This window comes from Tamandua tetradactyla, chromosome 4 (assembly GCF_023851605.1).
Source record: "Tamandua tetradactyla isolate mTamTet1 chromosome 4, mTamTet1.pri, whole genome shotgun sequence".
NCBI lineage: Eukaryota > Metazoa > Chordata > Mammalia > Pilosa > Myrmecophagidae > Tamandua > Tamandua tetradactyla.
In genome coordinates this window covers 57,955,006-58,209,643 of record NC_135330.1, presented here as the reverse complement: position 1 = coordinate 58,209,643, position 254,638 = coordinate 57,955,006, and the positions used below count along the sequence as shown (strand labels likewise).

General features: G+C 49.9%; 5 protein-coding genes, 3 long non-coding RNA genes and 1 pseudogene across 22 annotated transcripts; 2 read left to right on the top strand and 7 right to left on the bottom strand.

Moving 5' to 3' along the window:
- Positions 1-15,893: 15,893 nt before the first annotated feature.
- On the top strand, positions 15,894-86,194 carry CACNA1S (calcium voltage-gated channel subunit alpha1 S). 2 transcript variants are annotated; one of them, XM_077157371.1, is made up of 44 exons: positions 15,894-16,167; positions 17,886-17,991; positions 32,910-33,049; positions 34,410-34,552; positions 34,736-34,888; positions 36,695-36,900; positions 38,209-38,312; positions 40,126-40,271; positions 40,737-40,818; positions 42,361-42,521; positions 44,962-45,187; positions 45,908-46,115; positions 47,106-47,226; positions 48,220-48,334; positions 49,385-49,478; positions 50,120-50,189; positions 53,036-53,168; positions 53,885-54,014; positions 54,358-54,417; positions 55,067-55,173; positions 55,648-55,735; positions 56,031-56,138; positions 58,335-58,387; positions 58,669-58,815; positions 59,291-59,492; positions 59,982-60,140; positions 61,449-61,559; positions 62,066-62,149; positions 72,537-72,593; positions 73,570-73,698; positions 73,918-73,983; positions 74,545-74,636; positions 75,368-75,527; positions 76,499-76,626; positions 77,926-78,022; positions 78,301-78,403; positions 79,404-79,505; positions 79,789-79,913; positions 81,283-81,411; positions 82,185-82,435; positions 84,199-84,284; positions 85,036-85,127; positions 85,374-85,517; positions 85,658-86,194. In XM_077157371.1, the coding sequence occupies exons 1-44, from the start codon at positions 16,016-16,018 to the stop codon at positions 85,907-85,909; spliced, it is 5,622 nt and encodes a 1,873-aa protein (XP_077013486.1). In that variant the 5' UTR covers positions 15,894-16,015; the 3' UTR covers positions 85,910-86,194. The 2 variants fall into 2 exon arrangements, with proteins under 2 accessions (XP_077013486.1, XP_077013487.1); XM_077157372.1 differs by lacking the exon at positions 72,537-72,593.
- A 5,940-nt stretch (positions 86,195-92,134) lies between these two features.
- LOC143680835 (uncharacterized) lies at positions 92,135-96,545 on the bottom strand. Of its 2 annotated transcripts, XR_013174202.1 has the most exons (5): positions 96,177-96,545; positions 95,759-95,850; positions 94,567-94,704; positions 92,739-92,990; positions 92,135-92,435 (listed from the first exon to the last, which is right to left on the bottom strand). It is a non-coding gene; the product is annotated as an uncharacterized LOC143680835 (long non-coding RNA). The 2 variants fall into 2 exon arrangements; XR_013174201.1 differs by lacking the exon at positions 92,135-92,435 and having other exon boundaries at positions 92,460-92,990; positions 96,177-96,543.
- A 41-nt stretch (positions 96,546-96,586) lies between these two features.
- Positions 96,587-99,677, bottom strand: LOC143680836 (uncharacterized). The gene is made up of 3 exons (XR_013174203.1): positions 99,521-99,677; positions 97,760-97,836; positions 96,587-96,748 (listed from the first exon to the last, which is right to left on the bottom strand). It is a non-coding gene; the product is annotated as an uncharacterized LOC143680836 (long non-coding RNA).
- A 919-nt stretch (positions 99,678-100,596) lies between these two features.
- KIF21B (kinesin family member 21B) lies at positions 100,597-149,701 on the top strand. Of its 6 annotated transcripts, none has more exons than XM_077157369.1 (37): positions 100,618-100,924; positions 101,852-101,993; positions 114,211-114,433; positions 114,766-114,948; positions 117,115-117,264; positions 117,338-117,472; positions 117,838-118,005; positions 118,316-118,431; positions 118,954-119,149; positions 120,435-120,624; positions 121,372-121,435; positions 121,523-121,741; positions 122,122-122,203; positions 122,647-122,764; positions 123,621-123,812; positions 125,543-125,742; positions 129,141-129,248; positions 129,761-129,829; positions 130,513-130,745; positions 130,862-131,009; positions 131,223-131,417; positions 131,531-131,632; positions 132,343-132,468; positions 132,566-132,731; positions 132,933-132,984; positions 133,169-133,226; positions 133,948-134,153; positions 134,230-134,304; positions 135,381-135,494; positions 137,231-137,269; positions 139,106-139,242; positions 140,105-140,285; positions 141,203-141,367; positions 141,627-141,744; positions 142,610-142,780; positions 143,437-143,636; positions 144,694-149,701. In XM_077157369.1, exons 2-37 carry the CDS (start codon positions 101,959-101,961, stop codon positions 144,746-144,748), a joined length of 4,989 nt encoding a protein of 1,662 aa, XP_077013484.1. In that variant the 5' UTR covers positions 100,618-100,924; positions 101,852-101,958; the 3' UTR covers positions 144,749-149,701. The 6 variants fall into 6 exon arrangements, with proteins under 6 accessions (XP_077013479.1, XP_077013481.1, XP_077013482.1 ...); XM_077157365.1 differs by lacking the exon at positions 100,618-100,924 and adding an exon at positions 101,050-101,457 and having other exon boundaries at positions 144,694-149,700; XM_077157364.1 differs by lacking the exon at positions 101,852-101,993 and having other exon boundaries at positions 100,597-100,924; positions 144,694-149,699.
- Positions 105,165-109,718, bottom strand: LOC143680833 (uncharacterized). 3 transcript variants are annotated; one of them, XR_013174199.1, is made up of 4 exons: positions 109,120-109,718; positions 108,350-108,663; positions 107,840-107,967; positions 105,165-107,067 (listed from the first exon to the last, which is right to left on the bottom strand). It is a non-coding gene; the product is annotated as an uncharacterized LOC143680833 (long non-coding RNA). The 3 variants fall into 3 exon arrangements; XR_013174200.1 differs by having other exon boundaries at positions 105,165-107,967; positions 108,350-108,452; positions 108,540-108,663; XR_013174198.1 differs by having other exon boundaries at positions 105,165-107,967.
- A 4,219-nt stretch (positions 149,702-153,920) lies between the features above and the next one.
- Positions 153,921-198,048, bottom strand: LOC143680251 (maestro heat-like repeat-containing protein family member 7). The gene is made up of 21 exons (XM_077156792.1): positions 198,028-198,048; positions 196,949-197,147; positions 192,812-192,876; positions 192,253-192,375; positions 192,089-192,168; positions 191,620-191,749; positions 190,842-190,928; positions 187,167-187,274; positions 186,574-186,709; positions 185,783-185,871; positions 184,130-184,279; positions 182,426-182,580; positions 165,046-165,190; positions 164,377-164,552; positions 163,741-163,878; positions 163,527-163,641; positions 160,157-160,297; positions 159,391-159,567; positions 158,363-158,521; positions 157,185-157,330; positions 153,921-154,076 (listed from the first exon to the last, which is right to left on the bottom strand). Exons 2-21 carry the CDS (start codon positions 197,034-197,036, stop codon positions 154,040-154,042), a joined length of 2,445 nt encoding a protein of 814 aa, XP_077012907.1. The 5' UTR covers positions 197,037-197,147; positions 198,028-198,048; the 3' UTR covers positions 153,921-154,039.
- Positions 198,049-198,721: 673 nt separating this feature from the next.
- Positions 198,722-228,935, bottom strand: INAVA (innate immunity activator). 6 transcript variants are annotated; one of them, XM_077157360.1, is made up of 12 exons: positions 228,460-228,874; positions 227,578-227,658; positions 222,442-222,541; positions 212,985-213,133; positions 212,267-212,388; positions 211,641-211,757; positions 210,666-210,888; positions 205,408-205,461; positions 204,307-204,520; positions 203,878-204,051; positions 202,115-202,799; positions 198,722-200,709 (listed from the first exon to the last, which is right to left on the bottom strand). In XM_077157360.1, exons 3-12 carry the CDS (start codon positions 222,453-222,455, stop codon positions 200,617-200,619), a joined length of 1,845 nt encoding a protein of 614 aa, XP_077013475.1. In that variant the 5' UTR covers positions 222,456-222,541; positions 227,578-227,658; positions 228,460-228,874; the 3' UTR covers positions 198,722-200,616. The 6 variants fall into 6 exon arrangements, with proteins under 6 accessions (XP_077013475.1, XP_077013476.1, XP_077013474.1 ...); XM_077157361.1 differs by lacking the exon at positions 228,460-228,874 and adding an exon at positions 228,239-228,392; XM_077157359.1 differs by lacking the exons at positions 227,578-227,658; positions 228,460-228,874 and adding an exon at positions 228,881-228,935.
- An 11,352-nt stretch (positions 228,936-240,287) lies between these two features.
- On the bottom strand, positions 240,288-242,270 carry GPR25 (G protein-coupled receptor 25). Its single transcript, XM_077155776.1, has one exon. It carries the CDS (start codon positions 242,268-242,270, stop codon positions 241,104-241,106), a length of 1,167 nt encoding a protein of 388 aa, XP_077011891.1. The 3' UTR covers positions 240,288-241,103.
- Positions 242,271-247,085: 4,815 nt separating this feature from the next.
- LOC143680249 (putative monooxygenase p33MONOX pseudogene) lies at positions 247,086-247,927 on the bottom strand (annotated as a pseudogene).
- Between the last annotated feature and the right edge of the window lie 6,711 nt (positions 247,928-254,638).

Here is a 254,638-nt window from a genome sequence, read left to right as displayed (position 1 = left end):
GTCTCCCCTCTCCGGTCATGGGGCTGAGCTCAGGGCCGAAGCTGGCGCTTGCTGACCCTGAGAGTCTTGGAGCTTTAACGTCTCCATTTACCACGTTATGGTGGACATAAGGTTCAAGGCTCCAGGCTGGGGGTCAGAAACCCCAATCCTGACCCTGCGGTTATTCACTGTGTGACCTCAAGCAGTCAGGTCTCCTCTCTGAGCCTCAGTTTCTCTGAATATAGAGAGAGGATAATAAAGTAACCCATTGTTTCCCAAAGTGTGGTTCATGTATCCAAGGTGAGGTGGCTTTAGGTGGTAGCCACAAGAATACTTTTACTCTAGTACTTAATTATTTTAATGTGTATTAGGAAAAAAAATTAGCACATAAACTTCATGGTTTGTGGATATTAATACTATGGACAAGTGCAAGGGGGACATAAGGACATGTAAAGAAAAGCATTAGGGAAGCAATGCGTGCAGATGGCAGAGCCCTCGAAGGTGCTGTGTGCAAACAACTCCAGTATGGGACTCCCAGACCAGTTGACGCCTAAGGTACCTTTAGCTCTGATATCTGGAAAGTACCTAATCTCTCCAAATCTCAGTCTCCGCATTGGACACATGGGGAAGATAAAGTGCTGAGAGAGGTTTTTTCATTCCCAAGTTCCACTGGGTGCAACGGAAGGGCAGCTCAGACCAGCCACCAAATGGATCTGTCCCCAGAAACCCCAGACCAGAGAGGCAGGAAGTGGAGTGGCCAGGGGTCTGGACACCCGAGCCAGACTGCCTGGTGCAAATCCCAGCCCTGACTCCTCCTAGCTGGGTGACCTTGGGCACTTAGATTCCTTAACTGAAAAGTGGAAATACTAATCCTATTTTAAGATTGTTAGGAAGGATAAATGTGAATATGCGAGCGTGTACGTGTGTGTGTGTGTGTGCGTGTGTGTGCGTGTGTGTGTGTGTAGAGAACAGAGCCTGGCACATAGGCGTGTGTGGTGGAGGTTGCTGCCTATATTCTTTCTGTCTGAAAGGAGTGTCTCCCCACTGCTGCCAAGAGGGGTTCCTGAGGGCGCCTCAGCCCCTCTCCCCAGGCTTTCTGTGTCTGCAGAGAAACAGTGTAGAATTCAACATGGGGACGAGGGCGAGGAGGTGGCCAAAACACGGCTGCCAAGCTCCCAGCGGGAGTCTCCTGCCTGGCTTAGCCAGCCCCACCAGGCACAGCTGGTATTCTGCTTTGCGGAGGCTTGAACTATCTAGTTGCATGTCCTTGGGCGAGCCCCTTCCCTGGCCCGGTACTGGTTTCCTCAGCTGATCACTGAGGAGGGTGGCCCGGGTGGCCCCCAAGGGCCCCTCCATATCTGGCTGCAGACAGGCCCGTGGATGTACCACTAGCTGCCCTGCAGTCCCTGGTGGGTACATGGTGGTCCCCAGCTGGGCAGTGCTGGCTTCTCAGGTCCCCTCTGCAGTCTTGGAACTGTGTCCCTAGAAAGCCACTGGAACCCTCCCACTCCCCAGTTCAACCCTAGGAGTGCCCAGGGATGGAGACCACCTCTGCATAACACCAAAACCGGCATCATCAAGTTCACTCCAGAGAGAGGGCTGTCTCCCTCCTGCCATCAGGATCGCCCCACGGACAGCCACGCCCCTGTGCCCCTGGGCCTCCCACCCTCTCACTCTCGAGGCATTTCCTAAGCCCTCACTCAATCCCTCCTGCAGCACACACTTCCACTCAAGAGGTTATCTGAGCTTCCTTCCCTGTCTTGGGCCAGGAGTGTCTTTCCTTCCTGGCCCCTCTGCTGGGCAGTGTCCCAGAGGACAGCATCACCCATGGCCCTGCACCAGGCCAGAGCTGCCTGTCTCTTGCCCCATTCAGGACAGCCAATCACAGCAGGCCAGGAGAGGCCCTCTCTCCTCCTTGGGAGTGGATCCAGGTCAGAGGACCCTCCACCACCCTCCTGCCTCCCCTTCTGGGTGTGGCACCGCCATTTGAAGCTTAATCAGGTCAAGTATACCTGGCTCCTGATGCGGTGGCCGGGGAAGCCGGGCAGAGGCTGCTTGTGGAAGGTGCGCAGGGCAGGTGGGCAGCACGCGGAGGCCCCACAGTCCTCGGGAAGCCCCGCGCTGGGAGCAGCCGTGCCGGAGGAGCACCTCCCGGAGGTAACCGCGGGAAGGTGGTGGCCAGGGCATGTGTCCGAGTCCGTCCTGAAATAGTGATGCCCCACCCAGCCTGGAGGAGTGAGGCCGGCAGCAATGTGTTCTCAGGGCTTAGTCGCCCCCCACGGCTGTCCTGCCCACAGGAAAGGAAAACAGAGCTGAGCCTCCTTTTGGCTGGGGTTCCAGCACCCGCTCTGAGGGAGAAGGGTGAGACTCGCTGTGCTGCCAAGGCCATTTCCACCTACCGGGAATTTTTCTGTGGGCATGCCCTTTAGAGAGCCCACTGCTATCTGGGTTTGGCACACTGCCTTCCTGCCAGTGCCCAGAGATTGAATGGTAGGTTTTCTGGGTTAAAGTCAGCCAGGGGGGCTTTCCCAGAAAGGACCTAAAATGCAAAGAGTATGGAGCAGGGAGAGGGCTGGGCCTGTGTCCAAAGGTGGTGTGTGTTAGGGGTCAGGGGCATGGCTTCCAGAGCAGACAACCTATCTCAAATCCCAGCTCTACCACTTAGTAGCTGTGTGGCCCACAGGCCATTTGCTTATCTGCACCTCTGTTTATCTCTGTCTGATGAGGTTAATGGTATCTGACTCTTAGGAGAATCAAATGAGTAGAAGCTAGGAAGTGCTTAGACTAGTGTCTGGCAGGCATAAGGGCCGTATAGGCAGTGATGTTTCCATTAATCCTGCTGCTTACTAGGCATGTGTTCTCAGCCAGATCATTTAAGTTCTCTGAACCTCAGTTTCTCCATCTGTCAAATGGGGATAAAAGGTTACCTTGAAGAGATCTTGATGAGATTAAAAAGTTGCTGGCACCTGGTAGATGCTTGATAAATAGTAGTCCCCTTCCATTTGATGTGAGCCAAGATTCTATCCCATGAAAATACCATATTTCCTTCCATTTAATGCCTGTGCTTTTTGTCCCGCTCCCAGAGCAAGCAGTTGGGATCAACGAATTCTGAGTTTTCAGGGCCGGTGCCTCCCTCTGTAGGGGAGCTCCACACAAACTAGGCCTGGCTGGTGAAAGCACCTGCTTCACCACGGCATTCACTCTGTGGACCAGCAGCTCTTGGACATGACCAGGTGCTTGAACATCCCCCCCCCCCACACACACACCTTTAGGCTACTTCCTGGACTCCTCCTCTGTGTCAGGCACTAAAGGCACGATCCTGTCCTTCCAATAACCCCTTCTCCTTAAAAGGGCAAAATGCAGAACACAAAGCAAGAAGACATCCCAGAGCATCCCAGAACCAATGCTGACTAGTGAGTGGTCAACCCGCAAAGACTTTAGGATTCAGGGTAGGAAGAGAAAGGTGTGGAGATAGGAGAGGGTGGGAAAGGCTCTGTGGACAAGGGGGGACTATTTCCAGAAGATGGGTAGGAGCTGGATGGTGGGAAGGCAAGGAGCTGATGCTTGGCTAGGCTTGGGATGACGGAGCTGGCTGTGAGACTAGAAAGTACATGCATTGTGCCGGGGCTAAGAGTTGATTTGGGGATGTGGTGGGAGGGAGGTTGGGGGAGGAGGAGGTGGGCAGACTGCTGAAGACCTTAAATGCCAGACAAGGAGTGTAGACTTTGGGGGCTATGGTCTGTCAGGAGAGCAACACGAGGAAAATAGTGAATCTGGTTATGTGCATCCAGAGAGTTGTGGAGGGCAAAGTGAGAGCCAGAGGAGTTCACGTCAGCATCACCAACAGCTGATGCTCATCACCCAGGCAGCATGCAGAGATGTTCCCACACGTGAACTCCAAAACTTTATAGTAATCTAGGAAAGTGAATACTATTGTCATCCCCATCCCAAGGAAGAGAAAATAGACCAGGAGAGTCGACTGGCTTCTTTAAGGGTATATAGCTGGGAAGTGGCAAAGCCACATTTGCCTGGCTCCAGAGTCCCCAGATAGAAGCCACCGGGGACAAGATGCAGAGAGCACTGAGTCCCTCTAAAATGAATGAGAGACAGGTGGGAGAATCTCTGTGACAGTTTATACACAGGTTGCAAGGACCCCAGCTTCCGGGGAGCTGCAAGGACCTCAGCTTCAGGAGAGGTCCCTGGGGTGGGGAGAGGTGGAGAAGCCAGGGCCACCGTCTGGCCACAGGTCCTGAATCTTCCATCTCAACTTCCTCCCCATGGAGAGGGCTGAAGACGTCAGTCTCATAGGACCACCCCAAGGATCTAACGAGGTCCTCAATGTGTGCTAAACCATGTCCGGTCATTTCTCTTCTCTCACTAAATACAGGAGGTGGTGTCTTCCCTACTGCAGCAACAGGGTCGCCAGTGCCCTGCGCAGGGAGTCACTGCCTACCTATGAGTTCTCGGAATCTATGATCCTCCGAAACCTCCAGCGTTTGTTCTGAGGCCCCTCGGGAGTTTGTTCCCTGAAATGCCCTCAAAGGCGTTTTTGTAGAGAAGGGAATGAGAGTCCCTCTTCCCTCTGCTCCCTGGAGTCGGCAATGATGTGGGATGCGGAGCCTCACTCTACACCTGAGGTCAGCCCTGGGACGCAGGTGAGGTGCAGGGAGAACATCGAGGCATGATGGTGGCTGAGGGGGACCACCTAGAGGGGTGGCCGAGGGGGGTGGCCCGGGGGAAGGAGGCCAGGCTGGCAGCACCCTTGTGGGTGGGGGGCAAGTGCTGGCGGAAAGCACGCTTGACCCCCGGGACTCCCCAGCCTGTGAACCCAGCTCCGAGGCCGCCTGTTCAGTGCCAAGGGTGGCTCAGGCACAGCTTGAATCACTCAAGTCAAAGCTGATTTTCCACAGAACTGCCTGGTTTCATCGCCACAGAACTGCCAATAGGCATCAGTAGGATGATTTTCCTTCCTCTTTTTCTTTTTTGAAATTAACATTGATCATTCATAATTTAAAGCACCCTTGAGCACTTACTCTGTGCAAGCAGTGATCAGAACAGGAATCAGTAACTTGCATTTGGATAACTGTGTTATCACTACAGCCAGGGATATCAGGTTAAATCCTGGGCTCCCAACCACGATTTGGGGCAGAGTCTCTTCCTACCCTTCACTTCCCAACTGCCCGCCTATAACCCAGTGCCACCCACTGCGGTCCTCTGAAGTTGTTTCTGCTCACATCCTCTCTGAAAGGCAAAGTAGGAATTATCTTATGGTAAGATTTGTCCATGGAGTCAGATTAGCACTTGATGGCTTTGGAACAAGAGTCCAGATATCCTGTCTCCTAAGCCTTAGCCTCTCCCCTTCCACTCTGGGTGTAACAGAGAGCAGCGGCCAGGGCTGGGGGTGGGATGGAGGAACACTATCTGGAACCCCCTTTCCCTGCTCTGAATCGCAATCAAATTCATTCTTTTGGGCTGTGGGACTCATCCCAGGACAGGATGATGGATGCCTAGCCTGAATCCCAGCTTCACTGTTTATCAGCTATGTGACCTTGGGAAAGTCACTTCACCTCCCTGGGCCTCAGCTTTCCTCTCTGTAAAATAAGACAATAAGAGTGCCTATCTTGTCGCATGTGTGCGTGTGCACAGGTGCATGCACGCCTGCAGGTGTATAATTTAAAACAGCACCTGGCACACAGGAAATCATCTGTAAAGGTCAGATATTGTTCTCTGGGCCAGACACACCCCAAGTTCCAAGCTCTCAGTGTCTCCTGCGCCAGCAGGTAACTGTTTCTGAAGGTAATCCAGCTGGTCCCTGGTATAAAGGGCAAAAATGACTTTTCTCCCAAGTTCATTGTAGGCGCCAAAGGATATTTGAGGGCAGACCACAGTGGCTCAGCAGGCAGAGTTCTCGCCTGCTGGAGACCTGGATTCGATTCCCGGTGCCTGCCCATGCGAAAAAAAAAAAGCATATTTGAGAAATCCTCCCAAGCCTTTCTGCTCTCACCCTTCAAACATACAGAGGAGAGATGGCACCTGACTGGGATTGCTTCTTTTAATATGGTAATCACAAAAATTAGTAATCCTGTTATATTAGTCTGGCTTTTTCATTTCATGGAGTTCTTTTACAAACTACTCAGTTGATCGTCAAAACGACCCCCGATGCAGATTGGACAGACGTTACTGCCCACATATCTCAGCCTCGGAAAGTCAAGGGCAGAGCTGAGACAGGAGAATGGTGTGCTTTCCTCAGCAGCACACTTTCGCCTCTCAACTCCTTTTGCTTTTTCCCCTCTGGTGAACTTGACCCCTCCCTGCCATGTAATAATGAGTGACAAAGAGCACGGACTTACTCAGGAGCCCAACCATCTGGAAGTGAATCCCAACTCTGCCCTATACCTGCTGTGTGACCTTGGGCAAGTTACTTAACCCCTCTGTGTCTTGGTCTCCTTGTTTGTTAGATGGGGATATACATTACCAGTTATGACATCACGGGGTTGTGATGAGAGTTCCATAGCACACTCAGAACAGTGTCTGGTGCACATTTGAGTGTTAAGTACATGGTGAGCACTGTCCCTACTGTGCAGCTGTAATTTGTTCTACCAGCCTGTGGGAAGAGGCCAAGCTTATGCTTTGTTGAGCACCCAGCCCACAGCCGTGTTCAACGGCTGACAGGAGCTCGGTAGATATTTGGTGAGTGGACTGCTGGGCAGTAGAAAGTATGGCAAAATGCATTCAACTCATTTAGAGAATTATTTCAATTGTTATCCTTTTCCTTCAAAGACTTGGGGAAAAAATCAGACCCTTAACAGAATTTTGTCATGACTTCTATCTGGACAGCTGTGACTGTGGGAAGCTGCTGAATGTGGGCATGTGGAGAACATGTGGGGTGGTCACACACGCTGTCTTGGGACTTTTGGAGTCATATCTGAGGCTCCTAGAGCTTCCAGGAGCTCCTCTCAAGGTCGCTTCTGCCTTAAGGATATTACTGTTAATTCAACTACCATTAATTCAGTTCCTATTAGTTAACACTTGATGCACAAAAATTACCTTTCCTTCTTATAATAACCCCCCACTGTATCTGTGAGGAAACCAAGGCTTGTAGAAATCAGAAACTGTCCAAAGTCACTCAATCCATAAAGGCAAAGCCGGGATTCAATCCTGATCTAAAGAATGGTGTGACCTGAGACCTATGTGCTCTTTCTGCTCGCCAGGCTGCCTCTCACAGGGACTTCCAGCAGGGGAGCTGCTCGGATAAGCCCCTCCCGGCAGGATGCTGTGATGCCTGATATTCTTTTTGGGGAAGGAGGCAACTCCCACCACGAACTTCTTCCTGTGTCTCCCCAGAATTTCAAATGTCAAGTTGTAGGGAATGGAATTAGGAAGGACCAAGCCCCTCAACCCAACTGTGGCCCCAGGAGATCCCCAGGAGATTCCTACTAAAAAAAAAAAGTTGGGGACTTTGCCTAGCTAAGAAGGTCCTCATGTATTAACCCCACCAGACCCTGATACGGTACCCAAGCTGTGTGACTCTGAGCAGCTATCTTAGCCTCTCTGAGCCTCAGTTTCCTCTTCTAATAGATCCTCTTGAGTGTATTAAATAAGGGAAGCTGAGCGCCAAGCACGTGGCATCAGAGATGCCTCATCCACATGGTCTTTCTTCTCCCCGTCTTCTCTTTCAAGATACTCCACAGATGATGCTGTGTTTGAGGGTTTGGCTCTGCTGGCCCATGCCAAAACTCTGCAATGCTTTTCTTTTGGTGAAAGTAGCTGCAGACAGGTTGCTTAGGAACAACTGGAGGTTTCTAAAACCTGAGCAAGGAAGGATGGCATAGAGGGCAGCATGAGAGCTAAAGGGGCTCTGGGGCTGGGTGCTACGTGTAACACCGCTACCCCGGAATCCAGCCTGCATTTCCCTTGCTAAGCTTTGCTTCCATCCAGAGAATGGGCATTTCTTTCTAACCCACTAAATAGGCCATGTGGGGTTTGTGGTTGCTGGGCCTGGCTGCCCCTTCTTCTTAGTCGGGTCCCCTGGACATTGAAACTATATTCAGTTTAATATCTTTCAGATTCTGAAATGAGTGTTTATGTGGTTTATGCATTTGGGAGTGGTGACGGTGGTAGTGAGATTATCCTAGAGATAGTCACACACCATCCCAAAGGAGGCTGTGGCATTTCTTACTAAAAAAGAAAGAAAGAAAGAACTTATATATCCTGGAGACTTTAAGGCCGAATATCCTGAAGTATATTCTGTGATAGTAGACGTAAGGCAAGGAAAGGGTTCTGTGCTCCATTTGGGAAGTTCTGAGTTAAACACCAACAGGTTTCTTTACTGTCGGGCTTCTGAAGGCCTCTAGTGTGTTAATTACCCCCTGGATCTCCAAGAAGGGGACTGCCGGGTGGGGGTGGGGGGCTGGCCATGTGCATTTCTGACCTTGGAGCCCTGGAGGCAGGGGGAAGGGTGAGACAACACACAGGGCCAGTGAGCTCTGTTACTTTGAGCCCTTGGTTTCATTACAAGTTCTCCCAGTTTTTGGCAGCAGGAGCTGGGGGGAGACCCTGGAAGCAAAGTGGATGATGGCGCAGAAGGTACCATCATGGTCTGACAGTTTTCAGAAGTCTTTCAGGGTGGTAGGGCAAGGAAAAGACTATGGACTCACTTTCTCCAAAGCCTCTTCCACAACCGTGGGGACTCTGCTCAGCCCGATTCTGACCGCAGACCCACATCTTTGGCTCCACGTGAGAAAAGCTAGAGAGGTGAAATTACTTGTTTGTTCTTTAAATAGTCCAGCCTGTTCAAAGTTCACATCTGCTTTTGCTAGACAAGTGACAGTTCAACCCTTCCCAGGAATTCCCACCAGTGTCAATCAACGAACATTTATTGAGCATGTACTATATGTCTCAAAAATGAAATATAAGTTGGTACTTCTTGCACTCACACATTTTAAAATCCTTGTTTGTGCCAGGAAGAACTGTGGAGAGAGAGGGAACCCAGTCCACTATGGACCAAGGAAAGGGGGGAATGGGGCTGGGTGAACACTGCCAGGAGAGGGCCCAGACAGGGGCAGAGATTGGCAGACGATGCTCATGCAGTAGCAGCAAGTGTATAATAGTGTGTCAACCTGCGGGGGGGTATGGACAGTCAGAGCTTCTGGCCGTGTGCGATACAAGGATTGGTGGGGCCGACCCTGAGTGCTGCACAGGAGGCACCATGAAGGGGGCCTGGAGACCCCTGCTAGCAACCTACTTACCCTCTCTGTTGCAAGGTAGATTTAAGTATTATAAAGTTGTGTGCACGGCACCTTGATCATGGTTGGCCTTCAATAAATTGTGCAGGCTATGGCTGGACAAACTGTGGACACAAAAGGGAAAACTTGCTCTGGCTTCTATCATGAAGAAAGCTTTGTGAAAGAAGGATGTTGGATGCCTGCAGCCAAGCACATCTGCACTGGTTTCCGACGGCCTGAAATCATACAGGGCCACTTCCAGGAGCAATGCAAACCAGTGTAGGGTGGTGCTAGTGAAGAAAAGGGGTGTCGAGACCAAGGAGTGCCTCCGATTCCAGTGAGAAACCAGGATCCCTTAAAAACAGGTGGGAAGCGTTGCCTGAAGGTGCTATTCTGTGGCTCCTTGACTCATTCCTTGGGCTAATTCAACTAGATTCTTTCAGTACTCATTATCTGGCTGATCTAGGGTGGAGTAGGGGAAGCTTCTGTACGCGATTTCAGAACCACACTTTTATCTAGTGAGTTGCCTAATACTGATACAGTGTGTTATTTTTGTTTTAAAAAATAACAAGCTATGTTTAATTTTATATATTTGATGTATTTATATATACTGAATGCTTAGGTAATACGAACTGCTTGCTCCATAAATTCAGGGTGTAAATCAGGAGATGTTAACAGAAAGCCTAGTGGCTTTTCCTTGTGCTCCTCCTTCACCCTGCGTGTCCCAAAAGACCTGGGTAGTTATAACAGGGAGTCATCACGTCTCTACCATGGGGTCAAGACCTGGAATTTCATCCACCTGCTACTGTCATTGCTTCTTGACACCACACGGTGGCGCTGTTAACAGCTGGTTCTGCCCTTTCCAGTGAATAGAGTGATGGTTGGTTCTCTGCTGCTGTTCAGACCCTGTACAGGCCCCTGGGGATCTCTGAGTGACAGTGACTCCACTGTGCAGGGTTTCCCAAGCTCAGGCAGGGAGCTCCTCATCCTAGGGGCAGAGCTCCTGGTGCTTGACTCTTGCAGTTGTCCAAGCAGCCTCAGGAGTGCCAAGTCCAATAGGCTCGGGCTTCCTGCCTCTTACAGTCTCAGAATCCCCTCTTCTTGCCATGTCTGGACTCCACACCCCAACGGTCTGCCAATTCTTCTTTTCAACCTTCAAACATTAACTGGCACCCCAATTCTCCTCTTCCCAACAACAGAGCAACATGGCCACCTCAAGGGGGTGCCACCTTGCCAAGGACGACTAAGGTGGCCTGTAGTACCTCTCACCAGAGCAGAAGTGAAAGGACAGAACCCTAATGTAACTCTGCAGTGGACATCCTTTCCAACAGGAATCATAAGTTAATCAGATCCTTTCCCTAGGGTGCAAACCCCTCTGACCCATTGGCTCAAATGTGAAGCCTCTAGGGAAAAGGGGGAGGGCACAGTCAATTACTATTTATTAGTTCATGAAATTACTCATGCAAGACCTGGGCAAGGGCTTAATCTCTATGGGCCTCAGTTTTCTCATCTGTAAAATGGGATATTAGCACCTACCTCACAAGACTGCAGTGAGCATGAAATGACATGATTCATGTAAAGCAGTTAGCACAGTGCCTGGCACATCATAGATGATAAATGACGGCTGTTATCATCATCATCACTGTCATTTCGCTACAGTGTTTTGCTCACTGCTCTACTCCAGCGCCTGGAACAGTCCCTGGTACATAAAAGGCCCTCAGTAAATACTTGAATGAACAACCGTCGTGCGGCTTAACGACGATCTACCACACTGGGTCCCCCGACTTCTGGTTTGGTAGGGGATTCAGTGACAGAAGTGGAATAAATTTGCTTGCAGGTGTGTTCTCACCTGTGCTCCCTGAGGGGCTGGTCGTTCTCTTCTAACTGGCTCAAGAAACACATGGTCAAGCTGTGACGTTTCTTGTTTGATTCACTTTTCTGAAAGTTTTACAGGAAAAAAATTTAAAATGTGTGAGGAAAATAAACAAATTGTGGATACTGAATCAACATTAACAGATATGTTGTATTTATTTAAAATGCCATTAGCTGAAAATAAACATCTGTGCCGTATCAAAGTAAATTTAAATAATTAAGTCCGATATGAAGAGTCATGGGAGAGCACAGTCTGGATCCTTTGTTTTTACAGAAAAAAAAAAAAGACTTTCACTATCAAATAAGTTTGCGCACACTGTATGTGTCCGGTACTGGGCAAGGTGTTGAGGGGTATTACCTAAGTATAAAAGGGCCAGCCCCTGCCTTCTGGGCGTGCAATGTGCTTAAAGGCTCAGAAGCTATAACTTTGAAAGCACATGTTGACAGCTAGAAATCTCAGGCCATGAGTGTGGACAGGAGTGGAGAAGCTGGACTCTGACCACTCCGTGTGGACAGGAGTGGAGAAGCTGGACTCTGACCACTCCTTACATGACAGGCAGAGAGGTGTGGAGCAGCTGAGACCAGCATCAGCGTAAGCCAGAGTGGAAGGTCAGGAAGAAGCAAAGGGTATTTGGAGATGTTCAGTGAAGAAGCTGGTCCTGATGGAGCCGACGGTCAGGGAGAGACGATTCACTAGATCCTTCTTTTAAAAACAACGAGAAGTTCTTGAAGTCTTTTGAGTAGGGGGAGGGGGGTGAAGATATGTGAATTTGCCCAGATGGTCAGGCCCACGTTTGTTTCCACTTTCAAGAGCAGACCCAAGTCTCTGTGATGCTGAGAATTATTGCTGGTATTTCTTGGTTTTCGTTCAGCATGGAGGGCAGAGCTGGCTGGGAACACATTGGGGCTCATTAAAAAAAACACAGATGAGAAGACATAGAGGGGGACACTCCTGGGAATCTGAGTATGTCACCAACCTCCCCCTGTTGGGGACAGAGATGGCCCGTTTCTGTCTCGTGGAGAAGGCTCGCCCAGCTTCCAGGGCCTCACGTGGCCCCGTCACTCCCCCTGTGGGAGGCAGCACCAGCCGCTCACTCATTCATGCAGTAAAACACTGAGCACCCCCCATGAAATACGGGCTGATGAGGATGGCAGTAACAGAGCAGTGCGCCAAGTGCGAAGGTAGCGTTTGCAGGACCCTGCGGCACACATGGGAGGAGTGGGATCACAGGGGCTTCCTAGAGGAAGCAACACCAACTTGAGTCTGATAACCACTCAAGATGAGGGTTGGTAGCATTTAAACTCTACACAGACCGATTATTTCTGAAATAACAACTTCCCAAAACCTGGGGAAGGCTCTGGGTTATGCAGTCCCACCTGACAAGCCCAACTTTCTGCCTAATCCCCTCTCTTAATTAGTCAACAAGTATTTTCAGAGCATCCATCACATGCCAGGGACTTGGCTGGGCTCTGGGCACAGGGAAGTAAAAGAACAGACCTGTCCGCTAAGTGCCATGCAGGAGGAAACCTGGGTGGTGTGAAGGTGTAACCGGGACCAGGGGTGGCTTTGGTGACTGTCTCTCTGCCAGTCAGATTCCTTTAAAGTCCCAATACCACCTGAGTTCCCTGGAATCAGAAAGATACAATTCCTTCAATAAAGAGGTAGACTGCTTGGCTGATTTAGCAGTTGCCACTGGAATTCCTACTGCTAATCCAAGATACAGTCTTGGAGCCTCTTTTAGATGAAAGGCCCTGGAAGGCTTCAGTGATGGGGAGACTTGATCCCTTTTCCCAAAGGAAGTGACACTGTGGGGTACTTTTAATAAGCCAGGTCCTGTAGTAGGTATTTTCTGTTTGGTTTGTTTTCTTGTGTGTGTGTGAAGTTTTAATTATCACCACATATGGGAACCACGGCTCAGGTCACCTAAAGACAAAGGTGTAAACCTGGGATTCGACCCCCATCTCCATGTGTCCTTTTCAGGAGCCACACCGCTTCCCCTCAGGCTGCTTACAACCTGCTGAGGGTGGGACTGACACAAAGGAGCCAAAATGCAGGGCCTTTCCTAAATGATATTCTCATTCTTCTCTCCTTCAGGCACCCTTCCCAGCCCACCCCTCTGACCAGCAGGCACACTCCCCAGAGCAGCGGTGGTCCATTCTCCCCGGCCACACACACACACAGCACCGCCCCCCACCCCCCACCCCCACCCCAGCAGCCTAAGGCTCTCCCAGCCGTGGAGAACAAGGAAAAGGCCCTGGGAGCCCCAGCTGGGAGCCCCGGGGTTAGCAGCCGTGGGAGGTGCGGGCTGGGCTGCGGGAGGAGGCAGGGTGCCCAAGCTGCGGCCCTACCCGTGGGGGCGTGCGGGAGGGCGAGGACCTCCGGAGCACCACAGCGTCGCGGGCTGGGTTTGCGAGGGTGCCCACTGATTCTCGGAGAGGGGCCACACTCGTCCGAAGCCATGGCTCGTCTTAGGATGACCCTCCTCAGAAGCCACCCAAAGAGCGAGAAAAAAAAAAAGACCCTAGCGATTTCTGTCACTCCAGTGCTGCTGCTGGCGCTCCGGCGCTCGGGTCCGGGGAGGCCCCAGGCAGGGGCGATTCGGTGACAGTGTCACTGTGGGCCCAGCTCCTCGCGACACCATGAAAATAGTTTCTGCCCATGGCGCCCCCCCGCCGCACGCAGCTGGGCATCGTGCCCTCCTCGGCAGGTGACCCGGTCCTGGGCAACGTGCAACGTGCCCTTCCGGCTGGGCCGGGGCCACGCCGAGCCGCAGCGCCCCATAAGCCCTCCAGCCGCGCCTGCGGCTCAGTGAGTACCACCCCCCCCCACACCCCCAGCCGGCGACGAGCGCGAGCCGCAGCGCAACGAGGGCGTCCACCAGCGCCACGCGCGCCCCCGCCGCCACCTCCCGGCGCCCGGGCGGCCCAGCGGCTCAGCAAGGGGAGGAGGCTGCGCGCCGCCCCCCGTCGCTTCCAGTACTTGCAGGATCTGCAATAGCGTCGTCCTGGACCGCTCGGCGCCCACCGCTGCCCGCAGTCTCCCAGGCGCCGTCCCCGGGGCCCCCGCTGGTCTGCCCCTGCGACGGCGAGGCCCGGGCGCCCCCCCCCCCCCCTTGGTGCTCTAGTCCTGCGTCCTCTCCTCGCCTTTCTTCCGATCAGAGGAATCCAGCCATTGATCGGTCCTGTCGCCGTCACTGGCTGGGGGAATCCGCAAGCCCCTTTCCACTCCGGGGCGCAACCTGCGGCTGCTGGGTCACCCCGCGGTCCGGGGCAGGCCCCTGGCCCTTGGCAACTTGCGGCACTCGCTTACCTGCATTATCCCGGCTTCCCCCACCACTGGCCTCATCCCTTTTAGCTTGAGTTGGAGGTGCAGGGCAGGGAGGACTAGAGATCCCATAGAGATCGAGGAACCTCGTGGTGCAGTGAAGGGGGACTACCTGGAAACGCTGGGGGTGGGTGCTGAGCCCCCTCCTGGCTGCTGAAGGGCCGCCCTGGACTAGCCATCTCTGGGTCAGCTCGGCCTGGGCCTTGGCCCTGCTCAGGGGGTTGTCGGGGCCCCGCCTCTGGATGTACACACCTGACGGCAATGGCCCCGCTCGGCTCACCCACACATACACCCCACACCCCACACCCCACACCCCGTCCCCCCACCTCCTGTAAGCCCCCACCCCCACTCCCGCCACAGGCGCAGCCAGTAAGTGAGCCCAGCCAAGCGTGGACCACTCTTTGGTTCAATGCGCCATGCCACGGCTCTCCACACGGTGGCCTCAAATACTAGTCTCCTGGTTGGAAACTGTTCGCCTCCCTACGCCACCTGGGAAGGAACCTAGAGGGAGGGGTGGGAGGGAGACAGGGCTGCCACTTGACCCAACCAACAGACTTGGAGAGCAGCTGCGTTTGCGCCTGGGTGGCGCTGTCTTCCTCGATGTACCGTGCTCCCTGCGGCCCTCACCCCACAGTGTGACCTTCTCGATTTTCCCAAGTTAGGTGGGCCTGTGTTTTTTCTCCCTCAGACTTTACAGCCTGCAAACATTGGCAGTGTTTGCGTCAACACTTTGCTTGTTAAATAAAAGGACTGTTGAGGTTTGTGGTTCCTGGATCCTTGTCTGCTCACAGTCTTCCTGGTGCCCCTTTGCTATTCTCACCCACGCGGCAGAACCCTTGCTGGGAGGGGCGTGGGTGTGCGCTGCTGGCTCTCTCTAAACTAGCAATGAGGGAGAATTTTCTGGGTGCGGGGGACTGTGCCACGGAGGGGCCAGAGATCAATTCCCCCCCCCCCGACAGTGGGTGAGGAGGAAGACACAGAGCATCCAGTCCCTCCCCAGCGTGGCAGGTGCCTTGCTAGAGGTGTGGGCATTCGAGGTTGTTCCCGAGTCTTACACCCCAGCAGGGAGGGGGTCACGCAGGGGAGGGGGAGGGTGGAGAGGACTCGTGGCCTGGTCACTGCAAGTGCTGAGGTGGGGGTGGGTGGGTGCTCTGGAGTATTCCTGAGCTAGGCTGCCCAGCACCCTGTCCTGACAATGCGGGGTATAAAATAGGTAGCCCCCCCTTCTTGAACCCTTTCGCGGTCCACCCTTGGAACCTTACATCCTTTCTCCCGCTGCCCGTCCCAGGCCTGTGTGTAAGTTCCTTCCACTGCCCCACCCCACCCCCAACCTCCTCAGGGACAGACTGGGATGTCACTGGCTGGGTTGGGAAGAAGTGACAGCTGCATGGCCTCAGGAGCTCAGGCCGGGCAGCGGGGAGCAGAGTGGAGGCTAATTTTACCCGTGGGGAGCTGGGCGAGGAATCTGCCCGCCCCCGCCCGCAGCTGGCTCGGCAGGGCAGGCTCGGTGGAGCGGGCTCAGCCGGCCCAGTCCCCAAGGCCGGGGCACTGGGGACGCAGGGAAGAGCAGGCGGTAGGGTGGGGAGCTGGAGAGAGCGAGGTTGCCAGGGAAGCCATGGAGCCCTCCTCACCCCAGGACGAGGGTCAGAGGAAGAAACAGCCCAAGAAGCCCGTCCCGGAGGTTCTGCCTCGGCCGCCCCGGGCCCTGTTCTGCCTGACCCTCCAGAACCCCCTGCGGAAGGCGTGCATCAGCATCGTGGAGTGGAAGTATCCTTCCGGCCCGGGGCGGCGGGCAGTGTGGGGGAGAGGGGGGGCATCACAGCAAAAACTTGGGGGGGGTCAGGGGCTTGGAGATGGCGTGAAATGCCACTGAATGCCATGAGTTTGGGGGCAGAAGAGGAGGGAGGGAGGGGGCTTTGAGGAGGCTTGAGTAGGTGCCCAGGTGCCGGGCCACAGCCTGCTGTGTCTGTTGACCATGGCAGAGGGGGCCAGGGCACAGGCGCTGCTCCCAGGTGAGCCTACCCACGTTGGAATAGACCCCACAATAGGGTTAGCAGGAATGGTCTCATTTTGAAATAGGATGGGATGAAAAAGAGAGCCGATCCTCCTCCTTGGTGAGCGAGGGGTGCAGGCGAAGGGAGGAGAGAGCTGAGCCGAGGGCTCCAGACGTGGGCCGGACGGGGCTGGGGCTGGCGGACGGACGCGCCCCCGAGGAAGGGCTGCCGTGAATGGCTCCGGGATGCAGGCCAGGCAGGCCTGGCTAGGTTAGCTTAGGCTGACCACTCTGACGACAGGGGCAGCAAATCCCTTTCTAGGTCTGCTTAAACTCGGGGAGAAAGAACGATGAAAAGATCTGGGTTGTTCGGGGAAGGGAGGAAGGAACTAGGGGAAGGAGGGGAGGCCCGTGTCAAATGGGGTCTGAGAGAGGATCAGGCATGTTTGAAATATTTCTGGAAGACACGGCTCCCACCAGCTGTTCCCAGGAAGAGAGGAGAATGAGGGAGAACTGGAATGACAGGAGAAACCGAGGCTCGGGTTGAAATTGTTTGGGGCCAGCGTGGGCCCTGCCCCCCACATCTGCCTCAGCCTCACAAATCAGATCCTCCCTCCTCTGCCTCGTCCTTCCTGCCCGTCTTCTGCCAGATCAGGCGGACCCCGCGGTTTCCTCCTTTCCCGCACCCCCTGCTCCCGGGTCTTCTCTCCTAGGCCTGTCCCCGTGGCCCGCCTCTCTTCTCAAACGCTGCAAGTGGTTCCCAATCGGCCACCCCCAGAGTATGCCCGCATCAGCCCACACCCCAACTCACACTCTCCCTCCTCCTTTCTCCCCACCCCTTCCTCCGGTGGGTCAGCCGCTCTGCTTGGCCCCTGCTGCTCACCAGCACACGAGAAAGGGATGGGCCTGGGGATGCCGGTGTCCCCTGGGAAGTGCCTGAGGAGGGGTGGGTGTGTCTGGGAGGGGCAGAAGTGCACGGTGGGTGTGAGTGCAGGGCGCTGGGCTCAGGCTTTGGAAGCGCAGACTTCGTTTTCATCCTTCCTCTTCCCCAGTCCTGCCTTGTGGGTGCTTACAGCCTTCACCGGCACCACCCCCTCCCCTGGCCTCCCTTGCCATTTTCCCGGGGGAGCCCCCATGAGGTTGTCCAGGCCCGAATCTCAGAAGGCCGTGGCTCCCTGTGGGGCGGGTGGTGGGTGAGGGAGGAAAGGAGGTGGTGGGGGCTGGGCAGGCACTTCGAGGGGGCAGCGTAAAGCTGAGCTGCCTTTGGCCAGGTAGTGGACCATTGCAGTCCCAAAGTGAGTTGGGTCCCCAGAGGGGAGACTGGCCCTTTCTATACCCTGCAGGAGAGCAGAAGCCAGCGTGGCAGAGTCCCCCAGAGCCTGCCTCTCAGGCTGGCCTTGTTCTCGTAGGCCAGACTGGCCCCCAGCACTCTCTCCCCTTCACCCTGAAATCCCACCCCTCACTCCAAGCCTCTCCTTAACCTTGGCGCCAGGCCCTTCGAGACGATCATCTTGCTCACCATCTTTGCCAACTGCGTGGCCCTGGCCGTGTACCTCCCCATGCCCGAGGATGACAACAACTCTCTGAACCTCGGCCTGGTAAGAGAGCCCCCCTCATCCTGCTGGCCTACAGCCCCCGGCATGGGAGACGGCCCCCGGGGTAGACTCCGTTCTGGTGGGTGAAGCTGGTGCTTCTGGCAGGTGGTGGTCAACACGTGCGGGGCTGACCGAGTGGCTCAACAGCTTTTCAGGGCAAAGCTGCCGATTCCGGCCTCTGCTGCAGTACCAGCCAGCACTGAGTGAGCGCTCACTGGGGCCCGGCCCCTGTGCTAATAATCTCACTTAATCCTCACGTCAGCCCCTAAGGTAGTCAGTCCTATTTCATAGATCAGGGAACTGAGGCCTCGTAAATTGAACCAGTGAGCAGTGGCATCTGAAGGGTAAATTCCCTTCCCTGAAATAATCGAGAAGCAAACTGCTTACTTTCATGCAAGTTTGACCTAGGACTCAAAAGAGAGGGTGTGTCTTAGAGTCTGGTACCACTTTCTCCTCACCTCTTCCCAATAACACACCCATGGAACCAGAAGATTCCAGCCCTGGAAGGGGTTTCCAAGAATCAGGTTGTCTCACCTCCTCCGCATAATGAGGCCTAGAGAGATTATGGGGGGTTACTTCCCCAACAGCTAATTTAAATAATAAGAAATGGCTCACATTTATTAAGTGCTTGTTAGGTGTCAGGCTCTATGATGAATATTTTCCATCATTGTATTATTCACTCCCCATAACTCCCCCCTATGAGGTTGATAACATTTTAGGCCCACTTACAACACAAGGAAGCTGAGGCTCAGAGGGTCACCCAGGTCTCAGTCTTAGAGTAGAGCTTCAAGCCGGGGTCTCTCTGATTTTAGGACCTGCCCTTGTACCTGCTGTGTGGCCAAAGTGGTGGCAGTTATGTCCTCTTGGAGAAGGCCTCCTAGAAACGGTGGCCTCAGGCCTCTGCTGCCCCAGCCCCATCAGAGACAGGACGATGGCTCGGGGCACAGGCCCTCTCCTTGCACTCCTCGGCCAGGATGCATCGAGAGCCTGAAGGAAAGATATTTATGTCTGCCTCTCCTTAATGCTGGTTTCCATGGGAATCTATCTTGAGTTGGTGAGAAGCTGGGACTCTAAATGTGTGCCTGCTAGGGACAGAAAAAGCTCGCAGCGCCAGGGCGTGGAAGGAGGGTGAGATTAAATGCGGGCAGGACCACGGCAGATGACGCTGGCAGAGCCCTGGACCCTCTGCGAGGTGTGCTTAGTCCTCTGCGACCCTGGATCCAGGCAGGGCTCGGGTCCACCCTCCTTCCGGGGGTATTTTTGGGTCTTGGTTCCATTTGGACTCCTAAGAAGTTGACAGCTCTTGAAAGGAACTCTGTCCCTTCCTGGAGGATTTGAAATGTCAGCTAGTGGTTTTGCCATCTACCATCTTGAAACAGAATGGCAGCTCTAAATATTTCAAATGGTCCTGTGTACTTTCCATTACTGTATGGGTTGGAGTTGCAAAACCTCCGGTCTGATCTTAGAGTTCACAGAGACAGGATTATGAACTCCTTAGAAGAGAAAAACCTAACCAGAAACCTTTCCATAGCAGCAAATGATATCTTGAGTGTCAGAAGTGGGCAGAAAGCTAAAGGTCATCAAAGGTCCCTAATCTGTCTTCTTTATAGTGAAGCCCAGAGAGAGGAAATGACACTCAAGGTCACACAGCCAGCTAGAGGCAGAGACCTCCCCACTCCCACTTGTCAATTATCTGCTCATTTCCACAAAACTCAGCGAGAGGGAATTGGCCCAAGTCAGAGCAGAAGGGAGGGAAAGGTTCTTTCTTTTTCTGTCAGCTGCTTTGCGCGTATCTGAGAAGGGTTGGGGACCTTCCAGTCATCCGACATAACTCACAGTTTTTAAGAAGGGTGGGCTAAGAACCAACTGTTCATTCATTTCCTCATTCATTAATAAATATTTATTTAGTGCCCTTACATGCCTAGCACATACTGGGGATAGAATTGTGAACAAAATAGACATGGCTCCTGTCTTCACAGAGCTTAATTAATTGAATCAATTAAACAAGTAATTATAACTAAACCAATTTAGACAAGTAGTTAAAATGAAATGGAAAGAGCGCAAGGCTTGGGGACACTGTAATAACATACTGGAGGAGTACCTAAGCTGGCATTGGCCTCAGAGAGGCTTCCAGAAGGGCAGGATACTGAACCTGAGAACTGAAGGATGAGGAGAGGGCCAGCTGCATGGAAGACAGACTGTGCAGACACACAGAGCACAGGAGGCCCCACGCTTCGGGTCTGTGGTCATAGTTCAGAAATCCTTAATGCTTTTGTCTTTGAATTTATGTTTTATAAGTGAAGTCCAGAGGGACAATGGAGCATGCACCAGGGCTGGAAGCCTTGCCTCGCTCGTGGTTCTATCTCTTCTGCCACCACCTGCCACTTCCCAGCCTCCCAGGATGGAAATTCAGCCGCATCTCTCGTGCCCTGGGTCTCTCAGCTCCTGGCAGGGGCCGGGGTGTGGGTGCAGGGAGGGTCAGGGTTGGGTGCACATGCTCTGGTGCATTAGGGTAGGGCCAGGCCTCTTGCCCACCCTCCCAACCAAGCACCCACCTCCTCCTGGAGAGGAGGCTGCAATACCCTTGGGGGTTGTCTGTCCACTGTACTTTGAGGCAGTGGGTCTGCGTGAACAGGAGATGCCTGGTTCCTCCACCTCTGGCGAGGCCATAGTGTGCAGGTCTGGGGGCTGGCAGGAGGGGAAATGGGAACTGGTGAGTCACACTGGGAGGCGGTGCCTTCGGGATCCCTGCGCCCAAGGGGCACAACCTAAAATAGGCAATTAAAAAAAAAAGGCATGGCAAGTTGAAAAAGAGACTGTGGAAGAAAGGAAAGAGCTTTATATTTTAGCACCTTTAATGACCCTTTTTTCCTATCTTGAACAAGGGGCCCCACAAATTATGTAGTTGGCTCTGGATAAGGAGTTAGGGCATGAAGGACCGACTAGGAAGAAGGTTCTAGGCTAAGGAAGCAAAGGGCCAGAGGCACGACATAGAGAGACCAGTTTGGTTTAAGGAAAACTTCTTTGGCTGCCATGGAGAGCATGGAGGGTGGGGCGAGACCTGAAAGCGGTGAGGAGGCCAGCAAAGTCGTCCAGGCCAGAGATGGGGAAGATGGCTGGAACCAAGCAATTGTAAAGATGTCTAAGAGGCCAAAGCTGAAAGATATGTAGGAAGTGGAATCCATGAGAGCTGGTGACTGAGTGGAAGAGAGTTTGGAGGCCTGGGGGTCGGAGAAGAAGAAAGCAAGCATGGCCCTCGGGTTTCCGATTGGGGTGACGAGCAGGTGGTGGGGGAAGCAGGCATGGTGGTGAGGGAGGAAGTCAGTGAGCTCAGCTCTCAGTGTGACGAGCTGCAGGGGTGCCGGACGATGGGGTATGCAGCTCTGAGCATCTCACCACAGAGATCCCCGACGTTTCCTCACTTAGGGCAATGCCAGACTAGCTGGGGCAGTGGCAGTTTGGGGTGTCAGGAAAGGCTTCCCACAGGGACCTCACGCGCATGCACCATTGTGGGGTGGTTGGAAGTAGTGGCGGTGGGAGAAGAGCTCTGATGCTTCGCTGTGCGAACGGGCGCCCTTGTGAGATCTGGGCGCCCCTCCAGGGGTTTTCTCGTGCTCTCCACCTTCCCACCACAATAGTGGACTTGGAGTCCTGGATTTCCTGGGGCGGGGAGTTCTCCTGTGACCGTGGCTGTCCTGTGTCAGTGGGGAAGCCCAGAGTCTTCCCTGAGGTGAAGGGAAACTGAGGCCCAGAGAGAGCAAGGAGTTCTGGGCACACACAGTGAGTGAGAGGACATCAAGAGGAGGACCTGGGGGTACTGATGTCCTGGCCAAGAAGTCTGCCCCTACCTGCCCTGGTCAGATACAGCCTGGATGAGATCACAGTGGAGGGAAAACGTGGGCTCTGAAATCAGCCAGATTAGAGACACAATATAGCATACTGGTCAGGAGAATGGGTTCTGAAGCCAGAATGCGTGCTTTTGAGTCCAGGCCCCTGCACATGCTGGCTGTGTGATCCTCGGCAAGTTATTGAACCTCTCTGTCCCCTCTGTCTCCTTACCTGTAAAATGGGGATAACAGCGCACCTACCTGATGGAGTTGTTGTGCAGTATGAATAAATTAATGTGCATACAACTTTGAGAGCAGTGCCTAGTACATACCAAGTGCCTTATAAGCTAACATGTTTGGGAACTCACTTTCTTCATTTGTAAAATGGGGTTAACTATTGTATTCAGAGACGTTACTAGATGATACAAAAGCTTGTAAGTTGCAAGGCCCTATCTATCAGCATAAGGAGCTTTTATAATACCAACACTGCTAGGCCTCAGAGCAGACTCCCCAGCCACGCTCCCCTTGCTGCAGAGACCCCAGGTTGTTCTAGGTTCAAAGGGTATAACCCCCAACAGCTGTGATCAAAGGAGTATTTCAGATAAACATTTCCTCATCACCTTGCCCACCATTTATCCCTGATTTCTCTTTAGCCCTTCATTTTCCCTCCTCAAAAGGTCCAATTTACCTGAATGGCCTTCCCCAGTCACCGCCCCCCCTCCTGCAAATCATCACGTGATCTTGCTCATCATCATCAACAATACCCTCGTCATGCCCGGCACTCTTCTAATGCTCTACCTGCATTATCTCATTTAATGTCCACGTCAGCCCCGCAAGGCAGGTACCGTTATTTCCCCATTTCACAGACAAGCATACTGAGGCACAGAGAGGGTGAGTCGCTGCACGTGCCCAATTGGGTTATGTGGGCAGGACCTTTGTTGGGCATCTTGGCATGAGCTTCTGGGTATCAGAAGGGGAGAGAGGAAGTTGGCTGTCTCTGCTTTACTGGGATGTGGTACAGGTGGGAGTCACCAGGAGGGCAGAACCCCAGGTCCTCAACCATGAGGTTTTTTCTTGCTTGTGGAGTTGCCGTTTACCAGGCCTGAATGGGCCCTCAGCGCATCCAGACACAGCCCCCAGGCAGGACTCCACTTGCCCAGGGAAGACGCCAGCCTCAGGCGCAGAGAGTATGTGTCTAACACGTTCTCTCAGAATTCCCCCAGGAGAGTGGAGGTTGGAGCGGGGTGGGGTGGGGTAGAGTGGGGGTGAGAGGTCAGGAGCAGGTCGCAAAGGGACATCAACTGTCAGAGAAGTAGGAGGGTGGCCTGGCCCCTGAGTCGCCATCGGGGCCAGCGGAAGGGCAGTGAGCTATCCAAGGGAAGCTGGAAGCGAGACCAGAACCCACAACCTTGGCTCCAAGCCTAGCCCCAGATCCTCCAAAGCCAACTCTACTTCTTGAAGTCCTGCCTGCTCCCCGAAGTCGGAAACACACCTGCTTCTAGGGTGTACTCCTGATTGGATTCAAGGAGACCTCTGTGTGGGCACCATTGCAACCATGGCCGGTTGAGGGGACCTGTGTCGAAAAGTAACAATGATCAGAGTTACTAATTATTGGGCATAACTAGGAATTGGTTACATTTTTTTAATTAAAAAATTTTTTTTAAAAAAGGACAACAAAGAAACACAAATATTCTTAACATATGATCATTCCGTTCTACATATATAATCAGTAAATCACAATATCATTAAAAAGTTGCATATTCATCATCAGGATCATTTCTTAGAACATTTACATCAACAACAGAAAAAAATTCATACATACCATACCCCTCACCCCTCCTTTTCTTTTTGAAAAATTTATTTTTTATTTATGATACATAACTACATACAAACACAAACATTCTTATCATATGATCATCCCATTCTTTTTTTTTTTGATCATCCCATTCTTGTTATATAACCAATAACTCACACTATCATCACGTCATTGTATATTCATCATCGTGATCATTTCCTAGAACATCTGCATCAATTCAGAAAAAGCAATAAAAAGAAAACAGAAAAAATTCACACATACCATAGCCCTTACCCCTCCCCTTCACCGATCACCAGCATTTCAATTTACTAAATTTATTTTAACATTTGTTCCTCCTATTATTTGTTTATTTTTAATCCATATGTTTTACTTGTCCATCGATAAGGTAGATAAAAGGGGCATCAGACACAAGGCTCTCACAACCACACAGTCACACTGTGACAGCCATATCATCATACAATTATCTTCAAGAAACATGGCCACCGGAGCACAGCTCCACATTTTCAGGCAGTTCCCTCCAGCCTCTCCTTTACAACTTGACTAACAAGGTGATATCTATTTAATGTGTGAGAGTAACCTCCAGGATAACCTCTCAACTCTGTTTGGAATCTCTCAGCCACTGACACTTTATTTTGTCTCATTTCACTCTTTCCCCTTTTGGTCGAGAAGATTTTCTCAACCCCTTGATGCTGAGTCCCAGTTTATTCTAGGATTTCTGTCCCACGTTGCCAGGAAGGTCCACACCCCTGGGAGTCATGTCCCACGTAGACAGGGGGAGGGCAGTGAGTTTGCTTATTGTATTGGCTGGAGACAGAGGCCACATCTGAGCAACAAAAGAGGTTCTCTTGGGGGTGACTCTTAGGCCTAATTTTAAGTAGTCTTAGCCTAGCCTTTGTGGGATTAAGTTTCATATGAACAAACCCCCAGATTGGAGACTTGGCCTATTGCTTTGGCTGTCCCCATTGCCTGTGAGAACATCAAGAATTCTCCACTTGGGGAAGTTGAATTTTCCCCTTTGTCACCATTCCCCCAGGCGACTCTGCAAATACTTCCCTATTCACTGTTCAAATCGCTCTGGGATTTATCTGGGCACCACTCTGGACAAACCTACAAAATCTCATGCCCTACGCAAGGTTCCGAGTACTATGGTGTTCGATTAAGCTGTGGAATTGGTTACTTTTGCTGCATCATCTCATTTCATCCTCAAACCAATTTTGTGTCAAATTATAATTTTCAAAAAGTTAAAAGCATGTCTTGTAAAGATACAGAAGGAACACATATCAAAGATGAAGTAATTCAGTAAGATAACAAGCAGGAGGATAATACTGGTTCTAACAGAATTACAGGAACAGAGGTTTTATGATTGGAGAAAGAATGCTGGACTAGGATTAGCAAGTTGGATACTAAACAGGTTGAAGTCCTACAGGGCAATAAACTTTAACTGTTGGAGTTATCTTTGCCATCTTACTATCTTACTAGGAAGAAATCATTTGCATCTCTACAAGACAGAATAGTGAGAGTTACACAAAGGTATATTCCCCTGAGTCCTTGATTCTCAAGGAAGTGGGGGACAGGGAGTAATTCTGTGTACCAGGGAACATTTGGCGATGTCTGGAACTTGGAGACGCGTGTGCTACTAGCCCTGAGTAATAGAAACCAGGGATGTTGCTAAACACCCTGCAATGCACAGGACAGCTCCCCACAACAAAAAATGATCCATCTCAAAATACTAATAGTGCCGAGGTTGAGCTGCCTGCCCTAGATAATTAATTAAGCCTTGGCCAGGCCTGTTATGCAATGTTCCCACATGACATTACAAGGACGAGGCGCCTTCCCTTTGCCTCATTTCCAAGTTCTGGGTGCTTTCTTATGCATGAAGGAAGCTTTGCTAGGTTGTGGGGTGGGGCAGTGGGCGGCGCTCAGCGGGGGAGCCCCCCTTGGCGCCTCCAGGGCGTCAGCAGTCTCCGCCAGGCCCCTGGTACATTCCCAGGGTTCAGGTTGCAGCTCTGCCTCCCCGCTAAGGCTAGCGCCAGATCCCTCTGGCATCTAGAGCATTTTTCTTTTTATAGGGTCTGGAATGTGCCCGTGACTCCTGCGGTGGGCAGCCCACTCAGCCTGCCCACCTGGGAGGCTCAGGGGTCTCTGCGGCACCCCAGCGCTGGCCTTGCCCTTCCAAGCTGCGGGACCCACGGGGCCCAGGGAGGCCCCAGTCTCTGCCCTGCCCTCCTGGTTCTCATTCCCCCGGGGGCACAGAGAACAGACGGGGCTCAGCAAGGGTCTCCAAAATGAAATGAAATCCTGGCTGTTCGCCACTTCCCAGAGCCTGTCCTCTCCCCAGCACTGGGGCTTAGCTCCCGGACCTGGGGACTTCGCACCCTTCTGTGCCATCTGTATCCCCTCACCCCAAGGCAAGGGGCTGGGACACCACAATTAGCTGAACAAGAAAAGCCTTGGAAGAAACCCTGGTGGCTTGTTCCAGCTATGCAGTCTTCAGGAGTCCTAGCAAGAATATACCGGGCTTTCAAGTCAAGCAAACCTGGCTTCCATATAGACTTTTTCAGCAGCTTCTTAAGCTCTCTGTGAGTTAGTGAGAACGTCGTGCCCAGCCAGGCACACAGGAGTTGATCAATGAATGTTCATTGCTTCCCTCCTCAGCCCTCACTGTCCACAGCAAAAGTCACTCTGAGCCCAGACAGAGGCTGGGGAGGGCAGAAGGGGGTAGGGCAGTCTGTCCCCACCGGGTGTCTCTCTCTCTCTCCCCACCATGACCTGTGGTTGAGAGCACAAAGCCTGGAGCCAAGTTGGCTGGATTCATAAAATGAATCCACTTAGTAGCCTCAGTTTCTTCCTGTGTGAGACGGGGTTCCGAGTGCTTACCCCATAGGGTTTTGGGGGAGGATTGTATGTATGTGGCTAGAACACGGTCTGGCCTGTTCGTAAGGCTTAGCTATTAATGTCATCATCACCCAGGAAAATGCTGGCCTCCTACCCGTTCCCAGGTTGGGTGCTGTACTCCCCTCAAAAACCACCCTGATTGTCCAGCCCCCTCCCAGCCTCCCGGCCCCACTCTCTCCCCCATCTGGAAGCCTCCGGGCCTGGAGGGAGATGGTGCTCCAGCGTGGGAAGTGTCATTAGGGAGAAGGGAGGGGGTCAGGTCCAGGTGGGAGAGGCGGGAAGGCAGGAGAGACCCGCCCAGCTCACGTTTATTTGGGTGACAGTTCATGGAGCTAAATACAGCTGCCTCCCTCACGCCTCAGCTGGTCATTTTCCAAACCTGGATGCTGAGGTGGCCCTGGAGAAGCCGGGGCCCTGGAGACCCAGGGAGCAGCACGGCCACCGCGGCCGGGCCCTCAGGCTGACACCGAGAAAGCTGTGGACTCAGAGCGGCAGGTGGGGCCGCGGCCCTGACCACCCCCACCTTGGACCCCTCACCCCACCTCGCTGAGCCTCAGTTTCCTGGGCTGGGAAATAAGAGAAATGGTATAGCAAGACTGAACTTCAGTCCACAAGTTGAGGCGAGCAAGAAATGTCGCCATTTTCCCCATCAACCAACTGTATTTGGATTCTGTGCCCATGAAGTTATTCTGGGTGCTTCCAGCCATCCTAACTGGCTGGGGTTGTGCCCAGGCTCTGGCTCTCGGGAGTGCCCCCAGGCCTTCTCTCCACCTGGTTAAAGCCATATTGTTGTAGCCACATGATCCTCACAGGTCCATCCTTTGCTATCTCCACGCAGAGTTGAGGTGCAGGAGTTGTTGGTGAGGCTGGACCCTGCCTCCTCCCAGACCTTGCCCCACCTTCAGGGCACTGTGAGGGAGCAGGTGCCAGGTCTGTCCTCAAGGTCTCCCAAACCTGGGGGACTGTCCATTGTGCTTGGTGACAGCCCTTTCTCTTCAAACCTTTGTCCCCCCAGGATGGGCTCAGGCTTTAGATAACGATCACTAAAGGCCCTGACACAAACTTATCCCAAGGCAAGGAAGTACAGCGCGCTGCCTGCTTGAGGGAGGGAGAAAGGAGATGAATCCAGGGAGAAAACGATAGTTAATATTTTAAAAGTATCTTATGATATTAGTATTTGTCCAGCCCTCCTCATACTCTGTGAGTCCCCTAGGAGTGAAGGAGGCATTAGGACCCACTCACCCAGGCCCCACCCCCACCCCAGCCTGAGCTCACTGCAGAGCAGCCTGGGTTCCCTCACCCTCTGCCAAATCCACTTTGGCTCCATGAAGCAAATACACCTTAAAGAGTTAGCAAGAAACATTACTCTAATGCCTACCCCATCAGCAGGATTTTGTGTCAGGATGCCCCGACAGTAAGAAAGGAGGCTTTCAGGCAGAGGTGACGGGGAAGGCAGGGGGTACAGGGCACTTTCCTAGGGAGGTTTTAAACTGTGCCCACTCGTCCATCAGCTGCTCCCCAGGGTCACCTGTCACCGTAGATCCTAGAGCCCTCCAAAGAAGGCTCCAGTGGCTGGAGGGACTGGAGTCCAGGCCAGCCCTCCACAGGCCACAGTGCAGTCACTGGCATGGAGGAGGAGGCGGGGAGGGTGTGGTGACAGCTGTCTCTGGGGTCCCAGACAGGGAGTCTGTTATGGGGCAGGTCCCTGCGGAAATGGCTCCTACTGTCTTCTCACAAAGCCCAGTGCATGCCAGGATAGGGGTGTGGGCAGGGAGGAGCATTCCGGGTGGAGATAGAAGATTCAGAAAGAGTGGGAGGGGGAGGGGTGGTGCTTTTTACAGCCCAAGGTTTTGGGAGGGCCCAGTGCCAATGCCGCTGCAGCAGGTGCAAGGATGCGAGTGAGGGTCAGCCCCACCCTGAGCCAAGCATGGCCCCAGGGAGCTCAAGTGAGGGGCTTGTCTTGCAGGGATGAAAACTCCATGGAGGGGGGCACTTGGTAAGAAGGGCCTTGGAGGAAGCTGATAATGGAGCTCACTTCTCACCTAGTCAGGCAGGCTCACGACCCTTCCCTAAGGTCAGGGGTCAGGGGTCAGCGCAGATCTGTCCCCCATCTCTGACTTCAGAGCCTAAGGTCCAGATGTATCTCCTTGGATAGAGATCCTGAGGCTGCCTCTGCCTTTGAATTATCCTGCAATGGAGATGACAACTTTCCATTGTTCATTCATTCAGTGAACATTTTTTGAGCACCTACAATGTGCCAGATGCTATGCTGTGCCCTAGAGCAGAGCTTTTCAGATGACCTTGAGGAAGGACCAGTTTGTTTGCTGTTTTTCATTTCCGTTCTGCAGATGACTCCTTCACAGCTTGGGCCATGTGGGACTTACCACAGGGCTTTGACAAAACCAAATTGATCTATTCCCTGTTCAGGAGACAAGTCTACCCACGTGCTTGGAAGTTGCGGCAAATTTCTGTAAAAGTTTCCAAATGTTAACTCGCAACATCTGTACTTACCTGGTCTCAGAGTGATGACAGATAGTTCACAGCCTAGCGCCTGCCCGCAGTCCCTGCCCTAATGAATGCAGAAGGACACCGATTCATTCATTCCATCTCAGAAACCTACGTGACAGGCACTGTTCTAGATGCAGGTGACACAGTAGTGAAAGAAGTAAATTCCCTGCTCTTTATATGGACCTTATATCTCAGTCAGGAAAGAAGAGCTTTTTTTAAAAAGAAATTAATAAATATATAGCAGACCAGGAGGGAACAACTACTAAAAAATAATAATAAAGCAGGGTGAGACTGTGCTGGGTGGGAGAGTGGGAAGCGTCAGTGATGAGATAGTGAGCTTCTTGGACAGCTTGGGGGAGAGCATTCCAGTCAGAGGGACCAGCCCAGAGCCCCCAACATGTTCAGCTGGGGCAGGAGCTCCCTGGGGAAAGGGACTTTATAAACCACAAAGCCTTCCCCCACCCACCACTAAAAAAGACTCTGAGCAGGCTTCTTTGGAGGGAGACCTTTGTCTCTGTACCCACGTCCTTCCTGTTCTTAGGGCAGAAAACCATGGAGAATCCCCACGGCAGGGATCCGGACAAGGTTTCAAGGAGGCTGCAGTGTTGGGGGAGGCATACGGAGCAGGGCAGTGCTTCAGGGCCGTGAGGACACACAGGATTAATTGCACCTGTGGAGGAGGGGGAGGAGGTTCAAAAGGATAGCGGAGAACTGCGGACAAGGGAAGGCAAGTGAGGCCAGTGGCAGTGAAGCTGGAGAGGAGGAGATGGAAAGAAGAGCTATCAGGGTGTAGAAAAGTCTGGCCTTGGATGGTGTGTCCTGGGGAGAGCAAGAAGAAGGAGTCTGAAAGGTCCTTCCCTGGGTTTCAAGTTCAAACAACTCGGCACCATTTGTGGGGACAGGGACACACGAGGAGGAGCAGGTTCAGTGCAGGGTTCTGTTTCGGCCAAGTTGAGTCTGAAGTAGGACAGGGCCAAGCCCTCTGAGCCACCAATAGGCATGACCTCATACAACAGCTCTGTGAAGCCAGCAGGACACAAGCCTTCAAGATGCAGCACAGGCTAAAGCAGACCTTCACAAAGGCCCAGAGGCCTTTTGTAAGAACTGCAATGACTTAAACGTTTGGTGTGTGCCAGGCACGGTAGGTACTGGCTTACAGCGTCCCGCCTAGTCCTCGAGATGACTCTGCAAAGTAGTTTCCATGATCTCAGTTTTACAAGCGAAAAAAACCGAGTTCTGCAGAGGTTTAGGAACTTGCCCAAAGGAACAGAGCTGGTGAGAGACATTACATAACATCAAATACCTACTGCATCTCACCTGCCAAAGACAGGTTCTCAGAGTACTGAAGGAAACTGGGATGTTTTAGGTGAGGTCATTGTCTTTGATCTCGGGGAGACAGCCAGGCCTGGCCCAGGGCATCCAGTCCATGCTTAATAAATACCTGTGGAATGAATGTCCCTCATTCCTCTGTGAAAGACTAAGCCCAGGCTGGAGTGGCTATGGGCCCAACCCAATGTGACACTGATGACACTGTGTCCTATGACACAAGAACGGACAAATCCCTCTTCCATCCTGTCCCTTCCATTTCCACCTGGACAACAGCCCATGTGGTATGTACACGGTAGCGTGCTTTAATTCTAGAGACTCCAGCATTGGGCTTGGGAGAGGACATGGGGAGGGCTGGGCCTTTGGAGCTAATGGGTTGTGGTTGCTGAGTGACCCCATCCGTGGGCCCACAGCCCTTGGCAAGCTTGTTCTTGGCCAGGCGGTGGCGGGACTGGCGGACGCAGGTGCAGGCAGCTCTCGGTGTAGGTGGCTGGCTGCCTGGCCCGGAGCACTATTTTGGGCCCTGTTTTCCCTCCCCTCAACCCCACTTCTCCTGTCTGTCCCCCTGGGCTGGCAGTGACTGAAAACGTAGATGCTGACTCAGCTTCACTCTCCTCCCTGTGCCTTTCCTTTAATGGCTTGCCAGACTTCCAGGAAGCCTGTCCTGTGGAGAAGTGGAAACTGCCTGAATCCAAGGAGTCCCTCCCTTATTGTCCCCGATCCTGCACCTCTCAGCTGGGAGCAGTCCCACGCCTCCCTCCGCACTCCCCTGGCTTGGAGCTGGTTGCCCTTAGCTATTCACTTAGAATAAAGTGCAGTCCCTTTCAGCAGGCCTGCTAGCAGAATGGCATGGCTTTGCATTTTATTTGTATGTTGTCATTTTCTGAAAGAAGGAGAAGGCTTTGGGTTTACAGATTGGTGCAGGAAATTGGTGGTGAGGTTAAGGACGGCAGATCTCATTCATACTTGCCTCACTTTCCCCCTCTGTACAGAAGGGGAAATTAAACATTTATGAAAATTCTCTAAATAACTGGTTTAGAGATTTGTAGGGCCACACCCCTGTTAACATGCAATTTCCCCACTTACCCACTGTCTCAAAGTAAAAATAAATTATCTCCCAAATCATTAATGGGGTGACAAGTTCCCTAATCTGGTCCCTGCAGAGGAAAGGAACGGTGAACCCACGACATGAAGCCTTATGCCTGCAGCGTGTGCGGATGGGGGAGGAGCGCCCCGGGGTGGAGAGATGCACCTCTGGGTGGGCGCTGGTGATTGTGATGGTAATGGGGGGGCAGAGTTGTGAGGCTGAGACCCCTCTGGTCACACTACTCCAGGGGGTGCCATTCAAGTTATTCTGTATGTGTCTGGTGCCTCCTGCAGTTGTGCAATGCTGCAGCCCCTTGGGAGGCCAGGAGGAGGGGCCGGGGTTCTTGGAAGCCACTAAGCCTGGGTTGCAGTGCCTGCAAGGAGAGCAGTTTCAGCCTGGAGTCCTGACAGAGGGATCTGCTTGCTCAGTTAGAAATAGCTCCTGCCTGGGCCCAGAGGAGGGGGCGAGTGACCTGAGCAAGGATAGAGTAACCCGGCAGATCAGCAGATCAGGCTACCCGAGGAGGGGGCCTGGAGGTGTCAGCAAGGCCTCCCGCAGGGTGGGGCCACGCTGAAACCCTCTGCCTCTTACCCAAGGGGCCTCTTCCCAACACAATGAACCCCCTGCTCCCCTCACCCTGCTTAATAGTGCTCCTGCTCCTGACCTTTAAGGGGCTACCCACCAGCCGGAGGCGTGGGTGGGGGAGGGTACCGAAAAAGAAATTAAAGGGCCAGACCTTGCCCAGCAAGGGAGGGCCTGTTGGAGCTCAGAGAAATCCACGCCCTCCTCCTGCCCTGAGTCCACAGGGCAGTGGGAGAAGAAAAATCCCCAAACCAGAAACCATCTGGGGAACCTCAGTTGGGCAAGGGTGGGTGGGGCGGCAGGGGCAACCCTGGATCACTCATTCATTCACTCATTCATTCATCCAGTTCTGGGCACTAGAGGTAGAGTAATGGAAAAAGTGGACAAAAGCTGTCGTACCTCATGGAGTGTATGTTCTAGTGGGGAAGATAAAGAACAAAATAAAATAAGAATATGTATGGCGTCTTAGCTAGGGATTAGTGCTAAGAAGACAAAACAAAGCAGGGAAGAGGAACATGAGATTTTGGAAGGAGCTGAGCTGGCACTCTGGTGGCCAGGGAAGACCTCGGTGTTTTGAGTAAAGCCCTATGGGAGTGAGTGAATGTGGGGAGAGGGAGGGCACCCAAGCACAGGGATAGCAAGTGCAAATGCCCCGAGGCAGGAGCATGCACTGCACGGCTAAGGAATCCAGCGTGGCTGGAATGGAGAGAGTAAGGGGAGGCGCTGTGGAGCTGAGGTCTAAGTGTAGGTGGGAGCAGGACGGCCGGATCCCGGCGGGCCGTGTAGGGCATGGAATGGGCTTCGTGCAGCTGCTGAGTGGACAGGGAGGCACTGGAGGGTCTTGCTCAGAGAAGCAGCGTGACCGCGTTTGCTCCCGCAGGAAAAGCTGGAGTACTTCTTCCTCATCGTCTTCTCGATTGAAGCTGCCATGAAGATCATCGCCTACGGCTTCCTGTTCCACCAGGACGCCTACCTGCGAAGCGGCTGGAACGTGCTGGACTTCACCATCGTCTTCCTGGGGTGAGGCCTGGTGGGGGGGCCCCCCCGAGGACTCCGTGCCCCCCATCACCCCAAAGGCAGGAGGGGACCCTGGTGTCGTCCCAACCCCTGCCTTGGAGCAGGCCCCACCTGAGGGAGGCCCCCAGCGAGGGCACAGCCCCTGTTTTGGGGAGGGAAAGAGTGAAACATTGCCCCACACTGGCAGGCCAAGAGTCCTTCCCCGGCTAGGCATTTTAGATTCTGTTATCCTTTATTCATCACACAAAATTGGAGATGATGCATGTGGTTCCAATGGCTGGAGTTTCTGGATTCATAAGCTTCTTAGCCTTTGTCATTTATTCATTCATTCCATGAACCTCTACTGAGTACCTGTTATTCGGGTTCACAGAACTGGACATTTAGTTCCTTCCCCCTAGTAACTGCCACCTGATTATAACAACAGCACATAGTATATGCTTTACATGTACCATCTCATTTATACATCACCATAATCCTTATTTTCCCTATTTTTTTCGGATGAAGAAGGCCCAGCACAAGGAAGTAAGGCAACTTGCCCAAGGTCACACAGCAGCTGGAATAAGTGCCAGGATTCAAAGGAAGCAGTCTCAGCTTCAGAGACGACGCTGTCCTTCAATAAATATTATGTTGAACATCCACTGATTATCTAGTGCTGCTTTAGGCACAACAGGGAAGATGGGGGAATTCTCTGAGTCAGTCTCTGGTTGAGTGGTTGGAAGCCAAGACAAATGTCTACAGAATAATAGAATGTCAGGAAGCCATGCCACACTGTGCTACGTTGTTTCAAACGGCAATGTGTCCCTTTTGGCTCAGTTACCAGAAGAAGGGTTCATAGGGAAGATGGCTTTGAGGTGGCCTCAGAGGATAATGGAACTTTTAGTAAGTTGAGTGAGGGAGAGGTGTGCAGAAAAGGAAATAGTAAAGGCATTTTGTCAGGAAGTGAGGCATGAGGAGAAGCCGGGAGGAAGAACGAGCTCCACACGTTCCTCTCTGTGCCACCCGTGAGGGAAGGACTCATGGCAACCTTCAGCCCACCCTGGGGAATACTGAGCCCCTCAGCTGGGGCCTGCCGGTGCCTAGACACGCCCCTCAGCCCCCACTTGAGACCCCAGAGCAGACATCACCCGTGGATCACAGTCCTCTTTGAATGAAGAGTCTGAGCTTGGCCTCGGAATCCTTTTCAATAAAATGCTCTAGACAACCATGGGTTAACCCATCATTAGGGTTAGCTGTTAGCAAAGCACAGCTGCCATCTCTTCCCTTTCTGCAGGCCCATGGATGGGACCCAGGGCTCAGGGTCCCAGACTGCTGGGGAAGCGGCCTGACTGGTCGCGGGGGCCCTGTCTCCCTCTTCCCCTTCTAGGGTCTTCACTGTGATTCTGGAGCAGGTCAACATCATCCAAAGCAACGCGGCCCCGATGAGCAGCAAAGGAGCTGGCTTGGACGTCAAGGCCTTGAGAGCCTTCCGCGTGCTCAGACCCCTCCGGCTGGTGTCGGGCGTGCCCAGTGGGTGGCAGTGCCTCTGCAGACCCCCTTCCTCCTCTCCCATCCTGTTCCTTTGTCCCCAATTCTGGGTCCCCCTCTACCCTTGGGGTCCCAGAGGTTCCCTCTATTATACAATGAAGGAGGGCCACGAGGCCTAGAGGAGAGCCAACCCTTCCCTTCTCCTCCCTGCCCCACGCGCTGCAGGCCTGCAGGTGGTCCTCAACTCCATCTTCAAGGCCATGCTCCCCCTGTTCCACATTGCCCTGCTGGTCCTCTTTATGGTCATCATCTACGCCATCATTGGGCTAGAGCTCTTCAAGGGCAAAATGCACAAGACCTGCTACTACATCGGGACAGGTAAGCTCCTGGTTGAACTGGCGAGGTGGGAGAGGCCATAGCGTAACTCAAAATGGGGAGTCACGCCAGCCAGGGAAGAAGCACCAGGGCGAGGCCATTGCTTCCCACACCTGCTGACCTTAGGAATGGGTTTCTCCTGGGCAAGGATCAGCTGAGAGGAGAACAGCCTTTCAAGGAAGTGGGTAGGGACCTGGGCCATAGCTTCTTCTGAGCATCCCCCCTCCACCCCACAGTGTGGCATCTTTGGGGCTTTCAGAATTGAGACGGGACCTGAAGACAAGCCTGAATGTCTACTTTGCCTTGTAACCATAGTTTTAGCTTTAGTCTGAGCAGCCCTGAGGGCTAGGCCCACAGAATAGGGTCTGAAAGACACCTCAAAAAAATACCCAGGAACCAAAGAGATCACTTGTAGGGTAATCAGAGGTCTGCGTGCACTTGAGCTAAACCCTTTAAAGCAGCAATTCTCAAGCCTTTTTGGTTTCAGGACCCCTTTACACTCTTAAAGATGATTGGATGTCAAAGGGCTTTTGTTTATAAGGTTTTATCTATTGATATTTACTGGATTAGAAATAAAAACTGGGAAAATGTTATAATTTTTGTTAACTCATTTTAAAAGAATAGTAATGAACTCATTACATGTAAAATAATGTTTAATGAAAAATAACTGTATTTCCCTAAACCCAGAAAATTTAGTGAGAAGAATGGCATTGGTTTATATTTTTTTGTTAGTCTTTTTAATGTCTGGCTTAATAGGAGGATGCCTGGATTCTCATATTGGCTTCAGCATTCAGTGTGTTGCAATATCATGTCATATACCCTCTGGAAGACTTCACTGTAGGCTCCTTGAAAGAATGAGTAACAGAAAGGCGAATTATGGGTGCACAGGAAAGATCAAAAGTGATGGTGGAGTTATACAGAGAAGATAGGATTTAACAAAGGAATATGGATGCTGAATCATTAAATTGATATCTCTTTTAGTCTCCATATCTTAGAGCAGCTACAAGTAAAAACCTAAAATTGTGGAATTATAACCCATGTCAAAATCTGAAATATGCTCTACAACTAATTGTGGTGCTGTGCTTGGAAATTTACAGCTTTTTTTGTATATACGTTATTTTTCACAAAAGAAGAAGGAAAACAATTTGATTGTGATGATAAAAAAAACATTCAAGCCCTCTAGCCTCCTATATTCTGGAGCAGCTAGAAGGAAAAATCTGAGAGGATTGTAGGGTAGCCCATGACAAACTGTGGAATCTGTCCTGTAATCACTTGTTGAAGAGTAACTTTGAAAACTATTGCTTTTTTATTTCTTTGCTTTGTATATATGTTATACTATACAATTTAAAAAGTTAAAAATAAAAAATGAAAAAGCCTCTCTGGAATCAGAACTGCCTGACTTCATGGTGTCAGGGGCTCTGCTAAGAAAGGCAGGTCCTTCCCTCCTGCCCCTGCCCACCCGCTGCAGGTCCTCAGGTGCTCCCCACCTCCATCTCCAAGACTGTGCCCTCCATTCCACATGGCCCTGCTTGTCCTCTTTATGTCATCGTCTACGCCATCATTGGGCTAGAGCTCCTCAAGGGCAAAACACCGCGTCTTTCCACATTGGGGCAATGTGGGCCAAGGGGGACAAGAAGCCTAGAAGCAGAGCCCCCAGTGAGGCCCAGGGGCCTGCGGTAGCATTTCTGCTGCCTGTCATTGCCGAACCCTCGGCCTGTGGGGAGCAGCCCTGTGCCTTCTCAGCTGCGCGGGCCTCTGGACCGACTGCTCAGGCCCTGAGCACCTTTCCTCTCGCGATTCTGCCTCCAGACATCGTGGCCACGGTGGAGAACGAGAAGCCCTCGCCCTGCGCCAGGACGGGCTCGGGGCGTCCGTGCACCATCAATGGCAGTGAGTGCCGGGGCGGCTGGCCGGGGCCCAACAACGGCATCACCCACTTCGACAACTTTGGCTTCTCCATGCTCACCGTGTACCAGTGCATTACCATGGAGGGGTGGACGGACGTCCTTTACTGGGTGGGCCTCGGCCCGGGCCTGCATGAGCCGTGTCCCCTCACCTGCAGGCTCGCCAGGGGAGCGGGGAGGGAGGGCTGGCCGGTTCACCCAGGATGCCAGTCCCTGACTTGAGTCCCGCTGCACCTGCTTGCCCCTCCCTGGGAGCCCTCTACAGGGTGCATGGCCCCTACCTGCCCCAGGCGTGTGTCCCCGCACCCTTGGGCACTCCCCGTCTGTGCCCATGAAGGGGAAGTGAGGGATGGAAACCTGGAGCTCCACGGCTTCTGCCGGCAACTCTGTTCCCCAAGCCTGACTGTGAGCAGTTCACCCCCATGGCCTAAAACTGCTGACTCCTTGAGGGATGAAGGGCACTTTGCGTCCCTGGGTGGCAGAAACGCTTTCCTTTAGAAATATTATCAGCCATCAGTTCCCTCACTTTTAAGTAAGGCTAATAGGACTGCCTAATCGTAGGGGAGGACTTACTGAGTTACAGCAGTGCCTGCCTGGCACCTGGTCACTGCTATACAAGAGTTTGCTTACTGGAGTGTCTTATTTATTTGGGGTTTACTAAGAGCAGATGGCATCTCTTATTTAAACCTCCATCGATGGGAGCCACTGTTCCCACTTTAGGGGCCTGAGGCTCAGAGAGGTTCGGTAACTTGTACACAATTCTGGATCTTGTCAGCAGCAGAGCCAAGAATTGAACTCTTATCCCTCTGGCTCCAGTCCCCGAACTCTTTAGTGTGATCATGTCTGTGGGGGAAAAAATTGCAAAACTGTCAAATTATTTGCAAATATAAAGGATTACTATGAATGTTTCCTGTAAGTTCATATTAGGGGAGGAAATTAAAAATTGCAAAGGGCTGTTACCCCACCTGTTACGAGTCTGTGGGGAGAGAAAGCACACATCCCCCCGATTGGACAGATGGGGTAATTCTCAGACACGGTAGGGGACTTGTGTAAGGTTACGGAGGTTGTTCAGGAAGGAGTTGGAATCTCAGGCCAAGAGGTTTTAGTGTCTCATCTATTTTTAAATATTTGGCTGTAAAGAAATCAACTAGAAATGGCATCCATGAGGGAGTCACATCTTGGGGGGTAGATGGGAGCTGCCCTGCATTGGAGGGAAAATGGGCCGTTCTTGCCCTGGCCATGTACGCAGTCAACAGTCTTCGGCTTTGGGAGGTCCTTCAGGTCCCAGGTCTTACAGACAGCCCCTGGCTGAGCAGATGACTTTGCCCCTTGCCTCCTGTCCAAGTGTGGGCAGGCTTGGCTAAGGGGACCTTAAGCCCTCAAGGCAGAGGGCGGGACTCACACCTCTGTTCGGACCAGGTCAACGATGCCATTGGGAACCAGTGGCCCTGGATCTATTTCGTCACCCTCATTCTGCTGGGATCCTTCTTCATCCTCAACCTCGTGCTGGGTGTCCTGAGTGGGTAAGGAAGTTCAAAGTCAACTGGGAGGAGAGGAAGAGGAAAAGGGGAAGGAGGAGAAGGAGGATGATGAAGAGATACAAAGGAGAAGAGGTAGTGGGAAGAGAAGGGGAGAGAAGGAGAAAGAGAGGAAGGGAAGGAGAAGGGGAAGATAAGAAGGGGGAGGAGAAAAAGGGATAAGGGGGAGGAGGGGGTCAAAGAGATGTGGGTTAGAATCTCATCTCTGGGTGCCCTTTAGCTCCAACTGGGCCAGAGTTCTCTCTCTGGTTAGCAAGGAAGAGAGAAAAGATTCAGGGGTACCTCCTGCCCCTGGGTGTGCATAAGCAGATGCTTAGCCCTAAGAGACAGCACAGACTTCTGGTTACACATACAGACACTGGAGCTAGACTGCCTAAATTTAAATCCCTGCACTATTGCTTGGGAGCTGTGTGACCTTTACCTAATTACTTAACCTCTCTGTGACTCAGTTTCTTCATCTGTCAAATAAGAATAATTTGACAATACATATTTCCTAGGATTGTTGTGAGGACTGAATGAGTTAATAATATAAAGAACCTAGAAGAGAGTCCAGCACATAATAAGTACTAAGTACTAATGATCATTATTAATGAGAGACTCTGAGAGAAAGTGGGCTCTCCACCCTTGCCACAGTGAACAGGGTGGAAGCAACCACAAGCCCTTTCCCCACTGACATCACCCCGCCCTGGAAATGTCTCCCAAAGCAGTCCATGGATAGAATTCAGGGGGTCTGTGAACGTGGATAGGAAAAAAATTGTCTTTATTTTTCACTGACCTCTAACTGAAATTTATTGTTTCCTTTAACCACTGTGGGTTAGCAGCCCTGTGATTTGTCCCAATAGAAATCAGATGTCATATTAGAGTTGTTGCAAATATTACAACAGTTATAAATGACTTTGCAACTATGATAGTTTTATACCTTCAACTAGATCTTGTTAATGAGTTAATAAGGAAACAAATATATGACTCCATCACAAATATTTTTTATGTTTTGATATCTATATTATAATACATTTCCTTTGTCATGCTATGATTTTATTTTGTGCATTTAAGAACATTATCCTGAAAAGGTATGTACAGGTGTCACTGGACTACCAGAGGGCCTTTGGCACAAAATGGCCAAGAACCTCTACCTATACTGTTCCCTCCAGGGGACAGGCTCTGGGCAGTGCTGGGGTTTTCCCTGCTGCAGCAGGCTCAGAGGTCTCCTCCGAGCTGAGGGCTGTGTGGCATCTGCCCCATCGCCGCTCGGGCCCTGCCCAGGGCTGCCCTCTGCTGGTCGGAAGATCCCTCCCTGACCCTCAGGACAGAGGACCAGATTCTCTCCTTCCAACACTGCCACCTGATTTTCTTTAGGCCCAAGGGAGTTCTCCCTCGGTCCATAGGTCTATAAGTATGATTAAATAAGGGTGGCTTAAAGGGTCTTGGCAGGAAGGAAAATTTGAGCGGCCATGGCTGATTTGCTTAGGGCAGTGGACTGTGATGTCATTAATCCCTAATGTCCAAAGGTAACCCCAAGACAAGGTAGGAGAAAATGAAGTGGGATGAGGGGAAAGAAATGAGAAAGAGGGCCTGAGAGCTACAAGGCGTTCCTGGAGGATGGGGAATGTGAGACGGTAGCGAGGGGGGCTGCCCCCAGCCCCCTTGGGGGACACTAGGACCCCAAGGGACAGCCTGGACCAGAAGAAGTGGCACCTCCAGCCAGAGGGCTCTCTCCCTGTCCCGGGGAAGCTTGGCCTTTTCCGAGGCCGCCTTTGTCTCATCTTGTCCCCTCTCCTTCTCCCCTGTTCCATTTCAGGGAATTCACCAAGGAGAGGGAGAAAGCCAAGTCCAGGGGAACCTTCCAGAAGCTTCGGGAGAAGCAGCAGCTGGAGGAGGACCTTCGGGGCTACATGAGCTGGATCACGCAGGGCGAGGTCATGGACGTCGAGGACCTGAGAGAAGGTTTGGCCCAAAGGCTGTCATGAGCATCCCTCCCTGCAGCTGAGTGCCCTCACAGCCCGCACCCATAGAGAGCCACTACCTCACTTAACCATTCCGGGAAGCTGGGAGGTCCCTGAGCAGGTACAGCACTGCCATTATGCAGATAAGAAGGCTAAGGTGCTCAGAGGGTGAGTGACTTACACAGAGCCTCCCATCCCCAAGGGGTAGGATTCAAGGGTCCTGACTTTAAGCCCGGGGATCTTCCCACAATACCATGCTGCCCACCCATGATTGCCCTCCTCTGAAATCGTGGGGGTTTTTAGCTCTTGGGCACCTGGGTCTCAGGAAAGCAGGAAGGGTCTGGCTGCACCTGGAACAACTGTTGCAGGTGTCTCAGGCGTTGTGCCCTTGTCAGTGTGCCTGGCCCAGGTCTGCAAGCCCAGAAGGGCCCCAGAGTCTGGCTGCCTCTCTCTCTTCTGTCCCCAGGAAGGCTGTCCTTGGAGGAAGGCGGCTCCGAGACGGAGAGCCTGTATGAAATCGAGGGCCTGAACAAAATCATCCAGTTCATGTGAGCACCTTCCCATCTGCCCCGCATGCTCCCAGCCCAAGATCCCTGACCCAGTGGGGTCGGAACCACTTACCCTTCCCCTTGGTGGCTTTAGTGTTGCTTTCCTGATCCTTTAGAAATGCAGCCTTTCTGAGAAAGGAAAGCCAGTTCTCGCTTCATGGGGCTCTGAAGTGACCGGACCCTCAGGGATCACACAATCAAAAAAAAAAAGGTGCCAAGCAGATAACCTGTTTGTACTGGACATTAGGAAGGAACTGGGGGCCCGTGGGCTGGAGGGTGGGGGCAGCCAGCACATTTGACTGCTGCATGTCAGTGCTGCACAGAGTAGAGGTGGCAAAATAATCAGTCCTGAAACTTCCACAAGGGAAGAGGGAAGGGGCAGGATGCAAAGAAGCAGGGCCGTGAGGTTTTCAGGAAGGAGGCTGGCCACGGTCCAAGAGTCAGGGACAAGGGGTCTCTCCTAAGTTATCTCACCTTTGTCTTAAGAGGAGGGTTTAGTTGTCTCCTTTTAAAAACACATACATTTTTGTGATTTCAAAAGAGCAAAAAAATAGAGTAATATATGAAAGAAAAGGTGAAAGACGCTGCTTCAAAAAGATAACCGCGGTAATGGTTAGTTAGATTTGTATTCCTCCAAGACCTTACACACACACACACACACACACACACACACACACACACACACCAAGGCTTTTGTTTTTGCCTAATAGGGTTATTTATGTTAACAGCTGTCACCACAGAACTTAGTGCCCAGCACATACAAGGCGCTTCCCAAATATTTGCTAAAAACATGTGATATCCATATTAATTGGTGACTTGCATTTTTCATGTAAAAACATCTATTGAAGGCAATTTTTCACACACACAGACATATGCACACAGAGACATACACACACACCCCCCTTCTTTTCACTGGATGCAAACTATTCTACAGAATGGTTATACCATGATTTGTATGATGAATCTTCCCAACTTGGGGAAATATAAGCAGTATCCCAGGGAAGGTCTTTGCGTGTAAACTGTTGTGCATGAGCAGGAACATTTCTGCTGGACAGATTCCTAGAAATCTGGGTCAAAAGTGTCTATTAATTTTAAACATCGGTAAGTGCTCCCAAATTGTTTTCCATAAAAGTTGCACTAGCTATGAAAGTGCCCTTTCCCCACCCTTTGCCCCACACCAGATATTATTAATTTGTTAAAGAATTGCCTTCTGAATGGATAAAATGTAGCACCTCAGTCTTGTTTCAGTTAAAAATCAAAATGCCTGGAGCACCTACTCTATGCCAGACAGCATGCTGAGCTCTTTGCTTGCATTATGTCATTTAATTCCCTCTGAGGTTGGCGACATTCTTCTTCTCCTTTGAAAGATGAGGAGCTTTGCAAGATTTTGAATCTGTCTGGAGCATGCCATTAGCTCCTGTCCTGCGTTTGGAGGAGAGAGTGGGCGATCAGGCCCAGGAGGGCCGGCATTGGTCGGCGGGCCGGTGGGCATTTGGAGTAAAGCGGCTTCCTCTCCTCCACCCTCCCGCCTCCTCCCTGCAGCCGGCACTGGAGGCAGTGGAACCGCTTCTTCCGCTGGAAGTGCCACGACATGGTGAAGTCCAAGGTCTTCTATTGGCTGGTGATCCTGGTGGTTGCGCTCAACACCCTGTCTATCGCCTCGGAGCACCACAACCAGCCCCTCTGGCTGACCCATTTGCAAGGTGAGATGAGAGCAGAGTAGAGCCAGGAGAGGAGAGGAGGGGCCTGGCGCCAAAGCCAGCCAATGCAGTAAAGGGGGGAGAGAATTCCAGCAGAAGGAATAGCATGTGCAAAGATACGAAGATGTAAAAGAGCATGGTGAATTCGGGGAGCCATAAAAACTTTAATTTGACTTAGAGAGTGGCAGGAGATGGGTTTGCTCATAAAGGGCCTTATGTACTTTAATAAACAATTGGGTCTTCCAAACCAATGGGAAGCCAGTGAAAAGTTATAAGTGAGGATATAACATGATAGTATTTGAGTTTTTGAAAAACCAGTCTTGGGGGAAGGTTACATGTAATAGATGATTTGCTATGTGGAGCTCTGGATGATGACAATGAGGAGGTTAAGAGAAAAGGAGGACAGTTTGGCATTTCCTGAGAAAGTTAAGTATGGAACTACCGTATGATCCAGCAATTGCACTATTAAGTATATATCCCAAAGAATTGAAAACAGGGACTTGAACAGACATTTGCACACTGACATTCATAGCAGCATTGTTCACAGTTGCCAAAAGACAGAAGCAACCCAAGAGTCTATCAACCAATAATGGATAAATAAAATGTGGTCTATACAAACGATGGAATATTACTCAGCCATCAAAAGGAGTGAAGTTCTCATACATGCAACAACAACATGGATAAGCCTTGAAGATATCATGCTGAGTGAAATAAGCCAGACACAAAGGGACAAATACTGTGTGATCTCACTGATTTGAAACAATTAGAATAAGCAAACTCATAGAGTCAGACTCTAGAATATAGGTTACCAGAGGATGGGGTGGGGACAGAAAATGGAAGTTAAGGCTAAAAACATGCAGGGTTCCTATTTGGAATGATGGAAATGTTTTGGAAATGGAGGGTGGTGATGATAGCACAGCATTGTGAATGCAATTAACAAGGCCCACAGAATTCCTGCAGGGAAAAGACTTTCTTGAAGTTGAGCTCACAATAAAAAATTGCAAACCAAGCAAGGAACAAAGCCACCCTGAGGAAGAGTTATCAAGAGCCAGACACCCCAGGAACCTGAGATAGAACAGCACAAAAGAGACAACATTTAAAATGATAAAAGATATAAAGAAGGAAAATAAATACTTTAAAAAGACAATTGTCTTTTTGGTGGGAATAAGGTAGGGAAAAGAGCTACAAATCAGATGAATCCATCCATTCATTTATTGCATCCTATCTTCCCTGAGGGTGCCTTAGCTTTTACCATGTACTGCCAATGCATTGTCAAAGGCCAAATGTGGGCAATATGTAAACCCTGCCCTCCAAGGAAGTCAAAGGTGAATTTGAGGTTTCTGGCCTATGCAGGAAAATGGATGGTAATGCCACTTCCTGAGATAGGGAATAAAGTCAATGACCAGATATTATTGGGAATTGAGGAAGAATGGGCAGTCCCATGAGCTTGAGTTTGAGACATCCAAGTGGAGATGTCAGGAAGCTCAGAAGAGAATCCAAGCTAAGGAATTAAAATCTGGAAGCCACTGACATAGAGATGGCAACTGACACTGTTATCTTAGATAAAACCACCAGGGGCTAGCGTTGACAATAAGGAAGAAGTGGGCCATAGCTCAAGCCCAACATTCAATGGTTAGGTAAAGACTGTGTCTTCAGAGGAGGCTTAGGCAAAGCAGAGAAAAAGAAGAAACCCAGAAGAGGATGGTGTCAGAGAAGCCCAGAAAAGAAAGTGTTTGAAGCAGCAAGAGAATGGTCAACAGTGCCCATTGCTGCTGGGAGGTCAAGAATACGATGATTAAAATGTCCATTGGATTTGGAGACAAGGAGCTGATTTGTGACCTTGGAGAGTGTGTTGGTGGAGTGATGAGGATAAAATCCATACTTGTCCCAGTTGAGTTAATGGGGCAAGACAGGGCGTGAGTAGTAAATAGAACAATAGAGCCAACTCGGGAAGGTTGCTGTGACAGGGAAAGAGCAGAGACTTGAGCATTTAAAAACGTTGATGAAGAACCCATTTGAAAGAAAGAGGCTAAATATACAGGAGAAAAAGGATTCATTGACAGTGGGGCCCCTGAGATGGTGATGGGGGCCCAAAGCATAGGTGGACAGATTGGCTTTAGGTGGGTGGAGGGACCCTTCCTTTAGCAGGAGAGAGAGATGTGAGCAGTAATGAGGGAATAGCAGAGCCTACATCACTTCATGAACTGAAAAGTCACAAAACTCTCTTCCTGTTGAATATGATATGGCTCAGCTTTTTAGAAATCTAGATTGAGGCTCCTCCCCTGGACAAAAAATTTGCCAGATTTTGAGGATTTGAAAGGCATGAAAGGATGGTGCCTTGCAAATATGGTGAGGGAGTCCTGGGTGGAGGGGTTGGCCAAAGCCAGGAGAAGGAAAGGAGACCAAGGGGGCAAGGTTGTGCTGACCCCCGCTGGCCCCACAGACATAGCCAACCGGGTGCTGCTGTCCCTCTTCACCGTTGAGATGCTGATGAAGATGTACGGGCTGGGCCTGCGCCAATACTTCATGTCCATCTTCAACCGCTTCGACTGCTTCGTGGTGTGCAGCGGCATCCTGGAGATCCTGCTGGTGGAGTCGGGCGCCATGACACCCCTGGGAATCTCTGTGCTTCGCTGCATCCGACTCCTGAGGATCTTCAAGGTCACCAAGTGAGGGCCAGGCTGGGCTGGGGCTCTGGGTTCCAAGCAGACACCATCTTGTTTTCGGTGATCTGGGCTCCGCGTGAGTTCCCACGTGACCCTTTGGCCTGGACTTCTCTCCCTCCTTGAAATAACTTCCCACTGTGGAAGAAAAATGCTCTCTGCATTTTTACCTCATTTCTCTTTTCCTTGCCTCTTACCCTTGTTGTATGGCAGGACAGGGAGAGAGGGCAGTGGGAGAGACAGAAGATGGAGAGAAAAGGAAAGACTGGGAGAGGGAAGAGGGGAAGGAAGATGGGAAGGAAGGGGAAGAGAAGTAGTGAAAGGGGGCTGGAAGTAAGAAAGGAGGAGGGGAGCAATCCTCAGAGATCAGGGAGATCAGAGGGTGGCTCATTAATTCACAGGCATTTCTTGAGCACTGGGTGAGCTGGGCTCTCTGCTGGGCACGGGGGACATGGGGTGCACCAGAGAGAAAAGGTCCTTTACTCTCACAGAACCAGGAGTTAATTGGCGGTCCTACCGATGACCAGGCCATTAGAACCTGAGATAAGAGGCCCGAAGGAAGGGATGGGTGGGTGGGGTAGCCATGAGCCCAGGACTTCCAGCCCCCAGGCAGCGCTTTCTCCTTCCATATCCTGTCAGTCCTGAGACTTTCTCCCAAGCCTAGACCTCACGAGGACCATGGAGGGGGGCAGCCTCCTCCCCACCTTGCTCTTCCTCTTCCTTCAGGTATTGGACATCACTGAGCAACCTGGTGGCGTCCCTGCTCAACTCCATCCGCTCCATTGCCTCCCTACTGCTGCTGCTCTTCCTCTTCATTGTCATCTTCGCCTTGCTGGGCATGCAGCTCTTTGGGGGCAGATATGACTTTGAGGACACGGAAGTGCGGCGAAGCAACTTTGACAACTTCCCCCAGGCCCTCATCAGTGTCTTCCAGGTAGGCTACCTGCCTGGGTGCAACACCCTGTGCTGCGGTTGCTGAATCCTGCTTCTTGCCCTTTAAGCTCAGCATGGGTATCACCTCCTTCAGGGAGCCTTTCCTCACTGCTGGTTTGCGTTCAATGTCCCTCCCCAGGCTCCCTAGCCATCTGAGCTTCTCTCCACTGTAATTGTTGCTTATCGGTCTCCTCCCACTGGACTCTAAGCTCCTGAGGCTAGGAACTGCGCCCAATTTGTCTTTTGTCTTGGTCTCTGGTGCACGACAGGGACCTTGTTCCTTCTGTGTTGGCCCACAGAAGATTATATTTAATGAACAAAATTGGGGTGGGCTGGGAATCCAGGTACGTGCTCTCTCTCCCATGCACCACTCAAATTTCTGAGGGCAAAGTCCCGACAAGGTGAGCTGTCTCTTGCCCAGGTGGGGAAGCATGGCTCAGCCATCCATTCACTAAAGTCACCCAAGGGAGCACAGTTATGACTCATGAACTCCTGGAGGAATTTCTTAGTTTCGACAACAAAAACATTCCTCTTTGTCATAGCCAATGATGGTGTGTCAGGAGCAACATCACCTCTTGGCAGCAGCCATAAAGGCAGTATGTGGACCATCGGTTGGTTCTATGATGGCTTCACCCTCTCTTTCTTCTATTCATTCTACTGGCTGAGACTAGAACGTCCTGGAGGCTGGCCTGACAGGAGGCCTGGGGATTGGGAATGCAACATAGGGATGTAGTGACCTCGCAATCAGCCTCCTTGGCCTTTGAGAGCCAACAATGATATTTTAGATCATTGAAGGAAAAGCAATGAGAAGAGCAGAGACTGTTTCATCTTGTGCTGAAGGATGGAGAGATCAAGGAGGGGAAAGGTCTGGAAGAATCTGACAGAGATGGAAGAGGCCTTTTGAACAAGGCAATTCCAACAGGGCACTCCTTTGGAACTTGGACACAAAGTTCCTTTGTGTCTCCACTCCCTTTCCTCCTTCTGCCCCTAGGTCCTGACAGGTGAAGACTGGAACTCGGTGATGTACAACGGGATCATGGCCTATGGCGGGCCATCCTATCCTGGAATGCTTGTGTGCATTTATTTCATCATACTTTTCGTATGTGGCAACTGTATCCCATTGGGAGCAGGGTACAGAGAATAGCCTAGAGACAGGGGTGGGGAGAGGGGCTTAAAATAAGCGTCAAGGGGGCGGACCATGGTAGCTCAACAGGCAGAGTTCTTGCTTGCCGTGCCTGAGACCCGGGTTTGATTCCCAGTGCCTGCCCATGCAAAAAATATAAGGGTCAAGGGTGTCCACTTTCCAGGCATCTAGGTCCTCTGCCTGTAGGAGAGCTCCAAGGTCATGGGGAGGGGATATAGAACATAGCAAATGCAAATATTTCTATAGGATCATTTCTTCCACCAAGAATGTTAGAGAACCACCTGAGTGATTTGTTGCAGGGGGAAAGAATTAATCTCAAAAGGGTTGGTGAGCTCAGGACAGGTAGAGCTTGGCTGAGGAGCAGTGAAGACGGCAAGACCAAGGTTGAGAGGCAGGAAGGGAAGAACCAGGGCCTTGTGGCCAAGGGTGGTCAGTTTAGGCACTGGGATTGGACGGTCTGAGCTAGGGCAGGCCTAGAGATAAGAGATGAAGATGGGAGGGTCAGGTGGGTAAGACCAGAAAGGGAGCTGGAAGTGCCCCAAGGGGTCCTGATGACTGCGGCATGGAGATGGATATTGTGGGGATGGGAAAGGAGGGAACCATTGATCATTGAGCTCACAGGCATGCTGAGCATGCTTCTCACTTGGGTGCCTTGCTGGCACCCCACACTGGCTCTTAGTGTGGGAGCTGAGAACAGTTCTGGGCAGGAAATGGACAGGATTAAAAGGCCACAGTAGATTCAGGCCCCATTCTGGGCACTCTCTGCAGGCAGGCTTCCTTGAGTATGCTCATTCTAGTTCTCTGAGTTGACTCCCTCCCATGAGGCAGCTCAGGCTAGAGGGATACCAACTACCACACCATGCGAGTGGGGTTAGTCCTACCAAGCAGACAGGGCAGGACTCTTGCTCAGGAGGCTCCCCTTGCACCCATGCCCTGAGGCTCCTTAGCTGGACCCCCTCAGACATCCTGCTCAATGTCTTCCTGGCTATTGCCGTGGACAACCTGGCTGAGGCGGAGAGCCTGACTTCTGCCCAAAAGGCCAAGGCTGAGGAAAAAAAACGCAGGAAGATGTCCAGGTGAGTTCTGTGCCTGCAGTTGGAGAGGGACCTGGAGTGTTCAGCTGTGGCTCTGGCCTCCCAAAGCTGGGCTGATGCCTCCCAGGAAACACCATGACACTTGACCTTTGTGGGCAGGCTTCTAGGTAGGCCTGAGGAAATGTGGTAGCAGAGCAGGTCAGGATGGGTCAGGGTACCATGGTGAGGATTTCTTTGAATTCTCTTCCTAGCCCTGCACCAAGCCATTGTGGAGGGAGGCATTTCCCTTTGCTGAGCCCCAGGCATCTCGTCTATGCAGTAGGAGTTGAATTCTCCGTCTTTGATTTAACTCTGGGACTCCTACTCTGAGAATGGAAGCACAACTGGTCTTCTGGACCAGTGCTTCTCAAAACCTAAAGTGTAAATGTATTACCTGGGGATCTTGCTAAAATGTAGATTCTGCTTCAGGAGGTCTGGGGTGGGAGTAAGGGTCTCTTTCTAACATGCTCTTACTTTGTGCCATTGCTGCTGATCTGAGGATTACACCTTCAGTAACTAAGTTCTAGCCAGAGGCCTGCGTTCTCTAGTGCCCATGCCTACAGCAATGGGATGCTCAAGGGTGGAGGAGGTAGAGGCAAGATAGGAAGACAAAGAAAGAGAAAGAAGAGTGAGAGACCAGAAAAGGAGTTCAGGTATCTCCTAAGAGATTTCCAAATAGTTGAGATCAGTATTGGACCAAACCATGCTTCCCTGGTGTGAATTCTTTATGCAAAGAATATGAAATAATAAGAAATATAACTTTTATGCAAAAGTGCAAAGCTGTTTTCCACCCATTCAGTATTTGAAGAATATTGAATATGACTGACCAGCGACCCCCTTTTGCCTTGGCCCCAAGCTAGGCATCATGCTCTCATCATGGGCTTGCCTAGGCCAACAGTTCTTCCAATTTGATGGTCAAAGCTGTTTCTTCCTCCATAGAGCCACAGAACTCTGGGTGTGAAATATACATGAGGGCATTGTCAAGCTGAGCAGAATCCCTAAGAACTCTCTGGTTGGGTCTCCAACTTGGTCTTTCTTGGATTTCTGACACAGGGGTCTCCCAGACAAGCCAGAGGAGGAGAAGTCAATATTGGCCAAGAAGCTGGAACAGAAACCCAAGGGTGAGGGCATTCCTACAACTGCCAAGGTGAGCCCATCGTGTGGGTATTTTCAGAGGCAAATAGGAGGACCTTCAAAAGTCCCCTGGTTCACCACTATGCCTTATGGTGCTAGTGGGGTGGGGTGAGGTGATAAGAAAGTGGCTATGTTTTCACCTTAGTCAACTTATAATAGCAAGAGCCAATGGCTTCTCCAGGGAGTCCTTGAACTGAGAGGCACAGGTGCCTTCCATCTGGGCACCAGACTTTCTTAGAGTACCAGCATCCCATTCCAGAGCAAGAAGCTGACCTCTTTCTGTCCACTATTCATTTAAGGTTGGCTTCCCACTATTTCCAGCCCCATCCTGTTAGTTCTAGGCTCGGCTCATCCTTCCTGGAGACCCCAGAAAGGCCAGGATCCTGGCCTGGGGAACTCAGCTCCCTTCAGGAGAACCAGGCAGCAGGTTCCATGAAGACACACTTGGATTGCTGGCAATTGCTGCTTGACAGCTTTGGCAGTTGTTTGACATTTATGGGCCTTTCTTCTCATTTGTGAAACAGTAATAATCCTAATGCTACCTAAACTTAGATCTCAGGGGAAGCCTGAGCATTGGCTGTCCTATAAATGCTCAATCAATGGAAACTACACTTTTTGTTTTTATCGTCATCTTCACTGTGTTCCTTCCTACAGTTGAAAATCGATGAGTTTGAATCTAATGTCAATGAGGTGAAGGATCCCTACCCCTCGGCTGACTTCCCAGGTAAGAGTCCTCGAGCAGCGGCTGGAGCAGGGTTCTGGGACCATGGGGAAAGTATACTGGTGTTGAATTCCCCCTGGGGACAATCTTTTGTGTGCCCTCTATCCCAACCCCTCCATGAGGAATTCTTGGCATGGGAGCCATCCCTTCTGCCCTTAGCCTTGCAACTAAGCCATCTGCCAGCCTGCCTCTCCTTCGTTACAGTACACACAATAGGAAAATCCACACCTTTTGTTTTCACTTAATTCAGCAAGTGTTTGTTGGGTGTCAGCTATGTGCTGCAGTGCAGAGGACTCTGTTTTCAAGGAGCCCAGAGACATACATGCACACACGTCTTCCATGGTGCCCACGCGGGAGGATAATAAATGAGGGTGCGTCCCTTCTCCATGGTGCAGGAGATGGGACAGAGTCATTCACATCCAGTGTCAGGCAGGACTGGCGGCTGGACGGATACAGGGAGGAACAGCACCATGATTTTAGGAAAACCTAAAAGGAGACAAGGGCAGAAGGAGGAGGGTTAGGTAAGACACAGCCATGGATAACCTACAAACATCTCATAAATGCAAATAATCAATGACTGCTGCAGAAACTGTTCATCAATACCAAGGAGAGGAACAAAGTGAGCAAAACCAGACTGGGTTAATCTCAAAAGGCCTCCTAGAAAAGCCCTGGGGCCCAAGAGCTCTCAGTTTCTCTCTTAGCTTACTCATGGTCCTTCAGAGCACTGGGTTTCTAGTGCAATTTTCTGCCTATTTCTGGACTCAGCTGATTTGCATTTGTTTTCCCCCCGTGACTGTAAGCTCCAGAGGGACTTTCTGTGCTCTAACTGGCACAGTTCTTGGCACTTAGCAGGCACTCAATAAATAGAATGAATGAATAAATGATTTTGCAAAATGAAGTGTGGGGGAAACAAAGCTGAGAGTAGAAAAGAGTAATAAAATTTGAAGGCTGAAGGCTGTCTTCCAGAAATGAATAATTGGGTTTTAGAGTAATTCATCTGAAGTTGTTTCATCTGAAAACGCCATCTGTTAAATGGGAGTGGCTGGTGGGCAGGTGGGAGGGTGGCTGACCTAGGAAACCCGAGGCCTGTGAGATGAGGACTTTAGGGGAAGGGGCTGGAAAGAAGTGGAAAGGGTAGAGGATAGAGGCCATGTGGGTTGGGCAGTTGGGGTCTTACTGAGGGGTTTGAGATATTTATTTATGTGTGGCCCCTTTCAAAAAATTATTTGAATTGGCTTTCAACAAAGGTATGTATGATAAAATTAACAAAAAAGACATAGAGGAAGGAAGAATTAAGGGTGGGGAAAAAGCAAATATGCTAATGCTAAGGATTAACAGTCCCTACAATCAAGCACAAAATGCATCTCAGGTGTCCTTGTCAGCTGGGGCAAGGTGGAAGGTGGGAAGTGTCATGTTAGGACGTGTTCCAGCTCCTCAGGAGAACGGGAAAGTGATTCAGGTGGAAGTTGAGAATCCGGCAGGCTTGCAAGCTGGAGAAGGCAAGAGCTGCTGGCTCTTGGCTGCGCGGAGGGTCTCTGCTGGGTTCAGAAAACCACAGGCAGGGCAGTGGCCAGCCAGGGGAGAGGGAGGAGGCAGCTGCGGTTGGGAAATAAGAATCCGGGCTAGTAGCTGGAAGAGGAGGGTCATCCCAACACTAGACAGTGGCCCCCAGTGCAGTCACTGGGTCCCCTCACCCTGACGCTGAGGACCTCAGCTTCAGCTCTCCCTGGAGGTGGAGCATGAGATCCTGCAAATGTCCCTGGAATGCGTGTCTCTTCCTCCTCTGCCCACCTGCTCCTCCTCCAGACTTGGCATGATATTGGGGACCTGTTGAAGCTCAGGAAACAGTGGGTGATTTTTTTACATGCTGGCAGTTCCTCTCTTAAATTATTTTGTTTAGAATCTTTAGCCTAGGATTCTAAACCTTAGATTCTAAGGATTCCAGCTTAGAGTCCATTTATTTGAACAACCTTCTGTCCCAACATCATTTTCACAAATTGGGAACCTGAAGCTCAGGCAGGGAAAGAACTTGCTGCACAGCAAGTTAGCAGTAGAGCCGGGACTGGAACTCAGGTTTCCTCATCTGAAGCAGAGTTCCCCTATGTATTAGTTAGGGTTCTCTAGAGAAACAGAATCAACAGGGAACACTAGCAAATATAAAATTTATGAAAGTGTCTCACGTGACCGTAGGAACGCAGAGTCCAAAATCCACAGGGCAGGCTGCGAAGCCGACGTCTCTGATGGATGGCCTGGATGAACTCCACAGGAGAGGCTCAAAAGCCAAAGCAGGAATGCAACCTGTCTCCTCTGAGTCCTCCTTAAAAGGCTTCCCATGATTGCATTTAGCATCACTAATTGCAGAAGACACTCCCCTTTGGCTGATTACAAATGGAATCAGCTGTGGATGTAGCTAACGTGATCATGACCTAATCCTATGAAATGTCCTCATTGCAACAGACAGGCCAGCGCTTGCCCAATCAGATGAACAGGTACCACAACTTGGCTAAGTTGCCACCTGTCCCTAACCATGACACCCTACCCCCAGCTTGTGGGCACTGGAGGCCGTGTGGGGCCAGCCTTAAGATAAATACAGCAGCAAGGCTCTCTAGCCTTGCTCTTGACTCCATGTAGAGAAGATCTGGGCCTGCCCCACTCACCCCTGACAGCCCAAACCAGCTTGCTGTGGGGAAAGGGAGAGGACTCTGCCAACTTCCTTTTGACCCAAATTGGCCTGGTACCATCTTTGCTTGTTGGCTCTTGGGGCCCAGAGAAAGGTTCAGAACACAGAGCCATGGGAGCCACAAGGGGTGGGAAGACATCCAATTTCTCCCTCTCCCCTCTCTCCATAGGGGATGATGAAGAAGATGAGCCTGAGATCCCAGTGAGCCCCCGACCACGCCCCCTGGCTGAGCTGCAGCTGAAAGAAAAGGCAGTGCCCATTCCAGATGCCAGCTCCTTCTTCATCTTCAGCCCTACCAATAAGTGGGTGGTGCCTGCTAATGCTGAGTGGGGTGATTGATGGGGCTCTCAGAGAGGGCTGTTTCTTGCCCTAAAAGGATTTCCTCCTGATTCATTATGCCTATAATTACACTTTGAGAGATTTATTTCTTTAGCTTAAGACCTGGGTCCTTGTGCCTTTATCTCTGAAAGTAATTCTTTAAACCTTATCAGTTACACCTAAGAGGGACTGTGCTTATTGGTTCCTTTCTGAGAGTACTTTTAGACAGGGAAAAGGGGATAAAAGCAAGAAGCCAATGAATGTGGCAGGTAAGAGAGATGGGGGAAGAGAGCAGAAAGGGGGAAACTGTAGTTTTTATTGGCCTCACAATTTGACACCTTTAAAATATCCACGAATATGGAGTTTCATGGGCCTGCCTCATGGATGGAGATGAGCTCATCCATCTCTTTCAGTGGAGAAGCTGCAGGTGGTTGTGGTGGTGTGTGTGGGTGGGTGGGAGGGAGGGGCTTGGTTGGGAAACGGGGCCAAGCCTGCAGGAAGCAGGGACAGCGTGAGGGGCTGGACCCCCCACAGGCCCAACTAGAGGGCCACCCCGATGCCGGGCTATTCTCTGCTGACCCTGGGCAGTGGGGGCGCAGAGGGATGGCCTGTGTCCCTCTGCAGGACAGAGGCTGGTGGGACCTAAGGTGAGCAGTTCACAGCTCCCCTGATCCACCTGCACCCCCATCTGCCCCCCCAGGGTCCGCGTCCTGTGCCACCGCATCGTCAATGCCACCTGGTTCACCAACTTCATCCTGCTTTTCATCCTGCTCAGCAGCGCCGCGCTGGCGGCAGAGGACCCCATTCGGGCCCAGTCGGTCAGGAATCAGGTGAGGCACCCCCCCACCCCCACCCCCGTCGGCGCCCCGCCCCAACACCCCAGCCTTGCCGTAAAGGGAGGCCACACCTCCCTCTGGCACTCAGAGCCCAGCTGTGTCCTCTAGGTGGGTGCAGGCATCAGAATTTCTCAGACTTTAAGTTCCTGGAGGGTCAAGACTGCCCAAACCCTTCCCCCCGTCCCCATGAGCAGTGTCATTGTCGCAGGGGCTCTGACAGGGGCTCTGTGCCTGGCTTCCATGACCATGATGATGATATCACTGGTATCGTTGCATCACCCTTCCTCTCACTGGCTTTTCTCTCCCTGTCCTGAGTCACCTCCTGCCCTGTCCCCAGGTCCTTGGGTACTTTGACATCGCGTTTACCTCTGTCTTCACTGTGGAGATTGTCCTCAAGGTGAGCCAAGGCCGCAGCACAGCCCGGGGCCGGGGGCTTCTCGGGGCCGGGAACCAGGCCCTCCCTGATGCGGCCCCACCTTGCCCAGGCCGAGCTCACTCAGGACTGGGGGCTGGCAGGGCTGGCAGGACTTTAAGAAGCAGGGAGGGCATCTGGGAAGGACTCCTGGGACCCAGGAGGCTCCAGCTCACGGGCTGGGGCGAGTGGGTGAGCAGGTGGGCGGATGGGCAGGTGAAGCACAACCCACCTGTAGCCTGCCTTCCTCGCAGCAGAGCTCGGTCCAGGCTTGTGGGATTGTGGACATTTTTCTTCCATGTTGGAGGCAGAATAGCTTAAGCATAGACTCAGGGAGCCATGATTCGTTCCTAGATCTTTGTTACTAACGACTGGAAAGGCCTCTTCCCCCAGAAGCCCCCCGGAGAACTGCCCATGGCCCCAGGGTGGGATCCAAAGGCCCCACCTCTCATGTCCCCCCACCACCTACAGCCAGGCATGGAGGGAAATGTAGAGAGCGCCTGGCTCTCGGCCCTGACAGGTGCTCTTCCTGAGCAGGCTGAGGCGAGTGACCCCTTGAGAAATCCTTCTGTGTGGGGTACAGGACTGTCCCCCCAGCTCCCGCCCACCCAGGTTGCTGCCGCTTCTCCCCCAGATGACCACCTACGGCGCCTTCCTGCACAAGGGCTCCTTCTGCCGGAACTACTTCAACATCCTGGACCTGGTCGTGGTGGCCGTGTCCCTCATCTCCATGGGGCTCGAGTGAGCAGCGGCAGGGTCTGCCGGGCCTGCAGCCCCTCCGCGCCCCGCCAGGGCCTCCGAGTGGGAATCCCCTGCTGCTTTCACGGCTGTTAGAGGAGGGTTCCCCAGGCCCACAGAGATGGGTCGGACGCTTGGGTTCTCACAGCCACGGCACTGACATGCAAAATGCACAGAGACCCTGACCTGAGCCATGAGGGGACCCAGACAGGAGAAGGCTGTCCTCCCCGCTGGCCCCACCACCGGGTAGCTCCCAGGCTGACTCCGATGGGAGCATCTATGCCCACCCATAGAGGAAACCCTTATTCTGCTGCACGGCTCGTTGAGGCAGGAGGCAGCTTTACTCCGGGGTAGGGGAAGGGGTGAGGAAACCGGGAAGCGTTTTCACGCAGAAAGGCGGCCTGTGCGGAGAAGGGAGGCCGCGGGGAGGGAGTGCTCCCGGCGCCCCAGCCCCGCCCTCCGCCGCCTCCCCCGCAGGTCCAGCGCCATCTCCGTGGTGAAGATCCTCAGGGTGCTGAGGGTGCTTCGACCCCTCCGAGCCATCAACAGAGCCAAAGGGTTGAAGGTGAGAGAGGAGCGGGGGCGGGGTCCCGGGGAGAGGGAAGAGAAGGGCAGCGGAGGACCCCACTCCGGAAACCGCAGCCCACCCGGAGCCGGGCCACCCACCCTGCGCGCTCGGCCAGACTGGGGGCGCGGATGAGGCCGGACAGCCGCGCTTCCCTATAGCCCTCTTCCTCCCCCGGCCTACCCCCCCCCCCCCCCAAACTGGGAGTCAGCAAGTCTCCCCCCCATCCCCGGGGGTCCCCTGGGCGGGGCAGCGCGGCCCCGGCCTTCCCCCATGGGCCGCCGTCCCTCCCCAGCACGTGGTGCAGTGCGTGTTCGTGGCCATCCGCACCATCGGCAACATCGTCCTGGTCACCACCCTCCTGCAGTTCATGTTCGCCTGCATCGGCGTCCAGCTCTTCAAGGTGAGGCCCGCCCGGCGCAGCTTCCCCCGCCCAGCGCCCAGCCCCCAGCCCAGCCTGCGCCCTCCTCTAAGCAAAGGGACAACCCACCCGTGAGATCACATGTCCTCTGATGCTCGGGGTTTTAGGCTGAGGTGCCCGGGGTCCACGTCTGGCTTCCCAGGAGACACCACTCTCCAGCCCCTCCTCCTGCCACTCTGTGGGACCCCGAGGGCCACCCCGTGGGCCTCTCCACTCACCTCGCGGCTCAGCTGGTGGCCATCACCATCGGACCTGCTTTCTTCCTGGCTCTTTACACCTTCTCCTTGAGGATGAAGTCCCTTCCCTAAGTGTCCCCAAGAGTCCCCTCCCCCCCTCACTGGTGTTCTCCAGCCTCACAGGCCCTGCAGTCAGCCCCTTCCCTACTGTCACCCTCTCCCACCCTTCCACCCTGCCTGGCCTGTCTCAAATCGCCTCCCCCTCCTTCAGCGCAGTGGGGCCTCTGCAGCCCGCGCTTCCGGCCGCGTGTCTGGTGTTGGGCCCGGACTGGTATCTGCAGGAGCTTCTGAGGATCAGAGTCTGTTTCATGTCTGGGAACTGACCTCATTCCATCCCCAGTCTCCTGAGAAAACATTACTCACTTCACCGCTAGGATTCAGCACTACGAGGTGTCTCTCCCACTGAGCTCTGATTTCTGGATGCCTCTAGCTCTCAGCTGACCTGCAGGGCACAGAAGTTGATACCTGAGTATATCTCTTACAGCCTTGCTACTTCCCTTTGTGATCTCCGCTCTGCTCTTGCCCCCAAAGCATGGGGCTTTAAAAGTCATGAGCCTGTTACCTCAGTCTTAGAACCTGCTGCAACGCCATCCTCCAGCCACTCGTTCGTTCAATAAATGTTTTGGGCTAGGCCCTGTGCTTAGGACGAGGGGGTCACAAGGCAAACTGAGCAAGTCTTTCCCTCGTAGCCAGGTACCAGCTCTGAGGCATTCGGGGTACCTCCTTCAGGAAGGCTGGTCCTGGTGGTCACAGCCCTGGAGGGGTGGGAGGGCCTTGACGGAGGCGTTGGCCGTAAGCTTCCGACTGCCCCTCGCTGGCCTCCTGTCAGGCCTGGCGCCTCCCAGGCAAGAGCAACTGCCCTTCAACACGCAGACCCTATCGGTGCTTAAGTCTCTTATTCAAAGACCCTCAGCCCCTGCCTACTCAAGTAATAGTAAACCGTCAGCTACAATTGGCATTTCACATCAGTTTACTTTTTTTGAAACTTGTTCTATGTATTCTATAGTATATCAAAGGGTTGAAATTTGCTTTCTGTATTAAATAGGGTATTTGATTTTAAGTGCCCAGAAACCCCTGCCTGCTGCTTTCCCAGCATCACCTGCCTCGCCTTCACCCCACTGGCTCAGGACCATAAAGGGGGGATGCAATAGCAATAGCCAGAAACTGGGGGATCTTAGCCGTGCCTTCAGCTAGTCCCATGTCCTTGACTAAGGCATTTTCCCTCTCTGGATCTTTGAGGGAACAGAGTCCATGGCTTTTCAGCTTAATTTAGCCATGTTAAGACCTAGCAATCAACTCCCTTTGTCTGAATAAAATCTTTTGTGGGTGCCCTGTATGCAATGTAGATAAAAAGCCTGAAATCAGGGCAGGGCAGCACAGAGCCTGCCTGCTCAGGCTGCAGGGAGGTAGGGTGCTGTGTCCCTCCAGCTCGCCATGGGTTGCCAAGGCTGGGCTGGACGCTGTCCTGAGCTCAGTCCCGCAGCAGCCCCGCGGACCACCCCCCACCCTCGCCTCTACTGGAGAAGGAATGTAGGAGACGGGGCAACCCCTCTTCCTTGTTCTGTAGTGGGGAGGCCTCTAGAGAGCTTCTTATAGCCATGGAGGAGGCGAGGGGGGTCAGAGGACATATTTCCCTCCCTTTGGCTCGCTCTGGGCACTCAGCAAATGCTCATCTAAGGCACTAAATCTGCAGCCTTGGCAGCATCCAGGCAAGGCAGGGAATCTGGTGGATGAGCTGCCTGGAGCTCTGTGGAGGAGAAAGACTGTTCTGGGGCCCTGCTCCAAGCTGTTAGGTGCCCCTGCTGGAGAGGAGGAGGGCAGGCTCCTGCTTTCTGCAGTCCTGCCTGTCCTTCTTCCTCCCACATTCATTTCCGTAGCTCATTTTCAAGCCTGTTTCCATGACAATGGGTCTCCCTCCCTCATTCTCTTCTTCTGAACTCAGGGGAAGTTCTTCAGCTGCAATGACTCATCCAAGATGACAGAGAAGGAGTGCAGGTGTGCTGTGGGAGGGACCACTGGTCTGGGGCCTTGTGCTAAGGGGTGGGGTGACCCTTCAGGCTGGGGGAACTGGGGACCCTGAGACATTTGGTGCAGGAGGGATATTTAGGGAAGCCTTTTCCTTGGGTAACTGTGGGGAGGGAGAGCCCAGCAGTCCCCTCTGATCCCAGATCTGAACCTTCATTTCCCTGCACACTCACTGCCAGGGCCCAGGGGATGAGGGTGGGGAGGCTGTGGGCCAGCCACACGCAGAGGGTGACTGGGTATCCCTGCCTCAGGGGCTATTACTACGTGTACAAGGATGGGGACCCCACACAGATAGAGCTACGTCCCCGGCAGTGGATGCACAATGACTTCCACTTTGATAACGTGCTCTCGGCCATGATGTCACTCTTCACAGTCTCCACCTTCGAGGGATGGCCTCAGTGAGTGAGAGCTGGGGCTGGGTTCAATATGGGCACCGTGGGGGCTGTGCCAGGGAGCCCGCTTGCCCTTCTGCAGCCCCACTGTACCAGATTCCATGGCAGGTGCTCAGCAAATCCCACCGGCTCCCTCTGGTTTGTGGGGTTGACATGCCCTACCCCCTTGCATCGTGCCTCCAAAGTGAGCCTGACCAAGGGGCTCTGACCAAATGTACCCATTCCTCCCAAATGTGTACATCGCACTGCTCACAAAGGGAGCACCACTGATTGATTAGAGATAAATGGGGCACCCCCAAGAAAAGACAGGGGAATTCCAGGATCTGTTCCCCTCTCCTGGGAAGTAATTGCTTGCCTCTGATTACTTGACCGCTCAGAAATTTCCTTTGGCTTCTCATGGCCTGTGGGATAAAGCCCACCTTCCTTGGCCTGGCCCCTTATTATTATCCCAGCCTATCCTCTCTCCCCTCCCCACCCCAAGGCTACTGTACAAAGCCATAGACACCCACAGTGAGGACATGGGCCCTGTCTATAACAACCGAGTAGAGATGGCTATCTTCTTCATCATCTATATCATCCTCATCGCCTTCTTCATGATGAACATCTTTGTGGGCTTCGTCATCGTCACCTTCCAGGAGCAGGGGGAGACCGAGTACAAGAACTGTGAGCTGGACAAAAACCAGGTGCCTGGGCTGCCTGCTGGAGAGGGAGGGCAGAACCCCAGCAGCCCTCCCCCAAACCCAAGTCCTAGGGTCTGTCCAGTGAAGAGAACCTTGAGTTTGGGGGTGGCCCCAGAGCCTCCAGTTGATACCTAGCCTTAGCCTCCGTACACCCATCCCCTCCCTAACCTGCAGCAATACAAGCTGGTCAGCTGGAGGGTCTTCTAATGGATCCCCCATGATGCTCAGAGAGAGAAAGTCCCACAGAGATATGGGACTGGGCTAGAGCCATGTTAGGAATGGGCTGTGATAACTTAAAGGGAACCCAAGGGGGTTCAAAGAGCCCAATAGGAGTCTTCCCCTAAATAGTCTAGCAGAGTCTCAGCCACAAGCTTGTGGCCATGGGTGCTCCTGGCTTGCACAACCCCCCGATGTTCTGATGTGGGAGTGTAGAGGGAGTGGGGGACCCGGTGACTCTTCCTGCTGACTTACCCCCCTTGCATCATGCCCCAGCGCCAGTGTGTGCAGTATGCCCTGAAGGCCCGCCCTCTGAGGTGCTACATCCCCAAAAACCCATACCAGTACCAGGTGTGGTACATCGTCACCTCCTCCTACTTTGAATACCTGATGTTTGCCCTCATCATGCTCAACACCATCTGCTTGGGCATGCAGGTAAGGGGCCATCCAGGGGCCTGGGCAGGGCAGAATTCCAATCCAGGTCCTCCCAGTGGACATTTCCCCAGCACGTGCTCTATGCCAGGCACTGATTGGTGAGGTGTTGTGCAGGAGTGAACTGAACCCAGGGCTTGTCTGCCAGGCACTTGTGGTTTCTTAAGAAGGTAATTCATGCATACAAATGGCAGGGGCAATTCTGTAAACAGGGGATGGTCATTGGAGAAGGAGGTGGAAGTGTAAGAAGTAGAAAATGCATTCTCTATTTTTCTATCACCATTGCCCATCTGGATGGAGGGATTCATTGGTGGGAATCTTGGCCCAGGTCCCAAGAAAAACAGATTTGGTGTTCACAGAACAGGTGTCTCTCTTAGGAGTAAGGCACACTTTACAGACAATATCATAATCGGCAGCATTGTTATCAAGCCTTAATTAAGCGTCTGCTCCCCTAAGCACTGTATAAATAGGATTGCACATGTAAGGCTCCCTGCCTCTTGCAGTCCAAGGCACACCCAGAGAGGTGACCACGCATGGCAAGGCCGTGAGGATCCAGAAAGGGGACCCCAGAGCCAGCAGGCTCAGATTGTACAACTCACAGGCAATGGCTTATGTTAGGAACTGAACCGGGTGGCAGAGTTGGGCCAGTCCTGCCAAGACAGGGTGGGGTGGGGACACCTATCAGATCCTTCTGAACTACCTGGGAAGGTTTTATGGAAGAAGTGGGATTTCATCAACTTTCTAAAAGAATGTATAAGAGATTCCTGGCAAAATGTGTAAGGAAATGGATTTAAGGGGGGTCTTTTTGTTGGGTTAAGGAGGCCAAGTTATTGCTGTTAACTTTCTCACCATCATAGTGGGCAGTAGCGGACATGGTGAGCTTTTGGAGCTCAGCATCCCACCAGTAACCACAATGTCACCTCTAGAACCCAGGCATCTTCTCTCCTAGTCCTGTGCCCAAACCATGGGTGGGACCTGTCACAGAGTCCTGCCTGGGGTCCTCCCTCCCAGGACCATCCCCCAAACGGATATGCAAATCAGCTCACCCAGCAAGAGTCGAATTGGAGCTGCTTCTCCTTTTTTTCATTTCCTCTTACGAGTAATTGGGAGAGGGAGGCTGCCCATACGAGTGGATGGAATTCAAGTGATTGCTAAAACAGGCTCTTCATTTTCTGAGCTAAAGAAGATGGGCAGGGAGGCCAAGGAAGAGAGTTGGAAGCAGCTGAAGAAGAGGCTGGGGCCCTGGGAATGAATCTGTGTGACGGGAGCACCCTGCCCCTCCCCGCCCACCCCCTCCTGTCCCTTCCGCAGCACTACAACCAGTCGGAGGAGATGAACCACATCTCAGACATCCTCAACGTGGCCTTCACTATCATCTTCACCTTGGAGATGATTCTCAAGCTCATGGCCTTCAAGGCCAGGGTAAGTGCTGAGGTCACAGGGCAAGATGCGATGCAGAGAGAGAGGCCAGTGTCTGGTCAGGGAGGGGTCTTCTCATGGAACTCCTCATCCTACTGGAGGCCTCTTCAGGCTCCTCTGCTCTGACTTTACACCTTAGTCCACTTCCACCTTCAGACACAGGGTGGGTGAAATCATCAGGCTTAAAGTCAGGGGTGGGGGACAGGAAGTGAAGAGTTCTCCAATCTAGCCTGGGACCCCAAGCCCCAAGTCCCAATGACTTTCCCCTTCCCCCTCATACTACTCTGTGCTCTGGAGGAAGGGACATAAAGAGCCACGAGGATGAGGATTTGTGGGGGGAGACTGAAGTCTCCCTGGAGCTTCAGTGGGAAATGGACCCCTGGGCATCCCGCCTTGGCCCTGGCCCCAGCAGATCAGCATTACCTCGGGCAAAACCATTGCCTCTGCTGGCCGCCAGCACTCCTCCTCCCAAAGCTTACCCCTGGTCCTCCCTTCTCTTTCCTTCCCAGGGCTATTTTGGAGACCCCTGGAATGTGTTTGACTTCTTAATTGTCATTGGCAGCATCATCGATGTCATCCTCAGCGAGATCGACGTGAGTATCGTGCACGTGGAGCCACTCAGTCCGCAGATATCTGTAGGGTGCCCCACTGTGTGTGACATTGCACCCATCCCAGGCGTGACAACGATGGAAATCACATGTTGTGGCTTTTGTCATCAAGGAGTTTACAATCCTGTAGGACAGAAAGATACCTCAGATATCAGGTGGACATAATGAGTGTACCAAGGCCAGAGCTTTTAGTGGTTGAAAGAAGGGACAGGTCACCTCTGGGTGGGGTGGTCTGGGAATGCTTCCTAGAGGTGGTGAATCTGAAATGAGTTCTGCAGGGAAGAAAGAAGTGATTAGAGTTGAAGATGAAGAGCAGGCACTCCAAATAGAATGACTGTAGGAGAGGCACAGAGTAGGATGTGCCAGGGCAAGCTGAGTGGTCTGGTTTAGCAGAAGCATATGTACTTGCAGAGGAAAGAAGGTGAGGTAAAACTGGAGAGGTAAGTGTTGAGGAGGATGGGGCTAGCAGGCAGTGGAAAGTCACTGAAGGTTTTTTAATAGTGGCAGGATTAGAGCAATACTTCTATAAAGTTAAGCTGAAGGTGAGGGACAGGAGGTGGACATGACTGAATATAGAGGGCCTAGTTAGGGAACGGATTATCATTCACTCCTCCAATATTTATTGAGTACCTCCCATGTACCTGGTATGGCTCTAGGTCTCAGAAATATAGCCTTGAAACAGACAATTAGCATAGCCTTGAAACAGACAATTAGCAAATAGGTCTGTACGATGGCAAGTGATATCAGGTATATATTAGGAAAAAACAAAAGCAGGTTAAGGACTTAGAAGGAAAGGGAATGGGAGGGTGGTGTCAAGAAAGGCCTCTGACAAGATATTTGAGCAGAAACCTGAATAAAGCAAGAGAGAGAGCTGTGCAAGCATTGGGGTCAGAGTGTTGTGGGAAGACAGCAGAATGAGTATGAAGACCCTGAGGTGAGAACATGTTCCGTGAGTTTGAGGAACAGCAAGAGGCCCTTGCAGATAGTGTGGAGAATGGTGGCAATGAGTTCAGAGAGACAAAAGGCAGGGGCCAGATCACTTAGGCCCTTGAAGCCCATGGTTACAATCTTGACTTTTATTCTGAGAGAGATCTAAGAACTTTGGAGGGGTTAAGTCTGATCTAACAGGTCTAAAAGGATCACTCTGGCAGTTGTGTTAAAAGAAGCTATGGGCGGGCAGGCCACGATGGTTCAGCAGGCAGAATTCTTGTCTGCCATGCCCAAGATCCAGGTTCGATTCCTGGTGCCTGCCCATGAAAAAAAAAAAAAAAAAAAAAAAAAAGCTATGGGCAACACAAGGGTTGACCCAGGGAGATCAGTCAGAAGGCTGCTGCCATGGTCCAGATGAGAGGTGATGGTGGCTGGGCTGCCATCTGTAGAGGTGGCAAGAAGTAAGCAGCTTCTGAAACTATTTTGACAATTGAGCTGATAATATTTGCTGTTGAACTTGATTTAAGACAAGAGAAAAAAAAAAGTCCAGCATGACCACATAAATTTTCGCCTAAGCATCTGAGCTTCCATTTACAGAGATGTAAAAAAATTGCTAGAGGAGCAGGTATGGAGCAGAAATCAAGAGTTGGATTTTGGCCAAGTTTAATTTGGGATGCTTACTAGACATCCAAATGGACACTCCAAGTAGGCAATAGGATTTATGAGTCCAAAGTTTAGAGGCAAGATGAAGTGAGAGATATAAATCTGAATCTCCATAATAGAAACACGATATTACAAGTCATGGGAATGGATGAGATCACTCAGGAAGGGAAGGGATATTTAGCGGGAAAAGGTCCCAGAGCCCTCCAGTGTTAGAAGACCATCAGGAAGTGAGACTGAGAAGGAACTGGTCACTGAGGCAAGGGAACCAAATGAGAATGATGTCCCGAGATCAGGACCATGTTTCAAAAAGACCGAGCAAATAATTGTGTTGAACATTGCTGAAAAATCAAGAAAGATGAGAACTAAGCACTGACTTAGATTTGACATCGAGGAAGACATTGGTGACCTTGACAAGAGCAGTCTCATTGGAATTATGGGGGGATACACGTGTTTGGAGTAGAATAAAAGACAGGAAGTGAAGACTGTGACTATGGACAACTCTTTTGAGGTGTTTAGCTACTGGGAGAAATAGGATAGAAGCTAGAGGAGACTATGCAGTCAGTAAGAATTTTCTTGAAAATGAGAGAAATTATGGCATGTCCCTGGGCTCATACAAATATCCATAGGAAGGGGACAAGTGAAGAAGCAAAGTCCTCAATTACATGAGAGAGCTTAGGACACAGTGCCCAAGGGAAGGGACCAGTGCCCAAGGGAAGGGACCAGACTAAAGAAAATAAGCAGTTCATCCATTGTAGCAAGAAGGAAGTCAAAATAAATAGGCATAAAGCAATGAGAGCTGGGGCTCAGATTGTGATAGAGGAACAGAAAAACTCAGAGACTTTGAGGGGAGCCAACAGGATTTGATGAGTGCTGGACCAGGAATGGGGAAAAGGTGTCCTTGTAACTCCAAGTACTGAATTGTGAACAGACAGGAAACTCAGAAGGGAAGAAGGACCTGGGGAGCACACTCAACATGTGTCACACATGTGGAAATATGTGGGAAAAGATTGGAAATTCGGGAGAGGAGCTGGGTGTGACTCTCTGCATCTAGTCATGGCAGGCACCCCGTGACCACAGCTGGATATTGATGACTGGGGTAATGGTGGAAGGCATAGGTGGGACGAGGTGATTGCGCAGGAGTTGATGTTCCCACAGAGATCAATCCCGTAAGGTTCAGCAATGAGGAAGCCTCCAAAGAACCTTGGGATGGGGAAGACCATGGGGCTTCAGTCGATTACAAAGAAAGGAGCAGTGGACTAGAGGGTGAGAAAAATAAGGCAGTGTTACAAATAGATTGAAAGTGAAAGGATGGAAAAAGATGTTCTATGCAAGTTGTAACCAAAAGAAAGCAGGCATAGCCATACTGATATCAGATAAAATAGACCTTAAATGCACAGATGTCATAAGAGACAAAGAAGGACACTATGTATTAATAAAGGGAGACAATTCATCAAGAAGAAATGATTATCATACATGTTTATGCTCCCAATCAAAGAGCTCCAAAGTACAGGAGGCAAACGTGGGCAAAACTGAAGGTAGCAATAGATGTTTCAACAGTAATAGTGGGAGACTTCAAAATACTACTCTCCTCTATGGCCAGAACAACTACAGAGGATCAGTAAGGATATAGAAAATTTAAATAATGTGGATAAGTGAATTAGACCTAACTGATATATATATAGTTTATTACACCTCCAAATATCAGCATGTACATTCTTCTCTAGTGCTCGTGGAACATTCTCCAAGATAAATCATATACTTGGATACAAATTAGGTCTTTATAAATTTAACAAGATTGAAATTATTCAAAGCACTTTCTCTGATCAGAATAAAATCAAGTTGGAAATTAATAATCACCAGAGAGCCAGAACTTTCACAAAAATGAGGATTAAATAATATTCTGTTCTAGTTTGCTAGCTGCCGGAATGCAATATACCAGAAACGGAATGGCTTTTAAAAAGGGGAATTTCATGAGTTGCTAGTTTACAGTTCTAAGGCTGAGAAAATGTCCCAATTAAAGCAAGTATGTAGAAATGTCCAATCAAAGGCATCCAGGGAAAGATACCTTGGTTCAAGAAGGCCGATGAAGTTCAGGGTTTCTCTCTCAAGTGAGAAGGCACATGGTGAACACAGTCAGAGCTTCTCTCTGAGCTGGAAGGGCACGTGGTGAACACGGTGTCATCTGCTAGCTTTCTCTCCTGGCTTCCGGTTTCATGAAGCTCCCTGGGAGGCATTTTCCTTCTTCATCGCCAATGTTCACTGGCTCGTGGACTCTCTGCTTCATGGTGCTGCAGCATTCTCTACTCTCTCCGAATCTCTCATTCTCCAAAATGTTTCTTCTTTTATAGGACTCCAAAAACTTCTCAAGACCCACCCAAATGGGTAGAGACATGTCATCACCTAATCCAGTTTAACAGCCACTCTTGATTAAATCACATGTCCAGGGAGATGATCTGATTACAGTTTCAAACATGCAATACTGAATAGGGATTAGAAGAAATGGTTGCCTTTACAAAATGGGGTTAGGATTAAAACATGGCTTTTCTAGGGTCCATACATCATTTCAAACCAGTACATACCCTCTTACATATCAGTGGGTCAAAGAAGAAATTGTTAGAGAAATTGGTAGATATCTGGAGATGAATGAAAATACAACATATCAGAACTTATGGGATGCAGCAAAGACATTGCTGAGAAAGAAATTTATCACCTAAATGCCTGCATTAAAAAAGAAAAATGAGCAAAAATTGGTGAAAAAATTGGTGAGAAAAAATATCTTCTCACCTGAAGGAACTAGAGAAAGAACAGCAAACTAACCCCAAACTAAATGGAAGATTAAAGTAGAAATAAATGAACTGGAAACCAAAAAAAAAAAAAAAAGAAAGAAAAAAAATCAATAAAACCGAAAGTTGGTTCTTTGAGAAAATCAGTAAAATTGATGGACCTTTAGCTAAACCGACACAGGGTCAAAAAGAGAGAGAGAGAGTACAAATAAACAAAATTTTAAAAAAATTTAAAAATGAAAAGGAGGTCATTAAGAAATTTTAAAAATATTAAGAAATATTTTTTATACACAAACCAGACAACTTAAACAAGATGGACAAATTTCTAGAAACATACGAACTACTGACACTGACTTGAGAAGAAATAGAAGATCTAAACAAACTAATTATAAGTAAAGAGACCCTATCAGTCATCAAAACTCTTCCTACAAAGCCCAGGACCAGAGGGCTTCACAGGGGAATTTTATCAAACATTTCAAAAATAACTAACACCAATTGTGCTCAAACTTTTCCAAAGAACTGAGGAAATAGATGCCCTACCAAACTCATTTTATGAAACTAATGTCACTCTATTACCAAAACTGGATAAAGATGCTACAAGAAAGGAAAATTACAGACCAATTTCCCTAATGAATATAGATGCAAAAATTCTCAACAAAATTTTAGCAAATGAATCCAATGATATATTAAATAAAGAATTATACATCACGACCAAATGGAGATTATACCAGGAATCAGGGGTGGTTCAACGTAAGAAAATCAATCAGTGTAATACACCACATTAACAAATCAAAAGGGAAAAATCACATGATTATTTTGATTGATGCTGAAAAAGCATTTGACAAAATTCAGCATCCTTTCCTAATAAAAACACTTTAAAAGGTAGGAATTGAAAGAAACTTCCTCAGTACCATAAAGGGCATGTATGAAAAACCCATAGCCAGCATCATATTTAATGGTGAGAGGTTGAAAGTATTGCCCCAAAGATCAGGAACAAGACAAGGATGGATGCCCAGTGTCACCACTCTTATTCAGCATTGTACTAGAAGTCCAAGCTGAAGCGATAAGACAGGAGAAAGGAATAAAAGGCATCCAAATAGGAAAGGAAGAAGTAAAACTTTCATTAATTGCAGAAGGTATGATCCTAAAGGTGGAAAACCCTGAGAAATCTATGATAAAGCTACTTGAACTAATAAACAAAGACAGCAAAGTAGCGGGATACAAGATTAGTGTACAAAAATAAGCAATGTTTCTATATACGAGTAATCCTTGCTGAGGAGACAATTAAGGAAATAAACCCATTCAAAATAGCTGCTAAAAGAATCAGGTATTTAGGAATAAACTTAATGAGGGATGTAAAGGACCTATACAGAGAAAACTATGAAACAATGTTAAAAGAAGTCAAAGAAAATCTTAATAAACAGAAAGATATTCCATGCTCATGGATAGGAAGGTTGAATGTCATTAAGATTCAGTTCTAAAAAATAAAAATAAAAAAATGAAAAAAAAGAAGAAAAAAGATTCAGTTCTACCCAAACTGATCTACATATCAATGCAGTGCCAAATAAAACTCCAAAAACCTATTTTAAAGAGTTGGAAAAGCCAGTTATTAAAAATATTTGGAAGGGAAAGAAACCCTGAATAGCTTAAGATACACTAAAAAAGGAGAGCAAAGTGGGAGGACTAACACTTCCTGACTTCAAAGCTTGCTATAAAGCCGCAGTGGTCAAAATATCACGGTAGTGGCACAGAGATGGAAGTATTGACCAGTGGAACTGAATTAAGAGCATGGAGATTGACCTTAATATCTGTGGTCAATTTAATCTTCGACAAGGCCCCCAAATCCGCTGAATTGGGACAGAATAGCCTTTTCAGTAAATGGGCCTGGGAGAGCTGGATAGCGATAGCCAAAAGAATGAAAGAGGACCCCTGTCTTACACCCTATACAAAAATTCACTCAGAATCGATCAAAGACCTAAATATAAGAGCCAATACAATAAAACTTCTAGGAGAAAATGTAGGGAAACATCTTTAAGTCCTAGTGATAAAAGGTAACTTCTTGAACTTTACACATGAAGCACAAACTATGAAAGGAAAAAAGTGATAAATAGGAACTCCTCAGAATTAAAGCTTCTGTGCCTCAAAGGAGTTTGTCAGAAAGGTGAGGTGACAGCCAACTCAATGGGAGAAAATATTTGGTAATTATATATCAGATAAAATTTGATATCCTATGTATATAAAGAAATTATACAACTTAACGACAGCCAAAAGAAACCATTCATAAAATGGGCAAAAGATATGAATAGATATTTTTCCAAAGAGCAAATACAAATGGCTAAAAATCACTTGGAGAGATGCTTATTTTCATTAGCTATAAGGGAAATACAAATCAAAACTACAGTGATATGTCATCTCACGCCTGTAAGAATGGCTGCTATTAAACAAACAGGAAGCTACAAATGCTGAAGAGAACGTGAAGAAGTTGGAAAATTGACTCACTGTTGAAAAGTATAATAGTACAGCTGCTGTGGAAAACAGATTGGCGGTTCCTCAGAAAACTAAATAGCGAGTTGACATACCACCTGGCAATACCACTCCTTGTTATATACCCAGAAGAGTTCAAAGCAGTGATACGAACAGCCATTTGCACACTGATGTTCATAACGACGCTATTCACAATTGCCAAAAGATGCAAACGATCCAGGTGCCCATTAACAGACGAGTGGATAAACAAAATGTGGTATATATACGTGATGGACTGTTATGACCAGTAAGAGTAAGTGAGGTCCTGTAGCGTATGGCAACATGGATGAACCTAGAGACTATAATGCCAGACACAAAACAATAGATAGAGGATGATTTCACTGTTGCAGCTCTGATAAAGAGAGCAAACTCCAAATCATACAGCCAAAGAAGAAAATCTGTACTCATATATAGCAATGAACTAGATGCTGCATCTCTGCAGCTAGAGTACCCAATGACTGTCAAAATAAACAGCTTCCATATGTTTCACATTTTTAACATTGACATTCATAATAAAGATTCTATACAAGAGACAAAATAAAGCAGTGACTACAGTAAAGAGCTTTTATGGGATATTTGATGAAAGGTGGAGAGTGGAAGATTCATTAAATAGATTTGTTTTAGGGAAATTGGGAACTATAGTGGGAAGTAGTGCAGAGGAGAGATTCAGGACATGAGAGAAGAAATCATTGAGGAAATAAAGTCTCAGAGGGGGCAGAAAAGGACATGAACACCGGAAAAAGAAACAGGATAAGAAAGAGGTGATGAGAAATGTGAAGCATGAAAGGAAATGAGGCGAGGAGGTAGGGGAGGGGAGAAGCAGGGTGTTCATAGGGAATGGCCACAGGGTATCCAGAAGGTAGAGACCGAGTCCTCTGCTGAAGGGGAGGATGGTGGACAGGAGGCCATGAGTTGACTCTTGAAGAATAGTTGATGTGGTGAAGGAACCTACGAAAGTGTGACAGCGTTGCCCCGCAGCAGTGGAGCAGGCACCTGGGTCTGGGATGGGCCAAGTCAGCTCGGGTTTCTCCTGGGATAATGCTTGTTAGCCCCTGAGCGTGAGGAAAGCGGTCAGATCTCAAGGACAGCACATGAGATGGAGCATCTCAGTGCAAGCAGGATGTTGTTGAAACAGCAGGCCCTGGAGTCCAGGCTGAGCAGGGAGGCAGATGGGCCCAGGAGCTGGACCAAGAGACTCGGGGTGGAAAGGATGAGGTACTGGAGATGGAATGAGAAACAGCAGGAGAATGGCATTGTGAGGGGCAGTGAGAAGGGGCAGAGAGCAGATTTCAGCCAAAGTGGTCCATGTTCAATATCTTAGAAGTCAAGCCCTCCAGGGGTAGCCTTGCTGAGGGGCTGGAGCTGAAGGTCACCGTGGAGTGAAGGAAGGCAGCAGGGGACAGGGTGGAGGGGATCCAAGAGGTAGGGGCTGAAATCCACAAGACAGCCTCCCTCTGGGCAGGGTGCTGAGAGGCATCCAAGGGCTGAGAGGGGCAGCAGGGGCAGAGGAAGAGGGGGGAGGAGGAGGAGGAGAAGAGGAAGCATCTTTCTGAGCCCCCCTAACCATGCACTGGCGGCATCTGGCCTCGCCCTGAGGCTGTTGGCTGGTAGGGCCCTTGGGGGCCCCAGGTGTGGACCAGCCACAAAGCCCAGGGTGGGGGTGTCAGGGGAGGGTGATCATCCCGTGTGGGGCGTCCTTCTGAACTTCCTGCTGTTCAACAAAAGCACCTGAGACTGTGCCGGCCCTTGGGGAACCTTCTGGCGGCAGAGAGGGGGTTAGCACCAGAGCCAGCTGAGAGGGGCGAGGCTGAGGGGAGCAGCTGAGGGAAAGTCTGGAGTGTGGGGAGCCCTTGGCCTGAGGCTCCTGAAGGCTGAGCCCTGGCAGGGAGCAGTGACAGACACAACTGCATCTGCTCAGTGCCCCCGAGGGGCGGGGCTGAGGAGGGCCCTGGCGGCTGCTGGGCAAAATCTGTGTGTGTGTGTGTGTGTGTGTGCGCGTGCGTGCGTGCGTGCGTGCGTGTGTGTGTGTTGGTTGGTTGTATATTTCTCTCCATGCTTGGTTTTTGCTGAGGGCCCTGTGGTTTGAAAACAACCCTTCTTACCAGCACAAAGGAGAGGACCCTAAACAGCCCAAATAAACTATCCAAAATAAAAATACAGCTACTTCTTGAAGTTTGAGTTCCCAGTAGGAGAGGCCTAGATAAATCTCCAGTGGGGGAGGAAGGGGGAGGGAGGTGCCGTCGGTCTGTCTCTGATTTTTAGGAACAGCCCATGTCCCTTAATGGTCAAGTCGGCTTAAGGGCATATTAAAATCAATTTGCCTTCCTGAAGCACAATTCAGGAAAAGGTCCAAGGCAGGGCTGGTCAGTTAGAAGTTTCTGCAATGACGGAAATGCTCTGCTCTGTCCAGTGGGGCAGCCGCTAGCCACGTGCGGCCACTGACCCCTTGAAATGGTGTTAGAGTAATTGAGGAACTGAATTTCTAATTGTATTTAATGATTCTCGTTGCCATTTAGAAAGGCACATGTGGCTGGAGGCTGCCATATAGGACAGGATTGGAGCACTGGTTGTCATCCCTGGGATGTATTTAAAAATTCTGTAGCCAGGCCCCAGCCTGGAGAGGCCAACTTAATTGGCCTGGGTGGGGGCCAAGCACATGTATATATATAAAGTTCCCTGTGATTCCGATGTGCAGCCAGGGTTGAGAACCAGCGGCCCAGGGAAAGGGCACCCTTCCCACATTTGTTTGGCTGAGGGAACAAGTATGCTGGGGGCTGGTGCACCCACAGATAACTGCAAGATGAAACAACAGACTTCCCCCAAGCTGCAAGGCTCCTCCTGAAACATGGCCCAAGGGAGAGTAAATGGACACCGCCTACCTGCTCTCTAGAAGCCTCACCCCTGAGCTGCAAGCCGTGGTCCACGACCCTGCCCTGGGGCAGAGAAACATCTGCCCGGGGGGGCTGAGACTTCCCCAGATGCGCTTTGCACCTGGAGTTGAGATTTTCATCAGGGCCCCCGTGGCCTGAGAGAGCTGGCAGCGTCCCTGTCCTCAGGGACACAGGGGTGTGGAGCCATTTACCGTGAGGGATGAGGGGATGCTCTCCACTGCGTCTGCATCAGAGGGGCCACCTCGTCCAGACACACAGAAAGAACCGGAGTCCTTGTCAATGTAGCTGCTCCTTAGAGATGAGAAAGGGCCTGGTGTGTCCAGCCTTCCCTCCTTTCTTACACCCTTGTCCCCAGCTTCCTGCCTCACTGTTCCCAACAGAGCTTCGTCCTCACTCTTACCCACCCCATGCCCCCGGAATAACCACCATTTGGGAGTCTTCATCCCCTGCCTCTCTGTCGTTTTCTCCCTTTAACTCTTCTGTGTGTCTGTCCTTCCTGACACCGCTCCTCAACCCTCTCCCACTGTGTGCCTCCTCTTCTCTCTCCTCTTCTTCCCCTCCCCTCATCTCTTCTCTCCACAGACTTTCCTGGCCTCCAGCGGGGGACTGTATTGCCTGGGTGGAGGCTGCGGGAACATTGTAATTCCAGGCTGCATGAGCCTGCCCCGCACACCCGCCAGCTGTCTGCCCTGCAGCTTGCATGTTTAGGCCTGGCTGCGTGGATTGCATGGGGGGGGGACCCACTATTCAGGGCTCCCCTCCCCGGAGCAGACCCACTGAAGGGTCCGGTGGGGTCAGGGTGGGAGCAGGGCCAGGCAGGAGAACGTGCATGGATGTAGTGGCTTTCTCAGAGCCCTGGGAAACAGAGCGCGGGTTCTCTCCGCACCCTCCATGCAGAAGGGAGCCTCCAGAGAGGACTGGATTACTGGGACAGGACCTATGGGCTGGGCAGTTCATAGAGTACAAGGAGTTTGGGGACACAGGAAGCCAGGCAGGGAGGGCTCTCTTCCATCCAGAGGTATCCATGTGTCTAAGGCTGACACAAGGGCAGAGCCTTGCCCAGCTTAAAGCAGCCTCAAGAGGGAGTGGAAGAACTGGGGAAGGACCATGCACTATTTAGGGTGACAAGAGCCAAACTTTTGGAAACCTTTGCACTGGCGGAATGTAGAGAAGGGGGCCAAGAGGCTCCCCAGGGCATTCAGCTCCTGGGTGGCTTGAGGAGGTGAGGTGAGGCAGAAAGCTCCAGAAGGGCAGGCAGCTGTCCGGGCTGCAGCCTCACCTCCCCCCTGGGGGTGGAACCCTGCTGCTGCTCCCAAGCATGGGCTCGCCGCACTGCTTGGCGCTCCAAGTCCACCTCCCTTCCTCCCAGCTGAAGAGCCTCGGAGCCCTGAGCCCCGGGATGGCCCAGAGCTAGGGTTCAGCAGGGGCCACGAGTTGGGACAGGAACGCCTCTCTCCACCACCTCCCCAGTGCCCACGCACACACACACACGTGCGTGCACGCACACACACACACAGACTGCGCAGTGCCTGCCATTGTCCCTCCCGCCCCGCCCTGCCCCTCGCCCTCCCGAGGTGCCGCCCCTGGACTGACCTCTGGGGCTGCCGGCCCGCAGGACCCAGACGAGAGCGCCCGCATCTCCAGCGCCTTCTTCCGCCTGTTCCGGGTCTTGAGGCTGATCAAGCTGCTGAGCCGGGCAGAGGGGGTGCGCACCCTGCTGTGGACGTTCATCAAGTCCTTCCAGGTGCCCACGCCCACCCACCGACCGGCGGCCGCCAGGGCCCACTCGGGACGCTGCGAGGCTGCTGGAGGACACCCACCTCAGCCTGGGGTGGGGGGCCTGCGGGGGTGGGGGTGGCTGGGGCGAGTGAGCGAGTGAGGCAGGGCCCCCGGGGAGCTGAGAGAGGGCTGCCGTGCGGGCCAGGGAAGCCCCTGGATGCCCACTCGCCCTCCTCTCCCCCAGGCCCTGCCGTACGTGGCCCTCCTCATCGTCATGCTCTTCTTCATCTACGCGGTCATTGGTATGCAGGTGAGGGGCAGGCGGGCCCGGGCTGGAGGGAGAATCTTGGCCACGTTGGGGTGGAGGAAGGCATCAGCGGACCGTGGAGAGGCCCAGCCAGCCTGCAGGCGTCGCCCTCCACCTGCTCGGCCTCTTTCTTTCATCCTGGCAGCCCAGGGAGGGAAGGAGGCTGTTGTGCCTTATCCCCTGATGGCCGCAGGGTTGGAAGCCTGGAAGCGATTCAGGAGAAACCTGGCATTCGGGTGGACCGCAGGGGCCAGAACAGGTCTCTGAGGCCACAGTGGACTTCCCTCACCTGAGAGTCGCCCCAGCATGAGGGTCTGTGTTTGTTTGCTGTTAGGAAAACCAGTTCACTCTCCTCTTCTCTGTGACTTGATGGGAGGAGCATCATTCAGTCTAGAAAAGAAGCCAACTCATTTGGCTTCAGATTCACCTGGTGTGAAGTGAAGGGGATTTGGGGGAGCTAGGAGTGAAGGTGGGGACCAGGTCAGGTGGGAGAGGGCAGTGGGAGATGAGCGGAGGGGACACTGTTTTCTAGTTTCCAAAGTCAGAGCCCTTTGTGATTTGCAGATGTTCGGAAAGATCGCCATGGTGGACGGGACCCAAATAAACCGGAACAACAACTTCCAGACTTTCCCCCAGGCTGTGTTGCTGCTCTTCAGGCAGGAGCTCCACGTACCTGCCTCCCCCAAACCCCCGACTGTCCTGCATCCATCCCTGCTCTTTGCTTATGCCGCAAGGCTTCCCCTCTGCTCTGCTCTGCGTTGCAGGCAGGACCATCTGCTGCAATGCAGGTCATCTGCTACCCAAGCAGATGACCTGGGCAGTCACACAGGGCCCTGCACTCAGAAGGACCTGTGCCTGATGTGACAGTCTGCCATCATGGTCTCGAAATGCTTCATTTTTGAGCAGCTGACTCTGTATTTTCATTTTACGCTGGGCCCTGCAAACGGAGTGGCCAGTCCTGAGTGGAGTGCTGCTCTTGCCCCAGTTTCATCCCACTGAAGCAGGACACGGAAGTTCAAAGATCCCTCCCAAGGGCTTGGTGGGGCCTCAGTGACCTCTGGGCCTGCCTCGCCTCGGCCAGCACAGTGCTCTCTCTTGCTGTTGCCCACTCCCACCCCCAAAGATTTGAATTATGGATTGATTTTGCCCTCACCCAAGGAACCTCTTTCTTTAGTTCAGCTCCTGCCTGAGTGCCCCCCCACCCCACCCCCGAGGAATAAAGCAATGGAGCTGCAGTGCAGAGAGGAAACTGAGCCTCAGTTCATATTGGGCTACGTGGTCATCTGTCCACGCCCTGTTCCCCACCCTCACCCCACCCCACCGGGCTTCCAGCCTCCTGAGGGGCCCCTGGAGGGTGAATAGACCAATGGGAACTTCTCTCATCCAGGTGTGCGACAGGTGAGGCCTGGCAGGAGATCCTGCTGGCCTGCAGCTATGGGAAGTTGTGCGACCCCGAGTCAGACTACCTCCCTGGGGAGGCGTACACGTGCGGCACCAACTTCGCCTATTACTATTTCATCAGCTTCTACATGCTCTGCGCCTTCCTGGTGAGATGTCCCGTGGGGGCTCCGGGAGGGAGAGGGCTGGACACGGGAGGAGGGAGCTGCTTTCTCCTTGCTGGCTGGCACCTGTTCTCTAAGACTAATCCCAGGAACACTTGTGTTGGTTTTCCTGGGTGTGACTTTATTTTGTGAGTGCTTTCTCATGCTCTAGCTAGGTTGCAAAAAGATTTTACTTTTTGGTTAGCAATTAGTAATCAAAGGAATTAAGTGAGGCTCTGTCCAAAATAGGTAGGAGTTTCCTATAAAGCAAGTTGCCCCTAACTACGCCTCAGAAGAGATAGTTGTCCCATCATGTGGAAGCTGACACCCTAAAAACTGTGCCCCAAAGAGAGTCACCCCTGGAGTTAGAGCACCAGACGGTGTTAGTATTCCTTGTCTGCTCTCTGGTCATGGAGAAGGCAAAGAGCTGGCACCTTCCACTGAGTCCTCTTTGCTCCTTCCCTCTTTTTTCTTCCATATATTCACTTAAAACAGTTGTCGAGCACCTGGTGTGTGCCAGACCCTGGGCTCAGTGCAGGGGAGAGAAGCACGAGTCAGACACAGTCCTGGCCCCAGAGGGGCTCACAGGGCACTGAGCAGGTCCATGTGTCAATAAATCTTTCCATTCAAAGGGACACCCCAATACCTATAGAAAGGTAATTGCAGTGATAGGGGCATGGTTCAGTGGGAACACAAAGGTGTGGAGATCATCTGTCTCTGAGGTGGGAGTGGAAGGCAGAGAACTGGAGAAACTTCTAAAGAGTTGCTTGAATCAGGTTTTAAAGGATGAGCACAGGACACCGCCTGTGCCAGAGCGCATGGGATGAAGCGGCCTTGCTTGTGAGTGGAACTGTGGGTCATTCAGAAAGGGAGAAGCTATGGAACCCACACTCAGTGGCAACCTCCCAGCTCCCCAACCCTATCCCCATATGGCACCAGTCCTTCCAGGTTGGGAGCCCTTGATTCTCTTCTTGCAGATCATCAATCTCTTTGTGGCTGTCATCATGGACAATTTTGACTACCTCACCCGGGACTGGTCCATCCTTGGCCCTCACCATCTGGATGAGTTCAAGGCAATCTGGGCAGAGTATGACCCGGAGGCTAAGTGAGTCCAGTCTATAGAGTCTGTTCTGGTTCCTCCCTAAACCGTGCACCCCCTGTCTGAGGTTTTGCCTCAGTGCCCTGTGAGTTCTCTCCAGTTCTCCCTTCATTTATCCAAGATTCCCAATCAGAGAATCAGGGTTAGAAGGGATCCCACAGGGATCCCACAGGCCTCCCGGGGCAAAAACCTCCTTGACTATATTGAAAAATGGTCATCCAGCTTCTACTTGAATACTTCTAGAAATGGAGAACTCAGTACCTTATAGGTTCTAATTACACTAAGTGTGGTCATCTGACTAGCAGCAGATTGTTACAAATGCAGAGTCCCAGGCCCCAGCCCTGGTTGGCTGAATCAAAATCTGCATTGTTATTAACAAAATTCTCAGGGCATTTGTTTCCACATTGAAGTTTGGGAAGCATTGCTCCCTTAAATTATTTTTAAAAAGGCAAGAGACTCACATTTAAGCAAGTTTCCCATGTGTCAGGCACTGTGCTAAAAACTACATGCATTATCTTATTTAATTCTTACAACCTAAAACATAGGTCTCCTTATCATCTCTGTCTCACGCATGAAGAAACTGAAATTTATAGAGGCTGAGTAACTTTCCCTGGGTCACCTACCTAGTAAGAGATGGAGTCAAGAGTCAATGCAAGTCTGTCTGGTGACCTTGACTCTATACATGCTTCTAAACAGCCAACCACAAATCATCACTTTTCCCTCTGGAGACAGGCAGGAAGTGTCTAATCTCTTTTTCATGTGAAAGCCCATCAGAGAAAAGAGGAAGTCAATAGGGCCTCCCAAATTGACCTTTCCCAAGGCAGTGCATACCAGCAGTGCTTGCTGGGGTCCTTTCTTCTGCTGACCTTCCTGCTTGCCCTGCTTTATGCTTGTTCTGGTTCCAGTGAAAATGTGCTTTTCAACTCTGGACCAATCTCTGAAAATGGGCTTCCACCTCCCTTGATCCATACCTCTACTTCTATTAATATACTCCAAATTCCCCTACCACCTTAACCAAAACCCAAGGAAGGCCCCAGCATGGGGAAAATGAGGCCCAGAGCCCAGGTCTGGAGATCCCATATCCAAGGGAATGCTGGCCTCTCTGCAAAAGGAAAGAGAGCCCATTCCTGGTGGTGAATCAAACATTGTCTCTTCTTTAAGAAGGGAGCTCAGCTTCTACTTTCTGAGCGCAGGAAAATAAGGAAGTGTTCCCCGGTCTCCTGGCTCTGTTGCCCTTTGTTCTTTGAGTGGATAGAGAGGTTCTGGGTGGGGCTGCCAGGTGGGCATCTGTGTGTCTTTCTGCAGGGGAAGAATCAAGCACCTAGATGTGGTGACCCTGCTGAGGCGGATCCAACCTCCTCTGGGCTTCGGGAAGTTCTGCCCGCACCGGGTAGCCTGCAAGGTAACCAGAGCTGCCAGGGAGGGGCGCGCCCTTGGAAATGGAAGAAGCGCTGGTACTGTGGGGCAGGGAGGCTGGTGAGGACCTGATGGGATGAGCCATTTTAGGGCGGCAGTCTCCTGGGTCCCCATGTCCCTCCCTGAGTCTGTTGCCCTCCCTTGGTGAAGGGTGTCCCCGTGAGCCCACATCCCCGGTCCCTTCGGGCTCACAGGGCGGTGGGGGCCCCGCTACACCTGGCCTGGCCCCAGCTCAGCAGCGGACCCCCTGGTCTCCCCGCGCAGCGGCTGGTGGGCATGAACATGCCCCTGAACAGCGACGGCACCGTCACCTTCAACGCCACGCTCTTTGCCCTGGTCCGCACGGCACTCAAGATCAAGACGGAAGGTGAGGATTCCCCAGTGCTGCCCCCTCTCTTCCATCAGAGGATGGGTTTTTCTGGCACACATTCCTCCAGATTCTCAGACCTGAAGGTTGGAATCAAGCATTGGGGAGAAGCAGAGGGAAGAGCCCAGACCCTGGCCTCAAAAGCCTCATGCCTGTCAGGGCTCAGAGGGAGCCCGGAAATTCTCCACAGGGCAAAGGTCACGTTAGATCTGGTCCCACACTCTTCAGCAGTGTCTGAAGAGGGCCAGAAAAATGCTGGTGTTGGCTCAGGGATGGTGGTATCCTGAGGTTTGGCTCTGGGCAGGTGGCTTGGAGTCCACACTCCACTCCCTGGAGCCCCCAGGGCCTCGCTGTCAGGAAGACAGACATGGTGGGGGAAGGGGGAGGGAGTCAAGGTGGGTTTCTGTGTTGTTCCTGAGCCCTCACCCAGTATTAGGGCCATTGCAGGCTTCTGAGACAGCCACAGGGAAGGTCTCCTTAAAAGGGCAAAGAGAGAGAAAAAAAAGAGGGAGCGGTGCGATGGTGGCTCAGTGCAGAGTTCTCACCTGCCAAGCCGGAGACCTGAGTTCGATTCCCATTGCCTGTCCATGCAAAAAAAAAAAGGGCAAGGAGAGGAAGGCCAAGAGTTAGGAAGGAACCAAGAGAGAGCGGCAGGAAGGCTGCCTGGGTACTTGGGGTAGCCCTTAGGGAGTGGGAAACCAAAGGCTTGGTACAGGGCCAGAAGGGGGGTGACAGCAGGAGATGACAGTCTTCCAAGGCTGGCAGGCACTCTAGGCACTGGCAGCCAAGGCCTGTTGGGAATAAATAAATGACTTAAGGACAGAGCTGCCTCAGACAGACAGTGATGCCCACCCCCATCCCCCCATTACCAGTGCCCAGCACAGTGCTTGCTTCAACCAATGCTTGCTGTGTGAACAGCTCCCTAAGAGGTTCAGAGAGTACTGGGTGGCCTCATCAAGTGGAGCTGAATTGGCTGTCTCTGCCTTTCCCTTGCCCTCAGGTAACTTTGAGCAAGCCAATGAGGAGCTGAGGGCCATCATCAAGAAGATCTGGAAGAGAACCAGCATGAAGCTCTTGGACCAGGTCATTCCTCCAATAGGAGGTGGGTGTTGCTGCAGGGGACTGGGGTCCAGAGGCAGCTGAGGAAAGGGGGAAAGGAGCTTCTCCAAGAAGCCCTATTAGAATCTGAAAATGACCTAGGGCCCGTAAATAGTTTGAATAGACATCATCAGGGCAGCTGCAGGGTGGAAACTATCCATTGGCTAAATCACCAAGACAAGGGATGGCCTGGAGCGCACAGTCCTGGCTGCCCGGGGGCTCCCACTCTGGATTCCGTGTCAGATTCCTGCTGGTCTCCAGCACATCCCTCTTGGGCTTCTCTGCAGATGATGAGGTGACGGTGGGGAAATTCTACGCCACGTTCCTCATCCAGGAGCACTTCCGAAAGTTCATGAAGCGCCAGGAGGAGTATTATGGGTATCGGCCCAAGAAGGACATGGTGCAGATCCAGGTAAGCTGAGCTCCAGGGGACTCCCCTGCCAAGCAAGGTCTCCAGACTCCAGTTCCCGCTCCGTGTCCCCGCGGGGTCGGTGATGGAGGCACAGAGAGAAGAAGAGAGCCAGGAGGAAGGAGAGAGTGAGGTGACAGCTCTGGGTGGTCCTTGGTAGAAGATGTTTAACATCAAGAGAACGACCAGGAGCTCTTCATCTGTGGATGACACGACCAAAGAAATTAGGAGTTGTTAAAAAGGGAGATTTTGACTTAGCTAACAGCAGTGGTCTCCAAAGATGGTTCATTCTCTAGTGGTTGCTTAATATGACCCACCGGATATGAAAAGAAAATGAGAACTTTGTTTTCTCTCATCTGGTTTTTATCTCTATTTTTTGTTATTTACAATGTATGTAATTTATAAATTCATGAAATATACATACATTTGTGGGGCTGTGTTCTCAAAATTTTTTCAATTACAAATTTTATTTTCAAACAATCTCATACTTTTAAGAAATTGCAAATATAGTACAAAATCATTTTCTTCTGAACAATTTGAAAGTAGTTCCCAACATGGTGTTCCATTAATCTTGAACTTTGATGTGTATTTCCTGCAAACAAGAGCATTCTCCTGATATAATCATAATATAACCATTAAAAGCATGAATTAAACATTGATGCTTAATTACCATCTAATCCTCAGACCTCATTCGAGTTTTGCCAGTTGTCCTAAAAAAGTCCTTTGTAGCAAAAGGATCCATCCCCGAACACACATCGCATTTAGTTGTCATCTCTTTAGTCTCTTTCACTTTGAACAGTTCCTCAATCTTTCCTTGACTTTCATGACCTTGACCTTTTTCAATATGATAGGTCAGACTGTCTCTCTGCTTGGGTTTTTCTAATGTTTCCTCATCCTAGATTTAGGATACTTATCTTGGATATGAACATCACAGAAGTGATGCTATGTTCTTTTTGTTACAAAATATCAGGTGGCCTCAATTTTTATTTGTCCCATTGCCCATTGATCAACTTTAAAAATTCTATTAATATCACCTACAATCAAAAGAGACCACTTGACAAAAACAGTGCCCTGAGTAAAAAGACTTCTCAACTAGGTGGCCTTGAGAACATAGGAAATCTCCTTCCATGGAGACAAGAGAAGACCCCTTGGGGACAATTAGGGTGTGGACTGTCCCATGGGTGAGAGCAGGACCAGGTTTCCTCATGGAGTTCTGAAACCTTGAATGAGCCAAGAGGGAGAGTTGGGGACAGAGCTGGGGCTTCAGGAACCCTAGTTGCAGGGATTCGAGACAAAGAGTGGGGCCGTGGGAAGCAGTTCTGGCCTCCTTTCCTGGACTGGAAGGGTCACTGGGTTTCTTTACCATCCCCAGGCTGGACTGCGGACCATTGAGGAGGAAGCAGCCCCTGAGATCCGCCGTACCATTTCAGGAGACCTGACTGCTGAGGAGGAATTGGAGAGAGCCATGGTGGAGGCTGCGATTGAGGAGGGGATTTTCCGGGTTAGTAAGGACCAGGACCATCCCTAGTGATCTAGGAAGCAATGTCCAACAGAAGAGAGCTGGGAACCCAGCCATAAAGGAGGGGATTGTGAGAGCTGAAGACACCCCTCTCTGCCTCACTGCCTACATTCTTGGGACTCAGAATTGATGACCCAACCTACCTGAGGTGTCAAATATGACACACCCTTTACCACCTTCCTCTGCCCAGTGTCAGCCCTTTCTTCCGCTCACCACAGTGTTTGTTCACTTTCCTGGAAGCAGTCCAAAAGCAAATGCCCCATCTGCTTCCAGTTACCTTAGCCTTTAGCTCAGAACCTTAGCCCATAGCTCTGTCAAGTGCTTCTTCATGACCACCTAGTTAAACCCTTTTGGACAATTCATAAATAAATGGTGGCCCAAAGATATGATGTGAGATGTCATATCTTTGCAAGTCAGTTTCAGACATGAGACTAGAACCCAATTCTCCAGACTCCCAATTCACTGTTCTTTCCTCTACACCATATTTTTCTGTCTATATGTCTGTGTGTTCTTTATGGTTCCTTGGGGATATTCTATATACCCCATCAAATTAAGAAGCCCCTGAAGATAAAGACTATCTCTTTTCCTTCTGTTCTCTCCACTCTATTCATTCTCTTCTGGACTTACAGGATTTGCTCCCAACATCATCATTTGTTCCCAACACCATCATCCCAGAGTGGCAGTTACCAGAGAAGGCTCATCCTTCATCCTTCAGTCCCTGCTCTCAGTTCTTCCACTCTCTTCCTTGTCTCTAGAGGACTGGAGGCCTGTTTGGGCAAGTGGACAACTTCCTGGAAAGGCCCAATTCCCTGCCCCCTGTCATGGCCAACCAGAGACCCCTCCACTTTGCTGAGATAGAGATGGAAGAGATGGAATCACCCGTCTTCTTGGAGGACTTCCCTCAAGATCCAAGCACAAACCCTCTTGCTCGTGCCAATACCAACAACGCCAATGCCAACGTTGCCTATGGCAACAGCAACCATAGTGACAACTGGGTGTTTTCCAGGTAGAGGAGGCAACTACCAGACCTACCTGTAGGGGTGCTGGAGTAAGACTGGGAAGGCAAAGTTAACAGGTTCCAGACTGGCTAGGAAGGGAGCACCCTGATATTTTCTGGGTGTCCTTTGCTTGTCTTTGTGCCCTTGGGGATCCATCCTGCACCTTAAATGCCGAGGCAGACCTCTGCAGAAGAAACCCCTTTTGCCAGCAGGGGGCAGACTCGTGTCATCGTTGGCCCCAATGCTGGATGATTTTGTCCATAGTAGGTGTAAGAACAGAGATGTATTGAACATACTATAGGTTAGAAGGAAGGGGATTTCAGCAGCAGCACGTACTACAAAAAAAATGTGAAAATAATGTTCCACTGCTGGATTTGATTTCCAGAGAGAAAAAAAATCTCACCATCCTTGGGCCTGTAGAATGTCTCTAAATATAATCTGTGATTTCATATGTGTCATGAAAGACAGCAGGATGAGAGGAGAGTTTTTCAGCAATTATAATCTGTGGACTAGGCTCCAGGAAAAGATGTGTTCTCTTCCAGGAAGCCAGGAGATTGTGGACTCTTTGGTTTGGAAGGACTGAGTCCCAGGGCCTTGGAAATAGGGATACAGGTACCTCCCATAGCCAGGGCTGATTGCACCCTCTAGCCAGTCGGAGAGACCCGTTGAGTACAGTCGGCAAGGCTTGAAGGGCACATGTAACAGTGGGTGATGATGGAGCTGGTGCCGCAGAGATGCAGAAACGTCAGGCCTGGGCCCTGACCTGAAGGAATGTCCTCCTGGTGGGCGTGGCATGTGTTATGATTGTGACCGAACAAGCGGTCTCAGAGAGCAGGTGGCCTGCGAGTGCAGAGGGGGCAGTGACCACCATGGGTTGGAGAAGTTTAGGACTAAACTAAGCAACGGTTCCTGCCCTTGGCTGCACATTAGAAACATCTAAGTAACTGCCTTAGCTTTCTAAGGCTGTGTAACAAAGCACCACACACTGAAATGGATTCAAAGCAACAGACATTTATTGTCTCACAGTTCTGGAAGCTGGAAGTCCAAAATCAGTGTGTTGGCAGAGCCGTGCTTCCTTCCAAGTCTGGGGGATAGAATCTGTTTCATGCCTCTCTCCTGGCTTCTCACAGTGGCCATAGCATTCTCTGCTTCAGTTGTCACGTGGCATCCTCCCCTCTGTCTGTGTCCAAATTTTCTCCTCTTATAAGGAGGAAATTATTAATTATTGAAATTATTAATTCCATGTGAAACAACCGTATTTTCAAATAAGGTCATAATCTTAGGTACTGGGGATTAAACTTCAACATGGCTTTTTGGGGGGATGCAATTCAATCCATAACAGAAACATTCAAAGATCCCAATGTTTGGACCTCACCCCAGATTCTGGGGAGGAGACACAGCCACCGCTAGTGTTTAAAGCTCCTCAGGTGATCCAATGTGCAGCCAAGGTTGAGAATGAACATCCTAAAGGGTGTGAGGCCACTGCAGGGCCTGGAAAGATGGACAGAGTTTGGGAAAGGTAGAGAGAAGGGCTTCTCAGATGGGCTCCTTGGGCAAAGGTGTGGAGGTTCGAATGTATTTGGCCTCCTCTTAGAGGAGTAGGAGGTGGTCTGCTTAGTGGCGGGGCACCAGCCCCTGGAGTTGAAGCCACTTCACTCTTCACTATAGTGGGTCCAGACCCTAGTCGAAAAGGATGCTTTTGGCTGAAGGGGGCAGGTTGGCAGGAGAACCAGCAGCCTGCTCTACCTCAACAATCTTGCTTCCATTTCAGCATCCACTATGAGAGGGAGTTCCCCGACGAGACGGAAGCATCTGCTGTCAGAGAAGGAGCCCCCAGCCAACCCTGCCAGGCCCCAGGTCTGTCCCTTCTGAGCACCAGGAAAGACAGCTTTGTCCCAGAGAGACCTGGGAGTTTACTCTTTCCTCTGACTGGGGAACCAGTTGCAATGGGAACCAGCTGGGCCCCGTTATGAGTGAGCAGTCAGGGCCAGCTCCCCCTCCAGGCAGAGGAGAAGGGCCCCATGTAGGGAGCTGAGTGAGGTGGAGAGGAAAAGCCTAGCACTCAGGAATGCCCCCCTGCAGCCCTGATATGAGAAGAGGCTCATGCCACCCCAGTCCCAATGTAATAGTCTTTCCCCAGGGTCAGGCTTCCTGGCTCCCACAGGCACCATGACAGGTGGTCTCTGAACCTGTTGACATCTTGGCTCTGGGCCTCTTCATCAGATGACTGGGCACCCTCCCAGTATGTCCTGGACCACTTCCAGACAGGTTCTCTGGTTGCAGGAGCTCGGTGCAATACATTCGCTGTTCCCCAACGTACACGGACACACCCACATACGGGGATGTGGACAGACACCAAAGAACAGCTTGACAGAGTCCCCTCTCTCAAACCTACAAGGACAGAGACCTGCAGAAGCGGGCTGTGGGTGGACAGGGCCTGCCTGACCTCAAGGTCGTTGGGGTCCAGTAGGTGTCCACCCTCTGGGACACCTTCCACAGCTCCAAGGATCTCAGAGAGCTCGGGGTCTGGGTGGCCAAGCTGGGCTGTTGCTCACAGCTCCTGGCAGGATTCAGCAGCACCTCTCAGCCTTGCATATCTCCCCCACAGGTCCCTGCAGCAAACATTGTGTGGAAAAGATGAACGGACAGCAGACCTGCAGGACAGTTCCTAGAGGCCAGGCCCTTCCTGCCCCTTGCCAGGTAACAGGGGCAGAGGCCCAGGAAGAAACTCCATACAGAGACCCCCACTTGGCCTGATGTGGAACAGGGCTCTGGCGGGGAAGGGCATGACAGCGGTGGGCCCGTCAGCAACAGGAGGGCAGGGATTCCTTAGCCCTCCCCTTTCTGTGGGTCTTAGCTGAGGCTCCCTCTGATGAGCTAGGGTTTCTGGATTCTAGTGGGCTCCAACATCCCTGTGGAGTCTTTACCTTTGTGCATTTGGAACAGTCCCCCAGGACAGAGTCTTCCAAGCTTGAGGAGAGGAAGAGCTGCCCTCCAGGGTCTCTGCCCGAGGGAACACCCCACAGGAGGCATACCGAGGAGACTACATCCAGGTGCCCAGCTCCAGCTACTGCCATGCTGATACACGAGGTGAGGCAGGGGCTGGGACAGAACCACAGGCTGTTCTGAGAAATGGCCCAGTAGGGACCTGGGGCAGAGAAAGAGTCGGGGTAGTGAGACAGGCCCCAGAGGTAGATTCCCAGCCACTCAGCCTCCTCTCTTCCCTGCAGGCTCTGGTTCGAGGGGGCCTGGATACCTTGGCGGCAGATGCTAACTTCATTACTGCAACAGGCCAGGCCCTGGCGGAGGCCTGCCAGATGGAACCAGAAGAAGTAGAGGTGGCAGCCACTGAGTTACTGAAAGGACGAGAGACCCCGGAGACTATGGCTGGTGCCCTGGGATGCCAGAGCCGCAGCCCCTTCCTAGGCAGCTTTGACCCGCATCCAGGCTCCCAGGAGAGGCTCATTCCCCCCAGGCAGTGAAGGCATGGCATTGGCTCGGGCTGAGCACTGGCATGACCAACAGCTGGGAGGGGGCTTGCAGCCTCCCCTCCTCGAGGCAGCAGGGTGGCAGGGCTGAGCTTGGGTGGTCAGGCACTGCCTCAGCAGTTGGGAAGAAGTGGATTGACAGGCTCTCCTCGCCAGCAGGAGGCATGATTGGATGGAGCTTCCCCAGCCCTTGCAGAAGGCCTGGTCAGTGCCCGTGTCAGTCTGGCATAAGGCTTCCCATCAGCAGGACATTAAAGCCTCCGGGCCTGTGACACAGCACCTGCCATCTGCTCGTCTCTTTCTTCAGACCCTTCCGCACCCAACCCCCCTCACACACCCCCTTCCCTTCCCCCGGGAGCCTGGGCCTAGGAGACTGACAGCCGGTCATCCGGGTTTTCCTTCTCTCCTGACAGAGAGGGGCCTGAGGTGGAGAGTGCAGGTCTCCTGGAAGTCCAGGGCCGGCCCCACTGACCGGTCTGAGGAGCCCCAGGAAGGGCTGGTTGCCTCAGAAGTAGCCGCCCCACCCCCACGCCACACCTCAGCCCCATGTCACACCACAGCCCCGCTTCTCTGAAGTTGTGACCAGGTCTCACCGGCCAGAGTCCACTGACAACACCGGTCCGAGAGTCCTCAACCGTACTCGGTCTGTGGCCCTGGAGATCAAAGATCTTTAGTCTCCTGGCTGCACTTATCCAGGAAGAATCAGTAGCAGTGGCCTCCTGGGTGCCAGCTGCATGCAGTGTCTTGTACCAGGGTCTTAATACATTTTATCTACTAAGCACCTTCACATCCAATATCCGCTCACCTCTCACTGCAGCCTTGTGAGGGGAGCCTATATTCATTTTAAAGATGAAGAAGTGGAGACCCTGTGGTCACACTGCCAGGGGCTGGCAAAGTCAGGACTGGGCCTTCCACATCCTCTGCTGACCCCCGTCCCTGCCCCACTGAATACCCTTCCCTCTCCTCACCGCTCCTTCATCGCTCCTTCATCGAGTGAGCGTTTGCCAAGCGCCCGCTCTGTGGCTGTTGCTGTGGTAACCAGGTGGGCCTCCCGGGGCGGCCTCCTGGCAAACCCCTGCCCCGGCTGCCAGTCCCGCGGTGCCGGGAGACTCACCCTCTGCAAATCCATGGTCCCCCGCCTCAGCTGGCCTCAGACCCTGGGCAGTGCAGTCACGTCAGCTGTCCTCTCTCCTAAACATCAGTGCCTTGCCCATCCTCACCCCCACCCCTTACCAAGACTCTTGTTTTTTCCTTCACAGAGAAATAGGAGCCTCTGGAAGCCCCCCACCCACTCCACCCTTTGCTCCTGTCAAAGGGTGGAGCTTCTCCACCTGCTCCTGCTCTCATGCCCTCCTCCTGCCCTAACTCCAGGGAAACCTGTCTCTCCTCCTGCCAGCTTTACAGATTCCACCCCAGCCATTATCCCCTCTCCTTCCCTCTCTACTGGCTCCTTCCATCTATCTGTGAGCACATTCAAGGTGCTTCCATCCCATCTATCTCCACCTACCTACTTAGTTTCCTACACTCTTTCCTCTGTTCAGGATCAAACTTCCTACCTAGGTTTTGCTTTGTCATCATTTCTGATTCTACTTCCCCTTCTCACACCCAGCACTCTGCCTTTTGCCCCACCCTTTCTCTGAAACAAGCTCACCCAGATCTCTAACAACCCTGTTGCTAATCCAGTGGATCCCTGTAAGTCCCTGTCTTATTAGCTACAATTCACTCCTCCCTCCTTCCTGAACTCCCACCCCCCAGGAGCTCCTGAATTTCCTGCCACCCTGCAATGGCTCCACCTGGAAGCTTCCTTGCAAGGTTTCCGTTGGCCCACCCACCTCATGGGTGAGGGGTTCCTCCGGGTTCTCTCTGTGGGACCCTTTCTGCCCATTCAGTACCTCTCCCGGGGATCTCATCCACTCTCCTAAGTGCTTCTACATGGTGATGATTCCCAGATCCAGAGCTCCAGTCCTCAACCCCAGATCTCCATGTCCTTCTCCTCCTGGACCACTCCACATAGAGGTCCCACTGTGTCTAAAGTGCACCTCGTTCAAATCTGACTTCATCATCCTTTCCCCAAAGCCTGGTGCTCTCAGGGAAGCCCCCTCCTTGTTCAAACCAGAAGTCTGGGTGTTATCCTGGACTCCCTTCTCTCATGAAGTCCCATAGATTCACCCTCCTAAGTTCCCCTCTAACCTGTCTCCCTTCCTCTCACCCGAGGGCACTTTCCTGACCCATTCACTCATTGTCACCTGCCTCGTCTATTGCTGCCCCTCTCCCCTTCCTTTCAACCAGACTCTGATCTTTCTCAAAAGAAAACCCTATCATTTTGTTCCCTTGCTTAAACCTGTCAAGATAACCCCATTGCCCTCAGAATATCTTGTGAACCCTTGCCTTGGTTTACAGGCTTCTCCCAGATAGGCCCCTTGCACATATCTGCTCGCCATTCCCACTCGCCGCAACCCAGGGAACCGCTCTCACCTCCAATCTCCAATGTGCCTTCTCTCTGGAAAACTTCCGGAAAGCCCTGACACCTAGTCATCCTTCTGACATTGAATATTACCTCCTGCAGAAAGTGTTCTCTGAAAACGGCCCCCGAATGCTCTCGTGTCTACCCCTAATAGGGCCTTGCCTCTCCCTGTGACAGCAGGGATCAGTTTACTCCAGGCAGATGCTAAGCCAAATAGAAGCAGGAGTCATGTCTGCCCTGGTCACAGTTACTCCCCCTAGAGTTTTCCACACCAGTTAATGGCTTGATAACTGCTTGTTAGATAAATGCAGGAAAGAAGAGTTCAAAGAGGGCACAGCCCCTGCCTTCAGCAGTCTCACAGCGTGGTGCTGCCTACAGCAGCTCTGCAGCTCCAGAGGTGTTCTCAGGGATCCAAGCACCCAGAGCCCGGGGTAGAGCTCTGGCTATGAGGGCTGGACTCCTGTCACAAAGGAGGGAGGCAGTGGGCCCAGAGGCAGCCGCTGACACTATCTCCAACTCAACTGACTCATTACTAAGGGGAAATAAGATAATCCACTTCAAGGTGGTGGAAAAGATTAAAGAAAGTGTGGTATATATGTGAAAGTGCTTCATAAGCTGTAACTCTATTTAAAAGGTATTTTTAATTATAAAAAGGACCTGGGCATCTTAAATTGATACCCAACACATACAGAATGCATAACTGTGTGACAGGTCCTGGGTTTAGGGTTTTGCACGTATTAACAAGAATCCTCTTGACAGTTATAGTGGTATCATCGTTCTTGTTTTGCAAATACGGCATAGAGAGGATGAGTAGCTTGCCTGAGTCAACACAGCTAGTGGAAGGACCAAGGTGGGATTCAAACCTAGGTATTTATGCATCAAACTCCGGGTCCTAAACCACTATATTCTTTGTCAATTCCGTGCCACTCCTCCCAGCTGACTGACAGGTATGTGCTGTCATGGAGAACTTTCCTAAGAGCCCTTCGCCCTTTTGAAAAGTTTGACAGTTTTCTTTGTGACATATAAGATATTCCGATTCATCAGAATGTGTAAACTCCTGCCTCTACTTCATCTTAGGAATGGGTGGGTTTCCAGTCATATAGGTGCCCATCTTCTCAAATAAAGCCCCCAATTTTTTTTTTTAAATTGTGGAAGGGTGAAGTTCAAGGGGTGGGAGTGAGGAGGACAGGGAGGGGCAACCTTCTGCCACCAGGACCACTGCCAAGGATGGTGTCTGCTCGACATCCTCCCGCTGCCAGCTCCCTGCAGACTTCGTGCCCAGCTGCTGGGTGGGGGATCTGCCAGAAGGGGTGGGGGTGTGGCTGGCAGGAGGGCAGTGGGCACAATATGGCATATCAGGGCTGTGGGGACTTGGGGACCCCTGTCTGGAAGGTGCAGATGGAGGGCACCAGGAAAGGCTGAGGCGGGAGGAAGCCCCAGTTGCAGACCATCCTCAGAGCAGGGCGAAGCTCCCTGGCTCTGACCCTGCTCTATTTCCGGACCCTGCTCTAGGACGGATGACTGCCCCCCTCTCCCCTGCCACGCGTTGACTCTCTTGGGATCCTTAAAGGAGGGACAGGGCTACTCTCAGCAAGTGTGTAAAAGCAGATCCTTGGGAGCCAGACCTTTTGGGATCTGACTTCCATTCCCCTACCTCCATGCTGCATGATGTTGCACAGTTCACATAACATAACCCTCCTAAGCTTTTGCTCCTCCATCTGTAAAATAGGGGGATAATTCCTCCTTCTGGTTGCTGTAGGGTATACATGTGACAACTAATAAAAGGTCCCCACACGTGGTAAGACACTGCTGTTTTGATTCTGTTAGTGGCTGGTGAGTGGGAGGCCAGACCATTAAGACAAGGGAAAGTGAGCTCAGGGAGGGTCCTGGGCCTTTTAGGGGCAGCTAAGAAGCAGTGACACTCAGCCCATCACAGCACCAGGGTTAGACCCCCTATGGGCCCTGACTGCTCTCACTGACCGCCCTTGGACACAGCACCCAGACCCTGCTGCAGGCCACCAGACAAGGCCCTGTCAAAGTCAGAACTGACCTAAACTCTATTCTAGTCTGCTAGCTGCCAGAACGTGATACACCAGAAACAGAATGGCTTTTAAAAAGGGAATTTATTACGTTCCAAGTTTACATGTTCTAAGGCCATAAAAATGTCCAAATTAAAGCAAGTCTATAGGAATGTCCAATCTAAGGCATCCAGGGAAAGATACCTTGGTTCAAGAAGGCCAGTGACATTCAGGGTCTCTTTCTCAACTGGAAAGACACATGGCAATCATGGGCACTTCTGCTAGCTTTCTCTCCAGGCTACTTGTTTCGTGAAGCTCCCCTGAGGGTGTTTTCTTTCTTCATCTCCAAAGATCTCTGGCTGGCGGGCTTTCCATGGCTCTCAAGCTTTTTCCAAAAAAAGTTTGGTTCTCTCTTAAAGGGCTCCAGTAAATAACTGCACCTTGAATGAATAGAGACACAACTCCATAGAAATCATCTAATCAAAAGTTACCACCCACAACTGGGTGGGTCATATCTCCATGGAAACAATCAAAAAGCTACTACCCAGCAATACTGAATGAGGATTAAAGAACTTGGCTTTTCTGGGGTACAACAGATTCAAACCAGCCCAACCCCCAAACGATATTTCTTAGGCTCCTGTCCCATTCTTCTGTGGTCGACAGCTTATAGTGCCAGGTGACACCCCCAGCACCCTGGAGGACTTCCTAATTCCAGTTTCCTGGCAAGGCAACTGAGGAGCAAGGTCCCGTAGCTGGTAAGTGGCGGAGCTAAGATTTGTCCCCAAGCTTTCTAATTCCATTGCTGTTTTCCCTTATACCATATAATTGTGCCCTGAATGGAATTTAAAATCCCATTCAGGAAATTAGTGTACAGAAGCATATTTAAAAAGAAATTAGCCATAAATACATAAGGCAAAATAATGGCGCTGGTATTGAATACCAGATGGAAATGCTCGAGTGTCAGGAACAGTGCCTTGGTGGGACAGACACTGGGGTTTGGAGAGTCCAGAGGAGGGAGACCTGACAGGTGTCTGTTTAAAATAAAATGAGGATTGTGGTGGTGAATGCATAACTGTGTGATTATCCCAAGAGCCTTGGATTGTATATTTAGGATGGAGTGTCTGTGTGTAAATAAAACTGTGTATTTATTAAATAAATAAACCATGGTGGCCAGAAAAGAAAAAGGGACCCAGAGAAAGGAAGTGCAAAACATCCCCGGAGTCCCCGTCAGTGGGACCAGGAGGAGAGACCACACTTCAGAAAGGTGACAGTGGTGCATGTGGCAGCCAGCAAATGAAGCCCTGCACCTGGAGAAAACCTATTGCTATTTATAGTGGAGTGTCCTTTTAAAAATGCCTCTGCCCGTTGGATTTCTCATCTGTAGAACAGCAGCAAACACTCATCATGCCTGCTTCATTAAGTGCCTTGCCGTTGATATCTCATTTAATCTATACAATAGGTGTTATTGTTAATCCCATTTTATGATGAAAAAGCTGAGGTTCAGAGAGGCTGCGTGAGTTGCCCAGTTACTTGGCTAAGAAGTGGTGAAGGCAGGTGTCCACCCGCAACCTGGCTGCTTAACCATCACGCACTCTGATTAAACTGCTTCTTGCATGGTTGGAAGAGAGAGACACTCTCCCCCCACTAATCCCTAAAACATCCTCTGCTAATCTGGTCCAAGACCCTTTCTACACCCCGCCATGTCCCAGGCCATCCACACGCAACAACTCCCACTTCCCACTGGCCTCCTCTGCCCACGTCCTTCGCCCTCTCTATGAGCCCTTCTGCATCCAGCACACTCCTCTCCTTGGGCCCAACGTGATGTCATCTTCTCTGGCAGGTCTTCCAGGCCGGCCAAAGTAAATAGTTGCTTCTTCCTTATTTGCCCTTACATGTAGCACTTGATAACTTTAATTATGGCAGTTATTATACTGCATCATAATTACAAGTTTACAATTTGTTTCTCCCAAGCATGCTGTGAGTGTCTCAAGGGCAGGGGCTGAGTATCATCTTTGAATCAGGATGGAAGGAAGGAAGGCTGAATGCAAAAGAATCACCAAGTAAATTGCTAAATAATGTGCATTGGGTTGTACCATTAGAAATTGCCAGTATTCTATCATTTTTTATTTACAAAATGACAGTTTTATATCATTTAACGTAATATAATGAGGGTGGGTTTCCCTACTGTCCAGAGCCACCCAAGTACCACCACTGGCCCTCTGGGGAGCAGGGACCCCACCTTTCGTTTTGGGATGCTTTACATTTGTCTGGCAGCACAAAACAGTTTGGGTCAGGGATCGCCAAGGCGATCCTCATGCTGGGTGCAGAGGGTGGGCCGCACCTGGAGGCTTTGGGCACCTGTCATCGTTAAGACCTGCTTTCAGTCTCCTCTGGGGGCTGGGGGAAGCTCACTCATAGCGACAAGAAGTGGCCTGCAGATGCGGTCCCAACCACCCAGCACCAGCCACTGCCAAAGGCTGTCACTCCAGGAAGACACTCCAGTTTGATCCTCTAGTCTTCGGGTCTGAACCCCTCCAACGCCAAGGCCTACCATCTTCTCTCTCTCCTCTGCCAGCCCAAGAGAACCAAGAGTCTGCAGGAAATGGGGAGAGGGAGATGGGAGACAGATTATGGGCCTCTCCCTCCGTGAGATTAGAAAAATTCTTTCTAATTTCAGTTATGATTTAAGATTTTTGCCCCACCCAGTCCTGGCCTTCCCTTTGGCTCCTCCAGCATAGTTCAGAGTTTAGAGAGAAAAGTCATTTTCATACATTTCTTTGTATCCTTACTAGATCCACCTAATTCTCCTCAAGGCAAAGTGCATGCCTGTGTCTACTAGTGCAAGTATTAAGTGTCAGAAAGTGCAAGGGTGGCAGGAAGGAGGAAAACATGCTACTTTTTCAAGAGATTATTTTACCCATCCAATGTGAGCCGCTGTTATCAAAAGGGCCTTTGAAATTCTTCTAAAATTGTCCCATGAGATTCCTCAGCACACACGCTGCCTGGGGTGCTGCCACTCATTACTGTCCCATAAAATCCTCCATCTGGATGCATTTCAGGAGAGCTGGCACTTCAGAGGTTAATCTTGTGTGATCACCCCCACCCCGGCCCTTGAATACCTGTCTTCCTTTTCTTCCCCTATTTTTTAAAGTGTTAAATGCTCATATGCTGGCACTTTGCTTGGCAGAGTCTGGCTAAGGCAAATTATCTATTAAAATCCAAGGAAATGATGCATCCTTAGGGACTGAAAATCGATAGCTCCCAGGCAGGATGGGGAAGGCAGTGATTATTTGTTAACCTAATCAAAGGGAAGGGGTGTACAAGGATGGCATCTGACACAGGAGGGAGATGGGTCCTTGAGGACCTGGCCAGGACTGTCCAGGGGGCCACCTTCTCCTCACTAGGCCCGGGAGGGCTTCCCATGCCTCCCCCATCTTCTCTCCTGATCCCCAAGCCTGTCGCTCCAACTCTTTGTTTTTCTCTCTTCTCTAGTTTTCCCAGCCTGGTCCCCAGCTTTCTCCTCCATATGCTCGCTCTCCTCTTTTATTGCATGCCCACCTTTCCCTCTCTGTGAGTCTTTAATTCCCTTCCACTGTCTAATATCTGGGAGAAGGACTAGGGCCCCTTGATTAATTAACAGGTGTGGGGGACACAGCACAGCCTGCCTTCCAGGTGGCCAAGACTCCAGATAACGGCTCCATGGACCAGTCCACTCTGAGCCTCTGGTTGGGCAAAGAGGAAGTAACTTTTTAAAGAAAAATCTGAACTGTGGAATCATAAACATGCAGTTAAATGCATATACACAAAGGATGCGATTTTTAAAGTTTTGACAGATGTGTACACTGCAGAACCGCCATCCAGACAACAGACATATCCTCTATCCCAAAAATTTTCCTCATGCTCCTTTGTCATCTCTCCTTCCCCTTCCCATTCCATGACATCCCCTCCAACCACTGATCTGCTTTCTGACACTATAGGCTAGTTTGCATTTTCTGGAATTGATATCAGTGGAATTATAGAGTATGAGCTCTTTTCTGGCCTGGCTTCTTTTACTTGGCATAGTCATTTTGAGATTCCTACACGTTGGATCATATACGGATGGTTCATTCCTTTTTATTGTTGAATGGTATTCCATTGTATGACGGACTATGGTTTCTTTATCCATTCACCTGTTTGTTTCCAGTTTGGGGCCATGGCAAGTAAAGCTGCTGGGGACATTCCCGTGAAAGCCTTTGGATAGTCAGAGGCAGAAAGTGATTTCCTATGGTTCAGCAGTTGCCAGGGCCCACATCCATCTTTTTCTTTCCCTGGATGAAAGAGGAAAACCAGATGGCCTGGGTTTGAGCCCTGCTCGACCACTTGTAGAGAGACCCTGTGCACCTCTCGGTGTCCTCTGTCATTTAGGGGGGGTAGCATTGCTCCTGCTTCCTAGCCTCGTTGCAGGATTATCTAACTGTGTATCTAAAGCATCTAGCCCATTGCCCAGCACAATTTTCAGAAATAGTAGCTGTTATTTCGCATGTGCCTCTGAAGAGATCTATACAATCCAGAATGGGGTTTGCTTTTTGATTGCTGAACAATTGCTCTAAGCCTTCCTAGGAGCTCTACTTTCAACTGAGGATTTAAAAAGTTGTTTCTTGATACCCAACTCGATATTGTTTTTTAGGTAGGTGATGGGCAGTGGCAGAGAAAATTCCTTAGAATTTTTCTAACTATTTTTTAAGGTGACTCCTGAGTCTCCCTGAGGGGTAGCTCTGCAGAGTCCGCCAGAAGACTCTGAGCCCCAAGGGGGTTAATATAAAACCACACTCGTCCAATCAGTGCTCAGGACTCAAAGACCTGGAAACCTGAAAAAATCTGTCAAATCAAGGGCCTCCTTCCCTGGACTAGAGCTCTCCACCTCCCAGCTATACCTCTTATCTGATGACATGAGTAGAGGTGGAGTTGGTGTGGAGGGTAGAGAACAGATGCTGCCTACCTGCCTCTACCTGTCCCGTAGGGCTCCAGGGAGCCCAGTAGATCAAAACCCCAAACAGGCTAGGCAGGCAGTGTAGAGTACTGGAAAGGGTTGGGCCGCCCTAGGTACCTTTACAGACCGGGGCTCTGAGTTCTGGCTCTGCACTTGAATCAGTTAGGGAAAGCTCAGTTATGCTACAATAACACACAAACCTCAAAATTTCAGAGGTTTAACACAATTCATTTCTCAAGTACACTCTATGAAGTGTATGAGTTGGCAGGATGCTATTGGCTCTTAAATTTTCCAACCACAGTCAATGTATGTCAGTCCCATCCATATTTTATTGGCCAAAGTAAGTTCTAGGGCTACGACAAACATCAAAAAGTGAAGACATACCGTCTTACCTTGTGTCAGAAGGCAGAGAGTTGAAAATACTTGGTGAATGGCCCTAATGATTATCACACTCACCAAGTGATTTCTGAGTTCATTTCCTCTTCTGAAAAATGAGGATAATAGTGCTTGTCTCATAGATCATTTCAAGGATTAAATGAGAAGATTCATGTAATACCCTTGGCATGGTGCAGACATGGGGGGGAGAAAAATAAGATTTGGATTCCCTTCCAGAGAGCCTCGAGTGAGGGTAGGACCAGGGGTATTCGTGTTTATGGGGGGACAGCATGCCACAGCTCCCTCCGGCCTCTCCAAACACTTACCCAGGCTCGGAGGTCCCATGGCTTAGAAGCCAACAGTAGGTGGATAACTCTCCCACCCCCTGGATAACCCTTGGATCTTATAGCTACCACTTGGGCCAAACTCACTCACACTCATCTCTGGAACTTCCTATCCCTCAATGGACTTCTTTATGACAAATCCAGTCTTCTGCCTGTTTAGAGGATAACGGTCCATTGAAGGAATAGAGAATGCAAGGAAAATGGGAAGGAAGTTAACATCTACTGAGTGCCTACAACTTGGTGAGCACTTGGCCCAGGTTACCTCATTTCAACCTCATAATAGGCCTGTGTTGAGACAAGTGTGATTATCCTCATTTTTAGAGGAGGGAACTGATGCTCCCCAAGTGGTGACATAATTTGCCTGGGGTTATGTAGCTAGTAAGTGGTAAAGCTGGGCTTTGAGCTCAGATTTCCATGACTTGGAAGGCCACACCTCAGCTTCTGGCCTGTCTTTTGTTATTCTGCACAGATTTAACTTTTATCCAGACCTTAAACTTACCTGCAGCCCAATCTCAGATGTTTAGCTGCAGTGAAGTCTTAGAGTCCTATTGTACTGTCGTGGAAAATATGCCACTCTGGGCATATGAGATGACACTTTTAGTCACTGCTCATCCCCTAGCTTACTGTATGACCTTGGAACTCTCTGGGCTTCCATTTATTCACCTGCAAAGGAAGTGATTGGACTAGATGTTCTTCTGGTCTGATTCAACTGTAGGATTCTGGAAAATTGAGACTTGTTTCTGCCTTTGACCCTAATAGTGAAGTAGAAAGTATTGTAAAGGCAGAGAAAGAGCCTATGTTTGAGATTTAAGAAGTATTAATTAAGTCCTTATTAGCATTTGAAACTAAAAATAGTTGTTATTATTTTTTTTCCCTAAGATTGATGGGGTGTTTGTAATCCATAGTAGTTCTCTCCTTTGCTTGCTATTTATAACAAACTCTGGTTTCCTCTGTAGCTAAGTCTGTCTCCTGTTACAGAGGAAGTCAGGCTGAGCCTGTATCTGAGTTAAGGGTCCCTGCACCCCAATAGACTCTTACTGGGATTCTGAACTCCTGATGGTGAACAGAACTGGGCTGTCTCCAGGTAGGCATTGGAGGGTGTTGCTGGGCCATCTAACAGCAGGATGAGCTAATGCCTATTCTCCTATGCAACAAGCACAGCTGCAGGAGTGAGGCTGGGGGTTAGGAATGGAGGTCCAGAACAGGTGGGCCTTCCTCCTCCAGAATTTTTAGGTCAGTGCTCAGAGAGTTTTTGTAAAAGCCAATGCCCAGTTGCTAACCCTAAAGAAGGTAAAAAGGAACAGGGCTCAACTTCAGGCCATCTTTGGAGATGTTTCTAAGGCCCATAGGTATCTTTTAGGTATTCTGATTTGTTACTGAGGGGTTACTGAGGGCCATGCTTGAGAGATCTGGGCCAGATGGCCTCTCCAAGATGCTGGCGGAATATTTTAACTACAGTAGCGTAGGAGCGTCCTGACTCAGAAAGGGTCCCCTACACCTCCCCCAGGTTCCCATCTGCCTAGACGCCTACAGCTCCTGTCAGAAGAAATGATGGAGGCCCCAAGATGCTTTTGGGGGAAAGGTCTCAGTTCAGAACAAAAGCTGGTTCTCAAACTCTAGTCCAATTAGGGAGTGCAGGACTGAGTGTGTGTGTGTGTGTTTGTGTGAGTTTACCTGTTACTCTCAAGCAGAGAGGGATGGGTAAGGGGAGATGTTCACATTAGGCAGCTGATCCTGAGAAACTTCTTGGTCTGGGAAGAAGGAAAGAAAAGGGGAAGAGTGGTTGGGAGGAGGTAGAGGGGGTTGGGGTGGGAACAAACCAGAGAGAGGAAGCAGTGGCTGGGCTGAAGCTGGACGGAGACCTAAGAGGTGGGGATTATCCCAGGCTTCCTCTGCCTGGCTAACCTAAATCTCCCCCAGCTGTGGTTAAAGCCTCTTTCCCATAAACCTGGATCCCTATCTGACCTCTGTGTCCAGTTACCTCCTCATTTCTGTGCTGCAAAGCCCAGGAGTCAGAGTCTGGACACCAGGCTGCCCTACTGCTCCCCAGTGGCTCAGGAAGGAGCTGCTGAGGTGGCTGGAGTAGCCAGAGTCCTGAGGCCCTGAACTCTAGGAAACTTGAGTTTCCACCCTTCCTTGTATCAACCTGATTCCCCTGCCTTGTGCTCCTCCTCACCCACCATGTTGTGGCCTGGGGTGATGCAGAGTGGGCAAGCAGGGGCAAGAAGGGTCACCTACTGTTAGACCCTTCCCTGCAGGCAGGAATTCAGAGTTGGACCCCAGAGAAGCCCAGAGAAGGGTGGGCTGGAGAGGAGCTTTGCAGAAATGCAACATTATCCATCCTAGAGGGGCCAACCTGGCACTTGCTGTGCTTGGAGGAAAAGCCTGGGCCAGCCCCCCTCCCTTCCAACTGGAGATTGCTTGGGGGTGATCTAGGAACTGAAACCAGACCCCCGAGTTCAAATCCAGGGTCTAGTGTTTATACATTGGGGTGAGACTTAATTTACCCATCTGCAAAACTAAAAACTCACAAGGTTATGAGGATAAAATGAAAATATGCCTATAAAGTACTCTGTTCTCTGTAGATGTTCCATAAATCTTGGTCTCCTCCCTACCACTTATTTTAGTTGGAACATGGGGAGGAAGTGCCCAGGATCTGAACCTTCAACATTCTGCTGGGGTCCTGCTCCAGGAGAGATGATCTACCGACCCTAGGGAGAGCTTCCTCTTGGCTCAAATGCTAGTAAAAGTTGTAGGATCCTCCCAGAGCATCCTCCCTCCCTCCCTCCTCCTCCCCGCTCCTTCCCTGGAAGCACTGCTGTTGGTGCTCCTGTTTGTCATCAGTTGGAGGGGGATGGGGGTTGGGGTGTTAATTTGCCCTGGAAGCAGCCTTTGTTTTTGGTCTGACCTTAACTGGGTTCTGGACTACTGAATGAAGCATTATACATGGGGGGGGGGGGGGAGGTGGGAGAGAAAAGGGAGTGGGCAGCACCAACAGATGTATCCTCAGACCCTAGCACACACCCTTGCCAAAATCTCTGACACGGTTTCATCATCTGAGGGTGATGCAAGAGGCTTGGAGTCAGACTCCCCTTGCTTCCCTCCCCCAGAGAACTCCCCACATCTGGAGTTGCAGCTGGGTCCTCCTCTTGGACCCTTTCCAGGGGAGGGAGCTGAGTGAAATGAGGGAAGGGAGGGCAGCTGGTGAGGGGCCTTGTGAATGGTCCTGATGTTGGGAGTTGGGGGGCAGGGCGGAGACCCAGTTCAGAGCCCAGGCTCAGGATCCGGGGATTGCAAGGGCAGTGGTGGATTCCGGCAGTGCTCGCTCATCTTCTCCATCACTGCCCTGTGTTTCAAGTCTCCAGGCTTGCCCTTGTTCTTTATGTCCCATTCCTGCAGACAGCTGCACTCCTCATCCTCCCCATGCCCACTCACGTGACCATCCAGCCTCTACCCAGGTGCCCGCAGTTGAGTGACCCCTTTGTTCCCTCCTCTCCCGGGGGGCAGCTCCGGCCCCCCACATTGACTCTTTGGCCCCACTGCCACAAGAAGCAGAGTGTGAGCCAGGCCCCGTGGGGTCATTTGTGGGTCATAAAGGTCAACGGGTCCATCATCTAGCAGAAAGAAGGGGCAAGTCTGGGCTAGGAATGGGGGAGAGAGGGGAGAGAGGCTCTGCGTCTGCGTCAGAAGAGGACTCAACCAAGAGATGAGCTTTAAAATGCTGCTGGGGAGGTGCAAGGGTAGTTCAGTGGTAGAACTCTCACCTGCCATGCGGGAGACCCAGGTTTGATCCCCGGCCCATGCAGTTCCCAAACAAACAAACAAAAAATCAAACAAACAAAAATTTAACAAATGGGGCTGCAATAAGGGAATACTCACAGGGAAAAAGAATGAAATGTGACCCCCGCCAGACAGCATACAAAAAAAAAATGCTGCTGGGTGGAGGGGGGTGGTGGCATTTTAGTTAAACAATAGCGAGAACCCCCTTCAATAAAGGTTGGCGAGTTCACTGAAGTAAATGCAGAAGGGAAGCTTTCCTGGTGCTTTAAAAATATAAACAGCTAATCGCCGTGGGATGCTTTGAAGTGTAGCTGTACGTCGCGGAGACCTTCTTCTCATCCGTGCTTAGCCTCGCTGTGTGACCTTGGGTAGTTCCCTTCTCTGCGTTTTCTCGTTTATGAAACGAGGGACCCGCCAAGGGTGAGGTCCTGGGACTCCAAGGGCCTAGGCAGCGGCGTGCTCGGATTCTCCGCCCGCGTCCCTCCTCCTCCCGAATCTTCCAATCCCGCCCGCCCCGCGACAAGCGGGTGGACGCGCGCCAAGAGGTCCCTTTAAAGGCTCAAGTCCCGCCCCTGCTGCCCGTTCGGGCCTTCAATTGGTGGTTTGGGGGAGAAGCGGGGACCCGCCCAGGCTCCTAGGGGTTCGGGGCGGAGCCTGGTTCTGGCCGGCCCCCGCCCCCTTTGTTCGCGCTGCGGCGGGAGGTGGCGGGGAGGGAGGGTGGGAGGTGAGCGCGCGCGTGTGCCGCGCGGTGGGGAGCGGCAGGTCGCGCAGCCCGCTGTCAGCTAGCTCAGCCGCCGCCGCCCGATGTCGCGAGGAGGCGCACTGGCCCAGTCCCGGGGGGGCGGCCGCGAGTGAGCCCCTCTGCCTGCCGCCCGCGAGCATGTCACCTCCAGCCTCCGCGGCAGCCTCCGCCAGCAGTACCCGCGCCCCCGCCTCCCGCAGCCGCGGCCGCTGCCTCGGGCATTGGCCCCTGGATCCCCGCCCCTGATCCACGCCCAGACCCCCGCGCCAGAGGACCATGGCTGGTCAGGGGGACTGCTGCGTCAAGGTGGCCGTCAGGTAGGCACCGCGGCGCCAGGATGCGTGCGGAGGGGCGTCGGGCTTTGTCTCGCGTGGGCGTGGGGCGGGGGGATCGGGCGCCGTTCGAGCTGGTGCCTGCACCCCTGGAGGAGGGGCCGGCGTGGCAGGCCGCCGCGCCCGGGCTGCCGCTGGGGAACCGCGCTCCCGCGGGCTGCTGGAAGGTGGCTTTGTTTGGGTGGTGATTTTGGCCCCCTCTTGGGAGCCCTTAATGATCAGAAAATCGAATAAACAAGGAAATCCGCTATTTCACACCCAGCCCTGGCCCAGACCGGAGCTTCTGTGTGTTTCCTCTTCGGCTCCCCCACGGGGCTGCTGTCTCATACAGAGATACTGGAAGAGAAAAAAAAAAATTCCCCTCATCCACCCCTGTCAGCCAGTTCTGTGTTCTTGGTCCAGCTAGAGAAGCCAGCACACCCGCCCCCCACCCCCTCCCGGGGAGCTAGGACTGCAGACAAAGATCGGGTGCGGGAATGAATGGAAAGGCTGGCATGGTGACTTGGCCTTCTGTGGAGGTCAGTGGCTTTGGGAGAGAATCTTGCTTATCCTGTCCCAAGTGGAGATGGACTAGGAGAGGGATGAAGAGGTGTATCTGAGGGTCTACATCTGAGAGGGGAAGAGGCGGTGAGGTAGATGCCCCCATCCCCAGGCACTTAGATAAAACTGAGTGGGTGGGTGGGTGAGGGGTGGCTGCGTAGACTTATTTGGGGTTCCCTTCTCCATGGCTCTGGAATTTGAGGTAATAGCCTGACAGAATTGAGGTGGGGAGAGGATATGGCCCGGGGACTCTATAGGGAGGGGTATGCAGAGGTGCAGGGGCAGGAAATACTGCAAAGTTGAACCATCTGTGTCTTTTGTGCTGGGTGGAGACCGTTTACACTACACCAGCTCTCCCTGTTTTTGTTTCAGGTTTTCTCTTTAAGAGGGGTCTGTTGGTGAGAGAGTGCCATTCTGGGTTTGGTCACCAAGACAAGGATGGTGGAGAGAAGCATTCGTCTCTGCACCAGCTCTGTGTGATGGGAGCGAGGGCAGGGGGAGATTCATGTCTAGGGTGGGTCTCTGAGTCTCTAGATCCCTGGTCATAGGTGACCCAGATTCCAGGGATCCTGGGAGGTCACTTCCAGACAGGGCAGAAATGTCTATGGAAAAGCCTCCCTCCTTCTCCCCTCCACCCCAGGCAGATGCCCCCAGCCAACTGGCCAGCCCTCTGCAGCCCTGAGAGAAGCTGACCACTGATCCTAGCTCTGGGACTAAGGGAGAGAGATTGCGGTGTCCCCACCCCCACCCCCATGCACCCCTGGCCGTACTCAGAGCATCTCTGGAGCACAGCCTTCCTGGCCGAACAGCCAGAGAGACAAAGAGGAGCCCTGCAGGTGCCTGGTGGGCTGGCTGGGGCGGGGCCAGGCTGCTGCCAGGGCTGACATTGCAGCAGGATCCTGTGGAGGTCGAGGGAGGGAGGTTGTTGGTTGGGGGGCGGGAGTGAGAAATGTAAATATGGCATCTGCAGCAGGCTGGGAGAGTCCTAGAGCACCATAAAAGGGAAATGAAGCCCTGGACCCCACTTAGTGTGAGCCTGGGGCGGGAAAGAGGGGATTGGGGTGCCCCTCCCCCAGGGGCTTTCCTTGGGACTCCATCCTGCAGGAGAAAGCCAAACAAAGACCACTACCCACCTCTGTTAGAGTCCCTGGGCTAGATGGTGGCATGGTAAGGTTTGGGGCTCTGAGCCCCATGGAATGGGCACCTTATGTAGAGGGGTAAGGAGAGGCTGAGGCTCCCCTGCTGCCCTCACCCCCTCCAGAAGATACCTGGGTCCCCTCCCACAGAAAGGGCATCATGCCTACCCCCTGAACCCAGGTCTTTGGGGCAATGAGTGTCATCTCTGCTCCCCGCTCAGACTATCCTAGTGGAGTCTGGGTGTCCCCACTCTTTGCTTTGAGTTGCTGAGCTGGACATGGGGAACTTGAACTTGAGCATCAGAAGAGCCAGGTGACAGAGGATCCAGGAAGGTGCGGGCCCTGCCCACTCCCTGCCCCAGCCTGAGCGCCCAGCCCCGGCACATGCCAGACCTCAATGGGCAGCCGGCCGTGGAAGGCAGACAATGCCTGGACAGAACCCAGTTTCTAATCGGAGTGCTGAAGATAGGACTAAGCTAGGGCTGGGAGGGGGAGCAGATGGTTCCAGCAAGGGGCTGAAGCGGGGGAGTTCTCCATGCTTTGGATCCCCTTCTACCCTGTTCCCTCCCATTCTCTCCCCAGAGCACCCCAGAAATCCAGATTGCTGAGGGCCCAGCCCTTTGATTCACTACCTCTTTCCTTTTGCTGTCTTTCTGGAAGTCCTTTCTTGTGTCTAACTGAAGTGCTTTCTGAGTTCCCATGAGAATGAGAACGATTTATGGTGAGCCCTCGAGTCCAGCTCTCAGGACAGGGAGGCCAGGAAGGAGGTGGATTTTGTCTGGCTGGCACGCACATTGTGTGTATGTGGGGGGGGGGAAGTTTGCGGGGAGTAGGAGGTTCTGGGCGATGTTAGACTAGGTGAGAAGTGCCAGGCCCAGGGCTCTTGGCCCTGTAATCTCTTTGGGATGAGGATTAGAGCCGGCTGTCCTTAGAGGGCTGTGGGGAAGGCTGGGGTTGGGGGAGAGCCAGAGGAGGAAGCTTTCAGGGCCTGGGGCTATGCGATAAGATGGAAAGACCCCTTAGCCCCACTCTGAGGTCTCCTTACTTAGGCAGGGTCTGACCCTGAAGCCAGGTGGGTTGCCTTTGCACTACGAGACTGGCAAGCCAGCCCTTCCAGCCTGCCCTGTGATCCTTTTATCCTCTAATCCCTTTGTACGATAAGGACTCTCAGCTTCCTGTGCCAGAGACTGGCCCAGAGCTGGCTTTACCTTGAGGTAGGTGGGGGGCACGCCTTGTGGGGTTGGTGCGGCTCACCCATGACCTGCCATAGGCTGCAGAAATAGAGACCTGACATGGGGGGACAAGAGGAAGGGGATGGCTGTTAAGAAATGCAAGTTGATAAAGTCAAAATTGGGGAAGGAAGCCAAGTCACATGATGAGTTTAAGACCCTTTCAAGCCCCCAGCTCTGAGCCCTTACCATGAGGGGAGTCCTCAGTGTTGCCTAATAGCCCTCCCTCCCCCACCCTTCCATCTCTGCCTAGCTTCCTTCCTTAGGCCGGTTGGGAGGGGGAAGGTACCCATGGCCAGTCTCATCCCCATACCCTGACACTATAAGGTTGAGCAGGGGATGGAGAGGGGCTGGGGGAGCACCAGTCAGGGGCCCAAGAACCAGTGTTAGATTGCACCGCTTTCCTTGCCCTCCCTCATTTGAGTTCTGTAGCTATAGTTCCAGGCTACTCTGAACTCTTGGTGAAGGACTGTCTGAATTTTGAATCAAGAGAATTGGTGGGTTGGAACAGAGAGACAGAAGAAGTCAGAAGAAACTGTATGGGGTGGGAATGGAACAGCACATTCAGGGTCTCACCCTCTGCCCTGGCACTGCCCAAGGCCAGTCAGGGCCAATCACTGCCAGTGGTGTCCCATGCTGTCCAGTTCACAGATATGGGAAGCTCGGACCCATAAAGGACTTCAGGCGGAGACCTGAAAATCTATGTGGTGGCCTCCTGCTGCAGAAATAGGCCTTATGTCATCACAAGGAAGTGGCGTATAGTAACCACAGGCCCCGGAAACCATCCCCCTTCCACCACCCTGCCAGCCTGCCTGATTGGATCTCGGCTTTTGAAAACCTTGGCGTGGCAATGGGGTGGGCCCGGGCTGGGGAAGTGGCAGAGGTGAGGCGTGCCTGGCACCTTTCCTCTTACAGCTCTGGGGGCAAAGGGCGGTGCTGGGGCCGAGCAGTTCATCCACTTGCTGGGTCACAGGGCCCCTTCCCTATTTGTCCTTCTGGGCCTCGGTTCGCTGTGGAATGGGAACTGCTGGTTTGTTCAGAAGCTGCAGGCGGCAGATGGGACGTGAGCTTCATGTGTGAAGGGCAGTGGTTTGGATGAAGCGGAAGGCCATACAATCCTTGGAGGGAACAAAATGCAGGAGTTGAGTATGAATAAAATGTTTTAAATGATATGCTCCAACTAAGTGTACCTAAGAGGTCTCTCTGCAGTTTAAATTATGGGGGACTAGTTAGTAAAATGAAGACTTCACCCCCAGCCCTTTTTTGTCTAATTTTGGTTTGCTTTGCTTTAAAATAGAAAGAAGATTGAATTAGGCGTTAGCTAAGCAGTTATTTATTGAACATTTACTCTGTGCCAGGCATTGTGCCTGCATTGTCTCATTAAATGCCAGTGTAAGCCTGCAAGGTAAATGGTGTTATTCTCCCCTCTGCGGATGAACAAGCAGAGAGATCATGTGAGTTATTCCAAGCCCTTAGCTGGTAAAAGGATTTGAACCCAGGGCACTCTCTCTGCTGAGGCCATCATGTTCCTCAACATTATTTGCTATAAGCTGCCTCCTAGCTCTGCTGCTAAGTAACTCTGTGCTTTGAGTCTCCCATGTCTTGGTTTCTTCAAATAATTTACCATACACAGTTGTCATGAACATGAATGTGAGACAGTGCTTAGGAAAGCACAGAGCGCTGTGCAGATGTGTGGCAAGGGCTGAGCCGCTCCTAATTTTCTTTTACGGGTTGCTCGGCACGGGGCTACCTGTCACCACCATTGTCCTAGCTTCTAAATCTGTGCTGTTCCTTCTTGTGTTTGAGAACTTTTCCCTCCCCACTGGATGTGAGTCTCCATTCTCCCTTTCCTGAGATCCCTGCAGCTGTCCCTGGAATTTGTTTTCTTGCCTGAGTTCCACCTTGCCACTCTCTAAGGAAGGAAGTTTGGGGAGCAGCCAGGCCTCCCCTTACTACCCTGCCCCTCCCCTCTCTCCCCTCCACCTCACCACTTAAAAGGCAGAACCCCGAGTGTCCTATGTCTGCTGGCCTCCCATTTTGCCCCCTAGACTTAGTAGGCTTTCGAGAACGTTAGTTAGGGAGGAAAGCCGTGTCTTTCATGCCCCTTCTCCTTTGAATAGCTGGAGAGGCTGCTGGGAGGCTGCCCGGCTGGGGGAGGAGGGGAGCTGGGGTGGGAATGGTCTGCCCTGGCCCAAGAGAGCTGCCCCTCCATTGCTAGTCCTGCTTTGCCCTTCCGCTTTCCTCTGCTTCTCCAGGATCCAGGAGCTGTGAAGTTCCAAGGCGGGACTGGTGGGACTCTGCAGGTGACAGCAGTGTTGGCCTGCAGTGCTCTGTTCGAGTACTCCTTCTGTCACCTTGGACTGCTCTGGGCTTTGGAAGGGAGCCAGTGCCCCATCCCACCTCCCACCACCATCCCCAGATGCCTGAGTCCCTCTCCCTCTGCCTTACTCGATGACGGCAACACCCTGTTAGAGCTATGGTGGAAGCCACCTGTCCTTTCTCCAAGCTGGGTCTGTCCTACCTGGGGCCGGAGTTAAGGCACACCTGTGAGCACGCCTACACGCGGGGGCTGCGCTGGGCACCAGAGCCACTGTGGTCGGGACAGACTCACTGCCCTCTGCAGCCGTTCTCAGGCCAGCTGCCCATTGCAGTGCATTCCTCAGCAGGGGAACGTCCCCAGAGGCTCCTCCAGATACAGATGCCGTCACACAGCTCTGGGCTCCCAGCTAAACCCGGCTGTGCAACGTCTCTTGTCTCCCGGGAGGTCATGGGAAACCCCTGCCAGATGCCACGAGATGGGGGTGGGACAGGCGAGAGCATTGCGGGAGCACAGCTGAGCTGTGCTTCCCTGAGCTGGGCTCGCCGCTCTTCCCAGGTCCAGGGGACAGAGGAGACAGGGGAGGGACGGTGGCTCGGGAAGCTCCTGGCTGAGTTGTTGGTAGCCAAAGGGTACGTCTGGCTCAGAACTGGGACTGGCCCCTTCTCTCAGCAGCTCATCCGCGTCTCCACTCGGCTCTGGCATCTTGTTGCACCCTGGTCGCCACTTCCTCCCCCAGGTATAGTGATCAGCCTTTTCTGGAGGATGTGCCTCAGGACAGCTGAGACCGTGATGCCCTGGCACAAGCAGACTCTCCTTGGACAGCCTCTGCCGGGCACCCCTCTCCCCTGTTTGACTGCCTGACCCTGGGCTTGACTGAAATCATTGACTGGACTTCTGGGTGAACTGAAAGAGAACGTTAAAGGTCATTCCCCGAGGAGGGGTGGAGGCAGAGTCCTGACCCCCGGCGTCCTGGTACTCCTCCCTGCGCTGACACCTCAGAGCTTCCTGAAATTGTCAAATTGTCTGGCAGCCTCCCTCCCTCCCGGTACTCTAAGGAATGAATCAGGGGGCAGAGGGCTGGGAGCCCCCCTTCACCAGGTCTGCCAGAGCCTCAGAAGCTCATGCTCTCTGACCCCATGGCACAGAGTCTTCTTGTTTGAGGGTTCGGAGCCAGCCCCAGGCTTTTCCCTGAGGGTAACCTCAAGAGGGCTCTGTCTAGGGGGAGAAGACACAGTGTCTGGGGATCAGGGAGAAGGGCCAGTAGGAGGGCAGCAGAACCCTCCAGGCTCTGGGGACTCTGCCCTCGGTGGTGCTGCACTCTTCTCCCACCTTACCCCTGCAGCTAAAGGGCCTGCATCCTAAATTGAGTCTTGGCACCCTCTTTGGAGCGGACCGGGCTCTATGGGAAGATGCCTTCTCTGGACTAAGTCAACGAAAAGCCCCCGGGTGTCTGGGAGCCAGACTCCCCAGGGAGAGCAGGGATTTTGCTTCCAGCTGCCTTCCTGAGAGCTGGCAGGCTGCCATGGAGAGGAGGCGGAGAGGATGCTCATTAAAGTGGGGGTGTAGACGCCCTCTTTCTGTGGCAGGGAAACTGCCTCCTGGGTTCCATGCTTTTCCATACTCCAACCTCGGCTTTTTAACTACAAAATGGGAAAAATGCTTTCCCAGCAGACACCTCGTGGTGCTGTTGGCTGCTGTTGGCAGGATCCGGCCGGGAGCTTCTCCAAGGGGAACATTTCTCTCCGCTCGGACCTCTCTCCCATCCTGGTGTAGAGTTGCTCACTTAGTAAATGCAGCAGGGAACTGGGCACAGAAAGGTTTGGTTTGAATTTCACATCCACCATTTATGAATTGTGTGACTTTGGGCTTGTTAAATTTAACCTTTCTGAGCCTCAATAAAAGGGGGAAACTATCCCCTACTTCACAGGATTGTAACATATTAAATGTATTGATGTGCATAAGTGAACTTGGCACATAATAAGTTCTCAAAAAAATATTGGATATTGTCCTTAGCAGAGGAGGAATGGATGGTGGAGAATTCACAGAAGAGGGGGTTGGAGAAAGAGGCAAGAGCTATATTAATGACCAATGATTTGGGAGGGAGAAGATTCTAGTCTCCTCCAGAAAGGCTCTTTTCCAGGGCTTAACAATCTTTGTAGGCAGGAAGTTCTTTTTGCTAGCTTACCTAATTCTCTCCTGCTGTAGCTGAGTTCCCCTTTGATCTGGCTCTGTCATGAGGAGGAAGTGGTCCCTGGCTGGTCATGGCCTGGCTAAATGGCTGTGGTGTGCTGGGCAGACCAGAGGTCATGGAGATCGTCTGTGTGCCCACCTGCCCCTCTTCCCCATACTTCACAGTGGAGATGCAGGGTACCCACTGGGCTTTCTCTCTGCTTCTTCTGCACCACAGCTGGAGCCAGGCATGGGATCTGGGTAGACCTTTTCTGCACATCCAGAGAGACAGGGTGACAAACTTCCTGACTTAGTGGTCCCTTCTCTGAGCTGTACGAAAGAAGGACATGTTATACTTTCAACCTCAACCTCTCTGGGGCTTTCTGGGGGGGGGAAAGGATAGTTATGTTGGTTATTTTGATCATCTGAGAGGTGATTCTGGGCCAGGTTCTTATTTGAGGGTGGGTGTCTCCCAGCTTGGAAGTCCCCAGAGTGCAAATTATTTGCAAGTGGGCAACTGAAGACATGCCAGTTCCCTGGGTTTTCCTTCTGGTTTGAATCTTCAGGCCTGATGGCTGGTAAAGGTGATCTTCCTAGAACAAGGGGCCCTTACTTATTAGCCGTGTGGCCTCGATCCGAGTTAATTTCTATTTTAGCCCTCGTTAATAAATTAGGAGCAAAAATACCTACCTTAAAATGAAATGATATTATATGGACTGTATGTGTGTGAAGATTTTCAATAAAATAGATATTTTTAAATGAAATGATAAAATGTAACGAGCTAACCTGTGCAGAGAACAGGGCCTAGCACAGTCTGGCTCCATAAATGTGGAGGTTGTTAGTGAGGGAGGTTTAATAAGCAGGTGTAATGGGGTTCCAGGGGTACCAGTCCAGAAAGGGCATCAGGAATCATAGACAGGCACCATAATTGTAAGAATTTCCAAGGATTCTGGAGCCATCCTTGGTGGGTTATTTTAATCACAGCCTATAACCTTAGATCTGTAAGCAGTAAGACCCTTCAAGTGGACAGAGCCTGGGATTGCATCCTTAGGGAGTCAGGGTGGGGATTTGAGGGGCAAGCCAGTTAGAAACCAGGGGAGGGTCCTAGCCATCTTCACCTAAGAAGCTGGGCCGACCCCCAGGAGTGCAAGGTCACCAGGTGACACTCCCGGGAGGGGTAGGGAGGGGTGGTCGGGCAGGCTTTCTGTGATGTCACAAAGCACGGGACCCCACCCGCCCCCTCCTATATCCTGAGTAGGGTGTGGATCCCCAGGCACGTGCTCCCAGCCCTTGCAGAGGGAGTTTTCTCTCTTTGGCAGTCTCGCAGCGTTTTCCCCCACCCTACGCCGCCTTCGTCCTCCCTGCCTCCTCTTCCTGCCCTTCCGCCTGCCTCTTACTCTCCGGCGCCCCAAAGAGCCGAGGAACTGCTGAGCTCAGCTCTTCGAGCAGCCCGGGGCTGGGGCTCGCGGCCTTTGTCCCGTCACCGCCGCCGCCGCCGCCGCTACGGGCCCGGAGCTGTGTGGGGTGTGGGGGGGCGGCCCCTCAGCCCCGGGCGCGCGTTCTTCGGGGGACGGATTCTCACATCACACCGGCTCCTGCTCAATTGTGAACAGAGGAAGCGCAGCGGCCTCGCTGCCGGTGCCAGATCCTGCCTCTGAAAAGCTTTCAGCCCCTTTCTCTTGGCTCTGGCGCGGCCCTCACCCGCTGCCGGGCCTGCGGGTTGCCAAGTGGCAAATAAACCGTGCTCTGTTCTGGGAGATTCCGGGGGCCCTTCTGAGTGGGGCTGACGGCCTGCCCTTGCTCCCTGCTGAAGCTCCAGAGGAGATGGATGGTGGCTGTGGAGGGGGTGGGGCTTGGGGTGAAATGTGTAATATTCGGGAGATCCCTGGGCAGAAATGACACTGGATGTACTGGTCTCCAAAATGTATTTACAAAAGCCTGCAGCCAGTGTGGGCCATGGTGGCTCAGCAGGTGGAGTTCTCGCCAGCCATGCCGGAGACCCGGGTTCGATTCCCGGTGCCTGCCCATGCAAAAAAAAACAAACACAACAAAACAAAACCTGCGGCCAGGCAGTGCATGGGTAGCTCGGTGTTAGAATTCTCGCAATCATGCTGGATTCGATTCCCAGAGCCTGAACATACAAAACAAAAACCAGCTGCCCCATGGGCCATAGTTAGCTGACTGGTTTTAAATATATATATATTTGTATATTGCATTTATAATCTACCTTAACTGCCCCCTTGTTGGTGCCCCCCTTACATTTTGCCCCTGAAGGGAGTGCCTCACTCGCCTCACCCCAGTCCTGTCTGCTGCGGTTTAGTGGGAAGACGCTGCACTTCCATCCCTGACCTCCCACTCATTCCCCCAGGACTGGTTCTCATCTTCGTTGCCCTGGCTGTTGCTCCTTAAGGTTCTCATCTGGGGAGGGCAGGGCTGGGTGAGCGCGATCAACTTTGAGGGCAGCCCACAGAAGTGACTTTACCCCAGGGTGGGGTGAGGAGAGGAAGCTGCTGGAGGGAAAGGTATTAGCATTCTTAGAAAGTTAAAACTGGGGAGAGCCTCAGAGAGCATCTAAATAGCACAGGAGGAAGCCGAGGCTCACAGGCCAAAGAAGCTGGGGCAGGGCTTGGCCATGACCCTGTCTCTTGTCTCCTGGCTTAGACCTGTTCCCCCAGCTGCTGGACTAGGCTTGAGTTCTCCACTGGGAAAGGGGGGGTGAGGCATGAGCCCAGGACCACAGAGACACGATGTCTCCCTGCTTAGTCCTTGAAGGCAAGGGACATGCCTCACTGGACTCTGCAGCCCAGCCCCCAGCCTGTGTGGGCCTTTTTGCAGAGGGTCTCCCTGACTCTAGTGGAAGCGCTGTGGAGGAAGGGTTAGCGATTCGGGCATTGAGAGTTTCCCCAGTAGGAGGCAGCAGGAGAGGTGGGAGAGAGCGCAGCCTTCAGAATCAGCCAGAGCAGGAGTGGATGCCCAATTTCACTGTAGTTACTGTGTGTGTGAGTTAACCCCTTTGAGCACCAATGTTCTTCTCTGGAAAGTGGGGATTGAAATAGCAGGTTACCTTAAATGAAGTGATCAATGGCAGTGTCTGGCCCAGCACCAGTACAAGGAAAGCTGCCGAGAAATCTTAATTCCCACCTACTAGTCGCTTCAGTTCTTCATTCAGTCCCATTCCTGGGACGAACCCTCTTCCTTTCCCAGGTCAGTTGCTTTGGGAATCAGTAGCATCAAGGTCCATGTCCCCTGTCTCCCAGCTGATTCCCTTTTTCTCCCAGTGACAGTGCCCACCCACTTGCACTCTGGCAAAGCACCCTAATGCTGAGCTCGGGCTACAGTGGGGCTGCCTAGCTCTCTGTGATCACAGAGGACCCTACATCAAGATATGCCGGGCCAGGGTGAGTACCCTGTTGATGCCAGACTTTCTGGATCCTAAAATCCCAGGGCCCCTTCCCTCACATTCTCTTTCCAGGACTGCTCTTCTATCCACTTTCTCAGTCTGGCAGGTGGGCTCCCCAGGTGATCTGGGGGCTGGTGGTCAAAGGAGAAGCCTCCCTTCTCACTGAAGGGCTCTGATGGGCATGGCTGCTGCTTCCCCTCCCCTGCTCCCCTCTGTCTCTAGGGATCCTGATTCGATTTCCTCCAATCACCAGTATTGCCATCTGCCTGGGGTAATTAAATGGTATTTGACTTGGATCCAGAACTCTCTTCGCAAGCAGCCACGTGGTAGGGAGGGTGCTTTCAGTAGCTGGTGCCAGCCAGCAGAGCTGGAGGGTCCTCAGAGGCTGCCTATGCCAGACCCTCAGATCACCTGGGAGCACCCGGACTCCCTGGGCAGGAAGTGTTTGGTCCTGCACCCCACCCGCCCAGGGACAGAGCCGGATTGGACAACCAGAGCCCCAGATTCCTGTCTGGTGACTTGTGTGCAATGCCATGCCACCTACCTGAGACTGCCGCCTGCTCTTTCTCCCTGTGTGTACGGGACAGATGCGCTTTCCTCCTGGCACTCTGAGCCCTGCCCCTTAAGTGACGATGACGTAGGAGCATTGAAGAGGAAGCGCATACACGCTGCCTGGGTTCAAACCCCAGCTCTGCCACTTTCTGTCTTTGTTACTTTGGCTGAGTGCCCTCTCAGTTTCCTTGGAGTACATGCCTCACAGCATTGTCATGAGAACCACAGCAGCTAATATTTCAAGTGCTTGGCCACTGCCTGGCATGGAGTGAGTGCCCAGTGTGGGTTCTGACATCTTACTGGTGGGACAAGTTTCCAGTCTAGAGATCCAGGGAAGATGAGCAAGAATCAGCTGTTCCCTTGTCAGTCAGAAACCAGTTCAGGTGGGAGATTGGAAAGCTTGGTCCCAATTTCAGCTTGGCCTAGAACAGTTGGACAGGAGTGCTCACTTCCTTGGGCCTCCATTCCTGTGGGATTCATTTAAGGGAGAGCGAGTAACCTGTGAGGACTGGCGCACAGGGAGGAGGACATACCTCTGAAAAAAGCCCAGACTACAACCTGTGACTTCCAGGGTGTGAACTGAGTCTGCCTTAGCTGCTCCCTGTGCCTGACCTCCCCCATCCCCCTTCAGTCCACTTTAGCTCCCTCGCAGCCAGGTGCAGGCAGCAGGCTGAGGCAAGCGTCTCATCTGGGCTGCAGCTTATCTGGGCTGCCTCTCATCTGGGGTGTAGCTCTGAGTGGGCCTCCGTGGCCAGGGGCAGCCCAGGGCAGGGACAGGATGGCAACTTGGAGGACCCTTGGCTCTGTGGCCAGGTGCCCCTGGCCCCTCTCACTCTTTTCTTCTCTTGGTAAATGTTGGCTTAGGGAGAGGGAGCGTGAATGCAGCTCATTGTGAGTGCCCGGCCAGCCCGTGGGCATCAGAACCTAACTCAGCCCCCTTTTACATTAGGGTGTTTGGGGGGTGCTTTCTGCCAAGCCCTTTACATGCACGCTCACTGCCTCGTGCTTGGTTGCTGTGGGAATCTCATCGTGGTGTGGGCTGCTTAGAAGAGAGAGGGAGGGGTGGCTAGATGGAAACAGCTCTGTCCGAGGCTGATTCCCCACCCCCCACTGATGCCACTTTCCCTCCTCTTTATAGTGGAGCCTGCCAGCATCTGGGATCTGGGCCTGCTCTGCAGCCGGCCTGGTGTTTCTTCTAGCGGTCCCTGCCCTTCTCAGGCATCTTTTGACTCTCTCTGGCCTGCCAGGATTGCGCTTGGTTGGCCCCGATAACTCCTGGAGAGAACCCAGAGCTTGTGCCTGAAAATGTTCCGCTGGGATCTGTCATCTGGGGAGGGCATAGTTGGGCTGGAGGGCCTTCCCATCCCCCACAGGCCTGTCCTGCTCTTTCCCCCCCCCGAACCTGGACTTTGTCTCTCCAGAAGTGGGCAATCTATCTTCTCCCCCCTGCTCTTGAGGATGCTGATTTCTAGGGCTCCCAGTTCAATCAAGTGTGTGTGTTTTCATGTCAGACCTGCACTGGGGTTCCAGGCTGTGCCACTTTCCATTGTACAACTTTGGGCAAGTCATTTCAACTCCCTGCCTCAGTTTCCTCATCTATAAAACTAGGCAAATAATGGGTACTTCACAGGTTTATAGTAAAGAGTGCATGAATTATGTAAAATATTTTTAACACAGATCTGATATACACTGAGTGCTCAATATGTGTTGGCAGCTGCCATTTTTGGTGGGGTTGACATTATTATTATTATCATTTATTACTATAAAGCTGGCCTTGTCCTCTCAGAGACTTCCTAAGCGTCCTTCTCTGCAGGTTGTGGGGGGTCAGGGGGAAAGGGAAGTTTGGCAGGCAGTGTGGGGCTGGAGGGCCTGCAGCAGCCCCCTTCCAGCTGGGCCTGACTCAGGGCTCTCCCCATCCCGGGCAGGATCCGGCCCCAGCTATCGAAAGAGAAGATCGAGGGCTGTCACATCTGCACCTCTGTCACCCCCGGGGAGCCCCAGGTCCTGCTGGGGAAGGACAAGGCCTTCACCTACGACTTTGTCTTCGACCTGGACACCTGGCAAGAACAGATCTATTCAACCTGTGTGAGCAAGCTCATTGAAGGTTGCTTCGAGGGCTACAATGCCACAGTACTGGCCTATGGGCAGGTGAGGCACCCCCACCCCACCACTGGCCATTCCAGCTTAGGTGTGCCCCATAAGATGGGGACAGCCCCACCTTCAGAGTGACAGAAAGCCGGCTGCACAGGGTTTTTTCTATTGTCCAAGGATGCGGCAGCAGGAATGCAGAGGGAGGGGAGATACCTGAAGGGTGTGGCTTTGGGGCCAGGAGGGGACCTGGGGACCCAAGCTGAGCCACGGACTGGGTGGGAACCCTTGTTTAGGGAAGGAGATCATTCTGAAGATCCAGAGCTTGCTGGTGACCCCAGAGGGTGCTGTGTAACATTCACCACCCCCCACTTCAATCCTCACCACTGCAGACAGGGGCCGGGAAGACGTACACCATGGGCACCGGATTTGACACGGTGACATCGGAGGACGAGCAGGGCATCATCCCAAGGGCCATCGCACACCTCTTCGGGGGCATTGCTGAGCGCAAGCGACGGGCACAGGAGCAGGGAGTAGCTGGACCTGAGTTCAAAGTCAGCGCTCAGTTCCTGGAGGTACTGTGGCCTCTCAGTGTGGGCAGGAGGGAAGCTTGGGGAACAGTGAGACCATGAAAGTATGGCCTTCCTCCCGGCAAGAGGGATGAGCTGAACAAGCCATGGGGGAATCTGTAGGCGATGAATTCCCCACTGCTAGAAGTATCCAAGCAAGGGCAGGAGAGGGTTTCCTGTAGCTGATGGGACTTGAGTCAATGATCTATAAGACATCTTCAACCCTTGACTGATTCTGGGATTCTCAGCTCTGATGCTTATTAGCTGTGCAACCTTGGGCAAGTCAGTTCACCTCTCTGAGCCTCAGTTGCCTCGTCTGCCAAATGAGGCTGATAATAAGTGTTTACTTGGAGGTTTTGTGAGGATTACATGGAAGCATGCCTGGTACATTGAGAGAACTTTGGTTCGTGTTCTTCCCTCTAGCTCTCACTGAGACCATCCTCAGTCTCAGTGCTGCCTGCCCTCTGAGTTTTCTCTGACTCCAAAGCAGACGATCCCCCAGAAGGCGCCTTTCTTTGCATCTGGCTCTGCTGTCTCTGAGTGGACATCAGTGTGCTGAGGGCTGGCAAAGCATTGTGGCAGGCAGGGGTTTTTCAGGAATGAAGGAGGGGATCTCTAGGTTCTTTGACCTTTGGGCCAGTTTTGATCCCCAGCTCAGTAATCTCAGAGGTAGACGCTTCCACCTGCAAAGAGGCCCTCCCAGAGGGGCTTCTAGGAAGGCAGGTGGACCCTGACTGCCTCTCACTAGAACTTGACAGATTTCTCCTTTGTGACGGTTGAATGGGCAGTTCCAGTTCTCAGCATCTAAAACCCAACCCAAGGATCCCAGCCCTGGGACATTTGTTGGAGCCACCTGGGCTCTCACCCCATAAACCCCGGTGCCCCCTAAACCCAGGTTGCCCTTTGAGGGAGGGAAGTGGTCTCAGCCCTCTCCAGGCATTCCCCTGCCCTGCCCCCTCCTCACCTTCTCACAGTTACTCCCTTCTGGGCACATGGAGGGGCTAATTTCCCTTTAGGAGACCCTGTACTTTAAAACTTGGGAGCTTTTCTTCTCCTTCTGGACTTTTGTTTTTGATAAATTGCATGTCTCTGTGTGTATGTGTATCCTATTGCTTATATATCCATAGCTTTTCTCACATCTTTTCTTCCCTTCTCCATCCTGTTGCCATGGAAAGTCCCCCCAAAATGCCACTTCCTAGATAATCCATGCCAAATGGTGATCCACAGGGGTTAAATGATGCAACGTGTCTGCCCCAACCCAGACAGACAGACACTGTGGCACCCACATCTGCACCAGCCCCTTCCTTTTCCTCTTCCCCTTCCTGAGGGATATTTCTGACCCTTTAAGGCCATCAAAGCCTCGGATGTCCGAGGGCTGTGGTTCCCCCCCATCCCCTGCCAGGATTCTGCTGGCTGCTGCCCCAGCTGCCCTCGTTGCTCTTCCTACTCCTCAGCCCTAGCCCCCTGCCGCTGCATGTCCTAGCCCTCAGCAGCTGAAACTTCCCTCGCCCGTGATTCCAAAAGAGCCATCTCCAAGGCTGATGCTGTCCGAGATGGGGTGGCAGCTCCTGGCCAGGCCCGCACCCCACTGTGGCCCACGAGGCTTCCCCCAGGAAGCAGGGCCACTGTGGCACGCTCTCCCTGATTGCCTCCCACTCTGGGGAGGTTGTCATTACCTCTGGGACTGCCTGAGCGAGGGCCTTCCATCCTCTCTCTATGCTGTCTCTGCCTGCCCTTATCTGGAACCACGCCTTCTCCCCCTTTTTTCCCCACCTAGGAATGTAATGTGATCTGCCCAAATCATGGTCATACCCTCCTCCTTTCCTGCGTCTAATTCCCGGCCCCTTGGTCCCCTTTAGGTCCTTAGCCCTCCACTTGGACCCAGAGCCACTGAGCACTGGTTCCTTGGGGAGTGGAGCACAGTGTGCAGCCCCCGACGAGCTCTGCCCAGAGCCCGGCTGCCCTTCCACCCTTGTTCAGGAGAAAGTTCCTGGAATTATGAGCCCAGAAGGGATGCAGATTGGGCGAGTTAGCCTTCCAGAGCCTCAGTTTCCACTTCTGCAGAGCAGGGGTGGGGTGTTAGAAGGCCCAGTGGGGGCGATGACAGGGGAAGGAGCCCCTCGGGGCCCATGCTGCGTGCCCTGCACACAGCGCCGTGTCGTCCCCTCGCAGCTCTACAATGAGGAGATACTGGACCTGTTTGATAGCACCCGCGACCCTGACGCCCGCCACCGCAGGTCCAACGTCAAGATCCACGAGGACCCCAACGGCGGCATCTACACCACTGGAGTCACGTCTCGCCTCATCCACTCCCAGGAGGAGGTGAGCATGTCCTGGGTGTGTGGCGCCGGCCCCGTGGCGGCCCCCAAGCCCTCACTTCCGCCTCCCCCCACAGCTGGTCCAGTGCCTGAAGCAGGGTGCCCTGTCCCGCACCACGGCCAGCACCCAGATGAACGTGCAGAGCTCCCGCTCCCACGCCATCTTCACCATCCACCTGTGCCAGATGCGCGTGTGCACCCAGCCCGACCTGGTGAGGAGCCCCGGGGAACTCCATGGGCCCAGCTGTGAGGGGGTCTCCAAGAGCGGGCAGGGTGAGGAGCCTGGGTTTGGGGCTTGCCTCTGCCACTTGTTGATTTTTTTTTTCTTTTTTCTTGAACCTCCGTTATCTCATCTATACAATGGGCTAATGAACCTTTCTCTTTATGAGGATTAAATGAGAAGCACTGAGTACCGTGCAAACTGTCAAACACTCTGAGTGTGTGAAGGGCAAGGAACTCTGCTCCCAGCCCCATCTCTCTGCCCTGAATTCGAGCCTCACCCGAGGACGGGGGCTGGGAGCAGAGGGGAGCAAGGTGGGGCCAGGGCTGGAGGCTCAACTGCTGGCTTCTGCTGCAGGTAACCGAGGCGGTGACGGGGCTCCCTGAGGGCTCAGCTCCTGCGAGTGAGTATGAGACCCTCACTGCTAAGTTTCACTTTGTGGACCTGGCTGGCTCAGAGCGGCTGAAGCGGACGGGGGCCACCGGCGAGCGGGCCAAGGAGGGCATCTCCATCAACTGCGGCCTGGTAGGCACACGGCGGGTCAGCAGCCCCGCAGCCCGCACGGCTCAGCCTCAGACCCTTCCAAGGCCCTGCGACCACGGCTACCCAGCCTTTCCTGGCCCTCTTGCCAGCTGTTGGCCGAGCACTAGGTCACTCCTTTGACCTATCATCCTCAGTCCTCAGCCTGGCCCCAACTTCCTTCCCACTTCTGCCTCTAAACCCTCCCAGGCAGGTTCACTGGGGTCAGCAAGGCAGGGATGGTGGACAGCTTGGGGATGTGCCCAATGTCCCCTCTCTCCCTGACTGCCACTTGCATATCATCTGTCTCCTGCAGCTGGCCTTGGGCAATGTGATCAGTGCCTTGGGGGACCAGAGCAAGAAGGTGGTACACGTCCCCTACAGGGACTCCAAGCTCACTCGGCTCCTCCAGGACTCACTGGGGGGCAACAGGTACCTGCAGGCCAGCATCCGTGGGGGGGGCAGGGGAGGAGGGAGCTTCCTGGAGGCTAATTAGAATGCTAATGAGCATCCCGGCCTCAGTGCTCCCCATTCCAACCAGCAGGCGTGGGAGGCAGGGACCTTGAGATTCCCCCTGACCTTTGGCCAATTATGGAGGGAATCAGTTTCTTTAACTGCACCCCAGGGAGAGCTATTCCTAAAGGACGTGGTAAGACCCACATGAGATAATAGATGGGAAAAACCAGGAAAAATGCAGGGGCTGTGGCTTGTCCCCCGTCACCGAGCCAAGGACTCTGGCGATTATGCATCGCAGTCTCCCCAGCCTTGTTTGCCGCAGGCACTGGAGCTGCCCGCTGCTGGAATAGAGCCCCTCGGCTGTGTGGCCTGGACCCCAAGTCTTAAGGCAGTGGAGGGAGTGGGTTGGAGCTGGGATTCTGCTTTGGGGCCAGGCATCTCGGGGGTGTCTGTGCCCACGTGTCCCTCACCCTCCCACCCCCGTGACCACGCCGTTAGCCAGACCATCATGATCGCCTGCGTGAGCCCGTCCGACCGGGACTTCATGGAGACACTCAATACTCTCAAATACGCCAACCGGGCCCGCAACATCAAGAACAAGGTGGTGGTGAACCAGGACAAGACCAGCCAGCAGATCAGCGCGCTGCGCGCCGAGATCGCGCGCCTGCAGATGGAGCTGATGGAGTACAAGGTGGTGAGCACGCTCCCGGCGCGGGTGGCTCTGGCGGCCCAGGTGGGGCACTCACGGCCCAGCACTCCCGACTGGAACCTGTGACCTGCCAATTCTTCACCCTGCCCTGCAGCATCACCCTTCATTCTTCAGCATCCTCTCCATCACCTACCCATTCACGCCTCACAGTTTCCTAAGCATTGGCAGGGTAATAATCCCTATGTATTTCAGAGGCTGAGCCAGGTAACTCAAGCATGTTCTGAGCCTTCAGGGTCTTAGAATACTAAGTCAGAGCAAAAAGGGCACCTTGACTTTGGTTACCTGGATTTGATGCATATGGCAGACACTGAGCTCTGTGTTTTCATGGCTATGAAATGAGCTTGTTTTAGAACAGATGAGGCTCCTGAACTGCATGATGAAACAGTCAGCAGTGGGAGGGAGGGGGATCACATAAGTTGCCCAGTATGTTGCAGAGGAGGGGGAGGGCAGAGAATAGAGTTGGCCTCGCAGACCAATCAGGGAGGGCTTCCTGGAGGAGGGGCCTTTTCTCTGGGTTTGAAAGAATGAATGAGATATCAGCAAAAAGAGATGGGACAGGTCTTCTGGTTTGAAAACATGCCACACACAAAGGAAGAGAGATGGGAAAGGTAAGTGCTTTGGGAGAAGTGTCTAATTCCATGTGATTAGAACGGAAGTCACCAACTGGTAGCCCAGGGTCTCAATCTGCCATACAGGTGGGTTTGATTTGTCTGAATTTTGTTTTAAGAGAATGCACGTTAGTTGCCAGTCTTTCTGAAAATAGAGAGTTCCATCATTTTTCTTGAAAAATAAGATCTTACAACACATGGCACTGAATTGGCTAGAAGACATCGAAGCTGCCCCTTTTGGACTGAGTCTGTGTTTCGGTTAGTTCCAGTCCCCACCACTCCTTGTTGTCGCACCCAGACCGACTAGCTCATTTTTGCCGGCTTCCTGGCTCCAGGTGGCTTTTGACCCTCAGACTAGCATATATTGAAATGTGAAGTTGAACAATGAAAATGCAGGTTGAGGTGAGATTGTGGAAGGCTTTCACAATCCTTCCAGAATGACTGGCTGCAGAATTTGGACTTTCCGTTGTCAGTGGGAAGCCCTGTAAGGTTTGTGAGCGCTGGGAGATAGGAGTGCTTCAGAGAACCTGGGCAGGGGGATCTGGCCACGTTGCCATGTCTAAGGAGAGGACAGGGCAGTGGCGAAGGAAGGAGCAACCTTTCTCGCACCCCCTCCCCGCAAGCTCTGGTGCCTGACTGCTCCCCTGTGACCCTCCTGCCAGGGCAAGCGGGTGATTGGGGAGGACGGAGCTGAGGGCTACAGCGACCTGTTCCGGGAGAACGCCATGCTGCAGAAGGAGAACGGGGCCCTGCGGCTGCGGGTGAAGGCCATGCAGGAGGCCATCGATGCGATCAACAACCGTGTCACCCATCTCATGAGCCAGGAGGCCAGCCTGCTCCTGGCCAAGGCGGGTGAGTTAGGTGCACCAGGCTGGCTTGGAGCACCAGGGGGCTTGGGCGCCCTGCCCACACCCCACCCTGGGACATTGGGCGGGCTAGGCCAGCCTGTTGAGTCACTGATCCTTTATGCATTTTTTTCTAATTGATTTTAAACCATGATGTATGACGCAGTGATACATGAATACATTCTTCTCATGATGCGTGAGCGATTCCTCAGCCTGTAAAGTGAAAGGTTAAGATCCCTGCACTAAACACTCCACCCCATGTCCTCTCGCTACTTTCTCAGGAGAAACCGCCATGCACATTTCCCCACACCTTTCTACATACATTTGCTCCATGTAAGAAAATGTATTTTTATACGTGCATATGAATATATACTATTTTTGCTTTTTCTATATATGAGATCACATGTATTCTCTGACTTGCCTTCTTCACTTAGCATTTCATTTTTAGAGCCTTTTCTATATCCAGCATATAAACCTACCTTAACTCTTTTAAACAGTTGCATGGGGTTCCGTTTGTGACAATGAGTAATTTATTATAACAGCTCTCTAGTGATGGGCATTTAGGTTGTTACCAATTTCTAGCTATGATCGAAATAGTGATTGTTCATATCTGGGCACATGGATGAGTAAGAATTTCTGAGGTCTGGTTCCTCTTTGGAAGGGACCTGTGGGTGCCATCCTATTGAAGGCACAGATCTGGGTCCTCGCCGTCATTTAGCTTATTGTGCCCCCTCTTCCGGCCTTCCTCCTGCAGGTGACGGCAACGAGGCCATTGGAGCCCTCATCCAGAACTACATCCGGGAGATTGAGGAGCTGCGGTGAGTGGGCGGCACCAGGCTTGGGGTCTGGGGGTCGTTGGCCCACCCAGGGCTCACCCAGCCCCACCCACGCGCTCTCTTTCACAGGACTAAGCTCCTGGAGAGCGAGGCCATGAACGAGTCCCTCCGCCGCAGCCTCTCGCGGGCCTCAGCTCGGAACCCCTACTCCCTGGGCACGTCTCCAGCCACCCCAGGCTTCGGGGGCAGCCCGGCCAGCTCCATGGAGGACGCCTCCGAGGTCATCCGCAGGGCCAAGCAAGACCTGGAGCGGCTGAAGAAGAAGGAGAGCAGGCAGCGGAGAAAGAGGTGAGTGGGGCACCCTCCCCAGTAGCTGCTGTCCCACCTGTGTTCAGGAAGGGTTGTCCTGAAGCCCCATCTCCAGTGGCTCCCCCCATCTCGCTTGGGCATTCACTGAGCAAATGTGCTCAGCCTTTGGGCAGAGGCCACTCAAACCTCTCCAACGCGGAGCTTTCCCCCAAGGAGAGGCGGACAGAGCAGAACCAGAGTGACTCTGGGTTGGAGGCTGGAAGAGCAGCCCGATTCCCTGCAGAGCAGGGCCCCAGCCCTACCCCCATCCCCTCTGGGCAAGAGCACCCCTCTCCCTCTCCCAGCCCTGTCCTCGACTCGCGCTGCTGTGTGCTCTTGTTCTCCTGGCTAATCTGGTTTACCCTTCACTCCATGGGCAGCCCAGAGAAGGAAGCCTTCAAAAAGAGGGCAAAACTGCAGCAGGAGAACAGCGAGGAGACTGACGAGAACGAGGCAGAGGAGGTGAGGGGCCACCCCTGTCCCCTCCCCACCACAAGCTGAACCCCATCTTCCTGCTAAGGTTGAGGCCCCATTGACATTCTTGTGCAGAGCTGAGGAGGAGGTTTAGCTTTGCATCCAGCTGTCCTCATACTTCTTAATGTCACTGGCTGGTTGCATGATGGTCTCTGTCCCTCAATCCCCACCTTCTCCGCAGTGGATGCTGAGGGCAGGGAGGCTCTCCCAGAGGGGCGCTGCCCAGGCTGTGGGGGAAGTCGTGCTTTTTCCAGGAGGGAGGGTTGTGCAGAAGGGGCCTCGCCTTGGCCCACCCCGTCCCCCACCCTGCTTGCACATCTGCACTATTGTGTGGGGACTTGCCTCTGCTTCTGGGCTCCCCTCCCCCGAGGCCGTGCCCGGCCCGGAACGGGCGAGCCCGGCAGCCTGCCCACACGGTACTCGGTGCCCAGGAGGAGGAAGAGCGGGACGAAAGTGGCTGTGAGGAGGAGGAAGGGCGCGAGGATGAAGATGATGACTCGGGCAGCGAGGAGAGCCTGGTGGACTCAGACTCGGACCCCGAGGAGAAGGGTGCGTAGGGCTGAGCTGGGGGTGGGGGAGACATGACGCCAGGCTGCCAGCACCCAGCAGGGGTGGGCGCTGCTCGGTCAGCACTGGGCCCAGAGGACGTGTTGGAGCAGATGGGTGGGTTGGAAGGCCCTGAGCCCTGCATTCGTCTTGGAACCAGACGCTCCCAGGGTGGGGTCAGGCCCTGCGTGAGTTCTCAGAGATAGTGGTTGTTCAGGGCACAGAATCCTCGGACATGGAACCAATAAAAATAACAACGAAACCAATGGTCATGATGGGAAGGGCAGCAAACACTCATTGAGGGCTCAGGATGTGCCAGCCACAGAATGCTGGACCCTTCATTTAACCCTTTACCTGGGTGGGCGCTTTCAGTCCTCACCTGTGCAGTAGGTATTAGGAGTTTTCCTTTTATCACCATTTAAGAACAAGCTCCGAGAGGCCTAGTGTCTTTCCTCAGTTGGTTAGATGCAGAGCTGGGCCTTAAGTCTAGATCTGCCCACAGTCCTGCAGAGGTCCTCAGTCGTCTCGCCCTCTGGCACCCACACCAGGTCACATAGTGTCTGTGACAGGTGGACGCTGGCTTCTGAGGCACAGCAGGGCCAGGAAGGGAACCTAGACCCCCACCCAGTTCCTGGGCCCCCGCCTTGCTTTTCCGGGGCTGCTCTTTAAATGCATCATCCCCTCCAGAAGCCTCTACCCACCGTGGGGCCCTCATTTCATCCGGACGGTGGTCACTGATTGGTCTCGACTGCCCAAGGAAGGCCTTAAACCTCTACCCCTACCTCGAGACTAGTGGATCTGCTCCCCACCTTGTCCCCTGTCCCCTGGCACCGAGCTGAGCCCGCCTCTGCCCCCACAGAAGTGAACTTCCAGGCGGACCTGGCGGACCTGACCTGTGAGATCGAGATCAAGCAGAAGCTGATCGACGAGCTGGAGAACAGCCAGCGGCGGCTGCAGACGCTCAAGCACCAGTACGAGGAGAAGCTGATTCTGCTGCAGAATAAGATCCGGGACACCCAGCTGGAGCGCGACCGTGTGCTGCAGAACCTCAGTGAGGCCAGCCCCACCCCGTCCCCCCCCCCCCCCGCCTGCGACCCTCGCGTTCCCCTGAGGCCCCCTCCCCTGTCAGAAGCACCACCCAGCAGCTGGCGTCTTTGTGATTTCCCTAGTCTTCTGGGCAAGGTACTTCTGAGCCGTTTCACCCACAGTCACCCAAACCCTAGTTCCTATGCTACATTCTAAATTAATCTTTTTTCTTTTTCTTTTTCCCCACTATTGTCTTACGTATTAGAATCCTTTATACACGTAGGCACACGAATATAACACCTCTCTGCCTTTTCGCCTGCATTCTGTTCCTTTGTTCTTTTCCCTTGGACCTGTCTATGAACCCACGTCTCACATTCTGCCTTCCTTACACTGCTCCTCAGCCCATTCATTCACTCACTCATTTGTTCATCCATTCATTCGCTGATTCAACACACATTTACTGAATAAGTCTTACAGACCTGGCATTATTTTAGGTGCTCCTGATATTAGGGTGATCAAAATCCCTGTCCTCCAATGCGGAGAGACAGACATAAACAAAATAAATAAGCAGAAGATGCAGCATGTCAGATGGTGATAAGTATTACGGAAAAAAGTTACAGCAGGCAAAGGGGACAGGGTTGGAGTTTTAAAAGGATGATTAGGAAGGCTTCCCTGAGAAGGTGACATCTGAGGGAAGATTTGAAGAAGATGAGATAGTTCCAGAGCAGAATGGGTGAGGGGAAGAGCATTCCAGGTAGAGGGAACAGAAGATGCCAAAGCCCTGAAGTGCGAACGTGCTGGAAGGAAGAGCTTGGGGGACAGAATAGCTGGAGCCCAGTGAACGGGGGTAGAGGACAAGTAGCAGGGGTTGAGGTCAGAGAAGACATATAGGACGAGGCCATTGTCAATCCCTGCAGCATGCCTTATACTCTGAGTGAGTTTTGAGGGAGGGACATGATCTGAACTTTAAAAGCAATTTTGAGGGTTACTATGGCTGCTAGGTAGGGACACAAAAGTGAAAGCTGGAGGCCAATTAGGGAACTGTGATAAAGATGCGGGTGAGCAGTGACTTGGATCAGAGGTGGTGAGAAGTGGTGAGATTGTGGATGTAATTTTGATGGTAGGGTCAAAAGGCTTTGTTGAATGATTGGATGAGGTTGAGGGGGAGCCAAGGATGTCTCTCAGGCAGGAGCTTCTGACAGGTTAGTGATGACATTTACTGAGTGGGGAAGGCCTGGGGGTAAGGAGGATGGAGACTGGGAGATTGGTTTTGTGCGTTCTAAGCCTGAGACGTCTGTGAGACCTCCGAGTGGCGATGTCTGGTAGGCTGGTCACAGGGAAGGAGAATTAGCCCATTTCTTTGGCCCACACAATTCCCACCCACTGTGTCTTACCTTGTAACCCTTCCCCCTCCCACTGGTTCCAACCCTTTCCCCCAACAATGGGTCAGAAGCAAGGGTCAGAGCCAAGCCAGCATGGGTGGCCTGCAGGACCCTCAAAGGGAGCTGGTGACCAGGTGCTCAGATCCCAAGGTGTATACACCTTTCCAGGGCCAATAGAATGTCAGAGCAAGAAAAGGCCTTGGAGAGCTTCTCATTTGAATTCCCTCATTGTTAAAGTAAAGAAACTGAGGCTCACTTGCCCAGGGTCAGTCAGTGAGACTAGAACCCAGGTCTCCCGCTTCCCGCCCTGCGCCCTCGGCAGCAGGGGAGCTTGTGGAGACGTGGCCCCGGTGGCCCCTTCTGCTGCACCTAGGCACCATGGAGTGCTACACGGAGGAGAAGGCCAACAAGATCAAGGCGGATTATGAGAAGAGGCTGCGGGAGATGAACCGGGACCTGCAGAAGCTGCAGGCAGCACAGAAGGAGCACGCGCGGCTGCTCAAGAACCAGTCCCGCTACGAGAGGGAGCTGAAGAAGCTGCAGGCCGAGGTGGCGGAGATGAAAAAGGCCAAGGTAAGGGGCGGGGGCTCCCAGGAGGGCCATGGGAAGTCGTCTTAGAATCCACTTAGCATGTTAAAAATAATCATTGCTGCCAAATGGGAAGTGTATCTTTTTGAAACATCATATTGCCTGGGTCCGTCTGGTCTGGGTCCTAGACAGTGTCCTTGGAGCTGCATGCATTGTCCAAGGTGAAAACCCATTCCCCGGGTCAGTTAGCAGGGTCTTGTGTAGGACATTGGGGTCCACAGGTATGTGTCTCCAGGGGACTTTGCTCAACACTGCCCCCTACTGGTAGGAAGCTCCACCACGGTTGCCTCCAGTCTGAACTTGGAAGCACAAAGTGTATGTGAGGCCTCCCATTGGCGCAGCCTTTGCCGGTAATAATAATAATTGCTTGAACACTTCCTATGGCCAAGCTCTTAGCCATCCCTTATGTTCATGATCCCACTCAATCCATATGAGAACCTCATGAAGGAAGCCCTATTATTATCCCCATTGTGTGCAGGGAAAATGAGGCTTAGAGAAGTTAATTACAGCTATTGAGAGGTAGAGCTGGAATTCAGGCTCAGCTTTCTGCCTCCCAAGCTTGCATCCTGTGCAGCACAGGCTTCACTTTTCTGCCTCACCTTTGCTCAGAGCACTGTGGTTTCTGGGGCCCAAGGTCTGCCCCTGAGATTCCAGTTTCTGGGCTGTGGGCTTCTGCTTCCAGTGTCTGGATATGTTCTTATCTCTGCCTGGGGTTCAGCAGATCCATCCCCACCACGTGTGCCCCCTCCTTCTGCGCCTTTCTGGTCCTGCCTTCCTGCCTGACCCTCAGTCCTTCTTGCACACCAGCTCTCCATAGCCCCGGGGCAGGCCCAAGCACATCCTGGCACCAGTGACAGTCCAGCAAGCTGTGGCAGGCTGACTTTGGAGATGGGATGCTGAAGGAGAGCTCCGCAGTGCATGGGGCTGATGGGCCAGGGGTATGGATTCTGGGAATAGTCAGTAACTGTGTCCTCACTGCTGACTCTGCTGGCACTGACCAGTGTGTAAAGGAAAGGGGCAGTGCTGCCATGCCCAGGGCTGATTCCTAGAGGAGGCAGACATCTCAGCTGTCATTTGGGCCCAGCCACCTCTGCCAGAAATTCTGAGGCTCCATCACCCTGACCAGAAAAACACCCAGCCTTGTTTTGCTCAGACCAACTCAGCATGGGCTGGCCCCAGTAGCCCTATTTTCTCTGTCCGCCTCATTGCTTCCACTCCATTGGGCGTCAGACAAATGAATGGGCTTGGAACTCGGCAAGTACCCACAGATCACCTGGGTCCCAGGCGCCCTCTGGTGGTGGAGAAGGGAAGGACCAGCAGACATTTATCATCCTCTCCTTGGGGAAGCAGCATACCCATCTGGGGACTGTGCATTCTGCGTGGCTCCTGGAACAGGTCTGGCTGGCCCTGTCTGTATCCACCCTCTCTCCCTGGAGGTTCACCAGCTGATGCCTCCATAGGGCAGCCAGTCCTGGGAACTCACATCTCAGCTGGGTGGCCCTGCAGAGCCTCATGGGTGCAGATCCTCCATTGCATCCCACATGACTCTGAAGTCTGGAACAATGATATATGGCCCAGGATATATTTGAAGGACAAAAGGACCCATGTGTGTGCCTCTGCTTCAATCTCAGGACTGCCTAGAGCCCTTCAGCCAGGGGCCCAGCTCTGCATGTGACCCCAAGCCTAGAGGTGAAAAAGAGTATCACTGGGCCATCCCAGCAGGTGCCCTGGGTTCCTGTTGGAAGGACAGAGGGTCCAGCAGCCAAGGATTCCAACCAGGCACTGGGAGGGTCAGTGTCCGTGAGTCCTCCCAGTCAGTTCAGCTGCAGGGCCAGAGAGTCACAGAATTGAACCTTGGCAGGGCCCATATCCACAGGGGTGCCCTGGGGAGGGGGCACTGCTTTTCCTTCAGATCACCAGGGTGATGCTGGTCTCTGGTATTCTGGCCCGATTCGGCTCTGCCGTGTGCCTAGAATGTGCTCGCCCACCCTGAAGCTGGCGCCTCTGTGATGACCTGCAGAGTCCTTGGCCAGTACGTGTTGAATTGGATGGATGGCCTGTGACCACGAAGACACAGCTTGTCCCCAGGAATCCTCAGACCCCCAGGCCCTGGCATCCTGGGTTTATTCATGGCACATGGTATCCTAGTGTTTCAGACCCACTTGTAAACAAGGCTTTGACCTCATCTCCCCAATCACAGAGTTTGGGAAGAACCCTGGTTCTGGACGCCAAAAACCTGACAGCAGTGAGCCCTCCTCTGAGGGAGAATGCAGCCCCTCCAATCGCTGGCCGCCTCAGGGCCTCCCTCCAGGGCCGTCCCTGGTGTCTGATGCCTCAGTGGTAGAGGGAGTACCGGCTCTCGGGTGGTTCTCAGTGGTAGAGGGAGCACCGGCTCTCGGGTGGTTCTCAGTGGTAGAGGGAGCACCGGCTCTCGGGTGGTTCTCAGTGGTAGAGGGAGCACCGGCTCTCGGGTGGTTCTCAGTGGTAGAGGGAGCACCGGCTCTCGGGTGGTTCTCAGTGGTAGAGGGAGCACTGACTCTCGAGGTCTAAAGCCCTGCATGCATTGCACTCCACACTTGAGCACCAGAAATGGGGAGGCACGAGGACCAACAGTGCAGCAAGGCCCGAGGTCCACGGGTCTCTGACACATTATGGTGTCTCTGGCCACATTAATGGTGTTCTCTGCTTCTTCAGCCATACACCTGAGAACTCTGGGGATCCAGGCTCTCTCTGTGCCTGGTCCTTAGCTTTTCTCTGAAGGTGCCAGCCCTGGGGCCATGGAAAGAGCTGGGTTTTGGAGGCAAAGTGATCTGGGCCCGAATTCTGACACACAACCATTACTAGTTGTGTGACTCTGGATAAGTCATTTTCTCTCCTTGAGGCACATTCCCTCATTTTAAAAGCAGGAATGACTACAGTTATCTAATCCTGATGAGGACAGTACCTGGCATTTAGTGTATTCTCAGTTATGGTGGTCGGTTCTGTTGCTGCGCTGTGATCCTGGTCCTGGAATCCAGCCTTGCCCCTCACCTCAATCCCATCAGGCTCCATCCCGGTGGGATTGCCTGCCTGCAGCAGGAAGTCCAGGCCAGGACAGTTGCTCTGAGTGAGGGCCTGCAGGGCAGTGGCATTTGGAACAGTGAGGGCCAGGCTGGAACTTGCAGAGCAGCAAGAATGGCAGCGAGGCTGCTCCTTTGGGAGCCCCTTTGAAGGGTGTGGAGGAGTGGGGGGCAGGCCTTAGCTTCAGTCTCCTGAGTCCTGACTCGATGCTGCCTGGCAGGCTGCCGCTCCTGTCCCCAGCATCCTCAGCCAGCCGCTCACTCGAGGGTGTGGGCCGCCGAAGGCCCAGCCCTGCCTCCCGCTCACCTCCCCGCCCATCCCAGGTGGCCCTGATGAAGCAGATGCGCGAGGAGCAGCAGCGGCGGCGGCTGGTGGAGACCAAGAGGAACCGGGAGATTGCTCAGCTCAAGAAGGAGCAGCGGCGGCAGGAGGTGAGGAGCCCTGAGGATCGCGGGAGCCTCCGGCTCTCAGCACCCCTGCCCTCCTGGCCAGGCAGGCCTCAGTTTCTGCTGGCCTGCATGATAATTGTCACTTTAGAGTAAAGTGCAGCACGTAGAGGAGGGCAGGACCCCTGAGGGCTTCCTGTCCAGCTTCACGCTGCCAGAGCTAGGACTTGAGTCTCCGAGAAGGGAAGGAACTTGTTCAAAGTCACCAGCAAGCCAGAGCCAGCAACGTGCCACCCAGGACCCATAGCTCCCGTGGAGCTGAGCCTTCTGGTCTAGATACCTACCCATGGCCGGACAGAGGGGGCCACGGGAACTGCCCTCAGGGTGGCCTGTGCACACCCCGGGTCTCACTTGAGCAGTGTGTTTTGGCTGCATGAGAATCGTTTCTGTGAAACCCAGGCGTTCACCCCCAGAGCCGGCCAAACCTCCATCCCAGCACAGGCAGAAAGGGCTTGGGCCCCGAAGCCTGGACCCCACCCCTCTTCTCTCCCTCGCAGTTTCAGATCCGAGCTCTGGAATCCCAGAAGCGACAGCAGGAAATGGTCTTGAGGAGGAAAACCCAGGAGGTAAGCTCACAAAGACGGTCTGGGCCCAGGACCCCTGGCCCTGCGGCACTTGCCTTGCCACCTCGTCCTTCAAGGCCTCTGACTTCCTGTCAGTGGGATGAGGGGAGCCTTTCCCTGTGAGCCAGAAGGGAGAGGGGGACAAGCCCTACTGGTTGCCCTGGCTCTCCCTTCTTTCATTCAGTAAGAACGCTTTGTGCCAGGCCTTGTTAGAAGGACTTTTCTCGGGTGGGCCGCGGTGGCTCAGCGGGCAAAGTGCTTGCCTGCTATGCCGGAGGACCTCGGTTCGATTCCCGGCCCCAGCCCATGTAACAAAAACGGAGAAACAAAATACAATAAAACAAGAAAGTGTTTAAAGATGTTTCCCTTTCTTCTATCCTTCCTTCCTTCTCTCTGTCTTTCCTTTAAAAAAAAAAAAAAAAGAAGGACTTTTCTCGGTCAAGGAAGCTGAGGCTGGAGGGCAGACTACAGGCTCCTTTGCCAAACGTCCGAGCTGTTAATTAAAAAAAAAAATGTAGAAGTTTCCTTCATGTTCATTTCACATCAAAGGCCCCTTAGCCCTTTTGCAACTGAAGCCCAGACCAGGACAGAGGGGCCTCTATATTCTCCCTGCCTGCTGCCCCCCAACCCGGGGTTTTCCTTGTTACTTCTTTATCCCCTGCTTATCTGATCCCTCTTTTGCCCAGGTTTCTGCACTGAGGCGCCTGGCCAAGCCCATGTCTGAGCGGGTGGCAGGGCGCACAGGACTGAAGCCGCCCATGCTGGACTCAGGCGCCGAGGTGTCGGCCAGCACCACCTCGTCTGAGGCCGAGTCCGGGGCCCGCTCTGTCTCCAGCATCGTGCGCCAGTGGAACCGCAAAATCAATCACTTCCTGGGGGACCACCCCTCACCCTCCGTCAATGGCACCCGCCCTGCCAGGTGAGGTGGGCCGTGGACCTGCGCAGGCATGAGGGGTGGACGCGTGGGGGCAGGGCCAGGGGGAAGGAAACTCTGGGACCCACGGTGGTCAGCCCCCCCTGACTCTGTCTCCCCAGAAAGAAGTTCCAGAAGAAGGGGGCCAGCCAGAGCTTCAGTAAGGCCGCGCGGCTCAAGTGGCAGTCCCTGGAGCGGCGGGTTATCGACATTGTCATGCAGAGGATGACCATTGTCAACCTGGAGGCTGACATGGAGCGGCTCATCAAGGTGGGCCTGGCTGGGGTGGGGCCCCCGCTTCTCCCGCTCCCCCATCGCCACTCCTCTGCCTCTCCTTGGCCTCCTCCCTCTGCTCCGCAGTCCAGAGGCTCTGAGGAGGTCCGCCCGCCTGCGGTCCAGTCCTTTAGGGGGTAGGGGCCGTGGGCAGATCTGTGCACCTGGGGTGGACAGCTCACCGAGGCCTCCCCTCCACCACCTGCCCAGAAAAGGGAGGAGCTGTTCCTCCTGCAGGAGGCGCTGCGGAGGAAGCGGGAACGGCTGCAGGCCGAGAGCCCCGAGGAGGAGAAGGGGTTGCAGGAACTGGCCGAGGAGATCGAGGTGCTGGCGGCCAACATCGACTACATCAATGACAGCATCACGGACTGCCAGGCCACCATCGTGCAGCTGGAGGAGACCAAGGTGCCTGCTGGGCCAGGCCTGGCCAGACAGGGGAGCACAGGAGTGGCACGTTGGTGAGATGAGTTGGGGGAGGCGGCCCCCACTGACAGGGCTTCTCTGCCTCCCGGTCCTAGGAGGAGCTGGACTCAACGGACACATCCGTGGTCATCAGCTCCTGCTCCCTGGCCGAAGCCCGCCTCCTGCTGGACAACTTCCTCAAGGCATCCATCGACAAGGTAAGCTGGCACCAGCACCCCACTGTGGGGTGGGCAGGCAGTGGGCACAGGGCGTCTGCACCCCACAGGTCCTCTGGGGGCAATCACGTACCCTAGTGGAGAAGCTCACAGCCCCACTCAGGACAAGGTGCCTGATCTCCAGGTCTGCCTCCTGCTGCGGGGCTGGGGTGGTGATGACACCTGGCTCATAACTTGTTACGTAACTTTAATGAGATGGTGCATGTGAGGTGCTAGGCCTGGCTCCTGGCACATACCAGCGCTCCATCAGAGGTGATCCCGCACCTCCGGGCCAGGGTCATCTGTAGCAAGGCTGGGCTTTATCTCCTGGAGGTCAAGGGAGAAGTGTGTGTGTGTGTGTGTGTGTGTGTGTGTGTGTGTGTGTGTGTGTGTGTGTGTGTGTGTGTGTGTGTGTGTGTGTGTGTGTGTGTGTGTTGGGAGTGGGGAAAGAGCAGACAGAGCAGCGGTCCACCCTGGAGGGTTTACACTAGAACATGTCAGGTTTACCCTGGCATTTCTTGTGCTCCTCTCCTCTCTCTGACAGAGAGCTGGCCAGAGGATGTGTTTCCTGCCCTCCTGGGGCCTATGGTTTTGGGGGACAGACATCATGTAGTATGCAGGGCGATTGTGGAAAGAGGCTGGAGAGACTGCCCGCTGGGACTCCCCATCCCGTCCCCAGTGAGCTCCAGCTCTGGTTCGGCTTTGTGTCTTAGGGAAGTGCGGCCCAAGATGATATCCATGACTGTGTGTATGTGGGGAAGCCAGAGGCCTGGGGGTGCATCTCAGGTCTGTGCCAGGGACAAGGACCGCTTCCGGGAGCTGGAGGGGCGCTCTCCAAGGTGGCCTGTGGGCAGCTGATTGTGTAAGGGCAGTGCCGGGGGTACCTGCAGCCCCAGCTCAGGAAGTGTAACCCCAGGACCTGGTCCCTGCCCCCAGGGACTGCAGGTGGCACAGAAGGAGGCCCAGATCCGGCTGCTGGAGGGACGGCTGAGGCAGACGGACATGGCAGGCTCCTCCCAGAACCACCTGCTTCTGGACGCCCTGCGCGAGAAGGCCGAGACGAACCCTGAGCTGCAGGCGCTCATCTACAACGTGCAGCAGGGTATGGGGTGGGGGTCCTCAGAGCTCCTCGGTGCTCCTGCTGCAACCTGCCCTGACCCCCAGGGAGGCCCTCGCTTCCCCAGAGCTCCCCCTGCGCCCTGCCTGATCCCAGTGGGTGAGATGCCGAGGGAGGCCAGGCCCGCTCCCCTCACCCCGTCGTGGACCTCTCACCCTCTTACCCCCCACCCCGCTCCTCCCACAGAGAATGGCTACGCCAGCACAGATGAGGAGATCTCCGAGTTCTCTGAGGGGAGGTGAGTTTCCGAGCCAGGAGTGAGAGGTTGGCTTACAGCAGATCCCTGGGCTGGGGGCAAAGTGTTGCCATTGAGTTCGGGACTGAGCCTGGATTTGAGGGCTCTTTGGGACTCACAAGTCAAAGTCCCCGAGAGCTACAACATAGGGTGGCAGGGTCCTCAAGCCCCTCTATTCCTCCCTTAGCTTCTCCCAGTCATTCACCATGAAAGGCTCCACCAGCCATGATGATTTCAAGTTCAAGGTGAGCCCTCAACCCCGCTGGAAGTCGGGCAGTTGGGACAGGAGAGGCCAGCCTCCCAGGGCCCGATCCCCACCCCAGCCCTGACCCGATATTACCCCTAGCTGGGATGGAAGGGCCCAGAAGGGTCTAGCATGGTCTTGGGGGATGCTCTGTTGTGTAACCTGGTAGAGCCCCTGCTGTTTGGGGACGGTGGAAGGTGGGAGAAGTGGCCTGAGCCTGCTTTCAAAAATCTCCCCTCTCCTTCCCCCAAGACTCTGCCTCATGCTCTGAGTCAAGGAGTACCCCTAGCTGACTAGTTACCTTGCATATAGAGTATTGATTCAGTAGTATAGAATTTTAAGTGGGGAGGGATTGGTTAGCAGACTGAACCGAGAAACAGGATTTATTTAAGAGAGAAAGGGGGAAGCTACAGACTGGAAACAGAATTGTGCATAGTTTTGGGATAAACTGATTGGCAAAGTGGTCAGTCTGGGGGTTCTGTGTTTGCATAAGCTGACTGAGGGTGATGGAGCTGTTTCAGTAGCTCCAGATGTTCCAAGAAGCCTGGAGAGTTTAGCTGTTGGACACACAAGACGGTCTCTGTGCAATGCCTGCCGTGTCCATCCATCAGCATGGCAGCCTGGGTGGCACCGTTTCCCTCATTAGATTTCCTCCCCTGGCTTCCCCTTCATGTGTCCATCTGTCTGGGAATGTTGATCCACCCGGTCCTTCCTCTCCGCAGGGTGAGCCCAAGCTGTCTGCCCAGATGAAAGCCGTGTCCGCTGAGTGCCTGGGGCCCCCGCTGGACAGCTCCACCAAGAACATCACCAAGTCCCTGGCCTCCCTCGTCGAGATCAAGGAGGATAGCGTGGGCTTCTCCGTCCGAGACCCCTATTACCGCGACAGGGTCTCCCGCACCATCAGCCTGCCCACCAGAGGCAGCACCTTGTAAGCAGGGCGCCAGGAACATGGTCAGGGCAGGCAGGGCTTTGAGTCTGGGCCTCACTGGACCCTTCTGTTCCAGCCCCCGGCAGTCCCGAGGCACAGAGACATCTCCTTTGACACGAAGGAAGTCCTATGACCGGGGGCAGCCCATGAGGTGAGATGACATTCTAGGACCAGCTGGTCTACCCCCTGGGTGGCTGGATCGCTGCACTGTTCCATGTTATCGATCACCATGTATACTGTCTGGGCCAGTTGACAGCCTTCAGTTCCCCCCGACCCCAGGTCCCTTCCCCACCCTGTCAGGTGTGGGCTCAGAAAATATCTCTCCATGTCACCTTGCCCAGGGTGGCCGAGCCCGCGTTGAGCTGTTTACTGGTATGCCTTCATGGTGGGCGCCTTTGTGGTGGGCCCTGGACTGCAGTGGTCATCACACTGACATGCCTTAGGCCCTTTTCATGTCATTGGGAGACCTCAGCTTTTCTTAAGACCCTGTCATGCAAGAGGAGTATAGACAAACCAAAGAAAAAGTGGAGAGAGCAATGCAGAATGGCAGGGAAATCTCAACTGGTCAGCCAAAAACAAGGGCAGGCTCCACAGAGCTTCTGCGAACCATGATGTCTCTCAAGGCTGTCTGTTCCGTGCACATACCTTTCAAAGAGGGCTGGGAGTCTTCTCCAGGTCACACAGCTAAATAGAGGGAAATCAGGGTCTCGGGGTGATCTCTTGGCACTTACTCAAGCTCCAGCTCTCCCTCCTCACCAAAGGACAGGCAGATGCTGATGGCCAGTGGCTGGCAAAGGTGACCTCTGGTAGGGAGAGTTTGCAAGGAGATCCTTGCATGTGGGGCCTTTCAGGATGCCTCGCTTTACCCAGGAACTGGGAGAGCATGCTTCAGTTGCAGTCTGAGAGAATTAGGTCAAAGTCATGATAGCTTTCCAGAGGGAGGGAAGATTCAAGCTCAGTCTCATGGTGACTTCCCAAAGAGCAGGATCTTGGGATATTAGACTTTGGCCAGTGCCTCAAGGTCTTTGACTCTTCTCTGAAGATATTAAGAACAGCATCTAGGAGCTTAATTGGGGATTGGACTCCAGGATCATTGCATAGATAGCAGGTCCTGCTCTGTGGACCTTACAGCTGACACAGAAGGTTCTAGAAACATAGCGCTGGTGTGGATCGGTGGCAGGGGGATACGGTCACTAACAGGTGCTGCTCTCTGACCCAACTTACCAGATCCACGGACGTGGGATTCACACCCCCCTCGTCTCCTCCCACTCGGCCCCGCAATGACCGCAACGTCTTCTCTCGTCTCACCAGTAATCAGAGCCAGGGGTCGGCACTGGACAAGTAAGTGCCAGAGCCAAGGGGCTGGGAGGGTGCCAAGGAGGGGAAAGGGAGCCTATGGGCTGGTCCTTGCAGGAGGCAGGGCTGGGAGTGAGCAGACACCAGCCCTGCTCGTCAGGCCCCTCTCCTGGCATCTCTGACCTTTCTGTATTGAGTGTGGACTTTTCCCTTCCTCCAGCATGCTGGGAGCTCAGGAGAGGGCGAGGAGGAAGCCGCAGGGAATGAGTACAGGGGAGTCAGGTTGATGGCCATGCAAGAAGGCTTCCCCCGAAACTACCCCTTAAATCCTCCTTTGCTGACCCATTGGGGTCTCTGAAGTCCCTTCCTTCAACTTCAAACATCCCCACCCCCACCCCACTGCCATGTGCTTCCAACAAGACCCCATTGACCCTTGTAGACTGTCCCAGCAGAAATATACCCCCTCGAGTTACCTTCACATGACAAGTTCATCTCAAGCTGTATTTATAGCTCTGTCATATTAGTCATTACTAATAGTATAATTTATGTAAACACCAACCACCTACATTCTGGAGGCACTTTCGCTTAATAGCCTGCTTCCACATATACCATTTAATTGGAACTACAAATCAGTCATGAGAAATTTATCTTCCCTATTTTACGTAAGAGGAAATGAGGCTCAAAGAGGTGTAGTGACTCATCCAAGGACAGTTACCTCGAAAGAGTGGGCACCAGGCCCTGGGGTTGTGGGTAGGGTAGCTTCTGACTCTGCTTGGGAAAGTGGGAGCACCCCATCCTCCATATGTTCTTCTCTGTGCTCCCCCAAACTGCTCTGCCCTATCTGGACCTCTCTAGGTTCTCTACAGCCTGACTGAATGGCACATGTCCAACTGGACTCCCTTCTAAGCTCCCTAAAAGCTTTTTACCTAGCAGGGCAATGGTTCTGTGTTCTTCAGGGGATCCCTAGGCTGGAAAGTGCTTTTCCTTGTCTGCACCTGGGGACTGACCTCAACCCCTCCTGCCTCCCCACAAGAATGCCTCTTCCTGGGTCAAAATACTGCTGGGTGAACGCCAAGCTTGGGGGCCAAACCTCCCTCAGCTCAGGCTCCCATGGGGGGAATGTTCAGGCCTGGCTCCCTGCCAACCAGGGTGCCCCCCCCCCCTTTACAGTGGACTGGTCCCTTTGCAGAAGGACCAGCTGGTGGTCTTGCCAGAGGCCCAAGTCCTGTCCAGGGGTCCGTGTCTGGGAGCCTATGCGTGGTGCAGAGCCACCTTCTCCCTGAGGACAATGGAACTTTGTGAATAAGCAAATCCCAGAGGAGTTGCTGGAAGAAGCCAGCTCAGAGGGAGGGGTAGGAGCAGGCGTGGCTTCCTTTGGCTTTGGACAGGTACGAGCAGTGCTGGGTTGGGCAAGGTACCCCAGCTTCTGCGATGGAGCAACCAGAGAGCTTGGAACCAGCAAATGGCCCAGAAACCACGTCCCCAGTGTGTGGGGCTGGTGCTCCCACATCTCTCCATAGCCCTCTCCTCACACCTACCCTGTTAGCTGAGAGATGCCCCAAGTGGGGTGCACCTGGGGGGACACTTCCAGCTCCCAGGATGGCCTATCTCCACCTCCTTTCCTACTCTTCCTCAGCGCCCTTGTGCCTCTGCCTCTCTCTGCTCCCCTGGAAGAGAATAACCTGCCCTCTGACCTCCCCGGTGCTTCTGCCGCCTCTGCCGTCCCTTTGTGTGTGTTTTCCTCTCTCCCCCTAATCCAGCTAATTTTCTGCCCTTCCCAGGTCTGATGACAGCGACTCCTCTTTGTCGGAGGTCCTGAGGTACACACAGAATATCTCTCGTGTTTGGTTCCCCGCTTTCACTCTCGCTGTTCTCTCTTCTCTGCCTCTCCCTCGCCTGCCCCTCCTGCCTGCACCCTGTGTCCTCAGCATGCGGCCCCTCCTCTCCCCTCTCCCCTCCCCACCCCGCGGCTGTACCCAAGATCTGGTCCTGTCCCCGCGGCTCTCCTCTCTCAGGGTCGCCGCATGGCCTCTCGCTGCACCTGGCCCTGCTGGAGCTGAGAGCTTGGGGGTCGGGGGTGCAGCTGCTTGTTGCAGGTCCTGACCTCTTCTCCCTCATCACCTGGGCAGGGAGGGGGTACAGCATGGGATGCCAGTCTGGGGCTGAGCTCTATGAGAGCTGGCGAGATGCCGGGACCGGCCGGGCTGCTGCTCTTTGAGGGGTGTTGACAGATCTGCTCAGCATCCTCATGACGTGCTCGGGTTGTGCAATGGGGTGAGCTCTTCAGACTCTGGCTCTAAGAGAGGGCCATCTAGGGGGGCAGCCCTTGCCCACATTGCTAAGCCAGGGGATGACCAGCCCGGAGGCCATTTCTCCGCAATCAGCCCACACCCCACAACGAGGAGCATGTCTCGGGACCTGGTGGGCCTGAGCCCCTGGCAAACAAAGGGCCATTCTTGGGCTGAGAGCTTCCTCTGGCTCTCTCAGCCGACTCTGCTGGCCTTGCCTCTGGCCCGGGCACTGACAGTTCTGTACATGCTCCTGCGGGCAGCGAGACTTTGCTTCCACGAGACGCTGCCCCATGTGCCAGCCTCTGTCTGAAGGCGGGTCATCCTTTTCCTTCTTTTCCATGGCACGTGGATTTCTCCCCAGACCACACGCTGGATCTAAAAGCAGGAAGCTGGGGCAGTCTGGGTTGCCGCTAGAGCCAGGAGGGGTAGGGGTGCTCCTGTGTGTGAGGCGCCCACCGCAGGCCTCCCGGGAGGCGGGGGACCTAGCTGGGCTGTGGGTGGTGGGAGCCGCACTGCCCTCAGCCCTCAGCGTCCCTGTCGGGAGCAGCAGTCTCCGTGGAGAAGGGCTAGGACATCTTTTCACGCCCGCACATAACCAGTCAGTGCCTCCTCTGCAAAGACCCTTACTGGGAACGTTCGTTGTCAGAACCCCCAAGAGGCTGGGGTGGCAGAGCCCTCAGGCCCCCTGGGGTGGCTCATCCCCTCACCCAGAGCACTCCCGAGAAACTAGGAGACGCTACTCCGAGTCAGCCTCATTCCCCAAACCCGGAGCCGAGCTGGGACTTGGCCTTTAAATGACAGCTACAGGTCTGGCCGCGCAGGTCCAAAAGGGGCTACAGGAAGGGGCATATGTGCAGGAGTCTCTCAGCTTGAGAGTGCCCCAGAGGCCCTCACTGGCCAGTGTGTACACTGGGGGTAGAGGTGCCGGGGGGATGGGGATCTGAGCAGCGCCTTCCCTCTCTGCCTCGCCCTTGGGTAACTGAGGTGGCATGGGAGAGCTCGATGGGTGCTGCAGAGCCAAGGCCCGCATTTGGGCCTCTGCCCCTGCCCAGCTGGGGCCTGGGTGCATTGTGTCTCAGGGTCTGGCCCTGAGAGCCCCATGGGCAGGGGCTGTGCCCCCCACTCCTCCTGCTGTGCCTGGGCTTGGTCCCCCGAAAGTGCTCAGGGTGGCAATGACAGGCCCTCTCTGTCCTGGGCCACCTATTCTCGGTTCTCAGTCCTTGGTGGCGTCTGGCCCGAGTTCCTGGGGCCTCCTTCCTTAGGCCCTGGTCCCCTCTTTGTCCTGACCTCCTGCCCCTGTGCCTCCCTCGGCCTGGCTGCAGTCTCCCAGCTGACTGGGTGCCCTCTCTCCTCTCTCCCGGGAAGGGGCATCATCACCCCCGTTGGAGGAGCCAAGGGTGTGCGGACGGCCCCACTGCAGTGTGTCTCGCTGGCCGAGGGCCACACCAAGCCCATCCTCTGCCTGGATGCCACCGACGAACTGCTTTTCACAGGATCCAAAGGTGGGCGGCATCTAGACGGGGCAGGTCACGTTAGGGGTCTCCCAAGATCCCTGCCATGAAGATGAGAACCCATAGCTTCCAGAGACCCCCCGGGTGAAGGATCCGGGGTCTGCCTGCTCCTTCCCCTTGTGTTATGCCTCTCACCTTCCCTCCTAACCTGCCCCTGGGGGCTCCACCTGGCACCTCCCTCCAACCCTTTTCAGCTACACCTGGAAGCCTCCCAGATGCCCCACCTCTGTTGGCTCATCCCATTCCCCGATGCCACCACGTCCTCAACACCCAGCCCAGCACCCCTACCTGCTTCTAAGTCATCCCCGTGACCTCAGCTGCCGTATTCCACAAAGTCACAGCTCCTTTCATCACAGCAATGTCAGAAATTTTCTACCAGCAGCAAGTCAATTTTGTAGTCACCCTGCAGGCTGGAAACATAAGCACAGATAGCTATGGTAGGAGGGCGGGTGCTAATTGTAACCCAGGTGTAACGGATCAGATCCAAGCTTTTTCTGTAAGATTTACCTGCTACTTGTTCATTTATTTGACCAGCTATTAGCATGTCTAAGAACAGCCAGCGAAGTTCTAAGAATTTTCTTTTAGCACTGGATATCTTGGCCATACTCACAGAAAAGCAAGTTTGCTTGAGAAATCCTGATCTAAAATCTTGGCCCATGCCACTCCTGGGTTTCTTACGTGCACATGTGCCTCTGCACGCGTGTACATGTTTTTGTCTCCTTTGGACCTGGAGCCCCTCCTTTTGGATCCCTCTCGACCTGCTTCCCCCCCAGCTTGGGCATTCCCCTGTATGGGGAGGCAGGCATTATCTGACCCCTGGTGGCTGATGTCACCCCCTCCCCGTCTCTCGCAGACCGTAGCTGTAAGATGTGGAACTTGGTGACGGGGCAGGAGATCGCGGCTCTGAAGGGCCACCCGAACAACGTGGTCTCCATCAAGTACTGCAGCCACTCGGGGCTGGTGTTCTCTGTGTCCACCTCCTACATCAAGGTGTGGGACATCCGGGACTCCGCCAAGTGCGTCCGGACCCTCACGTAAGTGCCCCCCCACCCCGACCTGGCACAGAAGCAGGCTGCAGCAGGTTTGGCTGGGTACAAATGCTTCCCTGCCCAAGTGACCCACTAGCACAGCCGCAGCTCCGTGGGCGCCGTGGCCCCGAGAGGCCCAGGGACTTGGCCTGACCCCGAGGAGCCAGGAGAGACCCCCTGAGTCAGGGAACGGTGTCTGGGGCAGCAGTTTGTATGAGCCTTGGGGCCATCCCATCGGCCTGCCTGCCCCCAAGCTCTACCCTCTTTGAAGTCTGCAGGGTATGGCCCTGTGAGTTCAAGAGAGGAGCAGGGGAACAGGGTGAGATCCGCAGGCGGCATCAGCCTCTAAAGCCATGTTGCCACCTGTCTGCACAGATGAGCTACTCAGATACGGTCCTGGGCCCTGACCCAGTCTAAGGCACACAGGACATGTGGGGAACAGAACTGAGATGAGGCCCCTGCAAAATGAAATCATTCCTTTGTAAAAGTCATGCTTGGTCCTTGCGAGGTTTATACTGTAAGCTACAACCTGTGATATAATTTGATCCGTAAAAAAGGTGAACAGAATGGATATGGTCACCTCCTCGGACAGATAAGGAAACCAAGACTGAGAGAAGTTAAGTGATTTCCACAGTCCCTAGGCTCGAGTCATGTCCTCGTGATTTACTCTGACAGTCTTCCCAAGCAGACTCACTGGCCAGGTCCAGGGACTTGTCTTTGACTTGGGCTACAGTGAGCGCTCCCCTCGGTCTCTCCCTCATTGGATCAGAAACTTCTGTGGGAGGCAGTTTCTCTCTCAGTCAGGGAAGGCTTCCTGGAAGAAGGAGATTATCAGGCTGGTCTGAGTGAGGTTTTACTGGTCTCCTGGCCCAAGTGGATGGACTGTTCTGACCTCTGGCCTTGCCTCCTTTCCTCGTGGGCAGGTCCTCGGGCCAGGTGATTTCGGGTGATGCCTGTGCAGCCACGTCCACCCGTGCCATCACCAGTGCTCAGGGCGATCACCAGATCAACCAGATCGCCCTCAGCCCCTCGGGCACCATGTTGTACGCCGCCTCGGGCAACGCCGTCCGCATCTGGGAGCTCAGCAGGTGGGTGAGAGTTCTGGGAGGGGGCAGGACACCAGGGGACGGTACCTAGGTCTGATTCTGGGATGCCCCACCCCAGGGGTGGGCTGGACCTCAGCTGCTCCTCTGTCCTCCCAGACTGCTGGGTCTGTGCCTACTCCCCTGAGACCCCTAGACCGCTGGGCAGCGAGGTCCAGATTCTTAGGGAGAGGGAGCGTGTACCCATTTGTCCCCAGGCTCTGCAGAGCTCCACCCCGCCAACCCAGGTCCCTCTCCACGGCAGGTTCCAGCCCATCGGCAAGCTGACTGGCCACATCGGCCCTGTGATGTGTCTCACGGTCACCCAGACCCCCAGCCAGCACGACCTTGTGGTGACCGGCTCCAAGGACCACTACGTTAAGGTACCTGCGGCCGCCTCCAGCACCGGGTCTGACTGGGGCCCATTCTCACTGTTATCTCTTTGCTCTCACCACTTCTTCCCTGGGTTATCCTGTGAGTACTCAAGAAAAATATACTCCAAAGAAGATAAGAAGATGTGTGCAGAAAGTTATAGATTATAGCATTATTTCGTAAATGATGAAAAATTCTGAAGCACCCTAAAATGTCTCTGGGTCGATTAACTGTCAAGCAGAGTGTGGAGAATCCTCTGCATGGGATGTGACGCAGCTATTAAAGTGATAAATATGGATACAAAGCAAAAAACATAAAACCCACCCAAAGTGTATTTTCTCTTAGATGATGCCATGGAAAAATCCATGTGCATGGTCAGAAACTGGAAAGCAGCATAAAAAAACAGAAATAAGGGGTAGTGGGAATATGGGTAAATATTTTTCTTTTATTTAAAACATAAGTAATATTATTAAAAAGTGATGTTATTAAAAAGCAAGAAATCAATTGTAAAGGGGGGTTAGCACCCCAATCCCACTTTTCTCCATAGCAGCTCCCCAGCTTTAACTGGGGAGGGGGCCTCCAAGAAATCAGCTAATTCACCCCCTGCCTTAACAGTCTCCCCTGACCCTCAGCCCAGATCCCAGTGAGGAGGGTCAGGACCCCAGCCCTCCGAGTGCCCAGTCCCTTGGAAGAAACAGCATTTCCCTCCTGGCATCCTCTGTTGGGGAGTCCCCCACCCCCACCCCAAGAGTCATGGCTTCCATGCAGGGAAGCCTCTGGGCAGAGGGCAGCAGGGCTGAGTCCTGAGTGAGCAGCTGGCCCTGGCTCTCCCCAGCCTTCCTCTGGACTCTCCCTACCTGTCTGTGCCCCCTGCAGATGTTTGAGCTGGGCGAGTATGTGACCGGCACCGTTGGCCCCACCCACAACTTTGAGCCCCCCCACTACGACGGCATCGAGTGTCTTGCCATTCAGGGAGACATCCTCTTCAGTGGCTCCAGAGATAATGGCATCAAGAAGTGGGACCTGGAGCAGCAGGAGCTCATCCAGGTGGGAGTGGAGTGAGGGGAGGAGGTGGGCTCGGGTGGCTGTTTTCCCCAGCCCGGTCCCTGGGCCTGGGGACCCCGGGTCTTGGGCCTGCCAGCACCAGAGCAGAACTGCTTTCAGAGTTCCCCAGGCTGCCTGTTCTCCACCCTCTTCCCCTGTCTCCACCCTCCCGCTGCCTCACCTGCAGCCCCTCCCAACTCCACCATCTCCCCCTTTGGCAGCCTCTCCACCCCTTTTTTTTTCTCAGGAAGCTTCTGCTCTTAGCTCCTGGGTTGGAATGTGAAGCTCAGTCACCATGTTCCTTGCCTGGGTGCATTTACATTTTAATTTAATCCTTCTGACTGTGGAAGGATCTTAGGCTCGACCCTGGGAGGGGAGCAGAAGGCCCTGTCTCTGGGTCTCCTGAAGTCCCCAGCCCAGGAGGAAGCTAGGTGTTTAGTAGGCCAAGCTTAAAGGCCTGCCCGGCCTGGCTCTTGGATGCCTATCTGCAGGGGGCCCTCGAGGCAGGAGGGAGTGTGGGTGCAGCCCTCGGCCACCACGAGCAAGAGGGACCGAGCGTGCCCCAGGGGTCCCAGGGAGGGCCTTCCTGCTGGGTCCTCTCCCTGCTTCTCCCTCATCCTGACCACCTCTACTCCTCACCTGCCCTGCTCCTCCCGCAGCAAATCCCCAACGCGCACAAGGACTGGGTGTGTGCCCTGGCCTTCGTCCCCGGCCGCCCCATGCTGCTGAGCGCCTGCCGGGCGGGCTTCATCAAAGTCTGGAATGTGGACAACTTCACGCCCATCGGTGAGATCAAGGGGCACGACAGCCCCATCAATGCCATCTGCACCAACGCCAAGCACATCTTCACGGCCTCCAGGTGGGTGTGGGCAGAGAGGTCTGCCCTTGCTCCCCCCTCTCTCCCTGGTGTGGGCAGGGTGGGGCTGGGGGTGTTTGGGGGCCCGGGAGCTGTCCCCGCAGGCTCGGTTCCCCGAGCGGCTGCCCAGCCATGGCCAGCTTTCACCAAGTGCCCGCCGTGTGCCGGCCGCGGGGCCGCAGGCCAGGACATGCCCACTCTCCATGCCTTTCCTGCCCCCACAGTCCCTCCCCTGCCCTGGCCATCTTTGCCCGTCCAGGTATCTCTCAGACCCCAGAGCAGCCCCTAGACCACACCCTCTCCGGCCCCAGCTCTGGTCCCCCTTGCAGGGAGTGCCCTGGCCCTCTGTCCCATGGGGGTGCTTCTCGGGTGGGTTTTTTCTTCGGCCTTATTCCGACCGTGTCCCTTCTCTCCCCCTCCGCCCCTGCGCCCCTCCGCCCCTCCCGCCTCTCCTCTCCGCCCCTCCCGCCTCTCTCCCCACCGCAGTGACTGCCGGGTAAAGTTGTGGAATTACGTCCCTGGACTCACCCCCTGCCTTCCACGCCGAGTCCTGGCCATAAAGGGCCGCGCCACCACCCTGCCCTGACCCCTCCCTCCCCCTCCTGTCTCCTCTCTCGTTCTTCCCCTCTTTCCTTTACCCTGTCTTTCACCACTTCGATCTGAACTGCTTCTTAACGGTAGGAGATTATTTTACTCCTCCTCCCCACCCTCCCTCCACGTGCTGCCTGGCCCAGAGACACAGCCCTTGCCTCCCTCCTCCTCCGAGCACGGGCAGGGGACGGACGCCCAGGAGAGGGGCGCCAGGGAGCAGGACGCCCGGGGGTGGGGTGCATCCGAGCCTGGAAAGACAAAACAGCCGCCAAAGAGAACCCGTGACGGCGATCCTTTCGGGGCCCTGTGCCCCCACCCCGACAGCCCGCTCTCCTCCTGAGCGGTGCTGGTCGCCCAGCCCCAGACACGAGTAGAGAGTCTGGGAAATTTGGCCCTCCCTTTACCTCTGGGGGCAGCCAGCCGGGCCCACCTCAAGAGCTGACCAGCCCCTCTCTGTCCTCCACCCCAGCGACCTGACGGTGAAGTTCTGGAGTGCACGGCGGCTACCTGGTGGCGCCCCCTAGGGGTGAGGTCAGAGGGACGCGCCCCGGACCCTCGGCCCCCGGCAGCCCGGACGACACGGAAGGGAAGCTGTGGTCCAGGCCAGACAGGGCCAGCTGCCCTGGGGACAGAGGGTGTGGGCGTGGGGGTGGCCCTGCTCCTTCTCTCCCTCCGTCCCCCAGGATGCTGAACCCTGGTTCCCTCCCCTGCCTCTTCAGGAGCGAGAGAGGGTGGGAAGGAAATTAAGCTGTGAAGCCAAAGGGCATTTTCCCCTCTCATTTCTCTCCCAGAAGCCCCTTGTGGCCTCTCTCCCAGACAGGCCGCCTCTCTTCCTGCTGAGCCGGCCCTGCCCCCTTGGTCCTGCTGTGAGGAGGCACTGGGGGGCGGTGGCGTGGGGGAGGGGAAGCGTCCCTGGCCCCCATCGTGCCCCTCCCTCCCTCCGATGAGCTGGCCTCGCCCCCATCTCCCAGCCCCTGGAGCTACCGCATCTGCCTCTGAGCCCACGAAGATAGACCTCAGGTAACCATGGAAACCAGGTGCAGGCAGCTGGACCCCTAACTCCTTGGCCACAACAGCCAGTCCCATCGGCCCCAGCATTTCCTTGAGGCCCCAAGGTCACTTTTCTGATGGGGCCAAGGTCAAGCTGCAGGAAAGACTCCTTTGGGGAGATGGTCAGAAATACTTCAGTTATTTAATTTATTATTATTATTATTATTATTTGCTCTTGCCTCCTGGAAACGGACTTGAAGTTTCTTCCCACTTGTTCTTTCTCTTCACCCCTGGGGCCTAAGAAATCCCAAAGGGCATCCATTCCCCTGCCCCTCCAATGCAGCCTCCCTTTGTTTTGCAGAGAAGGGAAATGCCCCCACTGACTCTTCGCAGCTCTGGCCTATCCCTGGCCTTGCCCCCCACCCCCGCCCCACCTGGGGGACCCTTCTAGTGCACCCCTGGCCTCTAGTCTGCCTGACGCTTCAGTGCCTTCCTCCCGTCCGGGACCTGGCACCCACGCTGGGCAACCTGACACCAGCCATGCCCATGGCACCACACGTGTCTTCTCGCTCTCGGGGTCTCATATCTGCCATCCTCTCTAACCCCCAAGGCAGGAGCCAGGGAGCATCCCTTCCCCAGAGCCCCCATGTACATCGCATAGAAAGCGGCTTGGTGCACTGTATCTACTAGGAAAAGGCCGGCACCCCCCCGCCTCCCTGACACCCACCCAATCCACCTACATCATTCGCCACCCACTCCCTACTTGGGATGGGGAGTTTTTAACCAGAAGTAGCCTCACCAGCTTATTCTCTGGTTATTCAGGAGACACATTTGCAAGCCTTAAAACTGGCCTGGGGCCAGGGGCCCTCCCTTTAGGAAATTAGCGTGAAAAGGGAATTAATTGAGTTTCTCTTTTCCCTGGGGCTGATGCACAGGGATGTTGCTAAAGCTGAGTTCAGGCACCCCCTGTTGGGGGAACTCTGAATTTACTAGAATGGGCCTTGGTGGGCTGGGGTGGGGAGGGGTTGGGGAGGGGTAGGAAGGGGTGGGAAGGGCGCTGTCCCCCCAGCCTGGCCACACTTTGTTTTTCCATTGCCTAACTGGTCTTGTGCTTCCCAGTCTCGGCCTGGGAGCCGGGAACCCCAGCTCTGTTCAGAGGACGTGGTTACTTTTTAGACCTTGCACAAGTGGATCTGTATTTCTGTCCTTGTCCTCGGCTCCTCTCCCTCTGTGGCCAGGGCAGTTCAAGTCTGCTCCGTGTGGCCCTGCTGTGGGACAGGTCAGGCCCAGGCGCACCAGACAGAGGAGGCCGTCTGCGCTGTGAAAGACAGAAAACCCTCTAAGGGCTGGGGCGAGGCCTGCTCTCCCGCGTCATGCTCCCCGAGGAGCTGCCCTGGAGACTGCAGAAGTTGACCTGCTGGCCAGGGGTCCTGCTGGATGTACTGTTGAATTCTGGAGGGGTCGCTTTGCAGGAAGGACACATTTCCCAAATACTGGGACAGGCTGCCTTGGATGACTGGAAATCCTTCTTCCTCTGGCCAGCCCAGAGGTGCTGGGAAGCTCCCTTTGCCACTCAGAAGTGAGTAGAGTCTTTCCCTTTCCTCGTCCCTCCCTACCTGGACAGAAAGCTTTGACCCTGTGACCTGTAGGAAGGGATCTGTCAGCTCGACTGTTTGCAAATTGTAGAAGCATGTGAGGCTTTGCTCTCCCTCCCCAGCCTGGGGGCACTGAACTGTATCCGCCAGGCCTGTGCTCGCACAAGGTGTGACCCCATGGCCCCCGAGAGGTGCTTCATCTCATTGCCCATTTTCTGCGCTTTCTGATGGGTCAGCTACCTCATGCGGGGCCGGCTCTGCTGTCCTGACGAATATCATTGACTTGGAAACTTGAAGTCCTTCGGGAGCACTGAGCCTGCTGTCACCAAGCCGCTGCGAGCTGTGTTCCACGAGCATTGGACCCTCTGCCCATTCCTTCAAGGGGGTCCCAGGTGCACAGCTGGGTGCAGACCCCAGCTCCACGCATTTCACAAGCGTCATAAGTGTTGGAAGCACAAAATGGTTGTGATAGAGCACAATAGTGGGGCTTGCAGCAGCAGCCGGGGCAGACCTGGGCCTGGAAGCCTCTCCCAGGTTTGCTCTTTCCAAATTAGACTGAGGATGCCCGTGTCTAGGGATGGTGTGGGGGGCTGCTCTCGCTCGGAGCAGCTGGACGGCTTGGCATTTGGCTTGTCCTAATACTGGGATGTGTCCTACTGCTGCTTACCCACCTGTACCTATCCTAAGACCTGGGTGAGGCTGGTCCCTGCAGGCCAAACCACCTCTGTATCCTGTGGGCCCTGAAGTGGAGACCTCTCTAGACCCTACACCCCAAATCTTTAAATGCCTATAGCCAGGCTGGGCCCCAGCCCTTAGAACAGTTTTTTGTTCTTTTGTTTTTAACTGAGCCTGGAGATTGGACCCAGGTTCACTATCTCCCGGGGTGAGCCCTCTGTGAATACTTTTTAAGCTGACTAGCATGCTCCTGAGATGGAAGGCATCTTCCATCCTCGCTGCCCTCGGGCCTTCTCAGCGCAGACACGCGCCCTGGCCCACTCTCAGTGTTACCCACATCAGTGTTTGCTTTTATGTGAGTGGCTGACTCCTCCATGGCAGCCTGAATCCTCCACAGTAGCACCTGGAGTTGCCTTTGGAGATTTCCAAGGAAGGAGGGAAGGCAAAGCAGCAGAGGCTGGCACAACCCAAGCCTTTGAAGTGGTCAGGATGCCATCCTCTGCCCCTCGGAAGGAGCAGTCTCCCCATCTCCCCACTCTCACCCCAGCTTCAGCCTAGGAAACCCAGCACCCTCAGATGTCCAGCCTGCGGCCATGTGGCTCAGGCAGAGGGCAGTTTAAAGCACAAAACCACTCGGTGAAGACACAATATCTGGGACAATCTCGTGCCACTTGGCATGGTAGAGCCGCAGGCAGGCAGCTTCTGGGAAGCCAGGGAATGTGGTGTCTCTTTGTCCTGCTCTCTCCCATCCACAGAGCCTGCCCCAGCTTTGGGGCATCCCCTGATGAAGTCTGGGCTAGGTGCAGGCACAGTCTCCTTGGTGGTTCACACCCCACCTAGGCCCCGTGTTTTTGCCATCATGTTGTGTGGACATGGCCTGCCCCGCGGGAGCAGCGGTGCATTCCCAACGCATGGCCTGAGCCTGTGGCGTCTGTCCCTTTGCCATCCCAAACAGCATCCCGCTTGCTGCTCTCTTCCTGTGAACCAGCCCCCTGGTCCAGGCTCAGAAGCCAGGGCTTGGCTACTGCCCCCCTCAGGCCTTCCCGGGCCTGGCCCTCCTCTTCTGGCTCCCAGATCTTTCAGTGCCCTTTTGTTCTGCAGGGAAAGTTCCGTTTCTTCTCTGGCATCTTTACTCTGTCCCTACCCCTCATGCTCGGCACTCAAATGAGCCCTCAACCCACGCCACAATAGTCCTTTGAACCTGTGTCCCTAGGATCTTGCAAGAATGTGAAGGTGGGGACGATACTACCGCAAGAAAAGCCGAAGGTCATAGAAGACCCCTGAAGTGGCTTGGGCCCTGCCCTCCCCACCAGCTCTTTTCTATCTATCCCCACCCACCCCACCCCTGCCATAGCTGCAGGGTTTTATTTGGCTCATGCACTCCTCTACATGTGACTAGCACAAGGTGTATATATGTTTTGTACCTCTGCCAATGACTGTACATAGTGTATGAAAGTTATTTAAGCCTCATGCTGTATATTTCTGTTCCTAGATTGGATGTGTGTGTTCTAAGAAGTTGTCATAAATAAAACCCGAATTGCCCTTGTCTGTGGAGGTATGGCACCTGAGGGCTGCTGACCTTTGGCTGGTGACCCTCCTTGGGGTGGGAGGTGGGTGGCGGCTGGGTGAGGCAGGCCTTGGGGCTGGACTCAGCCTGTTGAGAACTTCCTGGACTGTGAATCTGGGGCTTACCCAAACACGAAGGAGGGTTTTGAGAGTGGTGAGTTCTCCAGACTTCATGTTTTACCTGCTGGGACAGGTACAGCAGCTAGAAAGGAGGGCATTAGCATTTACTGAGCAGTTACTGTTTCTCGCATTTTTTCAATGCATTTTCACTATCCTGTGTGACAGGTGGAGGCATTCCCATTTTATGAAGTGAGAGGAGTCTCAAAGAGGGCAACTTGCCCAGGATCACAGCTAGTCAGGACAGAGGCAGGATTTGAACCCAGACCCACCCAGCCACAGCTCCCACCTTCTCCGGAGCCTGGAATAGGCTGTAGATCATGTGTTCCAGTTGCGTCTCCTTCCCTCGCCCCTCGTGAAGGGGATGTTAATACGGAAAACAGCTCTACCTTGGTCTTGATTGTTTTGTTCTAGAGCAGTGCTCTTCAGTCTTTTAAATTCCATATTCCCTTTTCCCATATTCCATATCACCACCTCCAGGAGAGTCTGGCCCAAACCCTGCAGAGAGAGGCCCCTAAGGGAGAATCTGCACCTTCATCACCAGCCAAGACCATTTTGTAAAGCTTTGGTTTGTTTTGCTTTTTTTTTTTTGTATTATGAAAACAATAGGGTCTCTCTTTGCTTTGTTTTCCAAACATAAGACAAGTTGCTTTGTCAGGTTACCAGGTCCCTGCTGCTTATCTAGACCCAAGACTTGACCTAATCCAAGTAGTGAGTTCCTGGAGTTTGTAGGAGGCAGAACCCTTCGTGGGTTGGCAGGAAGGCTTCTGGAGGGAGGTTTCCTCCCAAGAGGCGTCTGGTCCTCAAACAGAGGGGTCTTGGAGATTGAGAGGGGCCCCTGAGCCACTGAGGAGGACACATTGCAGAGTTGCTTTACTCTACCCGTCCGACAGCAGAGCGACTGTCCTGGGAAGCAGGTGGCTTATTGAGGGCAGTTGTTTTTGGCTGACTGACCAAGCCTCGCCCTGCGCCACCCTAACCCGCCCCACCCCTTGCCCGGTCTCACCCACCCTCGCTTCCCACAGAGCCCCCGCTGACTGCGTTGCAGGAAGTGACCACTGGGCAGGGCCAGCACAGACCAGGAGGAGCTTGTGGGTGAAACCAGGAGGCCCGCCCTGGAGCAGTTTCCAGCACTGCATTCCTTCCCCCCTACCCTCCCCCCCCACCAGCAGCTGCACCCGCCTCCTCCCCACCTGAGGGTTTGCAGCAAAGGTAGTTTATCCAAACATATGTCTCCGGGCGTCTTGAGGGGGCGCAGGTGCTCAGAATCAGTGCTCCTAGGGAGCAGGGGTTAGCAGGAAGGCTGGGTTAGGTAACATTGATTTTTATGGTTTGAATGTGGAGTGTTATTGTTGTTGTTTTACAGAGTATGAGATAAATATCTGCTTATTATAGACAAATTGGGAAATAAAGTGTCAAGAAGAAAAATCCCATTTAGGGTAGAAGCTCTAGGGCAGATTTTCCCAGACCCAAAGAAATGGTACTTCTCACAATGTGATGAGAGTCATTCATTGTCAGAGCTGGGCGGCACCTTACAAAGAAAGCTTTTCTAACCAGCTCAGTGTAAAGGTGAAGGGAACCAAGGATCAGAGAAGTCAAAGAGTTGGCCAAGGTCATAGGGGCAGAGATGGTCCTAGAATCCATTACCTCCCCTCTCAGGTCTTCTCCCATAGTGACCGTAATTTGACCAAGGGAAAGGGGCTGATTTGTGGGGCCTCCAGAAGTGGTCATATACCAAAGCACATGACAGGCAAATAGGTTTTTTTTTTTTGCATAAGGCCGGCACCGGGAATCGAACCTGGGTCTCAGGCATGGCAGGTGAGAACTCTGTCACTGAGCACTATGACCTGCCCTGAATAGGTTTTTAATAAGTACAATTTTTGTCATTGTTTGTGGCAAAGTGAGATCACCTTTTGGGGGGCAAGGGGCATGACAGGAGCATGCTCCTGAGTCTTGGGATAATCCTCATTCACCTCCATCTATTCAAGGTTCGGCTAAAACAGGTCCAGTGACAGCAGGTAGCAGCTGATATGGGACCCAGAGGACAGGAAGGGGAAGTGGGTGAGAAAGGCCTTCTAGCCACTCCAGAGATCAGCGGGGGCTTTAATTCTGCCTTTGTGGTTTGTTTTCAAGCATGACCAAGTGACTCCAGCTGCGATAATGCTGCAAGGTGCAAAGCCACCACAGAGGGGTACACGTGGGAGGCTTGGGAGCAGGCAACTGAGGCAGGCACTGCAGGGTGAGAGCTGGTACGAGCTCCCTGTGACCAGAGTTCCATCCAATTCAGACCATGGTTGCTCACGGCGGAATCTACTTTTTTAGGATGGCTGTTTAGGACAGTGGTTAGGATATTTAGGACAGTGTCCCGCCCCCTGAGCTTTGCCTAGGTTGGCTGACCAGAGGTCATAGGAGATCCCCTAGCTGGGGAAGGACCAGGGGTTGGTGGCAGTGAGAGCAGCCAATGACCCTACGTAGACCCAGAGAATGGCTCTGACGGCTCTCTCGGTCACAAGGACCAGGGAATTCCAACAGGAGCAGTGTGAACTGGTGGGCACTGACACAGTTCATCTCTCAGCATCTGGGAGAAAACATCCAGTTTCTTGGAGGAGCAGCAGTTGAGCTTCTGGTGAATTCATGTTGTCACTTGAGTTATGTCTTGGGCTACACTAAGTGGCAGCCACAGTGGCATTTCTACAGAGCAGCTCTGGTCCTGACTGTGTCATATCCAGGCTCTCTGATCTTCTGGGATAGGTTGTGAGTCCCCTAATAACCTTTAATAAATCATTTTGCTGCTTAAACTAACCAGAGTGGACTCTGTTGTTTACCACCAAGGACCATGCCCAGTGTGGTCAGATGCTAGATGATTTTGCATGTTGCAATGTTACTTAAAAGTTCAAGTTGATGCTGAAAATAATCTGCATGCTCTGACCTCAGACTCCTTGGCTGGGTGGAAGGGGCGTGTGGAGGGCCAGTGCATGGAGAGGCCAGTCTGAAGCCAGACATCTGCCACAGAGAAGAAGGCACAAAAGGGATGGTTCTGCCCCACATGGCCAATCAGGAATTGACTCAACTGGAAAAAGAAGGAAACACCCAATTCCATGAAAGCTCCTGCTTTCTCCTTTTATTAAAAAGGTTTCCTAGGGTGGGGCTCAGGAGCCCAATTGTCACAGTCTCGTCAGCTCAGGCAGGGTCCCAAGGATACAGGCTCAGAAGTAGTGCTTTTTCAGCCTCCTCCTGCAGAAGCAGGTCGAGAAGCTGACTGGCAGGTTCTCCTTGGCTTCCAGAACATAGGAGATCTGCGTGGCCAGGCAGCTGATCATGGGGTCGGGGTCTTTGCACATGTACTTTAGGGCTGTAACACAGACACGGCTATGGCACTTGGCGCAGAGTAAGGCTGCTGGCTGGGCAGAAGGTTCTGGGCTCTGGGACGCTGGTCAGGATGACCATGGGGAAAGGTACATGACCATGGGGCAGAGATTGGCAGCTTTAAAATTTAAGGAAGCGTTTTTTCTGGTAGTCCACGTTGCTCTGTACAGTCAAGACCACACACCTGCCACAGGCTCAGGGAGACCCAAGGCTGGGCTGGTCCTCGAGCTACATCCATTTGCCAATACTTTCAGTCATCTCTTCCCTTCCCCTCCCTGGCTCTACCCTCCTCTTTCCCATAGGATGGCATGAGTGAAGTCCTTCAACTTCAGAAAAGAGCCACAGCCAGGGATTCTACCAACACGTGGGAAACCAACAGCCTCCAAAAAATGCCAGGAATGTAACATGACAGAGGCAAGACGAGGAGAAGGGAGGAGAATGTGGGGGGAGGATGTGTCTAAAATGGATGAGTGGAGAATGCCTGGATTTACAACACAGGCAGCCAGGTGGACTCCAGGAGGGAGTTGCTCAACTAAGGAAAATCGATGTCCCTCATATGAAAAATCCAAAGAACTGTTCTGGCTCTTGAAAGGCCTTGGGACCGATGAGCAGGGGGGTGGATGAGTGAGCACAGGGGGCAGGAGGGCTCTGACTGACCCCCCCAAAGCCTTGAAGATCAGCCTCCCTCTTCATGCCCTTTAGATGATCATTTTGGTGAGCATATCTGCCCATTTTTTCCTTGCTTTTGAGTCTTCCCCACCAACACCAAGACCTCTGAAAGATGTGAGGAGTGCATGAGAGGGCAGCTGCTCACCTGTATGTGCCTCTTCAATGTCACTGGGATCGTCCACATCTAGGACCTGAATAATCTGGCCTGTGGAGACACACCGAAGTCCCTCAGTGGCCTGCACAAAGGGCCAGTGGGGCACTGGCTGCACTCCCATCCCTTCCTCCAAACACTCACCATCCCCTTCCTTTGCCTGTCTTGCCCTCCCCACACCTGGCTTTGCCTCCCATCCTCAGGTCTGGGCTTTCCCCTTGAAGTCTAAATCATTTCTCCTGCTGCTGTGAAGGGACCTAAGCAAAGTGGACTGGCTGAAGGAGAGGATACCCCTCTGTTCCAAAGAGACCTTTCCCTAGAGTGATGCAGGATGGTCCCCACCAGTCTCTGTGTTTCCCCAAAGGACAGCACCCAAACGTCTTGTGCCCAGTCCTTCAGGAGCCCTGGCTCTGGCTGGCAGCCTAGTCTCCTAGGTCCTTTCTAGGGTATGAACGTTGTGCAGGCCAACCTGGGAGCTTCCTACAGGGGAGAAAAGTAGGTGGAGACTGTCCCCCACCCATCCACCAAAGTAATCACCATGGGCCTGCTGCATCCAAATGTGACAGCTCCCCAGCTTAGGACAAGGACACAGTGGCTCCAAAGCAAAGGGAAGGCCGTACCTGCAAACCACACTGCTACCTGGCGAATGGGGGCCTGTGAACTCTTGAAGAGCCCCATAGACTGTTTCAGAAACCAGAGAGCTTTGTTTGTTTCCTGCTCCAGCTGTAAGAAGTATTGGATTATGGAAGGGGCCAATTGCCAGTTCATCTGTCCCCTCAGATAATCTGGAGACTAGACTGGAGCCATCTCCTCCATGCAAAAATGTGTCAAGACATTCGAAGTCTCTAATCCTCTTCCACCCCAGCTCCTGAAATCTTATTTCCTCCACAGAGCCTTTCTGGATCGACTCAGCCACAGTGATCACTCTCTCTGGCCTTGACCCAGTTGAGAACTCCCACAGATTTGCCCCAATCTTTGGCTCACACATCTTTTTCTCCTACTTCAAACAGTAGAGATGTGAGCACCTTATTGCTAATTTACATCTTGACTTAAAATCTTCAATCTCTGCTCTAGGCTGCAAAAGAATCAGCCAGGTCTATAACATTATGTTTAAATAGTTCCTCGCAGTGCCACATGTAATTAAGTGTTTTAATACCTTCCTTCACCACCCAGGGAATGCATCTACTTCTGTGTCTTTCTGAAGGCTCAGAGGATGATGTGTCCTTCCTTTTGCAAAGCTCCACAACGTAAATCTCATTTTATGCATTTACTTTCTAGCTACTATTCCACTCTCTTTCACTCTGCAGTGTAAATTCTTAAAAGAGAAGGCCTCACCAGTGGTTTTCAAGCTTTTTTGGCAACAGAATCTTTTCTTCAAATACAAGTCCTAGCTGAATACCCAATACCCAAACCAACAGAAGTGAGGCTTCTCAGGTTGCAGGTAGTGGTGAGGCTGACCCCAGCCCACCTCCTCATTTCCCCCATCTTTCAAAATTAGCCTGAGGAATGCTTGTGTTCTTACAGAATGGTCTCCTTCTTCCATCATTCCACTGACTCTGATCTGGGGAAGGTCACCAGTGGTTTCTGTAATCCAAACCCAATGGGTAATTTCAGTCTTATCTTCCTGGGCTCATACTATGGTCACACTTGGACCACTCAAGCTTCTTGAAACCATGACCTTCCTAGGTGACCGTGACCCTACACTCTCCTTGCTCACCTTCCACTTCTTCTTCTGACTTTCTTTTCTAGTCTCTTGGAACAGACATTTCCCAGTCTGGACTCATACATTTCTCTCTCCACGTGATTCCTTTAGATGAGCATGTCCATTCTACTATGTGCTTGGTGTTCACAAGCCCGCATCTCTAGCACAGCCCTGTTCTCTAAGATATCTTCCCACTGGATAGATCCACTTGGAATTCCCACAAACTTTACAAATTTGACACATAGCAAAATTGAGTCACTATACCCACCCCCACCCCCCACACCAGCTCCTCTGTTCTGTATTCCGGACTTTAGTACACGATACCAATGCCCATCCACGTGGGGAATGAAGACTGGCTCTTCCCACCCTTGTCTCTGCCTCCATGACTTTGTCATCTCTCCCTGAGCCCTCTCAAGAGCAGGCTCCATTCCTGTCCCTGCGAATTTGCCCTCTGATCAGCAGCCAAGGTGATGTCTGAAATGCACAGCTATCTAGCCACGTTATCCCCTTGCTTAAAACACTTCAGTGGTTTCCGCTGCCTAAAGCATCGAGTCTTGCTCCTGACTGTGACCAAAGCTTCCCTCTCACCCCGGGGCCCAGCCTCTCACTTCCAGCCCTGTGCTTTCGTGTGGAGGCTGAGCATGGGCAGTCCATGAGCCAAAACCAGCCTGCAGGGTTTTTAGTTTGGTTCACACAAAATGTTTTAAAAATTGCAAAATTTTTTGCCAATATAAATGTGGGGAATTTCACCTAAAATCAGGATTTCCTGTTTCTCTTAAAAAGTTGGAGGATTTAGCAACACTGAGCCCACTTTCTCTTGTAGAAACAATCAGTTGACTCAGCCAAGGGCTGTATTGTCGCCAGGGAGAGTTATCTTGACAAAGATGATGAGAAGTGGTGTACCACTTTCAAATGCCTTGTTGCATATTTGTTTCAATCAAAAACCTGTTTATACTGATCTGTGCCTAGACCTTGGCTATGTTTTGTTTTGTTTTGTTTAAATGTATGAGCATCGAGTACTTATGCGCAGTTTAAATACCCGGAATTTTCTAGGAATGCATGTCCCAAATAAATCAAAGGAAGACTGTACTTCGTTTGGTACAGAATTCCATCAAAATTTTTTCATCACTTTGAAAGTCACATCACCAACAGCAACCCTCCCTGTGGTATTTGAGTCCCCAGCACAGCATTCTTGTATCTCTTTGAATTTGGAATAGACCCATACGCAGTGATTTCATGTAGAGGGTTAAGGAGCCAACTACTTCATGATGAATAACTGGCCCCAAGTATTTACATAAATTAATTACCTGTATTTACCCAGATTTTATTATGAATTGTTTTCCTTCCATTTCTCTTTTTTATTAGAGTTGGGACATTATATTATTTGTTTTGGAAATATGGTAGGTAAATTATATTTTCCATGAATTTCATTTTAGGATAGTAAAGGGGTGTTCTAAAATACATACTGCAGCAAGGGTGCATTGGATCTCAGAGACTGAAAATCACTGCCTTAGATAGATTGCAGGGTCTTCAGTTCTCCCCAGAGCCCATCCCAGTCTGCTTTCCTGATTAATGCTCTCTGTAGTACCTTGTAGGCATTTGAGTTTTCTGCTCTTGATTCCAAGTCACTTATTGTTCGCCACACAGCAGGCTGTTGTGACCTTATTTTTTATGGTAGTTTGTGAGGATCAAATTATGTAAGAGGATATGTTCTAAGTCTCTGGGCCACAGAGTGAAAGCTTTGCTCTCCACCCCTGTGTAGTTATCACTTCAGCCTAGACTCCTAGTCCCTTCTCTCTGCGTTCCATCAAATGACACCACCTCCAGGAAGCCTTCCAACAACTCCCAGATGGACTTGAGCACCCCTCTATTTTACTTCAAAGTAGATTTCTCTCATTTAGCCCTTTCCAAGGGATTCTGCAATTGCCTACTTGCGTGCCTAGCTAGACAGTAAGTCATGGGAGGGCAGGAACCATATCTGTGCACTGGGCACAAAGCAGATGCTCAGTGAATATCTGATTGTCGAACTGTTGTTGCTTCAATCCCCAAAAGCTGCAGAAAAATGACTCAGAATGCTGGGTCCCCTGCCCTCCCTCGAGCAGGAGCAAAACGGGAAACTGCTGGCCTACCAGGGCACTGAGGATGGTCCATTCATCTTTCTCAGCAAATATCCCTTTGAGCCTCGACCAGCCCAGTATGTTGGCAGTGTGGCAGAGGGCAGACCGGCAGCTCTGGAGAGAAAGGAAGGCTCAGCACGAGGAGTTACGGGAGTGGGCTGGGGAGAAACACAGAGGGGCACAAAGAAGGGAGGTAAGCAACAATGAGTTCAGACTCGGTAGGATGGGGGAGTCCAGTGAATCAAGAGAGACCTGGAGGTGAGGAGTGGGCAGTTTGGTGCTACCTAATGAGAAGCTAAAAATTACAGCTGTGGTGATCTCGATAGTTTCTGTGGCACCACACAGAGACCCAGAACAATGAAAGTGTGCCCCCCATAGCCTTATCTACCACCTCCCACCATGGTCTCCCATCCCTGCAAAAACAGGCTCTTTGAAAACAAATTTCACCAAAGTCTTGTTCCCCTAACTGGGATCATCACTATTCTAAATAGGGCTCTATCAGGAATATCACCACTGAGTTCACTGCGTGGGACTCCACCACATGAAGAGAGTCTCTCCGTTCAACTGCCTGTTCAGCAGTGTCCTTAAACATTCCCATAAAGGGCCTCAGGAAGGGCAAAGAAGCTAGTTCAGCGAACTGACTGGGTGCCTGTTGCAAACCGAGTCAGCCAGTTTGCAGGTCTGACTTCTCTCAGCTGCAGTTCACATTCCTGAGGCCCCTAAACCCAGAGCTGGACCCATCCAACCCCGGAACATGGGCCAGTTCTAGGCCCTCTTGCTTCTGCCTCTAACTGCAGGTCCCCTGCCCAGGGAGCCCCTGTCTCTGTTCAAGGGAATACGCAAAGAGCAGCTTGGACAGAAGGCCACTGAAGCCAAGCGCAGAGAATCAGAGAGAGGCCAGACCACAGGGCTTGGACTCACTCCTCAAGGTTTTCACACCCATAATATTCCACCGTGCTTTGGTGGCAATTGAATGGAGCTTGAGAAAAAGAGTTTAAGGAAAACCTGGTGCAGGCATCTGGTCATCTGCAGTGACTTAGGGAAACTCTCCAGGGCTAGAGAATATAGGTGGCTCCTTCATCTTCCAATCCCCTGCCACGGCCCCCTCCAAAGGGCCGAACCTTGCACTGTTAGCATTTTCCTCCCAGGAGAACTGGGGGCGAAAGCCCAGGCGCCAGCTGGGCTCTCACCTGAGCCACGTTGACACTCTCATCCTTCAGGTGGAACACGAGGAGGACTAGCAGGTTGAGGACCTGGTGCTCCAAGGGGAAGACAAGACCCCTCCTCTTTACCTTGGACAGGATTCTCTCATAGGTCTCAAAGGCTGTGGAGCGCAGGTGCTCTGACTCCTGGGCGAGAAGACACACACACACAGACACACACACGCACGTTGGGGAGATGCCTGCGTCTCTGTGTACCCAGTCACCCATCATGGTGGACTGAGTTACATACCCCCCGAGGAAAGACATGTCCTTATCTTAATCCATGTGCGTATGGGTGTGAACTTATTGGTAAACAGGATATTTTGAACATTTATTGGCTATTATTGGTTAACTGAATAAGGATAGGTTTTAATTCATATTACCAGAGGCCTTATAAAGAGAAGAAACTGGGAGCCAGAAGTCAGAGAAAACCAGAAGGAGGAACCAGAAGCCAGAAGCCAGCAGGAACCAGAGGAGCAGACACAAGGAGAGAGATCGCCATGTGACCCGGGGGAGAGGTGCGAGCCGAGCAACCCCAAGGATCCTGGCAAGTCAGCCCCACAACGCCACCGGCAGCCTTCAGGGAGAAAGCATGGCCATGTCAGCACCTTGGCTTTGGACTTCTTGCCTCTGAAGTCGTGAACTAATAAATGCTTGTTGTTGAAGCCAACCCATCTCGTGACACTTGTAGTGGCAGCTCTGGCAAACCAAGACAGCCAGGGACAGGTGGCCCCAGGCTCCACCCCACCAACGGCGTGCTCCCACGCACACTTGCTCCCCTGAGCTCCACCAATGCCCTTTGATTCCACAGACCATGACCCTCCTCTGCTGCTGTCATCTCTTCCCTCACTCTATTTCACCCCTTTTGCAGTCATTGTGAAAGAGGACAAAAACAATCAGTTCCATGGCAGAGTGGGATCATATTCAAGCTACATGGGCCTTTTGAGATAATTCTCCCCAACTTCCTTATTCTACAGAGCCCTAGAGAAGGAAAGTGACCCCTCAGGGGACTTCACCTCATCAAAGAAGGGCCTCAGCATGAAAGCGAGCTGAATAAAGAAGGAGGACGAGTGCTGCCACGTGAGATGCTCAATGAGACACTTCAGCACCAGGAAGGTCTCCATCACAATGTCAGTGTCCGTGGAGTAGCAGCAGTTCAGCACGTAGGGCTGGAGGATGTGGAATTGTCTCACCTGCAGAGTGATAGCTGCTCAGGAAAGGAGAAGTTGGTAGAACAATGTTCCAGTTCAATCCAGCCCCACAGATGAGAGCCAGGGCACACACACTCTACCATTTCTTCATCCCAAAACTGGAATGGTTCAGTAAATAGGTGGCAGCCAGAGTGAGCAGCCCAGGAGGACATTTGGGCAAGTACCTGCTGTCCTTCTCCACAGGAAGAAGGAGGAAACAGAGATACACCCTCCACCCCTCCACTACACCCATATGTTCCCATCTCCATTGCCTTCATCATCACTGGTGATAAAATGAGTCATCAGGAGATGTGAATAGTCTGGGGTCTTGGAATTGGCTCAGCCCATTCTCTGAAATTACCCATGGTAGGACCTCCCAGGGGACCTTTCCTTGGAGGGAAAGAGCCTTAGTGGCTCAAGCCCTTGACTCTTGTCCCAAGTGAACTGGCCTCATGAGGATTTGCTCTGTCTCATATCAAGAGTGTGTTCCACCCCATTGATAACTGGATACACTAGCCCACCAGATCTGTCAATTCCTTTCTCAGGTGAAAATGTCTTCTAAGAGTATGCCATTGCCCCTGCCCCATTTCACCATGTTTCCATGCTTTGCGAAGATCACTGCCACCTGCAGCAATAGCTTCACCATGGCGGGCTCCTCACAGTGGAACCATTTTGCCAGAACGCGGGTGGCGACTTCATCCACTATGGTTGCCACTTCTGGGAACCGGAACAGCTACCAAAAAGAGACAGCTGAGAATGACTGAAAACCGTGGGCAAGGAGAAAAACATCCTCAATGACTCTCAGAATCTAGATTCCTTCTTATTAGTAAGTAAATATTCTTAAGGATTTGGAAGATTTAGAGAGGTTAAAACTTGGCTACATACAGGGTAAATTCATGCCCTATCATTCTAGAAGCCATTCATTCATTAGGCATCTTCGATAGGGAGAGCTGTAAGGGAGAAAAGTAGGAATGTGTTCTGCCCTCAAGGAACTTATGGTTGTTGGGAAGGAAGACCCACGCGTGGATATCCCCGGTGAACATTTCAAGGCAATAAAAATGCTGTCCAAGTTTAAAACAAGGAAAAATAATAATATTGCAAATAGGTGATAATTAATCCAGAAAAGTTTATGAAAGAGGTGTAACTTGAAGAGTAGGAAGAACTTTCATGAGTAGATCAGAGGGCAGTGTAAGTGTATGTGTGTGCATGTGTGCATATTTAATGGGGAGGGGGGTGTACAGCAAAACAAAGATAAAATGTAAGAATGAGTATAATTTAATTGAGAGAGGGGCAATAAGGATGCTGACCCAACTTGAGAGGAGGATCATATTGGTGAGAATGTTGGCCATTGGAGATGCATTGGGTGTAACAGATGGTCCTAGGGGGAGGGACGGCAAGGACATAGGTTATCTTTTCAAGTTGCTCCAGGCACAAGTAATGGGGCCCTGGGCTAGGACAGGGCAGTGGGAATGGAAAGAGATGACTGTGAGGAACATTGCAAAGGATGTGTCAGTCAGACTTACTGACTTTTTTTGGAAAAAGGAAAGGAGAAAAAAGAAGTTAAAAAAAGCTCCCTAGAATAAGATTTTTACAAATGGAGAAGAAAGGGGCTTGGGGCGGGTGGGTGGAGGGATCTTTGACTGGTAGCCAGCCAGAGCCACTCAATTTACTTATTAGCTGAGCAAGTTTCTTAACTTCTCTGAGCCTCAGTTTCATCCTCTACAAAATAGAGCTAATAACACTATTCTCAAAGATATGGTGAGAATTAAAATAATGAGCTTTCCTATTCCTTGAGTAGCCTGAAGAAAGGCACACAGCCCTTTCTGTTTTGAATATTTCCACTTGTGATCACACAGAGAAATGGATGAGTATCACAAAACAACAGACAGGGACGCTATGAAGGTCTACGAAATAGCAGAAAGTTTTTACACAGCCATGGCCTCTTGTTGACTGTTCTTGACTCACTTTCTCAACTGGCACCTGAAACTCCATCAGTTCTCCACTTAAAAAGCAATTGGCTTTTCCTTTTGCTGCTGAGAGTAGGATTCATCCTTCTCCCTGCTTGGGTGCCCATCCACACCTTCTCCCAGGCATCCTGACCCCTCTCTTTCCCCTTCTCAGACCGAAACTCCAGTAAGCATGGCAGATGAGTGACAAATGAGTGAATGTCCTTCCAGGCGACTGCTTGTTTCAGTTGGATATTGTGCATTTCGGGGAACCTGTAGACCAGTGGTTCTCAATCTTAGCTGTATTTCTAGAATATAGCTTTAAAATTGAGAGTTTTTAGAACAACCGATCCTTAAACCCCCTCCCAGAACCAATTTAAATGGAATATTTGGGCAAAGAGAGAGGACAATTAGCATCAGTACTTTAAAAAGCTCCTCAGGGGATATGAATGTGCAGCCAGAGTTCAGAACTTCTGCTCTGAAGAGAATGACACCATTCCCTGGTGGCCCCCTGCCCCTCCCAGGCTTGTATCTTGTATACTTTCTCAAAGCTGGGTCAAGGACTATGATGACCACTGGCATACTTTTAAAAAATGGAGACGTCTGGGCCTCATCTCAGACCCAGTGAATCAAACTCTCTGGGGACAGGGCCCAAGAATCTGCATTTTAAATAGCTTCCTGGTGATTATAATGTGCATTAATGCTTGAGGCCCACTGTGCTACTGTATTCTTTCTCATTCAGGATTCTGCATCCTACATGCCCATGTTTCCACATCCTTAGCAGGGGTTCTGCCATCACAGGTTCACCTCCATGCATGCCTCTATGGGTCATCCCATTCCACCATGTCCATATTAGCACATAGTACTGAGAACCTACCAACAAGACAGCAGGGGCCTGTAGCCAACATAAGGACACACTATGACAAACTAAAATAGCGTCTGTTTAGATGCTAGTATTAGTATCATTTATCTTCTGTCTCTGTGGTTATATACAAAGGTAATCCATCTTCTTCTAAAAAAAAATTAAATGACTTGAATTTTTAAAGGAAACTAAAGCTGTGATGATGAGAAACTCTGAAACTCTCCTGAACCCTGCTGGTAGAAGTATAAATTGGTGCAACTTTACTAGAAAGCGATTTGGCCCTATTATCAAAAGTTAAGGGGTGCACGGGTGGTTCAGTGGTAGAACCCTCACCTTCCATGTGGGAGATTTGGGTTCGATTCCCAGACTATGCACCCCACACCCCACCCCCAAAAAAGTTAAGGAGACATTCATACTTTCTGAACCAATAATTCCACTTATTCTATTCAATATTTAAGGAAATAATCTGGAATCTGGACAGACACTTGTGCAGAGATGTTCATTACAGCACAATTTAAAATAGTATAAACTGAAATGAAATGTTCAATAAATTATTGTATAGCTCTGTGATGAACTGTTACATCACCATTAAAAATTATGTTCATAAAAACATGTAATGACATGGGAAGACATTTAAATGGAGTAAGATACAGAGTATTAGTAGAGAATTACCTCAACTGTAACACACATACACACCCCTCATATAGGTAAAAACCTGACAGTAGTTTCCTCTGGTTATTGTGATTATTATTGGTTCTGCCATTTTTTTCTTTATTTTTTTTCATATTTTCTAAATTTGCTCATTGTCTTTTGTCAAGTAGCTAAATTATGCTGAATCAATGAGCATCACTGAGCAAAGGTTAATTTAAGGTAGCTAATCAAGGTTGAGGAGGCTGAAAGAAAGAGACATTGTTCCAAAGTGCTAGGGTAGAGTCAAACTTCCTTGAAACTCAGGGAAGAATTCAAAGCTTGTGCTCATGATAACCTAATAAAATGTCTTCACCGATGTCCTCCAATCCTTCTGTAAGGCAGGACAGAAACCAAGACTGCCCCCTTCTCCCCAGTAGCCTTCCCTGGAGGTGTCTGTGGGGCATAGCTGCCTTCCAGAAGGACCACCCTCACATGCACTCCTCCTCTCACCAAGAACCACTGACCTCAGTCACGAATGTGAGGGCTGTTAAGTGATGTGTGAACTCCAGGTCATGGAGTGCCTTGATGATGAGGCGGCAGATGGGGCTGTTGTGCCAACACTTCCTGGTGACCATGGCCCTGTCAAGGAAAGCACCACGCTCAAGTTCAGGTCTGGGCTGCAGGAGAGGGCCATCAGGATGGGAGGCCCTTGGACTGGGAGGGCAGGTACAAGCTTACCTGGCCAGCAGGGTGACTCCCTCATAGTGTCTTTCGGGATCGATGAGTAGCTCCCAGGTACCAAGGCTATGAATGTAAGACACATATTCCCCATACCCAGAATTCCACATCAAGGTCTTCAGTGCCTCTACAGTAGAACTGGGGAAATGGCAGAAGGCAGAGTATAAACCATCGCCATCTTGCTCCCCTCTCTTGCCTGCCGCCTGCCCAACCACCCAAACTTCTCTTAGAATCATTAACTTCTGGTAATGGAATAGCCCTTTGAGACCCAAGCTAACATTTTGCAAACAAATCAACTCAGGCCTAGAGAGACATGGCACCTCCAAGGAGAGAGCTGCAGGGCAAGGAAGGAATTAGTTCTCTGAACTCATGGTCCATTGTTTTATCTACTGTACTCATTTCACTTTGGTAAGAATCTTTGCAACAGCCTAGTAAGCCAGATTGAAGAAAATGGTATTTTTCTGAAAGATCCAAGAAAGCATCTTGAAATGATGTAAGGGGAATGCACTCAGTGCTCTAATGGGAGGGGGCGGGAGGGTGTTCTGGCACAGCAGGCTGGGACCACAGACTCGGGTGCTATGCTGATGGACCCTGAAGCACTGTTGCTAACAATTCCTGCTCAGGGGCCAAAGGTACCTCACAGGGTCCACCCATTCAGCTATGTGCTTTTCATCCTGGACAACTTCATATCTCCCTTCAAGCACAAGAAAGGAGACCTGGAACAGCAGGCTCATAAACAGGGAGGGGAAGAAGGTCTGCACCTCGAAGCGCCGACTTGGTTCCAGCAATAGCTCATGGATGGCCCTGGTGGCCTTGGGGTGAGAAGGACAGCGGGAGCATTATCGTCTTCATCTTCAACTCCTGGGCCCTGTCACTAGAAAACTTCTTCCCACACTAGTCACCATGACTGGCTCCCTTAGTGAAACCCATGCTGCTAGGGCAAGATCAACTTAGTATGAGCCATGAAATATTTCTACAATCTTTTTATTTAAAAGGGTTCTTATCATTGTGGTAGTTGTTCTATTCTTGCACAAAATTTGAGAACTAGTGAGGTGTTGGGGCTGTTGCTCCTACTTAAGATCCCCCAGTGAGAACCAGAATCCAGTTCTCCTGTTTCCCTTACAAGGCAGAGTCAACTGGAAACCCGCCCTCCTGCCCTGCCCCAGGACTCTATCATTAGACTGTTCAACCAAACACTGATATCTGAAAAATATCAGGACATCAGGATATCAGGACAGCCTATGACAGGGCACCAGGAGACCCTCTTCCCAGAACCACGCCCCCCTCCACTGGCCCCTTCCATACAATCAGTGGAGAGATCTCTGTTCTTTGGCTAGACTTCTGGCCCCTTGGTTTCTTGTGTGGAGTCAGTCTCTGAAGCAGGTGCTCCATAATCACTTCATAGCCTTTGGGGAAGGATGCCAGGATCTCCCAGGGCTTGTGAACCCCTCTGCAGAGTCAGAAACCCACCAACAGAGTTACCCTGGCCCAGTCGCATAGGTTCCACAATGCTTTGAGAGGAAAGGGCCTTAAGCTCCTTTGCCAATCCTCCAGCTCCCCTACTTCCTTGTCTCTTTTTTCATTGTTCTCTCTCTTTTCTCTTTTTCTTTCTTTCATCCTTTGTATCACTTCTAGATTTTACTGTTTTCTGTCATATCACAGAACGGTAAATATGAAAATGTTCATTTGGCCTAGGAACCTGATACAGAAAACATCTGAGCCCAAACCGTAATGGCCAAGCTTCATTGAGTTAGACCAGCAAGAAGAGCCTGTTGGATTCCATCACTACAGCCCTTGTCCAAGCTCTTGCTACTACTACCTTGTTCCAAACCACTGCATGGTCTACCAGGCTTCCCCCTCCAGCCCATAGTACATGGTGCTATTGCATTACTCTTCCTAAAACTCAGACCTGGTTACATTCCTGCCTAATACCTTTTCATCCTTGCCCTGATGTGCTGCGATTTTCTCCTAGGTGCTATTACTTATGTCTTTCCCTTGGTCTGGAATATCTCTTCTATTCATCATTATTTGACAAAATCAGAAGAAAAGCATGTACCTGAAAATTATTTTCTAAAAATAACATAACTTGTTAGGAAAATGTGCTTAGTGTACTAAAAAGTCATGGCCTCTTTGAAATAAGAGAAGAAAACAATGAGGGAACCAAGAGGAGATAAAAAATGAAGATAAAGAGACCTACATTTCTAGGAATATGGCACCCTAGATGTTCTAGGGACAAAGGCAAAAAGTTTTGAAAGAAACCAAAGAGGAAAAAGCATTTCATCAGCAAAACAGTGACAATTAGACAGAGAGCCAGCTTCCAAACAACAACAATGGAATACCAAAGACAGTAGAATAAAACCTTCCAAGTGTTGAATGAAAATAAATGTCAACATACAATGAGTTGGAAAACAGATTTGCTTTATTTATAGAAAAAATAATTTTAGTTTGAGCATCAGCATCTCACTAAAGGAAAAGCTCCTAAAGGACAAACTTCAAGGCAGAAGGAAAATAATTTCAGAAGGAAAATCTGAGAAAGTCTATTAAATACCCCTGCAAGTCTATCAAAGAAAGAATGTTCGTATGAGCACTGTTACTAATTTAAAAAGTTGGAAATAGCTAATAACCACTGGCATTTCTATTCACTGAGAATAGGTAAGAAAAAATATGGAAGAATCACACAGCAGAATATTTAAAAACAATTAAATTTAATGAACTCCAGCTATAACAACAAAATGGATGAATCTTAGCAACATAATATTAAATGAAAATTGTCTCAGAAGATTACACACACTATGATGCCATTTTATAAAGTTTATAAAATAAAAACTAAACAACATATTGTTTAAGAATATAGACATATGGGGGGTTGGGGCCAAGATGGCGGCTTAGTAAGGTACGCGCTTCTTAGTTCCTCCTCCAGAGCAACTACTAGGTGACCAGAAACAGTGGGGACCGGACACACAGCATACCCCAGTCTGGACTGACTGGCCTGGCTGCGAGACTCTGCTGCAGTGAGCTCCCCGAGCAGCGCGCGCTTCCCTGGGCAGCAGCGGCCAGCGGCCGGCACCCCTCTCTCATGGGCGGCTTCCCGGACCAGCTATGAGTCTTGGATCAGCGAGTTCCCCAAGCCGCGGTGGCCGGCCACCGGCGCCTGGTGCCCCTCCTCCACAGGTGGCTTCCCGGAGGGAGAAGAGGGAGTTTCCGACAGTGGCAGGGACTGGGTCCAACCAAACACCAATAGTGGCATTAATAAAGGAGCCACAACATCTTTTGCTGGTGGGACCCACAGACAGACAAGCGCCACATACTGGGCAGGATAAAAAAAACAGAGCCCAGAGACTTCACAGGAAAATCTTTCAACCTGCTGGGTCTCACACTCAGGGAAATCTGATTAAATGTCCAGATGCTAGCAAAAAATAACGAATCACACCAGGAAAATTGAAGATATGGCCCAGTCAAAGGAACAAACCAATAGCTCAAATGAGATACAGGAGCAGAGACAACTAATTCTGAATATATGAACAGAAATGGAAAACCTCTTCAAAAACCAAATCAATAAATTGAGGGAGGACATGAAGAAGGCAAACGATGAACAAAAAGAAGAAATGGAAAGTCTGAAAAAACAAATCACAGAACTTATGGGAATGAAAGATACAGTAGAAGAGATAAAAAAAAAAAATGGAAACCTACAATGGTAGATTTCAAGAGACAGAGGTTAGAATTAGTGAACTGGAGGATGGAACATCTGAAATCCAAAAATAAACAAACTATAGGGAAAAGAATGGAAAAATTTGAGCAGGGGCTCAGAGAATTGAATGATAATATGAAGCGCCCAAATATACATGTTGTGGGTGTCCCAGAAGGAGAAGAGAAGGGAAAAGGAGGAGAAAAACTAATGGAAGAAATTATCACTGAAAATTTCCCAACTCTTATGAAAGACCTAAAATTACAGATCCAAGAAGTGCAGTGCACCCCAAAGAGAACAGATCCAAATAGGCGTTCTCCAAGACACTTACTAGTTAGAATGTCAGAGGTCAAAGAGAAAGAGAGGATCTTGAAAGCAGCAAGAGAAAAACAATCCATCACATACAAGGGAAACCCAATAAGACTATGTGTAGATTTCTCAGCAGAAACCACAGAGACAAGAAGACAGTGAGATGATATATTTAAATTACTAAAAGAGAAAAACTATCAACCAAGACTTCTATATCCAGCAAAATTGTTCTTCAAAAATGAGGGAGAAATTAAAACATTTTCAGACAAAAAGTCACTGAGAGAATTTGTGACCAAGAGACCAGCTCTGCAAGAAATACTAAAGGGAGCACTAGAGTCAGATACAAGAAGACAGAAGAGAGAGGTATGGAGAAGAGTGTAGAAAGAAGGAAAATCAGATATGATATATATAATACAAAAGGCAAAATGGTAGAGGAAAGTATTACCCAAACAGTAATAACACTAAATGTTAATGGACTGAATTCCCCAATCAAAAGACATAGACCGGCAGAATGGATTAAAAAACAGAATCCTTCTATATGCTGTCTACAGGAAACACATCTTAGACCCAAAGATAAACATAGGTTGAAAGTGAAAGGTTGGGAAAAGATATTTCATGCCAATAACAACCAGAAAATAGCAGGAGTGGCTATACTAATATCCAACAAATTAGACTTCAAATGTAAAACAGTTAAAAGAGACAAAGAAGGATATTATCTACTATTAAAAGGAACAATTAAACAAGAAGACATAACAATCATAAATATTTATGTACCGAACCAGAATGCCCCAAAATACGTGAGGAATACACTGCAATCACTGAAAAGGGAAATAGACACATCTACCATAATAGTTGGAGACTTCAATTCGCCACTCTCATCAATGGACAGAACATCTAGACAGAGGATCAATAAAGAAACTGAGAATTTGAATATTACAATAAATGAGCTAGACTTAACAGACATTTATAGGACATTACACCCCACAACAGCAGGATACACCTTTTTCTCAAGTGCTCATGGATCATTCTCAAAGATAGATCATATGCTGGGTCACAAAGCAAGTCTCAACAAATTTAAAAAGATTGAAATCATACACAACACTTTCTCAGATCATAAAGGAATGAAGTTGGAAATCAATAATAGGCAGGGTGCCAGAAAATTCACAAATATGTGGAGGCTCAACAACACACTCTTAAAAAACCAGTGGGTCAAGGGAGAAATTAGTAAATATCTCGAGGCGAATGAAAATGAAAGCACAACATATCAAAACCTATGGGATGCAGCAAAGGCAGTGCTAAGAGGGAAATTTATTGCCCTAAATGTCTATATCAAAAAAGAAGGGCAAAAATTCTGGAATTAACTGTCCACTTGGAAGAACTGGAGAAAGAACAGCAAACTAACCCCAAAGCAAGCAAAAGGAAAGAAATAACAAAGATTAGAGCAGAAATAAATGAAATTGAGAACATGAAAACAATAGAGAAAATCAATAAGACCAGAAGTTGGTTCTATGATAAAATCAACAAGATTGATGGGCCCTTAGCAAGACTGACAAAAAGAAGAGGAGAGAGGACGCAAGTAAATAGGATCAGAAATGGAAGAGGGGACATAACCACCGACCTCACAGAAATAAAGGAGGTAATAACAGGATACTATGAACAACTTTATGCTAATAAATACAACAATGTAGATGAAATGGACAAGTTCCTAGAAAGGCATGAACAACCAACTTTGACTCAAGAAGAAATAGATGACCTCAACAAACCAATCACAAGTAAAGAAATTGAATCAGTCATTCAAAAGCTTCCCCAAAAGAAAAGTCCAGGACCAGATGGCTTCACATGTGAATTCTACCAAACATTCCAGAAAGAATTAGTACCAATCCTGCTCAAACTCTTCAAAAAAATTGAAGTGGAGGGAAAGCTACCTAATTCATTCTATGAAGCCAACATCACCCTCATACCAAAACCAGGCAAAGATATTACAAAAAAAGAAAACTACAGACCAATCCCTCTAATGAATATAGATGCAAAAATTCTCAACAAAATTCTAGCAAATTGAATCCAGCAACACATTAAAAGAATTATACATCATGACCAAGTAAGATTCATCCCAGGTATGCAAGGATGGTTCAACATAAGAAAATCAATTAATGTAATACACCATATGTGTTAGTTAGATTCAGTTGTCAACTTGGCCAGGTGAGCATACCTAGTCATGTTGCTGCAGACATAAGCCAATGGTACATGAACCTCATCTGTTGCCAATTACATCTGCAGTCAGCTAGGAGGCGTGTCTGCTGCAATGAGTGACGTTTTACTTAATTGGCTGGTGCTTAAATGAGAGAGTGCAATGTAGCACTGCTAAGTAGCTCGGCATTCCTCATCTCAGCACTCGCAGCTCAGCCCAGGCCTTTGGAGATGCAGAAAGAAGTCACCCCGGGGAAAGTTGTTGGAACCCAGGGGCCTGGAGAGAAGACCAGCAGAGACCATCCTGTGCCTTCCACGTAAGAAAGAACCTCAATGGAAAGTTAGCTGCCTTTCCTCTGAAGAACCAACAAAATAAATCCCCTTTTATTAAAAGCCAATCCGTCTCTGGTATGTTGCATTCTGGCAGCTAGCAAACTAGAACAGATTATGCAAGGATGATTCAACATAAGAAAATCAATTAATGTAATACACCATATCAACAAATCAAAGCAGAAAAATCACAGGATCATCTCAATTGATGCAGAGAAGGCATTTGACAAGATTCAACATCCTTTCCTGTTGAAAACACTTCAAAGGATAGGAAAACAAGGGAACCTCCTTAAAATGATAGAGGGAATATATGGAAAACCCACAGCTAATATCATCCTCAATGGGGAAAAATTGAAAACTTTCCCCCTAAGATCAGGAACAAGACAAGGATGTCCATTATCACCACTGTTATTCAACATCATGTTGGAGGTTCTAGCCAGAGCAATTAGACAAGAAAAAGAAATACAAGGCATCAAAATTGGAAAGGAAGAAGTAAAACTATCACTGTTTGCAGATGATATGATACTATACGTCGAAAACCTGGAAAAATCCACAGCAAAACTACTAGAGCTAACAAATGAGTACAGCAAAATAGCAGGTTACAAGATCAACATTCAAAAATCTGTAGTGTTTCTATACACTAGCAACGAACAAGCTGAGGGGGAAATCAAGAAACGAATTCCATTTACAATTGCAACTAAAAGAATAAAATACTTAGGAATAAATTTAACTAAAGAGACAAAAGACCTATACAAAGAAAACTACAAAAAACTGTTAAAAGAAATCACAGAAGACCTAAATAGATGGAAGGGCATACCGTGTTCATGGATTGGAAGACAAAATATAGTCAAGATGTCAATTCTACCTAAATTGATTTACAGATTCAACGCAATATCAATCAAAATCCCAACAACTTATTTTTCAGAAATAGAAAAACCAATAAGCAAATTTATCTGGAAGGGCAGGGTGCCCCGAATTGCTAAAAGTATCTTGAGGAAAAAAAACGAAGCTGGAAGTCTTGCACTGCCTGACTTTAAGGCATATTATGAAGCCACAATGGTCAAAACAGCATGGTACTGGCATAAAGATAGATATATTGACCAATGGAATTTAATAGAGTGCTCAGATATAGACCCTCTCATCTATGGACATTTGATCTTTGATAAGGCAGTCAAGCCAACTCACCTGGGACTGAACAGTCTCTTCAATAAATGGTCCCCAGAGAACTGGATATCCATATGCAAAAGAATGAAAGAAGACCCGTATCTCACACCCTATACAAAAGTTAACTCAAAATGGATCAAAGATCTAAACATTAGGTCTAAGACCATAAAACAGTTAGAGGAAATGTAGGGAGATATCTTATGAATCTTACAATTGGAGGCGGTTTTGTGGACCTTAAACCTAAAGCAAGAGCACTGAAGAAAGATATAAATAAATGGGAACTCCTCAAAATTAAACACTTTTGTGCATCAAAGAACTTCATCAAGAAAGTAGAAAGACAGTCTACACAATGGGAGACAATATTTGGAAACGACATATCAGGTAAAGGTCTAGTATCCAGAATTTATAAAGAGATTGTTCAACTCAACAACAAAAAGACAGCCAATCCAATTACAAAATGGGAAAAAGACTTGAACAGACACCTCTCAGAAGAGGAAATACAAATGGCCAAAAGGCACATGAAAAGATGCTCAATGTCCCTGGCCATTAGAGAAATGCAAATCAAAACCACAATGAGATATCATCTCACACCCACCAGAATGGCCATTATCAACAAAACAGAAAATGACAAGTGCTGGAGAGGATGTGGAGAAAGAGGCACACTTATCCACATTGGTGGGAATGTCAAATGGTGCAACCACTGTGGAAGACAGTTTGGCGGTTCCTCAAAAAGCTGAATATAGAATTGCCATACGACCCAGCAATACCTTTGCTAGGTATCTACTCAGAGGACTTAAGGGCAAAGACACAAACGGACATTTGCACACCAATGTTTATAGCAGCATTATTTACCATTGCAAAGAGATGGAAACAGTCAAAATGTCCATCAATAGACTAGTGGCTAAACAAACTGTGGTATATACATACGATGGAATATTATGCAGCTTTAAGACAGAGTAAACTTATGAAGCATATAATAACATGGATGGACCTAGAGAACATTATGCTGAGTGAGTCTAGCCAAAAACTAAAGGACAAATACTGTATGGTCCCACTGATGTGAACCGACATTCGAGAATAAACTTGGAATATGTCATTGGTAACAGAGTCCAGCAGGAGTTAGAAACAGGGTAAGATAATGGGTAATTGGAGCTGAAGGGATACAGACTGTGCAACAAGACTGGATACAAAAACTCAGAAATGGACAGCACAATACTACCTAATTGTAATGTAATTACGTTAAAACACTGAATGAAGCTGCATCTGAGGTATAGTTTTTTTTAATTTTTTAATTTTATTTTTTATTTTTTTCTCTCTATTATCGTTTTATTTCTTTTTCTGTTGTCTTTCTATTTCTTTTTCTAAATTGATGCAAATGTACTAAGAAATGATGAATATACATCTATGTGATGATATTAAGAATTACTGATTGTATATGTAGAATGGAATGATTTCTAAATGTTGTGTTAGTTAATTTTTTTAATTAATAATAAAAAAAGAATGTAGACATATGATAAAATTAAAAAGGGAAAAAGCAAAGGAATACTAAACATAAAATTCAGAGTAATGGTTATAGTTATCTTAGGAGTTAGTGAAGGTAGGAAGATGGGATAAAGGAATTAGAAGCAAGTTTGAATAATGTTCTATAAAGAAGAAAATCAGCAAGGGAGCTGGATGAAGTAAGATGAGAATGGAAAGAAAGGATAAAACATGTGATGGGATAGCATAAGTTAAATGGATCTTGAAGTCAGGATAGCAATATTACTATCATATAAAGTAGAATTTCAAGGCAAAAAGCTCTAAGAAAAATGACAAAGAAAATTTATCAAAAACATAATCATATTGGGAACTTTTAAAACATCTCTTCAAGAATTTGAGAGATCAATAAACACAAAGTAAATTCAGACATTAAAAATTTGACTAGTGCAGTTAGTAAGTCCTATTTAATAGATGGCTTTGCATTTAACAAACAGAGAATACAAATTCATTTCAAATATCCAAAACAAAAAAATTCACTGGGTGGGATCAATAGTAAAATGGAGATGATCAAGGAAAGAGTTAGTGAACTTGCAGATAGATCAATAGAAATGATCCAACCCAGAGAACGTATGAAAAAAAGATAAGAAAAAAAATCAACATAGCCTCAGTGACTTGTGGAACCTGTGAAAAACATTCAGTTCATTGGAATCCCAGAAGAAGAAAGGAAAGAGATTGGTGCAGAAAAAGATATTTGAACAAATAATGGCCAAGAGCTCTCCAAATTTGGTGAGAGACATACATTTGCAGATACAAGAAGTTGAGCAAAGCTTAAACAAGATAAACTCTAAGAAAACCATGCCCAGACACATAAACTGCTGAAAGCCAAGATAAAGAAAAACATTAAAATTATCCAGGGGAAAAAACACATTACATATAGGGTTTAATGCTTTGAATAACTGCAGATTTCTCATCAGAAACTCCAGTACAAAAGATAACAGAGATCAGTCCTCAATTAGAGATAATAAAAAAGCTAATCAGGTTGGGATTAGGGTAATTCAAAATACAGGGGTAAGGAAGACATTGTCTGTATTTAAAAATTTCACCTACTCTATGAGACCAAAGGAAGAAAGGTTTATTTCATCCAGAACCTAAATTTTATGTAGCACATGATTTAACTCAACCTGTATGGAGAGATCATTTAAACAATGCAAACACAGGGAGCCCAGAATTGGAATGAGGGCCTGTAATTATATATAGCTTAATGTAATGCCCAGATACATCCCAGAGTACATTAAGCAGATAATCAAAAAGTATTAGCAAAGTCCCTTGAGGGATGGGAGAAAAATTATACAACTATTAAACTTTTCCACGGGGGTAACCCGTGATACTTTCTCAAACATTAGGAACTCCCAAGTCAAAAGGCCAAGCCCTTGATCTTGAGGCTTGCTTTTGTGAAGCTTATTTATATAGTGGAGAAGTTTAGCCTACCTATAGTTATACCTAAGAGTTACTTCTGCAGGACCTCTTTTGTTGCTCAGATGTAACCTCTCTCTCTCTAAGCCAACCTCTGCAAGTGAAATCATTGCCTTCCCCACTATATGGGACATGACATCCAGGACTGAAAGTCTCCCTGGCAATGTGGAATATGACCCCCAGGGATGAACTTGGTCCTGGCACCATGGGATCAATAATGCCATCCTGAACAAAACGGGGAAAAAGAAGTGTAACAAATAAGTGTCTGAGAGAGTTCAAATTGAGTTGAGAGGCTACTCTGGAGGCTACTCTTATGCAAGCTTCAGCTAGACATTACTACCTATCATGGTTTGCCAATTCACAACCAAAACCATTCCTGCCAACTCTAAAAAGCACCTAGGGCTTTATCTGAGGTTCTACGAAAGCTCCATGCACTATGATTACTCTCCAAAAACCTACAACTTCCAGATGAGTTCTTAGGCCAGATAAATCTTGTAACCCAAAGGGGCCAGCCTCTCCAGAACGTCAGCTAGTTCCATCCCCTTATCCCATGTTATCAACAGCCCTTTCCAACATGAAAAAGTTAGAATGGACATAGCTCAAATAACCTTAAAGGTTGGGAGAAATATCAAAGAAGAAAGTGAAATTATACAGAGAAGATAAGGTTTACAAATGAATATGATTGCTGAATTATTATATTGATATTTCATTTAGTCTCCAGTGATTTGGAGTAGCTAAAAGTAAAAACCTAAAATCGTGGAATTGTAACCCATTCTAAACTCTGAAATCTGTGAAACAATCACAACAAATTGTTGAGGAGTACTTTAAATTTATTGCTTTTTTGTGTATGTATTATTTTTCACAATGAAAAAAACTGTTAAAAAAAAGATAATGGAATAACATATTTAAAGTGTTGAAAGAAAAGAACTATCAACCCAGAATTCAATATCCAGTGAAAATAATCTTTAGGAATGGAGATAAAATAAAGGTATTCTTGGATAAAAAAAAAAAAAGAGAATATGTCACCAGCAGACCTGCTCTATAAGAACTGACAAAGAAAGTTTCTCAAGCTGAAAAGGAATTTTACCAGAGAAAAATTTGGAACATCAATAATTGAGGAAAAGCAACAGGAATGGTAAATATTTTGGTAAATAAAACAGACTATTTCACTCCTCTTAAGTTGACAACTATATCATTTATAAAGTAATGAGGGTAAAGAAACCTGTATGTTGAAAGTGTCTACATTTTTCTTTTGGTAAAATATCTAAGTAGACTATGAAAATTTAGGTGAGTACATTGAAATTCCTAAGAATCCACAAAAAAATTTATAGAAAGCTCCAAAAATCTATTGTACAAATTAAAATGGAATACCTAAAAAATCATGAAAATAATCGAGAAGAAGGCAGAAAAGTGCAGACATAAGAACAAAAACAAAAGGAACAAATAGAAAATAATAATAATAATAAATAAGTCCAGCATCATCACTAATTGTGTTAAATGCAAATGTTCTAAACATACCAATTAAAAGATAAGAGCATGTCAGATTGTATAAAAATACAAGACCCAAATATATGCTATATACAAGAACTCTTCTTTAAATATAATGTTTTAGACTAGTTTAAAGTAAAAGAAGGGCAAAAGATATATCATGTCAACATAAATGAAAAGAAAGTTATACACTACAGAAAAAGCAACTAAATACAAAAAAAAATAATAGAGTCATGGAGGGACAAAAACCATATAAGACATACATCAAACAGATAGCTAAATGGCAGAAGGAAATACTTCCTTCTCAATTATTACCTTAACTGTCAATGGATTAAATTTCCCTATTAAACAGCAGAAATTGGCAGATTGGATGAAAAATAATAATCCATTATATGCTATCTACAAAAGGCTCCCTTAAGGTACAAAGACCCAGAGAGATTGAAAGTAAAAGGGTAGAAAAAGATATCCTATGCAAGCAGTAATCAAAAGTGAGCTGAGTGGCTATATTATTGCCAGACAAAAGAGATTTTAAGTAAAAAAAAAAAAAATTACAAGAGGCAAAGGATACTATATATTCACAAAAAATTCAATTCAGCAAGAAGATATAACAATCATAAACACATGCACCTCGTAACAAAACTATCTGATAGAATCAAAGGAAGAAATGGATAGTTCTACAATAATATTGGCTACTTCAATACACCACTTTCAATATTTGATAGAACATCTAAACAGAAGGTCAGTAAGGAAATAAAGGAGTTGACAACATGTTAACCAATAAAACCTACTGGATATATTATAGAATACTCCACTTAATGAAAGCAGAATACATGTTCCTCTCAAGTGCACATGAAACATTTTCCAGGATAGACCATTTGTTAGACCACAAATCAGATCTTAATAAATTTAGAAGTATTGAAATCATACAAAATATCCTTTCAGACCACAATGGAATAAAGCAAGAAATCAATAACACAAGGAAAACTTGAAAATTATATATACATGGAAAGTAAACAAGACACTATTAAACAACTAGAGTCAAAGAAGAAAACACAAGGGAAATTAGGAAATATCTTGAGGCAAATGAAAGCAAAAACATGACATACCAAAACTTATGGGATTCAGTGAAGGCAGTGTTCAGAGGGAAATTAATATCTCTAACTGCCCGTGTTAAATAAAAAAGAAAAAGATCACAATTAATAACATAACTTCACATCATAAGAAACCAGAACAAGACGAGCAAGTTAAAACCAAAGCTAGTTGAAGAAAGGAAATAGTAGACATTAGACCAGAGATAAATGAAATAGAGAATAAGGAAAAATTGAGAGAATCAACAACAAAAAAGCTTATTTTTGGAAAAGATCAATAAAATTGACAAAACTTTAGTCAGGCTGACAAATAAAAAGAGAGAAAGAGGACAAAAATAACAAAAATCAAGATTGAAAATGAGGACATTACTCCTTACCTTACAGACAAAAAAGGATTATGAGAAAATACTATGAACAATTGTATGCCAACAAATTAGAACACCTAGATGAAATGGACAAATTCTAAGAAACATAAAAAGTACTTAGTCTGATGCAAGAAAAAATAGAAAAATCTCAATGACATATAATAAGTAAACCTATTGAGTCAGAGCAAAAAACCTCCCAACAAAGAAAAGTCCAGGACCTTTATGGTTTCACTGATGAATTCTGCCAAATATTTAAAGAAGATATAATGCCAATCCTCCTCAAAATCTTTCAAATAACAAAGCCAGATAATGACAGCACAAGAAAAGAAAATGACGGATCAGTATCTCTTAAGACAATAGATGCAAAAACCCTCAACAAAATACTGACAAACCAAATCCCACAGAATATTAAAAGGATTATACACTATGACCAAGCAAGATTTATTCCAAGAAGCCAAAGATGGTTCAGCATAAGAGAATCAATCAGTGTAATACCCTATATTAATAGAATGAAAGAAAAAAACACATTATCATTTCAATTGATGCAGAAATGGCATTTATCGAAACCCAATATCCTTTCCTAAACTCCTGAAAGTTTTAGACTTTTTTCCAAGTCTAAAACACTTAGAAAACCAGGAGCAGAGGGGAACTTTATCAACATGAAAAGAGGCATTTATGAAAAACCCACAGCAAATATCATACTTAGTGCTGAAAGACTCAAAGCTTTTCTATGTTCAGGAATAAGACAAGGATGGCCACTATCACCACTGTTATTCAACATTGGACCAGAAGTTCTAGCCAGAGCAACCAGGCAAAAGAAAGATAAAAGGCATTCAAACTGGAAAGAAGAAGTCAAATTATCCCTATCTGCAGATGATATGATCTTGTATATGGTAAATCTCAAAGAATCCACAAGAAAGCTACTAGAACTAATAATTTCAGCATATTGCAGAAGTCAGTTGGGTTCCTAGTACACTAGTAATGAACAATATGAGAAGGAAATAAAGAAAATAACTACATTTATAATAACATCTAAAGGAATAAAATTCCAAGGAACAAATTTAATCAAGGACTTATATGCTGAAAACCACAAAACATTGCTGAAAGAAATTAAAGAAATCCTAAATAAATGCAAAAACAGCCCATGTCCATGCATTGGAAGACTTAATATTGTTAAGATGTCAATTCTGTCTAAAGCAATCTATAAATTCCAAATGCAACTCCTATCAAAATTCTAGAAGCTTTTTTTAGATATAGAAAAACTGATCCTTAAATTCATATTGAATTGCAAGGGCCCAGAATAGCCAAAACAATCTTGAAAAGAAGGACAAAGTTAGGAAATTCACACTTACTGATTTCCAAACTTACTTCAAACTACAGTAATTAAAACAGTGTGGTACTAGCATAAAGATAGATATATATACCAATGGAATTGAGCATTAAAACCCCACATCTATGGCCAATTTATTTCCAATAAGGGTGCCAAGTCCATTCAATGAGGAAAGACTATTTCTTCTATTTGTAAAAAAATGAATATGCATCCCAGTCTCTCATCATATACAAAAACTAACTAAAAATGGATCAAATACCTAAATATATGAGCTAATACTAAAAAACTCATACAAGAAAACATAGGGAAATAGCTTCCAGACTTTGTAGTAAGCAATGAATTTTTAGATTTTGCACTAAAGCAGGAACAACAAAAGAAAAAATAGATAAAGAGGACTTTATTAAAATTAAAAACTTTTATGCATCAAAGAACATTAGCAAGAAAGTGAAAAGACAATTTACAGAATGGGAGAATATATTTGGAAACCATATATCTGATAAGGGTTTAATGTCCAGATTATTAAGAAATCGTACAACTCAACAACAAAAAAGACAAACAACCCAATTAAAATAGGGCCAAGGATTTGAACAGATGTTTCCCCAAAGATGATATTCAAATGTCCAATAAGTGTAGGAGAAGGTCCTGGACACCATTAGCCATTAGAGAAATGCAAATTAAAACTGCCATGAGACATCACCTCACATCCTCTAAGATGGTTACTCTTAAAAAACTGAAAATAAGTGTTGGCGAGGATATGGAGAAATAAGAACCTTTGACAATTGTGGTGGGATTGTAAAGTGCTGCAGCCACTGTGGAAAACAATTTGGCAGTTCTTCAGCAAATTAAACATAGAATTACCATATGACCCAGCAATCCCTCTCCTCAGTATATACCCCAAAGAACTAAGAGCAGGAACTTGAGCAGATATTTGTACACAGATGTTCACTGCAACATCTTCCACTTGGATGGAAGCAACCAAGTGTCCATCAGCAGATGAATGTGTAAACAAAATGAGGTATGTTCATATAATGGAACATATTCAGCCATGAAAAGGAGTTGTGTTAATACATGCCCAAATAAAATGAACCTTGAAGATATCATGTTGATTGAAATAAACCAGACACAGAAAGCCAAATATGTTTAACTTCTCATATAAGAAAAACTTGGAATAAGTAAAGTCATAGAGACAGAAACCAGAGAAGTGGTAATCAAGGGTGGTGAGAGAGGAAAATGGTGAATCAATGTTAAATGAGCATGAGTGTTGGTTTAGGATGATGAAAATGTCTGGAAACAGATGGTAGTGAAAGTTACACAATATTTTCAATGTACTAAGTGTCAAAAAATTGTCCACTTAAAATGATTTCTATATTTTTAATATTCTACCACATTTAAAAATTAGTTAGTTAAAAACAACTAACAACCAAACAAAACAAGAGAGCTAATGTGGCAATATTAATACTCAACAGAGTAAACTTCAGAACAAAGTATATTTCCAGGAATATAGATGAAAAAGTCGACTCACCAAGAACACAGCATTCTCAAATATGTATGCACCTAACGAAATACACAAAGAAAAAACTGATAGAACTGAAAGGATAAATAGACAGATCCATACTTTTCTTTGGATACTTCAACACTCCTCTCTCAGTAATGGATAGTACAAGGAGACAGAAAATCAGCAACATATAGAAGTGTGAACAGCACTATCAACCGACTGCACCTGATTTACACAACATTCCACCTGACGAGAGCAGGATATGTTTTATTTTCAAGTGCGTGTGGAATATTCACCAAGATATCATATGCTGGACTTTAGAACAAATTTTAACCAAGACTAGAAATCCTACAAAGTATGCTATCGGACCATAATGGAATTATATTGGAAACCAGTAGCAGAAATACATCTGCAAAATTCCCCAAAATTTGGAAATTAAACACTTTGAAATGGTTCATGGATCAAAGAGGAAGTCTGAAAGAAAATAAAAAAAAAATATTTGAACTGAATGAAAATGAAAATATAACATATCAAAAGTTATGGGTTGGAGGCCGTGCGATGGTGGCTGTAATGGCAGAATTCTCACCTGCCATGCGGGAGACCCAGGTTCAATTCCTGGACCATGCACTTTCCAAAAACAAACAAACAAGTAAACAGAAGAGAAAAAGCAAACAAACAAATTCAACAAATGGTGCTGCAATAATGGGATACTCACATGGAAAAAGAATGAAATGTGATCCCCACCATACAGCATACAAAAAAAAAAAAAGTTATGGGTGCAGCTTAAGCTGTGCTTATAAGGAAATTCACAACATGCTTATTGTTAATAAAGAACAAAGTTCTTAAAGCGGTAATCTAAGCTTCTACCTTAAGAAACTAGAAAATGAAGATCAAATTAAAAACAAAGCAATGATAAGAAAGGAAATAATCAAGAAAAGTTTATATCAGTGAACTGGAAACAGAAACGCAATAAAGAAAAAAAATTAAAGTTGGTTCTTAGAAAATACCAGTAAAATTGACAAACTTCTAGCCAGACTGACCAAGAAAAAAACAGAGAAGAGACAAATTTCCAATGTCAGTAATGAAAGAGGGGAAATCACTGCAGAAGCTATAGACGTTAAAAGATACAAGGGAGTACTATGAACTATTCTTTGTCTATTAATGTGATAACTTAGATGAAATAGACCAATTCCTTGAAATATACCAACACTTGTTCAAGAAGAAACAGATCATCTTAATGGTCCTATAACTATCAAATATATTGAATTCAAGGTTTTAAAACGTCCAACAAGTAAAACTCTAGATCCAGATGGATGGTTTCACTGATGACTTCTACCAAACATTTAAAGAGAAAATAATAACAATTCTACAGTATCTTTCCCAAAAAATAGAAGAGATGGGACTGCTTCCAAACCCAAACTATGAGTTCAGCATTGACTTGATACATGCACTGGTTTGAAAGGAAGTATGCCCCCTAGAAAAACCATGTTTTAATCAAAATCCCATTTCATAAAGATAGAATAATCCCTATTCAATACTGTATGTTTGAAACTGTAATCAGATCATCTCCCTGGATGATGTGATTTAGTCAAGAATGGTTGTTAAACTGGATTAGGTGACGACATGTCTCCACCCATTTAGGTGGGTCTTGATTGGTTTATTGGAGTCCTATAAAAGAGGAAACATTTTGGAGAATGGGAGATGTGGAGAGAACGGAGAATGCTGCAGCACCACGAAGCAGAGATGAAGAAGGAAAATGCCTCCCGGGGAGCTTCATGAAACAAGAAGCCAGGAGAGAAAGCTAGCAGATGACGCCATGTTTGCCATGTGCCCTTCCAACTGAGAGAGAAACCCTGACCGTGTTTGCCATGTGTCTTCTCACCTGAGAGAGAGAAAGACCCTGAACTTCATCGGCCTTCCTGAACCAAGGTATCTTTCCCTGGATGCCTTAGATTGGACATTTCTATAGATTTACTTTAACTGGGACATTTTCTCAGCCTTAGAACTATACACTAGCAATTTATTAAATTCTCCCTTTTAAAAGCCATTCCATTTCTGGTATATTGCATTCTGGCAGCTAGCAAACTAGAACAACACAAAAAACAGTCTGTTTTTCAAAAATTTATATGCTTTCCAAATTTTCTGCAATAAATCTGCATTTCTTTTACACCGCTTGCCCCAAATAAGTAGAGAGTTATAAAAAAAAAAAAAGAAAGAAAGATACATTTGTAGAGGAAGCAGCGAAGAAGACTCTAAGGGGCTCATCAGTCTGGCGTTAACAGAACCACCTACTTGTGTGACTGATCCTCCATCTTAATCAGTGTCAGGATAACCTCGTCAGTGTAGGTCTGGGCCATCAAGTGAAGGATCTTCTGTATGGTCATTTGGGCTGTGGGTTCAGTAATGCTCATCATATTGTAGTAAATATACTGGATGATTTCTGGCACCTGAAGCAAGGAAAAGGAAGAACGAGGTTCTTCCTGGATGTCCAACACCAGCTCACCAGGAGCCACATAATCGGGCACCCACATGAAATATGAGGCCATGCAGGGATGTGTACATGGAGTGTCCAGACCAAAGGAGGGGAAAGCTGCAGTCAGGCCACACCTGCAGCATGGTGGCCTATCCTGACTGCCATATTTCAAGAGGGACAAAAGAGAGAGCAGCCAACAAAGGGTGACTGGGAACCTGTCTAGGAACCATGTCATGAAGAATGAGGGAAGAGTCTGGGGATGAGTACCTTGGGGAAGGGAAAATTGAGGGGGCAAATGGTGGCTGCCTCCAAATATCATAAGAACATTACGGAGGCAAGGAAAGGATGAGTCCTCGCTGTTCACAGGCTATGTGGACCCGAGGTGGTGTAGCCTAAATGAACAGCACGCACCCTGAGTTGCACTGCCTGGATTTCAGCTCCCTCCTTACTAGCTGAGCCTTTCCTCCATTTCTAAGAAGGAAACAATGACTTCCTCACAGACTAGTTGAAATAAATAAATGGCATTTTAATAAGGCTAGTTCAGTGCATAGCACCTAGTATTAGTTAACATGAATATTAACTGAATTCTGTGTAATCCTAGAAAACAAATTTGGAGCAGGGATTGGAAACTAGAGGAAAGCAGATTTCAATTCACTGTAAGGTAGAACCGTCTCATAAATGAAAGTGGCTCAAAAATGAAATGAGCTGTATTTCAAGGTACTGAGTTAGCTCCCGATAGTTCTGTCAGCAGAGTCTGCAGCCCAAGGGTCAAGGATGCTGTAGAAAAGATTACAAGCATTGAGTAGGAGGTTGGAGTAGTTGACCTCTGGACAGCCCTTCAACTCTGAGAGTTTATTGGTAGCTACTCTAAGGCATTCAATCAGATGGCTCTCCAGAACAGAGAATGCAAGGGTAAGAACGTCAAAGGATCTACTGTGGAGGTGCCGCGAGCAAGGTAGAGGAGTGGGTCAGCCCATTGAAATCAAAGTGAATCCATTAGTCCATAAGATCTTAAAAAATAGGATGACAAAAGGACCAATAAAGAGAAACTATGCTTTCTCAATTTTAGCAAGGACCAATCCCACCTCTGAAAGAGTTTCTGTATTCCATCTCTTATTCATGTCAGTGTCTCATAAATTAATATACACCTGTCCTTCACAGCACCTTCTCCCACCTGAAAGAAGAGGAAGGCACCTTCGGGTTTTTGAAGATTTTGCTAACATACTGTCTAGAAGCAGGAGGAATGATTGAGATCTCTCCTGGTCCTAGGAATCCATAGTAGTCTTCTGCTATAGCTTCATTCATTTCCTCTTCCCCAAGTGGCCACTCCTTCCCACAGAAGGACCTTTTGCACAATTGTGCACAACTCCTCTCTTAGGCTTTTCTCCTCTGGGCTGAAGGATTTCAGTTCCTTAAACCCCAACCAGTTGGAAATAAAACAAGACAGAATAAGACCCAAAACAAAATAGAAAAGAAGAATCCTTAAATTGTCCTTGAACCATTAAGTGTCTCAGAGCTGCTACCTTCCTGATTTCTGGAATAGAGTCCTTCAGAATAATCTTCAACATGTTGGAGGCTGTGCAGGCATCGTATCTGCTGGTGCTGGTCATGGCCTCCATGGACACCATTATCACATCTGCTCTCTCCTCAGGGGTCAAGTAATTCCCAAAGAACTGGAGAAAGAAGAACAATGGCTGTCCCCATATTCTACTCTGGGATTTGCCATGCCCCAGACCTCTGGACTCAAAGACAGCAGTCAACCCAGATCCAGTGGAGGGAGCTACTGGTCAGGGTCTGGCTGGTTGACGGTCTGACTCCAAGCCCCAGAGTGTGCCATTTTTTTTACATCAAGTCCCTAGGACAGAGCAACAGTCCAGAAAATGTGATACAGAGGACAATGCAAAAGACATTTCTATTTGGAATTTGGAATGCAATTAGGCGAGACCACTTGAAATGAATTCTGTTGTTTAGTTAAGTTTACAGCATCCTAAAGCAAGACTACTGTAACATAAAGCAGACATGCCTCATGTTTCGGTATCTACACATCCATGTGAAGCTCATTTACTCAATATTCAGACCCAAACCTGTGCTTGGTTCTGTTCCTGGGCACTAGGAATATCCATGAACAAGATACACAAAGCACCTGCCCTTAAGAAACTTATTGTCAGGTAAAGGCAAGTAAATACAAGTTATAATGCAGTGTGATAAATGCTAAGGGTCATAATGGGGGTGTTTCAGTTGGACTTAAGAGATTAGAGAAGGCTTCCTGGAGGAAATACTTCTGAAATCCAAACCCAGTGAAAAAAGGGAGAAAGAGTTCCAGGCAAAGGGAACAGACTGTGCAAAGGCCCAGAGTGGAGAGTCATTCAGTCTGACTGGTATGTCATGCAAGGGGGACCAGGACAGGGTAGAAAAGGGAAATTGAGGGGAAATGAGGCAGGAGGGATAAGCAAGGTCCATCTCATGAAGGACCTTCTAGGCCATGTTAAGCTTTAATATAAATATTTTAGTATACGAACAGTAGGGAGTCAGTGAGAAGTATGAAAGGGAATAATATGAGATTCGTATTTCAGAAAAAATTCTTGGACCATCGTGGGGGAAGTGGTTTGATAGGGAACATGGCCAGAAGCAGGAAAATCAGTAGCATGTGATTGCAATGACCAGGCTAGAGAGGATGATCGCCTGGATCAGGGCAGCCGCAGTGGGGAGCAGAACAGAAATATTCAAGAAATATTTGGGAGGGAGAAAGAACAGAGCATGCGATCGAACTGGAATGTGGAGAGTGAGGAAGAGGAAAGAGTCAAGGAAGATTCCTGGATTTGGGGCTTGAACAACTGGAATCAACTGAGTCTGAGGACGCCACCCCCAAGACAGGTAATATGCCTTAGGTGAATGAATAAAATGAAAGCTGCGTCACAAATAAAGGTACCTGGGCACAATCTGCAGGTGTAGCAGACTACAACTTTATTTTTAAAATTCTCTCAATGACCTCAAACCTCAGTTAACTCAAGGGCAGGTTGGAGAATGGGCCTTACCCCTCCAACCTGCTGTCCATGAGACCTTGAACTTGGGGTCACACTCCCCTGTGTGAGGGATTACTCCTGTGTGGCCCCACCCAGGCCTCCACAATCTCTGCAGTCCTGGGCGTCCCTGGCACAGTAGAGAGAGAGGCTTACCAGCGTGAGATCCTGCACATGGACAAACCATTCCCCACGGAAACTCTTTTGCAAATTTTTCAGAATCGTTTCTGTCTTCTGTTTCAAACCTCCAATCCAAAAACAATTAGGAACTTAAGAGAGAAAAGGGAACACACCCTCTCCCCCTTCCCTTACAGACTTCAAAGAAAATCAGCTTAGTTACATGGGTGAAATAACATTTGCCCAACAGGATAGGGAGAGTTCCCTGGGAACACTTCCCAAAAGGGGCCGGGGACACTGTCCAGTCCACTAACAACACAAGAACCCAGGTTTTTGGAGCACCCTTTGGGGAATGTTAGCAAATTTTCTTGGCACCTCTATAATTGCATGTGGTTGCCTGAATCTTTCGTTTTTCTGGGGGCAGATTGGGTCTAGGTCAGGGATTCCCAAGTTTGTTCTGTGAAAAAGGATGCTCATTTCCCCAGGCTTACCCTGCTGGGTACAGAGCAGCTGGGAAATACTGAAGATGCTAGGTGACCCCATAGATGGCAGCAAGCCCAGCTCCCCTTTTCTCTCAAGAATCTCCAAGAATCTCTTAAAAGAGGGCATTGCATCAGCAATGGGTTTGGAGTCCACCCAGATAAAGCTTCCAGATCTGCTTGTAATTGATGACTGAGAGCCCCAGTCTTCGGACATCACAGTATATTTATCCCAGTGTCCCCACAAGAGAAAGCTGCCCTGTGGCGTACAGCACTGCCACCATCAACAAAGGACACTCGCCTGCCACTGTTATTCAACGGGTCCCCAGAGCTTCAGCTCATATCGCTTACTTCTCTGAAGCACAAGGATTTTGAACAAGTAATGCAGTGCCTCCGAAGCCTCAGCGCTGCTCTCCTGGTTCGGGTCCATGCTGAAGAGGCCCAAGATGCCCATCAGTCTCCCACTCATCACGAATTCTGTCATGTGCTGCCAGGAAGAATCAACTGGTTACCTCTCCACCATGGATCACCATCGGTCTCCAGCCTCCCTCCCCTCCCACACAGCTGAATCCTTTCTCTGCATGCTGCCTTTACCAATTCTGTCCTCTGGCCAGGAGAAACCTTCCAAATCAGCACCCAGGAAAGAAGAACAGGCTCCTGAAGTGTGTGAGCTAGTGGGAGGCGGTGGACCTCACCCAGCTATCTAGAGCTGGGTACCCCACCAAGGCTGAGATGTGTTTGGCCAATTGGAGCTGTCTAGGCTGAGGGCAAACCAAATAGCAAGTCAAGCCTTTTATTCCATAGGAGGAGAAGGGAAGCGAACGAAAAATAAAAGGGGTGTGTGTGTAGTGTGTAATTCTTGACCACCCTCCATTTACCCCCTGCAGAGCCACGGGCTCTGCTGCTGCCCTGCCCAGTCAGGTTTCCCTACCCCAAACACTCACCGACAGTTGGGGGAATTTGCAAATAAACCTCAGCAGCCGGGAAATGGTGCCCAAAGCCCTGGTCTGTTCGTGCGCTTTCTCTGACAGTGTTATCCAAGGCAAAATGATCTGGAAACAGAGCGAAGAGACCCCATCAACACCTTCATGGGAGTGCTACCTCCTTCTGTCTACTTCTTGATTCCCCACGTCTGACTGCCAGAAAAGAAAGCAGGAGGGAACTGCAGCTGGCACAGGAGTTCAGGCCACTCTCTGCCCCCCGCCTCTACCGCTTTCTACCCACGCCCACTGAACTTGGCAAACAGAGCAAGTGTGCGTTTAAGAGTCTCGGGTCTTTCACCTATTACCTTCTGAGTCTCTTCCTACAGGACTGTTTAAGGTCAATGCTGTACTTTGGAGGTGAAGTACTAGAGTTGCAAAAGAGAGCAGAAAGAGGGATGGGATAGAGTGGAGAGAAGGGGTTCTCTTGTCATACCTAGACACACCCCTACCTGCTAGGCCAGGGGTTGGGGGTGAGGTGGTTTCTGAAGATGAGATTCAGGATGACTAATTTCTGGAGCTTAGTAACATATTCATAGTGACTACACATAAATAGTCTGTGTATCAAAACTCACTTTATCCGCCAACAGCCCTCCAAGGTGGGGATTATTGTTACTACACAAATAATAGTTTAGATCCCACCAGATGGGAGATCCTGTGTCCTGTTTGGTGTCATCCTTTAGAAAAGTACATCCTACCTCACAACTGCTAGACAGGTGCCCTGCAAGGTGGCCTTTTCCCCCACAGCACTAAACTTCCAATACAGACATTCCTGTGCAAATAACTGAACCACCACCCATACCATACCCAGCATCCAATACAAAAATTAATTCAGAATTGATCATAGATTTAAATTTAAAACCTAGAACCATCATCTTCCAGAAGAAAGCAGGAGGAAAAATTTGTTAGGCAAAAATTTCTTCAATAGACACCAAAAGTATGATCTGTAAAAGGCAAAATTGATAATTTGGGCTTCATCAAAGTGAATATCTTCTGCTCTTCAAAAGACACTATCAGGAAAATAAAAAGACAAGCCAGAAAACGTGAGAAAACATTTCCAAATTGCATCTCTGACAAGGACCTGTATCAAAAGACCAGAGCATAGAAGGAACTCTCAAAGTTCAAAAATAAGAAAATTGACAACCAATAAAAATTCAGGCAAAAGATTTGAACAGACACTTCAGCAAGAAGACATACAGATGGCAAATAAGCCCATGAAAAGTGTTCAAAATCATTAGTTATTAGGTAATGTGAATCAAAACCACAAGGAGGGCGGGCACGGGTGGTGCAGTGGCAGAGTTCTCGCCTGCCTTGCTGGAGACCCAGGTTCGATTCCCTGTGCCTGCCCATGCAAAAAAAAAGAGAGAGAGAGAGAGAAAGAAAAAACCACAAGGAGATATCACTATGCACCTATTTGAACAACTAAAATAAAATGTACTAACAATACCACGTGCTGGCAGGAATGCAGAGCAAATAGAATTTCCAATATCGCTCGTGGGACTGCAAAATAGCATGGTTACTTTGGAAGTTTCTATGAAGTTAAACAGCCACTTATCATGCAACACAGCAATCCCATTCCTAGGATCTGTTTAAGTAAAATGAAATTTATGTTCATACAAAATCTTATATGCAGGGGCCACGGTGGCTCAGCAGGCAGGAATGCTTGCCTGTGATGCCAGAGGACCCGGGTTCGATTCCCGGTGCCTGCCCATGTAAAAAAAATCCTATATGCAAATATTTATAACGGTTTTGGAAACCATCCTAATGTTCCTCAAATGGAGAAGGGATTAAACAATTGGTGATCCATCCATATTATGAAATGCTACCCGGTAATAAACAGGAACAAACCACATAAGAAGATGGATAGATCTCGAATATATCATGCTCAATGAAAGAAGGAAGGCACAGGAGGCTATCTACTGCCTCGTTGTGTTTATATGACATTCTGGAAAACACAAAATGATCAGACATTGCCAGGGACTGAGTGGGAGGAGGGGTGAGTCAACAAGTCATGGGTGGAGTTTTGGGGAGATAGAACTGCTCTATAATTTGATTGTGGTGGTGATTACATGACTGTAGGCTTTTGCCAAAACCCTCAGAACTATATACTAAAAAGAGTGAATTATATCATAAGTAAATTATACCTTAATATGAAAAATGATAAAATCAAGGCAAAAAAAAAAAGAGAAGGTTGGGGAGACTCTATAGACCTCGAACATTTTTGCAAAAATGACCCTCTTACTAGTGGTCGGCGAGAGGAAGGGGTAAGGGGTATGGTATGTGTGAGTTTTTTCTCTATATTTCTTTTTCTGGAGTGATGCAGATGTTCGTAAAAATGATCATGGTGATGAATGCACAACTGTGATGATATTGTGACCCACTGATTGTGCACCATATATGGAATGCATGTATGTGAAGATTTTCTCAATAAAAAATTTTTTTTTAAAGATGACCGTCTTTCTGATCCTGGCATGGAAAGTTAAGTGGGAAACGAATTGTATTAAGCTGTGATATAATTTTTTAAGAAAAATTATGTCTAAAATAACCACACTTGATTTTTTTGGTTTAAGAATTACCTTCAAATAGCAAGCATAATCTAAATTTTGTTGCATATAAAAATAATTCGTTATATCTCTAATTTCATTTATGAAGATAAATTGAGTTTTCCAACTAATATGCTATGAAATTTGGGAAACGGTTTCAAACAGACCTAGTAAAAGAGTTTTGGGGGACACCACTTATCTTTGGATAATGAAACTCCTGTAGTGGATACCCTGGGGACTCCACCTGACAGAGGACCAGGGCTCAGCCTCTCCATTCCCCCTGAACTGTAGTCATAACTGTGCATTTGTTATTATGCTTACAGTGAGGTTGCATAAAAAGCACAAGCATACTTCTCAACAAACGTTGAAATGATACATTCAACAAGAACTGTTTCACTGATCCAAATGCGGGAGATTTCCTCTTTAGATATGATTTTTGTCAAAGTCTGCTAATAAGAACCCTAGGCAGTCTTGTATCCTTATTTGTAGCCAAACCTAATGTTTTCTCCAGAATTACATTACTCTGATTTCCATCTTGTTCATGAAATATGGTTTCAAATGACTCTTGGCTATTTCCCCAATTCCATCTCACCCCAAGGAGATGAAAATTCATCATAAAGAGAACATTTGAAAAGCACTAAAGGAAGTAAAAGACCTACCTCATAGCACTCTGGGTCTCCTCTGGAGACAATAAGGAAGATAAAAGTAGCCTGCATGGGTGAGGGCTGCAGTCTCTCTTCTCATGGAGCAATAACAGACATTGCAATTGAGGTGGAGTTGGGGTGGTGGTGGGAGGTATGTTGGAGAAGGCTCATGGGCAATCCCACAGATACAAGTGTTATTACTGTTAAAGCCCCAACGTTCCCAAGTTCCAGAATCTGAGGCCATGGTTCTCAAAAGGCATGTCCCCCAAAGACATTTAGAGTGGGATCTAGGAATTTGTCCCCAAGTAATTCTCGCACATCCAAAGGTTTGAGAGCCAGTGACCGTGGTGCTAAGATGACACTTAAAATCTTCTAAAACTCCTTTCCTTCCCTCCCAAACACACCAGAATTAATCCAAGGGCTCAGTGTCTCTAATTTCTGCAGCCACTTACCTCCAGAAAGTTTTGCAGCATGCGCATGTTGGGATTCATATCTTCCATCACGAGAGCTTGTAACATCTCGTCTAAGGCTTGGACCGTCTGACAAGTGAGGGGACACGGGGTGCGGAGGAGAATAGACTGCCACAGTGCCCCCCTGCTCCCTGGGAACCCTCCCCTCGACTCCCCAACCCCTCCCCTTGAGGAAGGAAAGGGGGGCCGACTCTACCACCACAGCCAGCCTTCCCTCGTGCCGGCAGCCTCAGACCTTGCCACGTGCTGAAAGTTCTTGACCTTGCGAAAGGCTGGACCTGCTTCAAGCAGACTCAGGGAAAGCGTTTTGGGGGGCCAGAGTGAACGGTAGGCCCGGTAGTAGAGCGTGGGCAAGGGGCAGTTCACCTCTCCCCACACGGCCCTCAGGGCTCTCACTATTCTCTCATTCGTTCTGCTCGATTAAGAAAACTTCATTTTTAAGTCCAAAATCCTTAGGAAGATGAATCAGGCTTCTCATCAGTTATTTCATAGAGTAAATTGGTCCTGTAATTGTACTGTCTCCTCCCAAGACAGAGGATGTCGTGAATGAGAGCTATCTGAGCCCCACTGAGAGAGAAGGACACAAGGACACGGATGTGGCGGGAACCTGGCCCCCACCTGGGAAGACAGGTGCGGATAAGGTAGCCTGGAGCGCCTCGGAAAGTGCAGTCGGGGGAGGAGAGGAGGGGCGGGTAGCCGAGGGGCCGGCAGCAATCTCCCAGACACATCCTGCCCTGTGGAGGTCCCCGGTGGGAATTACCTGCATGTACAGGCTGGCGGTGTCCTTCCAGTCTGGACTGGGCACGATGAGGGGCAGGGAGAACACACTGGAGACGCCAGCATTCACCAGGGCCAGTTTCTGGGATTCGTGAAATGGGGGCTTCACCTGGCTATGGGGGTGAAGGGGAGGTAGGAACAACGAGGGTCTTCCTGGGTCCTTGGGAGAGGCAGGCTACAGTCCCCGGACCCTATGGGGGAAGCTGAGGCACAGGAAACAGGGGGGACATGAGCCCCCTAACACTTTCCAATGGGCACCTTACCAGAGGAAGAGGGACACCGGACGACAGCTCCAATGGTGAAATTGGGGAGCACCCCACAACCCCAAGGTGCAGGCAGATGCGGTGGCTGCTATGGGGCCGTGCCACCCACAGCTCAAGAATCAAGTCCCTGGGCTTGACCCCAACCCACCGCCCCCAGCATCAGAGACCCAGGGGCCCAACGCGGGTCACCTCAGGGCCACGACGCAGAGCATGGCTTGCTGGCGCACACTGCTGGTCAAGACCTCAGTGGATTCTTGGAGGATTAATGCCTAGAAGGGCCGGGAGGAAAGAGGATTCCCCTCAGAGGGAGCCCCCTGTGACCCACCCCCAGATGAGCCCAGGCCTCTTCTTACCTCGATTCTTTTGGTCAGTGTGATGAGGGGAAAGTAATCGTTCATGTTGCCATTTCCCTGGGCACGAACAGCACTGCTCAAGGTCTCCACGGCCCTCAGGAACTTCAGGTTGTCGGCCTCAGGCTAGGAAACAACACACAGCTTCCTGCCCACGAGCCGGGCCTCAGCCCTTGGGCGGCCCCCGGCTGTCCCTGAGAACCGTGCCCCATGCCCTGCCCTCCCATCCACCCAGAAATCAGGCCAACCAGGCCCAAGGATGGAATGCACACTTGATTCCCTCAGTGCAGTGTCCCCATCTCTGGAACTGGCGCTCACTGATGCCATGGCCCCCTCTGCAGCCCCCTGGGGTTGGAGGAGCCAGGGATCTGGGAGGGACACCCTTCACACGGGAAGGGAGCTGTGGGGCCTAAGTCCCAGACCTCCTGCCCCACAGGCTGAATTTCAGGTGGCTTCCAAGCCAGGGATGGTGCTCAAAACCCAAGGAAGCAGGACACAACGTTGTTTTTGTTGTTTTATCTTTCCTTCTTCATTCTCAAAAGTTCCCAGAGCATTTCCTTACCAGCTGTTCTTGCCTTAGATATTCCACAATGAATTGATAAGCTTCTGTTTCTGATTGGCGCAATCCTGGAAAGGGATGAAGTTGGAGGGAATTTGGCTGATTTAATAGAATCATCGAATAAGATGGAATAGGAAAGCAATCACTCCCACCTTCTCCCTGAAGGTCAGAAACCTGGGTCCAGTGTGGGTATCCCAACTCCAAGGACGACCCACCCCAGGCTGCTGGTCTTGTGTGGACCTCAGCAGCTGAATCCAAAAGGCAATCTCATGGAGACTAAGTTAAGACATATTTCTGTATCAGGTATGGCCAGGTATAGAAGAGCAATTGGGAAGAGACGCTAATAAGCAACCCCCAGTGGCCTCAGGTTTCTGGGGCTGTCCTAAAAGGATTTGAAATTCCTGGTTGGAATGGACTTGAAACCTCAAATCAGCCTTGGAATCTCCCTTGTCACCCTGGGTTGGTTAAGCCTTCAGGGCAGCCCTCCCTGGGCCAGGACCCAGGTGTAGACACAGAGGCAAGGGGCTGAGATTAGGAGTGGGGCCTGCCACCCTTGGGGAAGTCGGGAGGGAATGAGGCAAGAGGCAAGAGATGGGGGCAGAGCTGAGACACCTCCCCACCCCATCACAATATGGGCACATAGGTCCGGTTTCAGGCCTTCAGCTGCCTTTGCACACTGCCCTGCAGAACAAGTGCCCTGAGAATGGGGTTTGAAGCCAAAGCCCAGTAGTTAAAAATGCATAAGCTCTTCTAGGTGCAAGGTTCAATGGTAGTTCAATGGTAGAATTCTTGCCTGTCATGCAGGAGACCAGGGTTCAATTCCCAGCCCATGCACTTCCCCAAAAACAAAACAAACAAACAAAAGACAAACAAAAATGCTCAGATGTGGCCTCTCTCTCTCAGCCAACACGACAAACAAATTCACCACCCTCCCCCATCTACGTGGAACACAACACCCAGGTGTGTGGACCTTCCTGGCAACGTGGAACAGAAATCCTAGAATGAGCAGGGATTCAGCATCAAGGGATTGAGAAAACCTTCTCGATTAAAAGGTGGAAGAGCGAAATGAGACAAAATAAAATGTCAAACACAGTCAAGAGGTTATCCTGGAGGCTATTCTTACGCATTAAATAGATATCACCCTTTTAGTTAAGGTGTAATGGAGAGGCTGGAGGGAACTATCTGAAAATGTTGAGCTGTGTTCCAGTAGCCATGTTTCTTGAAAATGATTGTATAATGATATAGCTTTCACAATGTGACTTTGTGATTGTGAAAGCCTTGTGTCTGAGGCTCCTTTTATCTACCTTATCGACAGATGAGTAAAACATATGGATTAAAACTAAATAAATAATTGGGGAACAAATGTTAAAACAAATTTAGTAGATTGCGATGCTAGTGATCAATGAAAGGGAGAGGTAAGGGGTATGATATATATGAATTTTTTCTGTTTTCTTTTTATTTCTTTTTCTGAATTGATGCAAATGTTCTAAGAAATAATCATGATGATGACTATACAACCATGTGATGATATTGTGAGTTATTGATTATATAACAAGAATGGAATGATCATATGGTGAGAATGTTTGTGTTTGTATGTTTGTATATTTATTTATGTTTCATAAATAAAAATAATAAAAAAATGAGAATGTAAAAAAAAAAGACAAAAAAATCAACAAATGGTGCTGCAATAACGGGATATTCACATGGAAGAAGAGTGAAATATGACCCTGGCATACAGGATACAAAAAAAAAATGCATAGGTTCTAAATTCCCAGAGGGTTCCTAGGTCAGATAAATCCTGAAAACCAGAGGGACCAGCCTCTCCAAGGTTATCAACTAATTACATCCCCCTATTCTTAAGTGTCAACTCCCCTTCTCAACATGAAAAAGTGGAAACGGGCATTGCCTAAAGATCCCCATAGATTGGGAGAAAGATCAAAGGAGAAAGAGGAGGTATAACAGAGAGAACAGGATTTGGCAAACGAGTATGACTGCTGAATCACTATATCAATATTCCTTTTAGCTTCAGTGTTTAGGAGCAGCTAGAAGGAAAAATCTGAGATGATGCAATAGTAGCCCATGACAAACTCTGGGAACTGTTCTGTAACTACTTGTTAAAGGGTGCTTTGAAAATTATTACATTTTTCTTTCTCTGCTTTGCACATTTACCATATTTCACAATTAAAAAATGTTTGAAAAAAAATTCATAAGTTCTGACAACACTGCCTGAGTTCAAAACCCAGTGATTCTACTTTATCAACCATGTGGCCTTCAGCAAATTAAATTCTTTAAATTTTAGTTTCCCCAGTGGGTCAGATAAAAGTATCTATTACTGCTGCAAAGAATTAATTGAACTAATACATGTAAGGAGTGCCCTTGGGCACATTAAACTTACCAAGCTTCAGTTTTATCGTTTGTACATGGAAATGAAGTTCTCAGTTTCTATTATTTTGTGAGGACTAAATTAATTAATAGATGTAAAAAAAAAAAAAAACTTTGAAGAATCCCTGGCACATGGTATAGGCACTCATTTAAATAAATTCACTCTTCAACCTACATTTATTGAGTTTATATACCACGGGATTCCTTCACAGGAAATTCTGTATTATTTGCAAAAAAAAAAAATTTGCATTTGTCCATATAGCTTAGTATATACAGCATACACAGAAGTCAGAGAAAGTCCCAGTGATTGAATGTGAGTGAGCTGGAAGGGGCTGAAGAGCACGCTCTATGGAGATCTGGGGGAAGAGCATTCTAGGCTGAAGGAACAGCAAATGCAAAGGCTCTGAGGCAGGATCCTTTCTGGCATGCCTGAAGAGCGGCGAGGGGGCCTGTGTGCCTGCCGTCCGGGGAGCAAGGGTCAGGGTGGTAGATTTTGAAAGCAGAGAAGTGATTGAACAGATCATGAGGGCCTTGAGAGCTGTTGTAAGGATTTTGCTTTTGCTCTGAAAGAGATGGAAGCCTAAGGAGGTTTTGAGTAAAGGAGGGATGAAGTCTGAACCTGGCTGTGCAGTTGAGAATCAACCAGGGGTCTGTGAGGGGCGCGCGGCAGGAGTCAAGGGCAGAAGCAGGAAGACCAACCAGGAGACGGTGATAGTTACCCAGGTGAGAGGCGAAGTTGGCTTGCACCCTTGTGTGGTGGAGGCGGTGAGGGGCAAGTGGTCTGATTCTGTATCTATTTTGCAAATAGATCCAACAGGAACAGCTGATGGATTGGAGGTGGAGTAAGAGAACGACAGAAGTCAAGATTTTTGGCGTGAGAAATGGGAAGGATTGAGTTCCATTGTTTTGAGATGGAGAAGATTACAGCAGGAACAGGTTTGGGGCTGGGGCTAAAATCAGGAATTAAGTTCTGAACATGTAAAATTTGAGATGCTTACTGGGCATCAAGTGGAGATATGAATAGACAGTGGGATTTAAGAGTCTGGAATTCTGGGCCGGGGTCTGGGCTGCAGATGTCAGTGAGGGAGTGGTTGGCACGTAGATAGTATCTAAAGCGGCAGGCTAGCTCTCCCGAATAGCTGTCGGCTGGGGGGGGCGGGTGGCACGCAAAGACTGGCCCAGTTTGACTTCTCAAAGAGGCACGCCTGTTAATTTCCAGTATCTTAGAGCAACTTGAAGTAAAAACCTAAAATTGTGGAATTGTAACCCATACTAAACTCTGAAATCTGTTCCGCAACTAATTGTTGGTGCTGTGCTTTGAAATTTAATGCTTTTTTGTATGTATGTTATTTTCACAAAAACTCAATTATGATGTTAAAAAATTATTATTTATTCCTTCTAGCCTCCTATATTCTGAAGCAGCTTGAAGGAGAAATCTGAGATGATGGTGTGGTAGCCCATGACAAACTCTGGGATGTGACCTGTAACTGCTTGTTGAAGAGTGCTTTGAAAACGACTGCTTTTTTCTTTCTTTGCTTTGTATACATGTTATATCATACAATAAAAAGTTATACATATTAAAAAAAAAAAGAGGCAGGCCTGAAAAAGCTCACAGAGAGCAGAGCTGTGAGAGGGGCAGCCAGAGGTGGACAAACCCACTCCCACCAACTGACACTCAAGCGAGGGCCAGGCAGTCGCCACCACCTCGGAGCCAGGGCAGTGAACTGAGACACAGCTGGGGCAGGGCCCTTGGCTCACCCATTAAATTTGGCTTCCAAGAGCCACACGGAGCCAATTGCTTTAAGGTCATTCTGTTTGTGTTTTCCTTGTTGGGATGCGGATCCATCTGCACACTCCGGGCAGCAACCTGCAGCTTGCGACAAGAGCAGTAGCCAGGCCAGGCGTGAGGCGCGTCTTCCTAGCAGGGCAGCTCAGCTTCTCCACTCGAGGGGGGACGCTGCAGGAGGCAGTCCCTGGTTATTTATTGGAAAAGGGAGGGGCTGAGCAGTGTCAGGGGTGCCAGAGGGTTCCTACTGTCAGCTTCCCATTCGCCCCCACGGGAAGATACCAACCCCCTGAAGGGCCCTAATTCATCCTTACTTGCCTGGGAGAGTCCACTGAGGGCTCTTCCTGTGCAGGGAAACCTGACTCAGAGGCAGCTGCCAGAATCACTGCGTCCATTCCTCTGTCTCTGGGCCCAATGGCCTCTGGGGCTTTTGCCATAAAATCTTAAAAGCCCTCGAGCCTTCTGTCCCCACGTCCTAATTCAAAGTTTCACTTCTGCCATGTATGGTAGGAGAGCTAAGAGCTCCCCAAAGGTTTGCCCCTCCAAGGCACAGCCCAGGGAGACGTCTGCGCACCAGGGAGAAACTGCTGCACCCCAGTTCTCGCTGCCCTGCGCTTTGGGTCCTCGAACAGCAGAGCCGGCCTGCAAGGCCCCTCCCGGCTCCTTCAGCCTGTCTTGGTCTGTCCTGTCGCTGGGGAACCTCTCCTCAGGCAGGTCATCCCTGGGCTGCCCCCCACTCACCATAATCATCTAAATTCAAAGTGAAACCCCCCACTCTCCACCTTCTATGGGTAAGTCGAAGACGTCCAGGCTGGGGTCAGGATTCCCACCACCTCTCCAGAGACCCTGGAGCCCCCACCCCACCCCCAACCCATCTCTCCCAGGGTGGAGCAGCACCCGCCAGGCTCACGCGGGCCGGGCCCTGGAGCCCACAGATCCCCACCGTCCTCAGGGCCAAGGACCCAGGGCAGCACTGGAGTTGCCCCTCCCTGTGGGCATCTGCCCAGGCCCTACGTGCCCTGCCCCTCCCTCTGCTGCAGGACCCCTCTACCTGACACGCTGGGCACCTCACAGACCGAGCCCACACTGCTCCTGGGCGTGTGGCTCCAGGGGGCGCTGTGTCCCCGGGCCCCAGGGCGACCCCTGCAGGGCAGGCGTGGAGGTCTAAGCCGGAGCTCCTCCCCCATCCCCCCCCACTCCCAGTGGTCCCTCCGTGGAAGGAGGGGCTTGGGCAATGTTGCCCAGAGACGGAGGAAGGGGTTTTGTGGAGAACCCCTCCTTCTTGCCATCCCAAGGGGTCCCCAGTTTTCCAGCTTCGAGGAAAGGGGCCATTTGTCATCAGAGCGTCCACTCTCCCAGGGCAGTCAAGAGTTCCAGGAATGGCCTCAAGGAACCGGAGACGTAGGCACGCCCCATCTCTAACCACTGCCTCGCCTGACCCAGACATGCCAGCCCTCCTGAGGTTGCCACCATGTCCCGTCCTTCTTGGGGAAGTAAATCCCTCAGCCCAGCAGCTCCTTAGGCCTGGGAGGAGACCTTCAGGGAGCTTTGACAGGGCTTGAGCTTGCTTCCAACCCATGCCTCTACCACCCCGCCCATCCCTCAGCTCCATGGACCTGGCCAGACCAGCTGGAGAGGCCAGGCGACTTTCCCACCTTGGGTGTACATCCTGAGGGCCTAGGCAGAGCCTCTGCTCAGAAAACTCGGCACAAAAAAAAAAAAGCCTTCCTTATCAGCACAGTCACTCACAAAGAACAGACTTTATTGAAGTATTTGGCACTAAAACCCACGGAGTTTCAGCCCTGCAGCTGAGTACACAGCCACTTTGCAACTGCACCAGGCATTACATAGGACCAATAAGTTAATATAAAGGACCCTCAGTGTGTAGGGGGGTGGTGCTCAGATGTCTCCTGACTCATTCAAGGAGCTCTAGGCAGCAGGGGAGGGCACAAGGGGTGGGGCATAGGAGCAGCTGTACAGTGGGAAAAGGGGCTTAGAGACAAACCAGAAGATAAGAGAACAGCATCCAAAACAGGGCATGAGAACATAATTGGGGAACGAGGTCAATTTAAAAAGCTAGGTTGCTGGAAGACGTGGTAAGAATGTGAGAAATGTCTCCCCCGCCTCCCCCCCACCACGGGCTCCTTCCTTGCTTCCCCAGATTCCTGACGGGACCACCTCCATCCTTCCCCAGGTACCCTTATACAATCAGCTACACCGCTTTCTCTGCACTGGGAGAACTGTGCCTCTTTGGGGTCAGGCATCAAAACTCTTATTGCCAGAATTGTATTCCCAGTCTGCCCAAATCCAGTGAATTTGGAGAAAAGAGAGTTTGGCATGAGTAAAATCAGAACTCAGTTCTCCATTCCCCCTCCTCACTTCAATTCAGCTGCTTTCTCACTGAAAGAGGACCCTACCTGAGTGTCTGACCTAGTTGCAAAGAAAGCCCCAGAATGAGAGAACCCAGGGATTATGGGAAGGTCTTCGCATTGGCAGTGTCCAGGTTTGCCCCAGTCTCAGCAATTGGGACAATTAACTAATGCCTTTTCAGAAAAACCAGCATTTCTTCAGAGCTGGGGCATGAATAGTCTCATGTTTGTACCTTTCAAGAGGAATCTCCCAACTCAGAGCAGAAGCATAACTGGGAAGGGCATCAAAGGAGCAGCGCTGCCCCCTTCCCCCAAGAATGCAACACAGAAGGGATGCCTTTCCAAAAATATTCATAAAGTATTATGGCGGCCTGTTGGCTTCTAGGACTATGGTGAAAAGCTGTTAGAGACTGCAAGCCTGGGCATGCCTAGAGAGGGCAGAGAGGCGGGCTGCTTTCCACCACCCGCCACTGCAGGCCAGCCCCCAGCCCGGCCCCCTGATGCTCAAGCCTCAACCTCAGGCTCGGGTGTCTGAGCAGATGCTGGGAGCCCACAGGGCACAGAGAGGGTACAGTAACTGAGACCTATAAAAGGATTTATAGAGTCAGGAGATCAACAGGGTCCACAAAGACAGTATCCCATCAGGATATGCTGACCTTTAACCTACCACATGGTGTGTGCATCACAGAGCACATTACAAAAGGGGTAGGAGCTTCTCTCCCCAAGCCCAGGCTAGGGTGTAAATCCCTACGGTACCCGGAGACCCAGACACCTGGGAAATGGGGAAAGAGTCATGTGCACGAATGTGTGCCACGTCCAGCCTCCAGTAATAGTGGGACAGGAGGGGCAGGGGCTGTTCTCCAGAGTTGTCCTTAGAATCAGAGCACAGCAGGTTAAGGAATTCTCCCCAACTATGCTGTCTGTGCTCTGAATATTCCCTGCCACTTATCTTGCACAAGGAGACAAATACTGTTAGCCAGACAGGCAAGGCCTCAAGTCCAGTAGGCCAGTGTCTGGGGGATAAAACATAATCACATTACAATTTTACAGTGATCTTGAGGATAAAATACACATATAAATTTTCAGGCCATGGCTTCTGAACCAAAACTGTAAAAAGAAAAAAGCCTCAGCTCCAGGTCATCGACCTGCGATGGGGTAGGGAGCTGAAGGGAGATGCTCAAAAGTGGGGGAGGTCCCAGGCCTGCCCCCGCTGTGAAACAGTCTTTTCCAGCTGGTCTTCCAGCAGTGGGGTGGGGGCATTTGGAGCACGGCTACACCTGGCTGATGATCTCTCCATTCTCAGGTACAAAGACTTGCACAGGCGCCCCCTCAGGTGATCTCCGGAGCACACACACCGTGGGCACCTGCCAGGATCAGGAAGGAAGGAGGCAGGTGAGTGAGTCAGGTAGCAGTGCCTGGACAACAAGCCCAGCGACACCATCCTCGTCCTGTAGGGATGGCTGATCTGAACCGGCTCCGGCCCTGGACTCAGCCCTGCCTTCCCAGGAGGCTCTTTGCTCCCCATGGATCACTCCTTATCCATTTCCCTCCCTACCTTCCTTTGAGGTGTGGCTGGCACCCCGACCTTCTCCTTCTACCCCTTTACTGGACTCACTTCTCATCACCCCCTCCCTATCCGGCAGGTTAGGATGGGCTGGGCCCAGGCCAAGGACAAGTCCAAGCTCGCATGAAGGGAAAAGCACATCATCTGGAGGGTGCGGCCTGGGACCTGGGCCAGGGTTGCTGCCAGGCCAAGGATGCCAGCTGCAGCCTGGAGAACTGGGGGGTAGGGGAAGAGACGTGCAGCTGGGCCTCCTGGGAATCTTGGGTCTCAAAGAAACAGCCTGTTGGTGACTTCTGGAGCACATTCCCTGCAGAGTCCTCCAGCCAGGGAGAAAGAATAAAGAAGGGATTTGTGTATACTATCCCTATTTCTAGAATGAAGAAACTGGGTGCAGAGAAATAGGGGCAGCCACCTATTGCAAGCCAGAGTGCTATCCCTCTGTGTGCTATTCACCAACCTGGCCCGTGGGGCTCCAGGTGATAACATCACTCATGTAGTCCTTACTACACACTTCACATAAATTAACTTATTTAAACATCTCTATCAGACAGGGCTTTACTGTTCCCATTTACAGATGAGGAGATAGGCTCAGAGGGGTTAAATAGTTCATCCAGTCACTCAAGTGTGTAAGTAGCAGCCCTGGGATTTGAACCCAGATCATCTAACTTGAGGATCTGTGCTCTTAACCGTTATACTAGGCTGTCTGCTTCTTGATGTGATGCAGAGAACAGGTATTATGGAGGAAGTTGGCCAGCAGGCACTCACAAACTCAACCTTCTGCAAACATATTTCCACACTCTCCCTTTGTCCTGGGCCCTTGAAAGTCAAGGGAATAAGGGGGTTAATTTCGGACAGACCAAATTTGATTAGGAACAGAGGCTTATCTGATTTGCACATTATCTGTGAAGCCATTAAGAAAAATCCCAGCTATCTGCCAGAAGCATCTCCACCAGAGCACATTGGTATGTGCTCTTGAGCTAGAAATGGCAGGCAAAATTAGGAGGCGTCGCAAGGAAGTCAAGACTGACTTCCAAAGCCAAGAGGAAATAACTTTTCATCTGTTCTTCCTAGCTGCGGCCCTCCCTGCCACCAGGCTGTGGGATTATGTCTTTCTATTCTTGGACCTCTTTCATTGCCAGCCCTTCCCAGTGGATTCAGGAAGGGGAGTCCTGACCGGCCCCGATGTCCCTCCAGGGTTGACGTACCTGTGTCCGGGGCCCCAGGACTCGCCCGAAGCCCTCTCTCCCCGGGGGCAAGCTCCTGACCCGGAAGGCCCCTTGCCTGTCCAGCGAATGGGGGCGGGCGCTGCGGAGGCGAGCCCGCTCGTGCCACCACTTGAGCTCCTCGGAGACAGCTGCCTTGCTGAGCCCCCGGCCCGAGGAGCTATCCTTCAGGGAGGGCGTCCGCACGATGCGGCTGTGGGCGGGCACCAGCCGCTGGTAGCGCAGGGGCGCCCCCTCCTCCTTGTAGGCAGGGCCCAGGGCTGCGCGGCACAGCTCCCACTCGCCCGGCGGCAGGGCGCCCTCAGCCACCACCACATACCGCCCTGCCGGGTAGTACCCGGGAGGCAACAGCAGCTTGGGGTAGTGGGTGGCCAGCTCTCTCCCCCCAGTCGGGCCCCAGGCCCCGTGATGGCGAGGAGGTTCAGGCGGGGATAGAGGCCGCAGGAAGGAGATGTCGGGGCTGCTGCTGCCGGGTGAGGTGGGGTGGGAGATGCTGGAGACGTCAGAGCCGCTGTCCTCGGAGCAGGAGTGGTAGGCGGGCTGGAGTAGCGGGGGCTTGGCGGCAGGGAAGCAGGAGTCGGGCACGGTCACGGTGTAGTGAGTGGGGCGGCGGCGGGGAAAGGCGCTGCGGCCTCGGCCCTCTGGCCTGGCGCGGAACGAGTCCACCCTGGTGGGAGAATCGGGCACAGTGAGACCAGAAGGCGGAAAAGCAAGGCGGGCGGTGGGGATAGAGTTGAAATGGGCGAGACCAGAGCAGCAGACCTCGTCCACGCGCCTGCATGGGCCCCGGCCAGACCATCCCCAAAACGCCCTCTTGGCCTCATGTGGATTCCACACTTTCCATTAACAGGCAGACATGCTCCTACTTCCTTCACACAACTGGAGAGCATGCTAAATAAATGTCATGTGTGTTCAGCCATTTTGGGAACATTATGCTCAGTGATGCTCCATCCAGGTTTTTGTTCAAGTTGACGCTGTCAGGTATTGAGTTTGCACAAAGGAAAGCTTTATGTGATGGGCAGGACATACACGTCAGCTCTCCCCGGGAGCCCGTGGGGGCTGAAATCCAGCCTTTCCTCTACTAATTCACCCTAGCATGGGGCCATGTTTACTCAGAGGGTAGCCTTTTTCTAATATCGCGAAAGGCACTGTTCATGCTATTGCGGTAATCCTTGCAGTACATATAAAATATGAAATCCACTGCTCTACTCCAGATCAGTTGTCTCCAGCTGCCCTCAATCCTGTGCTGCCTGAAGAGTGAGTGAATTGAAGCTGGGAGAAGAGCCCGCAATGCCCGTGTGGTACCTGGACACCCAGGGGGTGTGTTCACACAGCCTGACAACGTCAGTCACTCAAATGATTATCAAGTAGCAGGGGACTCAGAAAGTGACAGACGAACTGAAAACATGTTGCCCACAGTTAGTGACCAATAATAAAGCAAAAGTATCTACCAGCACAAAAGAATGTGGCAGGGATAGAAAACTTAAGTTATACAAAAAGTCGTAACTGGGGTCTTTTTGGAAGCAAACAACTTGCTTCACGAATGACTTGTCTTTGCCTTCATTGGCTCTGGCACAGCCCTGGGGCATCCCAAGAAGGGCGTCTAAGGAGAAGCCAGGGCACTAAGGCTGTGTCACCCCAAGGGTATCCCGCCCGCATCCTAAAAGCACCCACCCTCTAAACGTAAACTCTGGAGGGTTGGTCCTCTCCCTCCCCCTGTGTCCCTGGGGTGCCCCGTTTCTAACCTCAGAGACTGCGACTGGCCGCGCCTCCCCTGCATCTCCGGGGTGGTGGGGGCACTGGCGCGGCCCTGCCGCTGGCCAGGAATGCCGCGGATCGGAACCACGTGGTAGGAGACAGGCTCCAGCAGCCACGGACTGGAGGTGCTGGGCCCCTCCTGTGGAGTGGTGGCCGGGCTGCTGCAAAGAGATTGGAGACAAGTCAGTGGCAGGAACGCCTTCTCAGGAAACGTGGGCACACAGTAGGAGAGAACCCTAAAGTTAGTGGTACAAATTGATAGCACCCTTGTGGAGCTACCAAAATTCACTCGTCCACCATCATACAGAGGAGAGCGGCAGTCTTCCTACTCGGTCGCCTTCTCATCCACTCAGCCCTTGCCCACCCCCAGCACAGTTCCCACCAGCTCCCAGCCCTCCTTTCCTCCCCGCCCTGACCTGGACTCGCTACTGGGCTCAGAAGGAGACTTCCTGAGCTTCTCGTAGGGGTGGTCCAAGCTGGTCTCTTTCCAGGGGCTGTTCTGGATTGGGGCTCTCTCCAGGACTCCGGTCTCAGGTCTTGCCGGCTGCAGACCCTCGAGGCTCTGGGGTGCAAGAGGCCGGGAAGGCGGGGCCGGAGACTCTGGGGGAGGTTTTGGCACTGGGGATTCCTCTGCAGGGGTGAGAGAAACCCGGTGAGGGTAGCAGCTGGGGGAACCGGCCCAACAAGAACCTCTGTAGCCCAGACCTTGCCCTCCCTCCCTGGTAAGCTTGTCCAACCGCTCCAGGCCATGGCTCCAGCCCCAGAGGCTCAAAGAAGCTTTCTCTTCTTTGGGACTTCCTTCCTTCCTCACTATGCTATTTTCAACCTGCCTCCTTCAAGAAGTCTCCCCAGAATGACTCTTCTTGGCTTCCTTTCCTCTGATCTCTGACCTTAGCTCACGGTGCTACCAGCCTTCTGTTTACCTAACTTCCTTGCTCATGCTTGTGACCATGTAGTCCATGCCCATTTCCTCATTGACCCGGCACTCCCATGGGCAGGTCTGTGCCACCTTCTTATCCAGCTTGCCACCAGCCCCCATCTGGGGCTTTGTGAACAGGGTACTTACACTGTGGATTTGAGTTTCCTACCCCAACACTACTTTTTTTTTTTTTTCCCCAAAGAGCCTGACTCTGGAGGGCAGTGAGTGAGGCCAGATCACTCTGGCTGTGAGGTTGCATGATGGGGTGAAGCCCAGGAAGAAGGCTCTAAAGTGAAGGCAGGGACCCCTGGGACCCACAGGGCCTAATGGAGTTCATCTTTTCCTCCCATTAAAATTCTTTAGCCTCTAGAATGGGACAGGGGTCAGCACATCCGCATCCTCAACTGAGCATGTGCAGGGGCACGTGGACAAGGGTTCAGGTCTGAGCCAAGACCCTGGCCCCAGCGCCCCTGCCTTCACAGCTGCTGCTGCTGAATCTCCACCCCCATTTGAAGTGCTCACTAGCAAACTCTGCCAGAGCCCCAGAGTCTTGCAATAGGAGTCCAGCCCTGACAATAGTCTTCCAAACCCCACTCACCATCCTCCAGGAGCAGCCCATCCGACAGGGAACTGTCATCAGAGGCACTGAGCTCTGGGAAAGCCAAGGGAGAGAGAAGAAAAGTGAGGAAATCAACTACACAGACATGGGTAGCCACCGTGCTGCGTAGCCCAGCCCTGATGCCTCATCTCCCAGGACAGTGTTCTGGTCTACAAAATACTCAGTGTGTAAATACTATATCAGACATGAATTTATTATTCGGAAATAGGAAAAACAAAATGAAGTCAGGGGCTAGGAGACTTAGAGACCTAGGTTTTAATCTCAACTCTGCCCATAGCTATATAACCTTGAATAAACCACTTCCCTGTGCTGGGCCTCAGCTTTTCCATGTGTCAAAAGAAGCTAGGGCTTCCTGTGGTGGAGGGGAGGAGCAAGATCCATTTTGTAAAGCCCTCAGGATGAAGATAATTTTGTTAACTTTTCTGTAGTCTTCTACAAAACAACTCAACTCAAGGATCCATAAACCTGATGATTTTTGTGCTACCAGCAACAGCAGCAGCACGAGGAGGGAATCTGAGCTGTGGGACCATAAGACTAATTCATGCTAGGATCTAGCTGGCCAGCCCTAAGGTAAAGAAGGCTCTTCCATTTGTGATATAGCAAGTCGACTAAAGGAAATACCAAGTGGCATTGTAGCCATTACGAAAGAAATCAGAGGGAACTTATTTTGCCATCACCTCCAAACATAAACCTTCAGAGCTTAAGGACGAGCCCAAGGTCTCCTGGATAGAATTCACCAAGCATTTACCGCTCAGTTTATGAGAATGAAGATGAGGAAATATTAATAGCTAATATTTCTTTTGTACCAAATACTTTTCTAAGTAAATATATATATGTATATACATACATACACACACATATTAATTCATGTAATCTTCACAACAACTGTAAAAGGGAGATAGTATTATCATCGCCATGTAACAGTTGAGGAAACTGAGGCTCCGAGGTTTTGAATAATTGGCCTATGGTAGTCAGTCAAAATGTGGTTGAGTCAGAATTCACACCCAGGCTGTCCTAATCACAGAGTATATGTTCTTAACCATTATCTTTTATCACCTCTCCTATTAGCTAGCTAATGCATTAAAAAAAAAAACTTTAGAAAAGTAAACAATTCTGGCCACCTTGGAATTCTGTACCACAGCATTTGGCAAACTACAGCCCCTGGGCCAATTCCACTCCCCACCTGTTTTTTATAAATGAAGTTCTACTGGAACACGGCTAGGCTCGTTTGTTTACGAAATGTCTGGATACTCTGCACCACAATGGCAGAATTGTTATGACAGAGACAATAAGGCCCAGGGAGCCTTAAATACCGACTCCTTTGTCTTTTACATTGAAGTTTGCCACCCCTTGCTCTATAACATAAAGGAAATAAAATCTTTGCCCAGAGCAGTTCTTAAATCTTGCAGGGTATTCCATGCAAGGAGTGGGCCTGACCCTGGGCAGGCAATTGAGGAGACACCCTCTTGCTGGATTCTGATTCCTTGCCTCTAATCTTTTACAAAATCCTGGAGAAGAGAGGTTTTTATTCTTTGCAGGTATCAAATTGTAGAAACTGTGGAACTGTTACTATCATGGCCTGGCAATCCAACCAGAGTTAGACTCACGCGCTTTGATTTGAACATATGGCCTGGGAGGAATGGCATCACACCCCATGTGCTGGTTTGAAAGTGGTATATACCCCAGAAAAGCCATGTTTGAATCCTGATTCAATCTTGTGGAGGCAGCTATTTCTTTTAATCCTAAATCAAAATTGTAGGGCACAAACTTTTGATTAGATTATCGCCGCAGGGATGTGGCCCATTCCAGGTGGGTCTTGATTAGTTTACTGCAATCTTTTAAAAGAGGAAACATCTTGGAGAGAACCAGAAATGACAGAAACATTTCTGTTTCTGTCAGAGAGCTGCACAGATGCTAACATTTGGAGAACTGAGACACAGATGTTTGGAGATGCTTGAAGGCCAGCAGACGTCACCATGAGATGTTAAGCAAGCCAGGACCTGGAGAGAGCCAAGAGAAGCCAAGGGATGAAGCAGCCCCAGAGAAGCAAAGTGAGGAACCCCCACAGGAATAGAGGCTGAAAGCAACGGACCCCAGAAGCAGGTGACAGTAGATACCAGCACATGACTTCCCAAATAACAGAGGTTTTCTGTACGCATCAACCATCCTTGAGTTAAGGTATCTTTTCCTGGATGCCTTAGTTTGGACATTTTTATAGGCTTAGAACTATACTTGTAAACTTGTAACTTATTAAATTCCCCTTTTTAAAAGCCATTCCAGTTCTGGTATACTGCATTCCACCAGTTTGCAAATGAATACCCACCACTATGCATCATCTTCATAAAAACAAGCAAATTAGAGTTGTAGAGACCCAAAAGCAACAATGCAGAAAGAATCTGGAGAAACACTGCCCTTGAGGAGGATGAGGGTGGGCAGAGCACATCAGCCAGCCAAACACCAGTGGTTCCTGAGTGCTGCTCACCATGTCTTGTAGAGGCAGCCACGAGCACTGGGGAGCCAGTTTCACTGTCCCGACCAGCCGTGCCCTTGATCCAGCATGGCTCTCCCTTACTGCAGCGGCAGAGTGCCCCAGGCCAGGGGGAAGTACAGAAATTATCCTCATGATCTCCACACATTCTCTAAAACTGCACTGTCTGACATGGCAGCCACTGGCTGCACACAGGTAGTTAAAATTACTCAAAGTTAAATAAAACCTAAAAGTCAGCACCTCAGTCACACTAGGCACATTTCAGACCCAACAGCCACACAGTGGCTACCTTATTGGCCAGCACAGGTATGGAATATTCCATCATCACAGAAATTCTCTTAGCAAGGCTGAAGGTAGGCACTGTCTATCAGCAAAGGCTTAGGGAGCATCCGTTGCATCACGGAGCCATGTGATGAGACATCTCTCATCAGGGTCACTGGTGTGAATTAGCTCAACACCTGACTGCTCTGTGTCACCAGCAGAGTACTGGCTAATCACTGTCTCAAATTGTAAAACCCTGTGTGGAGACCACGAATGTTGGCAGATTTTTGTTTTTGTTTTTTTGTTGGTCTGTTTGGTTTGTTTTTAATTCAAAACTCCTTTCTGCTACTATTAATCCCTCCCTGCTTTCCCCTTTCTGGAAGAAGGGCCACTAAACTGGAATTAGTTGTCAAAACTGCCTCCTGCACTCCTACAGTTGGACAACAGAGCCCAGGACCTCAGACCCCTGTCAAGAACAGGATGTGAAGTTAGAGAGGACAGGTCTTTGTCCCTGATCTGGAGGGTGAAAGTCAGCCACATGCCTGTCTTCACCTGGGCTGAGTCCCTAAGACGGGTTTCAGATCCGCAGCTCCTGTGTCCCACAGAGGGTCAAGCCAAAGCAACCACATCTCAGTCCCTGGCATGTCCTGACCTGCTCCCCACTCCCAGCAAGAGGCATCAGTGGTCACAGTGGCGGCACCAAAGGGACACCCACCCTCCACCACCCCAGCACAGAGGGCAGAGGAGGCTGCTGAACAGTTTGAGGCTAGAGAGGTAAAGGGAGGTTGGAGACAACTGGGATGGGGTGCATCTTCCAGGTGATGCTCGCTACCCTGAAGGCTCCCTATAAGCACAGAGCAAGTTGGCCCTTAGGGGTTTCACTTCCATGTTCAAAGTAGCAGCTACCCTTCAAGGGAAGGTCAAGTCTTGGGGGCCCTGTTGGAAGTGGAGTAACCATGAAGAATATCTTTTCCATTAGCGCTTAAGAGACCTGGGGTATTTTGTCTGCAGCCAAGCCAAGCCAGAGCCATTTGAACCAGACAGGTCTGGCCACCTGAGCTGGAGTTGGCTCCACTGTTTACTGGGTCAACTGTCACCTCCTTTCCAGCCTCCCCGCCTTCATTCTCTGCACCTCTAGGCTGCAGCAGGTGACCTGGGAGGTGTCAGGTCACACCCTCTCTACCCTAGATTAGTGATTAATGGGAGTGAGAACTGCTGAGTTACCTGTGCTGAGAAAGCTCCCAGCCCCAAGGCATGGGGCCATGGAATACAGGGACCAGGAAGGGCTTCATGCTTCCATATGAGTGTTCCCAAGCAGAAGAGGAGAACAACCTTCACAGAAAGCCAACCTGATGTGTAGGAATGGAGTCTGAGAGTGCAGTGGAAGCAGACAATTCTCTAAGCCCAGACGGAGGCCTCTGAAACCAGTTCTGCCCCACAGTCACTGTCCCCTTTCCTATTTCAGTTCCCTCGTCTGAGTGACAGTGCCAAAGAGTCAGCAGATCCAACCAGGGAGGTCTGGAACCTGGTGTGGGAAAGTGGGGGAATGCGTACTGAGCCATGGCACCCCGTGATGGGAATCAGAGGTCAGGGCTGCAGGTCCTGCCCAGGCAGGCTGTGTTTGGGTCAGAGGCAGGGGCAGGGAGAAAAGCCAAACCTAAAGTCTCAATGACCTGTTGGAAGGTAAGCCCAGCTGGACACAGCAATGCCATGCAGTTGGCCCTGGGCATCAAGAGCTCCCTAGGAGCCCACCAACCACCAGCCTATGAGCCGAGGGTCTCAGGGAATGGACGCCAGGCAGAAAGCACAGAAATGGAAGAATTCCACCCTTGCCCAGAGTGGTTCCACACACTTAGGGATTATGAGGCGTGGTACTGGTAGTGCTGGATTTCAAGTTAAACACTCCCACGATAGCTACTGCACCCCCACCCCACCCCCCAAATAATTCAGCAATTAGTTACGCACAGCAATAGTCAACCCCTGTGCTTCTTTACTCAGCGAGGGGAAAGCACATCAACTCAGAGCCTCAGACTTACATATGCCTCACAGGACAGACCTAGACAAGCCAGTGAGTCTGGAGGACAAGATGATGGGCCTGGGATATTCCAGTTGAATGAACCTTATGGATTAAGCTCAGGGTCAGCCAGATAAAAATGGCTTTTGTCCAGGAAGTCTTTTTAAAGGCAGTGCATTTCCAGAAGGATGTGGAAGGAAGGAGTGGGATGTTTTCTAAGGAGATGGGGGAAAAGGCCTCAGGATAGAGGAGGCTTATACTGAGGCTAGTTTGCATTGCAGAGGGAAAGGATGGAGGAGAGGTGGACACAGGAAGCAGGTTTACCCAGCTGGAACCCATCAGGACATTTTACAAGGTGTCCCTAACCAAATGCAAATGGAGCAGCAAGAAGCCAAACTGCCCGCCTGTCCCATATGAGCATACAAAAGGCAGGCATGGCCCAGGATCAGAGGTCCTTCAAGGCAGCGGACTCACCTCGGCCCAGGGGGAGGGTTGTGGCAGGAGGGGGCCCCCCATTGGGCCGCTGCTCCCCAAGGCAGCGCTCCAGCTCCCTCAGCTTTTTCTCTTCCTGCAGCATGGCATGCTTCCGCTGCCGGCGGGCCTGCCTGCTGATGTTCTCCTCCCGGCACAGCCGCCGGGCCGCCTCCGTGATTTGCAGCTGTAGGGCCAGCTCCTGCTCCAGGCTGCTCAGAGGGTCCTGAAGGAGGTGGCAGGAGTGAGGCATGGGAGAGGCAGGAGGTTCAGAGAGAGGAAGAGCAGGTAGTCCCAGGAAGACTGAGTACAGCCCTGAGCCGGTGCTCTAGATCCTAAACCCTGAGGACAGAAGGGATGGAAACAGCAGCTTCTGTGCACCCAGGGCAGACAGAGGACAGAGTGGTGGGGGAAGCCCAAGAACAAACTTGAGCCACCACATTCAGCCTGAAAAGCAGGCAAGGGGACCCACCCATGCCTGCCCACTGAGCCAGTGTTATGGGAACCAAAGTGGGACACTTTCCCTCCTAACCTCAAAGAGCTGGGCAGGTGAGCTCATAGGGCTGCCCGTGGGAAACTCGTATGTAGAGAAGAGCACCTGGGTCCTGAGCCACCCTCATCCTTCCTTCTATGCCGAGAGAGAGGAGAACTCAGCCCTAGGGGCCGGAGTAACCTGTCTGAACAGGCTATTTCCTCTCTGGGTTGGTGGTTGGGGCCCTTAACTGATCTGCCCACTGGCGGCTTCCCTTGCTCTCCACCTCTTTTGGTTCCTGCAGCGGCACATGCTGCCCTGGCCATCTGGGTCTGCCCCTCCGCAACTCTATGTAAGTTCCCGAGGAACATGGAGCCAAACCCCCTAATTGAGGGTGAATGGGGTGATGTGGCGATTGCCAAGCTTTCCCCTCCAGATGGTAAGGTCCAGGCCCAGCGATAAACCTGCAGGGAATGAAGAAGCTGATGGCTTCCTGAAGTCCTCACCTCTCTGCACAAGGCCCGCTCATCCAGTTTGTAAGCAGCTCCGATCCTGCGGCGGACCTTGGGGGCATTTTCCCCTGGTTTGAGGGGATATTCGGCTGGCAAGGTGCCCGTTAGCTCCTGTGGTGGAAGCAAGGGCAAGCCACTTTCCAGCCCTGACCAACCAAAAGTAGCCTGGCCCACAGCCCCAGGCCTTGCCTGTGCCCACCCTCCCACAGGAGGCTGGTCACCCAAGGGCGCCTGGTACACCTGGCCCACTCTTTCGGTCCCCCCACCCTCCACCCCCTCCCATCCTCCATACTCATGTTGCTAAGCTGCCTCCACTTTCCCTCAAACCTCCTCCTCCAGAGAGCTCTACCAACCCGGGGACAATTCTCATCTGTCCTTCTGTGTACTTGGTGCCCCCCGCAACCCCTCTAGTTAGACCCCACCTGCCCCAGCCACCTCAGGCCCAGGTCAAAGCACGGCACACAGAGGAACGCGGTGTACCATAACCGGCTTTGATTTCCAGAATGCTCTGGAATGGGGACCCTCCCTGCAGCCCCACCATCCCAAAATGTGGTTCCCCAGCTCCTCACACGGACCCATGCTCCCATACGGGAGCGCAGGGGCGGGCCTGGGGCTCTCACCGCCTCCCGCAGGCAGAGTCTCCGCAGCTCCTCCAGGCAGGCCTCCAGTCGCTCCTCCAGGGCCCGTTGCTGCTTGCGCATGGCGTAGGTCAGCTCCTTCGGGGATACTGGGCTGTCAGGACCTGTGGGGGGAGGCAGTGGGCACACCCTCAGGGAAGCTGGGGTGGGGAGACCTCCTAGGGTTCCTGGTGGCCACCCCCAGGGAAGCACACACACGTACGCACGCACACACCCTCGTGCCTGCCCGAAGATTACAGGTTAGCTGCTGCGGTCTGTGTCATAACCACAAAACACCAAGTCTCCTGCAGCCCAGAGGCAGCCACATCACAGCTCAGAGGGCAGGGCTGCCCCATGAGCAACCTGCAGGGGGCAGGGGGCCAGGGGGTGTGGCCAGAGCGCCTCTCCTCCCTCCTCTCACCTCCTGCCATCCCTCCCTCCCTCCCTCTCCCTTTCTCTCTCCTCCTCTCTCCCTTCTTCTCTCTTGTTCTCCTCTGCCAAGACCCAGGCTGGACTCACACGCTCAGGCCAGCCAGGGCGGGAGCACTTTTACACGGGCCACATACAATTTTTTAACTGCTTGATAATCACTGGGCCTAAGGGTGAACATGGCAGATCCCTGTTCCAGATAGGACAGGCCACACGGTCCCAGAAGAGAAAACACACAGGCCCTGAGGGTCCAGTCCGGCTGCCGTCTCCCCCTACTGCTCTCTCCACTCACCACACTGCAGAATGATGCCACTGTCTGCATCGCTGACCTCATCCTTACTCTCCATGGTGGATTTCCGGGAGGGGGGAGCACAGCGTGGGGAGGAGCGACACCGCTCCCAGCCTGACCCGGGACGTGTAGGTGGCCTGGAGTTTCCCCAGCTTTTAAGAGAACAATAAGGAAAGCTGCGTGTCAACCCCCTTGGTTCCGAACAGAGCTTAGGCATCAGTGGGCAGGGGCAGGGGGGAGTGGAAGCGAGGATTGTGTTTCTGGGGCTTTCTGGGATGGGGGTTCTCAGCACTGAGCGGGCTGCCAGACTTCTCAGTAGACCTCACCAGCAAACCCTGTCCCCAGTGGGTCCCCTGGGGCCACCTGCACTCCCCCCAGCCCTCCTTCTAAGAGGCGTCTAGGCCAAAATCCTCTAGGCCCAAGTGGGCAGTGACAACAGTGGTGGCCACGGGAGCAACGGAAGCTGGGGCGGATGACAATAAGGAAGAGAGCACAGAGAGGACAACAAATCAAGGACTAGAGAATGGAGGGCACAGCAAGGAGGAAAGGAAAGGAGGAGCGGCTGGAGTCTGCCTGGGGCAGGGCCGGGGGCATGGGGGCTGCCCAGCCCAGCCGGAGGACCCAGGGGGCACCAGACATGTCCTGCTGCCCCACGGGAGAAGGCGTATCAGAAGTGGCTGGGCACAGGAAACTCAGCCAGGGCCCTGGTGTGGGGCCCCAAGGCGTAGGATGCCCTGCTCTCTGGACCAGGCCCTCTACCCAGAGCTGGGCGTCGTGTCCAACCCCACGAGCCTGTCCCAAAGCACTGAAACGATTCCCAGGCCCCCAGCTACACCTAGGGGACTCCTGAAGGGGGAGGCTGCCCCATCCCCAGGACTCCACGGTCAGGGGGTCCTGGGCGTGTGTCTGTTAGAGCTGCTAGGACAGGGGGTGGTGGGAACTAGAGTAGAAGCAGCCCAGAGACCAGAAGGAGCCCACCAGATGCCAGCCTCCCGGGGCTGCAGAGCTCGTGGGTGCTGCAGCTACAACAATCCCACTGGAGTGTCAGCCCACTGGGCACGGTGGCCAAAACAACACCTGCTGCCTGCTCCCCTCTCTCATCACAGATCCCACACCCCTGCTTGGGGTCCCAGCTGGCCGGGCCTGGCAGCTGCTGGCCGAAGCAGGGGTGGGGAGGCGCGGGCGGGGCCCAGGCAGGCGGTGTGGCAGGAGAGCCCAGCAGCCACCTCCACAGTGAGTCAGCTCCATTGAGCAACAGTTCAAAAGTCCTTCCGAGTTTCTGTCTGGAGCTTATCCTGCCTCCTCAGAGCCCAGACTGGGGGGTCTGCCCCTCTGCCCTCAGCCCACAGGAGAGAAGAGAAGGCCTTGGGAAAGCTGATCTCAAAGCCAGGCAGAAAGGGAGGGACTGCAGCCAGCCAGGGCCCCAACATTATAATGGTCTCCGTGTATCAAGACCCAAAACAAGAACAACGATTGAGTTTTATACACACACATAAACAACACAACCTATCAAATAATACTGGCAACAATTAAAAACAGTATGTACCTTGTATCTTAGAATATTTCATTTCTGCAAATTTCACTTCTGCCTAGAGAATGCATGGCAGGATTTTTTTTTTTTAAAGGGTCTTTATGTGGGGGTCTTTGCCAACCTACCAAAGAAAGAGATTAATCCTAAATTCTGGGAACCCCAGATACTTCTCTGCACAGCCCATCCCTCCCAAGCCCTCACTCCTGCCAGAGAGGAGCAGGCAGCTCTCCCCTCCTCTTGGGCTGAGCCCTCCTGAGCATCCTCCCGCCCCCCAGAAAGCAGGGTCACGGCACAGCCAGGGCTGGGAAGGAAGGCAGCCTCAGCTAGGAAGGTGAGTGTTTTGCTTTGGACAAGGGGAGGAAATTATGCTAACTAATTATTAACCTTTAGGAGATTAACTTGCAAAGGTGTTAAACACAATCCCCGCTTCTCAGGGGCTCCTTGACCACTGCAGAGAGGAGGGGTGTCATAGGGGCAGAAGGGGTAGATTGCGCGCTCAGCCCCTTGGGGTTCTCTCTCCTCCAGCACCCAACCTCAGGTGGGTCCAGCCCTCAAAGCTGGGGGAGAGGGAGGCACTGACATTCACTGTGTTCCTAATCTGATGCTGGGTCCCCAGCAGGGGAAATAGCACAGGACCCTAAATCTGGAGGCTAGGATTCAAGTCAAAGTTCTGCTGTTGCCTGGGTTACCTTGGGGATGTCCTGTTGCCTCCCTGGGCCTCCTTTCCTCTACAATGAAGATTAGAGCAGTGTTCCTTGCTCTGAATCTGGACCTGTCAGACAATTTCAGGCCAAGCAGACCCCTCTCACCCGCCCACAGTGGTGGAGGAGCTGCCCCCCCGCCCCCACCCCCCACCCCCCACCCCCCACCCCCGCATGGGTCTTGGGCCCCGCCCCCACTCAGGTGGGCGTGACTCTCAAATCTCTTGAGCATTCAGAGCCGACATTGCATTTAGATAAAGGAAGTTCAGGTAATATCCCCACCCCCACCCCCCAACACAGGGACCCCCTCCCTGGCCCTCCCTGCCCTCCAGACCCTTAGCTCTGGCTCCTCTAGCAGACAATCCCAGCACTGGGCCCTAAGAGGCAGCCTACCAGGCTAAACGATGTCCTCAAGAAAAAGGCACCGGAAGAAAGAAGGGGGCGAGAGGAAGGTTAGGGGAGACCAGCGCACATCCCTTCAGCCTGAACCACTGGGGATCCCATTCACAGGTGTGCCCCAGAGCCTGGCCTGGGGACTCTCGGTTTTAACTGAAGCCCTTTCTCCTGTGGAAACTGAGGCCTGTGTCCAGGCCTCTGTTGGGCCCACCCCTCTCCCCCCAGCACCCCTGAGCCCCGAACCTGAGCAGGCAGGGAGTGGGGAGAGGCAGGGGAGCTGGTGACGGCCACTGCCTGGGCTCCCCACCTCCTGCCCCTCGGCCCCAAAGACCCGCTCCACCCTGCCCCACCCTCACCTGCTTCTGGGCGTTGGTCCAGGCGTCCAGGAAACACACCCTGCTCCCAGGTCAGGGGGCCGAGGGGGCTCGCATGTCCCCTCAGGGTCTCCAGGCCCGCCGCCCCGCGCTCTCCCTCCGACCTGGCCCTAGGTCTGCGCACGCTGCCGGCCGTCCCACTCCTCCCGCCACCCGCCGCCGGCCTCCCTCCCAGGCTGCCGGGCCAGGGGAACCAGGTTACTTGTTGTGACTTGAGTCAGAGGGGAGGAGCAGGTGAGCAACTACTTCCCTGAACTAATCCCGTGGTGGCAACAGCCGGCACCCAGCTCCTGGGCCTCTGCACTTCCGGGGGCAGAGCAGAGAGCAAGGAGCAAGGGGTTCCTGATGGAGGCACCTAGGAGACAGAGGGGTCATGTCTACACCGACGCTGAGCTGTGAGGTGCCCAGGTGCCCTCTCGCCTGCCCCTGGCTCTCCCTGCCTCGGATGTTCACCGCCCTCCTTGGACCTCAGTTTCTCTTTCCAGAAATTGAGGCATGTACCTCCCCCCAGAAGCAGCGTGAAGGTTCACTTATCCATGGGAATGCCAGCAAGGAATTTCCAAACTAACAGGGTCAAATCATCACTCTTCCCCATACCCTGAAATGGGGAACAAGGCTTGAAATGGGAATACAGAAACCTCAGGCAAGGAGCAAACCCGCGAGGAGGCCCTAGGGGCCTAGAGAGAGCCAGCTTGTTCTCGATTTTCATTCCGGATAACAAGACCATCATTTCCCCGTTGATTGGGTACATCCACTCCCCGGCACAGTTTATGGGGCGCTAATCCGAACCTCAGTCTTGACCCTTATGCAACAGTAGGCTCTGAACAGCAATCCCAGGCTCTGAACCACCTCCCCCCCCACACATATGGGGCCACAGGCAGAAATGGAACTTGTTCCCTATAAAAACATAAGCCCCCAGACTCCCCCTTCCCTCGACCCTTGAGCAAACCCAAAATTGGAATCCAGCCTACTTCACAGAAGGAAGCGGGGCGAGGTGGCCAGTTGCCTGACCCCAGGAGGCTGAAAACACAAAGATGCTTGGGACTAAGGACTGTGCCCCACCCCCCAGGACTTCATCTCACCATCTCCCTTCCCCCAACCCCCCAATCCTCCCACCCCCCACTACAACAAATCCTGGATGGCTTCCCCTCCCCCAGCCCCTAAAGATCCCCACCCCCATTCCCCAACCCCCAGTGGGGGATGATGACGTCTGCTCCCACAGAGCATCTCCGTCGGTGCAGAATTCGGTGTCACAGACACAGCTCTGACCTGCCCCTCCCCTCGGCCAGCACCTCCCACTCCCCACTCCACCCCTGCCCCCTGAACACCTCCGCATTCCTGCACACACCCTCTTTTCAAACAGTGTTAGTCCCAGGGTTCTCGACATTGACCACCTCCTCCCTCAGCCCCAGGCTGAGGCCAAAGGGCCCTAATGGACGAGAGGCCCTTCCTGGCGGCAGGGAACAGGTCCAGGGTGTCCCCAAAAGCCAGCAGCCCTTCCCTTCCCCCTGCGCTCCACAGCACAACAGTCCCCCCCTCCCTTCATAGGCTTCCAAGGTCAGACAGAGAAGGGTAGACTTCTTTTCCACACCTTGCCCATCCCCCAGCTACAGGTGGGGAGGGGGACGGATGATGGAAGTTTCTAGAGTCAGTGCATAGCATATTTTTCAAAGCATAAAATGAAAGTTATAGAGAATCACTAAGAGAACCAATTACTTTGAAATACAGTTCTAGAAATAGAACATAGTAACATATGCTTCTTTATTAACATTAAAAAGGGTCTAGCAGCGGCTCTACTAATAACAATTTCATAGACACGATCACTGTAAACAATATTTCGAGATAATCTGCGGCAAGTGTGATGTCATATGAAAAATACCTGCGATTTCTATCAGTGGCAAAGTCACAGGTACTGCTAATGCTACTGCAGTTTGGTGCCTTTATGACGGGAGGCAATACTAAATTTCTAGTTACAGGTGAGAAACAAAAGACATTTTCCTCCTAACTCTGAATCCTAGCCATAGATATCTTTGGTGCTATCAACCCATTTCAGGACCAAGAACCAGTCTTAAGTGATCCCCTATCTCTGAGCTCAGGGGAGAGAAGTACAGATGTTCAATCTGTTTGCACTGATCTTCTGGAATTTTGAATGACACCCTCATTCCTCCAAATTCACACCCAGTATTTCCCAATCCAGCAAAATAAGATGTTTGGAATGGGCCAGGGACCTCAACCCTCTCACCAAGGACCCCGGGATCTAGCGGACGACCCTAGTCATCCAACCCCAAATACCATGAGCGGGGCACGTGGCTGAGGGGTCCAGCTGGGGGGTTGCGGCTTAGAGCCCCACTGCCACCCAGTCTAAGGATAAGAGGAGGAACCCTCCAGCCCCAAGCCCCAGACCATCAGCACCAGGACCAGCCGATGAGGAAGTGGGGTTTCCTTGTACAACATTATATTCTTGGACTCTGAACTTTGGAGATTAGAGTCCTCCCCCAGAAAGAGGAAAAACTACTTCTCTTTAGGGTTTTCATTTCCCAAGGAAAAGTTCTGAATCAGAAAACTCTCCCACAGCCCTGTAGCCATCCTCTCTCTCTCCTTCCTTCTCTAAGCTTCTTCTGATACACTAGATTGGAAGTTCTTCAAAGCAAGTGCCCTTCCTACCATTACCACATTCCCGATAGCATCTCTGATACTCTTAAAATTTTACTTAATGAATTAATGAATCAATGGTTACACTTCCAGAGTTATGAGTAGAAAAAGAAAGTAGGGAAATGGCCCAGGATCTCCAGGCAATGGGATCAGGGAGCGGAACGGTTCTTTAACTTGCTCGCTTTCTCCACTCTTTGCCCACGGGGAAAGGTGCTTGCCTCCACCAAGCGATGGTGGAGTGGGCTGGGACAGGGGAATTCCATGCTAGTCTGGAATGCATCCTGAAATCAGACCTCTAAGGCTTTCTTTAAAAAGCCCCTTTGTCCTGTCCACCCTCCTCCCCTCCCCCATCGCGCCCTCCACATCCAGGCCGGCCCCAGACTTCGCTCCTTTTGTTTGGCTGCTTTTTGGCTTCCCGGAACCTGGCCAGAGGATCCACAGGCACGGGGAAAGCTGAAGAAGGAAAGGTTGAGGGTTTGGAAATACGCATTTTCGAGAGGAACTCTGAATTCTCATTTCCTTGGGAAAATCACCCCATTCCCTGTCGGACCCCCTTCACTAAGACCGAAGATGGTGAGTTCAGGGGCTTGGGTCCTCCAATTCACCCCCTTTGGCCACCCCTAAGTTTTCCCCCTTACCTGTCCCATGGAGCTCTGGCGCCGCCCGCTTGCCCCCGCGCCCCCCGTTCCCGCCTCGCAGCTTCAAGACTTGTTTGTCCAGGCCATCGTCCCTCTCCCCGAGTTTCTCCCCGACCTTCCCTCCCCGGAGGTATTTCATTTAACTTCGGCATTTGCAGCATCCCAAATGTTAAAGATCCCAAGACATCTGTCCCCTGGGGCATACCAAGACCCGGAGGAAAGAGGGGAAAGATGGAAGAAAGGATTCGAAATTCCGATCCCAAAGCGGTCTGTGGCCGCATGTTGGGGTGGGAAGGCGCAGAAGGGGAGGCCACCCTGTGGCAGCACCAGCTCCAAGGGCAGGGCTGTCCCTCTGCTCTGGCTTTTGGACGCCCGCGTGGCGGGACACCCCCCGCGCTGCCAGTTTCCGCAGCCCAGGTCGGGGGGAGGCTCCTTTCTCCGTCCCGGTGCCTCCGTTCACGCGCGCTCTGGGCTGCTGGAGACTGCTTTCATTCCAGGAGACCCCAGGGTGAAAGAATGTAAGGAGCCGGGCAGGAGGGCGCCGCGTTCTCCCCCCACAGGCGCCTCTCCCCTTTTTTGCCAGCCCCTCTTCTCCCTTGCTGTGCACCACAGCTGGTCGCTGAGCCACAAGTGGGCTGCTCCAACCAGGAACTCTTCTCCCCTCCCTTTCTGCACCCCCCACACGCACACTTCAGACCCCCAGCCCCATTACTCCTGGCTGAACTAGGGCTGGTAAGAGGAAAGAAGGAGCCTATTCCAGGTGAGCACCTCCTACTCCTTATTGTGAGCCAAGATGTCCTTGTCAATCCATTCATTCACTTACTCGCACTTTATCGTGGGTTCTAGTAAGCACTTACTGAGCAGCTACTAGCGCCCAGCACTGTGGATGAAAGTTTAAGCCCCTTCTCTGGAAGATTCCCCATCTACATAAGTAATCAAGCCAGCAATGGCATCAGTGAACTGCTAGAAAGCAGGTCCTGGAGAGGGGCGCTGATGCAGATTTAAGATCTGTAAAGCCTGGCCCCAGTGGGCAGTACAAGGACGTACAAAATCATAATGACAAAGAGCACAGAGGAAACACAACATATCAAAACTCGTGGGATGTAGCAAAGATAGCATTGAGAGAGAAATTAATAAATCTAAATGCTTACATTAAAAAAGAAGAAAGATTTCAAATCACACACTTAACCTCACAACTGGAGGAACTAGAAAAAGAGCAAACTAAATCCAAAGCAAGAAGGACAGAAATAAAAAAGATTAGTGCAGAGATAAATGAGATGGGAAAAAAACAACGATAGAATCAACAAATTCAAAAGTTGGTTCTTTGAAAAGATCAATAAAATTGATGAACTTAGACTGACAAAGAAAAGAAGAGAAGGACACAAATAACTAAAATAAGAAAGGGGACATTACTACCTACCCCACAGAAATAAAAAGGATTATAAGAGGATACTATGAACAACTGCGTGCCAAATAATTAGATAACTTAGATAAAATGGACAAATCCCTAGAACACACAATAGAAAGGGGTGCATGGGTAGTTCAGTGGTAGAACTCTCACCTGCCATGCAGAAGATCCAGGTTCAGCTCCTGTCCCATGAACCACCCACCCAACCCCAAAAAAGAAGAAATAGATCTCATCAGGCCAATAACAAGTAAAAAAGATGAAACCAGTCATCAAAAACCTTCCCCAAAACACTGATTAACATTAGAAATATAAATTAGTTCTTGCAAGAATTACTTCAAAGGTATGATTCCTGTACAAAGAGTGCTTAAATCCAGGGTACAGGGGAAAACTGCTAGTGCATGCTATGGAGTGTGTTTAAAAGGAAACCATCAGCACTACCACAGCAACAGCAGAGGTAAATAATGGGGGGAGGAGCAAGAGTTAAAAGGAGGTTTAGATTTTCTATTTGGGGAGGATATGTTTATTGGTTTTCTTTCTCTTGGGAACAATGAAATTATCTAAAATGGAGAGCATTAATGAACTGTGGACTTTGGGCCCTATACCTGGTCCCTGATGAATGCAGGTTGCTGAAGGATGCACTTGCTGAGAAGTAGATTGGCAAATGATGGTGTATACTTATGAACGAATGTTGTGCTACTACAAAAAAGGAATGAAGTCATGAGGCAAGCAACAATGTGAATGAACGTGTGGGATATTTGGTGAGGCAAAAGAAACCAGAAACAAAAGAACAAGAATGGTATGGTCTATTTAGAGAATGCTTAAAAGAAAACAGAGGCCTAGATTGTAAGCTTTTATAGCAGACATATTTAGTTTGGAAGGGTAATTATTATTTCTGGATTTTGAGAGGCTGTTTTTATATGTACATACATATATATATATATATATATATATATATATACATCCTGATATTTAGAGATAAAATGAAGCCAATCAGGTTGGTGTTGAAGTAATTCAGAACACAGGGTAAGGAAGACAGTGTCTATGTTTTAGAACTACACATACTCTTTGAGACGAAAGCAAGAAAAGTTTATTGGGTCTGAAACCGAAATTTTCTGTAGCACATAATCTAACTCAACCTATCTGTATAGCTCATTTAAACAGCTGAAACACAGGAAGCCCAGAATAAGAAAGAGGTCCTTTAATCCTGTATAGCTTAATATAATATCTGGATACATCCTAGAGTATATTAAGCAGATAATCAAAAAGTATTGGCAAAGTCCCTTGAGGGATGGGAGAAAATATATAGAACTATTAAACTTTACCATCAGTATGTATGAGTTTTGTTTCTGTTTTCTTTTTATTTCTTTTTATGAATTGATGCAGATGTCCTAAGAAATGATCATGATGATGATTATACAACTATGTGATAATATTGTGAGTTATTGATTATATATCAAGAATGGAATGATCATGTGGAAAGAATGTTTGTGTTTGTATGTGGTTGTGTTTAATAAATAAATAAACTTTACCATCAGGAAATCCCATGATACTGTGTCAAACCATAGGGAAATCTAAATCAATAGTCCATGCCCTTGATCTTGAGTCTTACTGTTATGAAGCTTATGTAGGTAGCAGAGAAGCTTAGCCTACTTAAAGGTATGCTTAAGAGTTACTTCTGGAGGACCTCTGTTGTTACTCAGATGTGGCCTCAGTCTCTCTAAGCCCAACTCTGCAAGTGAAATCATTGCCCTCCCCCTTACGTGGGACATGACATCCAGGGCTGAAAGTCTCCTTGGCGACGTGGAAGATGACTCCCAGGGATGAATCCAGACCTGGCACCATGGGATCAACAATTCCATCCTGACCAAAAGGGGAGAAAGAAGTGCAATTAATACAGTATTAGTGACAGAGAGAGTTCAAATAGAGGCAAGAGCCTACTCTGGAGGTTGCTCTTATGCAAGCTTCAGTTAGACCTTGCTACCTATCATAACCTGCCAACCCCCAACCAGGACCATTCCAGCCAATCCTGAAGGCAATATATAAGATTCTACAAGAGTACCATGTACTAGAGTAACTTTCCAGAAACCTGTACCCTCCAGATGGGTCCCTGGTCCAGATAAGTCCTGAAACCTAGCCCAGCCTCTCCAGAACATCAGATAGTTCCATCTCCCTACCCCATATTAGTGACAGACCCTTCCAATATGAAAAATCTAGAATTGCCATAGCCCAAACACCCCTAAGGAGAGGGATGGAAAGATAAAAGGTGATGGTGGAGTTATGCAGAGAAGATGGGATTTAACGAATGAATATGAATGCTGAATTATTAAATTGATATCTCTTTTAGTCTCCACTATTTTAGAGCAGCTAGAAGTAAAAACCTAAAATTGTGAAATTGTAACCCATGTCAAAGTCTGAAATACGTTGTACAACTAATTGTGGTACTGTGCTTTGAAATTTGTAGCTTTTTTGTATGGATGTTATTGTTCACAAAAAAAGAAGGAAAAAAGTTGATTGTGATGATAAAAAAAGTATTTAAGCCCTGTAGCCTCCTATATTCTGGGGCAGCTAGAAGGAAAAATATGAGACGATCATATGGTAGCCCATGACAAACTCTGGGATCTGTCCTGTAACTACTTGTTAAAGAGTGCTTTGAAAACTATTCCTTTTTTCATTTCTTTGCCGTGTGTATATGTTATACTATACAGTAAAAAAAAAAATTAAAAAAAAACAGGAATGAGCAAAAATTGAAGACTTAACTGCTTACCTGGAGAAATTAGAGAAAGAACAGCAAACTAAGCCCAAAGCAAATAAAAGAAGAGAAATAACAAAGATTAAATCAGAAATAAACAAACAGGAGAACAATAAAACCATAGAAAGAATCAATAAAACCAAAAGTGGGTTCTTTGAGGAAATCAAAATTTATATACCCGGAGCTAGACTTTGAAAGAGAGAGGATGCAAATAAACAAAATCCGAAATGAGATTGTCATGACCATGGATCCTGAAGAAATTTTTAAAAATCATAAGAGAATACTATGAACAACTATATGCTAACAATCTAGACAACTTAGATGAAATGGACAAATTCCTAGAAACACACAAACCACTTACACTGACTTGAGAAGAAATAGAAGATCTCAACGACACAATTACAAGTAAAGAGATTCAATCAGTTATCAAATATTTTCCCACAAAGAAAAGCCCAGGGCCAGATGATTTCACAGGGGAATTTTTTCAAAAATTCCAAAAAGAACTAACACCAATCCTGCTTAAACTCTTCCCAAAAAATGAGGAAAAAGGAATGCTACCTAACTAATTTTATGAAGCTAACATCACTCTAAAACCAAAACCAGATAAAGATGCCATAAGAAAAGAAAACTATAAACCAATCTCCCTAATGAACACAGATACAAAAATTCTCAACAAAATACTAGCAAACTGAGCGGGAAGCAGTGGCAGTGGCAGAGTTCTCGCCTGCCATACCAGAGACCCGGGTTCAGTTCCCGGAGACTGCCCATGTCAAAAAAAACCTAGCAAATTGAATCCAATAGAAGAATTATATCATGACTGCAATGGTGGTTCAGCACAAGAAAATCAATCAACATAAAACAGCGCATTAAGAAATCAAAAGGGAAAAATCACATGATCAAAGCGATTGATGCTGAAAAAGCATTCAACAAAATTCAGCATCCTTTCCTGACAAAAACACTTCAAAGGGCAGGAATCAAAGGAAACTTCCTCAATATCATAAAAGGCATATATGAAAAACCCTTAGCCAGCACCATACTGAACGGGGAGAGATTGAAAGCATTGCATCTAACATCAGGATTGAGACACGGATGCCCATTGTCCCCATCATTATTCAACATCGTACTAGAAGTCCTTGTGGGAGCAATTAGACAGGAGAAAGAAATAAAAGGCATCCAAATAGGAAAGGGAGACGCAAAACTTTCATTATCTGTTGCTCAGATGTGACCTCTCTCTCTCTATGTGGGATAAGACATCCAGAGGTGAAAGTCTCCCTGACAACATGGGGCGTGACTCCCAAGGATGAGTCTGACCCTGGAATTATGGGATCGACCATGCCTTCCGGACCAGAAGAGGGAAAAGAAGTGTAATGAAATAAAGCATCAGTGGCCACAAGACATCAAATAGAGTCAAGAAGCTATTCTGGAGGTTATTCCTTTGCAAGTCGCAGTTAAATAGTGCTAATTACCATGGTTTGCTAACCCCCAACCGACATCACTCCTGTGTTCGTTAATGCTCACGAACACCTAGGGCTCAAACTGAGACTCTATAAAAGTTTCATGCACTCAGTTCGCTTTCCTGGAATCTATAGTTCTCGGAGAGTTCCTAGGTCAGATAAATCCTGAAACCCAGAGTGATCAGCCCCTCCAAGATTATCAGTTAGTTACATCCCCCATCCTTTAGAGTTAAACACCCTTTTCTCAACATGAAAAAGAGCAGGCATTGCCTAAAGATCCCTATAGATTGGGAGAAGGATCAAAGGAGAAGGAAGAGGTATAACAGAGAAAATAGAATTTAACAAGTGAGTATGACTGTTTAATTACTATATTAATATCCCTTCTAGCCTCCAAGTGTTTCGGAGCAACTAGAAGGAAAAATCTAAAATAGTGGAACGATAACCCATAAAAACTCTGAAATCTGCTCTGTAACTACTTGTTGATGTGTACTTTGAAAATTATTGTTTCTTCCTTTGCTTTGTGTATATATTTTGCAATAAAACACATTAAAAAAAACATAGGACTGTATAACACAAATAGTAAAGTCTAATGTAAACTATGGAGTACAGTTAATCGTATGATTATAATAATATTGTTTCACCAATTGTGATAAAGGTACCACACTAAGGCAAAGTGTTAACAATGGGGAAGGGGCATATAGGAACTCTGCATTTTCTGCATGATTTTTCTGTAAACCTACAACTTCTATAAAAAAATCATTTTAAAAATCCATAAAAAGAGCACACTGGTTCTAGAGGCTGCAGAGGATTTATAATGTTGGAGGAAGAAGGGAGGGGACCAAGGAACAAAGGGAGATGAGGCTAAAGAGGCAGGCAGTGTCCCATCAGAAAACAGCCCTGCCCCGTGTGGGGGTCTCAGGTGTGCACCCTACTGAGTGGGCTGGACAACTGGGCTGAAAGCTTGTCCATGCTCCATCCACCGAGCTGTGTGCCTTAGCCTGAGCTGCGTCTGCTGAGAATGAGTGCCTTTTTCTATTTGCACGTAGGTATCACCTGAGCTAGATTGACCCTCGTCAGCTAGCTAAGGATTTAAGATTTTTTTTATCCTGAAATCACAACGTAACTACTGAAGAACATTGATATGAGAGATAACCTGGGCAGATTCAAGTTAGATCCCTCTGGTGCGGTATCTGTGAGTGATCGGAGTGGAGAGAGTTTGTAGACAGGGACCCGGGAGGAGGCAGCAACTAATACGTCCTTAACTGATGTGGCCGTGGAGGTGGGAGGGTGACTGTGACCCCAAAACTATGTAGAAGGCGGACTTGAACTGTCAATTGAGGAATTGATCAATTAAAGATGTGGGCCATGAGGAAGAGGGAGGAGTTGCGGGATTCCAGGTTTCTGGTTTAGGAGTTCAATTTAAGATGTGTTCATTTTAGGACATAAGTGAGAATACCTGTAGGCAGTTTGGCCGGAGGCTCTAAAGCACAAAGATGGTTGGAGAAAAGGACCTGGGAGCCACCACAGCGTTGCAGCCTTGGGACCAGATGAGCTCACCTGGGAAGAATGTTTACAATGAGAAAAGGACCAAAGGGGAGAATTCTGGGAACGTTTAAGGGGCAGACAGAGGGTAAAGTGTTTTCAAAGGTAGGCATCATTGCTTTTATTACTCATATGATGGGGTAATTCATTAAACTATTAATCTGTATTCCCCGCCCCCACCCTCTTCAGTTACTCCAATCTTGCTCTGGGTGGGAATCATTATATAGATATTCCTTTTTGCTTTCTGGTATATTGGGGAAATGACTGTAATCTTTGAACTGTAATCCAGCTGCCTTGATCTCTGATGATGTTTGTATAGCCTTTATCTTGTGCCCTTGTGATTATAAAACCTTGTGACTGACCCTCATTTATACCCATTTATCTGGTTTTTTAACTTTGGAGTCTTGTGATCACTAGACAGTCCCTAATGTTTATTAATGAAGGGTCTTGGGTCAGCCCCGAACTAACCCGCCCCAATTCCAAAGTTATCTTGATAACCAAGACTGGATCTAACCAAAGTGGACCCACCTGACGTGCGGTAGCTTAGATTCCAAACTATAAGTTACCTATACCTCAGTATAATGCTAAAAATCATGCCCATTGTCATATTAAGGCTGCCATTTTCTTACATACATTCTGTGACTAGGCATGTAATCAATCTGCACGTGCTCAATAATTAGTTCACCTCTAATCACATCATCTGGGCCCATTGTGCTCATTATCTTAAAAGCTGACCATCTTTTTTTTTTTTTTTTTTTTTTTTTTTAACATGGGCAGACACTGGGAATCGAACCTGGGTCCTCTGGCATGGCAGGCAAGCATTCTTGCCTGCTGAGCCACCGTGGCCTGCCCAGCCCATCTTTTAAAACTATCAGAATTACTGTAGTTCAGGGAGATAGATTTTTGGCCTAATAGGTCCATTGCTCTCCTGCTTTGCATCTGGCAATAAACTGCTTCACTCTCTGAAACCCTGGTGTCTCAGAAATTGATCATCAAGTGCATCAGGAGAAGAATCCACCGCCTTTGTCCAGTAACAAACCCTCCCTGTGCAACTAACTGGCTCGGCTTAGGGAGGGAAGGGAAGGAAATGCATGTAGCTGGAGAGGTCATGAAGCTCCCTTCCATCCCCAGGGTCAATTTTCTCTCCTTACTTCAGCTGAAAGCTGCAGGGATTCTCCATCAGATGTTTCTCTGGGAAGTGGTGGAGGGGTGGTGGGAGGACTTTCTGAGTTCTAGGTGGTGGGGAGAAGGGGGAGCAGGGCAGGAGCTCCAGTGCTGAGCTGCTGTAGGCGCATACTGGCACCTGCTCCATCCTCCCCTGACACGAGCTGGATGGGGGCCTCACCCGCCACCTCCACCTGTGGGAGCTGTCCTGACGCTATGGAGTCGCCTGTCCTCAGGCCCTCAGGTCCAGCAAGGATGTGGCGCTCCTTCCCCACTCTCCCAGTTCCTCTTCTCTGCCGGATGAGGAGAGGGATATGACAGCTACTCAGCGGCCCAGACAGTGCCCCGTCTGTGCCCTCTGTGAGAAGCTCTCTGGAAACCCCAGGGTGACTCGACCCAGGGCCCTGCTTCCTCCCCTCACCACATCCTGCAGCTCACAGCTGGGGGCGGGTGAAGAAGGGGCACTGCCTGGTGCCTGAGCCTCTGCCTCTGTCAGCCGGGACCCTCTCACCTGGGTGCAGAACTGGGCTGCCAGCGGGTGAGTAGCTATGCAAAATGGTATATTTGACTCAGCGGACAGAGCTGGGGCCCTCACCCAGCAGCCTCAAGGGAAGGGAACCCCAGAAACTGCATTCCAGGATACTGCACCTGGGGAGCCGTTTGGGGGGCAAAGGCAGGCTCCTCTCTGGGCTCAGGCCCCTGAGTTGCAAGAGATGGGAAAGGAACCCACTCCTCCAAGACACATCCAGCATTCTCCTGGCTGACAAGGCTGGACCAGTTTCTAAAGGCTACCAGCTCCTCTTCAGAGTAGGGCCCTTCCCCTCACCCTCCCTGCATCCTCCCTTTCTTCTCTTTCATTCCTTCTTCACCTTCTCTCATCCCTCCTCCTCCTTCCTCTCTAGCCCCTCTATCCTGATGTCAGGGGCTCCCACGGGGCTTGGGGGGGGCCGCAGGACTGTGGGAAGAAGCCACCGTAGCTTGCTCTCCGCGGCGTGACCACCAGGGGACATCAGCCGCCAGCAGACCGCTCTTGGGTCTTGACCAGCTTGCTTTCTTGTGCCCTGAACAAAAAACCTCCGAGCGTGAAAGTGATGGCAAGTGGGGTGGGGTGGCCCTGAGGCTGTAATCTAGCCTGCGGCTCTTCGCTTCCTATGCCAAAACCTTCCGCTGGTGGAGGTCTTGGACCCCCCCCAACACACACACACTCTGGAGGTTAAAACCGGCCCCTGCCCCGGCCCACGCTGCCAGCCCAAGCCCGCTGCCCCCCTCCCATACCCCTGCCCGATCTACCGCTCGGTGGGCCCTAAGACCCTCTTCTCTCTGGCCATTCCATCTTTATCTGTGGAGATTCCAAAGAGAATTTGGAACTTTTAAGAAAGATAGGGAATTATGTTTAAGGCAATGCAACTACAAAGATAAAAGCTAAACATAATACTTGAGCCTGGAGGCAGCTGTTGTTGCCAAACTTTCAAATAAGGCAGAGACCAGCTTCCAGGCGCAGGGGACAGCCTGTCCTGAGACCAGGTCTGCTCCCAGAGCTGCCCTTGCCATCCCCACCTTCACCAGTCAGACACCTGCCTGAAGTGAAAAGGCTCACAGCCAGTACATCTAGTCGGCCTGGCCCCGTCTTGTTTCCTCCCTGGTGGTGGGTGGTGGGTGTGCTGGAGAATTCCCTGCCTAGAGCCAGCACCTCTGAGTAGAATCTGACCCTCAGACTTCTGTGGCTTCACCTCAGGCAGGCTAGGGACAGGTGGCAGCCGGCAGGAGAGAGGCCCGTGTGTCTCTGCTGCTCTGATCTTGGGCTTGACCAGCTCTCACAGCAGTTGCACTCGTCCAGGCCTGCCTTGCAAGGGTCCCTGGAGTACAGCACTGACCCACTCCCGGTCTCTTCTTCACATCACCCCTTGGGTGTTGAGTGGCCCAGGTACTTGGGTACATGGTTTAGCAGAGAAGTTAAGCATACATGCTTTGGAGTCAGACAGCCTCGGTTTCTTCATCTGTAAAATGGTGATAACAGGACTCACTCTGTGGCTGTGGTAAGAATAATGAAATCATGCAGATAAAATGGCTTTTTGGCCTTATGCTTTGCATATTGCAGGCACTCAATAAACTGTATCAATTTCTTTTGAACGCTGTTTTTCTCCATACCCCTAGGCTTAAAAGGAAGGAAAATAGGCGTTTTTATTCTTCCTCATACCCAACCCCCAGAAAAAACGATCAAACTTCTATATGATAATTAGATCGTTAATGGTCCAAAGTTGTTTACTGGTGACCAAATTCCATTTCCTGTGGCACAGCAGCAGGAGGCTTCAAGGCCACCGCCGAGTCCTGCGAGATCCGGATGGGCCTACGGCCTTGACCTGGGTTCAATAGAACAAATTAGCACCTCAAATCTTTAGCTCCACTTCACATACTCAAAGTGATGAGAAAGGAGGAGAAAGTTGTGTGTTTTGAAGGGAGGGTGATTAGACACTGTTTAAATCAGTTGAAGAGGGCCTTAAATCTAATTACGTGCTACTGCCTCACCCCTCCCTCCTCAGACCCCCTTCTCCCTCTCCCCACCTGTGTCTGCGTTCATTTAGGTCAAGTCACTTTCATTCATTTGTTCACTCATATATGCACTGAAGTGTTCGAAGTGCTTTGACAGACATGTGGGGGGCGGTGGGGGCGGAGAGAAGGGATTCGGTGGAAGGGACGGTGGTGTGGCTGAAAGACCGGGAAAGGTTTGATCCATGAGGAGGGTACTGAAGGCTCCGTTGGCTGGGTGTTCGCGGAGGGGCGAAGCCTTCTAGGCTGACATCGGAGAGGAGAGAAGCAGCTGAGTTTGTTCAGGGAACTTCAGATACTTCATTATTGTCTTCGATGCCGCAGAGGGGCATTTATTTATAGTCACTGTTAAGAGTGGGGATTTCGGCAGAAATGGTTAAGAAGTTAAAAAGCAACTAATATATAGCAAAATGGTAATAGCAGTTACTTCTGGGATTAGGACAGGTAGACAAAGAAAATATGAGTTTTATCATTTCACTGTGAACTTACTGCCTTGAAAATATATTGCTTATTTATTTATGTCCAATTTCTGTAATCAAAGTAAATCTTTTAGGAAGGGCAACGGTGGCTCAGTGGCAGAGTTCTCGCCTGCCATGCTGGAGACCCGGGTTCAGTTCCCAGTGCCTGCCTATGTGAAAAAAAAAAAATCCTTAAAAACTGTTTATTATGAAAAACTGTAAACTTAAATAAAAGTAGAGAGAGTGGTATAATGAAGTCCCATTTACCAATCACTTAGACTTAATAATTATTAACATTTCCCTATAATTCCTTACTTTATATAAAAAATGCATTGTAGTAAAATTTATATAACACGAATTTTACCATTTTAACCATTTTAAATGTACATTCCAATTGGCATTAATTACACTCACAATGTTGTACAACCATCATAACTATATACTTCAAAAACTTTTTTATCACCCCAAATAGAAACTTGGTACCCATTAAACCATGACTCCACATTACCCCCTCCACCCAGTTCCTGGTAAGATCTACTTTCTGTCTCTATGAATTTACCTATTTAGATCATTCATGTAAGTGGAATTATATAATATTTGTCCTTCTGTGTCTGACATTTCATTTATCGTAATGTTTTAGAGTTTCATCCATTTTGTGACAAATGCATCTATCCTTTCTTTTTATGGTCGAATAATATTTTACCGTATATATACATTTTGCTTATCCATTCATCTGTTGTTAGATCTGTGCCGTTTTCACCTTTTGCCTATTGTGAATAATGTTGATAGGAACATTGGTGTATAAGTATCTTAGTCCCTGTTTTCAATTCTTTTGTGTATATACCTAGAAGTAGAATTGCCAGGTCATGTGGTAATTCTATGTTTAACTTTTTGAAAAGTTGCCAAACTGTTTTCCATAGTTTGCATTACCACCAGCAATTCCAATCTCTCTGCATCCTCATTAATACTTGCTATTTTCCATTGTTTTTTTTTTTTAAATAATCGTCATTCTAGTGGCTGTGAAGTGGCATCTCATGGTTTTGATTTGCATTTCTCCAACGACTAGTGATACTGAGCATCTTCTCATGTACTCCTTGGCCATCTGAATATCTTCTTTGGAGAAATCTCTATTTAAGTTCTTTGCCTTTTTAAAAATTGAGTTGTTTGTCTTTTTGTGTATATATATATATATATATATATGTATAATTCTCTATATGTTCTGGGTATGAAACCCTTATCAGATACATGATTTGCAAATATTGAGCTCCATTCTGGAGGATTTCTTTTCACTTTCTTGATAATGTCCTTTGATGGACCACCCTTCTTTGGAGCAGCCTATCTGCCTAGACCAAGTTGGAAAGGTGTAATTAGATTTTGAAATCAGGAGGAATGGGTCCTTCAACTTTGTTCACTTTTTCAAGAAAATTGTGGCTGTTTGGGTCCTTAGTTTACTCTATCCTTAGCAAAGTTTTAAAAACCGAAGCATGGTGACATACTGCTTCTAAATGTTTTAGAATGTATCTCTGAAAAATTAAACATTTTCCTTATATGATCACATTACCATCTTCACAACTCTTTAATAGCATCTAATTCTCCAGTTGTCCCACTAATGTCTTTTAAAGTTGTTTAAACTTGATTTGTTTGTATCTAGACCCAAGTAAGGTTTACACATTGCATTTGGTTCTTTTAATCTTGTACAAACCTCCTTTCCTCCCCTCACCCCCAGCCTTTCTTTTAATCATGCCAATGACCTGGTGAAGAATTCAGATCAGTTGTTCTATGAAATGTCCTACATTCTGTATTTTATCTGCTTGCATCCTCATATTGTTATTTAACTTGCCCTCAACCCCTGTATTTCCTCTGACCTCAATGTCAGTGTCAAAAGTTTGAATAGATTCAGGTTTACCATTTTTGGCAAGAATACCTCTTAGGTGGTACTGGGTGCTCCATACCACCCCTCATCCGAGTATATAACATCTGCTCACGCTGAAGTGGATCAGTCAATCCCAGAGATGACAGCCTGATCCCTCCAGTGGCATATTGTGTTTTCTCCTTATTACTGAGAAATAAGCTATGGGGCAATAGGTTGGCATTGTGCAATAATCCAGCTCCCCAATGGCCTCTCACTTAGTAGTTTTTAGCAGTCACTGATGATTGCTGCCTAATCAATTATTTCATTAGATGACACAAAAGGTGATTTTCTGTTTTTAGGAAATAAAATAACTTCCGCAGTTCAACAAACTAGAGAAGTATCTGGAGAAGGTTGGTCTCACAGTCATGGGACTGGACTCCTTGGACTGGAAAAGACCAGAGAGGTCTCTTCATCTAAACCCCCACCCAGCGCTGAGACCTTGTCCACAGCAGCCCCCACGTCCAGTTTTGGACACAGCAACTCAGGAGAACTGTCTCTATAGGTTAGGCACTCAATCCACTTATTTCAGGGAATGCTCTAGGCTCTGCAGGAAATTCTCAGCCCAAAGAGAGAAAAGTCTATTTACAACTTCTCACTGTGCTACCCAGTTCTCTGAAAATCTGTGATACACAAAAGTAACAAACTCACAGCACAGAATTCTTTGCATAATTTTTAGGTTTTGGAAAAAAGAACTAGGAAAGGAAAAACAGTATTTTACCCAAAATTAAAGACCCACAAGGCTATTATTTTTTTCTTTTGTGCCATTAAGCCCACATTTTGTATCCTCTTTTTTGTGGGGGGGGGGGGACTGAGAAAAGGCATAGTTTCACAGCTCTCTGTCAACGGCTATTCTGTTGGAGAACTGGGAGTCTTTCAAAAAAATTCATATAGCCTCAAAAAAAAAAAATTCATGTAGCCTCAAGGCTTTGACATTTTGTTTCAGTTTGCTAAAACTGCTGGAATGCAATATACCAGAAATAAATTGGCTTTTACAAAGAGGATTTATTGGGTTACAGTTTACAGCTGTAAGGCCATGAAGATGTCCAAATGAAGGCATCAAGAGTAAGACATCTTCTCAGAGGAAAGGCTGCTGGCACCTGGGGCTCCTCTGTCAGATGGGGAGGCACATGGTGACGTCTGCCCGTCCTTTTTTCCAAAATGTCTCTGTGGGCCTTTTCTTTCTCTCTTGGCTTCTCTCAGCTCTGAGCTTGCTCCAAAATGTCTCTCCCTTAAAGGACTTGAGCAAGTGGATTGAGACCCACCTTGAATGACGGGGATCACATCTCCATGGGAGTGACCTAATTAAAACGTGCCACCCAACAATGGGTCTGCCCCAGAAGACTGGATTAAGAGAGCATCGGCTTATCTGGGCTACATAACAGATTCAAACCAGCACACCTGGCACATGATGAGTGCAAAATAAAAGGCTGTCAAATCAACGAATGTTGGAAGAGAAACCCAAAACCACAATAGAGTGCAATTCCATTTAGCAGATATTCTTGATTGTTTATTTTATTCTCAATCATTATAGCAAACACATAAAGTTTAATATGTGTCAGTTCGAAACACTTGTCCTATATTAACACTTGATATGACATTTGGCCTTCTTACAAATCTCTATGAGATAAGAAGTATCGTTGCTATGTTTGAGACAGAGATGAGCAGCTTACACGAGTTCACAAAGACAGTGAGAAGCAGAGCTGAGCCTTGAACCCAGGCAGCCTGACCCCAGAGTCTGTGCGCATAGCTCCTATTCTACACAGCCTCCCACAGTCTTTGTGTTGGAGTCTAAAATAATTTTACACATTTACTAATAAGTGCTTAATCTCATTAGTGTGGTGCGCTACTTTTTAAAGTGCTTTCAAAATTCATTTTCCACAAGTCTACAACTAATGCTCTTAAAGAAGCTTTAACCTTTTGAACGAGAGAAACTAGAAGAGATGATAAACACACAGGGCAGCAAAGGAGGAGTCTTGAGGAAGGGGAAGGAGGCAGGAGTTTGTTCCACTTAGCATAGGCACTCAAAACAGTCCCAAACTACATGGAAAATATGTCCATTGCAGCATATTTATGAAAGCAAAAACTTGTGAACCACTTAACTGCCCAGTAACAGAAAAATGATTGGTTATGTTATGGTTTACCTTCCCAGTGAAATTTTATGCAACTATCAAAATGACAATGATTACATCTATATAGTGGCATAGAAAAATACTTGTTATATTTGGTGTAAAAGCAGAACTCCACCTGATGACAGTACTGTAAAAGAAGGGTTGGAGAGGGATAGTGCAAAGATGAAAATGAGTGTCATTAGGGTGGAAGACTCTGAGTTATTTCACTCTTTATCCTCATTTATTACCTCTTCTTGGTAATAATAATTTTAGAAAATGAAATCTATGGCAAGAGGTTATGTAAAAAACAAGTTTGTTAAAAAGAAAGAAAGAAAGAAAAAAGCATTCAGCAAGCCTTGTGACTTACACTGTCCTGTGACTTTGTGTTCCCAGGATCCAGAATCTAAGGCCCAAGGCCCAAATTACTCATTGTAGGTTGTTTTAGGGGGCAGCGGTGCTGAATAGACAGACGGGAGTCTGGGGAAGATGGTGAGTATGCATACCAGGCGCAGTCATTTTCAGAGCACTGTGGGCTAGATTAATCACTCCTCGTCTAGCACATCTCCCCGGGGCAAACCATAGCTTCTGCCCAGCCCCTGGCAGCCGTTGGTTCGGGGCTGCATGCTTTGATTCCCATGAAGCCCAGTTCCCCCTGCCCCAGCTCTCTCACTCACAGGCTCCCCTGGGGCGGGGAGGCTTAAGTACTGATTCTCCACCGTCCTGGCCTCAGCACCTCTAGGGAGCACCCATCTATCCTCCCAGGCTGGTGCCCAAACAACTTACTCTCTATCTTCTAGCAAGGAGGCCCGGATCCTTTAGGAACCAATGCAGGTGACTGCCAGGCAGGGCTAGTAACAGCAGCTGCAGTGTCCATGCGTTATTTAGTTTAGTGCTAATCAGTGGTAAACAGGGTGAGCCAAGCACTAGCAGACTAGTGGTTGAGCTGCGGTTCGGTAGGCTTGGGTTTTAATTCCAGCCCTGTTTGTGTAATCCCGGCCAATGAGCAAAGCCCTTAGAGTTTTAGTTCCCTCATCTGTAAAATGGGATAGTAATACAACTTCATTAGCCAAGATACTTTGGGCAGGTTATATAAACTCTCCAAGACTCAGTTGTTTTTTTCCTGTACAACAGGGATAATGATATCACATAGTCTATCAAGATGTAGACAGGACTGAGAAAATAAGATAAACTAGCTCATCTCCTATGAAAACCTACTTCACTGGGATGTTGTAATGAGATATTATGCACAAAAGGTCTTTGCAATAATTTGACAAGATAGTTAAATCTTCTTTTAAAGTTGCACAGATCCCAAATTAATTAACAACTTGTCTTAAAATGATAATGCCCAGTGTTGTTTGTCAAGCGTTTGGGGACTCACATATATCCTAGAGAGTGTAATTAATTCTTCAACAGTTTGGCACTTGTATCTAAAGTCATAAGCTGTTCATACTCTGATTTATAATTTAACTTACAGGAATTTATCCTGAGCAAAGATTTAGAGATGGATATAAAGATTTTTTTATACAAAAGTTTTTCATCATGGAATCATTCATAAAAGTAAAAAGTGTTAAAAATACATATATATTAGGGGGTTAGTTAAATATACTATGTTGCATTCACATATATTACATGATGATGTAATATCATCTTAAAGACAAGTTTTAAAATATTTAATGATGATAAATACGGTATAGTGAGTGAAGCAAGTAGGCTACAAAATAATGTATATAATATGCACTCCACAAATAGTTACTGAGTGCAATTTTGTGCCAGTCAGTGGATATAGAGTTGGAAATACAATAGACATGGTCTTGTGGCTCCAATTTAGCCAGAAAAATGTGCCAAGTTTATTTTTATATACATGGAGAAATACTCTAAGGCAGATCTCTTCATGGTGGCAAAATGGGTGTTTTCATTTTCTTCGTTATATTTTTCTGTTTCCATATCTATTTCTCCTTTTATTTTTTAAACAAAGAAACTGTGTTATTTTAATAGCCAGGAGTAAAAGCCTCTTAAAACTTTCAGAGCGAGCCTGGGTGTGGTGTCACCCAGGGCAATCCGGGTTCAGAATGGAGACGGTGCCTGTGAGCGCCCAGGCTGGCTGCTTCCGGCCAGAGCCAACCCAGTCCTAGGGGAGGAGGAGCAGCTGGAGATGATGTTTGGTCCAGAAGACCAGAGAATAATGCAGGGAGTTATTGAAGGGCAGAGACCATGCAGGATTTGGGGCATGGGAGGGGAGAGCAGGCAGCACAGGGAGAGACAAACCTGCCTCGGGTTTGAGTGGCATGTCTTACTTCTGAGCCTCAGCTTCACCGGCAATAAAACGAAGCTCATCATTCTTACTTGCAACAGGGCCACGAGAATCAACGAAGCCACATGCATGTGCTTCCTAAAACTGTGTGATGTGCTAAACGGGTCTAACTGGTTGTAATTACTGTAAACAAGTAATAGTTAGTACTGTAAGCAAGTAACTTCCCATCTCTGGTCCAGCTCTAAAGCCCCGTAAGGTATGTAAATATGAATCCCACGCAGTGCTACTTTTCATGGAAGATGTAACATACACTCAACGCATGCTTTTTGATTTGGATGATAACAAGGAGGAAGAGTGTTTTTGCATCTTTGCTTTCTACTTCTCTTTCCCTTCCCAAGCATAACCGTCTTTTGGTTGTGGGTCTTTTCACCCATTGCCCCATTCAACTGATGCTCAAAAAGGCGGGATAAGTAGCTTTCTGAGGTCACTTAGCCACGGTAGCACAGGGACCTAGCCTGGGAAGTCTGACTACTGAAATGCCCCGACAGTGTCCATGACCTTACCCTGCCCTGAGGGTGACATGGGGCTGAGTCATATCACAAAGTGCCACTCTGCCATTCTTCTGAACTCCCCAGATCACTCATCACCTCAGGGCCCGGGGTTCCCACACTGTGCCCCAGGAAAAGGCCCACGGGGTCGAGGGAGGTGAGCAGAGAGCCCAGAATTAGTCACAAGAAGCAAATCAGAATCACTCACGGCCGGCGTGCCCAGCCTTGGCCCAGGTGCCAGTCTTCTTAACACTCAGGGCAGCTGCCTTCAGTCCCCTCTTCTGTGAGGCTGGGGGTGGGGAAGGGGTAGCCCGGGCCTGGAACAAGCTAATTCCAGGCATGGGGGGCCTGCGGTATGTTTGTTTAAAATGCCACAGCTTACAAAGTACTTTCAAGAAGATGATTTCCTTGGATCTATGAGGCCAGAGCAGATGTTATCATCTCTATTCTCCAGATGAGGAAAGTGAGGCTCAGGGAGGCTGCGAGACACACCCAAGGATGGGCACCCAGTTGGGACTGAGGAGGAGCCAGGTCCCAAGTCTGATTATAGCTCCAGGGTTTCAACAGTTTCACCTGCTATTCGTGGACTGCCCTTAAATAAATAAATTAATAAATAAATGCATATAGGAAATTTCGAAAATAAGGACGTAGGCATGTAGTGTTTTTCGTTCTAGTCTTTCTTTCTTTTGTGCCCTTTTATAAAACATAGTTGATACATTACACATGAATTGCATATCTTTCCTTTTATCCTTCATATATATTATTTCATATTATGATATAGTCCTAATGATTATTCATTCAACTGGTAGTGAGTTAGTGCCTGCTACAAGCTGGGCACTTTTCCAGACATTGGAGATATAGATTTGAATAAAACAGACAAAACTCCCTATGCTCATGGAACTTATATTCTGATGAGGAGAAAGAGGTGATAAACAAATAAACTATACGCCACCCCATTAGTTATGTACAAGAGACATGCTTATGAACTCAAAATTTATGCTAAGGAAAAGAAATGAGCAAAAGAGGATTTTTATCAAAAGGACCATGGGGCATGTAATGTTTTGCCTCAATAGAACCAATGCTAACAATTATTTTATACCCTCCAGGCTTTTTTATCTTTGATGTATATGGGTGTGTTAAATATGAGTAATTTTGTTAGCTTTTTTTTCCCTTTTAACTCACCATGAACATTTTCCAAGCTCCCTTTAAACAATATTTAAAAATTTGTGTTAGACTCTATCATATTAACAAAGACACCACACGATTGTTGGATATTTAGTTTGTTTCTCTTTAGGTTGAAGTCTTTAAAAATTCAATAAGTTAGTACATCAAACCTTTCTTATTTAATATTATTTCATTAGAACAGAGTGGCAGAAAATGAATATTTTTAAAGCTCCTGATATAGACAGACTAATTGCTTTCTAAAAGAATCTACACCTTACACTCCCACCAGCAACTTATTGTGGGAGTGCTCATTTAACCAGTTCCTTGCTGAATCTGTGCCTCACCTTCTCGGGTTAGAAATGGGAAGTCAATTGACCCTCTTTCATTCTTGTCTGAGTAAAAGAGAGATTGTCCAAGGGACACATGGTAGACTAAGCAAGGACCTACCCAAGCAAAGGGAGGGAACTTTCCCTCCATGTCAGGTATATCTCTGCAGCAGCAGGGAAATGCTGAGTTTCAATAACTGCTGTGGGAGGGGAGATGAAAGCCCACTAGGCTGTGGAGAAGCCTTCTTATCTGTCTTCAGGAAGTTCAACTAGTCTGTATGCTGGGAAGGTTGAGGGTGGGCGCTCAGCCCAAACAGCCTTGAGTAGGTCCTTTCTGTAACCTCAGACATTGCCACATAGAAACCCAGATGAGATTCATCTTCCCTGTCCTGGGGGGCCTCAGTCATATGAAACAGAATAATTCCTTGCCTCAGAACAATGGTGAGGATAGATAAGGACCATAAACACAAAATTCCTGAATTCTCAAATATTAAAGTGTCTGAAGTATGACCCACTGGCACTGGTGACCCCACAGGCTGCAAGGCTTGTGTCTGGACAAGCATACGTGGGTATGCTTCCGGACAGCTGACCTCCTGGGGGAGTAGGGGCTAGGTGGGGTCAGGGTTGGTGTGCTGTTCAATCTATTCCAATCCAGCAGTCCCACGTGATGAAAAGAAATGTGATGGCATTAGATGTGGGGTGGGGGGCTGAAACAGCCCGAGGAGGAATTCCCAGGCTTCAAGCCCAATAGAGAGCTGTGGTTCCAGCTGCTCTGCTCATCTGAATGGGTGCTACCCCTAGAGCCTACAACTCCATAACTGACCCGCTGGGGTTCTGGCTGGAAGGAGGTTCTCAAAGAGAGCAGGGTTACCGGCTGACTTTCCTTATGCCAAATCCTTTTAAATCAAAGGTATAAACATTGAATTTCTAAATACTCCAGAAACCTCAAAGGATAAGTCACATAGCAAACAGATAATCCCAAACACTTGTACAGGAAAATGAGTACAAAAAATGGCCTGATACATATTTGAAAATCAAAACAGCACATCTCTTCTTGGCAGGGATACTTGGCTGACAGGTGCCCTTAAATCTTTTTTGTTTGTATCTCTGTAACCTTCATATGTGAAAATTTCTTTGACACAATAAGAATAAACTATTTGCTGCCTTCCCGTGGGTTACTGCACCCACTGATGCACCCTCACGGCCCACCGACATGACAACAAAACCCCCTCATCCTGAGGTCAACCACAACTACTGGGTTGAGTTTTGTCTGACCCAGTGTGCGATCTGCCTCCTGACACTCATTTCAGGAATGTCTCATCCTGAACCCCGCTGCTCAAGTCAAGATAAAATGATCAGGCTAGCGTTAGCAAAAGCGTTTATTGAGAAGGCTGAGCTCACATGGAGGATTCTAGGGCTCCTGGTTGAACACTCGGTGAGAGATCTCGGAGCCCTCTGTCCGGAGGGCAGGGTCAGGACAACTTCCAGGGTGAGTCTTTCCAGGGTGAGTTCTGAGGGATGCAACCACAGTGGGGAGAAGGGTCACTAGGTACAAATGCAGAGCTGCTTATACCTTCTGGGGAGCCGAGGGGAGGAATAAACTGAGATTCTGGCACTGGAGCTGGCTCCTTTGGCTTTCGTGAGCTTTGAAATGGAAAGTCTGAAAGGATGGTGACTAATGATATCGCAAATGCAATGACAAAGTTGACTGAGCACAAAAGGGCAGTCAATTCCCTTGTTCTCTGGAATGATTGTATGAGTTTTTCGGAGGGCCAGAGAGTATGACGTGGAGAAGGTTTTTCTCAGAAGGCAAAGGCTATTGTAGGGAACCAGAGAGGACCAGCTGGAGCTAAGGGTGGCCTCTAGGGGTCTGGGTTTGGTATTCCCGCCAGTGCAATTCCGGATGGAATGGAGAAGGAAACCCACTTCTCTTCCCCCTATCTGGTGAATCCCTGGGTTTCCAGGTTGCTTAATGCTTCAACTCATAGGACCTTTCTTGGACTGGAGAAAATTAGCCAAAGTGCACACTGGGAGAACAGGCGGTCACAGCAGCCTGATTTGGGAGAGTCAAAATAGTTCTGGGGTTCGGGGAAAGCTGGAGGAGGAGACCCTGAGAGTCCAGGCAGTGCCAGGTGGCAGTACTGGTGGGGCCGCTTGCTGCCACTAGAATAGGAAGGTTTCGGGAACCCAGCCCACTCCCTATGCCTCCTTCCTGTCGGTGCTGCGCTGTCCCCTATCTCCACCGCTCGGCGACAGGGCGGCCGAGGCGGCGTGCGCCTGCTGGGCCCGACCCCAGCTGCAGGACGTGCTCCGGAAGACGGAGCTGTTTTCCCCAGAGAGCGAGGAGACCGAGCTGATCCTGTGCGCCAGGCGGCCGGCGCCCCCGCAGGCCCGGAGCCGCGCCCGGGAGCGGAATGAGCGGTCCAGCAGGAGGTAGATGACCGGGTTGGCGCAGCTGTGGACGAAAGCCAGGCAGGTGGCGACCGTGAGGCCCCAGCGCAGCGCCAGCAGCAGGGGGCAGGGCAATGGCAGCGCCCCCAAACGCGCCAAATGGAAGACTGCCCGCAGGGTGCTGAAAGGCAACCAGGAGCCCACGAACGTGACCTCGATGGCGAAGATGATGCGCAGCGAGTTCCTCCGGGCCCGGCCCAGGTGCGACGGCCTGCGTAGGCGGCGCGAGATGCGGCAGTAACAGAAGAGGGTGACGCCTAGGGGCAGCACGAAGGTCAGCAGCAGCAGCAGCAGGCTGAGGCCCTGGAAGGCGTCGTCGGGTAACTCCCCGCATTGGCTGCCGTGGTCCCCGGGGAGGGGCTGCAGCCCCCGGTAGACGAGGGAGGGCAGGCCGGCCAGGAGCGCCAGGGCCCACACGCCGCAGCACGTGGCCAGCGCGCAGCGTGGGGTGCGCAGCGGCCGCGCCTCGAGCAGCTTCACCACCGCCAGGTAGCGGTCCACGCTCATGCCCGCGAGCAGCAGCGCGCCTGCGCAGCGCGTGCCCGCCAGCACGAAGCAGCTGAGCTTGCAGAGGCCCTCGCCGAAGGGCCAGCGGCCGCCCAGCGCCGCCGCCGCGGCCCACAGTGGCAACGTGAGCACGAAGCCCAGGTCCGCGACGGCCAGGTGCAGCACGAAGGTGTCCACGAGCCGCCGCGGGCCCCGCCGCCTGGCCAGCAGCCACACCACGAAGGCGTTGCCCAGCAGGCCCACCGCGAAGGCCGCCAGGTAGAGCGCGGGGATGTAGGCATAGCTGTAAGGCAGGTCCGGGCTCGGACAGAGCTCCAGCTCCTCCAGGGTGCCAAAACCGGAGTAGTCCCCGGAATAGTCTGCGGACGCTGCTCCCGGGCTGGGGCTCCAGGGCTTGGTGGGGTGCATGGCCACCAGACCTGTGCCGGACTCAGCACTCGGCGCAGGTGGCAGCGGCAGCTCTGAGTGAAGAGAGGCGGGATTGAGCTTCACGGCCAGTGCCCTGCACCTCCCTTCCTGCCGCCCCAGAGCGAGACGAATGGGTGGGCAGGAAGGTGGTGGAGGAGGAAAGGAGGAGGGTGTGGGGCGGAAGGGGCAGGCTTTGTGGTAGAGATGATGGCCTCCTGTTTGGAACTGTCCCAAGGGGGGAAGGGCAGGAACAGGGCAGAGGTGGCTTCACAACTGGGTCCTGTGAGGAAAAGTTCTCAGGGCTGGGAACTGACCTGCCTCCCGGTGGGAGCTTGTCCACTGCCCCTTCTGTTAGTCATCAGGATTTTTTGGTACGTGAAATGGAGGTCCTGCTTTCCCAGGGTTCTGATACCAGATTGCAAGAAGTGGTGGGTACATGAGGGCCGGATCTGTTTTCAGTGCTCGCTTCTCCCTCCTCCCTCGGCCCCAATGGTGTGCTTTTCCCCAGTTTTAAAGATGAGGCAACAGAAGCCCAAATGAGGATTTTACAAGGGAGGGTGCCTCAGCCATCCTGGTGTTCATTTCTCTAGGAAAGAGGAGTTTTGCCATCTGGTGAGCAAAGGGGTGGGTGGGAGTGGGGGAGGCTCTCAAGCCAAGGTTTAGCTTCCTGAGCTACCTGGCTGCATATCTGAACCTAACAGTTGCTTTGCTAATCAAAAGGTTCTCCTTTTAAAGTCAGAATGGAAGGAGTATGGTCAGCTTATCCAGCTGGGAAAGAGCAGAGCATGGGATGCAGGCTCCGGCCAACTGACTGCTAGTCTATTGCTCTCATCCATCCTCCCCCATTCCACAGTAACTACCTATTGAGACAGACACAGTAAAGGCAGTACTAAAGATGACTGTTCTAGTTTGCTAGCTGTTGGAATGCGATATACCAGGAATGCAATGGCTTTTTAAAAAGGGGAATTTAATAAGTTGCTAGTTTACAGTTCTAAGGCCGAGAAAATGTCCCAGTTAAAACAAGTCTATAGAAATGTCCAATCTAAGGCATCCAGGGTAAGATACCTTGGTTCAAGAAGGCCGATGAAGTTCAGGGTTTCTCTCTCAAGTGAAAAGAGAGAACAGCACATGGCAAACGGTGTCATCTACTAGCTTTCTCTCGTGGCTTCCTGTTTCATGAAGCTGCCCGGGAGGCACTTTCCTTCTTCATCTCCAAAGGTCGCTGGCTGGTGGACTCTCTGCTTCTTGTGGCTGTGTCATTCTCTGCTCTCTCCGAATCTCCAGCTTTCTCCAAAATGTTTCCTCTTTCATAGGATTCCAGTAAACTAATCAAGACCCACCCAAATAGAATGGAGACACATCTCCCCTAATCCAGTTTAACAACCACTCTTAATTAAGTCACGTCTCCAGGGAGATGATCTAATTACAGTTTCAAACATACAGTACTGAATAGGGATTAGAAGAAACGGCTGCCTTTGCAAAATGGGATTAGGATTAAAACATGGGTTTTCTAGGGTCCCTACATCATTTCAAACCAGCACAATGACATAAGATGGTGCCTGATTAAAGACAGAGTGAATTGTCAGGGGATTGGAGGGGGGAGAGATTCCTTATGGATAGAGGGAATGAGGAAAGGGTTCATGGAGAAGGGTGAGAATGAAGTCTGGCCTGAAAGAGGGAGCTGGGCCCCGGGGAGGAGAGGATGGGTGAGGGAAAGCTCACTCTGGGTGCAGCAGGATTTCTGGGTGACTCCAGTAATGTTTGAATTCTTAGCAGACATCCTTCCCATGAGATGCTTTGTTAGAACTGATGTTACAATATGAGTACCCTCTCACAGTCCACTGGGAATGAGCGAGTCACTTGTTGGGCAACCTGGTGTTGAAAATTCAAAGTGGATCAATTCTGTTTGTTTCAGTTCAGTTACAGTGGACTCTTCAGTGGGCAGGCATGGTTTTGGGCATCACAAGAGATGCTATTCTTGACCTCAGAGGTTCATGGTTTAACTAGAAGAGAGGCATGTGCAGTATTTGGAACAGACAACATAACAGAAATCAAGCTGTATTAAATATTTAAAAGCAAGTCCTCTTAGAGCTTAGAGGAAGGAGCAATTACTTCTGATGGGGGGAGGAATCAGAAGAGGCTTTCCAAGAGATAACACATGAAGTCAGTTTCTGGAAGGAGTTGAAAGGTAAATAAGAGCAGCAAAAGGGTCAGTAAAAGGAACAAGCATGCAGAGGCAAGTAGAAACATGAACTTTTCATGGAACCAGAAGCAGTTGCACATTGCACCCAGATCCAAGGTTGGGTGGAGGGTGGCAGGAGAAGCAGCAGAAAAGATAGTTTGGGAAGAGATCACAAAGAGATGTGGATTTCATTCTTTAGACAGTTTTGAGTAGGGGCAGAACCTAAATCTGTGTTTGAAAAGATAGAATGTGGATTGGAAAGGGGAGAAGTCAAACCAGGGAGACCCCTTTGCAGGCCATTGTAATTATATGTGTTGGGGATGAGGAGGGTCTGAAATAGATTATCAGCATGGGACAGAAAGGAAGGGATCTATTCAAGAGATAATTGTGTCATGATGGGTCTCAACAGCTAACCAGCGGCTGAGTCAAAGATGGGCCTGATATTTCTCTGTTTGGTGACTGTTTGGCTTCTGTCTCATTAGTTGAGATAGAGAACACAGAGAGGGGAAGAAAGCATGTATTCAGTTTTTTGTTTCTTTTTTTTTTTACATAGGGAGGCACTGGGAATTGAACCCAGGTCCTCTGGCATCTCAGGCAAGCATTCATGCCTGCTGAGCCACCGTGGCCCGCCCTGTATTCAGTTTTGATTGTTAGTTTGAGAAAGGGTAACAAAATAATTTATGTTCCAAACCAGGGTATATATTTTTTGAGAACACAGTAAGTACTTTTATTGAGAAAACAAGTAGGAGAAACAAGCATAACAGAAGAAGCAAATAAATTGTTCTGATCATTCTATGTGCCAGGGCCTCTATGTGGAAAGGTCAGCTCCTTACGAGGACAAGATAATACCCAGAACATAAAACAGCAGGTATTTGAGACACGTCATAAGACAGTAATTGAACATGTAACAGTAGGAAAAAATAAGAAGGCCGTTTCCGTCTTTCCTCTCTTCTGTAGGGTATGAATGCATATTAAGGTACGAGGCTCATTTTGGGGAAAAAATGCTTTCATATAGAATATCTTAATTTCCTCCACGCCCCAGAAAAAAATGGTTTCAGGTCCTGGGCTGAACAAGGAAATCAAAATAGGGTGATAATAGTTTCATACAAGCCTTAAGACTATAATCTAATTGTGGTTATCATCTTGATTTTATAAACATTTCAGCATTCATTCATCAATACAAAACCAGTATACTGAATTTTTCCCCGTAGGACGTTTTCAACCAAATGGGAATAAAATTATCTCACTTTAAAGTGCAAGAAAGGATATGAGAGACCTAGGGTTTGCTCTGTGACACACCAAAGAGAAACATCCTTCCACCAGTACTGGCCCAAAAGGGTAGCACTGGCTGCAGGATGAAGCGATCCACTAGATCTCCCCCGGCCAGGAGAGTCCGTTTCCAGGATAGGAAGAGGAGTTCCTGCCGAGCTGGCTTTTTACTGCCCCGGTTCTCAGACAGATCTTCGTGTCCCTCCCCGACATGGCCAGAGCACAGCACCAGCACGGGGTCAAGAGGGTCAGTGTTGTCAGACCAGTCAGTGGACACAGCTACTCCGTAGTTTGTCAGTGCTCATGTCGCTAGTGGTAAACAAATCAGGAAGCCAGGGTTTTGGAACATCACACACCTCATTCACCTAATAGCAATAATCAAAGTTCTTGTCTAGGGTAAATGATACAGAATAGGGAATGAAGGCCCTAATGCATCACAGCCGAGATTAGTCTAATTCAGACTAAAGCAGTACAAAATAGCTTCTTCCACACGCTAAAAACAAGCTCTGCACTAATGTTTATCAAAAGCCAATTATGGCTCCAGCTCTAGCCTCAGTTTAACAGGTTTTTAAAAATATACACTTTTCCTTATAACAAATAATTCATATAATGTTTATAGCATAAACTGTGGAAGTCCAAAAAGACTGTATCTGATTTCACTCCCACAAAGGCTGTAAGTGAATCCAGTTTCCCATAACCACAAAATCAGTCTTTTAAATTTTTGTCAACATCAGAGCCAATAATAAAAATATCATTATTTTAGTATTCATTTCCCTAATTACTAGGAAAAGTTAGCATTATTTTAAAAACATAATGATTGTTTTTTCCTATCTCTTGTGAGTGAATTGGCATTTTCTTATTGGTCTCCTTGCCTTTTACTTAGTGACTTGTAGTAGCCTTTTATATATACTGGACAGTAATCCTGTATCTGTTATATGTGTTGCAAATAAAAGTCTGTATGACTATTTTCAGATGATTTACTAAACACCAGCAAAATTTTATGACTTAGCACTGAGTAAAAACAGTATAAAATCTTTCATATTAATCTGTTAATAGGTTTATGAACTGTAGTAGGTTTTGTTCTATGATGCCTAGAAATTAATGTTCTTTTAACCCTGTTTATGTAATTAGTAGGTGAGTGGTTCACCTTGTAGTATTCAGTTTAATGGAAGAGTTGTCCATCTAAAAGTTTCCTTTCATTGTCTAAAAACACATAGAATCTGTAAAACCAAAACTTTTCTAATAAATAAAAAAATATATTTAAAAATGTATGTATTTATACCTTTCCTTATGTCAGAGCCAAGATGCAAAAGGGATAGAGAGCAAGATACCCTCTATCCAGAGTCCCTAGAATAGAAACCCCTCTAGAACCCAGTGGGCATGAGTACGCCTGAGTCCTGGGATTTGAGATTATGGATCTGAGCCAGTGGTTACTTCCCTTCATTACTGGCATGTCCATCTTGGGCTGCTTGAAGATGCAGGGTCCTCAGCCACGTGGGTGGCCTCGACACGGGTCAGTTCCATTAGAGAGGGCTTCTGAGCTCCTCTGTAGGCCTGGGTGGCAAAACCTCCCCAAATCAACTTCTGGAGGGATCTTGTCCAAAGAGACTCCATTTTTCTGATGAATTTCTGTCCTTATCCCCACTTCTGGAATCTACAGTGCTAGAATTTGGGCCAGGTAAAAGCTGTGGAAGAACCAGAAGTGAACCAACCTTTTCTTGCTGCTTGGAGGAGACTGGGCTGCTGCAGGCAGCTTGTCTTCTTTTATTATCTCTCTACTCTGTAGCTTTAGTTCATGGAGTGCTTCTGACATATGTAGATAGTTGGTGTCCAGTGGTAAGGCCCTTGTGGGGTGTGTAGCTAGCTTCTCTCAGCCTTGCCTCAAGGCACTCAAAACACTGAGTGCTCTCCTGGGTCTTGTAGAACTCATGACGGCATGGGGAGCTTCAGCCTTCAGCACTAGGACCTTGTCCATGCTGCCTATGGCTGGTCATGGGGTGACAGCAGGGAAGGATACATTAGACTCTCTTCCCCCCACCTTGGCAAGGTTCTGGTACTTTTGCTCTGGTATCACATAGCTTCCAGGGAATGCTGCCCATGTCTGACGGGGTAAGAGATACAGATGGAGGGCATACAGGTGGTACATCCCAGTGGGCAGGGACAACTTGCCTAGAGGCCCACTAGTTTCAAGAGCAGATATTTCTGGTTATCGCAAAGCACTGAAAGGCTCAAATCCGGTTGTTTTTCCTAGCTAGAACTCCAGAGCTGAGTACCTGTCACCACAGTGAAATGATGCAACAGTTATGCTGACAGATATATATTGATGAGGAACATTGTCCAGCTGCTGCAAATTAGCAAAGATTCCCAGGAAGAGTCCATCCAGAAGTTCTGTTCTTCCACCATTCGGGCTGCCTGCGGCCCAGACTCTTAGCACTAAAAAGGCTCTGAAGACCCACATCTCTCTAGACCCAAGCCATGTAGTAGGTGGTCTGCTGCCGGCGGTGACACTGGTCTCAGGTACTGACTGGGGAGCGCGTGTTGCTGGGCTGCAGCCGGGGACCTTTACAATAAAAGCCCAAACTAGGATAACTTTTTGAGAGTGAAAGAGGCACTATCATAATTAACCCAGACCGTTCAATCATAAAATGGGATCATTCTGAGCAAACTGGGACAGAAGGTCACCCTAGTTGGTACCTGGAGAGCCCCAGCATGGAGTTGGAAGATAGCTCTAAAGCTCAAGGAGTGTTGCAAATGCAAATTTCCAGGTTGTTCCTGTCAAAGATTTTTCTCCCAGGCCAAATACAAGATGGGCAGAGGCCTGGGCATAAATGCTTTCTGGGCCTTTCCCTCCATGGGCATTCCAGCCTCCACGCTTGGGTTTCCCCTGAAGGCTCTCCGCAGAGGGTGGGAACCTGTGGGCTGCAGGAGAGTCAGAGCAGTTTTTCTAATGTCTGATCACGTGGCTGCTGGTGAGCTATGCCCACATCCTGGGTGGCCTAGGGGGCTGTGGCCCCCTTCCCTAGAAGGCTAGCAGGGGCAGTACTTGCTTGACAGAGCCGGGGACAGGCCCAGTGCTGCCGGGCTTCACCTCCACTCAGATACCCCTCAGTCTGGGCCCAGAGCGGGTGAGTGATCCTGAAAGCTAGAGATGAACAGTAAGGAAACCGCCAGGTGGAAAAGAAGAAAGGGGTAAGCCGCCCAAGAGGGTGGTATGGCAGGGGGGTGAGGGAAAGTAGAAATAGGTTGTTTATTGAACACTGAGATTCTTGCTTCCTGAGGCCATAGCCTTGTACCCAAGGGAGGGCTGTGGCCCAGAGCACACGGGTTTTTTGCTGGGCCCTGTGCCCAGTGGCCCTCCCTGAACTTGTCTGCATGGGAGAAAGCAGCAAAGATCAGAGCCTGGAGACACAGCCTGGCCTGGGCCTGGCCGCCGGGACACCGCTCTCCCTTCTCCTGCTCAGGGGCACTTCCCACAGGATTAGAAACATTCTCCATGATCTGAGATTCCAGGCCATTCTCGGACAGGTGCGGCAGAGCAGATGCGCTTTCCTTTACCTATCTAAATACTGTAAAAACCAGCTCACATCCCACCCGAGAAGCCTTCTCTGCACACACACCCCACCCCCCATCTCCCACTCACCTGGGCCCTGCTGATGCCACCACATTCACCTTTGGCTGTAGGTTGTGGTGTTCCCCAATAGCATTATGTAGGTCAGCCTTGCCTTGTCCGTGGGATTTTAAATTCCTCAGGCCACGGGGAGCTTCTCTCTGTCCCCTACGGTTACTGGCACAAGCCATGAAACAGAGGAGATACTTTAAAAATAAATATCTAACATACTGAACTAAATTTCTTTCAAGAATAGGCTTATTTTATTTCTGCTCCTTAATGGGCTATATTTCAGCTCTCACAATTTTTCTCCCAATAAAGAATCTTATCTTAACCATTTAGAAAAAATTTTGAAAATTATATTTGCTCTTTTCATCAAAAGTCCATATAATCAACATTATAGAAAAGAGAAGAAAAGTCATCCCCAAATTATAAAAGACAAGTTAGGATTTAACAAATGAGTATGACTCCTGAATCATTATATTGATATTTCTTTTAGTCTCCAAAAGAAATGTTTTGGAGCAGCTAGAAGGAAAAACCTAAAATTGTGGGACTGTAACCCATACCAAACTCTGAATTCTGTTCTTTGTTTTTTGTATATATGTTATTTTTCATATGTACACACACACACACACACACACACACAAAGTCATCCCCGTCCTGGTATCCACCCAGCATAACCACACTTAGCATTTGGGTGAATTTCTTTACAGCAGGTGAAAGGCATTTTCACAAGTGAAGAATTGACTTGTAATCCCATTATTCTTGGATTTTCAATTTTTCCACATCCCATTTCAGATATTCTCCACATACATATTTTTTTGTACAACTGCTTTGGAATCACTTTTGTAATTAGAGTGTACCCCCTTTTATGGTCTGTTTTTGTCAATGCCATATTAATTCACATTGTTCCGTGTTGCTTAATTTTCTAATTCCTTAATTTTGGTCATTTAGTTTGCTTCCAGTATTTCTCCTATTATAGAAATTTGTAATAACTTAAGACGTTTTCTTCTCTTATCGTATTATCAGAGTCTAAATGCACTCATGGAGGTCAAAGGGTATGACAATTTTTGTGCCTTTTGGTACAGATGCTCACCTTACCTTTTGATTTAGTGTATCACCAGAATTGTAGGAACAATACAACCTTGCTAGAGAAGTTTAAGTAAAAACTAATTTTCGTACTTTAATAGGTTGTAGTGAGTTGGAATTTCGTCCCTCCAAAATTCACATCCACCCAGAACCTCAGAATGCGACTTTGTTTGAAAATAAGGCCTTTGCAGAGAGAGTTAAGGTAAGGATCCAGATGAGACCATGCTGGACTGCAGTAGGGTGGGCCCTAAATCCAACGAAAGTGACCTTATGGAGGACAGGAAAGGACACGCTGAGACTCGGAGAGGGTGATGCAGAAATGGAGGCGGAGATTGGAGTGATGCATACACAAGCCAGAAACACATCAAGGATTTTCAGCAACCACCAGAAGCTGGGAGAAACATGGGAGTTCTCCTTTTGAGCCTCCAGAAGGAAGCAGTCTTGCTGACACCTTCATTTTTGACTTCTGGTCCCTTGAACTATGAAAGAATACGTTTCTGTTCATTTAAGCCTCCCAGTTTGTGGTAATTTGTTATAACAGCCCTGGAAAACTAACACATAGGTAATGAGCTAAAATGGTATCTCATTTTAATTTGTATTTCTTTGATTACAAGTAAGATAAAAAAAAACTTTCCGCATGTGTTCCCTCTTATGTGAACTGTCTAATCATGTTCTTCATGTATTTATATATTAAAATCTTGTTTTCCTTTTTTTAAAAAATGTACTTATTATTAATTTGTATGAACTCTATATTTGAGATAAATCATTGCCCCATTTGATTTAAATATTTTTCCAGACTTTTTTCTTAGCCATTTTTCATTGATTTTAGTTTTACATTTCCATGTGTCAAATTTGTTAATCTTAGTGATTTTAAAGCTTAGAATATCAACTTTCTCTCTCTCTCTCTTTTTTTTTTAACATGGACAGGCACCGGAAATCAAACTCGGGTCTCTGACATGGTAGGTAAGAACTCTGCCACCAAGCCACCGTGGCCTGCCCTCAACTTTCTCTTTGATAATCTAAAAATGTTCTTTTCTCTCCTTGTTCAAAAAATAATTTTCTTCTATAGTGTTTTTTTTTCTTTTTTGAAAGAGCCAAATAAATGTATAATTATAATTCAGGGTAATTATTACACACAGAAAAAATGTGGTGGAACATATAAGACAGCACACACTACTTGGTACAAGGGAACCTTTAGGAAGTAACATCAGAGTAAAGTCTTGAAGGGCTAAACTTGACTAGCAAGCAGGGAGGTGGAGTGAGAACTCTGAGCAGGGTCTACAAGTGGTAAGGCTCCGTCTAGAAACTGGAGAATAGTGATTTGGAGAACTGCAACATTAAGATTGTCAAAGATGAGCCAGACAGGTTCAACATGGAACATGCCACATGAAGTTATTCAGTAAGATTTCAGTTTTAGAAAGGTGGCTTAGGCAGCAGCGCGAAAAGTAGATTGATAGAAGATAAAGCTGTGGCAGGAAAATTAAAACCTTACCTGTCGTAGCTGGCAAGGGTAGAGTGGTGGAGACAGTGGAGTAGATTAATGAGCTGTTAAGCTCAAAGGAACAGGATTTATGACCAACAAGTATTAGTTAACAAAGGAAAAATAAAGGAGAAAAATTCTCACAATAGGTTCTAGGTTTTGGTATAATTAGATGCTGGAGGAAAACCAGAAAGGCTGAAAAGGGAGAAGATTGACATTTGAGTACACTGAATATGCAAGTAGCTGGGCATTTTGTGACATTGTTAAAACTGCTTATTAGGCTGAATAGCCCTGTTAGCTGGAAAGACTGAGTTTCCCATAGAGTCTAATATATTAAATTGGAGTAGTTTTCTCACTTCAGCTTTTCTGCTTGCTTAGTAGTCAAGCTACAATTGGTCATTATCAGTTAATCCACTTATCACCTCCATAAGGTTAGTGGAAACATTCCATTTTTAAACTAACAGCAGTGAAATAAATTTCCACAGTCCTCCAGAGAATCTCTGAAAAGCCGAAATTTAACTCTAATTTTCTGGGTAATATTTCTGTTTAAGGTTCCTAATTGTCTTTGTTAGAAAAAATAAATAGCAAGCATTGCCATTTAAAGATTTGATTTACTCTATAATATTTCAGGTTATTTTTACTTTGGGGTGGCAGTTTTTCTTGTTTGAAGACCATTTCAGCCTAAAATAGCCAGCAGTGAGTAAAATGGAAGGATGCATACTGCCAGTAAGTTACAAATTGTATTAGATTTTAGGTATACTCATTTACCGATAAGCCCTTTTGAAAGGAACATAGTCAAATACCAGGTTGTACCGGTTTGAAAGGATGTGTGTACCCTAGAAAAGCCATGTTTTAATCCTAACCCCATTTTGTAAAGGCAGCTGTTTCTTCTAACCTCTATTCAGTACCGTATGCTTGAAATTTTAATTAGATCATCTCCCTGGAGATGTGACTCAGTCAAGAGTGGTTGTTAAACTGGATTAGGTGAAGATGTGTCCCCACCCATTCCAGGTAGGTCTTGATTACTTTTCTGGAATCCCATAAAAGAGGAAACATTTTGGGGAGAGCAGGAGATTCAGAGAGAGCTGAGAAGAATGACAGAGCCACGAGAAAACCACAACACTGCAGAACCACAAGGCAGAGAGTTCAGCGACTTTTGGAGATGAAGAAGGAAAACACCTCCCGGGCAGCTGGAGAGGAAGTTAGCAGATGACGCCGTGTTCGCCACACGCCCTTCCAGCCGAGAGAGAAACCCTAACTGTGTTCGCCATGTGTCTTCTCACTTGAGAGAGAAACCTTGAACTTCATCAGCCTTCTTGAATCAAAGCATCTATCCCTGGATGCCTTAGATTGGACATTTCTATAGACTTGTTTTAATTGGGGCATTTTCTTGGCCTTAGAACTGTGAACTAGAAAGTTATTTAATTCCCCCTTTTAAAAGCCGTTCAGTTTCTGTTATATTGTATTCTGGCAGCTAGCAAAGTAGAACACTGATTTCAGTCATTTTTTTTTTTGCTGAATAAAAATTGTTTAGAGTAATTATGCTGACTGATTGGTTTTCTGCCATAATACAGATTATCACCTAATTCCATTTTATCAAATTAGTAATGAATTAAACCAAAACACATGCATGCTTTGAGACCAAGGATTATACGAAGCCTTCCATTACTTAAGGGTGTATTGTAGCTCAACAAAACATATGTAGTTAACATTCTTTACAGCAAAATACTGCTGTCACAAAATGAACAGCTCATTTTCTTGTGTGTTGGACACTGAGTATTTATACTAGGAATATTTTTAGACATTAGTTACGATGTCATATAATTATACTTTTTTACTACCAGAATTTTATTTATTTATTTTCTCAGCTAGTAGTACATCATGTAAATATTTAAATGATTGTGTAATTTTTTTTTTCCAAACCATTCAACTCCTCTCCCCAAGCTTAATCCTTTAGTCACCAAGTTCTCTGGGTTCCTTCTCACAGCCCCAAGTTCTCCCCTCAGAGCCACAGAAGTATCCTTCTGTTAGTGTTGCCTTATTACTACAGGGACTTGCACCCTAAAACATTAATATCAGCCATACCGTATGACATCCAAATCCCATGACTTAAAAATTGTTTAATTTTTAAATAGTCTAAAATGAAAGACTGCACTTTAGTTTATGGTGGAAAAGCAGTGGATATGAGGGAACAGAGACTGGGAAATTTGCTTTGGTGGTGAAGGAGAGTTGGGAACATGTATGATTTGATGTTCTTGTTTAAATCACTATTTATGAGTGAAAATTTTTTTTCTGCAGAGGAAGAGTAACTATCATTAGCATGCCTTTCATAGTTGACACTTTTTCGATATCACAGAAGGGTTAACTTTACATGAAAATTGTTACAAATACTTTAATACATAGTAAGCATGATTTTGAAAGGAAAAAAAACTTAAGACAAATGGTCGAGGCTTTCTCTTTATGATTTCTTTGGTTATAATTAGGTCTTGCGTGACATCTGCTCTGTGACTAGGTAACTGGTGTTGCTGGTGTCTGTCTGTCTGTGTGTCCCTCGAGAGCCAGCATAATATTAACTATCCTGAGCTACAGCTCATAGAATGTATTTAATTTACCTCACTTTGATATAAAATAACTACAAAATGAAGATATATCTTAACATCTGAGATAGCAAATGTGATTTTTGAAGCTTCTGCTAAACATGTTGCATAAGGTTTTCATCCCTTCAAAAACTCAGATGCCCA

What these genes read in the sequence shown, in the direction of transcription:
- CACNA1S (XM_077157371.1), top strand. Translation starts at nt 16,016, where the DNA reads ATGGAGCCCTCCTCACCCCAGGACGAGGGTCAGAGGAAGAAACAGCCC. An exon ending in CCCTCATCAGTGTCTTCCAG is followed by an intron (nt 46,116 to 47,105) that starts GTAGGCTACCTG and finishes TTCTGCCCCTAG; the next exon opens with GTCCTGACAGGTGAAGACTG. An exon ending in TCATGGCCTTCAAGGCCAGG is followed by an intron (nt 61,560 to 62,065) that starts GTAAGTGCTGAG and finishes TTTCCTTCCCAG; the next exon opens with GGCTATTTTGGAGACCCCTG.
- KIF21B (XM_077157364.1), top strand. Translation starts at nt 100,884, where the DNA reads ATGGCTGGTCAGGGGGACTGCTGCGTCAAGGTGGCCGTCAG. An exon ending in GACTCACTGGGGGGCAACAG is followed by an intron (nt 118,432 to 118,953) that starts GTACCTGCAGGC and finishes CCACGCCGTTAG; the next exon opens with CCAGACCATCATGATCGCCT. An exon ending in AAGTGCGTCCGGACCCTCAC is followed by an intron (nt 140,286 to 141,202) that starts GTAAGTGCCCCC and finishes CCTCGTGGGCAG; the next exon opens with GTCCTCGGGCCAGGTGATTT.
- LOC143680251 (XM_077156792.1), bottom strand. Translation starts at nt 197,036, where the DNA reads ATGGATCCGCATCCCAACAAGGAAAACACAAACAGAATGACCTTAAAG. An exon ending in TTGGAAGCCAAATTTAATGG is followed by an intron (nt 192,877 to 196,948) that starts GTGAGCCAAGGG and finishes ATCCCTTTCCAG; the next exon opens with GATTGCGCCAATCAGAAACA. An exon ending in CACTGACCAAAAGAATCGAG is followed by an intron (nt 192,169 to 192,252) that starts GTAAGAAGAGGC and finishes CGGCCCTTCTAG; the next exon opens with GCATTAATCCTCCAAGAATC.
- INAVA (XM_077157358.1), bottom strand. Translation starts at nt 219,434, where the DNA reads ATGCTGCAAATGCCGAAGTTAAATGAAATACCTCCGGGGAGGGAAGGT. An exon ending in AGCGGGCCTTGTGCAGAGAG is followed by an intron (nt 210,889 to 211,640) that starts GTGAGGACTTCA and finishes CACCTCCTTCAG; the next exon opens with GACCCTCTGAGCAGCCTGGA. An exon ending in GGCCAGTCGCAGTCTCTGAG is followed by an intron (nt 202,800 to 203,877) that starts GTTAGAAACGGG and finishes TTCTCCCACCAG; the next exon opens with GGTGGACTCGTTCCGCGCCA.
- GPR25 (XM_077155776.1), bottom strand. Translation starts at nt 242,270, where the DNA reads ATGCACCCCACCAAGCCCTGGAGCCCCAGCCCGGGAGCAGCGTCCGCA.